This window comes from Amblyomma maculatum, chromosome 11, assembly GCF_055883805.1.
Source record: "Amblyomma maculatum isolate TAMU_Amacu chromosome 11, ASM5588380v1, whole genome shotgun sequence".
NCBI classification, from domain to species: Eukaryota; Metazoa; Arthropoda; class Arachnida; order Ixodida; family Ixodidae; genus Amblyomma; species Amblyomma maculatum.
In genome coordinates, this window is record NC_139354.1 from 26,082,541 (window position 1) to 26,360,284 (window position 277,744).

The window sequence follows — 277,744 nt, forward strand, 5'->3', positions numbered from 1 at the left end:
CATATGCACTTGACTTGGACACGCAGAGTGGAACCCCGAGAAAAGCCCTTAAAACGTTCATGCCAGTGCTTTGAATCATGGAGCTCGAAACCACCCAGTGATCCCGGAATAGAACAATCGTGTGCGTCCTTTGAATAACTCTGCCACGGAAGAAGCTACTGGCCGTCAATAAAATGGTGTGGGTTCAGAACTGGAAATGGCTTCTTCGACTGGTTTCATGTTTCTGGCAAGTTGATTAAGAAAGGTCAGAAATTTCTGGCGCTTAGCTTTGTTTAACTTAAGCAGTGGACCTTGTGGCTCTGCTCATGAATGCTATGTTCAATGATATAGTGTCTTTTCAAAACGAGGTGAGTGAATCAATTTCTGAGCATGCCTGACCACAAAAATACCAAAAAACAGATTTGTTTTCTCATTTACCACACTTTCCTTAAGGAATAATTTGTGTGCTCTTTAGGAACTTGCTCGCTATAAAAGGTTGCATAATGAAGCTCGCCTAAAGGATGAACCTGTGGTAAGTCGCACGAGAAGTATAGGGAATTACCATGCTGCCGAATCTTGACTACTGCTTTTAGCCTCTGATTTTTTTTATATTTTGTCCACATTCTTTTAGATTGTATGGAATCACTATTCATAGCAGATTTCTCGTGTGAACCCTCTTCTTTCTTTTGAAATAGTAAGTATGTATTGATAAATCTGAATTGATTACATATATAGTGCTTTTATTGTGCACATTTTGCAATGCTTGTATGTTATGTGGAGGGTAAACAACTGCGAATCAAGACGTTGATTTTCGAGAGGTGTGTGGGGAAGGTTGCTGGCATGTCCTCTTTGCTGGCACCTTTGTGTTCGAAGTTTTCATATTGTATAGTCGCTCCCTTTTCTTTTTCTTTTTGAGCTCGTTTGTGGACACCAGTTACTCTGTAATTAACTTGCACTAGAAATTTTGTTAGTATCGAAGCTCTGCTTGGTTCCGTGTATTCATTGTTTTTTCTTACCTGTGTAGTTATTTTGCTGTGTGTTATTTTACATTCCTGTCTACACTCTGTATTATTTATCTACCCCTTCCTGCGAAATACCTTGTATAAGGTTGGCAGTACTTGTCATATAAATAAATATAATCTTGAGATAATCTGAGAGGGCTGCCACTAGATAATTTCCTGGCCGTTTGCGTAGCCCTGACATTCCCCACGTGGGCTGCATGCCGGTGGCGTGCAGCCCACGTGGCCGAAGGTTCAATACCGTAGTTGTTGATACAGCACGCCGGACGCGGAGGAGAAGGGGGCACTTCCTTTAGAGGATAGACTATATAAACCAAATTTTGGCGCCATTTTTTTTTCTTGTTGAGAATACATAAGGCATTACTGTAGACATGTCACCAGGTACAGTTCGCTAGTAGTAGCTAAATAAGTCATAAATGAATATTTTGTCTGAGCTGTTGCGCTTTCAAAAGCACAGCGATTGTTAGGAGGTCAAACTGAAGTGCAGGTGACGTGAAGTATAAAAAAAACTGCGACATATTTTCTCCTTCATCAGTTTGGTTCACTACAACAATAGGCCAACCTTTCTAAACAACAACGATCAAAACGAGCGAATTGGGGCAGTGAGAAAACACGAGCCCCAGTGGCTCAGTGGTTAGGATATGCTCGGATATACTGATCCGAAGCAGCTAAGTTCGAAGACCAATAAGGAGCTTTACTTAGGGCGAACCCGACCGTGGCGGCCAGATTCTGGAGGAGAGTTGAGTTTATTTAATTTTTTCTTGAAATCAAATAAACTTAAAAAAAATATACACAAATGTGTCCTTGTGCTATGTGATGGCAGTACACGTTAAAGATCCCCAGGCGTTAAAAATTTTCTACTGCCTTCCACTACAGCACCTAGTTTTTCATATTTCACCCCCGCCTTCCTCCTCTCTCTTACAGCGCGGTGCGAGTGTCCGCAGAGATATGGAACATATATTGCGCATTTGCTCTCCTAACAACAAATTTATCTCTTTTTTTTTTTTTTTTGCAGCGTTAAACAGGTGAAGAAGGAACTTTAAAACAGATTATTTAGCGGTCGAGGTTAAGCAGCACGCAGCGGTAAGTGTATATTAGTTCTTAACACATCATTACGGAGAATGAAACATGCAACATGAAACTATAACAAATGGCTCCTGGCCAGCACGGCTGCTGCACAGTAAGGGCGGTGAAAAAAAAAAAAAAAAAAAAAACGTATCGGAAGGCAAAATCCAAATGCAAAAGTCTAACCCTACTGAAACCAAGTAAAAGCACCTGCCGCAGTGGCTCAGTGGTTCACTTGGCTACTTATCGGAGTAACCAGGGTCTGAACCGACAACAGCGGCCGCATTTCGACAGAGGCGAAGGCACCTACAAGTTCTGCAATGACAGTGCACTTCCGGTGACACATTCTGCGCACAGTTGCGGCCACGGCTTTCCTTATCGTTAGCTATATAAGGCTCTCGCCCTAATAAAACAGGCATGATCCAACAAAAGTTAATCGAAACAGGGTCAGATGCCACACTGAGAGGCGTTTCAAAGGGCCGTCACTACTGGCTGCTTTGAGTGGCACTGTAATACAATTTTCCCGCCGGTCGGATTGGCGGTTGCAAGGCTCGCATAGAGCGATCAGCATGAAGTGCAGTGCTTTCGCGACCCGGTTCTGTGCAATGGTCATTGTTTGTGCTACCTGTGCTTGCGTGCAGTATTGAAGGTTCCCTAATTACCTTGACGACGTACAGCGTGCTGGGCTACGCGAGTGGTTTACATGAGCAACAAGACTACGCGACATTATTTCTCGGATCCGCGTGAGGCGAATTTCTGTGCGGCATGGGGATGGGATCACTCGATTCTGCGCGTTGACAGAAAACATTCTGACAAGTCATGGGTGTGTAAACTTCCTTCTCCCGACTAACTGAAGCGGTACACACATGTTAATAATGGTAAAGAAATAAAAATCGCGGTGGGTTATGAATGGAGCCTCGCTGAAGATGCTATAGACGTAAAGAATGCGTGCCTGCAACAGCTCTTCTAACTAAACCGTGCTCGTTTCCTAGAGCACTCAAGCATTTTTCAGGCTGTCTTATACTGAACTTATGAATGGCATCGAATCAGTGCTGGCGGCGACAAAACAATACAGAAAAAGGTTTTGGAACTCTAGTTGACCGCGGATCTGCTTTCGAGCAAGAAGCTTGTGGAAATTTGTAATTGGATTCTTGGCGACAGTTTAGAAACAAGCGGTGAATAATGTGGTAAGTCATTATGCGCTGTAATTAATGCATTATAGCCGATTAATCATGAAAGCATTCTTTATTGGCTTGTTATGTGGATTCTAGATTGGAGTTTTGGCTATGGCTTGCATTTGGGCTATGACTAATATGGCTAGTAATTATGCAATGTAATTCAGACATTATAGCCAAGTAATCATGACTTGTTTCGGTGTTTTGTCTTTTTTTTATTGCTATGTAGATTGTGTTGAACTGACTTTGCATCTGTCTTTTGGACACGCATTTCGCGGACATACATTTTCTACTCAAATCACCGATTAAATGCATTTTTGCACAAGCTTCAAGAGCAATGTGAATCAGCAGGTTAAAAATCTATCTTGCTATACTGTTTGCATTCTGGGAAAACGTTAAAAAGTGCTCGGAATAAAATGTACAGTTTTCTCGTTGTGCATTTGTACCCAGCTCTAGCGCACTGCGTGAAAAGCCGCAAAATAAATATCTGCGACGCTAGCGCAAGCTAGGAACGATAAACCGAGGGTTGTGAATTCCCCAAAAAACAAAGCTGTGTTGCCTATGGCCTCCTCTTGACGTTCCCTCTTCTCTCGCGGGAAGAAGGAAACCGAAAACTCGCGAAGCTGATGGAATTCTCCCACCTCTTGGCTGAGGCTGCACGCAGCGTGCGGATAAAAGTCACCACATACTGTTTACGAAATGAATGCTTTGGGTACAATCCGCTTACTCCAGAAAACTATACATCACAAACATAGTTCTTGTGGTCAACTCTTTCGATTGGCGCACATGCAATCATTTGCTAAGTGAAGTGTTGCTAATCTGCGGCTATATACAGGGTTTTGAATATTTGGGGGCTGGGATTTAAAAAATTCCAATGCAAAATCTACTAACCCATTCGATCTGAAATAACGTTCACAAAGTAGCAAAATATAGTCTACGTTATCTGATAAGTTATTCAACATCGGTACTTGCCTAAATTTCTTGAAATCGAGAAAAAACTGCTCTCGGTGGCGTGCACAATTTTCGCAGAAGAGAGTCGAAATGCTATTTTAACATGATGCGTAATCTGTCGAGCAGTGAGACAAGCTCCATCCCGGCCGTTGGCGCGCTTGCCTCGCTGCCCGACAGATGACGCACCACGTTAAAATAGCTTTTCGACTCTCTTCTGCGAAAATTGTGCACGCCGCCGAGAGCAGTTTTCTCTCGATTTCGGAAAATCTAGGCAAGTACCGATGTTGAATCACTTATCAGATAACGTAGACGATATTTTGCTACTTTGTGAACGTTATTTCAGCTCGAATGGTGTAATCGATTTTGCATAGGAATGTTTTAAATCCCAGCCCCCAAATATTCAAAACCCTGTATATACACACGAATGAAAGAAGCAAACAGTCGGCGCGGCAGAGGAAAGCGTTGGGGATTTTTTTTTTTTTTTAATTTCGTACTCACCTATACGTATCAGTTTAGGGGGGAGATAAATAAACGCGAAGTAGAAAAACATCCCGATGGTGGGAACTGAGCCCACGAACTCCGAATATCGCGTCCAATGCTCTTACCAACTCAGCTATATCAGCGGCTGTCCAACCTGTTACTTTCTTGGTTATTAATGTTGCCTGTAAACTAACAACTTAAAGCAAACGCCACAAGCGAACTAAACGGTCTTGGCTGTGAATACGGCTGCGTCCTTTCGCAGCCTACGTCAAGTGTACTCTATCGACGATATTACTAGGCTAAATTTAGCGTTATTTACTTGGGATGGTAAGTTATTGCATAAATTGTCATTTAGGCGCTGCTTGGCGCAAAGTTTTAGATTGAAATAGGGTTGCGTAAACGGCGCAGCACTTTAACCCCTGGATTAATTATTTAGTCATTCAAAAAAAGACCGTGAATCACGATCATTTCATTAATGCTAACTAAGCCATCAAAGCTGTCGCTTCTGTCGTCCAATACAGCCCCAAAGTGTCCCATATTTTTTCCCGCCATTATTCCAGTCTCCTCTTGCCGATTTTCACTGCTGCTCAATTTCATTCGCACTTATTTAGACAGCATTTAGCCAATAGCTCTCGAGAGATGAGAACAAGATTCGTCTTCCTTTACACAGGGTGTGCAATACAGGGGTGTCAAAAGTGTTCCACTGTCCGTATATGTTACAAACCTCGCTGCTCGGAGGTTTTTGACAGAGATGGTACTCGGCATTTAGCTTGCCATCCATCACACCTTCAAAGCGCCCGGATTAATATGAACCATATTAATTACACCTCCCTCGGCTGTAGGGTAACTTTTTTCCATGCTTCCAACACTAAATGTGCCCCTTCTCCCTTTTCTGGAAGAATCAATCTCGAAGCTCGCTGCCCCCCCCCCCCCCCCCCTCTTTCCCCCTTCTGTATGAACAAATTCTGCATGAACAAAAAAGGGTTCGTTTGCGACCTTTCAAGAAAAAGCACGCAAAGAAAAGGCAAAGCCTGCAAGAAAGCCATGCGACATTTCTTTCACTCGAAAGTGCCCAGCGCTGCACATATTTCCTGCTCCCAATATTGAAACGGCAGCTACAGTGAACAAGTTTCTTGTTCAAAAAGAATGACTTCCAGATTGCTGCAAAACACTGATTTCATCTTTATTAAACCAACACTTGCTTTCACTACAATACGGACCAAATATTGCACGTACATATTTCTGGTGTTTCCGAAACTCCTTTCTTTGAACGACATGGCGCCTAGCTTTGCCTATGCTAACCTGCAACTCAAGCACGTCGACATTTAGATAAATGCCAACGCCTCTAAACATCACTGCCACGAGATAAAAAGGCTCCATGTCCACATGCATTAAGCTGGAAACCACCTCTTGATGACGAGTCCATTTCGGCAATAATACAATAGGTACATGCGGTCCCTTTAAGAGAGGTGCATCTCAAGACAAAACCCTAGAACTGGAATTCAATGCGGACAAAGTTGCGGCGGATAGGAACAACACCGTGGGGGAGATGTATATAGGCAACCGATTTCTTGTCATCGTCACAACTTTCAACGCAAGCATACTAATTCATATCAAAGGAACCATGCTAAACAATAAGACACACAAATATGCACCCCGGCCAACACTCGCGCCGGGCATACCCGAAGCATTTGACAATGTCAGCGAGTGCCACATCCAGTGTACACTCTGGAGCCAACTCGAAAACGAAGTGAATATCGCTTTTCAAAGCAGGCCCTCAAACAACTTCAGTCAGCCGAATTTGACAACATCGCATTAAGTCCACAATGAAAACCTTGTCGTGCCAGCGAGGCAGGGGATTAGCCACGCATAAACTGCAACTTCATAATATTACAACAATTCCAGGTATGGACGGCATAATTCGAGGAACATTTACAGCTTCTCTAGCTTATATACGAGTAACAACCAACAACATTAAAGCATACAGAAGGCACATACAAGGTAATGTCCATCATCTCTCGCATTATGCATGCAGAATGCATGATGCATCCTGTATCCCCTGGAGACTCAAGCATGTCAAATCACTCATGTTATCACAAGCGTCTACAATCATAATCACATACTCAAGGAAAAGAACGACACTCCACTCATCACAGACGCACTATATTCGTCACACTATAGAGGCATGCCGACTGCCATGCCTTCGACCTCCGTAAAACAACAGAAATCAGTGCATTTATCATGTGTCAAGATAGAGCAACGTTAATCTCTACACGCTGATGAAACGAAACTGCTACAGTTGGGGATTACATAAAAAAAAAGAAAGCAGTGCCACCGCTAATCCAGTCAGGAACAAAATATCTGTCAATCCATTTACTTCAACGTCCCTTACTCCAAGAAAGCCTTTCCTCTTGTCCCACGAGCCGGAGATCAGGTGAAGCCGAACGGCATTTGCTGACATGGAGGAACAGACAGGAGAACTCTTACACTGTTGGAGTGTACTAAGAAATCTTTCTATGCGGAAAATAAATCAGCGGTCATAATTTTCACCATGACTACGCACACTGCACGATAACGGCCCATCCAATATCTTTGTAACCTTTGGTAATATCTGTATAACTGCTTAACTCCTTATGGAAACTGCTATCACTGTATTCTCGTCAACTTCCCAATCTCAACCGGCTACCGGTCTTTTTACAGCCCTCCCCTATACGTTCGCGCTCTCTTAGAATCCATTTCTATGCTTTTAACTATCAAATGATTTCCTCCCTTCCCTCTACACGACTTATGAATTGCTTCTTTACGTCTACCAGGGTATCATTACCTTCCATGTGTTCCGCGCCCTGCCCTCTAAACATTGCACGCGTCCAGTATTTTTCTGCGCAGATTGACGCGTTTTCCTCAATTTATGTTCAGTGGAAATACCACGCTTTCATCCGCCGACCACAGCACTGCGAGATGTCTCTTACAACATTAAAAAAAAATGAAGATAAACAACCGGGCTGTGCTGCGTTTACTCGCACAGATCCTGAACGTCGCTCAAGCGCAGGAACTGTCGTACGTGATTTAAACACTCTTCGGGCAGGTCCCCCAATTGCGCCTTGTCGTCGTCGCAAGGGTTGCACTCTAGAGAATCGCGCACGACATTTACGAGCTTCATGAACTCTGTGAAATCCGCTAGTCGGCGCGCACTCTTAGCAACCAGTTCCTTTGCTCCGTCTTTCTGTATTATCCCCTCTGTCTCAAGCTCTTTTATTAACACCGGGTATCTTAACGTGGTTTCAAATGCTTCAGCGATGTACTTAGCCCGGTTTCCCGTAACATAGGCCGCAGCGCGCTTTGCCAAGGCCCGGTTCCTCTGCAGGATGTTTTGAATCCGCAGGCGCTCGCTCATCATCTCACGGCCATCGTGAGAAAAAGTCAGGTGCTGAAGAGCATGATTGTTTTCAAAGTCGGGCGTCAAGAGCTCCGTCACAAATTCTGTGAATGCTTCAGGGCACGGAGGTCGAAGCTCGAACTGGCGCAGGGTCCTACTTCGGTGCAGTAGGCTTGCCAACGGCATCATGTCAAGGCTACAATGCCACGAGAAGCGAAAAGCCAGACCCCTGATTGTTGGGTTCCGAAGCACGGCATCTCGTATAGCGGGGGCGCACAGATTCCAACAGGCGTTGCAGCACAGGCCTTGAACATGCAGCACCAGGTTTGTAATGCAAGGCGCCCTCTCAACTAGCTGAACGAGGGCTGTTGACCGTGGCTCCTTTTCACGGGTTCCGCACAGAAAGGATGACACATGCAGATTAATCCGCGTGATGTGACCTGCAATCATACGATTTCCAGCTGTAGGGAGCATGTTGTAGAGCAGGGCGACAAAGTTTGTGCCTGGGTAGTAAAGGCTGATACTGCTGTCTACGAGGACCCTTTGTTGCATGCCATGTTTACTGATAATACTGCACACGTTCAATGTGTTCTTATTCAGATTTATCATCTTGAGTCGCTCCAGAGACTGATTCCTGGCCATCCCTCGCAGAAATCCCAGGATTTCCACGAGGCAGAAGGCCAGCATTGAGAAGGTCATTTCCTTGATCGACATCCCATTGGCCAGCAGTGCCGAGATCCAAGGTCCCACAAGGTCCGTTACTTCGGAGTGGGTATTTCTGCAGTCTGGGCAATACTGTAATGAATTTGGAAAGGCTTCAGTATCCTCAAATTTCTCTCTCCTGAGACTATACGTTCTATATGACAGGCGGAAGTACTCCAGCGTTTTGCTTCGCTTTAAAAGAGCCTTTATTGGAATGGCATTACAGGGTGAGAGCGAGTCAATTCCAAGGTCTAGCTTGGTCAAGACTGTGTTATCTGACAGAGCAAGGCAGAATTTCCAGATGACGTCCGGCGAATTGCTCGATGGAGCAAATATTTTCAGTGATGTGAGTGACCTACTTGTTCGCAGGTATTTATAGAGGCTGATATCCAGATTATCCGAACCGTAGTCCCAAGTGCGGTTTACGAGAAGCGGTCTAGAGAGCGACAGTTCCGTAACAGCCGTGTTTTGGAAGATCGCTTTCTTGAATATATTTACATGCGGATTTTGAAACGACTCATGCAAATACATGTCACTAGCATGGAGCACTGTCAAAGAAGTGCCCGCCAGTATGGGCGCAAGTGCGGCAAGAAAGGCATATTCTAAGTGCCCGCGCAATGATAGCGATTCCAGTTTCGTCAGGGAAGCTACTGCATCGGCCATGTGTATCAGCGAGGTACGCCGCTCTGTTTTCCACATCGCCAATGTGATCCTCTTCAGCGCTCTGCTGTTGCGAATCGCTTGACACGTGATGTACGCATGATCTCCCATGACGTCGTCGTTGACTGTAGCTTCGACGACGCAGTTGTGCTCGACCAGCAGTTGGTGCAGGCACGACGCTGCTCGCAATCTCTCTTCCCATGTGGCCCAATGTGTGAGGAACCCGGCGTCACTCGCCCCCACGACGGACAGTTCCGAAGCGGACTTCTCCTGAAGTTCAAGCCTGAAGACCCAGAGGATCCGGTTCCAAGCTTTTAAATTGCCGAAGATGTGGCACAGGCGGTCTCTCCGGCCCGTGCACGGACGGTAGGGGTCGATGCTCAGACCATAGTACTGGCTTTGGTCCATGCCTTGCAATGCCTGTGGCGGTTCCCCTGCTATAACGCCGTCATCTGGCATCTCGGTCGCCAGGGGGCAATGCTCACCGGAAATGTCGTCGACTTCGTGCTCCCGCTTTGCCATCGCAGTAGCGCCGGCACGCCGAGGATCAGGCCTGCAAGATAAGCATCAGGAGATGGGTAAGGCTAGAGCTGCAACCTCAAGGACATGGCACGTGCTTTCCTTAAAGGAAGAAAACAGCACTTGAAAACTGGGGGCTCTTTTCACGCTGCGAAGACGAGTATCGAATTAAAACCAGGCAGAAAAAAAAAGAAATAATCTTTTTTTTTTTTTTTTGACAGAAATACCCAGCCGTCGCCACGGGACACTAAGGGGGTCGCACCGCTGCCTTGAATTAGCAAAGCTAGATGCCGCGTAATGACATTGCAAGGAGCGGAGAAGGTGCCGGTATGGCTCCGGCTCTGCGCTGCGTCCACAGTGGAGCTCTCCGTAGGATTATGAAAATGACACTGGCACGCTATTTCCACTCGAATGACCATCGGGGTTTCACCTCGTGAAATTGTACGTGTTGCGCTCACAAGCGGCACACCATCTACATTGCGGAGAGCGGAAATCAGCAGTGAGCGTCTACCCCCTTTGATAGCTTACTTTAGTACATAGTAAGGCATTTGTAAAAGCAATACATGTCGTTAGTAGAAACTGAATCGTCCTTAGCGAAATTCTGGCGCGCATATTATTGGGAAGAAAGGGCAGTGAAGAGTGCTCATGACAACCATTCTACGCCTCCTGCCGCACCAAAAATGATCATTGTCCTGAAAATCGGGCACAAGCTGTGATGGGCAAACTGTCTTGCTCTGAATGCCTGGCGTTGTACATATGAGAAACTAAAGGTTTATATAAAGGATAAAGCAGCTGCAAGTTTACATTATACAAAATAACTACTCCCGTTCATATAGTGTCACACTCATGAAGAGATCTCTAGATCTCCCTGAACTTTCGATGCGGTGTCATTTTTCTCGACTTTCCACATTCCACAAAATATGTTACAGAAATGAATCCTTGAAACAAAAGTCTTTTCACTGCTCCGAGTTACATATCATCCCGCATTGACCATCGTTTTAAAGTTAATGTTCCAAACTGCAGGACTAACCAGTATTTCTAATCTTTCCACCCCAAAACAAGCTCAGACTGGAACCACCTGCCCGCCTGCATTGTCTCCATTTCCGAACCCGAAGCGTTCAAATCTGCGCTTCTTCATCACCTATGTTAAAAAATTCTTAGTTCTAATGTTTGTATAAGCAGTCAAACCACTCCTATCTGTAACACCTCAACGGCCCTGATAGTAACCAAATAAATAAATAAATAAATAAACACTGAGCGAAGCGCGTATGCCGAGCTAGTGTGATGCATATCAGATATTGACGGAGCTATATTGCGCTGAAGATTGTATACCCGCATAGAATGCAGCTTGGTCCATGGCACAATCAATAGATGTAAAAAACCTTTACCTTTTTGTTCGCATACGGTATAAATCAGGTGGCTCCACGGTTGACGAGTACTAAACACTCGGTCGCATCTGAAGCGCCCTGTATCCTGAATGAGGAAACAGAGTATGCTTCGAAGCATCGCGTTTTCTTACAAGAGCTTCGTCGACGTTCATTTGTCCCTTAATTTTCATTGCTCAACCATACATAAGTATGTCGAATGTTTTCGTCGCACAACTGTTATTTGTGATAATCCGATAACGGCTGCAAAACATCGAGGCGTCTTAAGAAAAGCTTCAGTGACTACTTGCTTCTATGCATTTTATTTATTTATTTATTTATTTATTTATTTATTTATTTATTTATTTATTTATTTATTTATTTATTTATTTATTTATTTATTTATTTATTTGCAAGTACTGTTAGCCCTGCCGGGCTGATACAGGGTGGGCAGTATACATTTAAGCGGCATAACAAATTTTCAACTCTTTCTGAAAAGTTTCTAAGGAACAAGTTTTTTCAAATACGCTTCGGTCAAGGTTGTTCCATTCAATGATTGTTTTAGGCAGAAACGAAACTTTAAATAAATCAACTCTTGGCCCACACGACATCACTGCAAATGAATGATTAGTGCGAGATGACAGTCTCCCGGTCGGCCGCAAGTACACGCCGGAATCCAAATTGAGGTTATTGTTATAAAGTTGATAAAGGAACTTGAGCCTAGCATAGAATGAAACCTCGTTTAGTGCGCTCCAGATCTTTATGTGCCTATATTAAGGTGAGCAACACACCTCTCATTTGCTAGCAGCGCTCTCGCACGGGTCCGTTACATGCCAGGAACGTGCCGCGCGTAATCTAGCAAAACTGCTGCAACCTGTGACATGGCTCCTCTCAAAGGCTGCCTTTTGTGAAGTACCACGAGCGCCTGCAGCTGATGAGCTGCGCAATGGGATAGCCGCACTAAGTGGCCTACACTGGTGATCTCAGACGCGCTGTTCTGCTAAATTCTGTCTCCTTTTGCCGATCCCTTACGCTGGCTTCGGCTTGCCGCACGTCGTTCCTGCTGTCGCGGCACTCAACTTTGTTGTCTATTAAGGAGTAGTGGCGTACTTTAGTAAAAGTAATCTCGAAAGCAATTACTTTTGCTGCTAAATTACCGCCAAAAAGTAATTTATTACATTACACATTAACGGGAAAAGTAATTATACAGAGTCATTTCATTACTGTAATTCAATTACTGCCATCTCTCTTTCTGAAGGCCTAGAAGATGGTAACACTGCACGCAATTACTGTGCAGCAGTTCATAGCGTCCATGAAGCGAGGGGAACACCACGGACAGCGAAGGCCTCCCCCTAACATCGTGTAGCATCCCGGTAATAACCTTTTTCAAGTAATGCTACTTGAAAAAGGTTCATAAAGGGCTGCAGCTGTCTCAGTGGTTCCATATAATTAGGGCGGACCCGTTCAGTCCCGGCCACCATGCCGCGTTTCAATGTAAGAAAACTCAGAATGCCGAAATGGGCCATGCAGTACATATACAAATGCTGCAAAGGTACTCAGAAAGTCTGAATCACGAGTCCATATGTTGATCAGCAGTCCTGAACCCCTAAAATCGCTCGATATATATAAAAAAAATGCAGCTCCAATCGTGGAAAATCAACAGCTGTCAGCGCTTAGTGGCAATCTTCACCCCAAAATAGATTAGAACATTTTTAGCTGAACACCGCAAAGGTTAGTCATGCAGCATAACCACGGAGGAGTTCAACGCAGATCGCTCACTACGCATTCGTACAATTACCAAAGTAAAAAAAAAAAGTGTGTGGAGGACTTGTTTACAAAGGTAAACACATCTTGGTATGCGCCAACAAAGAAACAGGCCTATGCATTATAATATACTGACTGCCTCTCGTAGATATGTTACGTGCGCAGTCGCACCCGCACCAAAACAAAGATCTAATTACGTGCCGTAAAGAAGGCCAACTGGAGTTACTCGCAGCCTTTGAGCCAACGTCGGTGTCCAGCCTTCGCGCTTCCCCGCAAGGCGCGCTGCTTAGGGCGACATTCGTCAACAAGAAACCTGCGCGAGCTTATTAAACGCCCAGAGACAAGTAGAGCATGCAATTGATGTCCAAACGGTTACGCGCTCAGTTATAACATTAATTTGTTCCCAGATAACCCCACAGGGAAATGTGGCCACCAAGGATCTCAGATCGCAAAGTGATCGTGAGTCGCAGGCATGACTGCGCCGTTGCTGGCGTTCCGCGAGAGCCTGCGGTGCGAATAATTTTACAGCTATATTACCAATTCTTAAAAAAAATTCAAGAAATATATTCTTTAGCTTTCACTGAACGTAGAATGTTTTATTGTGTTGCTTGTTTCTGTTGCTTATCTGGCGTCGAGAATGCGCGAAACGACCGACTAAATAAAATAACGACATAAGTATACAGCATGGATGTGGGAACTAACTATGAATTTTGGGATCATGCACGGTCTACAGCACCGTGTTACGCTTTACGTGTTGCTCTACAGCAACACGGCCGTGAAAATGCTCTACGGCCGTGAAAATCCAGGCGCAATGCGGCAGACACACCATTTTTTATTTTGTCTTGAATTACAACAATTGCTACCTGGGTGTCTATTTTTTGAGCCATCTGTAAATAATCAATTTTGGCATCATATTTTTCTTGGAGTACGAAAACTGTTTGTAGTATAGGCTCCCATGGCATGATTTTTTTTTTTTTTTTTTGCAAATGTGTTAATGAGAATTGAGTCCCCACAATCAACGCTTAAAGCACATCTTTAGTTAAAAATGACATCAGAATTACTGTCGCTTAGCCAAAATAATCGGCGATTTATAAAAGACATCCGAAAAAGTTGGAATGGGCAAAGAGCCAAGCAACAATGCAAGAAACATTTATGGCTAAAAGAAAAAGTGGCAGGGAGCAAACACAACTTAGCTTGCATACATGTGGACAGGAGCACCTTCCAAAAAGGAAAACAAACAAATGGCTGAATATATAGCAAGTGACAATAATGAGCTAGGTTAAAGGATGCACCATCGTTATAATAGGAACATGGATGCCTGCATAGAAAATATATAAATGGATATGCAGATTCCATAGGTAACACACTGCTGAATATGTATTATAGGCAGGAATTAGTTTTCTGCAGTACGACCGAAAAGCGTGACAGGGTCATTACATGGAAAGTACCGAGTCTGAACTCGGCAATAGATTATGCACTAGGATCCCATAGGATGAGGGATACGCTAGCGGTCATGAACATAGATCAAGATGGCTCCAGAGGTTTAGGCAGTGATCACAAATGTATAAACCTGAGGTTCAGAAGAAAATATGATCCAGGAACGAGGGTAGGGTGATCATCCAGCAGACATCCGATACTGCGAACCGAAATTAGAAATAGCAAGCAAGAAAACTGAAGAAATAAATTCTAAGGATGCTATAGAAGAGATGACTTACAAAGTTAATGGAGCTGTTCAAGCAATAGCTTACTCAGAAAAGGAGAATGAAGAGCTGGTTGAATGGGGAAGTTAAGAAAGCCATAGAGAAACGTCAGGAAGCCTCCAGGAAACACAAATATTCCACACATATGGGAGTATCGGCAGAAGTAGAGAGAAAAAGGGCAAATCTGCATAATATACGGAAGGGAAGCATTCTATAAACAAGCGTCAGCCCGTGACGTCAGTGGAGATGCGGGGACGCTGTTGATAGCAGTGACTATATTGAACTAGAATAGCAGTGACGTTCGGAGTGTAGGCAAAATCCCGAACCGTCTGCATTGGATGCGCGGCGTTTGCTATGTTTTCTAGCATAATCCCTAATATTCCTGCAAGCTGTGGTGCGGTTAACTACGTCACAAGGCTCAAAAGAGAAAGTGGCACCTTTTTTCACATGTTTCTTGCGATCGGTTAAGATGAGAGCGAAGAGCAGGGACGTTGAGCGCAACAAGTAGACCCTTCGGTGACGGATTGCGTTCGCCGCTAATATGCGTTGCGCTTTTACAGTGGAGTTAGTTTGCAACTCTTAATTTGGCCGCACGACGAAGAACGCAATAGCAAAAGCCTGCAACTTGTGCACGTTTTGTTTTATACGTACTATCAAGTCGTAAGAGGTTTTGACGCGATATTCCGTGTGCGTATGATCCTAAGCAAAGACATTAAATACACGCTGTGACATCCCATTCACATGCAGAATTGCCCGTGTATATGATCGTACACAATAGGGCACAAAAGCTGCCGCGAAGGAATTTGCAGTTACCGAAACAGACCCGGACTTGTGAAGCAGATCTTTTTTGTTACCACCTGCGCAAGTATCAATATCGACTCTTCATCACCTGTCCTAGAAAGCGAGTAAACATCGTTAGGATCCTGGCAACTTCACCAAGCATTATTTCTAGGATTATTAAATGTTCTACACATGGTATACAGAGGTGAATGTTCAAAAGTCGATACGCTTATGAAGGGCGCAAATTAAACCGAATAAGATGACGCGCATTTGAAAAAAATCTTCTCAGTATATTGAAAGGATCAACAGGTCGCCTAAATTTCGCTGCAATCGATCTTGGGGAACATCGATTTTGCGTTCGTGCCAATCTCCTATAGAGCAAAGAGAATAAAATGAGAGCATTCTTAAATGCCTTCGTGTATATGTTATTCTGTGCGTGCTCTTGACACGTCTTTACGATGAAACAGACGTGAAACGTCATTTTTATCGAGCAAGATAAAACAAGTTGGCAAAGCACGAATGCTACAAATAACTAAAGCATTGAGTTCATATTCTATGAAATTTTGTTACTTAAGATGCAGGTACCGTCAGCTAGAAATGATTTCTACACCCTATAGTTGCAGGTAATATTGTTCTTTAGAGCAAAGGTGCTTGCAGCAGCAGAAAGCTTATCAAAAGAGTCGTCATATGAAAAAACATATTACCAGGATTCACATCGCTGTCATCGTTTCATGCGCTAACAATAGGCCCGGGAGTTGAACAGTGTTAACTATTCGTTTTTCTTATACATTACGCTTTCGCGTTTTCATTTCACTTAATCAGTCACTACAACCGCCCACCGTAGCCGCGCGCTGCTGAGGCCACGGCGAAGGGAACCAATGCCGCTCTTCGCGGTCTAATTCCAGCAGTAATCGGCTCCAAAAGTGCTCAACTGCTCTGCAGGCATACACCAAACTATTTCCACGCACAAGCGAAGTTACGCTTCAGAATATTCGTACGCGCGAACTGGTTTCGAAGGCAGCGTAGCTTGAAGCAGTGTATGCACGCTGCGCTTTTGCCTACACCCCGCCACCTTTCTTTACAAACATCCGAGAGAACCAAAAGAAAAACCCAATGGTTGTGGGAGATAAAAAGGTATAGGAAAGCAGCTCAGAAATTCTGGCTACATGTGAGTTCCTTGAGTAATAAAACTAGCCTAGAGCACAAGCTTAAAGTTAAATCTCAATGCACTTGACTAGAAGGCGAGGAGGCAATCGAACATAAAGGTATAGTGACAGAAAACCTACAGCTCGAAGGAAAATCAAAAGTGCCATACGCGAGGAGGGTAGATGGGTTAGTCCAGTGGTTTCACTTGGGAAAAGAGTGGGAAAGGGCTGTGAAGAAGGCAACAAGTATCAGCAAGTCCAGATAGTATTCCTATTATGCTAATAAGAAATTGAGTCCAAAATGTAAGGGGACTAGGTGGTGAACAAAATGTGAGCAAAGCCTTTCTGGATATCAAAAGAGCCTATAAGAATGCACTTCAAGCAGACTTGTGGGACAACCTGCATGCATTATTCATGGGGGAGGGCAGCCGGGAGCCCCGCCTGTGTTTTGTGACGTCGCCGACAGGCGGCGCAACCTTTGCGATGAGCGGGGCGTATAGCTGAGTGGACTAGGCTTAAACCTTTTCCACTTTAAGCGGAAATGGGTTCAAAGGTCATTATGAGGGCTAATGCATGCAGATGAAGTACTAATCGCTCACAACATGGAAGGTTTGCAGTGTTGATGAGTATCTGTGGTGAAGCTGGAGACAGTACACTCGGAAGGAAAACATCTGCAGTCAAGATTTTTAATCCAAATTGAGGTGGCGAGCATAGGATACAGGATGCCACGCTGGAGTTATTGAATAAGTACAAGTACCTTGATTCATGGATAAATAATAGTGCAGAGTATCGAACACTGCATGAAAAATATATAACGGATAAACGCAGCAGTAAGGGAGCAGTCATGAAATATAGGGCACTATGGAATTACAAGAGATGTGGATTTGTATGAGGGATTTAGACAGTGATTATGGTTCCTGGTCTCAATTTTGCTAATGCAGTCATGTGTTTTAGGTGAGAGGCCCGAGCATGGTTACAAATTAAACAAGGCCAGGTAGGTAGGCTTGCTTTGGGAGCTCATGGAAAGACCCCAAACCATAGGGTACAGACAGAGGCAAGTGGGATGGTATTCATTTGAATAGAGGGCAACTAACAACAAGATAGAATTTCAACAGCTACCTTGTTAGCTCCCCTCTGTGTGACAAATGAAGGAGGCGGAAAAAAATTTGCAATCAAATATTTTGATAACGGCAGCGGGACCAGCCAGAAATTCTCAGTAATTTCTCAAGGAAACAGAGAGGGCTCTATGGAAAAGATGTAGATCAACCCAGCCCTGAAAATGTATAGGACATTGAAGGAGGACACAGCTGAAGAAAACATCAAATCATAATTCTAGGAGCAGCTGATTGTTGCACGATTCTAGGACACGAGTGCTGCGGACTAATCAAGTTTGTCGAGTCAAGTACCGCACGCTATAGGCTGATTCACACGATGGACCATCGGTCCGCGACCGCGTATTAAATGTTCACCCGTCACTACTATGTGAGGCACACTGTCGGCCCGGTCCTGCCCCATTCAGGTTAATGAGCATTGAAATTGTGCTCTTGCATGCCGGTCACTCCTGAGCTATAAAACGGATAACGTTGCTGCTTCTTGGAAAACACATTCGGCAGATTCGGTTGGTTCGAGCTCGTAGTGGGCCGGCGAGTGGGAGCGAGACGCAGAGCAATCCACCGCCCCCTTCATTTTCTGAGCGTGCTATGCAACCTTTTTACCTTCTCGACACCCTTCTCCAAGCCATCTTGGTATGTTTGGGTAACTGGTCTATGCAATAAAGCAGATTATGACTGCTCTATATTCGTCTCTGCAAGGAATGCAGAGGATATATTCTTGTACGATACCTTTTGTATGCAAAACATGGCTTGTGGAGAAGCTCACTGAGGAATCGGCATACACATGCGGGTCATGGTTTTTAGTATTTCTAACATTTCTTACATAGTAATGATAAGGGGACCCTATCGGTTAGAATAACATTGCGTGAGTGGACATGCGCAGAGGGAAAACTACATCCCTCCCCTTTTCATCGAAGCATTCCGCACGTAGATAGACCTGGGTAGTAAATCGCCCCACCTTCACTTCGATGGTTCCGCTTCTGCCTCCTGAATTTCGCCGGGTGGTGTATTCCGACCTTGTCCCACTGGATCACGGTCTCTCACCCCGCGAGAAATGCGGCGCTGTCATCGTGCGGCCCAACTTGAGCCTGGATTTCCCACACCTGTCTTCACTGTGTGTGTCCTTCCGCGTTTCCGTAAGCCCCGTCCCTTGCGCCGGAATACATGGAGCGTTTTTGCAGCGTTAAACCGGCGTTTTACGCCCGACGGCGCGCACTCGACGCCCCGCGTCAGAAAAAAACGCGCGCCGCCACCGATCTGGCCCCGCCAGATATTTGACGCGCGGGCGGCGCGGTGTCCTCTCGAACCGGAAACTACTGTCGACGCGAGCCAATGGGAGCGCGGAAATCTGGCATTTCCGGTTTGAGCGGCCGCTGTCAACATGGCCGCCATGGCTGACGAGGTATGGGGTATGGGGTAGTTTGGCCGCAGAAATGTGATTATCGTAAAAATAAACGCTTAATCAAGTACGGAATGTCGCTTTTTTGTGAGTATACGACCTACTCTCGGATCGCTGTGTGTTTGTTTTCTCCCTGGAGTGAAATTTGTAAAAATAAAAAAGAAAACCGTGCCGCTGGTATCCGAACGGGCATTCCGAAGTATCTTCGTTCATTCGAGCGAGCCAAATCCTTGCGCACCTATGTATGCTTTCTACATTTAGCACAGTAGCATGAGAATGAGCCCTTTCGGGATTTTACCACAAGGGACAGCGTCGCTTCTCTCACGTACCTCGCTCTGCGGTTATTTCCGCTCGCTGATGCATTTGCTTTCGCATCGAGGGATCCGCGGCGGCGCTCGCGCCGCTTCGTCGTTCCATGTATCTCGAGCTGGGCGTCGCGTCGGCGCGGCAGTTTTCGACGCGCGAAAATCGTGGAAAAAAACGCTGCATGTATTCCGGCCGACGCGACCCCCAGCTCGAGATACATGGAACGTCGAAGCGGCGCGAGCGCCGCCGCGAATGACTCGATGCGAAAGCAAATACATCAGCGAGCGGAAATAACCGCAGAGCGAGGTACGTGAGAGAAGCGACGCTGTCCCTTGTGGTAAAATCCCGAAAGGGCTCATTCTCATGCTACTGTGCTAAATGTAGAAAGCATACATAGGTGCGCAAGGATTTGGCTCGCTCGAATGAACGAAGATACTTCGGAATGCCCGCTCGGATACCAGCGGCACGGTTCTTTTTTTTTTCTTTATAAATTTCGCTTCAGGGAGAAAACAAATACATTACGATCCGAGAGTAGGTCGTATACTCACAAAAAAGCGACATTCCGTGCTTGATTAAGCGTTTATTTTTACGATAATCATATTTCCGCGGCCAAACTGCCGCACACCTCGTCAGCTATGGCGGCCATGTTGACAGCGGCCGCTCAAACCGGATATGCTAGCTTTCCGCGCTCCCATTGGTTCGCGTCGGCAGTAGCTTCCGGTTCGAGAGGACGCCGCGCCGCCCGCGCGTCAAATATCTGGCAGGGCCAGATCGGCGGCGGCGCGCGTTTTTTCCGACGCCGGGCGTCGAGTGCACGCCGCCGGGCGTAAAACGCCGGCTTGACGCGGCAAAAACGCTCCATGTATTCCGGCCTTTATTCGAAAGCCCTGTGGCTTAAAATAAGTGGCGAAATAGAATTGCGAACAGGTGCCAAGGAACACAAAACTGGAATAGCGGCGCGAAATGCGACAAATTCTGTTCGGGTTCGTTGATTGGGTAACAGACGGAAGCATAACAATGTAACTAAATTCCAAATCGCGCATGTTTTCCACTGGATAGGCGAAGTGCTATCGTGCCTCTCTTTTCTGCTGATTATCTAATCTCACAAAGGATAATCAACATGGCGCGGCATGCTGTCAACTTCAAGGTTCCAAGAGCTGACGACATCCGCCACTCCTTCCTGCCGTAGATAGAAAATCTTACTGAAAGCGCTTTCTGAAAATCTCGAAAATCGCAACAGCAGAATCACTCACTATGTGTTGGTTATGGCTTTTGTCCAATTCGTAAAAAAAAAAAGCAGGCGCGAGTTTCCCCTTTCATAGCAGTCTAATATGCTGAACCCTTTGAAATAGAGGGTGTCTCTGGTCAAACATACCATTTACTCAATACAATACAATACAATACATACAATTTTTCTCAATAGGAGGGGCTCTTCTGTGTGGACAAATTGTTTGCCGGATGCTGTCAGCTGCCCATTGTCACTGTGCTTTTTCAAACGAAGGGTAGGCTGCATACCTCGCTCCGGGAAAGTAAGGGTGAAGAGTAAAATGTTTTCCAGAATTTTCTACCATCCGCTCCTTCGCTATCTTGCCTAGGAAGTATAGGGGAGGTGGGGACAACACAATGCGTGCGTTTCCGAAGGCTTAGAAGACGTTAGCTCCGCATTCAATTATTTTGAGGCATTCATAGAGAGGATGAAGCAAGGGATGTCGTTTCGTGAAAAACCACGTGCAGCGAACTCCTCCGGCCGAGAAGGCTTCGCGCATGCGCCGCGGTATGGTCTTCCTGTTCTAAATCTTACAGTTCGGTCCGTCGCGTGATTAATTAGCTAAACCAGTCTATTATCTCTGAGAAGCTCAACTGATAGTGACTCCTGAAACTGCTGGACTATACTGCGCCTTTGATTCGCGCTAAATTATATAAAACGCCCTTGTTTTTCTATGACAAAAATAAAAAAAAGAACCTGCACAATCCACAGACAATTCAATACACCTCAAACGCATCTCTCCAGTCAATGACGTCGACGAAGCGCTGTGGTGTCATTGTTAATCATTTGCCATGCTAGAGTAACAGGGGATTGACATAGAGAGACAAGACCCCATTTCAGAACAACTGACGCTGCTTTGCATGATTCGGGCTTACTATCAAAGGAGAGAACAAAACAATAAAACGACACCTGTTACCGAAAAATCACACATCCAGCAGGGTCATTTAAAGGAACAAAGCCTCATAGTAAAGTCATGGGCGATGTGGTGCGTGCCGACTTTAATTCACGGCAAAGGGAATCTAGCACGGCTTCGGAGAACAAAAACTTTGAAGCTTCGCTGTTTGGCAGATAGCCACGTGTTTGCGTGTGAACCCTGAGACTTGTGTCTTCAGAATAACGGGCGTTACCTGTTTGCGAAGCAATAATACATCATTTATCTCTCCCACGCCAGCCGTGGCAATGGGTGGTCATAATCACTCTCCGCAACGAATAATATGCAAATGAAAAATACGCATCAGCTTACCGTGAAGGCCTGGTAGGCAGGACGGAGTCAAACCTCGCGCTGGGGCACAGTCGTCTGTTGTTGTCGCCGATGTGTCTGCTGATCTAGCGCGGCATCTTCTCGACACTGCGGCAGAATTACCACTGAGCCGAAGATATCCCAAGAGACCTCCGAAGATCGAACTGGAAGGAAAGGGGGAAAGTTTGTACGGGCGAGGAGAAGTGGCTTTACGAGAAGTCACGCACTTCGTCGGCCCCATCTGCACGACTCTGTCAACCAATGGTTGGCAGGCCCTGCATTGCAGCCTTAACAGGGCCTGCCTTAATTGGCGTGACGCATGCCTCGCATGTCCCCATATCTCGGAAGACGAAAGAGGGAAAGAGGACAAAGGCCGTACCGGCGGTGATAATTTATTTAGGTTACATTGACATGGACGAGTTAACGATTATAAACAGAAAGGGTTAACATGCTGTCTCCCGTCCCCCTTTTTGGCTGGTAGATTTCGCTTAATATTTCATGTTTGTATTCATGACAGTGTTCATGTAAAGCTAAGGAGCTCAGCTCTTACAAAACAGCCCCAGTCATGAAGCTATTATAGTCAACTTCCTCTTTGCCAAAGTCCAGAGGGCGTCTACTGGGCAGCTTGCCATGGAAATCAGTTGTACCCTTTTCTATGTTCAGAAATACCAGTTGGACACCCTCGGAAAGATGTCTATTGTGATAACCTGACTGCTCTTCCCCACAGGCGAGAAAAGGCAAATGGAAAATTTTCTCGGAAATGATGGAGAAAACTTCATTTATACACGACCATGGGTGTACTCAACTAATTTGGACCTTTTCCAAGGCATATTGAATGAACCTTTTCCTAGTAGTGGGCCCCTTTTGCTGCCACCAGGCACAATGATAGTTCCAGGACAAAGGACGCTCACAAACCTAACTGCCATGCTCAAAGAATGCCAGTCAAAATGCTTATTCGGGAGAGAGAGAGAGAGAGAGAGAGAGAGAGAGTGTGTGTGTGTGTGTGTGTGTGTGTGTGTGTGTGTGTGTGTGTGTGTGTGTGTGTGTGTGTGTGTGTGTGTGTGTGTGTGTGTGTGTGTGTGTGTGTGTGTGTGTGTGTGTGTGTGTGTGTGTGTGTGTGTGTGTGTGTGTGTGTGTGTGTGTGTGTGTGTGTGTGTGTGTGTGTGTGTGTGTGTGTGTGTGTGTGTGTGTGTGTGTGTGCGCGCGCGTTGAGAGGGAAACGCGCGATTGGTTCTCTGCTTTCTTTCTCCATGTTGTTACACTTTCGCACTTCCTCACGTGGATGATCAAGGAGACGTCGTTCGTGGACAAGCACGTGCAACGAACGATTCGGCCATTTTCGCTTGCTTTAGTTATCAAAAAATGGTGCATAGGACTGATTAGTATTATTAGTTAGAGGTTCATTAAGAAAGTTACTAGGAAACGAAATTTACGTGTCACTGTGTTGCAGTTAAAGAATACAGAGCCTTGCTGTACTTCTACAACTAATAGAAAAACTTTGTTTCTTTGACAGCCTTGTGTGTCACCACAGTGGGAATACAAGCGCTTTCCATCGGTTTCTCCTAATTCAGTCGATGGCAGATGAAACCCTTTCCCAAACCCCAAAAAGCTAGCTTCTGTGAACTGCGAAAACTCATTTACCATGACGGCGTGTCACATAGGTAAAACCAGTCAGTAAAGTTCTCAAGTGGCATTGTGAAACCCTGCATGGACCTGGCCGCCATCAAGCAGGTTATTTATGTGCAGCCTTCATGCCCGCGCAGAGGCCTAGAAAAATGATCACGCTGAATGCGCTAGGATTTATTCTTTTAAATAAACACTGGAAATATTTGATATAAAGAATGGATTTAATATAATGCGCAGTGAAGGACGTGGAGTACCTATTTCTTATTTGTTGTTGTTGCCAAAAAGACGTAGCAAAAGAAGATGTTCCCAAAATCGAAAGGCGATGCGGGAAAAAACTACTCTTGATCCTCAACGCTCGAGACTTGCTCCCTCCAGTCATATGCACTTGACTTGGACACGCAGAGCGGAACCCCGAGAAAAGCCCTTAAAACGTTCATGCCGGAGCTTTGAATCATGGAGCTCGAAATCACCCAGTTATCCCGGAATAGAACAATCGTGTCCGTCCTTTGAATAACTCTGCCACGGAAGAAGCTACTGGTCGTCAATAAAATGGTGTGTGTTCAGAACTGGAAATGGCTTCTTCGACTGGTTTCATGTTTCTGGCAAGTTGATTAAGAAAGGTCAGCAATTTCTGGCGCTTAGCTTTGTTTAATTTAAGCAGTGGACCTTGTGGCTCTGCTCACGAATGCAATGTTCAAAGATAAAGTGTCTTTTCAAAACGCGGTGAGCGAATCAATTTCTGAGCATGCCTGACCACAAAAATACCAAAAAACAGATTTGTTTTCTCATTTACCACACTTTCCTTAAGGAATAATTTGTGTTCTCTTTAGCAACTTGCTCGCTTATAAAACGTTGCATAATAAGGCTCGCCATAAGGATGAACCAGTGCTCAGTCGCACGCGAAGTAGAGGGAATTACCACGCTGCCGAATCTGGACTACTGCTTTTAGCCTCTGATTTTTTTATATTTTGTCCACATTCTTTTAGATTGTATGGAATCACTATTCATAGTAGATTTCTTGTGTGCACCGTCTTCTTTCTTTTGAAATGATAAATATGTATTGATAAATCTGAATTCATGACATATACAGTGGTTTTATTATGCACAGTATGCAATGCTTGTATGTTATGTGGAGGGTACACAACTGCGAATCAAGACGTTGATTTTCGAGAGGTGTGCGGGGAAGGTTGCTGGCATGTCCTCTTTGATGGCACATTTGTGTTTGAAGTTTTCATATTGTATAATCGCTCCCTTTTCTTTTTCTTTTTGAGCTCGTTTGTGAACGACAGTTACTCTGTAATTAACTTGCACTAGAAATTTTGTTAGTATCGAAGCTCTGCTTGGTTCCGTGTATTCATTGTTTTTTCTTACCTGTGTAGTTATTTTGCTGTGCGTTATTTTACGTTCTTGTCTACATTTATCTACCCCCTCCTGACAAATACCTTGTATAAGGTTGGCAGTACTTGTCAAATAAATAAATATAATCTTGAGATAATCTGAGAGGGCTGCCACCAGATAATTTTCTGGCCGTTTGCGTAGCCCTGACATTCCCCACGTGGGCTGCACGCCGGTGACTTGCAGCCCACATGGCCGAAGGTTCAATACCGTAGTTGTTGATACAGCACGCCGGACGTGGAGGAGAAGGGGGCACATCCGTTAGAGGATAGACTATATAAACCAAATTTTAATAATAGTAATAATAATAATTGGTTCACAGTGAAGGAAAGGCGCACTAACTGTCACACTTGCTCTGTGGACACCCGAACCGCCCTGTAAGGAAAGGGAGGAGGGTGGGATTGAAAGTGGAAAGAGAGAAAGAGGGGCCGTAGTGGAGGGCTACGGAGGAATTTCGACCACCTGGGGATCTTTAACGTGCGCTGACATCGCACAGCACACGGACGCCACTTCGTTTCGCCTCCATCGAATCGCAGCCGCCGCGGTCGGGTTCGAGCCCGGGAACTCCAGCACAGCAGTCGGGCGTCTTACCACTGCACCACCCCGGCGGGGCTTTTGGCACCATTTTTTTTTCTTGTTGAGAATACAAAACGCATTACTGTAGACATGTCACCAAGTGCAGTTCGCTAATAGTAGCTGAATAATTCATGAATGAATGTTTTGTCTGACCTGTTGCACTTTCAAAAGCACTGCGATGGTTAGGAGGTCAAAGTGAAGTGCAGGTGACGTGAAGGATAAAAAAAACTGCGACATATTTTCTCCTTCATCAGTTTGGTTCACTACAACAATAGGCCAACCTTTCTAAACAACAACGATCAAAACGAGCGAATTGGGGCAGTGAGAAAACACGAGCCCCAGTGGCTCAGTGGTTAGGATATGCTCGGATATACTGATCCGAAGCAGCTAAGTTCGAAGACCAATAAGGAGCTTTACTTAGGGCGAACCCGACCGTGGCGGCCACGTTCTGGAGGAGGGTTGAGTTTATTTAATTTCATCTTGAAATCAAATAAACTTCAAGTAAATATACATAAATGTGTCCTTGTGCTATGTGATGGCAGTACACGTTAAAGATCGCCAGGTGTTAAAAATTTTCTACTGCCTTCCACTACAGCACCTATAGTTTTTCATATTTCACCCACGCCTTCCTCCTCTCTCTTACAGCGCGGTGCGAGTGTCCGCATAGATATGGAACATATATTGCGTATTTGCTTTCCTAACAACAAATTTATCTTTTTTTTTTTTTTGCAGCGTAAAACAGGTAAGGAAGGAACTTTAATTACAGATTATTTAGCGGTCGAGGTTCAGCAGCACGCAGCGGTACGTGTATATTAGTTCTTAACACGTCATTACGGAGAATGAAAAACGCAACATGAAACCATAATAAATGGCACCTGGCTAGCACGGCTGCTGTAAACTACGGTAAGGGCGGTGAAAAAAAAAAAAAAGAAACGTAACGGAAGGCATAATCCAAATGCGAAAGTCTAACCCTACTGAAACCAAGAGAAAGCACCCGCCGCAGTGGCTCAGGGGTTCACTTGGCTACTTATCCGAGTAACCGGGGTCTGAACCGACCACAGCGGCCGCATTTCAACAGAGGCGAAGGCACCTACAAGTTCTGCAATGACAGTGCACTTCCGGTGACACATTCTGCGGACAGTTCCGGCCACGGCTTTCCGTATCGTGAGCTATATCAGGCTCCCGCCTTAAGGAAACAACCATGATCAAACCAAAGTTAATCGAAACAGGGTCAGTTGCCCCACTGAGAGGTGTTTCAAGGCGCCGTCACTACTGGCTGCTTTGAGTGGCACTGTAGTGCAGGCTGTTGCCGGTCGGATCAGTGGTTGCAAGACTCGCACAGAGCGAGCAACATGAAGTGCAGTGCTTTCGCGACACGGTTGCTGCGCAATGGTCATTGTTTGTGCTGCCTGTGCTTGCGTGCAGTATTGAAAGTTCCGTAATTACCTTGCCGACGTGCTGCGTGCTGGGCTACGCGAGCGGTTTATACGGAGCAACAAGACTGCGAAGCATTATTTCTCGGCTCCGCGTGGTTCGAATCTCCGTGCGGCATAGGGATGGGATCAATCGATTCCACGCGTTGACAGAAAACAATAAAACAAATCACGTATGTGCGAACTTCCTTCTCCCGACTAACTGAAGAGGTACACACATGTTATTAATGGAAAATAATTAAAATCGAGAGGGGTAAATGGAGTTCCACTGAAGATGCGTATAGACGGGGAGAATGCGTGCCTGCAACAGCTCTTCAAACTGAACCGCGCTCGTTTCCTAGGGCACTCAAGCACCTTTCAAGCTCTCTTATACTGAACTTGTGAATGACATCGAATCTGTGCTGGCGGCGACAAAACACTACAGAAAAATGTTTTGTAAATCTAGTTTACAGCGGATCTTGTGGGAATTTGAACTTGTGGGACTGAGCTTGTTGTGGGAATTTATGATTGGATTCCTGGCTACAGTTTAGAAACAGGTGATAAATAATGTGGTTAGTCATTATGCGATGTAATTATTACATGATAGCCGATTAATCATGACAGCATTCTTTATTGATTATTATGTGGATTCCAGATTGGCTTTTTGGCTATGGCTTGGATTCGGGCTATGACTAATATGGCTAGTCATTACGGAATGTAATTAAGACATTATAGCCAAGTAATCATGACTTGTTTCGGTGTTGTTTTTTTTTATTGCTATGTAGATTGTGTTGAACTGACTTTGCATCTGTCTTTTGGACACGCATTTCGCGGACGTACACTTTCTACTCAAATCACCGATTAAATGCATTTTTGCACACGCTTCAAGAGCAATGTGAATCAGCAGGTTAAAAAACTACCTTGCTATAATGTTTGCATTCTGGGAAAACTTTAAAAAGTGCTCTGAATAAAATGTACAGTTTTCTCCTTGTGCATTTGTACCTAGTTCTAGCGCACTGCGTGAAAAGCCGCAAAATAAATATTTGCGACGCTAGCGCAAGCTAGGAACGATAAACCGAGGGTTGTGAATTCCCCAAAAACTAAACTGTGTTGCCTATGGCCTCCTCTTGACGTTCCCGCTTCTGTCGCGGGAAGAAGGAAACCGAAAACTCGCGAAGCTGATGGAATTCTCCCACCTCTCGGCTGAGGCTGCACGCAGCGTGCGGATAAAAGTCACCACATACCGTTTACGAAATGAATGCTTTGGGTACAATCCGCTTACTCCAGAAAACTATACATCACAAACATAGTTCTTGTGGTCAACTCTTTCGATTGGCGCACATGCAATCATTTGCTAAGTGAAGTGTTGCTAATCTGCAGCTATATACAGGGTTTTGAATATTTGGGGGCTGGGATTTAAAAAATTCCAATGCAAAATCTACTAACCCATTCGATCTGAAATAACGTTCACAAAGTAGCAAAATATAGTCTACGTTATCTGATAAGTGATTCAACATCGGCACTTGCTAAATTTCTTGAAATCGAGAAAAAACTGCTATCGGTGGCGTGCACAATTTTCGCAGAAGAGAGTCGAAATGCTATTTTAACATGATGCGTAATCTGTCGAGCAGTGAGACAAGCTCCATCCCGGCCGTTGGCGCGCTTGCCTCGCTGCCCGAAAGATGACGCACCACGTTAAAATAGCTTTTCGACTCTCTTCTGCGAAAATTGTGCACGCCGCCGAGAGCAGTTTTTTCTCGATTTCAAGAAATTTAAGCAAGTACCGATGTTGAATCACTTATCAGATAACGTAGACCATATTTTGCTACTTTGTGAACGTTATTTCAGATCGAATGGGTTAGTAGATTTTGCATTGGAATTTTTTAAATCCCAGCCCCCAAATATTCAAAACCCTGTATATACACACGAATGAAAGAAGCCAACAGTCGGCGCGGCAGAGGAAAGCGTTGGGGATTTTGTTTTTTTTACTTTCGTACTCACCTATACGTATCAGTTTTGGGGGGAGATAAATAAACGCGAAGTAGAACAACATCCCGATGGTGGGAACTGAGCCCACGAACTCCGAATATCGCGTCCAATGCTCTTACCAACTCAGCTATATCAGCGGCTGTCCAACCTGTTACTTTCTTGGTTATTAATGTTGCCTGTAAACTAACAACTTAAAGCAAACGCCACAAGCGAACTAAACGGTCTTGGCTGTGAATACGGCTGCGTCCTTTCGCAGCCTACGTCAAGTGTACTCTATCGACAATATTACTAGGCTAAATTTAGCGTTATTTACTTGGGATGGTAAGTTATTGCATAAATTGTCATTTAGGCGCTGCTTGGCGCAAGGTTTTAGATTGAAATAGGGTTGCGTAAACGGCGCAGCACTTTAACCCCTGGATTAATTATTTAGTCATTCAAAAAAAGACCGTGAATCACGATCATTTCATTAATGCTAACTAAGCCATCAAAGCTGTCGCTTCTGTCGTCCAATACAGCCCCAAAGTGTCCCATAATTTTTCCCGCCATTATTCCAGTCTCCTCTTGCCGATTTTCACTGCTGCTCAATTTCATTCGCACTTATTTAGACAGCATTTAGCCAATAGCTCTCGAGAGATGAGAACAAGATTCGTCTTCCTTTACACAGGGTGTGCAATACAGGGGTGTCAAAAGTGTTCCACTGTCCGTATATGTTACAAACCTCGCTGCTTGGAGGTTTTTGACAGAGATGGTACTCGGCATTTAGCTTGCCATCCATCACAGCTTCAAAGCGCCCGGATTAATATGAACCACATTAATTACACCTCCCTCGGCTGTAGGGTAACTTTTTTCCATGCTTCCAACACTAAATGTGCCCCTTCTCCCTTTTCTGGAAGAATCAATCTCGAAGCTCGCTGCCCCCGCCCCCTTTCCCCCTTCTGTATGAACAAATTCTGCATGAACAAAAAAGGGTTCGTATGCGAGCTTTCAAGAAAAAGCACGCAAAGAAAAGGCAAAGCCTGCAAGAAAGGCATGCGACATTTCTTTCACTCGAAAGTGCCCAGCGCTGCACATATTTCCTGCTCCCAATATTGAAACGGCAGCTACAGTGAACAAGTTTCTTGTTCAAAAAGAATGACTTCCAGATTGCTGCAAAACACTGATTTCATCTTTAACAAACCAACACTTGCTTTCACTACAATACGGACCAAATATTGCACGTACATATTTCTGGCGTTTCCGAAACTCCTTTCTTTGAACGATATGGCGCCTAGCTTTGCCTATGCTAACCTGCAACTCAAGCACGTCGACATTTAGATAAATGCCAACGCCTCTAAACATCACTGCCACGAGATAAAATGCTCCATGTCCACATGCATTAAGCTGGAAAACACCTCTTGATGACGAGTTCATTTCGGCAATAATACAATAGGTACATGCGGTCCCTTTAAGAGAGGTGCATCTCAAGACAAAACCCTAGAACGGGAATTCAATGCGGACAAAGTTGCGGCCGATAGGAACAACACCGGTGGGGAGATGTATATAGGCAACCGATTTGTTGTCATCGTCACAACTTTCAACGCAAGCATACTAATTCATATCAAAGGAACCATGCTAAACAATAAGACACACAAATATGCACCCCGGGCAAGACTCGCGCCGGGCATACCCGAAGCATTTGACAATGTCAGTGAGTGCCACATCCAGTCGACACTCTGGAGCCAACTCGAAAACGAAGTGAATATCGCTTTTCAAAGCAGGCCCTCAAACAACTTCAGTCAGCCGAATTTGACAACATCGCATTAAGTCCACAATGAAAACCTTGTCGTGCCAGCGAGGCAGGGGATTAGCCACGCATAAACTGCAACTTCATAATATTACAACAACTCCAGGTATGGACGGCATAATTCGAGTAACATTTACAGCTTCTCTAGCCTGTATATGAGTAACAACCAACAACATTAAAGCATACAGAAAGCACATACAAGGTAATGTCCATCATCTCTTGCATCATGCATGCAGAATGCATGATGCATCCTGTATCCCCTGGAGACTCAAGCATGTCAAATCACTCATGTTATCACAAGCGTCTACAATCATAATCACATACTCAAGGAAGGGAACGACACTCCACTCATCACAGACGCACTATAGTCTTCACACTGTAGAGGCATGCCGACTGCCATGCCATCGACCTCTGTAAAACAACAGAAATCAGAGCATTTATCATGTGTCAAGATAGAGCAACGTTAATCTCTACACGCTGATGAAACGAAACTGCTACATTTGAGGATAACATAAAAAAAAAAGAAAGCAGCGCCACCGCTGATTCAGTCAGGGACAAAATATCTGTCAATCCATTTACTTCAACGTCCCTTACTCCAAGAAAGCCTTTCTTCTGGTCCCACAAGCCGGAGATCAGGTGAAGCCGAACGGCATTTGCTGACATGGAGGAACAGACAGGAGAACTCTTACACTCTTGGAATGTACTAAGAAATCTTTTTATGCGGAAAATAAATCAGCGGTCATAATTTTCAGCATGACTACGCACACTGCACGATAACGGCCCATCCAATATCTTTGTAACCTTTGGTAATATCTGTATAACTGCTTAACTCCTTATGGAAACTGCTATCACTGTATTCTCGTCAACTTCCCAATCTCAATCGGCTACCGGTCATTTTACAGCCCTCCCCTATACGTTCGCGCTCTCTTAGAATCCATTTCTATGCTTTTAACTATCAATTGATTTCCTCCCTTCCCTCTACACGACTTATGAATTGCTTCTTTACGTCTACCAGGGTATCATTACCTTCCATGTGTTCCGCGCCCTGCCCTCTAAACATTGCACGCGTCCAGTATTTTTCTGCGCAGATTGACGCGTTTTTCTCAATTTATGTTCAGTGGAAATACCACGCTTTCATCCGCCGACCACAGCACTGCGAGATGTCTCTTACAACATTAAAAAAAAAAAAATGAAGATAAACAACCGGGCTGTGCTGCGTTTACTCGCACAGATCCTGAACGTCGCTCAAGCGCAGGAATTGTCGTACGTGATTTAAACACTCTTCGGGCAGGTCCCCCAGTTGCGCCTTGTCGTCGTCGCAAGGATTGCACTCTAGAGAATCGCGCACGACATTTGCGAGCTGCATGAACTCTGTGAAATCCGCTAGTCGGCGCGCACTCTTAGCAACCAGTTCCTTTGCTCCGTCTTTCTGTATTATCCCCTCTGTCTCAAGCTCTTTTATTAACACCGGGTATCTTAACGTGGTTTCAAATGCTTCAGCGGTGTACTTAGCCCGGTTTCCCGTAACATAGGCCGCAGCGCGCTTTGCCAAGGCCCGGTTCCTCTGCAGGATGTTTTGAATCCGCAGGCGCTCGCTCATCATCTCACGGCCATCGTGAGAAAAAGTCAGGTGCTGAAGAGCATGATTGTTTTCAAAGTCGGACGTCAAGAGCTCCGTTACAAACTCTGTGAATGCTTCAGGGCACGGAGGTCGAAGCTCGAACTGGCGCAGGGTCCTACTTCGGTGCAGTAGGCTTGCCAACGGCATCATGTCAAGGCCACAATGCCACGAGAAGCGAAAAGCCAGACCCCTGATTGTTGGGTTCCGAAGCACGGCATCTCGTATAGCGGGGGCGCACAGATTCCAACAGGCGTTGCAGCACAGGCCTTGAACATACAGCACCAGGTCTGTAATGAAAGGCGCCCTCTCAACTAGCTGAACGAGGGCTGTTGACCGTGGCTCCTTTTCACGGGTTGCGCACAGAATGGATGACACATGCAGATTGATCTGCGTGATGTGACCTGCAATCATACGATTTCCAGCTGTAGGGAGCATGTTGTAGAGCAGGGCGACAAAGTTTGTGCCTGGGTAGTAAAGGCTGATACTGCTGTCTACGAGGACCCTTTGTTGCATGCCATGTTTACTGATAATACTGCACACATGCAATGTGTTCTGATTCAGATTTGTCATCTTGAGTCGCTCCAGAGACTGATTCCTGGCCATCGCTCGCAGAAATCCCAGGATTTCCACGAGGCAGAAGGCCAGCATTGAGAAGGTCATTTCCTTGATGGACATCCCATTGGCCAGCAGTGCCGAGATCCAAGGTCTCACAAGGTCTGTTACTTCGGAGTGGGTATTTCTGCAGTCTGGGCAGTACTGTAATGAATTTGGAAAGGCTTCAGTATCCTCAAATTTCTCTCTCCTGAGACTATACGTTCTATATGACAGGCGGAAGTACTCCAGGGTTTTGCTTCGCTTTAAAAGAGCCTTTATTGGAATGGCATTACAGGGTGAGAGCGAGTCAATTCCAAGGTCTAGCTTGGTCAAGACTGTGTTATCTGACAGAGCAAGGCAGATGTTCCAGATGACGCCCGGCGAATTGCTCGATGGAGCAAATATTTTCAGTGATGTGAGTGACCTACTTGTTCGCAGGTATTTATAGAGGCTGAAATCCAGATTATCCGAACCGTAGACCCAAGAGCGGTTTACGAGAACCTGTCTAGAGAGCGACAGTTCCGTAACAGCCGTGTTTTGGAAGATCGCTTTCTTGAATATATTTACATGCGGATTTTGAAACGACTCATGCAAATACATGTCACTAGCATGGAGCACTGTCAAAGAAGTGCCCGCCAGTATGGGTGCAAGTGCGGCAAGAAAGGCATATTCTAAGCGCCCGCACAATGATAGTGATTCCAGTTTCGTCAGGGAAGCTACCGCATCGGCCATGTGTATCAGCGAGGTACGCCGCTCTGTTTCCCACATCGCCAATGTGATCCTCTTCAGCGCTCTGCTGTTGCGAATCGCTTGACACGTGATGTACGCATGATCTCCCATGACGTCGTCGTTGACTGTAGCTTCGACGACGCAGTTGTGCTCGACCAGCAGTTGGTGCAGGCACGACGCTGCTCGCAATCTCTCTTCCCACGTGGCCCAATGTGTCAGGAACCCGCCGTCACTCGCCCCCACGACGGACAGTTCCGAAGCGGACTTCTCCTGCAGTTCAAGCCTGAAGACCCAGAGGATGCGGTTCCAAGCTTTTAAATTGCCGAAGATGTGGCACAGGCGGTCTTTCCGGCCCGTGCACGGACGGTAGGGGTCGATGCTCAGACCATAGTACTGGCTTTGGTCCATGTCTTGCAATGCCTGTGGCGGTTCCCCTGCTATAACGCCGTCATCTGGCATCTCGGTCGCCAGGGGGCAATGCTCGCCGGAAGTGTCGTCGACTTCGTGACTCCGCTTTGTAATCGCAGTAGCGCCGGCACGCCGAGATCAGGCCTGCAAGATAAGCATCAGGAGATGGGTAAGGCTAGAGGTGCAACCTCAAGGACGTGGCATGTGCTTTCTTTAAAGGAAGAAAACAGCACTTGAACACTGGGGGCTCTTTTCACGCTGCCAACACGAATATCGAATTAAAACCAGGTAGAAAAAAAATAGAAATCTTTTTTTTTTTTGACAGAAATACCCAGCCGTCGCCACGGGACACTACGGGGGTCGCACCGCTGCCTTGAATTAGCGAAGCTAGATGCCGCGTAATGACATTGCAAGGAGCGGAGAAGGTGCCGGTATGGCTCCGGCTCTGCGCTGCGTCCACAGTGGAGCTCTCCGTAGGATTATGAAAATGACACTGGCACGCTATTTCCACTCGAATGACCATCGGGGTTTCACCTCGTGAAATTGTACGTGTTGCGCTCACAAGCGGCACACCATCTACATTGCGGAGAGCGGAAATCAGCAGTGAGCGTCTACCCCCTTTGATAGCTTACTTTAGTACATAGTAAGGCATTTGTAAAAGCAATACATGTCGTTAGTAGAAACTGAATCGTCCTTAGCGAAATTCTGGCGCGCATATTATTGGGAAGAAAGGGCAGTGAAGAGTGCTCATGACAACTATTCTACGCCTCCTGCCGCACCAAAAATGATCATTGTCCTGAAAATCGGGCACAAGCTGTGATGGGCAAACTGTCTTGCTCTGAATGCCTGGCGTTGTACATATGAGAAACTAACAGGTTTATATAAATGATGAAGCAGCTGCAAGTTTACATTAGACAAAATAACTACTCCCGGTCATCTAGTGTCACACTCATCAAGAGATCTCTAGATCTCCCTGAACTTTCGATGCGGTGTCATTTTTCTCGACTCTCCACATTCCACAAAATATGTTACAGAAATGAATACTTGAAACAAAGTCTTTTCACTGCTCCGAGTTACATATCATCCCGCATTGACCATCGTTTTAAAGTTAATGTTCCAAACTGCATTACTAACCAGTATTTCTACTCTTTCCACCCCAAAACTAGCTCAGACTGGAATCACCTGCCCGCCTGCATCGTCTCCATTTCCGAACCCGAAGCGTTCAAATCTGCGCTTCTTCATCACCTATGTTAAAAAAATCTTAGTTCTAATGTTTGTATAAGTAGTCAAACCACTTCTATCTGTAACGCCTCAACAGCCCTGATAGTAACCAAATAAATAAATAACCACTGAGCGAAGTGCGTATGCCGAGCTCGTGTGATGCATCTCAGATATTGACGTAGCTATATTGCGCTGAAGATTGTATACCCGCATAGAATGCAGCTTGGTCCATGGCACAATCAATAGATGTAAAAAACCATTACCTTGTCGTTCGCATACACTATAAGTCCGGTGGCTCCACTGTTGACGAATACTAAATACTCGGGCACATCTGAAGCGCCCTGTATCCTAAATGAGGAAACAGAGTTTGCTTCGAAACATCGCGTTTTCTTGCAAGAGCTTTGTCGACGTTCATTTCTCCCTTAATTTGCATGCCCCAACCATACAAAGGTATGTCGAATGTTTTCGTCAGACACCTGTTATTTGTGATAATCCGATAACGGCTGCAAAACAGCGAGGCGTCTTAAGAACAGCTTCAATGACTACTTGCTTCTATGCTTTTTATTTATTTATTTATTTATTTATTTATTTATTTATTTATTTATTTATTTATTTATTTATTTATTTATTTATTTATTTATTTATTTATTTATTTATTTGCAAGTACTGATAGCCCTTCCGGGCTGTTACAGGGTGGGAAATGCACATTTAAGCGGCATAACAAATTTCCAACTCTTTCTCAAAAGTTTCTAAGGAACAAGTTTTTTCAAATACGCTTCGGTCAAGGTTGTTCCATTCAATGATTGTTTTAGGCAGAAACGAAAATTTAAATACATCAACTTTTGGCCCATACGACATCACTGCAAAGGAATGATTAGTGCGAGATGACAGTCTCCCGGGCGGCCGCAAGTACAAGCCGGAATCCAAATTGAGGTTATTGTTATAATGTTGATAAAGGAACTTGAGCCTAGCATAGAATGAAACCTCGTTTAGTTCGCTCCAGATCTTGATGTGCCTATACTAAGGTGAGCGACACACCTCTCATTTGCTAGCAGCGCTCTCGCACGGGTCCGTTACATGCCAGGAACGTGCCGCGCGTAATCTATCAAAACTGCTGCAACCTGTGACATGGCTCTTCTCAAAGGCTGCCTTTTGTGAAGTACCACGAGCGCCTGCAGCTGATGAGCTGCGCAATGGGATAGCCGCACTAAGTGGCTTAACACTGGTGATCTCAGACGCATTGTTCTGCTAAATTCTGTCTCCTTTTGCCGATCCGTTACGCTGGCTTCGGCTTGCCGCACGTCGTTCCTGCTGTCGCGGCACTCAACTTTGTTGTCTATTCAGGAGTAGTGGCGTACTTTAGTAAAAGTAATCTCGAAAGCAATTACTTTTGCTGCTAAATTACTGCCAAAAAGTAATTTATTACATTACACATTAACGGGAAAGTAATTATGCATAATCATTCCATTACTGTAATTCAATTACTGCCATTTCTGTTTCTGAAGGCCTAGAAGATGGTAACACTGCACGCAATTACTGTGCAGCAGTTCATACCGTCCATGAAGCGAGGGGAAAACCACGAACAGCGAAGTCCTCCCCCTATCATCGTGCAGCATCCCGGTAATAACCTTTTTCAAGTAATGCTACTTGAAAAAGGTTCATAACAAGCTGCAGCTGTCTCAGTGGTTCCATATAATTAGGGCGGACCCGTTCAGTCCCGGCCACCATGCCGCGTTTTAACGTAAGAAAACTCAGAATGCCGAAATGGGCCATGCAGTACATATACAAATGCTGCAAAGGTACTCAGAAAGTCTTAATCACGAGTCCATATGTTGATCAGCAGTCCTGAACCCCTAAAATCGCTCGATATATATAAAAAAAATGCAGCTCCAATCGTGGAAAATCAACAGCTGTCAGCGCTTAGTGGCAATCTTCACCCCAAAATAGATTAGAACATTTTTAGCTGAACACGGCAAAGGTTAGTCATGCAGCATAACCACGGAGGAGTTCAACACAGATCGCTCACTACGCATTCGTACAATTACCAAAGTAAAACAAAAAAATGTGCGGAGGACTTGTTTACAAAGGTAAACACATCTTGGTATGCTCCAACAAAGACACAGGCCTATGCATTACGATATACTGACTGCCTCTCGTATATATGTTACGTGCGGAGTCGCACCCGCACCAAAACAAAGATCTAATTACGTGCCGTAAAGAAGGCCAAACTGGAGTTACACGCAGCCTTTGAGCCAACGTCGGTATCCAGCCTTCGCGCTTCCCCGCAAGGTGCGCTGCTTAGGGCGACATTCGTCAACAAGAAACCTGCGCAAGCTTATTAAACGCACAGAGACAGGTAGAGCATGCAATTGATGTCCAAACGGTTACGCGCTCAGTTATAACATTAATTTGTTCCCAGATAACCCCACTCAGATCGCAAAGTGATCATGAGTCGCTGGCATGACTACACCGTTGCTGGCGTTCCACGAGAGCCTGCGGTGCGAATAATTTTGCACCTATATTACCAATTCTTAAAACAAAATTAAAAAAATATATTTTCTAGCTTTCACTGAGCGTGGAATGTTGTATCGTGTTGCTTGTTTCTGTTGCGTATCTGGCGTCGAGAATGCGCTTTCGGTTCGCGGTCGAATGCGAATGAGTCCCCAAACACATTCGATCGCAAATGTCATTCGAACCTATAGAGATTAAATATTCTCGTGCAGCAGGCGCATAGTGACATTAGAGGCTAATGAATTAAAACACCTTAAATTTTCCCGCATGGCAGGTGTGTAGAACGAGGCTTCGGAGAGCAGACTTCGACACTTCGCTGTTTAACAGATACCCGCGTTTACGTCCGAGCCCCAAGTATGTGTATCTTCAGAATAACGCTGTCAAACACCGACTTTACTGATTTCTCAAGAACAAAGAACATCCTTAGCATTCATACGCTTGCCTTTGCACAACGAAGAATATTGTTTACAAAATTTGCATCAGCTAGTTATACCGCGAATGCCTAGAAGGCGGGACGAAGTTGAACCACAGTGGCCTGCTGTCGCCGATGTTTTGAGCGCGACGTCTTCTCGACACTGCGGGAGGCTTACCAATGAGCAAACTATTGGCTGAGATATCCCGAGACCTACGATGACCATACCACGAGAGCGGCAAAAGCTTGTCGGGGCGAGGAGAATTGGCGTTTGCTTTGTAAGAAGTCGTGCACCCGCGTCGTCTCCACTACTTGCACCTACAGACCTTTGTCAAGCAATAACAGGGCCTCCATTGCTGCCTTGGCAAAGCCTGCCTTAATTGGCATGACGCATACATTACTTCCCCCCATATGTCGGAAGAAGAAAAAGGGGAAGAGGACGCCGGTCGCAACTTTCACGTACAGTGCCGCAGCCACGCGGCCGCTTCCAGTACCGCCTTCGGGGGGATACTCGGAGAATGGCTCGTGCTTATCCGGCTTGGTGCTGTGTCGGCTTTGGCTCGCAGCCATGACAATAGAAAAATAATATAACTCCTATTTTGATGTGTGGGGCATGCAGTACAAGGGGAAACCAGTCGAATCTTCTATATACCGATGTATTCTGACTGTATACGATCATAGGTATCAGGTACGGTATCAAACTTGCACATGTTACCTCCAAATTAAATGCCCAGGAAGGAGAGGACAATTAACTTAAATAATATCTCGGTAAGATCAAGTCGATCGGTTACTTTACCGCGAAAAGCACCGTGATATATATTGGTCGGCGAAGAAAAACCACCTTAGTGACAGTAGGTGCAGCTGTCTTATTTCTGAGGTTCTGAATGGGTGTCGTCTTTCCTTGCCGAACTGGTGGGATGAAAGGGGGGCGAGGCTGGTTACGAGGCCGACGCCGACGCGAAACCCAGGAACGGGCGCCAAAGAGCTGCGCTCTAAAAAGAGTTACCTTTGACACCTTATGGAATACGTTTCCCACCATGCGCAGAACCAGGTGAAGTGCCTTGCGACCTGTTAATGTTGCTGTGCATACACAGTGTTTGGCGCACACGAATGGATGGAAGACATGAACGTACTATTGTGCATCCTGCTTATCAGTATTTCATTGAACGCATCATCTACTCACAGGAAGTGTTTGGGCAGTAAGATACCCAACCTGAGTGGCTGCCAGTCCTCGACAAACTAAAATCAGTTAATCCATTCTATCAGAGTGCAGTAACCAGTAAGTGACCGTTGTTTTTATTGTCATGTAAATGTATTTTGTGTTCGTCTGTGCTGCCAAGACGGCAATAAAAAAAGCTTCAGTGGCTTAAAGGATTGACACTACTTACCGAATAAAGTATCTGTTCGAATCCTGTAAGCGCAACTACTTTCTGAATTCTTTTAATCACAAAATTAAAATAACCTACCAAGATCTTTCCAGAGGGGTGTTCCCTTTATGTTGCATTATGTGATGTTCTTAATAGCCGCAAAACCTGCCGTGAAAGGTAATTGAATAGTGTTACCGTTGTCATGCCGACAACGGTAACACTATTCAATTACCTTCACCGTAATCATTTGCTGCCTTCAGTGAGTGTAGGGTACCTTGTGGGGAACGATCTCCCATCGTGCCCTTCAAAGTCGGCTTTCCCCCGCGGTTGTTACTCTGGCTATTGCGAAATGGCGTCAGCATTTGTGGGGAACATTAAAGGCCGAACCACATGGCAGTGTTTCTTTGGCGCCGCGTCAGTGACTCGCGCAATTGTGGTTCTTGAAGCTAGGCGATGTTAAAAGACGCGGGTATCTGGCAGTGCCAGATCTCAGCGTCGACGCCGGAAATAATTCGCAGGTGGGAACCAATGACAAGCCACGCATGGGCAGCTGCAGCACCCACCGCCCAGGCGCAACTCGTTTCCGCGGAAGCAAAAGCTCCTCTTTTGTCCGCGCGCGTCCCTGCGCCTTTTTTCCACTTGACTCCACCACCCTCCCCGGTAATTTCGCTTCTACCCTAAATAGGACGATTTTAGCTAAAATGTTTCGAACTTGTAGGATTCCTCCTGCCTTGCAGACACCAGTTCACCGTCATGTGTTTGGTCGCCCTCTCCTGCGCGCGCCGTGCGACCACGCTAATAGACGCGACGCTGAAGAAACTTCCTGGGGGGGGGGGGGGGGGGGGGGGGGGGGGGGTGTTCCCCTTTATGTTGCATTATGTGATGTTCTTAATTCTTAATAGCCGCAAAGTGGGTTCGGAGTCCGAATCGGAGCTGGACAGAAGTCGCTCCCACTGCTCCACTGACGGGTTTGTAATTTTGGGCTCTATCGGGCAAGTCCGACAGCCATGTAGAGTGGTAGTGGGTGGCTATCTCTCCGCACCAGACGCGTTCTGGAGTGTATTGCGTACGCAGTTCCAGTGCCTGTGGCATCGCAATGTGCCGAGCAAGTTACAAGTGTGTCTCTTCCATAGGTATTGCGGAGGTCTACACGACAACGAAGGCTGATGCAAAGACTGCAGCTTTAAAGAAAAGAGGAAAATGATGTGATGTGGTGCATGGACGCGTGTCAAATGTGATTGGTTCTTCAGTGTGACGTCATCAGGCAAACTGGCTAGATAAAGTTCTGTGTTTGTGAAAATACAGTCCTATGTTTGCAACCGAACCGGCTCTGTCTGCGGCTACAACACATATTTCTGGTATTTCCGAAACTTCTTTCATTGAACTATATATAGCGCCCGATTTTGCCTATGCTAAACTGAAAATTAGGCGCGTCGACTTTTAGATAACTGCCAAAATCTCTTAGCATCACTGTAGCTGGTTAAGAAGCCTACATGCCCAAATACATTAAGCTGGAAACCAGCTCTTGATAGTGTGTCCATTTCGGCAATAATACAAAGGGTGCAGCGGCCCATTTGAAAAACGTGCATAAAGTCAAAACCCTAGAACGGAAATTCAATGTGGACAATGATGTTGCCCAGAGGAACAACACCAGGTGGAAGATGGATACAAGCAATCGTTTTATTGCTATCGTCACACCTTTCAATGCATAGCACACTGCTGTATATTACAGGAACTATACTAAACAATTACACACACAAGCACACACACCGGACAATACTCGCACCATGCATACCCGAATAACTTGACAATAGCAGCGACGACCACAACCAGTCTACACTCTTAAAACTCGAGAACAAAGTGACAGGTGCCTCTCAAAGCATTGCCTCAAACAAATTTATTCGGCGGGATTTCGTGACATCGCATTTAATCATCAGTGAGTACCTTGTCATGATAGTGAGGCAGGCGTAAACTGCAACTTCACTATACTAAAACATTTGCATGCGTGGACGGCCCGTTTTGGGGGAATTCGCAACTTCTCAAACATATATATGGGTACCAATCAACAAAGCAAGGCACATACAAAGTAATTTTCATCATATCTGGCATTATACATGATGAACCTTGCATCCGCTACAGACTCAAGCATGTCAAATCACGCATGTTATCATAGGCGTCTACAAGCGTAACCATATACTCAAGGGACAGAAGGACACTCCACTAATCACAGATGAACTATTTCTCAGTATAAAAGGCATGCCACCCTCCATGTCATCGGCCTCAATAAAACACAAAAAAATCAGTACACTTATTTTCTGTCAATACGGAGCTACACCAACCTCTACACGCTAATGAAACGAAACTGCTACAGTTGGGATTACATAACGAAGAAATAAACGCCTCCGCTAACCCAGACAAGAGCCCAATTTTTGTCAATCCATTTACTCCCACGGCTCTTACTCCTAGGAGAGCTTTCTTCTGGTCCCACGAGCCGGAGATCCGCTCAAGCCGACCGGCCTTTGCAAACTGGGAGAAAAAACTGGAGAGCTCTTGGACTCTTGGATGGATCGTGGGAAGATTTCTGAGTTTGCTTTCAGATATCACTGATCACGTTATTCCAAGTGGAAAATTAATCACCGGTCACAATTTTCAGCCTGACGACGCGCCCTTACGGATGATGGCACCTCGATTATCTTTGTAACCCTTGACAGCATCTGTATAACTGCATAATTTCTCATAGAAACTGCTTTGGAAATACTTTTAACTGCCCCTCGTTTCTCCCCTTTCCTCTGCACGGCATATGAATTTCTACTGGAATATCGTTATCTTCCATTTGTTCCCCGATCTACCCTCTCAAACAGTTGTACACATTTATCTGAGTTTAAATTCAACTGAAATTCCACAATTTGCTAAGCCGGCTACCACTGCGAGTTTTCTCCTACAACAGAGAGAGAAAAAAAAAAAAAACGAGCACCAACCAGGCTGTGCGGCGCGCGTTCACTCGCACGGATCCTGAACATCACTCAAGCGCAAGAACTGCCTTATGTGATCCAAACACTCTTCGGGTAGGTCAGCCAATTGCGTCTTGCCGTCGTCGCAAGGGTTGCACTCTACAGAATCGCGCACGACATTTGCGAGCTGCATGAACTCTGTGAAATCCGCTAGTCGGCGCGTACTCGTAGCAACCAGTTCATTTGCTCGGTCCCTCTGGATTATCCCCTCTGTCTCAAGCTCTTTAATTAACACCAGGTATCTTAACATAGTTTCAAATGCTTCAGCGGTGTACTTAGCCCGGATTCCCATAACATAGGCCGCAGCGCGCTTTGGTAAGGCCTGGTTCCTCTGCACGATGCTTTGAATGTGCAGGCGCTCGCTCGTCATTTTGCACCTAGCGTGACGAAAAGTTATCTGCTGAAGCGTATGATTGTTCTCAAACTCGGGAGTCATGAGCTCCGTGACAAACTCTCTGAATGATACGGGGCACAGAACTTCAAGTTCAAACTGTCGCAGGGTCATGCTTCGGTGCAGCAGGCTTGCCAACGGTGCCATGACAAGGGAACATCGCCAGCCGAAGTGGAATTCCAGACTCCTGATTGTTGGGTTGTGGAGCACGGCATCGCATATAGCGGGTGCGCACAGATTCCAACAGTCCTTGCAGCAACTGGCTGCAGCATCCAGCGTCAGGTCTCTGACGAATGTCACGCTCTCAATTAGCTGAACGATGACTGTTTTCCTTGGCTCCGTTTCAAGGGTTTCGCACAGAATGCATCTCACTAGCACAGTGAGATCCGTGATGTGACCTGCCAGTGTACGATTTCCAGCTGTTAGGAGGAAGTTCAAGGGAAAGGCTACAGTGTCACTGTGTGGGTAGTAATCGATGAAGTCGCTTTCTACCAGCACCCTTTGCTGCAGGCCACATTCACTGATAGCGCTGAACACGTGCAATGCTTTCTCGTATAGATCTGTCATCGTGAGTCGCTCAGGAGACGGATTCCTAGCCATCGCTCGTAGGAATCCCTGGCATTCCAGGGGGCAGAAGAAATGCATTGAGAATGTCAGTTCCTTGAGGGATAACCCCTCGGCAAACAGTGCCGAGATCCAAGGTTTCACACGGCGAGTTACTTCTGGATGGAATACTTCGCAGCCTGGGCAGTACTGGAACGAAGTTGGAAAGTATTCAATATACTTATAATCGTCAGCGTAGATTTCGTAGGGTATATATGAGAGGCAGAGGTACTTCAGCGTCTTGTTGCGCTTTAACAGAGCTTCTATATGCACGGCATACTCGGGAGAGAACGGGTCAATTTCTAAGTCCAGCTTGACAAGGACTGTGTTTTCTGACAGAGCATCGCAGATGCTCCCGACGAGCATCGAAGACCTCGATGAATCAGTTAATGTCAGCGATGTGAGCGACCGGCTTGTTCGCAGGTATGTAACAAGACTGGAATCCAGGTTATCCCGACCGGACAACCGTATGTTTTCGCAGAGAATCTGTATAGAGAGCGACAATTCCGTTACTCCGGTGTTCTGAAACATCGCTTTCTTGAAGACGTTTACAGTCGGATTTCCAATTGAGTCATTGTCCAAAAGAATGTCACCTGCAGGGAGCACTGTCAAAGAAGTGCCCGCCAGTATGGGTTCAAGCTCGGCAAGAAAGGCATCATCAATGCACCCGTGCAATGACAGCGATTGCAGCTTTGTCAGGGAGGCTATCGCTTTGGCCAGGTGTATCGACCAGTCTTGCGTCCCCAGTGATAATGTGATCCTCTTCAGCGCTCGGTTGTTGCGAATCGCTTGGCATATGATGTATGCGTGATCTGTAATGACGGCTTCGTTAATGGTATATCCGACTACGCAGTGGTGTCCGGCCAATTGTTGCAGGCACGATGCTACTCGGAATTTTTCTTTCCACGTGGTCTTAGGTGTGAGGGTGATGTCATCCCTTACGCACACGAGGGACAGTTCCGAAGCGGATTCCTCGTGAAGTTTAAGGTCATAAACCCAGAGGAGGCAGTTCCAAGCTTTCAAATTGCCGAAAATGTGGCACAATTCGCCTTCCCGGCTCGTGCACGGCCGACGGTGTTCGATGGTCAGACCATCGTACTGTCCGTGGCCTATGTCTTCAAAAGCCTGTGGCTGTTCCCCTCCCACAGTGGCGCATTCTTGCATCTCGTCCTCCATGCGTACGCAATGCTCGCCGCAAACGACGACTTCGTGCATCTGATTTGCCATTGTAGTAGCGTCGGCACGACGAGACCACGCCTGCAAGATAAGCAACAGATGGGTAAGGCCAGAGGTGCAACCTCAAAAACATGGCACGCGCTTTCCCTAGAAACAGACAGTAGCACTTGCAAAAATGCGGCTGTTTTACACGCTGCAAACTCAAATTTAAATTCGGTAGGAAAAAAAGAAAAAGTCCCTTTTTTGACAGAAATACCTCAGCCGTCGCCATGGGACACTACGGGGATCGCACCGCCACCTTCAATTAATGAGGAATCCGCGTAACGACATTGCAAGGACTGGGGAAAATGCCGATATGTCTCCGGCACTGTGCTGCGTCCCCACTGCACCTCTCCGTGGTGTTACGATAATGATCATGGCAAGCTACTTCCACTCGAATGACCGTCTAGTGTTTTACCTTGTGCAATTGTACCAGTTGCCCGCACAGACAGCGTGCCATCTCCGTTGCGAAGAGCGGAAATCAGCTATGAGTGTCTACCGCCTTTGAAAACATGCTTTAGTACATAGCAAGGCATTTTGTAAAACAGTGCATGTCGTTAGTAGACACTAGGGAGTCCTTAGAGAAATCTTGGCACGCATATTCTTGGGAAGAAAGGGCAGTGAAAAGTGCGCATGACTACCATCCTACGCCTCCTGCGACGCCAAAAAAAAAAAAGAAAAAAGATCTCGTTGTGAAGAAAGAGCCCAAGCCGTGGTGTGGGCACAATGCCTGGCATTGTACATTGAAGAAAAAAAGAAGTTTATACAAAGAATGAAGAAAAAAAGCACACATAAGACAAATTAACACTGAGCGAAGCGCGTTTGATGAGCTCTGCTATGCATGTGAGATATTGACGAAATTTTATTGCGCTGGAGATCGTCGTACCAGCATAGAATGCAGCTCTAGTCTTTGCACACTCAGCAAATACAAAACACCGTAACCCTCTCTTTTGCTTATGGCATAAATCCAGCGACACTACTGTTGACGTGTACCAAATATTCAGTTGCAACTGAGGCACCATCTATTCTGAACAAGGAAACAGATTATAGTTCTCAATATCGCGTTTTCTCACAAGAGCTTTGTCGGCGTTCATTTCTTCCTTAATTTGCATCCCTCAACCACACAGAACTATCTCGAATGTTTTTGTGTCAATCGCGTAAATGTTACTTGTGACAATATGAAAAGAGCTGCAAAACGGCGCTACCTTTTATGAACAGCTTCGCTCACTGCTTGTTTCAACGCGTCGACCGAAACCTGGGCCGGCTTGCACGATAAAGTCCGAGCTAAGTCCAGACTTAAGGTGGCGGTCCCACTCCAGCGGTGAAGAGACGACATTTTTGGCGATATTCATACGCCTATTGCGCCTGACTAGTTTAGTTTATAAATATGACTTTAATATATTTGTAAAGTTTATTTCCTCTTCTTTCTAATGGCGCATTTGATTTATAAATAGCTGCACCAATGTTTAAGCTGTAAAGGAAAACACAAAGGTAAGAAACGGCTTTTCAGCTCTACTTGTCTCGGGAAAAACAAAATTGTGCAAAATCTTTTGCACCTAGGAAAACACCGTTTGAGATGTTTTGATATTAGATGTTAATGAACAAAGTTAAGCATTTTGATTACTGTGTATCGCATAGTTTATTAGCCACGCGCCTGTGAAAAGTGTATAAAACAGGTAATTATACATACAATAACTTTCAAGATACGCATTCTGCTGCGGAGATTTTTTGCGCAGTTGGAGGTCGTACATAGTTCGCTTTTTCCTGAAAATATCATCTGTCTGCTTCATTTAGTGTAAAAGTTATTTGTGATCAAACTTTGCGTTTTTTGCAAAATGGCTAAAAGTATATGCTAAACTGTTCAAGTAATAAGCTCTTATCTGTGCTGAAATTTCGCGTGGAAAAACTTTGCACCTCGCTGTCAGAGGATAAGCATCGGTTTTGTTCTACGACTCTTGAGGAATGTGCACTGTCAGGATGATTTCAGCTAATTTTTTCGTGGTTCACTTGAAGCGCGCGAGCTCTTCATGAAATATTTTAAGCATGATTGAAATGCTCCATGGCTTGTTTGTTTCTGGCGAATATAACTTAAAGGTTCGGGCTTTCGTTCCTTTATTCAACCGGTAACAATTATCAACTACAAAGTCAAATAATAGTAAAATAACAGAGTCACGTGTGATAAACGTAGTAGGTAGCGCCATCTATGAAATTTTATGTGCACTAAAATGTCGCAGTTCAGAAAAATTACGAGGATGGCGCCACAAACACCCTGAATCGAGGGGTATTTACGAGAGGGTATTGTACTTCTACAATGTTTTCCCTCTGCCCTTTCCTTTCCATCGGGCGAGAGAAGTAAACACTGGCGAGTCGGGTCGAACTGAGGTGCACGTGCTTCGCGCACTCAGGTGCTTCGCGCATGCGCAGTAGAGCTACTTGAAAATGGTCCCTTGACAAATGTACACTTGTTTGCTTTGAGATTTATTTATCGCCTCGAATTAAGTGTGTCATACTGTTTGTGTGCCGAAACGTTGCCAGCTAAGGCTCTCCCGCTACTTACTTACTCTACTTGCTCAGCAAGATATAATCGTGGCGGAGATATTGAAATTTTTTTTTCTGGTTTTGTTTTGTAGTCTTGTAGCGCCCCTCGCGCCGCGCTTTTATCACAAACAACGGCACGGCGCTGGACAAAGAAGAATTTGGCACTAAGCGTCTCAGTGCAAGCAGCGAAAAAAAAAAAAAAAAAAGACAGTTCGAACCCGAACGCTGTCGGTGCTGGTTATTCCTGGTCTTAGCTCCGCCACAAAGCTATCTTCAGATGTTCGCGGTGTTAGCATATATTGTGAGGATGGGGAATTTAGACTTTTTTTTTTCCAGTGGCAAGAAGGAAAAATATCTTTCCCTTTCTACGATAAAATGAATAGTAGGGCACGGAACTATAACACTGCATAAATTAATATAATATAATTTCAAAGAGCGTCTCCCTAGGAGAAATTGCACGAATACTTGTACCCTCTGCCACTTTACTGGTACAGATAAAATGTTTCGACAGTCTGCCAAGTACAACTTGAAAACCTGAACCATGCCTCTTCAACCTTCCCACTGAAGTTCCTATATAGCGCAAGCAGTGCAGGCTCCAAAGAAAAGGAGAAAAAATGATATAGTGGGCAGCCGAAGATAATCACCAGCGTTTCAGTGATGTTTTTTTTTTCTTTCCTCTTTTTTTTTCAGAATGTTGCGTTCCGGTGATGATAGTAAAGGTGCCGCAGTAGCTGCCGGGGATGTTTTCGGTGAATGGGCAAGTAGGAAACAGCCATGGGTTTTGCCACTGCATTTCCGTCATTCCCCTCACTAAAAATTTAAAAAAAAAATTATGAGGCTCAACGCTGCTGAACCGAATGTCGAGCTTAGCTCAAATGAGAGAAACCACTGTAATCAAGAGTTCGACGAAATGCAGTCTGATCAGGTGGTGGCATAAACAAATATACAGGCTCACTGACCAAGTCAAAGTTTCATGAAACCGTACTATCGTTTCGGCAGCCCTACAGCTTCCTTTTTCGAGAAACTAGACAAAAAGCATTCGTTTATATCTTCTCCAAATACTGGACTTGATCAATGGCCCTATATATATATATATATATATATATATATATATATATATATATATATATATATATATATATATATATATATATATATATATATATATATATATATATATATATATATATACATATATGAGAGAAAACACTGAATTGGTTTCCCGTTTGATGTTTTTATTTGCGCTTACTTTATTTATTTTATACGTGCATGATGTCCCGTCCTCTTCCTAGGTAATTCCGCTTCTTGGAGGGGGATATACCGCGGATTGTCCGAAGCATTACGGCGTCTAGGGTAAACTCTTGATGCATTCGGCAGGGAAGCTGGTTTGGCGTTCATTTTGCTATAATGCTATACTTGCCTAGCATCGCCTGCTACCGCGCTTTGCCGCTGTGGCCGGAGGCTTGGAGAGTTCGGTCTAGTTTGCCTGGGCACAGTGAAGACGGCGATGTTGCTATGGTGATGGCTCTGTTTACGATTCTTAGAAAAACGCGCCACTCGCGCAAGTGAGCAACAGAGCTAACGCTCTAAAAGCCCGTCGGCAGGCAGAGCGTTTCCAAAAGAATGGGGCCCTTATCTCGAGTAAGGTAGATACCGTGTCAGCCAGGCGTCCACTCACCCGCCGTCTCAACGCCCAATTTGTTCACTTTATATTTGAACCTTGTTTGAAGCAACTCGACTTCCTGTGCTCTGAAAGGCATCCGATCATGTTAGCAAAAGTGATATAGAAGCGTGTGAGAATTTCGAAGCATACAAAGAACGTGCTTCCGTTTGACCACATGAAGCAAAACCGCTGTACTGCATTGGTATGGACAAATTCACAAATTATAGCACATGCCAAATCTGACCGAACGCGATCTGATCGATGCGTCTAATCGTTTGGCATTTGCAGGAAAACATTTGGTAAGCATGGGCGCTCTTGCATGGAGTAAAAATTGGGCTCTGATTATTATGTTTCAAATGTGTGAATGTACAAGTGCCACATCACGAAATTATTTACTACCAACACATGAAGCCAAAAGGCGGGCTCAACACTAAAGTATACTTGTTGCATACGTGTGTGTGCCCTGTAAAATGAGTACAATTAAAGTAGGCTACAAGCTACAGTAGTCCACTCAATATATTGGTTCAGAAAGCGCATACATCATCACGGGAAGCTGCAGCAGGACAGGTCAGCGTCTTCCATAGCATGCTACTTTTCACATCATATTTCAGTGTCGAGTGAAATTCTGCAGGAGAAAAATGTTTCTAGGGGATTGATTGTTAAAATTTTATTCTAACTACCTGAAAATACTGTGTTCCTTTAATTGCACACACACACACACACACACACACACACACACACACACACACACACACACACACACACACGCGCGCGCGCGAGCGAATAAATAAAATGAAGACTGTGGAGCATCCAACTGGGAGTGGGGAAGTGGCCGCCATAAGCGCCTAAATACTGTCCCCGTTAGGTCCTTTCTTCTGACAACCTTCCTTTACAACCCCTTCTCCCCTTCCCCCATTTCCCACATAGTTTAGTGTGAATGCGCCTCCTCAGTGCCGAAGAGAGCATGAATACATGCCGGCCTCCTGCGCGATACATAGCCTCTTGGTGGATTTCACATCTATTTCGGAATATCGATTCATCTCAAAAGGAAAAAATTGGCAATCATTCACTTATTTGCACATTGTAACTTACCAGCTCTAGTTTCCAAGATTGGACAAGCACGAACAAAAAATAAACAAGGGCGACTGTTGACTGAAGTTCAGCTAATATATTATCATATTTGTAATCACGTTTGATAAAGCAAATTTCTGGTGACCGCAAGAGCTGACAGCTTCCACTACAGTCAAGGAGGGTTCCGATCCTTACTATATCTATGGCATCAACAATAGGGAGGTTTAGAATATGGTACCCCTACCGCTTAGGGGGACAGGGGCCAGGGCAATAGCGCGGGTGACGTAGGAGCACAATTCTCTATTATAGTGCGCACGCTCCGCTATTACTCTATCCCACTTACGGATACGGTCGACGTATTCTAAAGCTCGCTAATGATCACTCGATTGCACAGCCCAAAAGACGAGGATCAAAAAAACACAAGGCAGGCGCCGACTTCAACTAAGGTTTATTGACGAAGTGTGCAGAAATAGTGCCATTCGCTTGTCCTTTTCACTCGTACTAAGATTGCACTGTGCAATCATGTTGACACCCTGTTTTATTTGTGTTCAGTCAAGCTAGCCTACTGCAGTCCAGTCCAACCCCCTCACGCTCGGCGGGTAGGAGCAATGTTCGTGGCTCTACAGCGGAAACTATACTTCGTCTGACAAGATATCTGCAGCACTGCGAAAGGCAGAGGAGCCCTTTCAATTGTGCTCCTAAGTGCCTCTCGCCTGTGCGCACTATAATAGAGAATTGTGCTCCTACTCTCACCCCCGCTAATTTGGGGGAGGGGGGGGGGGGGGCGAGAGGCGCTTAGAAGCACAATTGCCTATTGTACGCGTGATCCTGGTTGGACCGGCTGGGGTGCCTCTGCTTTTCGCTGTGCTGCAAACATCTTGTGAGACGAAGTATAGGCAAGAGAGGGAAGCCTCTTGTCCAATTGTCAGGGCGCGTATTGTTCGAAGTAGTGGTGCGGTGGGTGGAAGAGGGTAGTACAATGGGGCAGCCCATGCTGCGCAGGACGGAGACAAAAATCCTCCCCTTCTCTGCCTGGACACTGCTGTGGAGCCGCAAAAATCTTTGAAAGTCCACGCAGCAACACAAGAAAAGCGTTCAGGCAGCTCAAGTCGAGAGGGCTGAGTGGCTGGGTACTCAATTCCTCAGTCATGGATTAGTGGCGTAGCCTGGTGGCAGAATCTGAACTACTTCCAAGATGGCGACCGTAGAACCGCCACCTTAAATGGTGTCTTTAGAAAGACCAAGCTTATTTAAGACGGCTCGTGTTCCGAACGTCGAACGCTTCGGGTTCATGTTCACCAGAGTGGCTTCCCAGAAGAGCCTCAGCAACCACTTGGGGCATTTTTCCTCGTAACACAATCTTAAGCCGCAAAAAGCAATGGCACGGATTTTACACAACGCAAAATTGACGGAATGTGTACATCTTACAGCAGGGACAGTGCCAGCGCATCCCTGTATTTCCCTAATTTCTCTACGTAGACACCTGGCGTCCTTGTGTCTTCACCAAGACAGGACTAGAGTCGTAATCATACAAGCGACTTATTCAAGTCTGGACTGAAGCCCAGTCTTGACTCCAGTCTTAAGCGGCCATGCTAGTGGCCTATTCTTTAGACTGCAGTTAAGTCTGGACTTAGCTAAGACAGTCTTAAGATTGTTTTGTGCAAGCGGTCCCTGGTTTAATGCTCCCAATCCTTATGCGCCTATATTTAGGTGAGCGACACACGCCTAATCTGCTAATAGCGCACCCGCAGGGGTCCCAAGTGCAGCATTCGCCAAAAGTGTACCGGCAAAAGACCGCCACAGACCGAGCTGCCGACGTCATGAACCGCAGGAACATGAACGTTTGGGTATAGTGGGGCCGTGCGGGGGCCCAGGGGCCTGCGCGCCCCGAACTCCTCTGTTAAAATAAATGTTTTTTACTACTACTACTAGAGCCCAGGGGGTGAGCTTCTGAACCGTATAGTAGCGCTGATCTAGCTATAGTGGGGGTCCTGCCCATAGGAGAGGGTAGGACAAAAATATTCTTAATAGAAAGATTCAGCACACCGTGATCCGCGATTCGCTACCGTGATCCGCCACCGCGCGTTACATTGCGCACGCTCAGATCACTTTGATGCCGATAGATGGCGCCACATACTTGATGTCGGCACATTGACCCGCTGCATCGGAACCAATCAGCTTGTGCGCCCCGCCCACGAGAGGTAGAGGGTCACGGTGGCGGATCGCGGATCACGGTACGCTAAATCTCTCTAATGCCAAGAGTTTGGGAACACTGGAGATGTAGCACAAGCCTCACGAAGCGGCTCAGAAGCAAATAACCTGGACTCTAAACTTTTGACAAAGACTGTGCATGCCAGGCGCGTGTCGCACTTGAAGGATCTCTCAAAGCTGCTACAACCTGCGGCACAACAGTTGGCTTTTCACAATGGGCGGCGTTTCACAAAGACCGCCCAAAGCCGGCTCCCTAGATCAGAAGGAAGAAGCACTTCAAGCAGCAGCAACCTGCGTGGAAACAGAGGCCTTTCGATGCGGGCTGCAATGCTCCCCCGATAACTGAAGTCATCCGCATACATGGATACCCCTATACATCACCAGGCAATCTTAGCATCCTCCTGCATGGGGTCCCAATCCCAAGAAATAGTTTTCTCTCTCTCTCTTTCACGAAGGACCATGAGCGTGTGCAGATGAAAATTTGCGCGATGTCATGCATAGAAGCGCGAGGAAATGAGACACACAAGTACTATACGCGCCGAATCTTCGTCAGTCCCATCTCGATATTGCACTGCGGAAACTACTCACAATCAATGCTTAACAAACAGGCTTAGTTGCAAATAAAATTAGAACTGTCGTTTAGGAAAAGTAATCCGCGATTTTTTACGGACATTTCAAGACCTGGGTCTTGCGATGAAGAATAAAGCGACAATTTCCTGAGAGCCTGCACACGCACGCATTCAATGCAACAAATGAGCCAACAGCGAAGCACGACCAGCAGCACACATAATATTAATTGCGCCGAATACACTTCCAAAGCACATATACTAAGAACAAAAACTCAATGTGCACTATAGCGGACGCCCAAAGCTGTCCGTTGGAGCCCTCCGCCTTCAATTAAATCTCGAGGTAGCGACGCGGCAAGGCCATTGTGCTCTTTCGCAATAAGAGAGGAACGCGCCCAGGAACACGCATGCCCCATTCCTCCTACGGCTGAGGCCCGTTTCACATGCTGCGACTGGACCGAAAATAATCGGTCTAGTCAGTGACGCCGCAGTGCGATTTTCGGTCAGTGCTTTTACATACCACGCGTTCACAGCGAATTCGGTCGGGCTGAAACGCAGGGTTGCTTGATGCATGTACAGCCAACCATTTGTTAAATGCGACATTATCACAGCAAAACGTGTATCGATGTTGCTAGTTTTATGCGCGTTTTAGTCACGACACAATATTTCGTATGTTGTTATTAGAATAAATCAGTTTGCATGATTAAACAACTACGTTGGTGAGCTGCTTGCGATACTTCACTTCCGGCGGTAGCACGTGACGGCAAGTGACGCGCTCATGACGCCCCGTCAGGATGCTCCCCATTGGTCAGTCCACGGCCAGTCGCAGACCGATCACACCGACTCTGCGATCGAATTCCAACAAGTTGGAAACCCGTCCCAAGCTGTCTGCGGCTGGACCGACGGCCCTTCCCAGTCGCAGACCGACGGAATTCGCAATGTCGCAGGCGAAAATCGCATGCATGTGAAATTGGCCTGAGGAGATAGCGAGGGTCACGCGGACGTTAGTGCGCCGCCTCGCAACCAACACTGGATTAACCCTTTCTTTAATACTCACCTATGGGGCTGAAACGTGGAGGCTAACCAAGAGGGTTCTACTTAAGTTGACTACGCAGAGGGCTATGGAACGAAAAATGGTAGGGGTAACATTGAGAGATAGGAAGCGCGCTGAGTGGGCCAGAGAAAAACCTCAAGTTACTGACATTCCAGCGGAAATCAAAAAAAAAAAAAAAAAAAAAAAAGAAATGAGCATGGGCGGGACACGTAGTGCGAAGAGAGGATAACCGATGGTCGCTTATGGTAACAAACTGGATTCTAAGGTAAAGAAAGCGTAGCAGGGGGCGGCAGAAAGTTAGGTGGGCGGACGAGGTTAAGAAGTTCGCAGGGGTCAAGTGGATGCAGCTAGCACAGAACCAGGTTAAGTGGAGAAATATGGGTGAGGCCTTCGTCCTGCGGTGGGTATAGTCAGGCTGATGATGATGATGATGATGACGAATACAGTAGTTATTCGACACCTACCCCGACGAAGGGACGTGCCGTCGCTGCCGAAGCTCAGAGAAAGCTACTCATATCGTACGGGAATGTTCAGAATATCCTGACATTAGAAGAACGGCTATGGCAGAAATTCCCGTTGCCATTCGTCCAGCCAACTGCATATACTTAGTTCTTCCACTATCCCTCGATAAGCAGTCGTCACTATCACTCTGGGGAAAGCTAGCAGAGTTTGTCGGTGCGGGTTCAAAGACTAGTTTAAGGCTGTCGACGCCAAATGAACAAGAACCCAATCCTGCCACACTGACTGTGGTATAGGGTCACAATGCGCACAAATATGACTAGAGCAAAAGCCCACAATAACAACGTCGTATTCTTTCATTTATGATGAGGGTAACGCTGATAAAAGTGGTTTACTAGTTGAATTCATAAGTCGTCGGCAGTATGTACTCAATATTCGATTCAGTTCTGCCACGGATTGATTTTTTTATGACATCTCTACAACTGTACGGTATTTTTTCTTGGGAACGTTCATTCAGGTTCGCCTGTATTATCTGGACACTGCTGTGATCTGTAATATGCACTAAAAAATTAAATAGCACTGCAGAATCTGCATCGGAATAATGCGAAAGCACGGATGCGGCTGCTGGTTGCTTCTAGTTGCTTAATTCTTGTTTTCAAGTTTAAGATAATTTTATTGTCGTCGATGTAGATGCCCCTCTGCTCCCTCAGTAAGACCCTATCCGTTTCATGCATCAGGTGCAACGCAGTGAAAGCTACACCAGTAGTACGCAAAGAAAAAAAAATGGAGGCATATCAATACGCGCTCGTTTTGTGACCGAGTGGTTTCTGCTGAAACGGGCTCTGTTACGAGTATACACGTTTGCAATAACTTGCTTCGCGTGCCTGGACATCTTCGCAGTGCGGATCTTCTAGAAAAAATCAGCTACGAAGAGGCAGTCGAGATCGCTGCGTTGAGCAGCGCGGAGGGCACAGCCGGCAGGGTTGCGGGGCAGCTAAAACGCGACACGAAAGGAAACAACAAACAAAGCATACAAATGCACCGAATCTGATCATTTCTCCCCAAAAAAGGTATTCTTATGCAGTCGATAGCAAATATAAGGTGTATTAAGCTTGCAGACAAAGCAATTATTATTTCCTCTCGTCAAGAGCACGCACTATTTTTCATCGCGGGTGCAAGGAGCGCAAACAAGAGCTCTAGCTTTGGCAGTGTTGCACTTGATGTATGCCTCCACTCTCGGAAGGGAGCCCCGCAGGGGGACGTCTTTCGCAAAGCGTCCCGTTGCCAGACAGATTACTCGAGCTTGCTGTTCCGGAGCTCGGCTCTGGTGGAGGGTATCCCAGGTTTCTCTGTCTGTGATTCAATCAATATGCCCGGGAGAATTGGGGCATTCCCAATGAGATGATCCTGATTGGCTATTACCCCGCATTTGGTGCAGAACTTCGGAGGCTCTTCAAGATAGCAGTAAGGAACTTTAATAAGGAGATTGTTTCGAAAGAAGCACTTAGGATACATGGACAATAGGTATTGGATAGAGAGATCTCCATCATGTGGGTCCCTGCTCACGAAGGGATTTCAAGCAATGAGGCTGCTAAGTCTCGCCCGAGATATCTACACCAGGGCGGCCGTGGAATCACCCTTACCCAGGTCGAAGGATACGAGCATCATGAACACAGAAATAACGCTGCACACAGGAATGAAATATTAGGCCTCCCACCTCCAGATCGGTCTTTCACACCTAACAATTGCAGAGACTGGAGAAAATTACAAACGAACCAATAAATTTCTTCTTGTTTACCCATTTTAATCTTTGACACCTTCAAACTGCGCGCCAATCCCTTCCCATGCCCTTTTTCGGCCCTACTTTCAGTTGCGTGACGTCACATCCTTTTATCAATGCGAAAGCATTACTTCGCTATGTTCACAGATATCTGTCCCAAGACCGCGTCCGCAGACCGCGTCAGCAAAATCGTGTCCGCAGCATTGTAATTGAGAAGCGATAGAGGTTAATGAGTGATGTCAATCGATAGAAGGTGGCACAATGTTGTGTCCCAAAAATAATAAGGCCAATAAGTTAATTACGGTTTAATTAGAGGCAAAAATGTAAAAGTAAAGACGAAATGGTCTATTACCCATTGGCTTTACGCCACATTTAAATGTATCAAATACTAAAATGGTTAATTAAGTCGGTCAATTAGAGGGACGCAAAGATGTATCAAATACTAAATAGTTGAGTAATTCAGTCAATTAAGGTGATGTTAAGGATGTGGCGTCAAGCAACCTGAAGTCGAGCCGAAAAAGGGCATAGGAAGGGATTGGCGCGCATTTGAAAGTAGAAAAGAATAAAATAGTTAAGTCAGTCAATTAGGGCATTGTTAAGGGTGTGACGTCACGCAATCGAAAGTAGAGCCGAGAAAGGTTACAGGAAGGGACTGGCGCGCAATTTGAAAGTATCAAAGAAAGTACCAAACAAGGCGATCGGGTTGGCACTCAAGTAGTCTAGGATATCATGGTATATACGCAAAAAGCACAGGAGTGGCACTGTGGTCAATTATGTCAGGAGCGTGTTATTCTGAAGTGCAGGTGCCTTTTTGGCGGGCGAAATAACCATGTACTTGGAGGAATTCACATGAACCCGACAATAAAAGTCGAGTCGAGTCCCCTTTTCGAGAGAAAAGCAAAAGGCAGACTAAGAGAGAAAAGCATCAGACACGCGTCTCCCATTTAAAAATCGCTCTTTCTCTCGAAAAAATGACTCGACCTGCATTATGTTGAGTTCGTGTACACAAGGCGCGAGCCTCAGCCCCCTCAGCAATGAGGACAAAAGGGATACATGGAAAAACTCCCATACACGGTGTGCAGCGTCCGATCCCGCAAGCTGTACAGTGCACACGGAGAGAGGGTTCAAGGCGCACAAGCAAAGCCTTGCTGCCCGGCAGGGGAAATGCATTTACTATTTCGCCGAGCAAATTACCCGCGGAATGCGTCGATAATGGGAAAGCTTCTGGCGAATACAACTTTCAATCGAGTAAGTAAACAGTGACATCTTTCTTGCTGGTAAACAGAACGAGCAAACCACGTACGAAGTAATCCGCTGGAAACATAATTACTCTCTCGGATGATTCTTCACACCGAACGGCAAATGAACGTTGTTGGTAAGCATGAAGCTCCTGGCTAGCATCGAGTCACTTTTAGGTAAGCATGGCAACAGTAGCAAGGGCATTGCCATTTGGCATCGCACGGATTTGTTTATTCTTGCGTTATTCGTTGAAATCACCCCGCTGCACGTGTGTTGTATCTGCAGTGTTCGTGGGCGGCTGTCGGCGTTAACATTCGCAGTTTCATCGCGGTTTTCTCACTGTGCTTACATTACAATGGACCTTTCTTTGAATAGCGCACCCCTCCTGCAGCTGCCAGGGGAAGTAGGATTGACGGGACGGGTTACCGAGAATTTGTACAGAAATTCGTTCCTAGTAAAGGGTGGGCTTATTTTCCAAACAGTATTTGAATGCAGGGCTGGTCTAGCCTAGCCTGTTCAGAGACGTGTGAGTCATCACATACCTTGACACACTACCTCCCCCCCCCCCCCCCCCCGTCAAGCCATGACAATGGCAACAAGAAGCTGACGAACCTAGCCATGCCTTCTCTGTTGAGGCAAGGGACAATATAATGCGTCCATTCTGAACGCCTAGAAGATGCTAGCACTGCACGAAATTATTGTGAAGCAGTCCTTCGTGTCGATGAAGCTAGGGGAAAACCACGTGCAGAGGAGTCCTCCCCCTTGTTCGTGTGGCGTCCCGGCGAAAATGGCGGTCGAGGTGGGTTTGCACATGCGCAGTAACGTTACTTAGAAAGGGTCTATTACAAGCTGCAACTGTCGCAGTGGTTACATATAGTTAGGGCGACCCGTTCAGTCCTCGCCACCATGCTACGTTTCAACGTAAAATAAAACTGAATGAGGCAGTGGGCCATGCAGTACGCATAAATATGCTGTAAGGGTACTCACAGAGTCTGAATTATGACTACACATGTCGATAAGCGATGCTGAACCCCACAAATCGCAGGCGCAATTAGCCGCTGTAAATACAACTAAAATCGCTCCAATCGAGCAAATCTACAGCTGTACACGCGCAGTGGCAATCTTCATCACGAAATAGATTAAAATTATTATAGCTGAACATGGCGAATGTTAGTCATGAAACATAACCACGGAGGAGTTCAACACAGATATCGTTCACTATTCGCAGACGTACAATATCAAAGTGAGAAAAAAAAAACGCGTGAGGAATTGCTTAGGTAGGTAAACACATCTTCGCATGCACCAACAAAGAAAGGCCTATGCATTACAATATACTCACTGTCTTGTGTAGATATGTTACGTGCGGAGTCGAACCCGCACCAAAACAAAGATCCAATTACTTGCCGTAAAGAAGGTCAAACTAGAGTTATTCGCAGCCTTTCAGCAGGTACGTAGACCACTGTGGCGTATAAGTGAATAAGCTCTGGCTTAGCAGTGACAAAGTTTTGCCGCATATAATGTGAGCCCCGGCATCAGTATCCAGCCTTCGCGCTTCACGGCGCGGCCCGCTTTTTACGGCGACCTTCGTCAGTCAAAAAACCTGTGGAAGCTTACTAAAGACACTTAGAGACACTTAGGGCATGAAATTGACGTCCAAACGGTTACGCGCTCAGTTATACTATTAAATAGTTCCCAGATAGCCCCACGGGGAGAAGCGACCACCAAGGAACAGAGATCGCAAAATGATCGGGAGTTGCTGGCATGACTGGACCATTGCTGTGACTGTAAGCAATGGAATTCCACGATAGCCTGCGGTGCAAATAATTTTGCAGCTATATTAACAGTTCTGAAAACAAAACTCAAGAATTGTAATTTTTAGCCTTTACTGAGCGTAGAATGTTTTACCGGGTTGCTTCTTTCTGTTGCGTATCGCGATTGCATGCCAATGAGTTCCCCAAACACATTCGATCGCAAATGTAATTCTAATTTAATGAGATTAAATTTTCTCGTGAATCAGGCGAACAAAGACGTTAGATGCTAATGATTTAACTACATTATATTTGCCCGTATGTCAGGGGTATGACGCGGCTACGGAGAACGGAGACTTCAACGCTTGGCTGTTTGACGGATACCCGCGTTTACGTGCGGACCCCAAGTACGTGAATCTTCAGAAAAAACGTAGCCAAACACAGAGTTTATCGGTTTCTCAAGAACGGAAACATCATTTGCCCTCACACATTTGCCTTTGCACAACGAAGAATATTTGAATACAAAATTTGCGTCAGCTTACCGCGAAGGTTCCGGAAGGCGGCGCGGAGTTCAACCACTGTGGCCCGCTGTCGCCGATGTTTCGAGCGCGGCGTCTTCTCGACACTGCGAGAGGCTTGCCACAGCCACTCAGCAAACTTGCCACTCAGCAGAAATCCCGAGACCTACGAAGACCATACCACGAGAGCGTGAAAACTTATTCTGCTGTTTGCTTTATGAAAAGTACTGCACCCGCGTCGTCCCCACTGCTTGCACCTACAGGGTTTTGTCAAGCAATAACAGGGCCCACATTGTAGCCTTGGCAAAGCCTGCCACATGACGCATTCGTTACTTCCGGTCATATCTCCGAAGAAGAAAAAGGAGATGAGGTCAACGGCCATAGTCGTCCCCATCTGGGCTGATAAATTGCCCTTGATAGTTCATGTTTGCATTGCTTAAGCATTCATTTCAAACTAAGCAGCACAATTCTTCCAACCAGCCCATTCATAAAGCTATTGTCACCCTCTTGCTCCCAGACATGGCTGGGATGATGTCTACACAGGCACTTGCCATGGAAATTATTTACATCTCGTTTCTCTTTTCAGACACTACCAGTTGTACATACTTGAAATGATAGCCTGCGATCTTTCTCCATATGCGAGGTTAAAATTTTCCTGGAGTCGGAAAAAAAAGAAAAACTTAGGAGTACCTTCAGAGGGGTCATTACTGAGCATGTATTCAACAGAAGCTGAAAATGCCTTCCAAGGTGCATACGCAGTGACGAATGGACGTTTCCTCAGTAGCGCACCTTTTTAGCGACCGCCAGGCCAAGTTTACGAGTGATAGCGAGGATTGCCGAGGCTTCCTGGAATATTTCCACCCAGCAGAAAAAAGAAACGAGAAGAGCCCAGTAATCGGAATTTCCAAGAAAAAAAAAATGGATACCCCACTTCCATCAACCATCTTGTTATCCGTGTTATCGGACAAGAGAACTGACAAAAGAAAAATAGCTTCATTCTCAGTCCAAGCACAGGCCAAAAGCAAGAGCGCGTTTGCATTCCGTCACGAGAAAAGAGTCGGGGCGACGTGGGCTCGCATTCTCCGAAAAGAAGGGGTGCTAATAATGCTCAAACCGACAACCAGCATCGGACGCCTCCTGTACAATGCCTGGTTTGCCGGACCTCATAAGTGGGGGAAACGCAGAACTTCGCGGCTATGTCTGACAAGCTCCCGGTCAGCACAACGCTGTAGCCGAAGACTGCAAGGTACGCGCTCACAAAATCGGTTTCGACTGAGCGATGATACTAGGAAAAGAAGCTAACACATGCTCATGAAGCTCCTGACTGTTGTCATTCTCCACAGGCGAGGTTAAAATGTTCCTGGGTTTCCTGGAATCGAAAAAAAAAAAGCAGCCTCAGACGTCAATTCATCTATAGATGACCAAGTGTGTACTCAAAGGAAGCTCAAAAGGTCTTCCAAGGGGTTGTTTGCATTCTATACGAGAAAGACTTGAGAGGGAAGTTGGCTCCCATTCTCCGAAAAGAGGGAGTGCTAATGACGCTCAAACCGATTACCACCATAGGACGCCTCCTGTCTCGCCCGAAGGACAGTCACCCTAAAGTGCCTGTGCTTTATAATAAAGTATACAGAATCCCATGCTCGGTCTGTCCGGCCTCTTACGTAGGGGAAACGAACAACTTCGCGGCGGACGTGTGAAAAACTCAGTCAAACAAGCGCCCTAGCCATAAAGAAGGAACCGAGCCGGTTCCGAAACGCCGTTTTTTTTTTTTTTTTTCTGTAAAAGGCTTCTGTTCAATGCTGTCTTTTGGGTATGCGTGCATTTCCGAGGGCTTAGAGCTTAGAGGCGCCAGCCGGCCGCCACGTGGCATAAGCCGCGATGGTAGGCCAGTCCAGGCTGCGGCCTTTTACGTTCTATGCGCGCGTTCCGAGAGGTGTTGTGAACACCGATTTGTGCAAGGACCTTGTCAAAAGGTTTTCCAAGAATGAGTTAGGTGGAGTTCAGGATTTTGGGGCAGGTCGTTTTGAAGTGCACTTCAAAACACGGGCAGCAGTTGATCGCTTTCTAGCCGAACCTGTTGTGCATGCGAAAGGTCAAGATATACCGTTTGAGTATAGAGGGGTGCGTACCAAAACGGTGCGCGTGTACTGTTTCGAGCTGGACCAGCCCGAAGTTCTCCTGACCAGAGAACTGGAGGCTTATGGTAAGGTATTAGGAAGAGCGATGGAGCATGTCCCGGGGTTCCCCGACGTTCCGTCAGGAAATGTCAGGGTCCGCATGGAAATGACCAGGGAGCTGCCAAACCTCTTGAAAATCGGCGAGAAAACAGTGCAGTGCGAGTGTGCCGCAAGTGCGGCGGCGGAGGACATCTGTCCGCAGCATGCACGACGCCGCAGTGCCCGCGGTGCGCTAAGTTTGGGCACGAGACGTGCAACGCACCCTGTCCCAAGTGCGGCGGTGACCACCGGTATGCCGACTGCACTAAGCGGACGTACTCGACGGTGGCAGCGATCTCGGAGGAGCCAGAGGCACCTCCGGAGAATGTACCTTTCCTAGGTCTATCGTCCGAGGTCGTCATCACCCACGTGGAGGCAGGCCAGGACGAGGGAGACCTCGTAGCAGCCGCCGTGCCGGGTGGCGCCAACGAGGCTTCACACCACGCGGAAGCTGACAGCGGCGCTCCCGCCGACGCGCCTGAGGTCCCAGCTGGCGGGGGCGCTAGCAGTGGAGAGGGTAAAGCTGCTTCTCCCCCTCCTTCTGCGGAGCCAGCTGACCACGCGGTCACGCCGGACGGAGTGCGACCGGCACCGGAGGAACCGGTTGTCGCAGCCGATGCAGCGGCGGCTGAGACTGACTATCTGCCCGCGCGGACAGCCAGGAAACGCCGCTTGCGCGGCGGTGTCGCCAACCGCAAGAAGCAGGGCTCGGAGCAGGACTCGGATGGAAATTCCACCGCGTCTCCCTTGGAACAACCCCTTGCCAAACGGCCGGAGGTTGAGATCACCGGTGGTCGGTTCGCGGTGCTCTCGGACGACGGCAGCTCGGACACGGAGATGGACGAAAGTGGTGAGAAGGAATCTTCAACCCCTTGTGTCCATTGTAAGAGTCTTCGCTGCGATTGTTCATTGCTATCGTCAACCACCTACCCCTCCTCGCCCGAGGCGGCATCTGACGCCTCGAGTACGGAAACCCCCCCTTAGAAAGTCTCTTGCTCCCCTCTGCTGTGTTCTCCAGCTAGCGCCCTTTCCTTTCCCAGTGTTGTTCTGTTAATAATTGGTTGCAGTGTTCCTTTAAAATAAATAAATCGCCATGGCTGCCGCTCTCACCATTGCCACATTAAATTGCCGCGGAATTTCTCGCCGTCCGAAACAAGCAGAGGTTATTGAACTCGCGCGAGCTAAGAACATAGATATACTGGTTTTGCAAGAGACTTTTGTTTATCGCTTAAGCCAGATTGGGAACTTCGACGAAACCTTTGGCACCAGATCTTTTTGGAGCTATGGAGCATCGGGCTCCCGCGGCGTTGCCATTATTTTAATGAAACGTTTTCGCGGTAAAGTCCTGCGCCACTCTAGAGATTCTGATGGCCGTGTTTTGTCTGTTGATCTTGATTGCGGCTTACGCGTGGTGAATGTGTATGCTCCATGTACGGGCTGTGACCAGGGTGCATTCTTTTCGTCTTTGGATGCATACCTGGTTGGTCCTTCCAGAGTTGTTTTTGTTGGGGACTTTAATTGCGTGCTTGATGTTACGGACCGAGTGTCCACTCGCGGTACCCCAAGGAGGCGGGACCGCAATGGGGCGCAAGCGCTTGGGGCAGTAGTGAGTGAGCTAGAGCTTGATGATGCATGGCGCTCGCTCCGCTCAGGACAGTCAGGCATGACTTGGTCTGGGAGGCGCGTGCAGAGCCGCATCGACAGGTTCTACGTTTCTCAGTCACTGGTGCCCAGCATGCAATCCATGTGGACATTTTCAACAGCCCTTAGTGACCATAAATTAGTTATTCTCCGCTTCGCTCACGGTTCGTTAGCTCCTCGCGGCAAGGGACCGTGGCGTCTCAACCCGCGATTATTATTAGATAAGGAGGTAGCGAATGACATTAAGTCTATTTTAAGCTCCGATTTGAATAATTCTCTCGATGGTGCTGATTGGGATAGAGTGAAGGCTAGTGTACGCGATTGCTGCCGGTCCTGGGGAATGCGGAGGGCACGTGAGGAGCGCGAAGAGATTAAAATAGTCTCTGATGCGATCCTCCTGGCTTCCGCGCCTCTCTCCGGGGGACCGGGGGTGACCGCTGCACTGCAGTCACTTCGAAAAGAATATCGCGCTCTCCTCCAGCGCAGATGGAATTGTTTGAGGGCCACATTGCGCGCTGAAAAGTGGGAAAGGGAGACGTGGTGCAGTAGGCATCTGCTCCGACGCCACTTAGCACGCACAGAGTCGATCCTCTCAGCAGTAACTGATCCCGATACAGGTTCCATTGAAAAAACACCTGAGGGCATTTTGAAATTGGCAAGGCAGTTTTATGTTAATTTGTACACAGCTCCTCCTCCGTCAACGACCTCTTTTCCTTTTGAGAGGCCGTCAAAAATGGTAGATGTCCCAGGTGGTCCTTTAGAGGCAGAGGAAATTTTAGCAGCCATTAAGGCTTCCAATCGGAATCGTAGTCCAGGGACGGACGGCCTCCCCGTTGAGTTTTACGTCAAATTTTGGGGGCAACTGGGGGGTCCTTTCACCTCATTAGTGAATAGGCTCCTTAGTGAGGGGGCTTTGTCAGATACTCAAAGGGAGGGGCTGATCACTCTCCTGTGTAAGGACGAGTCGAGACGCACTGACCTGAGAGCCTGGCGTCCCATCACGCTCCTGAACTGCGACTACAAGCTCATCGCGAGATGCCTGTCCAAACGGCTAACATTGTTCATTAGCGACCTATTAGGTCCGTATCAGGCTTGTTGCGTTCCAGGCCGCTCCACCCAGCTTCATGGTTTCGCCCTTAGAGACCTCTTTCTTTGGGCGCAGGCGCGTAATGTATCAGGTATTCTTTGTTCATTTGACCAAGAAAAGGCATTCGACATCATTAGTCATGCCTACTTGTTCAGAGTGTTAGAGGAGGCTGGCCTCCACTCTGATTTTCAGAGGATGGTGAGAGTCTTGTACTCAAGGCCTACCTCTGCGGTAACAGTTCAAGGTATGGTTTCGCAGGCTTTCGATGTAGGCCGTGGAGTTAGACAGGGATGTCCCCTATCACCTGCTCTCTATGTGCTTGCAATCGAACCTCTCCTCCAAAGATTAGCAAAAGACTCCCAGATAGGCAGATTTCCTTTACCGCCAGGCTCTCCGCCTGTCCCCATGTTTGCCTATGCAGACGACCTGACTATCGTCGTTCCGAATGAGGCATCTGTGTGCTCCGTCCTTAACGTCATAGAAGGGTACTGCAGGGCTAGTGGGGCTAGGCTGAATAAATCCAAGAGTGCCACCCTGTACATCAGGCAAGCACCGTCCAGTCCAAACCCCTCTCATGGCCTTCCTGTGAGGGATGAAGTTCGTATATTAGGTTTCCACTTCCGTTCCGACGGGTTATCCGAGACCAACTGGCCTCTTGCTAAAGAGAAGCTCGAGAAGAGAGTTAGAGAATATGGGACGTTGGCGTGCCCTCTCACGGCACGGGCTACTGTCGTTCGGTCAATTCTGTTTTCGTTCCTGACGTATGTTGCCTGCATAACACCTCTGCCGGCACGTACCAAGCTGCAGCTTGAGAGAATCCTCTTCCGTTTCCTGTGGAACGGAATGATTGATCAAATCGGGAGGCCTGTGGTGAAACAGCCTCGGGACAAGGGAGGCCTTGGCCTCCCCGACCTGGGCATAGTAACCGCAGTGCTACACGTCAGATGGACCCAGACAGCCCTGAATTCAGACATGTCCCTGACTCGAAGCTTGACCTCGTTCTTCCTGAGCACCCGCCTTCGTCTTTTTTCGCAAAGCACGTTTTCCCACTGTGTTCCCCGTTCTGGCTCTCCTTCGCCCTTTTACGCCCAAGCAGCTAACTGCTTGGAGCGACTCAGAGGCCTCCAGGCCGACATAGATATTCTGGCAGTACCGTTAAAAGATCTAGCCAATCTTTTGACGCCGAAGCTCCCCCCTAGGTATATTCAAACAGATCTGTCCAATATGCGTCCAAGCTGGAATTTGATACTGGCAGACTTTTTGGATGCAAGCAGAGCAACGTTCATGTATCGCTTTGCACACGGACGGCTTCCCATCCGCAGCAAAGCATTCACACGAGCGAGCTTGCATCCAGTCTGCCCGTTCTGTGGTGGTCGTGAAGACCTTGTGCATATCTTTACACAATGTCTTCTCCCAGCAGCCCTCCTTCGACGAGTGGCTACCTTGTTTAGCATTCCAGGAGTGCCATATCAAACTGTCCGGTACCTCAACCCGTTACCCAGGCATGCTGTGAAACAGTTTGTGCTCTTGCTCGTTGAGTGCATGTACCAAGTCTGGTCTGCCAGGTGCGCCGCTGCTTTTTCGCGCAGTGTCCCAGGCCTTCATGAGGTACTCGCACGAGTCCGCAGGGAGGTCTGGTTTCACCTAAGCCGTGAGCAGCGTCACCTCAGCGAGCAAGACTTCATAGACATGTGGAGCAGGCCACCGATTATTTGCGAGGTTTCTGGGCGTACCATAACAGTATCGATATGAAGCCCTTTAAAGTTAGTGTTGTCCTTCAGGACATCCGAGGTCCAAAGAAGGTCCGGTCTCCCTGTGTTTGGCCTGCTAGCACAGCGGGGACCTTAAACGCAGTTGGCATAGTGTTCGGTGACTGCTGTGTGCGTGTCACCACACGACTGCCCCCTTGCCAGGGTATGGCCGTCATCCCAAAACAAATACCTCCGCCTCCCGGACATCCGGGAGGGGGGGGAAGTGCCGGGGATGATGTATGAATGATGATGGGTAGATAGGTTATGTGAGACCTTGAGGTGCGGCGCCTTCTGGTGCCAAACCTCCTCCCATCTGACAACGGCACAAGGAATACGCAAGAGTCATATTGAAGATCCTCGTCATCAAAGGAATTTTTTGCGTTCTGTTGTTTTCTTTATTGCTGTTCGAGAATACGGGTGGTTGCTACAAATCAACAACTTGAAAAAAAAAATTATTTCCTGCGCAAGGTTGTATGGCACCGGGATCCGGAAAAAACGTCCCCGGAAAAAACGTCCCCGGAGCAAATGTCCCCGGAAAAAATGGCCCCTATTGGCGAAGTAGGAAAAAAATGTCCCCGAACGGGGCTGAAGTCTTGCGCTATAGCATGTAGACTACGTTTCCCCGTGGCGAGCTGCAATGATGAATGATGCACGTTAACTTTATTACAGCGGTTTCACCTGTCGGCTTGTAATTTACCGCGAACATCGAACTGATGCGGGAATTCATGACAAAAAAAAAAAGTTATTGCAGCGGTAATACAGTGACAGCGCCTCGTCTTCACTTTGTTTGCGGGGAAAAGAGGAGCTGACCACCCGTTTTACCGGAGAAGCTTCTAGCGATGCTTTAATATGGCCATTATGTACGACCGGTTAAGCTTCGTTCTGCTTATACCATCATCACAATTCTACATCAGCATCAGAAGAACGGTTGAACCTCGTCACCAGAAGGTCTGGAAAGTAATTCCAGTGACGTCTGCTTTGGGTGGCTCCCCGAGACTACCATATGCCGATCCGCTTGTATATACCTTTCTATGTGGGCAGTGTTACCAAACTTATTAGACCTGCCATATATGATTGGAGCTCGGAACCTCGCAACGTATAAAGAGCAAGATAGCTCTTTCACCATGCTTTTACACCCTTCTTGTAAACATTTCGGGCCCCCAGAGGACGCAGGTTCCAAATGATGATTACATTTAACTCAAAACCAAGAAAGAATGGCATAAGATTTAATTTTGTTTTTTTCTTCATGTGAGTTCCGGAAGCAATCTTTTTTGGGGCCGGCTTTGACCTCGGGGACGTTTTTTCCTAGTTGCCGGTTCTTCAGACGACGTTTCTTCCGGGGACGTTTCTTCCGGGGACCTTTTTTCCGGGGACGTTTTTACCTACACCCTATGGCACCACAGTGGGAATACGAGCGCTGACCGTCAGTCTTTGCTAATTCAATCGAGGGCAGCGGAAACACTTTCCGAATTTCCAAAAGTCAGCTCTCTGAACAGTGCAGACTCATTCACCGTGACGATCGACATTCGAGAAACAGAAGTCGGTGAAGCTCTCGAGCTGCATCATGAAACATAACCCTGCTTGAACCTGGCCGCCAGCAACAGGTTCTGCATGTGCAGCTTTCGGGATTGAACAGGCCCGAAAAAGTTATCATCTTACATGCGCTATAATTTATACATTCAAATAAATTTTGCGAATATTCGATGGAAACAATGGATTTAAATGTCCAGCACAGAGACGAACATGGAGCACTTTTTTTTTCTTTGCTGTTGTTGTTTCCAAAACACTGTTACAAGCTGAGGTTTGACGAGACCAAACTTGAAAATCGATGCGGGGCAAAACAGCTCGTAATGCTCAACGGCACAGATTCGTTTCCTCCGGTTATATGCACTTGATTTGGATGCAAATAAAATGGAACGTTGAATAGAGAACATGAAAAGGTCAGACCAGTGCTTTGATTCCCATGAATCGAAACCATCCAGTTATGCCGGAATAGAACGATCGGGTGGGTCCCTTGCACCCCAGAAAAATCTACTGCTCGTTCTCAAAAAAGTGTACTCGGAACTGGACATGGCTTCTTCGTGTGATTCGAGTGTGTCTGGCGAATCGATTACGAAAGGTTTTACGAAAGGCTTTGTGGCTCTGCTTACATATACCGTGCTTAAAGAAAAATGAGCTGTCAAAACGAGGCAAGCTATTCAAGGCCTGAGCACATCAAACCCTCGTAAACAGATTATTCATAATTTCTTGCTCGCAAGTAAAAAGGACCATGAAAAAGTTCGCCGACTAACTCGCATGAGAAGTAGAGTTGCACTACACCTCACAGCAGTATATTTGCAGAAAACCTGCATTGAATTACCTTTAACCTCTTATTGTTTATACTGTATTCAAATTCATTTAGTTTGTACTGGAATCACTACATGTAATAAATTCCTCGCGTGCACCTTCTTTCTTTTCATTGGAATATTAACTGTGTATTCATGATTCTTAATTGATTTCCTATGTATTGATTATATATGCACAATATGCAGTGCGCATATTTTAACTCTATTTTCAGCTCCTTCGGGCTAGAACTGCAAGTGCAATGAGTTAACCTCGAAGCAGTCTCTCCATGTAATGGCCCAGGGTCACTGTACAAAAAATCATGAAATAAAGATTGAGATACAAGCCCCACAATTCAAATAGCTTGGCCTTGCGGTCAAAGCTATAGCAATGCTTGCACGCGTTCGTAGCTGCTAGCGCGGCGTGTGTATTACCTCTCTATGCAGCAAACGAAAAAACGAAATCTTTTTTTTTTTTAGATTTGACTACACCAATTAAGCCAGAATTATCAATTTTATTTGGCTTACGGCTTAGTCTGATGCTTCTTTTGTAGCGAAAACTACGCTGCAGGTAGGGATTCAAGACATCGGGTGGCCGCGGCTACATTGTGAAGAGGCGTAGCTACGGGAAGAAGAAGAATAACGCTCGGTCAATTTACAAACTTCCAGCCGATCCCCCTCTGTGGGTATGTGCCATAAGTTATTTGGACAACAACAACAACAAACTTCCAAATTTTTGCTTCGTATTTTTTCTTTCAATCAATTTTGTGAACTTAAATCTTATGTTTTTGTTTAGTTAACAATTACTTTAATGCATTAATTCAGTTTGTGCACAATATTTGGCAGTCCACACTGAACCCTGGCCAATCCCCCTTCGTGGGTATGCATGTGCCATATATCAAGGCAGAAAAGAAGAAGAAGAAGAATCCACAGTTCAACAACACACCAGCGATTTTAACCATTTAAATTTTCATTGGAATGTTCGATGTTGTACCTCGAGGCAATGTGAGGTTTCCATGACGCTCATGTGTTGTAGAATTCCTTCCCTCAATCTTTATTTATGTCGCTCTGGATTCACGCCGTCGAATCTTTGTGCGTCATGTAATGACGTGGAAACAATTGAACATTACATCCTCTCCTGCCACAGGTATGCTACTCAGAGAAGACATTATCTAGAAATACCTCTTACTCGCCTAGGATTGCCATTTACAGTTCCTGTCCTCCTCTCCTTTGGTGCAACCGTCAAAGGGTATGCCCTAAAACCGGTGTGTGACTTACTTCATAATTATAATATTGCTACTGGAAGATTTGTGTGTTAGCGCTGATCTGTCTGAATTGTATTTTTTTCTTCTTATTATTATTTTTAGTAATTTACAATTTTATTCCTTTTTTTTCATAGCTTTCTATTACATCGCCTCAAAATTTCAAGTTATTTCAGCAACACTAGCTTCTAATTATTAGGTTATCTATATCATACAGTCAAATCGACATTATCAAAAATAGTATGTCACCTACAACGAATTCTGGCCAATCCCCCACTGTGGGTATGTGCCATTACAACGAAGAAGAAGAAGAAGAAGAAGAAGAAGAAGAAGAAGCAGAAGAAGAAGAAGAAGAAGCAGAAGAAGAAGAAGCAGAAGAAGAAGAAGAAGAAGAAGAAGAAGAAGAAGAAGAAGAAGAAGAAGAAGAAGAAGAAGAAGAAGAAGAAGAAGAAGAAGAAGAAGAAGAAGAAGAAGAAGCTCCCTGTCGCGGTCAAGTCTACAGTGTGGCGGTTGCAGCGGTAAGAGTAAGAGAAGGGGCACGTTTTGGCGGTGGTGAAAACATTTATTTATTTATTTTTATTTTTTTAGTCGATATTTATTGCCTCAGGGCATCAGTAGGTTATGAGATGAAAGTTGAATAAATGATTAAATGAATGGAAAAAGGTTGGCTGATTTTATGAAGTCCAGAAGTGAGGTCCCTGCGTCCAAGTGACGTATGAGGCAGGATTGGTTGCTGAAAGGCCAGCTATGCTCAGGTGCCGGATTCGTGTTGGCTTGAGTGCTGGGCAGTCCCACAGCAAGTGGTGGATGTCGGCCTCGACATCTTCGTTGTTACAGATCGGGCATCCTGGGCGAGGATATAAGTATTGGAAGTATGACCACGTCTATAGTTACAGCTGGTGTAAGGGCAACACCGACCTGGATCCTCCTAAGCGCAACCTCCTCTGCACGTGTGAGACCGCAGGGAAGGGACATCGCACACGGAGGGATAAGTGCACGTGTGCGGCGTCGGAGGTGCTCCTTTCTTGACAAAAGGAGGATAGCGTCGTCGACTTCGAGAAGCCGTGGTATTGATGCGTCTTGGTTCACGAGGCGGGTTGCAAAATCAGCTTGACTTTGGGAAGGCAGCAGATCCCGTCGGACCCACTCAATGCGTATTGATTGTGGGATGCGCGCCGTAAGCTGGTGGATGTCCTGGCAAATTTTAGGGCAGCGGCTGACACGTCGGAGCAGACGTACTGCTTGAAGTGCGTCAGTGCGGATGACAACGTGGGCTGTAGGGAGCATGGTTAAAGAAGTCACGGAGCAGAGTGCCTCCTGAACTGCCACAAGCTCAGCGCAGAAAGATGTAAGTGGTTCCGAAAGCTGAAACGTAGTTGTCTGATTCAGGCTAGGTCTTCGGGGACAGTAGATTGCCGTTTTGGCTTCACAGCCTTGCAGGCTTCCATCTACGTACACTACTATGGAATCTTGAGGCAGGTTAGTATCTTGCTCTTCAAATCTCTGGCGTAGCAACGATGCAGAGTTGGCAGACGTCGGTCTGCGGATGTCAGTTGGCTTGTTGTCTGCTAACTGTATAAATTTCCAGGGAGGGAGAACTGGCGCAGGTGGCTGAAGAATAATGTGTGACGTTGCATACGCCCTCAGTGCTTGCGTGGAATGTGACAAAGTGGCCTTGAGTCTGCGAGCATCACGACGCTGCTGCACCAGTTCATCGATGGTGTTGAGCTGCGCATTCTCCTGTAAAGCTACGACCGGTGTGATTCGTGGGAGGCATGTTATGGTCCTCATAGCTTCTCGATTTACGGTTTCAAGGCGATCCCATTGTGCCCTTGTAAGATGCTGGAACTGTGCCTGATAAACAATACGGGACTGCAGAACCGCCCTCACTAACTGGCGTGCAACAGACGAGCCAGCGCCACCCGTTTTAGGTGCAATTCTCCTTATTAAACTTATAGTTTGAAGTGCTTGCTTTTTTGCCTGAGAGAGCCAAGCAGTCGCTGATCCTGATTGGTGAATTGTTAAGCCCAGAATTTTCAGGCTCGAATTTTCTTGTATTGGGGTGCCTGATAGAGAGAGACGAATTGGATTTGAGGCAAGTTTACGGCATCCCCAGCGGTTGGCGACTGACGTGTTTGAAGTTTTACACACAGAAAGTTGAAGGCCAATGGAGGATGCGTAATCAGAGGTTACGTCTAATGCTGACTGAAGGGCGGCCTCTTGAGTGAGAAGATCATGGTGAGTGCTCCATACCGTGATATCATCTGCGTACTGCAAAAACTTGATTTCAGGGATATCATGTAAGCGCCACGCCAATGGGATGAAAGTAATATTGAACAACGTCGGAGACAATACTGATCCCTGGGGCACGCCACGTAGTGAAACGAATGAATCAACAGTGTCACCGCTGAGGCGTATTGCAAATTTTCTTCCGTCCAAAAATAATGCGACAAAAGTGCGTACTCTCGGAGGGAGATGAAGCATGTCAATGGCATTCAGGATTGCAGCATGACTGATGTTGTCATATGCCTTTTCAACATCAATTGCTAATATGGTACGTACATTGCGGCTGCGGGTAGATGATAGAACTGCTGATGCCAAGACAGCCAACCCGTCCTCTGTACCAATGTATGGACGAAATCCAATTTGAGCAGGGTGATAAAAACCTTGCTGTTCAAGCCACCAAGAAAGTCGTGTGGCTAGCATTTTCTCTGCGAGCTTGCAAAGCGTTGATGTTAAGGAGATTGGACGTAAGTTGGCGAGGTCCGTTGGAGGCTTCCCAGGTTTGGGAATAGGGATCACGACAGCGGTTTTCCAGCTCTCGGGTACGACACCATCAAGCCACACTTTGTTTATGGTGTCTAGTAGTTGAGGAAGTGCAGCAGTACTGAGGTTCTTGTAAACCTCATACTGAATTTTGTCAGGCCGGGCGCTGTTTTCCGTTTCGCATCGTCAATTGCAGCCAGCAGCTCGCACATCGAAAAGGGGCTCGCAATTCCATCAGCGTCGGCAGCAGATGGTAGTTTCCATGCGTATGCAGGGATACCTGCCAAATTAAGGTTTACAGCTGAAGGAGGCAGTCTATCGTATTTTGGGAAAAATTTTCGAGCAGCTTCTTTGGCGAAATCGCCCGGCGACAGATTAGCCGCAAAGCATGCTGTTACTGCTGCGTCAGTAGAACGACGACCGTGTTCCATTGCACGAAACGTTCACCAGAGTGAGGCATTCGATGATATATCAGAAAATTGTTCACACCATGCATGCCACTGGCGTCGCGAGAGATCGCGTTCATATCTCCGAGCCTTCGCGGTAAGATAATTCAGTCGTGTACGTGCCTGCCCCGAAGTAGGGTCTCGCGTAGCAGCCAGCTCAGCTTGACGGCGGGCTGCCCACAAGTTAAGCAGGCCGAGATCTGGTGCCGGTCGACCTACATCAATCCAGGTAGTAGTCGTAGCGCTGTTTAGTGCTCTCTGTATACGGTCAACAAGGAGTGACGGCGAATCTGAAGACATACTGTCGAGACATGAGCGAAAGCTGTCCCAGTTTATCACAGAACATCTGCGGCGTAAAGGGCGGAGACGGGAGGGATGGAGACCGATGAGGATAGGGTGATGATCACTTCCCCAGCAGTCCGGCTCCATGTGCCATGAGGGATTTCCTGCGCCCAACCACCACGTCAAGTCTGGAGCATAGGCAGCACTACGTATGTGACGCACAGGCCGTGTTGCTGTCCCAGGGTGATTAAGCAGAACAAACAGGGCATCAGTGAAGGCGTCCCGCACACGCCTACCACGAGGGCTTGCAGTCGGATACCCCCAATCTGGGTGAGGGGCGTTAAAGTCGCCTCCGACTAAAATTGGACACCCGGGGTATTGCCGACGAACACTTAATAACCAGCCAAGATTAATACGGGAAGAGGCGCCTCCAGCTGGTCGAACGTAATAAGAAACAAGAACAACGGTTCCTTTCAGAAATTTCGCAGCGACTGCTACTACCTCTTGGTATGATGTGCACCAGTTTTCGAGAGAAAGGCGTACATGAGGAATACGCATTCCCGGGGGAGAAGCAGTCTGCACGCGACGGTCGGTCATTGAAGGAGACACGTAGCCGCTGAAGCCAGGAATAGATGGCAAGGCGTTCGTTTCCTGAAGTAACATAGCCCACACCCGAAGCTTGTTGAATCGCAGTCGGGTCTTCAGCTCGGCCACCTTAGTGGAAATGCCTCTACAGTTCCACTGTAGTACACCAGGACGAACGGATTTCGCCATTTTTGTGTGCTAGTCCAAGCGCTGTAGTATCACGGATGTCAGGTTGGACAACTGGTTGACCATATAGCGGAGCAGCGATGTTGCAGAGTTATCATTGGGCGTTGTGGTACTCTGGGAAGGGGCAGCAAATGGCCCTGTTGCGCGGGATGATGGCGGTTGGGTTGGGCAATTACTAGATTTGGCGGTTACTTCTGCAGCTCGCCGACGTCGAGCAAGCATTTCGCGGTGTTGTCGGAGCTTAGAGACTTCTGCTAAGAGACGATTGATTTGCTCATCCACTACAGCCATATCGTCGTCTGGTAGATCAGTACGCTGCTGTATCGGCTGTTGTCGACGGCGTTTCTTGAGCACCGTATCATTAGACTTTGTCTTAGCTGGAGGTGCATTCGAAGCGGGCTCAGGAAGCTCTGGCCACTCGTCACCATCATACTGAAGAGCTGCAAAGCGACTGGATGTCTGCACCGGTGTCATGTCCTCTATTGGCCAACGCTTAGTGTTCCGAAGACGAGCCTTCTACGTTGCCTTTTGCTTTGTCGGACAACTTGGAGATGTTATCTCGTGGTCGTCCGATTTGCAGAGGCGGCATCGGTACGTAACTTTTCCTTCAGACGCACCTTCATCGGCAGTAGCAAAGGGGCAAGATTTGCGCATGTGCCCTGCCCGAAAACAGTTATAACAGTAAACCACACTCGGTTTATACGGCCGTGGCCTTAATATGCAGCCGTAGTAGTACAGACAGGCTGGGAGTGTCGGAGGGCCTTGCAAGGTGATCATGCATGAACGCCCCTTTCCTATGTGTCGGGCCTGTATGACTCGGTGCGTTGGGCAGTACAGCTCACGTTGAAGGGTGGTTTGATCTTCGTTTATGTCGACGTTGTAAACGACGCAACACTGCAAGTCGGAGCCTTCAACTAGATACACTTGCACAGGCACTGAGATCTCACTTGTGACTGAAATATAACTAAGCGCTTGGACACGTTCCACCGCAGTAAGTGTCGGGAGCCACGCAGCTATAGTGTTTGACTTCTTCCTTGCCGTGAAGCCCCGAAAACCTCTGGTTCCGAAACACGCGTCCAAGTTGGCCTGGATGATCCTGTTCGGTATATCGGTGAGGCTTTTGTTGGCTAGAGATTTAATCGCCACCTTATAAGATGACGATCCCGGTGTAGGTGCAACCTGGTTTTCGATAGTTAAACAGGAGCGCTTTCCTTGATAGCCACCACTTGCCGAGGACGAATTCGGTTGATTATCTTCCGAAGGACGCTTGTGAGGGGCACGGGTGCTCGTTGATACGGATGGTGGAGCCGATAGGTCCATTGGAGAGCTTGTCTCCTCAGGTCGCACTGTTGGATGTGCATCTCGTCGTGTTAGCTGAGTGGCCATAGCCGTGCTCCGCCCAGAGAACAGTTCACTTACGGGCTGTTGTCCATTTTGGGAAGGCTGAATGGGCGCTGGTGCTGAAGAACCGGGAGCACCAAGCTGGACCTGAGGCCGATGGTCAGGCTGAGGTGTCGACGGCAGGGCAGGAGTTGCAGCGAGCAACTCCGGCGAAGCTACCTCTGCCAGCCTGGCAGCGGCAGCACTAGGCCTAGCCTCCGTGCCGACCTGAGCTACAATCATGCATGAGTAGCATGCGCCGGAGGTCTCGCAACCTGACGCGGAGAGGACGTCTGGAGCTTCCTCGGAAATAGAAGATCCACTTCTCTGGAGACAGGACAGGTGCTTACAAGGACGGCAAGAATTTTCAGAGGAGCGATGAAGCCACCTTAGCAGGAAGACACTTCTTCTTTTATTTATTTTATTTATTTATTTTATTTTATTTATTAAGAAACATTTATTGTTTCTTGAGAGCATTACAGCCTATATTGATGGGTCATCTAGGATGGCAGCGAGCTTGCAAGTTGTGGGGACGGGGTGATGCGCTGTGAAAGATGGTTTGCTTTGGTTTATCGGTTTTAACGTCCCAAAGCAGATCGGGCTATAAAAGACTCCATAGTGGACTCCAGGGGTGCACTGACATCGCACAGCACAAAACCACCTTACTTTTCACCTCCATCAGAACGCGGCCGCCGCGGCCGGGATTCGACCTCGCATCCTTGGGTACAGCTGTCGAGCCCTAATCACTGTGCCACTGCAGCAAATTGTTGTCACGGATGAGAAGGGGGCCATTGGAGGGTGTCTACTCAGTGCACACAGTTGCGAATCAAGATTTCGGTTTTCAAGTGGTATGCCGGAAAAGGTACGATACCCCGAAAAAATCTGATATTTTAACCACGCGGTAATTTTCTGGTCACTTGTGAGGCGACGAAATTATTATTTTTCAGCTGTTAAGCCTGTGTCGCGGGCGCGCAGCTCATGTAATCGCAAGTTCAGTGGCGGCTCCATTTTGAGACGGCGAAACGAAAATTTACCTCTCACTGAAATTTCGGTGAGCATAAAATTTTAATGTGATGCCTCAAGCGAACGAAATTACCCTCTCGAACTAAAGCCACGTTTAGCGATAAGAAGAAGCGAGAAACATTCGTCCTCTTTCCAGGCATTGCCAGCTTCTGGCCTCCCAGGCGAAGCGGATGTGAGAGCGGTATGCCCAAGGGCCAACAAACACATCCTCGGGTCAGCTTTGTACACGTTCCCATTTAAAAAAGCTGCGAATACAAATATAGTGCGCCATGCACTCTCGCTTTCGACACTCTTTCATTGTTACCCAACAACTTGATGCAGTGCCCAAAAAAGCATAAAAATGAAAGCGAGAAAGTGAATAGGACTCGGAGCCTTCTCTTGAAGATCAAGTGATACTTTTACCGCGCCTGCCGTGCGATAGACATGCGCAAAAGCCCTCTGGATGGATCAAGTATCTTTCAAGAACTGACGTCATTGACTAGAGGACAAGCTGTCGGGCTAGTTGGCTTTCCATAGTTTTTGCAGCGCGTAGCCGGACAAGGACAAAGACGGAGGAATCAGCGCCTGTGCGTCTTACATGTTCCTCCGTCTTTGTCCTTGTCCGGCTACGCGCTGCAAAAACAATGACTACAGGTTCTCCTTTGAGGGAAATTTCCCCTCATTTATTTTCATTTTCTTCGAAATATCAATTTCAACTGTTGTGAGGTTAAGAGCAGTGTTGGCTGCAGCTACCCAGAGAAGGTGTGCATAATTAATCTGCAGACGCGCTTTTATGCAGTACGTTGCCACTGCTGGAATTTATCCCTGGACCAAGTGCAACTGCGAACCAGTTGGCGTGTTCTCACCTGAGGCCTGTGCGTAAAGGGGCATGTGCACATTTGCTTGGGAATAGAAACAGCTTACACTGCAGCTAATTATTGCCTCCCTCTCTGTCGCATCGTTGAACGACAGAATGCCGTTCGTGGACGAACACACGCGTAGTGAATAATAATAATAATAATAATAATAATAATAATAATAATAATAATAATAATAATAATAATAATAATGTTTATTGCCAATTTGTAGGTGATACAATATGGTTCAGGCCCGTCATAAACCAACAAGAGGCTTGAGGGACTGGGCCCGGCAGTTACGGCCAAGACTACAAAAAAGGCAGTAGATATAGCAACGCTTCTCGCTACACCCAAGCGAGAGCAAAAAAAAAAAGAAAAGGTGGAAAAAACAGGTTAACAGCATGAGTATTGAGAAATTCAACTCTAAACCCAGAGTAGACGTCAATATAAAAATAAATGAATTAACCAATATATTTTTAAGCATAACTTCACTCTGACAAAAGAATACAAATATCAACAAAGGGCTTTCAGATGCATCTTTAGGCTACGCATAGAAGTTACCGCAAAAATTTCATCCGGTAACTCATTAAAGATTTCAGGTACATAAGCACAGCGCCTTGCTTTCCCGTATCTAGTTACACTTCGTGGTATATAATAACGTAATGTTTTCCTTAACTGCCGTTCAGGAGTATTAATAATTAAAAAGTCAGAATTCCAAAAATGCCGGTGAACAACGGTCTCCACAAAAAGAGAATGAAATGACGGAAGGCTTAGAAACTGAAAGACGTCCGTGCCGGATGGTATGTGACAATTGTATGCAATGCTCTTCAACATGTTTTTTAATATACTATCAATACGGCAATGCCAGCGTGAAGGACATGGCCCAAATGTAGTTATGCCGTATCTGAGAACACTGTATGCGAGTGCATGAGTTATAGTTTTTTTTACTGACATCGGCGCCAAAGACTTCATATTGAAGAGTAACCACGTCACTTTCCGTAGCTTAGCACACAGATATGCCAAGTGGTCATGCCAAGATAAGCTGCTGTCAAAAACAACACCGAAATATTTGATCGAGTTAACATATTCTATTGGCTTGCAACAACAGGGGAGGGAATCATGATCATGCAAGAATACTTGTCGATCTATAAGTAGTGTCTTTAAAGGATTTCTGAAACATATAATTTTCGTTTTTTTTTTATGTTCACCGAGATTCCATTATCGGAAAACCATTTCATGACATAATTAATGTTTTCCTGCAACATATTCACTGCCGTCTCGTAGTTTATATGCTTCGTGAGCAGAACTGTGTCGTCAGCGTACTGAAAAATCGAGCACTTGGATGTTACTGAGCTCAGATCATTTATAAATATATTAAAGAGCAATGGAGATAGAATGGATCCCTGTGGTACACCCGCTTTTACAGGGAGCTTTCCACTGTGTTCCATTTGGCTGTTAATTCTGACTACTTGTGAACGTCCGCATAAGAAATTCTTTAAAACAGCATAAAAAGGACCTCGAAAGCCCAGAAGGTACAGTTTTTCTAATAAAATAGTATGATTAACCGTATCAAAGGCTTTCTTAACGTCTAGGAAAAGAGCACAGCTAAACGTATTTTCATCGAAAGCAGCGTACAACTCATCAGCAAATTCCTCAAGCAATAATGTAGTACCTCTTCCCTTAATGAACCCATATTGACGGGTTGAAATGGCACCGAATTTGTCTAAGAAGGAAGTCATACATTCAAATAGGAATTTCTCTAGTATCTGTGATAAAATCGGCAGGATAGAAATCGGTCTGTAGTTGCCGATAGCATTCTTTTGTCCTCCCTTGAACAGGGGTTTTACGATAGCAGTTTTCAAATCTTCAGGTATTACAGCGTTTTCCAAAAACCCATTAATTAAGAAAAGCAGTATGTCCGAGAGAGCGGGAAAATTCCGCTGTATCAGTGCAGCCGATATACCATCTATTCCGGCGGGCTTGCTTTGTTGGAAGCTAAACACTAGCCTGGCAAGATCCTCCTTTGATAGCCTTGGAATAATAATAATAATAATAATAATAATAATAATAATAATAATAATAATAATAATAATAATAATAATAATAATAATAATAATAATAATAATAATATTATTATTAATTTGCTCACAGGAAGGGAAAGGCGCAGTATCTGTCACACTTGCTTTGTGGACACCTGAACCGCGCCGTAAGGGAAGGGGGGAAGGTGGGATTGAAAGTGCAAAGAGAGAAAGGGGAGCCGTAGTGGAGGGCTACGGAGTAATTTCGACCACCTGGGGATCTTTAACATGCGCTGACATCGCACAGCACACGGACGTCACTTCGTTTCGCCTCCATCGAAGGCGAAACGAAGTGCGTCCGTGTGCTGTGCGATGTCAGTGCACGTTCGGACGTCATTTTGGATGGCATACTCAAATTGGAAGGAGGCCCACGACGTATAAACACGCCAGTACAAGGCACATTCTGTCAAGCAGATGTCTCCAGGACGCGAGCCCAGGAAACAAAATTAATAGCTCTATTTTCTGGCAGCTCGAGGTCATACTGTGATAGGAAGGTCAAGACTCACATGCTTTAGCATGAAATTGTCGAATTAGGTGTTCTTCGGCAAACAACACTGTTTTTTTTAAGGCGATATTTATTGCCTCAGGGCATCAGTAGGATATGAGATGAAGGATGAATGAATGATTAAATGAATAGAATAAGGTTGGCTGATTTTATGAAGTCCAGAACAGCACTGTAATGCTCAGTGATCGCTTTACATACGTGCATGCTCGTCTGACGGCCTTAAAAGCAGCCCGTGCCCGCCATGCAGCGGCGATTGTCAGAAATGGGCGAACGAGTGCATTTACGAACTATTTACGTACGTAAACGTCGTAGATGCACACATTTAACAGGAATTAAGCTGGCTCATTTCACTTTAATTTGCCTTGAAATAACGGGTTTCCACTGCCATTTGCGGTATACAAAATTTCCTTCAGTATTGGCCGAGAGTTACGTGTGCAGATATTTTGCCCAATTAGGCGCACACTTCATTTTTTCTACAGCTTTTTTTTAATGGCATTACCCACAACCTGCTATACACCTAATGGTCAACAGTTGCAGCTCCAAATGCGAGTCGCAAAGTACCTATATACCTTGGTTGAAGTGCTCATTTATGCGCTCCTAAATTGGGCGCACGGAAGCGATGGCCTATAATTTTCAATGTCACGTTCACAAGATGCACTATTTTAATTCCATCAGAACTGACTATAAATCCTTGTGCGGTCTGCAATATCGGTGACGCAAAACAAGATCGATAGCGAACAATACGGCCGACGTGCAGAGTTGTACTTGCGATCAAACAACTAAGCACAATGACCAAACCTGAACTGAAAATTACAGACGGTGCGTCGTACGCCATGTGTGCACCAAATTGGAGCGCGAAGAAGCGAGCGATAGTAGTAGTAGTGGTTATTTTTTTATATATACAATAGAATCCAGCCCCTGTATATCTGCTATCTGAAGCACCTGAACTGGGACGGCGGAAATAAAGGGATAGCCAGGAAGTGGTAGAGGAAATCAAAGAGGTGAGCGATTGTGAGAAAAGACAGGGTAAGTAAAAATAAAAAGAAATGTATACATTATGGCCACACAAGGCAAAATTACTTTTGAAAAGGAATTAAATTACAATACTAATTACTTTGCTGAAAATCGCAGAAAAGTAATTAAATTACATTACTCATTACTGCTTCCCAAAAGTAATGAAATTACATTACAATTTCTTCTACTGAGTAATTCAATTACTTTTAAATTACTGTCTAGTTTCCATAAATGCAAAAACCAAGTAAAGCTATTAAACAAAACAACAACTTGTTCTCCAGAGTATTCTAGTTGACTATAGTTCAGCTCAATTCTCTCTCCTTTTGCCAATCCGTTACGCTGGCTTCGGATTGCAGCACGTCGTTCCTGCCGCTCTACTTTGTTGTCTATTGAAGGAGTAATGGCGCACTTTAGTAAAAGTAATTTCGAGAGGAACTAATTAATTTGCTGCGAAATTAGTACTAAAAGTAATTTATTACATTACTAAATTACCAAACTGAAAAGTAATTCTTTACATTACAAATTACAGAAAAAAGTAATTAAATTACAGTAATTTCATTACTGTAATTCAATTACTGCCATGTCTGATTATGGCACACAACCGACTGAGCCCGTTACGGCGCAACAGTGTTTATGTTCCCGCCATAACCACTTTTTTTCTTTAGAGCGTTAGCAGTTTCGAATGCCAGTCCACGTACTACCTGATAGAGTGGCAATTACGAACACTACCAGCCCAGGAATACACGAAATAAGCAAGGTTCGGCTTCCAAAACTGCCCCGAAGCGTGAATTTTAGGCTTACCTTATATACACATACGCAGCTCCAGTAGGCCACACAGATGCACTGACCGAGGTCCGAAGTGGTGCGCTGTGCCCAGGCGGACGTATAAAAATTCATCCTCAAAATAAACTTCTTTAGGGTAACTTCACGTGCACAAATTACCATGTGTTTTCTGGGTAAAACATGTTGTTTTAAATGCCATTTTAACTTATATACAAGTGATTTTAATATTACAAACAAATGTTCTGATAACAACTATTTCTTTCATTGGCGTTGTTCGCCGGCCTCGCGCTCGCGAACCCGAGCAAGCAGGCTAGATTGGCGTTACTGGCGCCTGCGCGTCAGAAGAGCATGCGCGAAACTAGCGACTAAATAAAATACCGATATATGTGTGCAGCATGGATGTGTGACCTATTCTAATTGTGGGATCATGCACGGTCGCCAAGAGTTGGCAAACTAAGTGACCGATGACTTCCCCATAGAGGGAACCAAAGCTGGAGTTTGCTCTGCGACGCCAGTGCTCGATTTCTGGCGGAGCAGAGAGGAACTACAAAATCAACGCGAGTGGTGAAGGGTGGCAATTCCTAGCCCTACGGGGCTGGGACGGTAGGTCAACGCCGCTTGCGGCGGGGGCTAATCAGCCACCGAATTTTTATCTGTTGTAGGCCGTCATTGAACCCGCCACTGCTTCAGTGGTGGAAAACGGCTAGTTGCGGCGCGCGTCTTTCTCTCCCTCTTCTTTTTCCTTTCTTCTCTATTATCTTTTCCGTCCGCACGAGGCAGCGAAGGCGGCTCAACTACAGAGCCAGTAGCAGGCCCGCGCATTTTCTTTTCCTTCTTCCTACAGCCACAAAAACAACAAAATCAACGCGCAGCACTGGCCACGCAGCGCACGGCCGTCTGTTGAGTCTGCACAGCCCGCTCGCGCAGCCGCGCGTCCTCGTGGAGTAGGTGAAGGAGAACGAGGAGGAGGTCGCGCGCAAAGCCGGCGCTTTTCGCCGGTGGGATTTCTCATTCTTTGCTTTTTTCGGCTCCCTGTCAGATTCTTTTGTGATAGGTATGGCAAATAGCCCTGCATGTACAAACTGCGGGTGCGACGAGACTATAGGCCACATTCTTTGTGAGTGCCCCATATACAGCGAGGAAAGAAGTGTCTATGCCGTGCGCTGGAGCGTCTAAATGGACGCCCACTAACTTAAATTAAGATCCTAGGTCCCTGGCCGCGGCGATCGTCTGCGGTGAAGGCCTCCCAGGCACTGCTCTGCTTTATGAAAAGCACATGGTCTGATCGAAAAGCTATGATTTTTTATGTTACGTGATATGACTGTGACGTGATGTGATGTGCCTGTGCTGTCATCACCCATCCCTCTCTCACCCACAACTTTTATACCCACCTACCCCTCTCCCCCAATGCAGGGTAGCAAACCAGCTCCTCTACCGGTTAACCTCCCTGCCTTTTCTCATTTTCCTCCTCCTCCTCCTGGCTGACAAAAAGGCTGGTTGTAAACGTGTTTTTTATCGTTGCTTTCGAAAGCGAGAAATTATAATTAACTGATAGACTGTCGTACCTCAGCGCCACTTGAAATCCTGAAAATCAATCGCCGCGAACATTGTTTTCAAGGAGCGCTTGTTGGCAGGCTCTGAGACAGAAAAAAAAAAAAGAAAAAACATGAACGCGGATTGTCTACTCGAAGGCGACAGGCAAGCGACAGGCATTTTGAGGGACCCGAGGCGACACCTCCTGTGTTGTTAAGGTGTGAGAGAGTAAAAAAAAAAAATGCCGAAACCCCTATGTCTCTGTTCATGCTGCTCAGTCTTTGTGCAAAGTGCCTCGGGCATTGTGGAAATGAAGAGGCAAGTATCCCTTATGGCAGGTTCACAAAATCTTGAAAGCCGCGGACTTCGCAGGTCAGACTTCGGTCGAATCGGTTGGTTTTAGAACAATAACAAAGAAGGGGAGCATTGCTAGATAATGGGCCAAAACCAGCCACGCTTGAGGAGAGAGGCGTAAAATCATCCTCCGAACGGTATATTTTCTAGGCGTTCCCTCTGGACACATTTGTCCCCGTTATGAATCTTGGTTGACTGCCGATCTTGCTGAGTTTATGCGGTGGGTCTCGTGGGCAGTAACTTTTTAGGCTGCATCGATACCTTCGCCGTGCTAGCCATCGAGGCCCCATGTTGTGCGCTACATGTGGCGCCATCTGGTTAGTGCGGCGGAACTGTCCCGTCGTATCGAAGAGACCCACACGGTGCGCATCCAGTTATTCACAATGGTGTCTCGCTATGATGGTCCGAAACGCGGTAGAAGAAAGGTCGTACAGACTATTGTTACTGTGCTGATGCTAAAAAGCTACAAAAAAAACATTTATGGGAAAACACCGAAGAAAATCAAGCAGGTTTTTGTCGTCAGAGAGAGGCGGCGGTTAGAAAGTGAAATAAATAAATAAATAAATTGGTTCACAGGAAGGGAAAGGCGCAGTAACTGTCACACTTGCTCTGTGGACACCCGAACCGCGCCGTAAGGGAAGGGAGGAAGGTGGGAATGAAAGTGGACAGAGAGAAAGAGGAGCCATAGTGGAGGGCTACGGAGTAATTTCGACCACCTGGGGATCTTTAACGTGCGCTGACATCGCACAGCACACGACGCCTCTTCGTTTCGCCTCCATCGAAACGCAGCCGCCGAGGCCGGGATTCGATCCCGGGAACTCCGGCACAGTAGTCGGGCGTCTTACCACTGCGCCACCCCGGCGGGGCAGAAAGTGAAATGCAAGCTCCTGACTACAAGCGCGTTGGAATGAACATTTTTCTGCCGCTTGGTACTGTGTGCCGCACACGCGTATAACAGACACATGCGCCATCTACATGCTCAGTAATGAACTAAAATACAAAGCGAAGAGAGCCGCTAACCTTTCTTGACATCTGGTAAAAGCGCATTTTTCGGCCACCGGCGCTCATTGAGCGCAGCTCAGGTCGACGCGCGAGAGCTCCCGTTGGCGAATTTTAGTATCTTCTTTTGTTTTGGAATTTGACTTGGCACCCGAGCAGTTTAGCACTTTGAATGCAAGGAGATATTACAAAAGTAAGCAGATGTGCAGTGCAGGACTTGGTCTTCTCAGCAGCAATGTGTGGACACTACGCTACACCCCGCAGAAGCGATTTCCGAGGTCACCTGGGAAGTGTGGGTATATGAGAGCACGCTTGAAAAAAAAAAAAGAAAAGAAAAAAAAACAGATCTCGCACATCCTTGGGACAGGGAGAACAAAGGTCGTACCTCGAGGAATAACCCTGAGGCGAATCCTGACGCTTGGACCAACATCCAGGAGTGCTTCTGATTTGGCGATCGGCGGCTCTGCCTTTGTTTTTATGTTCTCGTGGGTGTGCCGAAACCAGTAGTGCAGGAGACCTGTGATTGATTGATTGATTGATTGATTGATTGATTGATCGATCGATTGAAAACTTTATTTAGTGCATGGGACCTGTGACCTGTGACAGTCCAATGCGCAGAAGAAAAGCAGGCATGGCTAATCTAGTTCCTAAGCGCGTGCTGTTTTATGGCTTTCAAACTATCAATGATAATAGTGCGTATTTTAAAAATAATGCACTAGTGCCGCCACTATCACCCCGTACAAATCGTTTTCTCGCGCAGAAGGCAGCCAATCGTTTACTCCGGCAGTGGTGTCATCAGGGGACCAAACCTGCTGCATTGTAATCACAAAATGATCTCCAATGATATATTTTTTCATGTAAATACCGTTTCACTGTGATTCCTTTCGCATTTATTGTTTTTGAAAAGTCGAATAGAATCAAACAAAAGTAAAGCATTGTATCGCAGACGGCTTACATTCATTACATGCCTTTTACCCAGAAATTGCACGCAAATTGAAACAACGAAAGAAGATGAATGGCTCTATTAACTTAGAGCAAGAAAAAAGGCAAGCTGACTGTTCTTGTTTTAATTTGTGTCGGCGACTATATCTTAAATATCCTTTAATTAGATCACAGTTAACAAGCTTACGAACGAAAAGAACACCGCTTAAGCAGTTGAAGAGCAAGCGACAGTGACCGACAAGCTTATTTACTCTTTTTTTTTTTTTTGCATCTTCAATCAGCAATTACGCTTATACTTATGGCATTTACTACTTCTAAAAAAAGTAAGCCGACCTAATACGCTTGTAATTCTTCCCGAAAGGCGCTTAGGCCATTGTTGACAGCTCCACTTTCTCGCTGACATCTTCCAAATGCCCACCAGTGATATGTTACTCGTCTCTGGTTGATTCATTCGTACACCGTCTAGAAATGAACTAGCTACTCTGAGGTTGAAACCTCAGCGCGGATTTATCAAGAACTTTCAAATAAAATCTTATTTCACATAAGCTGAAGTTAGATGCAGTTCTCAGCAACGAACATAACCTTTGTTAATGTTGGCGCCCTCTATAGATGGTGGAAATCTCGGCAGAACACCGTGTAAACTTATGCATCGCATAGTGTGACTGCTACTGGTGAGAGGAGCTGAAACGTATTTTCTCAAACAGTGAGTGGCTGCATGGAGTTCTGTAGCGATGGCTGAAAGAGAGATCACCTGGGAACATTTATCGGCGTTTATTTATTTGCATGACAAAATGATGAACATCGCAGCAGTGACAGCGCTTCGTGAGTGCATGTTCAAAAACAGAGCATCAGACAATAAAACATGGCAGGGAAACACAGATCAGGAAAATAAATGCAGATAGGTGAAACTAAGCAAAAAAGGATGAAAACACTTTTTACAGCATAACTGGCATCGAAAAGAGGTTTCAACGTCTGGCAACTATAGTCAAGTCATGCAGGCTCAACTGAATTTTTTTAATTGGAGCAATGAGAAATACACCTGCTTCGTCTACGCAGGTTGGTTTTAGAGCTAGACGGGCGTTATGTAAATTGCAGAGCAGGGTGATTAGATCATCAACTAACTAAATATATTCAGCCGGGTTTTTTAAATTAATAATGTTACATTGAGAAAATAAAACCAGTTAACACCGTAAAAAAAAAATAAAATGTTCTTAATTGGCAGTACCCTTCCATATATCCAATGTCATAATTTTAAAATTATTGTGAAGCATTGTCATCATGGCAAATTCATAAAATAATACCTATCGAATTGCTTATGAAATAAACATAAACCTTCATAAAATTAGAGCAAGCGGGAAAGCCAACTGAAAGAGCTTTAAAATACATATCAGGACAATTGATATTCCGACAACATTGCCAACCAAGAAAAGTCAGCAATCGCAGGTCACATGTAGTGTTCACGACCTTCAATTTAGCAACATAATAGTGATCCTTGACAACTAAAAAGATGACTGATTGTTTTATCAACTCGAAAGTATTGATCAAGTTCTATCAGGTAAATGATGTCCGCCTTGGTGTGAAGCTCACCTGCTTTAATCGTCACAGCATATATAAGCCCCATGAAAGGGAACATAAAAAAGCAATAGACTGTAACAGCAACTGCAGATGTGCTCACACCGGTGAATCAATGACGTCACTCAGTGATAAAAACTTCCGTATGTAACACAGACAATCTGCGGGTAAGTCACTCAGCTGAGTCTGCCCGTCTTCCCTGGGGCTGCACTGCAGGCAGTCGCGCACCACACCTACGACACACATGAAAAAGGTGAAGTCTGCCATTTGGAGCACATACCGGGAAATCAGTTCTTTTGCCTGAGCTTTCTCGACGAGTCCCACCCTCTCAACTTCATCAAGCAATGCGGGAGAGTACCAAACTTTCTCAAATGCATTTGCTGTGTACTTCACGTGGGTGCCGGTGACGAAGCGAGCTGCGCGCTTTGTCAAGGCTCGGTTCCTGTGCACAACGTCCTGGATTTTCAGGCGATCGTCCACACACTTACCGAAGCGGTAAATAAAGGACACGCCCTGCAGAGTGTAGTTGTCCCGAAGCTTTGGCTTTGATAGCTCCTTAACGAACTGGCGGAAAACTAAACTGTTGGGAGCTTCGAAGACAAACTCACGCAGGGTTCGGCTTCGGTGCAGAAGGCTAGCCAGTGGCTCTATCTCAATTGTTTCCCACCGCCTCGAAAAGGCGAAGGTTAGTTTTTTGATGTTAGAATTTTGGCAGACTGCATCGCATATAGCGGGTCCGCATACATTCCAGCACCGGTCACAACAGCGGGATTCAATGAACAATATCAGGTCTTCGATGCAAGCCGCCCGCCGTAAAAATTGAACAAGTGGAGTTTCGGTTGGGTCCGTTTCCTTGGTAACGCACAAAATCGAGTAAACTTTGAGAGTGATGCGTGTACGGTTAAGACAAGCGGGAACTCTATAAGCAATGCTTTGGAGGTGGCTAAAGCGCCCGGCAAAACGGGGGCAGCTCAATGGGCGGGTGCCTGTGTCTGGGTAGTACACCACGCAGGCGTTGATGGTGACTCTGTCTTGTAAGCCATATTCAACGAGTAAGCTGCAGATGTCCAATGTGTTGCCACCGAGATGTTCAAGGGTGACATTTAGCGACTTCTTTGATTTGATCGCTCGACAAAATTCCTGGCATTCTGGGAGGCTAAAGCCCCACATTGAGAACGTCAGATCTGTGATCGAAATGTCATTCTCTAGAAGGGCGGCTATCCAGGGCTTCACGTGGTTGGTGTCGTTGTAGTGGATAATCTGGCATCTTGAGCATTGCTGTCCGGGTAAACTTACGACATCATCTTCACTGTCGATGTGACTTGGCGTGAAGCTTAAGTGCGTGAGAGTATTGTTGCTTTCCAGAAGCGATTTTATGGCTCTCGCGTACTCCAACCGGAGCGTAACCACCTGCATCTCAAGCCTAGCCAGCACCTTGTTAGTAGTCAGGGCGCTGCAGATAGTCCAGACATCGATCTCTGGCCCTCCTCTTGGAGCCGTTATCTTCACCGACGTTAGGGATTGACTGTGTTTGAGATACGCGCCGAGGGCGGTACGAGAGTTGCAAACGCCGTATAGTGGGCTGCTGACGTCCAAAATTGTCGTTGACAGCGTCAGGTCCGTAATGCTTCTATTTTTGAACAACCCTGCCATGAACATCCTGACGGCCGCATCTGTCATATTAACATCAGTAACCACAAGCTCCTTTAACAAAGAAGTTCCCACGAGCAGAGGCGCAAGATCGCCAATGAAGCGCTCGTATGAATTTGTGGTCAGTTCTAGTGATTGCAGGTGCATCAAGAAAACTACGAAAAACCCCAGGCCTTGAGGAGGTAGCTCCATCGTCACCGCAAACTTTAGATAGAGCTTCTTCAGCGCCAAGTTATTGCGAATTGCGAGGCAGACAATTTCTTCATGGCCGCTGAGGATTTCCTTGTTGATGGTCGCTCCCACAACGCAGCGGTGTTTCGTAAGAAGATGGTACAGCAGCGCCGAGGCTCGCTGCTTGTCTTTCGGGGAGGCCTCATATTTCCTGTATTCGTTGTCACTCGACGGAAATAGCATCATCTGTGAGGCGTCGTCTTCTTGGAGTTCAAGCCCGATGACCCGGAAAAAACCGTTCCACACTTTAATTTTTGCTGCTATGTGGCACAAATGACCTTCCCGGCGCGTGCATGGCCGGAGGTGATCGACATTTGGTTCATCATATTGGCAAAAGGCTTCTCTCAACTCTTTCAGCACCAGTAACTCTACCTCGGATGCCTCATTTTCGGGCAAATCGACGTCTGCAGGCACATGCGCATCTTCGGGCGCATGACCATCTTTCGACGAAGAAGCATCTTCGGACGCATGAGCGCCTTCTGACACTTGATGATCTTCGGTAACCTGAGCCTCGAGCACGTGATCGGCTTCCGGCACATGATGTTCTTCGTGAACCCGAGGATCTCCTTGCTCTTGATCATCTCCGTGAGCCCGAGCTTCTTCGGAAACACGAGCCTCTTCGACCTTAGAAATTCTCTTGGGCACTGCAATCTCCGCCAGGCCATCATCAACGGCGACGGCCCCCGCAGCGCGCCTCCGCTTGGGCATCGCTGTCACACAGGAGCGTCGGGATCTTCACTGCAAGAAAATCATAAAGGGACGGTTGTGAAACTATTGCTTCAAACCTGTCAACACGTTTCCAGCTGATATTTATCCCCACGCACGCTTTACAGCGACGCATCCGCATCGCCGTTGTAGAGGATCGCAAAGTTAGTACTTTGTTCATCATAATTAAAACGCGTTTGGAACGAAAAAAATGCGTGCTTTTACCGGGGCCATACAAGCGGCTGACGCTTAGTTCCACGGACCGCAGAATAGAATGAATTAAATGGTGCAAACTTATACTTTTCTTTCTTTTTGTTTGTTTTTATGTGTAACGGTTTAAAAAAGCCGCGTCTAAATTGACCGTCGGTGGCCTATCTATCGCCTATTGCATATCATTGAATACTTTTTAGACTATGCTTACCAAGGCGAGACTATCGCTCGAAGCCAGTTTGGCACCACTAAATACCATAGTGGAAGAGCGCAATCAAGTGCTTTCTTTTTCATATTGCGTGGGATTTCTTTCATCGTCAGTTTCATAAATCCTTCTTAAAAGTCGAGAGACAACAAATTTTTACGCCGTTCATTTTCTTAGCAGATGTGCGCAATACACTAGTGCGCTTGAATGACAATGCAGGATCCACCTGCAAAAGATAAATTAATTGTATCAACCTTTATCTTGTGCAGTTTTAATTAGAGCCGCCGACGGACGGCTTTAATGTGATGAAATCATGCAATGTCATAGAAACTCTTGACTGACAGTTTTCGATGCTGTAACGCAATGAAGAGGCCTGAAATATAAGCTTCGCAACGTTGCTGCACGTCTTTTGCACAATTTCGACATCCGTGTCTATTTTAACGTCTTCATACTATATCGGCGTCCATGGCTATTTCGACGTCTAAATTGAATTCCGGGCTCTAATTAATCATCTAAATAAAACTTCAACGAAATTTTCCACACAGATATTTTTCAGCATCTATACATCAAACAACCATTACTTTACTCATAAATAACTTCATTCATAGACGGGGACAGTGTGACACCCTCCACAGACGAGCACTTTCTGCGCACATCCATTAGTCTATAAAGGATTTCACCTTCAACATCATTGACATGGCTCTGCATTCAGGTAGCAGTTACTCAGGTAAATTATCCTTGTACTAATAACTAGCCATCGGGTTGAGAAAGACTAAGAGACTCATCAACATGGCCGTGTTGGCAAATGCTGTCAAGTCTTCGTGAAAGGCTGAGATCGTTCCCCAGCCTTTCACGACTTGATCCTGGGTTAAACACACTGCTCCTAACTTTCCTATGGCTTGTTTCACCGGAGTTTTGCATCTATGTTGGATGATCGTTCATAAGAAGTGGCATCTTACGACTGTGTGCCGTTGAGTTTGTGTGGGATAAAAACACAAAAACAGCACTGATTAAGCGAATCGCGAAATGCATGAGAAGGAGGCCTGCAGGCATAGCTGGCAAACGAGAGTCATTGAACAATGAAATTTAAGTCATTTGTTTTCACATGAGAGGGGGCGTAATAAGTCCTCGCTGTATAACGCGATCGTTTCTATAACTATTATTATATGCGCCGTAAAACAATTGCATCGAGTATTTTTTTTTTATCAATGCATGCGCCCTTTGTTACACAGGCCTATGCAGGACGCAATAAGCCGTAACCGTGATAACGATTGGACGTCGTTAAATGTTATATGACGACGAAAGTTTATGTGCACCGTTGTCGTGAAGCTCGCATGCTTCTAATGTTTCATCCGCCTTTGTATTGTAACTGATACAACCGATATATATCATGCACCCGCGCTTGGCCCATTACATTACCTTTTCCAGTCTTACAGTCTGATTGGCCCGCCGGGGTGGCGCAGTGGTTACAGCGTTCGACTACTGTTCCCAAGGATGCGGGATCGAATCCCGGCCTCGGCGGCCACTTTTCGATGGAGGCGAAAAGCAAGGCGCCCGTGTGCTGTGCGATGTCAGTGCACGTTAAGAACCCCAGATGGTCGAAATTTCCGGAGTCCTCCACTACGGCGTATCTCATAGCCTGAGTCGCTTTGGGACGTTAAACCCCATGAACCAACCAAACCTTGATTTGGTTTGGTTTATGGGGAAGATGCTTTCGTCTCCCCTATGTACTGCATTTGACACTCACCACACTCGAGCTTGTATACCAGGTTCCTGGAGTCACAATTCAGGAAGCCGCGAATGGAATGTTTAAAATCAGTTGTGTGCTCTTTGCTGTCGTTGTTGCCTGCACGTTTTTGCAAACTTGACATCGACTCTTTCCGCATGGCAAGCAACTCACGGGATTTGCTTTATCGACAGTAGTGTGGACTACATAGTTTTGTAAATCTTTTGATCATCTGTACGTAACCCGCGGAACCACAGGAAACATTCTGGAAAGGGGATCACTTTGTTCGGTAAGGTTAAAGTATTTTGTTAGTATTTTGTGCTGCCGGCCAGCCTTCCCCAAAGGTTTCATTGCGATCAATTAATTCCGCTTTTCGAATGGCATCATCAATAATAGGGGACGGATAGTGCTGGTGTTTCCGAACCTCCCGCATGCGGTTGGAATTTTCTGCAAAATCTGAGCGTGAGCAGATTCGTTTGAATCTTATTGCCTGAGAGTAAGGAATTATGTTTTGCAGTGGCGCGGGTGGCAGCTATTGAAATGAAGGTATTGTGGCCTGTCCGTGTGTTTCCTGTACACATTGGTTATTGGTACACCCTCCTCCTCAAATTGAATTAAAACATCCAGGAAGTTGATTTGAGTGGACGAGTAGGCATGCGTGAATGAGATGTTGGGATGTATGTTGTTAAATGAGGTAATAAATTGGATGAGTTCGTCTTCGTTTTCTGTCCATATGATAGAAACATCGTCCAGAAAACGCTTCTAAAAGTCTTTTTTCTTCTGAGGGGGGGGGGGGGGGGGTGGAATGGGGGAGGGGGGTGCGAGTGTAGGAAATCCGATTCAATGTGGCCTATGAATATTTTGCCACAGTTTGGGGCCCTTTTCGTTCCCATGGCTGTGCCACTGGTTTGTAGATAATACGAGTTGTTGAATTCGAAGAAATAGATAAATAGAAACTGAGGCGGCGGAAATAAAAGGGTAGTGAGGAAGCGGGTAGACAAAATCAGAGGTGGGCGATAGGGAGAAAGGATAGGGTAGAACAAGAGTGAGAATGTGAGCGATTCGGGTAGGCTCTGGACACCCACATCTGACAGAGAAAAGCATTTGGTTTGTAGATAATACGAGTTGTCGAATTTGAAGAAATAGAGTTTTGGAACAAGATTAGCGAGTGACATGATGGAGGTTGGGCTAGGTGAGTTTGGGGCTTTGTGTTTTTAATATGATGTGACCAGAGCTTTCCGGAGTCCTCCACTACGGCGTCTCTCATAGCCCGAGTCGCTTTGGGACGTTAAACCCCACAAACCAAACCAAATGAGGCAGACAAATGATATTTTCAGGAAAAAGCAAACCATACACGACCTCCCACTGTGCAAAATATCTCCGCAGCACAGTACATATCTTGAAAGTTATGTACATATATTTGCCTGTTTCTTACACTTTTCACAGGTGCGTGGCTAATAAACTACGCTATAGGCACTATTAAAAATGCTTAACTATGTCCATTAGCATCTAATTTCAAAACGACTCGAACGGGTTTTCTATAGGTGCAAAAGGTTTTGCACAATTTTGCATTTCCTGAGACAAGTAGAGTAGAAAAGCCGTTTCTTACTTTCGCGTTTTCCTTTACAGCTTAAATACATTGCGGCTATTTATAAACCAAATGTACCTTTCGAAAGCAGAAAAAATGAGCTTTTGGAAGATATTAAAACCACATTTGTAAATCAAACGAGTGAGGCACAGTCGACCTACGAATATCGCCAAAAATGTCGTCTCTTCAACGCTGTAGAGGGACCGCCACTTTAAGGGTAGACGCGTTTTCAAAATTTCTAGAGTAATATGACATAATAATAATTCCTCGCTACAAATCTCCAGTTATATTCAACTATTAAAGTTTAGCTTAACCAGCCCTACTGCTAGTTATCATGAGTCAATTTTTCTTTCCAGTTCTGTTCCTTTTTTTTTTTTTTCCAGCTTTCCAGTAAGGCGACTGTGCATGTGCGAAACCTCCCCGGCAGCCATTTTTGCGGGGACACTAGGCAAAAAAGGGGAAATTAGTTTACTGGATCACGGCTGGTCTAGAGGGAGAGCGCGTTTCTCTCTTCTCTTACGGCCTCTCCAATGGGGTCTGTTTCCACCGCCAGCCGCGCCTCGGTGGGGTCGCCACTAGGGTGCCTCGATACCAGCGCCACCGTACAGGGTGGTGACACCCTTTGGCATGCCTCGCGCCGCCGCTTTCGCCGCGCTCGCCATCTTGGGGCAAGTCGGTTCGGTCTGTTGCAGCGGAGTGTCCGAAGCGGTTGCGCTATGCGCTGGGTGCTGGGCGATTGAACTATGTTTAGTAGCGAAAACTAGCATGCCAGGCTGTTGTGTTTCATTGGGTGCTGGCTCAGCAAAAAAAAGAGAAAAAAAAAGGAGCCAGATGATGTTCGTTCTCCATGAGATAAGAGACGGAGAAATGTATGGGACGCGAAAGTGAAGCGTGAAGACTGCGAAGTAAGCCACAATATCTGTGCCTCTTTTATGCATTCATAAATTTTGTTTGAGTGAATAGGTGCATTTCAATCGTGTAAAAAAGTCTAGCTCAGACAAAGACCACTAGAAAGATGACAAACACACACAGGCGCTTGCGTATGTGCGCGTGTCGTCTTTCTTGCGGTCTGTATCTGTTTATACGAAAGCGTTTTACAAGATATTTTTGTACTTTTCTAATGCAGTTACCCTGTTTGGAATGACATTATCTTACGCCGCTTCACCCATCTGCTTGTAAGCACGAGCTTTGTGCGGTTTTTGGCTTCCCAATCTAGCATCGTGCGCAACAGAGTTTGGTCTGCCTTCTTCAACGTTGAAGCAGGTCGAAGCATCGCATTTCCTGGCATCGAGAGTAGCGCACTGTGTTTTTTAAGTGTAAATTTTGAAATTTCAGCGTACATGAGGGCTTATAAACTAAATATATGGACAATTTCGTCTGCTATGTTGTAGTCTCTCGAGGAAATTTAGTGTAACTTTCAGTGAGTGACACTCGACTTTAATATCATTCGCGTTGTGTCACACAATAATATCTGTTGTTGAGGATCTGTCTTTCTGTGTTCATAGCCGCACCAAGAACATGTGGAGAAGGTCGAGCCTGGTATTTGTCAAAGGAATGCACCATTGTGCCCTTTCGATCGCTCCCCTTTACACTCGATCTTGAAAGCTGGTGGCAACCGCCGAGGCTACAGATTCACACAGATTACATTCCCTCTGTCTTTCTCGGGAAATAATACAACGGAGAGCGACGGATGGCATGTCATCTCGCGGCAGAGTAGGAAGTGAAACGCAGTTTGTAACAATTACTTTGGTCGCAAAAAAAAAAAAAGTTATCTCAAAATAACGGCTTGAGGGGCTAGTTGGTGCATCATCGTATTCAGATATGTGGCGCAAACAATCACAAGCACAGGAGAAGATACACACCACACGCGCGTGTGGTGTGTATCTTCTCCTGTGCTTGTGATTGTTTGCGCCACATATCTGAATACCCAGTGAGTTGGCCGCGCTAGAATTTGGCAAGTGGGCTTATCGCTAGTACAACATTTCGCGAAACAGATAACAGGTCCTCTGAAGCTGTTCTTTTTTAATTATACACAGGAGCAGTTTTACGCGAGGTTTTTGAGATTCGCAATAATATAAAAAGTTGGGTTCTCATTAAAATTAAGTCATTTTAAGCATATGATTGGCAGCTCGACAAGTTTCAAAGAAACTGCTCTCGTGAGCTGGATGGTGTAGCGGCATCATCTTGTGAAAGCGGTCGTGAGCTAGGAAGCAGGTTCCTGCGCAGTACAAAAGTTTATCCCGAATGCAGCTTTTTCTTCCCTGTATAATAATTACGCATCGCGAGGCGATATTCACACCCCGTTGTCCCCGCAAGTACTCGTCTGAGGTTAAGCCAAATTTAGGTGAAGCTAAATTTGACCGCCTGACACCCGAATTAGTGCTTTCGCTTGTTTGGCATCCATGGAAAATTTTTGCGATCGTACATATAAATATGGCATTGCTTCCATAATGTTTTTATTATTTCATTCATTTGCATACACACTAAAAAATGCGCAAAATGACTGTTTCGTCGCCTATCTCAGTTCAGCGCCAGTTTGAGGGCAAACACAGTGTATGGACGGTGGCTCCTCAAGTCAACAGCTGTCCCGACATTGTTTGATTGCGTGTAAAAATTTATCGGAACAAAACGACATCTTCCATTTGAATAGTCCAGTAAAATCCTATAAATGTCTTATCGAACAAACCGTTCCGATTCCAGTGGTTGATTGCGCGGAATACCCAAAGCTTATGAACAGACTGTTAGAGCGGTTTGGAGCGATACGCTTGCGCATTTATTTCAGTTGGCTAAGTCAGCCAGAAAAATCGAATGATGGTACGGTACGGCAGCAAAACTGTAGCTGGCGCCAACTTTTATTAAAAAGATGTCTCCTAGGCGTGGTGCATCAGCATGCGACACGTGTCAATGGTTGATTTACGCATCGTTTTTTGCTGTGTCTTTTCTACGGTTTACGATGGGCCATTGCGATACAAATAATTTTCGATATACGGCTGACTCAAACGTAGACATGGTTGTTGATCTATAGCAATACACGCAACTGAATGTTATGCACCTCATAAACTCATTCATGTCCGGCAGTACAAAATGCATTGCTTTATAAAACAGCCAGTCGTAAAAATAATCGCATTTGAACATCCGATACGGCGAAAGTGTAAATGCTTACCATCTGCAATTTGATCATTTCCTCTTAAACTACGCATGCTAGCAAGCAGTAGTTGCTTTCACATTTTTTTTTTCGAGCAAAAAAGCGCTCAGGATTGCGAGTATGTGTGTAAAAACGGTACACAGCCGAGCCTGCTAGCGCAAGCGCGTGCAGAATAAGAAATCGGGCCGCGGCTCCATAGCCCACCGTATCTGAGCTTGCCCCAACATGGCGCCGTCGAAGGCGGTGTCTCCACCCTGTACGGCGGCGCGCTACATCGAGGCACCCTAGTCGCCACCGCCCCACTGCTGCTGCTCCGCTATAGCCGTTCACGCGCAAGGGAAATGCGCGCTCGCTCTTCGTGGTACGCAACAGTACACCATCGGCGCGTCGAAGAGTCGGCGGTGAGCAGTCCACACCGCCACACAACACGCAATCAGAGCAAGCTTGGAACGGGTCGAAATCCACACCAAAATTCACGGCACAAAGCACAACGCTGGCTGCAGCGGCATAGTGCGATGAGAGCACGCGGCGTGTGCACCAAGTCCAAGGGAACAAAACGCGAGTCTCGAGAAAAAGCCGGCAAAGCTTTTCGCTCAGGAGAATGGAAGGAAATGGAAGTTAGGTTGGCGCGCTTTAGCGCACGCGTTCATGATTTTAAAGCTGCGTCCCAGATGGTTCCTGTGAGTGCTTTCTTGATGGCCCCCGAGTCCATCTGTGTGCACGGGCAAGAAGCGGGGGAAAAAAGGAAAAAAAAAAGAAAATACCCAATCTGTCTACCACGTGTGCGGTAAGCTTTCTGGACGCCGCTGCCCGTGCCCTCCTCAGGTGCCCCAGGGCACGGGTGGCCGCCACAACCCTCTAACAATCGTGTAGCGGCCTACCCGGCGCCACTCAAGTGGGTTTGTTTAAAAAAAAAGAAAAGAGGCAGACATCAATATTCCGCAAGACCGTGTACAATATAGGTCAGACCGAAAATTTATCTACCAGCTAAAGTTCCTCGATCGTTAACATATAAGCCGCGTTGATATGGACAACTCGAATTTTGGGCAGTTTTTCTGGGGACCAAGCTATTCAATCGCATGAACAGCCGTGGTAAGAGTAAGTCATCTAGACATAAGACATGCCATCAAGCGTATAAATATCCAGGCGAGTGAAGCGGAACTATGTTATTTCAGGCATAATTATAAGGAGGATAATGAGATTGGAGCGGCAAAAATATTGTCTAATTCCAACTTCAATGAACCCCAGTAAGCGCAGAAGCAGATCCTATCATGGCATAATATTTGAAAAAAATTTATTCGCGATTCGTTATTACGGACAACTCGTTTTAAGGAAAAATTTGCTCGGGAACAAAACTCCATATTAATGAGGCACGACTGTAATAATTGCTTTTTTTTTTTTGTTCTCCTCCATTCCGGCCCAGCTATCGCTCAAAATATTACAGTAGTGTTCAATTTCAGTTTTGATCAAATGTTATTTCGGTGTTCCTAACGTTCTTCTTTTTAACGCCTAATAGAGCTATAAATAAATCTTAGCATAACCTTTCTATAAACATTCCCATAAAGAAAGGTGTTAGGCAAGGAGACACAATCTCCCCAGTACTATTCACAGCTTGTTTAGAGGAAGTATTCAGAGACTTGGAATGGGAGCAGTTAGGGATAAGGGTAGATGGAGAATACCTCAGTAATCTACGATTTGCTGATGACATTGCCTTGCTAAGCAACTCGGGGGATGAACTGCAAATAATGATTGATGACCTAGACCGGAAAAGTAGAAAGGTCGGCTTGAAAATCAATATGCAGAAGACTAAGGTAATGTTCAACAGCCTCGGGAAGGAACAGCAGTTTACATTAGGTAGCGAAATACTGGAAGTAGTAGGCGAATATGTCTACTTAGGACAGGTAGTAACCGCAGATCCGGACCACGAAAAGGAAATAAGAAGAATAAGATTGAGATGGAGCGCATTTGGCAAGCACTCGCAGATTATGACTAGCACCTTACCGGTATCGCTCAAGAGAAAAGTATACAACAGTTGCATCTTGCCTGTACTCACCTATGGGGCTGAAACGTGGAGGCTAACCAAGAGAGTTCTACTTAAGTTGAGGACAACCCAGAGAGGTATGGAACGAAAAATGGTAGCGGTAACATTAAGAGATAGAAAGCGTGCAGAGTGGGTCAGAGAAATAACTCAAGTTACCGACATTCTAGTAGAAATTAAGAAGAAGAAATGGACATGGGCAGGACATGTAGTGCGAAGAGAGGATAACCGATGGTCGCTGAGGGTAACAAACTGGATTCCAAGGGAAGGAAAGCGTAGCAGGGGGCGGCAGAAAGTTAGGTGGGCGGATGAGATTAAGGGGGGACGCGGGCTTTGAAAGTCGAAAAATTGCGAAAAAGTCGGCTTTTCAAAAAGTACATATCTCGGCTGTATATGTTATAAACTACCTTTGCTATAATTATAAACGCCTAATTCATCGTGGAACTGCTTTAAATTAAATATACAACTGGGCGCGGCAGCCCCAGAGTCGCGAGCGAATGGCAAAAGTACCCAAACTTCGCGCGCGCGCCATTTCTCTGCCGCTGAAACGAGCGCCGCCATCTTGGTCTTGTTTTGTTTGTGAATGCTTGCCCTTTTCCATATTGCCTTCGCCGGCGGCGTCCGCGGCGTAGCAGAAGCGTGGCTCGCTTGTGATTGGGGGCCTCACAGGGATCGTTGAGCTTCCCGCGTCTCGAATTCGGGCTGTGATTGGACAAAGCGCGCGCTCCGTGAGAGCGCGGGGGATAGCGCGACTGCTATTGGCTGTTGCGCGCGCTGACGCGGTAGCCCCTCCCCGACGCGTCGTCTGCTCCGGCTTGCTACTGAGCTGGCGTTCTTTGTACGCTCGCTGAATCGCTCCACGTTTCACCATTTTGAGATCGCCGTGATCATCGCTCGTTACGAATTCTGGTGGCGTGTTTTGAACGGTTATGTGCACTTTGTGGATTATTGCACGGTCGGCCACGATGCGCGCTAAGAAGTTCAAAACACTGCATACGTTGTCGTTCCGTGAATGCCGTCCGAATCGCGAAGTTAGCGAAAAGCGTTGTCAACGGGCGCAGAGACGCTTCTATTAGTGCTGCTTATGCTACATCACTACTAGACCGACTGCGCTGCCACTTCCAACTGCGTATCTTTAGCGTCGACGTAAGGAGCCGGCGTTTGAAGCGTGCCTGCTGTACCGACCTTATCAACCTCGGCGATCTCGGCCTCCCGTATCGCGTCTGTCATCGCAAGCGATAACGCGTCAGCGTCGTCCGCTGTTCGCATGAAAATGCACTTTCCGAGGGAATCGGGGAGGTGGAGGCACAACGTGCTGCAGTGAAAAACAAACTTTAGACTTGAAAATGCTGTTTTAAACTTCAAGGGCCATTTTCTCAGAATGAATTTTTTTCATGGTATGGTTGCTTATTCCCGCAATATTTCTGGAACCGCTAATCGGATTCCCACCTGTTTTTTTTTTTTTATTGTGTGCCTGGATAAATTTCCGAGGGCAAGACAAGCTCATTTTTTCAAATTATTGAGTCTGGAATTTATAATAAACAATCAAAATTAGGCTAATGCAAGTCCAATTAGTGGCACTAACTTCAATGCACTGCTAAAAGTTTTCGGCAGGGAAATTAAAAAAAAGGGCTCTGTCTTGCCCTGTGGTACCTATTCAGGAACCTTCATAATGAATTTCATAGTGCCAACACATTTTGCAAGTTCACCAGGCATGGAACAAGGAACCCATGTGAACCATTCTGATATACTTCTCTAATTTTAGTACCAATGTGCGCAGCTCCATGAAACTTTGCAGTTATTCAAATGGCTGTGCCATGAGTCTACCCTGAAAATTTCATTCAATTATCTCAAGAAACAACAAAGTTGGTATTCAAAGGTAGCCTCCCCCCGATTCAGACTGTAGCAAGTGACTTTCTGAGCATCTTTTTTTTGTCAAGTGCCAATGCCATACATAGATTTTCACAGCCATTACATGAACAGATTTATGTAAATTTGGTGTCATTTTGTTCACCAATAACTGGGCTGCATGCTAAAGCATTAAATCTTTCCATGTGATTGGAAAACAAAAGTGGCACAGTGAGTAAAACTTTGAATGCAGTTTTCTCAGCTTTGTTTATTTGGTAAAAAGCCTTGCCTTACGGAACTTTTCATAATGTTTGCATGCACGGATTTTATTGAACTTGGTATCATTTTTTTCAGTAAAATCTCAGCTACATCCTAAAGCTTTCCGTTTTCGATAAAGTCTGATAGACTAGCAATTAGATCAGATGTAAACTAATTACTCCCACATTGTCTTTTTTCTCCCAACTTTGTTATTCATTCATTACCTATATAATGACTTCTTAAAAATTTCCTTAGCTTTAGGATGTGCAGTAGGCTCTTGGAAATGACAGCATATATTTAAAACCAGTTTTTTTAATTAAGAAATTGCCGTAATGGCCCGTAAGAAAAGACACTATGTGCAGTACATTATCTTGCCATATTTTCATGTCTAGATGAGGTATTTCAAATCTAAATACATATTTGGAATCACCATTCAAAGATATATCACCATGGCAATTTTCAGCAAGATAGGTTAAGAAATAAAAAAAAAAGTTTTTAAGACCCTCATCCCCCCTTAAGAAGTTCGCAGGGGTCAAGTGGATGCAACTAGCACGGAACCGGGTTAAGTGGAGAAATATGGGAGAGGCCTTCGCCCTGCAGTGGGTATAATCAGGCTGATGATGATGATGACGATGAAACATTTTACCAACATATATCTAATATATATGCAGCATTATACTAGCGTTCTTGAAAATGATAAAACAACCCTGCACGAGCATGTAGCCCACCATTGGTGACGGTACACAACTACTCAATACAGCGCGACATACAACTCCTATAGTCACCTCTGAATAAATAGCACAGAGAAAAGCTTTTATATCCATCATTGAGGAGTGTCCCTTGAATAACAGTGGCGAATATGTAATAAGCAAAGCATTCTACCAAAATAACGGGGCAGCGATTGCTCTCTAAGGCAGGCATTAATGCACAGATAGTTACAAGGAACTATTGGTTCAAAAACATACTAGAAAAAGAAAGAAAATATTGCTAGGAATTAGTGCTTGAAATAGATTTCCTGATTTTTTTCATGAAATAATCATGATGTCATGTAAACATTTCATTAAACCAACGTTTATTAACAAAATTAAAATAATGTTTATAATACAACATAAAACATTTGCTGGTCTATAAATTATAGCAAAATTAACAAAACCTTTACTCTGACTTTATGTTAAAACTTTATGTCATGTAAGCATTGTGCAACTTATATTACATTTTTATAAAATTATTCTCATCTTTGGTGTTACCTCGATGGTGTCTCATCTAGCGCTGAAAGACGGTTTTGCTATTGTTGCTGTTATGTTTGCCTTAAAGAAGCTTCGATGTGATCACTGCTCATTCATTTTTTTTTTATGTTTTTGTACAGGCTTGGGAAAAAATTCAGATTAATATGAACAAAAGTAGATACCATGCCGCAATACATGTAATATGCTTGTCGAACGATTGCTGAGCGACAATGTTTTTTTTTATATATATAAAGACTCCATTCACGTGTGTAGCACGTTGACAGGATGCTGCTGCAGCATCTACCTTCTGTAATCTTTCATTTAGGGGCTGCACTCACCACGAAACCCGCGGGTGACAGCGCTACAGTGTAACAGCGCGAAACCAGGCAAAAGCCACCCGCCGCCACTGAAGCAGATGCGGAGCGAACAGTGAGCAGGTCGCGCCCCTTGCGGAGGCGGAGAGCGTGACTCGAGGAGAAAAATTCCCATTGTTCACGCGGCGATTGAGAAGGCCGTAAGAAAGAGCGCTCGCTCTCTCCCTCGAGACCGGCCGTGACTGGATGTGCTTTTCTAGGAAACGACGTCCCTCGCTTTATCGACGCGACGAACCTTGCAAGCATATCCTTCAGCTTCTCGGAAATGACAGCTTTCAGAGGGTTTTTACGAAACCAACAAAAGTCGAATGGGGTTCCATTTTAGAGGGGAAGGACAAAAGGCAGAGGAAGAGAGTAAAAAAAACCAATCACGTGTTTTCCATTCAAAACTCGCTCTTTCTCTCGAATAGTCGACTGGATTGGTATTCTGTGGACTTCATTTATACAAGGCTATTGTATTGCCCCCTCCTCGCTTAGAGGGCGTCAAGGGAGAAGACACAACTAGGTTCGCCAGCCTCCTGTTGACATGGGTTAACATGGGGGGATGGGGGGGGGGGGGGGGGGCTTCAGTGTGTGTCCACAGATGACTCGCTCGTCTCTGCACAGGCTTGGCGATCATTAGCCCTGCACTCAACTACTGCTGACAAAATAAGTCGTCCCAACTACTGGGAAATATGCAAGGAAGCCTCGAAAAGCAGTACCGTGAAACGTTCTTTGCCTGGCGAGCGTATTCCGGGAGGTTAGGCACGCAGGCAGGGGCAAGGTGCGGCTGCTGCGCCTGAGTAGGCGTCCGGTTAATCTGGTATATGTCTAAGCTAGTAGGTCTCCAGTTCGCTAAATCTTTGCAATATTGACATCGTAAGGAGCATTCGTTTTCAGCGATTTGCATGGTGAGCTCGCGTACATCTGTTACACGCGCACGCATAAGAATGAATGAAATACAGAAAGCGTCTAAAAGCCTCAAGGCCTAACACATTGAGGTATCTCAAAGAAACACCCTTGCAGAATGCGACCAAAGAATGATATAGAGCAACAAGTCTATACAAGTCCCCATACCTGCAGAACCGTGTTGAATAATCAAGCCACAGTTCGGCAACAAAAGTTTTGCTACGGCAAAATACTGAAACAAAACGAAGCAAAACAACTAGTGCAGGTATGGTGTTTCGAGCATACCCAAGAACAAAATTTAGCAGCACGTAAGACTTCACATACAGAGGCCATGTTTTCAGCGGAGTGCATTTTGACAGCTATTCCACGTGTTTACGTCGAATCACTGAAGCCCATTTCTTCTGAAAAGCACTGACAAGCCCGGATGTCATCCGTTTTTCCAGTACACAGACATCCTGGCTATACCACAAGAAAATATCTGAGCCACTCGGTGCAAAAAGGAAATGTTGCTTACCGTAGGCGCCTGTAGGTCAGGTATCACAATTAGCAGCGCAACAAATAAGTCTCCCAGTCGTTCAGGTCACTTTGGCCAAACTTTGCGTCGACGAGCTCCCGATGCTGCGGCTTGTAATCGACAAAGGTTTTTTCGCACCACTGCAACCGACGGGTATACGTGAAGGACTGTTGGCGAGGAACTGCTGGTAGTGGCTACCACTGCAGCTGAAGAAAGGGTCCAGAGAGAGAGAGAGAGAGAGATCTTTGAAAATCATAGTTGGCAGTGAAGAAGGGGAGGGGAGGCACAGAGCCCTCGCTGTGGAGAGAATGCCTCCTCTCGTGTGCGACACCGTCCGAGCAATTTCGTGGCTCTGGCAAGGCCGCATTCCTGCTTCCCTTTGAGAAGAATAAGGAGTGGGCTAAAGATACACAATAGGCTCCCTCTTTCTTTTCAGAAACCACGCATAGTCAACGCGTATCACGAACTGCTCCTCGCACGCGAGGAGAAGGCAGCATAGCATGTGCAAGATGGTCTGGAGGGAGAGAGAAGCGCGCTCTCCCTCGAGACCGGCCGTGGCAAGATTACGGCAGTAACGACGGATGCGATGGATGACTTCGGCTACTTCCAATCTGTCTTCCCTCCACCCTTCCCGCTTTCCTGATAGCACGGTTCATGATAGCACGGTCTCTTAACATTGCTGCTGATATCTTATGAAGATCTTATGGTATCTTATATCTTATGAAGTTTGCAGCACGATACCGCATCCATAACTAAGCTCTCAGTTCTTGCCGATAACACATAAAATGTCTTGCCCCACTGCGGCACTCCTGTCCTTCATATTTTAACGCTTTCCTTATTGTGATTCACAGAAGGCTTCGTTCCAAATGTCTGGAGCATTGCTTTAGTGGTTCCCGTCTTTACAAAACGCTTATGTTTCCAACTGTCGTCCTATTTCACTTATTTCTGGTAAATACAAACTTATCCAACACGTCAGAGAAGAAATACCTTCCATCACAGCTTCAGAAGAGGTCACTGCAAAGCTTGTGAGCATGCGCATAATTTTGCTTTTTCCTCAATGACGGCGAACACATATATGCAATTATATGAGCTTATAGTAAGGCCTTAGACCACGCGCCTATTAGTGAATTCGTACCTAGACTCATACACAGCGCTTTTGCTAATGACTGCCTGCTTAAGTGGATAAGTTCTTACCTTTTATGTCTAACCGCTTTGTTGAGGCGAATAGCTGCCTCTCTTGCATTCTCTTGTTTCCTCGGGGTTACGCCAGGTGGCGCCCTCGGTCGGCTGTGCACTCTACAGTAATAAGCATTAGGACATTTGTAGGCGACTGCGATCTTTTTAAGCCCATTAATACTGACAATGATCAACATTCTTTTCTATCAAACATTAACGAAGATGCAGACTTGTGGACGAAATGGCCGATGGAAATCAATGGAGACACAGTTTTTCTTTTACCAAACAGGGGCAACAAAAAACCGTTCCAGTTTGCACGGATATACTTTAAACCAAGAGAAATTAATGCCGGTCAGTAATTTTACGGTGACGTACCTTTTATTAGTAACCTCACTCACTATCACCTTAGCACAGTTGGCGCTGTGGCCTTTAGAAAACTTGGCTTTTTGCGTCGCAAAATGAAGCTTGCTTAGAAGCAGGTAAAGTTAACTTTCAATGTACTGGTTGATATAAGGCCTAAACTGGAACATGTCTGTGCACTTTGGGATATATTTTGAAAAATACCTACATTTTGTAAAAATAATGTAAAGAGAGGCTATTCGGCTCATCCGCAGCCGCTACCAAAAGATGTTTTGCCGTCCGAACTCATGGCCACTAACAATTTCCAACCTTAGAAGAAGCCCGTGTAAAATTTCCGTTCTCACTTTTCGATAAATAATAATAAATAATAATTGATTTCAGAGTAGGCGACTACCCACGCCCACGCTCAGGCTGGAAGACCAAAGGCACGCTCACAGCCACAGCATAACGCCACACATCTCTTTATTTATTAAAAATTCCTCTTTATCGACATTATTGAAACAGTTAAGCAGCTCTCATATTTGTCGTGCGCAATGTTGCCGGCTTTGATGAAGGCATGTTTCTTCTCATCCGAATTATTTCCAGGCTCCTTTCTTTTTTTTCTCTACCACGTTTATTCTCCCATTCTTCTTGCTTTTCATTGTATATTTCTTTTCCATGCTTTGATAGTTGTGATACTCGACTGCATCAAGAAAATATAGTTACTTGTACTCGGCTGCCTGCACCTATCCATGCTTTTATTTATTTTTTTTTTTTTTTTTTGTCTGGAAAAATGCTGTATTCAAGCGATTCTTCTACCCCTGAGTGCGTCCATTGTTGTCATGTGCACTTGGATGATGCATTCCTCAAGATCAATATTTCCATGCTTCGTATGTCGTTTGCGCCTGTATTTCTTTTTTTTTTTTTTACTGATCTTGTTTCCTGCCCACCCTCCTTGCCCCTCGGGGTGCAGTATTTTGTCAAAGTAAACTAACTAAAATTTTCGATCTGTTGTCACTTTCGCGGCCCGTGCACTTACACTTCCAAGAAGTGTAAGTGTAAGGAGAAGTAGGGAGTGCACCCCATAACTGCACAAACTCCTTGAGCTGTTTTCACTAATGTGTCGGTGATATCCAAAGTCTTTGCCGCGGCTGTAGCTTCACTGACGCAACTGGAATCTCTTTAGAAAAGTGTGAATATGCGCGCGCTCTTTCTCGTCGATCTCGCAGCTCTACTGTCGGAAGCTATAGCTTGCTTGACGGCCCTCATAGATGTCGATGATCACGTGAGCCACCTTGTCATGGCTGCCCCGCACCTTCCTCTCATGGCTGTTCTGAAACAAGAGCGCCAAAGAATAGCTTGTCCGGCAAAAAAAAAAAAAGGAATTTCTGTTATAGTAAGGAATAACAACGCGGAAACGACATGACCGAAATCCTGTGTGATCTCCTTTCCTCTCCTGTCGGTAACGCGGAGTTGTTCTTTACGTTGATTGACCAGATTGACTTGTGCAAAGTACCCTCTGCAGTTTCATTGGCGAACTTGGGCATCGATATCGTTGGCGAGTGGAATGATTCGAGGCTCCCCGCCGTTTATTACACCTAACAAGACATCATCTCGCGAGCCGTCGACTGCTGCAAAGGGAACGGCACCTGCGCCATTTCGACACTGATACTTGAGAAGGTGCAGTTTCCCTGAACTGTATTGTAAAGAGGATATCATGTTGCACTGCTGAAACGAATGGCGCTATGAACACCCGAATAACTAGTTCATTTAGCCCAGGCCAACTGAACACACCTGAAGACCTGCCGTATTGATGCGCTCTTCGGTAAAAATAACCTAATTGAAAAGGAAGAATTTAGTGATCGTACGTACTGTGTAAAACAAGCTACTGAAGACGAAGACGCACATTTGTCTGCGAAATGCCTTTCCCGAGCGAACGAAAACATAATGTGGGGGGTGTGTCTGAAGTCCACTGCTTCGTTATATCATTTCCTTTAATACCCTGAAATGTGCAAGTACCATCAGCAATTTGAAATGAAGTAGTACACTCGTTGATTGTCGTTGTCGGTTGCAGCAGGGTTCAGCGATACCAGGCGTACTGATCCTCTTAACACATTTCGCTCGCGCTTCATTTGTGAAAACATTCGCTTTGCAAATAGGGCTGCGCGAATACTAAGCAAATATATTTGTTACTCGACTCGTATTCGTTTTCGAAAAACTCATATCGGAATTCCATACGAATGGTGCCAAGCAAGAAGCTTGGTGTTATTTCGGGCGTTAAACAAGCCCGCCAATTTAGGTGTATCCACACGACGGACCACGGACTACGCCGCGGACCGGCCACGTGGTGTCGACCGCGCACGGTCCGGCCCGTGACAGCATCCACACGGCGGACCAAAATATCAGCCGACAACCCGGACCATGGGACGGGCCGAAGGGATACACTATTTACCTCGCCGTTTCACGATGCGCTCGTTGCACACTGCCTCCGATTTTTTTTTTTTACATCAGTTCACAATGCCGAATTTGGCGTGCATTGGACAATATAATAAGGTACAGTATATTGGCCTACGTCTGTAGGCTGGCTTCATATAAACATGAACAAACCTAGACGAAGTGCAGCGCTAACAACGTAGTTCAGTTTCCACTGGGCGAGCAGGAGCAAGAGCAACCAGAGCAGCGCACGAGAGCACTGGGGACGCACGTTCTCGTCTCCCCAACGGAATATTCGAGCAGCGCAGCGAGGGGAAGCGCGTGACGTCAGGCGTCATGTGATTAAACTTTTCCCGCGCTCGCGTTCACGCTTCTCAGCGTAGCGAGGGGGAGCCGGTTACGTCAGGCGTGACCTTTTGCCCGGTAAAGCCCCTCGGAAAACTTCCAGGGGCTTTAATGCCCGGGGCCCGGGCTCCAGGCGCATAACCAGAAGTGATGTCAAAAAGGTCACGTGACTTCATCCGTTCTCCCTGTACTCCGCCGCTGGCGATGGAGCACCGAGGTCTGCTCTCGCTGCTCTCGGGACCCCAAAAGTGTGCCTCCTCTGCCAATAGAACACAACGCTACTGCTCCTGTTCGATCACTGGTAGGCGCCGAAACTCGCGAGAGCACTTTTAGTGCAGCTAAAAGTGCTCCTGTTCGCCCAATTGAAACCGGTATAATTCCAGACGCAAAAGATGAAGGTGATAAACACCATGCATCACCATAAGCGGAAACTGTGGATCGAGCTTAACCCCAGTTAACGCGAATAGTAGTTCACCACTGCTGCACAGCTCGCAACCGTTGCCCCTTAGGCGATCAGCATAACAAATCTGCGGTTACAAATACCCTAATTATTTACAACATCGTGCATGGAGTCGCTTCCAACTCGGGCTGCAATAGCACGCTCAAGCATCGTACTATGCATTGTTCCTACCGCCACGTCAAGGCGCGTGCACTACGGCTGCGGCGGATATCCCTTGCGCCAGCGTGCGCAGCGAAATAGTCTTTCCTAGAATAATAAGCCTGACATAAAGGCGTATCTGAACTGACTACTTCGTGAGGATAATAAAGGCTGGTATAGTGTGATAACAAGCAAGTTCCTGCATAGCAGCTGCCGCCTGTGCAGCGCCGGCTCAACCGGCATTCTTGTACGCTATCTCCGCTGCTAATTCGTTAGAACTGATGCTTGGGCGAGTTGATATGCCATTTTGAAGAACAGCGCGACTTGGACAAGGACGGAAGGAAGACACGCACGGACAGGCGTTCGCCCATATGGCCACATCCTTTTTTTTTTTTACAAGGCAGTCAGTCGACATTTCTTTTTTTCAATAGACAGGCCATTTACAATAGTAGCTTCGATGCGAAATAATCTAGTCCTAGTGACCACTAGGGAGTAGGGCGCAGCCAGTACGTCGTCGGCCACCGCGCTTGTGGCGGCACCGCTCCGGCAAACTCGCGGCATTCGTTACTGCACGTGTTCATTTGGAAACTTCTCTTTCATGATGTAGCTGGGGCCTGACGTTTTTTGACCCTTCTCACTAAACACGCCGCTGTAAAAGACTCGTCCGGGACGTGACGGGGCAACAGTACGTAGTACTGCACGTACCGCGGTGCGCGGTACTCGCAGGCTGTGTTAATGCGCCGTCGAACACAACTCCAGACACTGCCTATGTTAGTTGGTGCTCTTCAAAACGTGCGCAAAGTTTACTTGGTTGATATGGGATAGCTAATGCGCTTTCATCGGGAGCCTACGTGCCCCCTCTGTTCACAGGCGCCGCCAGGTCTGTGGTCCGCGAAAAAATAGAGATTTAGCTTACTGTGATCAGCAATCCGTCAGCGGGCACGCTGATTGGTGTCGACGCGGCAGGTCTATGTGCCGACATCCAGTATGTGGCGCCATCTATCGGCGACAGGGGGTAGTCTAGGCGTGCGCAGTGGAACCCGCGGTGGCGGATCCCAGTAGCGGATCGCGGTAAGCTAAAACTCTCTCTAAGAGAGTTTTAGCTTACCGTGATCCGCGATCCGCTACTGGGATCCGCCACCGCGCGTTCCACTGCGCATGCCCAGACCCCCCTTGATGCCGATAGATGGCGCCACATACTGGATATCGGCACACAGACCTACCGCTTCGGGACCAATCAGCTTGAGCGCCCCGCCCACGCGCGGTAGAGAGTCACTGTGGCGGATCGCGGATCACGGTAAGCTAAATCTCTCTTTTTCCCGCGGTGGCGGATCACGGTAAACTAAAACTATAGATAGTTTTAGCTTACCGTGATCCGCTTCTGGGATCCGCCACCGCGCGTTCCACTGCGCATGCCCAGACCCCCCTTGACGCCGACAGATGGCGCCACATACTTGATGTCTTTAGATGTCGGCACAGAGACCTGCCGCGTCGGGACCAATCAGCTTGACCGCCCCGCCCACGCGCGGTAGAGAGCCACGGTGGCGGATCGCGGATCACGGTAAGCTAAATCTCTCTTATATTTTCACCCGCTCCAGTCCGCGACCTCATTAACCGGAAGTCGGACGTCACGTGACGCTTGGTCTGCAGATCACATGGAGGAAGGAAGCTTGTTTCCTTCCTCCATGGCGGACCAGAACAGGTCCGTGGTCCGTCGACGTTTGGTCTGCAGATCACATGGAGGAAGGAAAGCTTGTTTCCTTCCTCCATGGCGGACCAGAACAGGTCCGTGGTCCGTCGTATGGGTATACCTTTTGCGGAAATCTAAGTGAGCTTCTCAGATCTCATATCAGGCATACTTTTTCGTTATTTGTAGAAATAAAGAGACAAGTACCTTTTGGAATACATTCACAAAGTTTTTGAGTCGCGCACATCATAAACCAGAGTTCGTTAGAATCGGTTGGTTTCAGAGCGCTAACAAAGAAGCTGGATGTGCAGTAAATCGGCCCAAACCAGTCGCGCCCGAGGAACGAAACGCAGAGTAATCCCACGGACCTTTCATTTTCTAGGCTTGTAATAAATTATATATTGCCCCCTTTTGACACATTCGTTCCAGAAATGCGCCTTGGTCAACTGGCGACCTTCCTGAGTTATGCAATAAGGGAAACAATTGACACAAAGAATTCGAGACTCTCCTCACTGAACGAGGCTTTTCGGTTGAAAAACAAGCCTTGCGGAAAAGCTCACAAATCGGTATAACTTCACAGGTGGATCTCGCCCTTGAGATTTCCTTACACTTTTGCAGGCGACGATAAAAGTCAATAATATCTTACATTTGCTTATTCTTTTTCAATGCAGGCATGGTCATCCCATCAAAAGCGAGCTTCTTTTTTTCTAAGCGGAAGATGCCCTTGCAAAGCTGGAACTCGCGCTTATTTAAAAACGAAGCTGCGGTGGCTTCATTTAAATTATTACGAAGCATAGGCATCACGATAGGGTTGCGGGGGTGCGGTCCGCACCGGGTGCAGCTGGGCAGTGAGCGGAAGGAAGGGGCGGGGAGCGAAATGAATTATTGTGTAAAGACGCGACCAAGCGTGCATTGGTGCCGCTGAGACACTGACTGGAAAGTGTGATCTTCTCGTAGAACTAATTATTCTGCTGTGAGGAATGCTTGAAAACAAATGCCTTAGTTTATACCAGACTCCACGCCATGTTAACGTTGGACCGCACCTGTTTACGTGCGTGTACCCTGGAAACACCAGCATTAATCCGACACCCATTGGAAACACCTGCGCGGGAGCGTTAGACGAGACCCGTCGGCGGCCACACCACCGCATCGTCTTTTTTTGTATGTGCAGTTCACTCTCCTTTTTCAAGCGAGGACCGCTGGCAGTATCTCTCCGGCAGTCTTTTGTCTTGTTCGTTTATCTCCTGTCTTTCTCGCTCTTCGGCCCAATCACACATCCACCTCACACTTTCAAAACGCCCAAAGGCACGGAATACCTGTTGCTCAGTGGAATGGCAAGTTTGATCACTAAGGAGGTACAAAGGAAGTTGCGATCCGGTGCTTAAGGGGGGGGGGGGGGGGCGGTGACAGGCCTCCGCACCGGGTGCGGGTGACCTTAGCGACGTCGCTCTTACAAAGTAAACTCATGCACCATGTGAGGCAATAAACCAAGGTTTCAGCTTGTTCGCTCGCGAATTGGAAAGAAACACTATAAATGCAGCGATTCTTTCCGGCGAACAGCAGTTCATTTTTAATTTAACGGACCGCATCCACTGTCTGAACGAAACGTTGGCCTGTTCAGTTCTCACTTCACCTTTCATAGCTGGCAAGGAGACCACCAATCTTGAATGGATACCTACTGGATCAAATCTATCTTTTCGAACAAAGGCGTCCACATAGAGCACACATGCCATGCGCCGCTGTTTTCTTTGGGCCGTTTCTGCCATCGCGAAAAATCCGTTTCTACACCGCTGTCGAAGCAGCACACTAAACTACCCGTGCGGAGAGGAGGAGGAGGAAAAATCTTTTTTTTTCACGAAGAATTTGAGGCACATAGGCCTCCTGGGTCTCCGCGCGACCCCACTCGCGATCTAAACGTTCATGTGATGTTGGTCCATGATGTATATGCGGCTCGACTGACGACGATCTTCTGCCTGGCCGGGTCCGCTGATCGCAGTGAGGTCTCCCAGTGCTCCTAGGTTCGGAGAGGCACCGGCCCGGCAGGGGGAGGAACGCCGGGCAGGATAAAAGAATGTGGGTAAGGGTGCCCTTGGGGTGAGAGCACAAAGTGCACGCTTGCCGTTGTCAGATAGGAGGAGGTTTGGCTCCCGAAGGCGCCGCACCTCAAGGTCTCACATAACCTATCATCCCGTCATCATTCGTACGCTATCCCTGGCAAGTCCCCCTCCTCCCGGATGTCCCGGGGGCGGAGGTTTTTGTTTCGGGATGACGGCCGTACCCTGGCAAGGGGGCAGTCGTACGGTGACACGCACACAGCAGTTACACCGAACACTATGCCAACTGTGTTTAAGGTCTCCACTGTAAAAGCAGGCCGAACACAGGGAGACCGGACCTTCATTTGACCTTGGATGTCCTGAAGGACAACCGTACTCTTGGAGTGCTTCATATTGATACTGTAATGGCACCCTCAGAGACCGTGTAGATAATCGGTGGCGTGCTCCACATGTCTACGAACGCTTGCTCGCCGAGGTGACGCTTCTCACGACTTAGGTGAAACCAGACCTCCCTGCAGACTCGTGCGAGTACCTCATGGAGGCCCGGGACACTGCGTCCAAATGCAGCGGCGCACCTGGCTAACCAGACCTGATACATTCACTCAATGAGCTCGAGAGCGCGCTTCTCTCGAGACCGGCCGTGACAGAACTGACAGAACAGCACGTGTGCACGCGCACCGGCGCCAGCTACTCCCAGTAACGCCGCTTCGTCCTCTCGGCGCTGTAGTCGCACTTGAGCTTGAGTTCCCTCTCCCTTTTTCTTCACCCCAAAAGGCCAGAGCAGGCCAGCGGGCATGCGGTACGCAAGGTGTCCTTCTCTCCCAACGAATCTCTCTCTCCTCCCCCGCACGGTGTCCGGAGATTTCTCCATTTCTCTTCACACACACTCTTCCGCTGTGGTAGCCGGGAGTTTCTTGGTCACTGATCGTTGTGGCCTGCAGTGACGCGAAAACGTTGGTGTTCCACAACGAGGAGCCTGCCTGCTAGACGCTTATAGTGAGCGAAATTTCATGCAAATATCTTTGTTGGGTAGAGTGGTTGAGATATTCTTGTGGTAGCCAGGGTGTCTCACGGACAAAGGCTGCGTGTGCACTGAACAAACAGGTCATTGCCGAGCTTTTTGAAGGTTAACGGATTTCATTCGTAGGACGCAAACACGGGGAATGGGGCCTCCAAAATGCACTGCGTTGAAAAACGCGGTCTAAGCTGTAACTGAATTCTCTCTCAGCGAAGTCGTACATGCTGTGCCTTTAATTCTTAAGGCTGGTTCACATGCAAGCGATTTGCCGCTGTACTATAGCTGTACGGTCGCTTTTTGACCCGCTCCGCACGTGTGCGGCCATACCGAGATGACCGATCCGGAGCAGCCAAACAATTGTGCTATCCCGCATCCTTCGTCCGCAGAAAAGTTGACTCAATCCCAACATTTCGCCCGCACGCGCGTCTCTGGCTCCTCGATGTCGCGGCAACATGGCCGCCAGCGGTGCGAAGCGAAGTGACAGGCGAAGCATAGATGGTTTTTGTTGCTTTGCCGCAAAAACCAATAATAATTAGCCCGCATGGTTAATACTAGTGTTACTATCGACTGTGAACATTTCCCTTCAAGTCGGATCATATCTGTGCCACTGTTATCTGCACTGAGCTCAAGAGAGTGATCTTCCAACCAACGAAGTGTGCGTGGCACCGGTGTCAGGAAATGTTTGTGATTATTGCAAGTGTTTGTAATACTCGCGAGGATCTTCACGGCCAACGGCCAGTAGTTCACAGTGATTCTCATGCGCACGAATCGGCTCCTCAGCTCATCGAAAAGTGCCCGTACATGTGTTGCGAAAGTGTTTACAATTTGAGCGACTGCCTCCTAACCAAAAAGAGAACTGTCCATCTTTGCAAAGGTTCGTCACACACTGTGTTTTCCTAATGCTGAAATTAACTTGGTGACAGCTAGTCTGGCACCCGTTCCGTTAGTCGCAGTGACCGCAACGGAAACGAGCACACGACGTTGTTTCCGCGACGTGTCGATCACCTGTGTTGATCGTGGTCCGTGTGTGGGCTGTGCTTGAAAAATGCCGTGCGTGCGCCGAGCCCTTCGACAACGTTACCCAGGTAGCACCGAACAGTAAAATAATGTTATAAATTTGTTATTTAAGTTGCCTGAATGTTGCTTAACATTCTGTGACATAAAAATAACGTTAGCAGAACATTCAAAACAAACAGTTTACTAATACGAAGTGTCTAAAGGTACGTCCGACGTATCCATTCGATTCTCGTAAAGATACGGCGGACGTCGATATACAGGCTCATGGCTATACGCACGTCGAACGCGGCCACATTCCGCTTGCTACGCGTGAATGAATCTTATCCTCTATGATATCAGCTAGCCGCGACTCTCGATGAGGTGCTACGAAGAGTGCATCCATTCTAACATAGATCACGGTCTTCACTTAGGGTTGTGTACGGCAAGCATCGCTGTCACGCACATAGCTGCAGGCGATGCTACGTACTGCACCCGCTCCACCAGCTGGCATCGAGATACGCACATTCACGAGCAGCTTTCGCTTCGCACTAAACTATTACCTCGATCTGCCCGTAATGTAAGCGAGCTACTCCTAGCATTTACGCTGTCTTAGGTCCTGCATCGACCTCCGAAGATCTAGCGCCGGCACAACACACACAAACCTCGCCGTGCAGAACGATCGGCAGTCCAAAGTATGTATGTGAAATGGCATTATGCTCGTTCCTCACATGCAGACCGAGGAAACAGGATGTTTCTAGCTAAATTCTTCGTTTAAATTCTACCTCAGAGCCGTGGCAGAAGACATGCCGAATTTACTAGAGGCCTGCGCTGCTACTGCGGCGAGCTGCACATCGACTCGTCGAGGCGAAGACCTACTGCACCGCACCGCAAGAGTACACAACCGGAAAGCCGGAAGCGCGAATGATCCGAATTCCCTGTGAACAGCAATGTTGTTTGGTATTTAGGGGAAGACTAGACTAAAGTGCTTAGCCTGCATCTTTTTCTTGTCGTTGAATTTTGCGTACATGTAGTTTAAACCCCCGCATGCTCGAGGTTAGCATGACCCGACTGAACGGCCGCGCAGCTTTGAAACGATCGGGATCGATATGCATGCATCGCCGCGGACTTGGGTACGCGGCAGAAAATGTGCGCTGCACATTTCGTTGCAGAAGCTGACTCTTGGAATTTTGCAGAGTGCGCCATGCAAGTGGTCGTTGCTACAACCACACATCCATGTTCCAACGGCTGGCCTACCCCGAGGCGCATAAATGTTCAACCGTGGACGTATCAATGATCGAAGAGAGGACAGATTTTCACAATATTGGGCGCGAAATCGATAGCTACCAGTGCTCAGTGTTATTCTGCGTTGATCATGCGCAATTCAGTGTTTCAGGTGTGGTCAGTAGCTGTAAGTTTGAACAGTTCGCCTGTCAAGTCAGCGGCGCCAGCGATGGACCGGCGGAGCGATTTTCCACGCTACACCGCTGTCTTGCTAGAAAGCCTACCTAGGCGGCGTTTGACATTAAGCTGCTTTTTGTGGGCCCCGTAATTGAAAGCAACGCCTTCAGAAACGCGTTAAATGTTCAAAAATGTATTCTCTTCAACAGTTTCGCTCCAGGCTGTCAAAGCAGGCGGACGTTGATAAAACAGTTGAGCACTCCAGTCTTTAGAAATCTGTAGAATCGCCTTCAGTTTGTAAAATTATTGGAATAGGTCACTTTCCGATCGCTGGGACATAGACCCTCATGACAGCGCTTTCACGTGAATAAGGACCACACCAGACCGAAAGCTTGTCTCATATAACACAGCTAACCAAGGTATACCTTACAGCACTGTGTTGATTTTTATGGTGCATAAGCGACTAATGCTGCCATGCACCAAGAACAAGGTTTAATGTATTTATTTGTGTGTAAAGACTAAAATGTTCTTTAGGATGTAGCTTGTTTAGGAACATTTTAAGAAACCAAAAGTGCAGGAAATTTGCACGTCTCTCCTAGGATTACAGTTGAGAAGAGCGTGTTGTCGGGCTAGTTGGTTCTGCATAGTATATAAGAGAAATGCGCAACAACTTAAACAGGACACATATTCTCTTATTTCCTAGGATCATGCTGGGATGGAAAGGGATCTGTTGCAAAATTGTACAAAATGTTTCCTCTTATTTTCTCGACTCTGGCGCACGTGTAAAATATGGTTTATTGTTAGTTCATCTCCACACTCCTTGCATATTGGTTTTTCCTCTTTCATAAGTATGAAGCTGTGTGTGAGGTGTGGGTATGTGTTTTGTGAAGATGACCTAAAATGGCCTCCATGTTGTGTTTTTGATTACTGCATGATTTCCATTCCTTAATGACAGGTTTGACAAGTATAGTTTGTAGTTTATTTCAATGTTTCAAAAATCCTGCCATTTCACTCACATTTCTTTGTACAATCTTCTTGGTATATTCATGCAGCATATTCACCCTCTGTAATTTAGCATTGCGTCAAGGTAACCTGGTTATTTCTTTTCATCACCTTTCAAGACAACTGTCCCGATTTCATAAAGTGTAGGGTTTCTGACGACAGGAATTCCTTGGAAGTCATAGAAATAAATGAGATCCACAATCATGAGCTGTCTAGGGTATGCATATACATGTCCATCGCTTAGTGGAATGGTGTCAGTACGCTGTTAGAACAGGTCTTGTGGTAACAACAACCATTGTCTGAGGTGGTCCTTTAACGGGCATTGAAATGCTATGTAACTACAGGTACTGATAGAACTCTTGATCATGTTATATGATGATGCAATCCTTGCATGCATATAGGTATAAATTTCAGAATCTGCAGTGCACCACTTGACCATTTGCCACCAGTTTGTGTGAAAATGTATTTTTCATGCATGTTAACCAGTATTTAACAGATGACCCCTGTGCACAAGCCAAAAGTGCCACAAGCCAAATGTCACGAGGCCACACGACATGGCAGGAGCTGTTAAGTCAAGCTTACAAAGTTATATTTGAAATACGTTCTGGGATGTTTCAGCTCCAATTAAGAAAGGTTGAGGCTTACAGAGGTCTATGCCAGGTTGTCTATCACCTAACAGGGCAGTCTACGACCGTATGCTAATGAGTATATCTGAGATAACAGAGACATGAATTAAGGAATTAGTAATTATGTTTGTAGCAAAGGGCATGTAAATTAACGGGAATCCACAGTGGGATCTGCAGACAAGAACCATTAACGCTGGCGCACCATCCCCTTACAGGTGGAGATTAGGAGTCTCCCTAATTTTTTTTTCTGCTCAAAGCTTGTCATTTCCTTCATTCTTCCAGATGAGGAAGATGTGAAAATGATAGCATCGAAAATTCCAGAGACTATCGTTAACAAGCATGCTGATCCCAACAGCGTAAAAAGGAATTTCAGAAAAGATGGGTGACTAGTAATGCTGGCAACAGTTGAAGCTAAGTGGAAAGGCATGAAATTGAAATGCAACATATGCAGAGATATGTTGCGAGACGACCAGTCTGTGGTGTGCGACATCTGGCTCCGTTAGTTTCATCAAGTGATTGGCCAAAGCAGATAGGGCTTGTGGTTTTGTGATAAGTGCAGTGTAGTAGCATAGATGCAACCTTGCCCATTAATAATTGGAGTGGAGTAAGTGCATTGTTTTTTTGTAAGATGTTCATGGTTTCTATGCAAACATTATGAGAATTTTTTTCCTAGAGAATGTTTGCTGAAATGCGAATATAATGTGCAATAAAACTAGTGTTTTCTTGCTATTTACTTTTCCTTGCATACATTTGTTCTGTGAAGAAAACCACAGGCTAGAAGCAAATGTAATGGCATGCATTTTGATACTTGGCCCCATTGTGCTGGCTCAGTAGTTAGTGCTTGGCTGCTGAACCCAAAGATGCAGATCTGGTTCCAGCCAGAGCAGGAGCATTTCAATAGAGGCGAAACAATAGGCCGTCATGCACCGTGCGGTGTCAGTGCATGTAAAAGAACCCCAGGTGGTCGAAATTATACCGGCGCCCTCAACTATCGTGTTCCTCATAGCCATAGTTATTTTGGGATGCTAAACCAGATATATATCACATCATACTCTGAGTAAGATGCTATTCATGGTCAGTTAATCATACACTAAACGATCAATTTTTTTCTGCATGGTACAGCAGCTGTTGTACAATTCTACTTTAGCCTTCATGAAGAATATCACACTGGCTCCACATGGCCTTCTGTTGACCCTTGATATGCGTCACAATCACACACCCGAGTATGTATTTGTCTAAGGGCACCTATGCATGCAAGGAGGGGACCGTTACTTTCCATTTGTCCAAACTGATATGCACGATCCACATCATTTCTGTAATTCAACTGCCTGCTATTTGAACTGTCCAGCATTGATGCAAGTTTCAAAGAACTGCAATTAGCAAATTAATCCAAGCAGGAAACCATGCCAAGAACTGCTTTGGTTTCATCTTTAACAACTGTTTGAGAACTAAAATTAGCCAAATGTTGCAAAACATAGATGAGAGGTTACACAATCTAAAAAACAATGCAGCCTACCTGTGGCATGTAGGGTTTCACATCCTAAAGTGACATATGTAGCTATGAAAAATACCGTAGTGGAGAGCCCCAGACTAATTTGACTGCCCGGGCTTTGTACTTTGCGTTGACATCTTGCAGGAAACAGAAGCATTTGCATTTCACCTGCACCAAAGTGCGACTGCCATCACTGGCATTAAACATCACGACCTTGGGGCAAGTAGCCGAACGTGCCACTAAGATGTCACAGCGTCTACGTACATGCTATACACGTCAACCTTTCTAGCATTAAAGCTGTCACATGCATGGCAGATATTCATGTTCAGCTTTGGACTGACAAGTTTAAAAGTGTACTATTTGTGTTTTTCTAGCATGAAAAACAAAGAAAACTAAGGAAAAACGAAAAAAAAAAATGAACATATGTTGAAAAAGCACTAGTCATTAACACATAAAGCATATTCGTTCCTTTATTAATAATAAAGTGGCCTTCAACAATAGTACAAAGCCTGAACATTTAGGAAGGTGCTGTGCCAGGCAGCTATTTTACAGAAACCTGAACCATTTCACCTGTAGTAATGCGCATCCCGGCGGTGTGGGCTGGGCACATATTTTTCGGTCCACTAGCTCCAACATGCGAGAACTGCATCATGTGCATTCCCATTTTCCGAGTTTTGAGCTCTGTAGTGCAGGCTAACAAATTGTCGATGACTTATTTTCGTCTGATCGTTGCACAGCGCGTGTAAATAAATTACCACCGCACCTAATAAACACTGACATGCACGTGCAACATCGCCGATCATAAACGGACACACTGATGTCCGTCCGGACATCGGCGCACTCATCACAGCACTCTTCGTAGTCTCACACAGCACTCTAGTAGGACGTAATCCGTACATCACAGCATCTCACGGTAAGCACAAACCACACCTCCAACAAACACGAATGACGCGATGCTTGGGCTAGAGACACGCCGGCGGCACACAGCTTTTTCAGCGACTACGTAGAACTTGCAGCACCAAGAAAGCGATGCGTTACGTGACGCATCTCATCACAGATGGAAGTGACGAAACTTTGAAGAATCAAAACTACATAACTACATAACGACCGTCGTAGACGTTAATGCACATGATAACGAGGACCAAATGAGCGGGCGTGCGGGCCGCGGGCTGGCCGTCAACACCGCGATTACATGCGCATGCGACCGTGCCGCGGTCCAACTCACGTAAACCTATCATTATGCCATCACGTAGTATATCACCCATTCTAGGCACTATTCTTGCCACTGTACTATTCTTTGTAATTTCACATTTCACGCATGCAGTAGTAGTACATACTTCCTGCACCTCGCACGTATAACTCATACCAACTTCGATTTGGCTACATGTGGCTACCATGTTGTTGTTACAACCACATCTGGGGATATCTCGGATCCGTCCGGCTTTCCCGACGGATCCCAAGGCCCATATCGGAGAAAAATGCGTTGGGTCCGTCGGAAGAACCCTACCGATCGGGTCCGTCCGCCGTACCTCTGAAAAATATTTCCCGGATCCGTCCGTCGTATCCCGAAGAAAAACGCACCGGGTCCGTCGGACGTACCTTTAAGACCATTGATCGGGTCCGTCGGACGTACCTTTAGCCACAGCCTTACTAATATTGACTTTTGAATGTTATGATAATATTATTCAATGTTTAGGTTGCATTGTAAACATTATTTTAATGTTACAAACAAATGTTGTTCTAATATTGTCTCTAATATTGGTCTAATATTTGGATCGTAACTATAAAACAACATATAGCATATATATTTCAAACACTGGGTCCCAGCACTTTGGTTCTTTTTCTTCCAGTAACCATGTTTTTTCAATAACACTTCTTTGCAACTAGAGCTTTGAGATGATGCCCACCGTAGAATGTAAGCACAGCCCTAATATTTTGCAGGAACATGTTGCTTATTATCCATTCGCCTTTATCACTAATAGAACACCCGTCAGCGATGGATATAAAAGGTTGACTCTATGCTATTTGTTCAGAGATGAGTGTAAGAATGGTGCTGTTTTGTGGAGTTGTGCTTTATTGTGGTCTTTGTGTATCATCACGAGCAGTGGGCTTACATGCTCGTTCACTGTTGCTCTGCGTGCAACTATGAACGTGCATTCATAGTTTGACGACCGATGAGCACAATTGCTGCCATTGAAGAAGCCGTTTTGCTTTACTGTTGGGCCCAAGCCAGCCGAATTATAATTGCAGAAGTAGATGGACCGGTCCCATTGATGCCAAGCTATGTGTTCAATAATGATAAAAGACGAGACTCTGCAATGACAACATTTACCAGGCGTTAAAATCACAAATGCTGAAAAAAACACTCAAAGAGGAATGATATGACGATTCGGGCATGTATGCAGAAAAGGGCTAAAAAAAATATGTCGTGAAGCCTGAACCAGCGCAACCCGGGAAAGATGGCAATTATGGAAGAGGATCTAACAATGAATAGCCTCAAGTGTGAATAAATACAAGCCCTCTTTCGACTTCCGCCGCATCCCCCTAAAAGAAAATTAAAATGAAATATGGGACAGATGTCCGAAAAGGAAATGGAGACAACGGTATTACCTGAAGAGAAAAACAGCTTTCTCACAACTGATTGATTTCTTGGATGCAGTTCAGGGCTGTAACATGCAAGCTAAAGCATGAGCATTTCGACATGAAACGTGTAGCTATTGCTATGTGGGACTAGAGCCAGGGTAATTATTGCCCAGGATGGCAATTAAGGTATTTACACTAGCTGCAGTTTGCCCTGTTGTTACTACAGGGCTTTCTTTGTGCTGCTGTTTTATGAAAGTATTGATGTCGGGTGAATGCAAGTTATTTTCATTTGAGAAATGCTTGTGCAATAAAACACATTCTTTTAATCCTAGAGTTCCAGAAATCAAATCCTAGCATATTGTGTGATGTACTTGAAACAGAAGGCAGCTATGACATTAAAACTAAAAAAAACAAAAAAAAAACATGGAGTGTGTTATATATAGGGGTTAACGTTTTCAGTTCTTGTTTTCTGAGAATTCGGCTGACTTTTTTCAGTGTTTATTTGCAAACACAAGTTCTGCGCTTTTTTTTTGTTAATAATATTTTCTGCTGAAGAAGTATCGTTTTTTATTTCTGTGAGATAAATGTGTCTGTGTACTTAGTGTCTTAGAGTACATTTTAGCTTTATTTTTCTTGCATGTCGTTTTATGCACTTTCATCTAATGTACAGTTGGTCATATATACAGCTAAGATCCTGGAATAAAATGCTACTGCAATGATGAAAATTAGCGTTAAGACAAAACGCATATGTAAAAGATAAATTCACACGTTTGGTAAAGCAGTAACTGCTTGCATAAAACAAATCACTTTAAAAAAACGTGCTTCTTTCGGCTTGTATCTGATAAGTGTCAGTGGCAAGAAACTGTCGGGCGATTTCTCTCTCTACGATAAATTCGCTGGTCTGTCCTTCCCACCTCGAAGTGCCTGCCTTGCCGTAGGCGCCCCTTTTCGAATGCTTGACATGTCTATGAGAGTCGGGAAGCACGGCTGCCATCCATTCCCCATTCGTGAGACCATGAAAAATGTCTCAAAACCCTCAACCACTGTACTTAAACTAATGATACCGCTGTCTCACATCATGCTCCTGGATTGAACCCTGTTCTAATTTTCTCCCGTCATCAAGAGTTTGCAGTGTGCATTAAAAGGTACTGACCTTTTTCGGTTTAAAGCGAACCTTTTAAAATGCATTCGGCCTACCTTTACCGGTGCTTTTCGGTTGTCCAACCCCTAGTTATATACCAGGAGTCCTAGCTTTCAATAAGTCAATGTGCCCTAGCCCAGTGAATTTAATCCAGCTGTAGGCTGTTGATAGTTGCCTGGCCTAGTCTGGTTTTCATGATTGAACCTTATAATGGTTAAGACTATATAGTTAACATTTAAGTTATTGGCTTCAAGAACAATTAGTAGCAATAAGAAAGTAGTAAACTGTCTTCCAAAACAGCTGACAAAAATGTTTGCACCAAGGTGCCTTCTATTTCGCTTTTTTTTTCATGATTTTAAATGGCATGACAGCAATTCCACTTCAATGTCCCAAAACGTGGCTCTGAGAACAAAATTAGCTTTTGTCAAAAGTGCCCTCCATGCTGCAGCTTTGCATGATGTGGGCGAGATACATGTGAGCAGCTAGTCATATGGTAGCTCGATTTGGAAGCCAGTGAATAAAGCTATGGAAATCATACCGTGATGCAAACGTTGCGAGTACCTGTTTTTCAACACTATCTACAACTTTAGAACTGATACTTTGCTCCTAGGGCTAATAAATAAAGAAGTCACTAATTACTTTTTACTAACTGCAGAAAAACCATGGCAAATGGAATGCCGCTGTAGAATGGGGCAATGAACTCTGAAGAGTTCTCAGTTGGTTTCACTAGCCTAGACCCCTCTACCTAATTTATAGTTTGTTTAAATTTAGCCGGGATACTTGATGTGCATGGTTTGCTGGTATAAAGACTGATTAGCTGTCCTCTTGAGATCAGCTTCAAGTGAAACGGTCGTGATGCAACTATGGTCTTAACCGATACGGTGGAAGCTCATGAGCTGCCCACGCCCCCCTCAGAAGCCTTCTAGCAAGTAAACTTTTCCTCTGGTCATTTTCAAATCAAGATATAAAGACCTTGGGAACTGAACACTATTATTCAAGCTATAATATTGTAAGCTAAATATAAAAATGATTAGATATGAATATTGCTCACAGAACCGTTGCATGCAAAACATGAGTTAAGTTCAAACATTTACTTTTTTGCCATTTATTGTTTAACAGTAAAGTGCAAGGTATAGTTTAATAAATAAAAGGAAATAAGGAAATCATTTCTATTCTTTTTTGGTTAAAAGGAAGCCCTTTTGCTCCCCCTAGAACCAAACCCTGGGGCTGCCACCACCGTGATATGCAAAGGATTGATTACTCGGCACATATTATATTAACATGTTCTGCATGTCATGGACCGTGTCATGCTTTGCCAGGTCATATTTACTTGAGGTGTAGATTTAAGGTTGCTATGCAAGAAAAACGGATGTCCACTTTTGCTCACATTGTAGATTGGAAATGCATACAACATGTAACAATGTTCTCCTAAACAAACAAGCAGCAATTCTGCAGCCTTTTCATCTACGACATAACCTTTGCTTCTGACATCTGCTTGCACTCTAGAGAGAGGCTTCAAAAATTGGCTTCATGAACATTACTATTTAGAATTTACCTCCTTAGTGACGTGAAGGATGTATGTTGCATTTGTCACCGCTCTTATATGGATTCCAAATGCCAGTTGTAATTTTATCTCTAGAAATCTGAACAACATACAATGTGCTCAATATGAAATGAAGTGCCACCCTTGATTGCCAATATAATACATTCTTTATACAGGTTGGTAATGCATTGAGAAAAAGTACATAGGTAGAGCAAGTATAAATAATGTGTCATATGCAATGCCCAAATAGTCGTGTAGTTTATCAGATGCTTTGTGTTGGAAGGAGGTGCATGCTTTTGGGATTATGACGAGAGTAAGCAGCACTTTGAGGCAAATGTATATTAGGTGGGTAACTATAGTGTACATTACAAGTACACATGCACACTGCTTCATGTACTTCATCCTGTTGTCACTTTGCGAAAATTCTGAAGGACTTGATCCGAGTGCACTGTAGGGATAGCTTGTGGAAAAAGAAAAGAGGAAACTGCATAAAAAAAAAACAAGGAAAAGAAGAATTGCTACCTAGTACAATGTCATTTATTCTTTCCTACTGTCCTTGTTCTTTAGCAGTGTTTTTTTTATTTTTTATTCCAGAAGTTTGCCATCAGGCATAGCGAAAAGGGAGCGGGGAGTAGGAGGAAGCTAGAAGAAGGAATGTAAACAAGTCTCCCTTAAATAATCGCATAGGTTACCGATAAACTGATTGTTGAGAGTCCACTTCCTGTAGTGACAGTCAAGGTCCCACTGCAGGCCTACTTTCCGTAGGTAGCACTGTCTCATGGATGCCATAGTTGTTTTGAAAGCTCCACAAGACCAATTTTAATGCATTGTGTAAAAGTTTTAAGAGCGGGTAGAGCCAACATATTTTCCACTCAACAAATTTTTGTTCCACAAAACACAGTTATCTTGCACACTTTCCAGCGAGAAATGTTCTTCTTGAGTCCCACAGTTTAAAAACACACAGCCTGGCTGTTTGTGTCATTACCATAACATATACAGCTATGCCTCGTTAACATGGGCCCTGTTAATATGGACATGTACGACTCATATTACGACAATATTTTCTGTATATGAAACTTGCAATGCCTTTACACTTCATTAACATGTACGTTTGCTGTTTGGACAATAAACAAGAGCCTATTGGGGCCCTGTGACTTATTTATCATTAATAACTACAGCAATGCTTGCAAAAAGATCTGCCACTGTGGTATCCGAGGTTTATATTATAGTGTGTGAGGGATTTTAAGGCTTTTTATATTTGCGTAGGAAAGTAAAACAGACTGAATTACATGGCTGTTACTCTCTGAAACTGCCATCATATTGTTCATTGCACAGTGCACAATATTTTTGTGAACCCATGAACTGTGAGGCACATTGAGTCCTTCCGCTCACACATTCTGGTTCCCAAATCCCATTTTCTTATGTTAAAATTAAGTCACCACTGCAAGGCTTGGTAGCTCATTTGCCAATCACTGCACAAAATGAATTAAGCTGCCCGCTTAGATTGTACCCATTCTTTTATAAACTGTAATGCTAAGGTAACACTCTGCATTGGTACAAAGCAGAGCAGTGAAAATGTGAATGCAAACAGCAAATAAAATCCAAGCAGAAAAAGAATGAATTCAGATTAAGTTGCGCGTGACCTCAGTGTCAACAAGTCAGATGTCACATCCATGCTTCATAGCTTTCAGAATGGATCAACCTCAGAATTATAGAACCATTAACCATATTAATGCTTAACATGATAAAAAGATAAGGTAATTAATCTTTGCAAATGTGGTATGAGACTATGTACAGTGGTGACCATACAACAAATGTGAACTGATATGTGTACCAGAAAGCCCAGTTGATCACTGTGCGAGGTGCTAACAAATTTAGGCGAGCAGCAAATGCAACAAGGACTACAGAAATGTGTAATGCGTCCTACATTGTTGAAAAAACATAAGGTTGACACATGCCCACCATCAATATCACTCAGCAGACAAGTAATCATGGGCGTCACAGCAAAATGAAAGCAGCAAATAGGCACGTACATGTGCATCGATGGCATCTGATTTTGATAGCATTGGAAATATCTCAATTGGTGCACCTTAGCAAAGGAATGCAGCTAAATAGCTACTCAATACCAATAAAACTGATTTGGCATGTAGTCTGGTGAGTGTAGAGCTGTCAAAGCAACAAGCATAGGATGTAACGTGTGCAACTCCGTAACAGAATCATGTCAGTATAAAGCCTACGTCACATCATTTGTCTAAGCAGTTGTCCAATGAGCTTAACTCACCCAAGTTATACAGGAAGAAAACAGATTGTAATTACAATAATTTCCTAATTTTTTTCTTTTTAACCAAATATGTTTTTATGCCCAACATGCCTTAGGTACACTGAAGGGTCCATATCATGAGGCACATTTGCATATGGTGTCTTTTTTCATAAGCATAACCTCCCACCATACTCTATTTTTTGCCATGGAGTCAGATTATTTTTTTTTTTTGAAAAAGACCCGATGTGGTGATAAAGTGTTTAGCCCATCACATACAGAAGTTGTGTTCAGTCGACTGATTCATCGCACAGATACGTATTGCCCACATTGATGCACATAGCTAGCAGGAAATAAAAATTAATAAAAACAAAGGTACTCTTCAAGTGACAGCTGCCGTGAAAGTACAGATATTTTAACAGTTTACACGGTGCCGTCGAGCACCCATATCAGCACAAAGCACAAACCGCAGAATAGTGACAAGTAGCCCGAAAGTAGTGCAGCTAACGTCGCCAAAGGGCTTGGTGCACGCACGGCATTTTTCAAGCACAGCACACACAAGAACCGCGATCAACACAGGTGATCGACACGTCACGGAAACGTGTGCTCGTTTTTGTTGCGGTCACTGCGACCAGCGTAACGGGTGCCAGACTAGCTGTCACCTAATTTCAGCATTAGGAAAAGCAGTGTGTGACGAACTTTGCAAACATGGACAGTTGTCTTCCTTGCTAGGAGGCTGTTGCTCAAATCATAAACACTTCCACAACACATGCACAGACACTTTTCAATGCACTGAGGAGCCGATTCGTGCGCATGAAAATCACCGTGAACTACTGTTACTGGCCATCGGCCGTGAAGATCCTGGCGGGTATTGAAACACTTGTGATAATCACAAACATATTGTGACATCGGTGCCACATACACTTCGTCGGTTGGAAGATCACTCTCTCCAGCTCAGTGCAGATGATCCGACTTAAAGAGAAATGTTCACAGTCGATAGGAACACTAGTATTAACCATGCGCGCTAAGTATTATTTGTTTTTGCAGCAAGTAACAACCACCATCTACACTTCAGTTCGCACCACTGGCGGCCATGTTGCCCTGACGAGGTCGGGGAGGAGGAGCCAGAGACGTTGCCTACAGGGCAACTCATAGCTACAATCCGGTCACCGTGCGGATCAGCACGTGCGGGCGAAAAGTTGAGTCGTGGTGGTAGAAACATTTTATTGCCATTGGAACAAATAGTGGGGGCGAAGCCCCCTGCATTGCACTTGGGTGCTCCCTTACTACATAGGAGACGCCCTTATAAAGCAAAAGAAAGTCCTCAAAGAGCAATCCTCCTCATAGCACTGGAAATGATCTTCCATTGGTCTTGACTTGAGGTGCTCTTCATGAGAGACTCCCAGCAGGACTCCGCGACGATTGGTGAGGGGGATGAGGAAAGGTTGGGCATGTAAGAAGGATGTGTAGGAAGTGTCCTGGTTTTCCGCAGTGTCTGCATGATGACATTGAGTCAACGTTCCTGCGAGTTAGTTGTTTCTTGGCTCGTTCCTATCTTTTATTGCGAAAGAGCTCGAGGTCCTTGCATGTATTGTGCGAAGGTCCTTGACCTCATTAACACCACTTCTTGGGCAAGTTGGTGTCATGTCTGAGCATCGAAGAACCGGGCGGTGTTCACGAAACAACAAAGAGCATTTATTCCTGCACCTTGGCAAGCTGCCAGCTGGTTGCATTCTGGGGGTGAAGCATTCGTGCCAGCGTCTTTTACAGTGAGCACAGACTATCGGACAACCAATAGCCGCACACGGTGCACGCTCATGCAGCACGCAACAGCATCCAGTGTGCCTCAATTTGCGCGCACACATCTCCTTCCTCTTAATTAACACAACGTCCTTCGCCACTTTGTACAATGCAATGACTCTATAGCTGATATCTATCTGAAGGTTGCCGGTCCCTCAGTGGGTAGTACAGCTCGTTTAGAGGGTCGCTTGTTGCCGCAGGGGCCGGAACTGGAAGTGGCTCGGTGTCGCCTTCAGGATCCCTGAAATCAGGCACAAAGTCAGTCATCGTACTCTGCTATGGGCCCTCGATGCTGTGAAGGAGTTGATCCTGATGACGGCGCCAGATGAACACAGCACGATTCATACTAACTTGTACCTTGAATGAAATAGGATCAGACTGCTTTACAATCGTGCCAGGAACCCATTTGTCAGAACCTCTGTAGTTACGCACGAGGACCTCATCGTGGATGTTGAAAAGCCGCTCTCACTCTCTGCGTCGCATCATGTTAGAGAGCTGTTGCTGAGCCACTCTTCCCCCAATTGAGGCCTTGACTGCGTTGAGTCTCGTGCGGAGTCTCCTACCTAAGAAAAGGTTTGCTGGCATTTCTCTTGTGGTCGCATGCGGCGTGTTGCGGTACGTCAGCAGGAACGACTGTAAGGTGTCTTGTAGGGAGTCTTCAGTCATCCCTTTCACAATGCAGATTTATTTTGATTGTACAAATCTCTTCGCAAGGCCATTAGTGCTTGGATGGTATGCTGCACTCATAATATGACGACTACCAAAGCCTTTGACAAAGCTCTCGAAGTCTTCATAAATGAACTGTGGACCGTTGTTGGTAACGATGGTCTCGAATACACCGAAACGAGAGAATAGGTCTTGGAGACACTGGACGGTATGGTAGGCCATAGTCTTCTCCATAACATAGATACGTAGATATCAGGTCATTTGGGTGTGCGTCAACAACAACGAGGAGCATTGTTTTTCATGGGCCCAGCAAAATCCCAGTGGACTCTGCCAGGGAGAAGTCGGCCAAGACCTAGAATGAAGCGGAGCTGTCACTGGTTCGTTGCGTAGTTGCTGACATTCTTGACATCACTTTACGCATTGTTCCAGGTGAGTGTCGATTGCCGGCGACCAGACGTAGCTTGAGAGTTCTTTTCTCCTCACAATACCAGGTTTACCCTGATGCAGCTCCTCAAGCAAAAAGTCACGGGTTTTGGAATTACTACTGTCATGCCATACATCAAACACCATTGATGAACCGTGAGCTCCAAATGCCTGTCAAAGAAAGGTTTCAAATCCTGAGACATGCACTGGCCAACCAGCAAGTCCAGTACTTTGCTATATAAAGGGTCCCACCTGGTTTCACGAGCGATGTCTTGGCCAATGACAGGCAGAGTTTCGAATTGCAGCAAATAGAAAGTCTCGCTTTCTTCTGCTGATTTCTGTTGACTGCTTTCGAGAGGCAACTGAGATAGGCAATCTGCTTTCATGTTATCGTCCGATTTCTTCAACTCAAGAGCGTAGTTGTAGGCTGACGTCACTGCCCACCGCTGCATGCGCGCAGCTGCCATCGCGGAAATGCCAGTTTTTAGGCCAATAATCGCTTACAGTGATTTGCAGTCAGTCACAAGCGCGAAGAACCTTCCGTAGACATAAAAATGGAACTTTGTTGCGCCGAGTACCAGGGCAAGGGCTTCTTTTTCAATCTGGCTGTAGTTTTTTCCGGCACTTAGTAATGCGCGGGATGCAAACGCAACTGGTCGAACAGATCCATTTGCCATTTTCTGCAAAAGAACAGCACCTATGCCGTATAGGGATGCGTTGCAGGTGAGTTGCAGGGGTCGCTTCGGATCATAATGAGCGAGTACTGGAGGACACGACATAACTGCTTTTACAGGCTTAAAGGCAAGCTGGCAAGATTCATCCCACGTCTACTGTGCGTTTTGCTTAATTAGTTTGTAGAACTTGTGCGCCAAAGTCGACAAACGTTGTACTTGTCGTAATAGTCACCATCCCCAGGAAAGACTGCAGTTGTTGCTTGTCCTTTGGAGCAGGTGCATCTAGCAATAACGATACCTTCTCAGGGGATGCGCAAACACCATCTGCGTTGATGATATGGCCCAGATAACAGAGCTGTTATTGAAAAACAAGCACTTATCACACCGGATGTGCACACCACGCCCTAGTAATCTTGACAAGACTGCTTCCAAATTGCGAAAGTGTTCTTCCTTGGCCTTCCCCGTGACCACAATGCCGTCAAAATAGTAGCTGGCTTCCTTCAATCCTTTCAGCATGTTCATTGATAAGTCAGGTGATCAATGTGTAAGTGATCCTAGTATCAAGTTGTATAAGAAAGAGAGAACTCTCCTGGCATGTGCGCTTAGGCATTGATTGGATAAGCTTCAAATAAATAAAATCAGTCGCGAGTTTGCGCCCGTCCATGTCCTCTTCTCGTCCGTGTCTTTTTTAGCGCAATTCCCTTTTTTAAGCATGTTGTCCTTCGTTGAAATATGCTTGGTGCCAACGAAATGCCGAAAGCCAAATGATTCATGCTCAACAAACTCTTGTGCATGTTTAACGTCAGTAGTTTTTTCGAGCTGTTCGCCATCACAACTTACTGGTACGCCCTACTGATGTCGATTTTGGAAAGCTCCTCGCCTCCTGCAAGCGATGCCAGAAGGTCATCTATCCGAGGCAGCGTATAGCAATCTACTTCCAGACAGGGATTGACGGTGGTTTTATCACCACACAGCCGGAGGGTTCCGTCCTTCACGACCGGTACCAAGGGTGTCGCATAGTCACTTGTAGCAGCCGGATATATAATGCCAAACTTCTCCATTTTTGTAAGTTCAGCTTCTACTTACTGCACCTGGTAGAGCAAATGAAATGCATCTTGTCTTTGTAGACTTCGGCTGCGATCCTTCCCGAAGGACAAGCATGGCTTGCTCTCTGCAATGGTGCCTAGTTCATACTTGAAAAGCTCAGAATGGCAGTCTAGCAGGGCTTCCAGTTTTCATTCCCAGTGCTTTGACATGTCATGAAAAGAGCCAAGGTGCTTCGAAAAAAACCAGGTTCTTCCAATCCAGCCGAATATCTTGCAACCATTCTCTGCCGAGAAGAGCCAGTCCTGCAGTGTGCACGACGTACAGAGAAAGCTGCATGGTCTGGTCGTTGTGGTTCAGGACTACTTCCGCCAGTCCTTTTGGCTTCACCAGTGTTCCAGTGTAAGTCCTCAGATTTTACAATGCTGGCTGAAGTTTCTTACGCTTAAAAAGCTTCTTGAATTCGCGCTCCATCATCAACTGGATGCCGTTGACGCTCGGGGGTACAGTAACTGGGGCTGTATTGACTGCTTGAAACGAGGCAGACGACGCGTTTCGGGCAGTCGCCAGCATCTTCACTCGTTTCCGAGGCTATCTTTCTTTCCTTTGCGGCAGGTGCATTGAATATGCCCTTTCCGGTATCGCCGATACAAGCGCACGCTTCGCTATAAAATGATTGGGTGACCCGCATCGGAAACAGCGTTGTGACGTCACCATCTGTTTTTCAGCTCGAGCTTTGTTCACATCTTACCCCGCGGGCATGCTGTTATACGTAAACGCCGCGCTTTTCATTGCGTTTTCCATGGCAAGCGCTTTATCTACACCTTTCTGGAAGGTTAACTTTTTGTCTTCCATGAACAAAACATGCTGAATGTCTTTGCGGAGCAGGCCGAGAACGAAACAGCCCAGGAGCGCTTCATCCAGGAAACTTCCAAATTCACAACTCTGCACCAGGCTTCGAGCTTAAGCTTAGTGACAAATTGGACAACTGACTCCCCACTTTGCTGTCATCGCATGTAAAACTTCGCACGATCTGCAATGATGGACTTTTGCGGTGCCAAATGACTGCTGAGGAGTTTTTCAGAAGACTGTCAAACTATTGAGGACGGTGCGCCTGGTGCCGTCAACGACTTGAGCAACGTGTAAGTCTCCGCGCCAATGAGACTTAGCAAGGCAGGAACTTTCTTTTTGTCGGGAACCTCGTTTACCAAAAAGTAAGCCGTTAGCCTTTCCTCATACGAACACCAATTGCTTGTGGACCCGTCAAAAGCTTCAATATGACCAATATGGTTCATGACTCAATTGAGTTTCAGCCGCCGTGATGCTGCTTTCAGGAATTACACTGCTGGGCAATCATCGAGGCAGGAGTCTCTCGACACAAGAGGCAGTTTCCTTACGCTGCGAATTCCGCACTACAGTAATCCTGTCCTCGTCACCAATACATCATTTCTGAGCATCGAAGAAGTTCACGAAACAACAAAGAGCGTTTATTCCTGCAACTTGGCAGGCTGCCAGTCGGTTAAATTCTGGGGATGAAGCGTTCGTGCCAGCATCTTTGACAGCGAGCATGGACTATCAAACAACCAATAGCCCCACACGGCGCATGCTCACGCAGCACGCGACAGCGTCACGTATGACTCAGTTCGCGCGCACACAATAGTTGGTGCATACTGAATTGGTGTAAAAGTTGCGCTGAACCATGCAAACCACAAGAAAGAAGACGAGACACAGCCGCTACTCACAATTAAAATTTATTGAAACCACTAAGTACCTTATTTAGGTGAAATTTCAAAGGGAAAGAAGGGTGGAATGAAAGATAGGGAAACAAAAATTAAAGGGCACTGCAGAATCTACATTGGAGCAATGTGAAAGCACGGATGCTGCTGTTAGTTGCTTCTAGTTGCTTAATTCACTTTTTGTTTATCCCTTTTAGTCTTTGGCCCTTTCAAATTGCACAATCCCTCCCTATGCCCTTTTTTTGGCTCTACTTCCGGTTGCGTGACTTCACATCCTTTCTTCATCCCTTTCTCTTTCTGCTTTCACTTCCACCTTCCTCTCTTCCATTATGCACGGTTCAGATGTCCACAGAACAAGTGTGGCAGATACTGCGCCTCTCGTTTCCTGTGAATCAGGTATTGTAATTATTTTATTGGCCTAATTATTTTCTTGGCAACAACATTATGTCACCCTCTATTGATTGACACCACTCATTAACCTCTACCACTTCTCAATTACTCTCAACCACTGGACATGTTCTGCGGACAGTCTGTGGACATCTGGGGTGCGGACACGGTCTGAGCACAGAAATCTATGAATGTAGGGAGGTAATGCTTTCGCATTAAAAAATGGCCATCGAGAATGCAGTGGAAAGGAAACAGCCCAAAGAACCGGTTAGTGGATAAAAACTTCTAAAAAGTTAAGTTCGGGGGCAAGAAGGGATAATGAAGGGGTGCTGGTACACCTAATGTCAAACTTCTTAATGTAAGGAGCCTCCAAACTAACATGTGCCATTTATCTTTAGTTTTTATCAAGAATCTTAGTCACATTAAACCGTGCCTCGCATCTCTTGCACTTCATTACGTGTGCTAGCAAATGTGCGTATACTTTTCTTTTAAATCTGATAAATTTATTGCATTGTCCCCCAAACGTTCGTTGATGCATAGTCCAGATTGGCCAACATAAAGCTTTCCACACATTAAGCTAATAGCATAGACCACTCCATCAGAACGCTTCGTAAACGGAGAGTCGCGCTTTATCTGGCAACCCCTTTTCTTGAGTTGCAGTGGGGGCAAAATTTTCCCAGCTTGTCGGGAGCCAAAAAAATGACACTCATGCCATGCCTGTTGGCCACTTTTCGCAAGTTGTGCAAGATTTTGTGTACGTAAGGCACAAGTAGCTGCTTCTGTGCCCTCCGACAATCCTCTCCAGTGCATCTTCGCGTTCCATTCTTGATTTTTGGTAGAAGGGTCTCACATACTGCAATCAACACAGAACAGGAAAACCGAGCCGCCCAAAGCCAGCTCATCTGATTTTGGAAGCTGGCTTGCAACTGATGTGGGCACGATTTCCTGAGAGAAGACTAAGCAGTGTGAAGCTATTGCTCTCCTTACAGTATTAGAACACATAGAATCATAAGGCAAACAATCTTTTTAGAGCGCAGCTCTTTGGCGTCCGTTCCTGGGTTTCGCGTCGGCGTCGTCGTCGGCCGCGTAACCAGCTCCGCCCCCCTTTCATCCCCCCAGCGCTAGCAGCGACCGACTGATACCGCTGGATGCCGCTGACGCCGCTAGAGAGTCAAGATAACGTGACTGCATAGAACACCGTCGCCGCCATGCAGAAAGAGGAAAGGAAAGCCCCCCCCGTTTCTGTGTGGCGGATAGGGTGCTCTTCAGTTGCCGACGCGCCGGTTATTTCACGTAGGCCCCGGCACGTCGACGAATACGTGACCACCTTCCCACGGCTAGACCTGGTTCTTGGCGCTGCGGAAGCGAGGGTATCATATATTGTTTGCGTCGGCATCGGCGGCGTTGTCCCTGAAACCAACTCCGCAGCTGGGGTTGACTCACTATCGGCGTCAGCAGCATCAGTCAGTCGCTGCTATCTCTTCCCTCCTCCCTTTATCGCGTTGTCCGCTTGCTGCGCGCGCTTCTGCCCCCCTCGTTTGCCGCTTGGTGTACACGCCGCCCCCCCACCCCCCCTCTTCCTGCGAGTCTCCGGTTGTCAAAGCGCCGGCTCGAACTTAATTCCTTTCTTCGCTCCTCCTCCAATGCAACCCCTGTGCGGTGGCAATCAGAGAGCCAGATCGGTGGCGGCGGATTTGCCTCAATCTATCGAAAAGGTGAAACAGCTTATTTGCCGCGCTCAAATTTCGCATTAGGAAGTAACGTAATCGTCGGTAATTTTTTTTTTACACGCGAGTAATAGACCCAGCAAACGTCTTTCAAGGAAGGTTAGTTTCAAGTCTAAAAACTGTAAAACATTAGTGTTGGGTAGTCCATAGGTAAAAGAAAGTCCAAGTTTGTCAAAAACATCACCTACTGTAGAGGGGTAGGTGAAGGAAGTCTGCTTTTTTAAAAGCACTCAAAAATTGTCAACATACCTAAATACTTTTAAAACCACCCTGCTACGAAAACAAGTATCTAAAGGTTTATCAACTTTTGTTAAGGAAATGTCGCAAAGGACAGGGGCCACGCAAGATCTTATACAGACACCGTTGCGCTGCAGATAAGGCAGTTGTCAAAAGAAATTAAAGCTTAAGTAAAATTGCCATAAAGTGATAAAATTATCCACAGACAATACTGAAGAATTCTGCAAAGACACACCACCGTTTGCTTCAATGCATTCCTTTACAGCCAACCAAAAAGCTGGCCTTTAGGAAGAGGGTAAAACAAGTCTTGCATATCGATACCGAAGATGTGAAGCCGATATCGTCAGTACTCTGTCGGTACTCAACAGCATCAGTCGATCTTTTTGTGAGGAAAGGATAGTACAAAACCAGTAATTTTAGATGCTTTTGCCAGGAATGTAAAAAGGTGTAGAGGTAATAGCCTAAATGATTTCTTTACAGCCAAGACCCATATTCCAGAAATACCTTTCTGAACTATTGTCAGCAAAGGCAGTTTGTGGCAAAAAAAAAGGGGGGGGGGCTTTTTGCAAAAGCATCTTGGGAGCAACTGGTACGACTGCATAAGGCAATGCTCCTATGGTCACTAGAATGGAAATAGTGTCATGATCACTTTCATAACACCATGGGAGCTGCAGTGTAGACGCAGCATATTGCTGGAACCACACCGGCACATTCTCCGGTCATTGCAATGTCGTTATGCGACAGCTGCGCCAATTGCAGGCGGCGGTGCGACTCATAGTGGGTCCCATGGCGACGGCTGTGTTATTTCTGTAAAATACTATTTGTTCTTTTTCCTACCTAATTCCAATTCGATATTCAAGTTCACAGCGAAGAACAGTATGTTGCTGCAAAAAGCCCCATTTTTGCAAGTGCTGCTGTCTTCCTTTAAGGATAGCATGCACTGTGCCTTTTAGGTTGTTCCTCTGGCCTTACCCATACCTTGATGCTTATCTCGCAGGCCTGTTCTCAATGTGCCGGCGTACTGCGATGGCAAAGCGGAGGCACGAGGTCGACGACTATTCCAGCGAGCGTTCTCCTGCGAAGGCCGAGCTGATAGAAGGCGTCGAAGAGGTAGCGGCGTTTGAACACATCCGCCCCAGCATGTTTGCTGTTCTGAGCATCGACTCCAACTGGCCATGCACGAGCCGGCCAGACCGCCTGTGCCACATCTTCGGCAACTTGAAGGCTTGGAACCGCTTCTTCTGGGTCCTCGGGCTTGAATTACAGGAGACGTCCGCTTCGGAACTGTCCTTAGTGGATGCGCGCGATGGCATATTTCTCACCAAGAGCGCCACGTGGGACGAAAAAACGACAGCATGGTTGTACATGCACCAACTGCTCGCCAGGCACCACTGCCTTGTCGAAGTGACCATCACGGATATAATTCTCACCGATCACCAGCAAACCATGTGCCACGCGATTCATGAAAGCCAAGGGTTGAAGAGGATCAAATTGAGTTTGTCAACACAATTTACCCTGACCTCAATGAGAAACCTGGCCGAGTCTGTCTTCTCTGACGCAGCTGCAATCGCTCTCTCTGCACGGACGCATACAGGGGGTTTTGCTTGCCGAACTTGCACCCATGCTGGCGAGCACTTCTCTGACAGTCCTTCGTGCCTCCAACGTGCATGTAGAAAATCCGCCTGCATACACTTTCAAGAAAGGGCTATTCGAAAATACCACCATTACTAAGCTGTCGCTCTCGGCAGCGGTTCTTGATGGCGCCAATGCTTTCACTGGCCCAGAGAATTTGGATCTTGGCCTTGCTATGTATCTCCGAACAAGCCCTTCGCTGAAGTCACTGACGATAACTGCTCCAGGGATTTATTCAGCAATCGATGTCTGCACCATCTGCTATGCTCTATCCGATAGCACAGTGCGATCAAGCTAGACCTACAAGTGGGCAGGCTCAAACCTCATTACGCCACGCCAATAAAGAAGCTCTTAACCAGCAGCAAAACACTGAAATACTTCAGCCTCTCATACTTGTACTTTGATCGAAGCTTTGCAGTCGACAGTGGAGATTTTGAGTATTCCCCGACTTCAGTGCAGTATTGCCCACGCTGCAAAGCAAATCACTGTGAAGTTAGTGAGCATATGCAACTCTGGATCACGACACTGTTGGCCGACGAGATTTCACTCAAAGAACTGACATTCTCAATGTTGGGCTTGTGCCCTTCAGAATGCCATGGATTTCTGCGAGCGATGGCAAGAAATCAGTCTCTGGAGCGACTCAAGATTACAAATCTATATACGAACATGTCGCACCTGTACAGTATTCTCAATTAAAATAGCCTACAGCGAAGAGTCGAGATTGACAGCTGTAACCTCTACCTCACGAGCCAGGCCGTGCAATTTAAGATTGTCGGCAGTGTTGCCACCCTACCCTCTGACATCCCCCTGCAAACTGTAAACCATGTGCATGCAGGCAGTTACACCACAGGGATGTCTCTGAGAGTGATGTCCAGTCTTTACGTAACCAGTGAAATGGTGCCAACGTCCACGGCCATCATACAGCTCATCAATTTGCCTTTCATCAGAAGCCTGGAGCTGATTTTTTGGCCCGAGCCCTGCAATAGTTGGAATCTATGCGCATCCACTATTTGCGACGCCGTGCTCCATAACCCTACAATCAGAAGTCTGGTCGTCTGCATGTGGCCACGCGGTGCAAACATGGTGCCATTGGCAGGCCTGCTGCACCGAAGCAGAGCCCTGCGCATGTTCGCACTGAAAACTTGGAACCCCGAAGTGTTCGAAGAGTTCGTCCCGGAGCTCATAACGCCTGTGTTTGAAAACAATCATGCACTTCAGCACCTTACGTTTCCTTCTGCGCTCAACAAGATGGTGAGCGAGCGCCTGCACATTCAAAGCATCCTGCAGAGGAACCAGGCCTTGGCAAAGCGCGCTGCTGCCTATGTGACGGGAATACAGGCTAAGCACACCGCTGAAGCTTTTGAAACCATGTTAAGTTACCCTGTGTTAATTGAAGACCTTGAGACAGCAATGCACATCCAGAGAGACAGAGCAAAGCAACTGGTTGTCGAGAGTGCGCGCCGACTATCGGATTTCACAGAGTTCATGCGACTCGCAGGTGTCGTGCATGATTCTGTCGAGTGCAATCCTTGCGATGATGGCAAAACGCAGTTGGCGGACCTGCCCGAAGAGTGTTTGAATTACGTACGGCAGTTCTTGCGCTTTAGTGACGTTCGATATCCACTCGAGTAAATGTAGCACATCCTGGTTGATGTTCATTTTTTTTCTTATTACCAGTGCTGCAGAGTAAAACATGCGAAATGTCCAGAGATTATGATATACTCATGTAGGACCGGTGATTTATTTCACTCTTGGAATACAGTGATAAGAGAACTTCACTTAAAAGCAAAAGATCGAAACCTTTCCAAGAGCCCTCTAAGAATCGAAGAGCTCTCCCACCTCTCTGTTCATTCTGAAATGTCAGTGCCAGATTGTGTGACGAGAACAGCGTCCCTGCAGGACTGTACGGCAGAGTAAGCGCATAAGGCTCTGATTGGATTGGCACACACATTTATTTCTTCTATGTTATTATGTTGTCCCTAACTGCAGCTGATTGGTGTCTTTAGCGTGTAAAGGTTTCCGTAGCTGTGCCATGAAAGATGTTCAGTGTTGAGGTTTATTGAGGCAATTGACATGGTAGGTGGTCTGCCTCTATATCGAGGAATAAGCGTCTGTAGTGAGCGAGGTGTTTTTTTCTTGATGATGTGCTTAGGCCTGAAGACGCCCGTGGCAGTTATGTGTGATATGGTGTGCTTGAATATGTAGGAAATGCAGGATACATCATGTATCCTGTATCATGATGCAGGACATGATATTATTCATTACCTTGTCCGCATGTTGCTGTATGCTTGAATGGTGTTGATTGGTGTTTGTAGGTTAATGAAGTGGCAAATGCCTCCAAAAGCATGACACCCACCCATGGCATTTGATTATTATGAATTGCAGTTAATACGCAGTTGCGATATCTCGAGAGCCTGCTTTGAGAGCCATTAGCAACTGCGTTCTGGAGTTATTTTCAGTGTCGATTGGATGTGGTCACTGCTGACATTGTCAAATGCTTTGCATATATCTGGTGCGAGTATTGCCTGGGTGCGAGTATTGCCTGGGTGCGCCTTTGTGTGTCTGATTTTTTAGGATGGGAGCAGTACGCCATGTGTTGAAAGGTGTAACGACGACAATAAGTCGGTTGCTTGATGTTTTATTTCTTGGCAAGAAATTTGCCTGCATTTTGATTTCCGTGCTCTCTCCTCTCTCTGACAGAGGCGCTGGATGCACTCCTTGCATTATTGCCAAAATGGAATCAAGAGGTTTCCGACCAGCTGTATGTTAGCGACACAGCCATGGTGGAAATAGCAAATGGTAGCGAGACTCCATAGAAGCCTTCGTGTCGACTCCGAACAAGGCTTTAGTTTCTTAGCACCTCCTGCGAACTGTGCGGCAAAGCAAGCATGTGATGTTCTGCCGTCAGAATGCTCGTGATGTCACAGTGACGTACAATTGGCGGGAATTTTATTTTTTTACTTTTACACGAAAAACAAGGCCAACGACGATGGAGGTAGAACGATGCTCGTATAAGGTGGAAAAATGGACACCGTAATTACTATTCAGCCTGTTTCACTTTACATGGATTTCTACTTCATGTTTTACGTTAACTGAAACGTTACGGCATTCTCAGCTACCTTACCATAGATGATTCTGGCTTCATCGTCGTTAGCCGTCTTTCGTCACGCGTGATGCAAACACGTTCTGGGGCTTATTTTTTCTGGCACGTTTCTGAACATAGTGCTTTCAAGTGGCAAGCACATGGAAAAGAATCACATAACTTGACGGGTTTCACTAAGGTTATAAAAGAGTGAAGCTGTGCGGCATCGAAAGCCAGCCTTCGTTAACCCATTACTTACATAGAAGCATCACGACAATGCAAATCTTGAATTAAGAAGGCGACCACCCTTCATTCGTCTGTCGTGGACTTCATGTGATCCTCGTGATAAAATGACCTGAGCGTAGGTCTGCAAATGAGATGCGGTAAGAATATAAAAGGGGAAGGAATTTTGCAGACAAGCAAAGAATACATATCAACGTCCAATAGCAAAGGAAAAATGAACGGGATAACTGTAATGCTAGCGTTAGAACACCTTGCTATAAGAGCTTAGGCAACCAATTCAAACGTGGATTATTACTATCCATCGCAGTTAATCCATCTGCGAAGTGAAAATAACTGGCATACAACTTCGCTCCCTACAACTAAATCTCATCCTGTTCGCGCTTCCATCGTTCTACTCTCGCTTCATTTGTCGCCGATATGAGTGAGTGTGAGGCTACAAATCTGCAACTTCAGCACTTAACATATCTATGAGAAAGATCCATGACAATAGAAACCTCCTGGTGATACCAGCTAAAGCACATTAAGCGAACCTTGGTGTAGTAATGTGACACAGTAAGCAAAACACACAGCAAAGCGAGCGGTCCGAAGGCTTTGTGCAATGCGACATGCGTCTTGAAGGCAATAAAATCTCACCTTCGCCCCTAGCCTCGAGTGGTGATGCAGCATTATCGCATCGTCCAAAAATTCGCACATGCAGTGGCAATTAGTTTCTAAATGAGCACGCACAGTCTTCGCCTTTGCTGTAAAGCTCTTCCACGACCAGTAGAACGAAATGCTGACTGACTGACGCAGATAACCCACTTTTCACGCAGTCGCTTGCAAAAGGCAGCACGTTTAACCAGTGTCGATTATGCATCCACCCACGGGTGTAAAAGCTTCGGCCTGAGCCGTGTCTCAGCTTCAGGCAACTACGCAGAGGATACTAAAGAACCGAGAGAGGTCGATAAGAACAAGTTAAAATAACGTTATAGTTATACTTTTTTCTTAAGCAAGAAATGAAAACTGCCTTCATTTCTGCACATGAATAATATACTTACTTTCTAGTTCTTTGGAGTAATCTTTATTTTTTTATCTTTAATATTTTGCCACATAATTCACAAAGGCCCTTGGTATCGTTCATCATCAACATCATCGAATAGATGCCACTGGCAATCAGCAGCTGGACGCGTTTTTTTCCAAATAGTGCGACCTGTTGCATTGATCTTCACATAAGACTTGTTAGCTGTCAGAGAGGATGCAAACGGTAGCAAAGTCAACATGCTTTAAAGTCGGGCATTGTATAGTTCATTGAAAGAAGTTTCTGAAATACCAGAGATAGGTATCTGCAATAGCTTCTCCGCATATTAGTGAAGGCAAGAGGTTTATGAGGGATCATGACGAGCTCCTTGGGAACAAAAGGCAGAAGTAATCCAGCAGAAATAGCGACGAAGCATTTTGGTGCTTTAATAGAGGTGACGTGACATATTGGTGCAATCAATGTCATCCTTACTGAACAAGAAAGCTCCTTCACCCTGGCTACCATATCAGTTGTAGGAGTATAAATTATAAGTTCAGCTCAGGACACTTCTCAGTGAAAGGAATTTCGCGTTTCTTTTTTGCAGGCTTTTAAGTTATTCAACAAGGTTGACGACTGGGCACGTTGGTAAGGGTTCATACTTAACCAGCCAAAAGGCGAGACACAGGAAAGAAGAGGACAGGACAAGGCTGGACTAGCAACTGAATGTTTATTGATCAGAAGAAAACAACGAAGACTCCTTCCGAAAAGCACGCGCACAACCCAACCGGTGGAATGGCAGGAAATTGGGAAGAAGATGAAGAAGAAAATTCAAAGCCAATTCAAAGTCAAGGCCTAACTAACGACTTTTCTAATAGATCAAATTCCTTACAATGAAGGCTAACCAACGCCTTAGCCACACACTTGTCCTCGGCTTTAGCAATGTAAAATGCTTCCACCAACTCTCTGCAGAGTTGATTACCATTGCTGTAAACTACACCTGTATTATTGAAATCAGGCGCACAAAGGGACGGGTCATGCTCCGACTTACACTCTCGGGATTGCACATGTAGCGCCAGATTAGAACTCGCCTTCCCTCCCAGAGAATTAGAGTGCCCCATCAGGCGCACATTTAGGCATCTGCCTGTCTGCCCGTAGCAGCACCGGCCACAATTGAGCAGAACGCGGTAGACCACATTCTTTCTGCAGGTGGTGAACTTCTTCGTATGTGACACTGCACAATGAAAACTATCACGAGCTACACTGTCGAGCCCCTTTCTAACTCTGGCGCACAAGCCGCCTATCTTGTTTCTCGCTGTAAATACAACGTCATCGTCGTACCTTGACGCCAGTTTCTTAAGTCGGTGAGAAACGCCGTGGAGGTATGCCGAAGTCGTGAGGAGACACTGTCAACTGCAGCAAAATGCCTCTCATAGTGCATACAGCTTCCAGAGGAAGTCATCAGTGCTGCATGCAACTTCTGTTCATGGATAGCGTGAAGGTGGTGGGGGGAGGTAATGAAGAGCTGTTTTGTGGAGAGCAACTGACTTGCAGATTTCTTGAACTCATTGTGAAAGAAATTTAGTTCTGGGAACCTAGGAGTAATTTACTCAAGCAAGGACAGCAGAGGGAAATAATGTGATTAATGTGCTTTGATGTTAGACTGAACGCTTTAAAGATGCGGCGGATGGCAATTGTGTCGAATACCATCTTTGTCAAAAGTAACAAGGAATATGGTTTCTAACACAGCAATACATGGAATGCTTTTGACATCCGTTGTATGTAAATCATGTGTAATGTGAGTCGTATATTTTTTTTCACTTTTTAAGAGCTTTATAGCCTTTAAGGATTTGACTATAAGGCCCGTATTCAGTTTGGGTCATTATCGAAATGTCGCTATCTTGTCACCTTGAGTCATCTGATTGATCGAATTGCCGGAACATGATGTTGCCACCTCTTCTGGTTCTGTAGAGGCAACGCCCGGTTCGGCGTTTCAACCAATCAGATCACGTGAGATAGCAAAACTTTGAAACAATGCAAATTCGAAATACGTGCCTAGGACAGAGAAGTAACTGCACTGCCGGGTTACCTTTGGCAAAGACAGTACGGATACCTTCTAAGCGTGGACCCAAACTCCAGAGAAAAAAGACTGCATAAGCTACTGGGAGGTCAAAGTAAAACCGCTGATATACAGATGCGTCGAGTTTCCAATCAGCAGGGGTGGAGGAGTCCGAAATAACTCATTCTCTATTTTCATTCGACCTCCCAATCCTCTGGACATGCTCCTTGGCAAGAAATATTTTGCACCCTTCCCCGGCAACAAAGTACTTTACATAAGGCAAGAGCAATTCAAAGAATGAAAAGAAAACAGTATAAATTATATAATACAAAACAATAGACGCAAAAATTGTTATGGCTGCAATTTCCTTACAAGATAAATATTTGATGACAATAACAGCTGCACCGAAATACTAGAATAGATCAGGTAATGAAGGCACAGTACTCCGTTAATTAGCCTTACAAGGACGATTTCAAACTGAATGGGGCACTGATGCTAGTTAATAATGAAGATAAGCAATTCTGTTCGTTACAGGTTTGTAGAAAATATAATGCACATGTCCTGGTATTATGTTGAGGCTTTGGTGGTGATCATGGCTACTGGGGATTAAGGGTGCTGGTTCAATCCATCTGGAGCGAAGCTTACCATTTTCATAGACAACCTTATGAAACAAAAACAAATTTGGGAGTGCTTTTGGCGGGTAACTAGTGATAATGGTTTAAAGACATCCTTTCAGTGACGCTAGCATAGCGATGGTAACATGGAACCCGCTACACGGTTCTGCCTAGATTCCAGCCAGTGGGGCGTTTTCAGAATCGCATACCATACAGGTGAGACATTCTATTTCTGGATGCACGCTGGTTGGTGGTGTATAATAATAGTTTTAGTGATGATAGAGCAAGACGTTTTTTTTGCAAGCAATCCAGTGTTTTGCTTGCTTTGGATGGTGTATATTCAGTAGGTACCTAGGTGGCACAAATTATTATTGGCACTATGCTGGTAACGCATCATATTGGTCCTATGTTGGACCTGGCATTGCCAACGATTTACCAATATTGGGCCAATTGATTGTGCGGTCAGGACAGTGTGGTTATATGGATGCCAAAATACCGGTAAGATGTTACGTTTTCTGGAAGATGACTGTCAAAAAATTAAGTTGGTCACATATTCGAATGAGAAATCCTCAGACTTCCACTTTTTTTTATTTAGTTTTGTCTTTCTAGCACGACACTAACCAAGTATATATCAAGTATAACATCGTCTGCTACGGCAGCCGCCGTTCTTGCTGCCAGAGCACTCGGGTCCCTTTCTCAGGAGGTTTCGCGCTTGCCTATTGCCTGCGGCGACTGTTGAAGTTTATAAACGAAAAGTTTTTACGGTGCAATTTTTGATCGTGAACAAAGGATTGGCTGGGAACACTTCCTTTGTAGAATCTTTTTCATGGCATTTACTCGAGGGGTAACCTGACACATTGCCCAGTGAGAAAGAATACCACAAATGTAATGCAAGATAAGCACTTGAAAAAGTACCTTAAATAGACACTATTGGCCCTTACAGTCCCACCAAAAGTGCTCATTAATCGTCGTCGGAGGCCGAGGGCTGGATTGAGAGGAGTAATACCTCTGCCACACGGCAAATTTATTGTCATTTCCATCGAATGACATTTGTTTGCTACCACACGAGAAAATATGACATTCGATGAAGACGACATGAGGTATCGAATGAGTTTGAGGAACTCATTCGAATGCGACCAACGAGGATGTGTTATCTCGATTCCAGGGACTGTGAGAATATGCACCCAAAATAAAGTACAAAACTGCCGCAGGTGTTATAATACTATTGTGCATCTACAATTTTGTAGCTAGTCATCACATTATGTGAAAGATGCCAAATAGCATCGCAAACAAAAAAACACTTCCACCCACGCTACCAGCCAGCCAGCCACCACACTCAGAGCACTGTAACTCTGCGTGGGCGAACGGCGCAGCGGCAATGGCCACGGCCCCGCGGCTGCCACAGTCCATCGGCATGCCATCAGAGCAAGCACAGTGGTTCCTTTTCGCCACCATCAGAAAAACATGTTGAAATCTGTTCATATTGACACATGCCATTCATAGACGATGAAGAATTGAACGGCGATTGGGAGAAGACGATGGAGTGAAACTGCTTCGTTTGGTGCTGACCTGACTGGTTGTTGGTGTCCCTCGGTGTCAGAGTGCCTTCTGTGTAACTAATATTAAGTAATACGCGCTTGGATAAAGGAATCTAAAAAAAATCATCTGTACTGAGGATCGTGAATGGAGGAGGCGGGTTTGCACCCGAATAAAGCGCGTGAGCTAGCCCACATCAACAAAGTGCACTTTGAACACGTTTTGAAGAGCACCAAGTAACATATAGGCAGTTTCAAGAGTGGCGTACGATGGTGTTTTTATGCAGCCTTCGAGTACCGAGTACCACGGTACATGCAGCACTACGTACTGCTGCCCTGTCATGTCCCGGACGAGTGTTTTACAGCCGCGTGTTTAGTGAAAAGTGTCAAAAAAAAATCGGGCCCCAGCTACATCATTAAAGAGAAGTTGCCAAATGAACACGTTCGACGCCGAATGCCGCGAGTTTGCCGGAGCGGTGCCGCCGCAAGCACGGTGGACGACGCCGCACTGGCCGCGCCTATACTCCCTAGTCGCCACTAGGCCTAGATTGTTTCACATCTAAGCCACCGCGAACGGTGGCTTCTAGATTTGACCAGCACTGTTGTAAATGACCTGCCCAGTGAAAAAAAGAAAGAAAGAAGAAGTCTACCGACTGTCCTGTAAAAAAAAAAAAAAAGGATATGGCCATATATGGGCGAGGCCTTAGCAGCGGAGATAGTGTACAAGAAGGCCGGGTGAGCCGGCGCTGCACATGCGGCAGCTGTTATGCAAAAACTTGCTTGTCATCACAGTGATCCCCACGAAGTGGTCAGTTCGGATACGCCTTTATGCCAGGCTTGTTATTTTAGGAAATACTATTTCACTACGCACGCTGGTGCAACAGATATCCGCCGCTGCCGTAGCACGCCTCGACGTGGCGGTAGGGCGATGCTTGAGCGCGTTATTCCCGAGTTGGAAGCAGCTCCACGCACGGTGTTATAAATCATTAGGATATTTGTAACCGCTGCTTCGTTATGCTGATCGCCTAAAGTGTAACGGTTGCGCGCTGTGCAGCAGTAGTCAGCTGCTATTTGCGTTAACTGCGGCTAAGTTCGGTCACAGTTAAGGCGTCCGCGTACGTTGATGTGGTCCTTATCACCTTCATCATTGCATCTGGAATTAAACGGATTAAGTGGAGCGCTATCAACTTAGGTACATTGTTAGGGCTACAGGTGAGTCCATGTTTATATGCAATATGAAGCCCCTATAGACGAAGGCCGCACCTGAATATTGCCCAAATGCACGCTAAATTCGGAATTGTGAAATAATGCAAAAACAATCGGAGGCAGTCTCCAACGAGCGCATCGCAAAACGGCAAAGTAAATAATGTATACCTTCGGCCGACCCCGTGGTCCGGCTTGTCGGCTGCTATTTTGGCCCGCCGTGCGGATGCTGTCGCGGGCCGGACCTAGCCGGACCGTGCGCGATCGACACCACGTGACCGGTCCGCGGCCCAGTCCCTGGTCCGTCGTGTGGATACACCTTAATGGGTAATCGTAATCAACAGATTGGTTCGTTCACAGCGCTCATTTTCACAACGTAATGAAGGCGCACCAACATTTGTGTATCCGTCGCAATTGCCATCATTTGCAAATGACATTAGTTTTGGTCGTGCAGCAGCGCGTCGAAAAAATGGCCTTAAACTGAATAAGAGTCATTCAGTGGGAAATGGTGGCGTCCGGTGAAATGACGGTCGCTCGCCTCACCACCAAGTTATCATTGCTGCCCCACTGTGTCTCGCGTTCGCTGCAAACGAATGGTGAACGAAGCTTTTATTTGTCTCAAGATGCCCGCACCACATAATACTGGTGACAGAATGCCTTAAATTTTAAGATAGCTTTAGGAATCGCACAGCTGATAGGCTTAGTGAGTAAGCGTTTGGGCGCCATGACCCGAAAGCATTGGATATTCAAATAGCTTCAGGATGAATAAACAAAGGCGACAAAATAGTTAATTTTGCTTCATACGCTTTTGTTATTATTTATTACAGCTTTCCTCTTACTCTGGTATAAATAAAATAAATAGTAAATAAATTTGGAAAAATTAAAATCTGGTGCCACATTTTCTTTCAATATGCGACACCGCGTGCCACTACCACCGTGCTAGAGATGATGTGCTAGATGCAAATGCCGTCACATCGTATTACTATGAGGCGCTAAGAAATGTGATACGCTACTGCCCCCTTCATGTAAACACGATTGTCATCATCATCATCATCACCAGCCTGATTATACCCACTGCAGGGCGAAGGCCTCTCCCATATTTCTCCACTTAACCCGGTTCTGTGCTAGCTGTATCCGCTTGACCCCTGCGAACTCCTTAATCTCATCCGCCCACCTAACTTTCTGCCGCCCCCTGCTACGCTTTCCTTCCCTTGGAATCCAGTTTGTTACCCTCAGCGACCATCGGTTATCCTCTCTTCGCACTACATGTCCTGCCCAAGTCCATTTCTTCTTCTTAATTTCTACTAGAATGTCGGTAACTTGAGTTATTTCTCTGACCCACTCTGCACGCTTTCTATCTCTTAATGTTACCCCTACCATTTTTCGTTCCATAGCCCTCTGGGTTGTCCTCAACTTAAGTAGAACTCTCTTGGTTAGCCTCCACGTTTCAGCCCCATAGGTGAGTACAGGCAAGATGCAACTGTTGTATACTTTCCTCTTGAGCGATACTGGTGAGCTGCTAGTCATAATCTGCGAGTGCTTGCCAAATGCGGCCCATCCCAATCGTATTCTTCTTGTTATTTCCTTTTCGTGGTCCGGATCTGCGGTTACTACCTGCCCTAAGTAGACATATTCGCCTACTACTTCCAGTATTTTGCTACCTAATGTAAACTGCTCTTCCTTCCCGAGGCTGTTGAACATTACCTTAGTCTTCTGCATATTGATTTTCAAGCCTACCTTTCTACTTTTCCTGTCTAGGTCATCAATCATTATTTGCAGTTCATCTCCCGAGTTGCTTAGCAAGGCAATGTCATCAGCAAATCGCAGATTACTTAGGTATTCTCCGTCTACCCTTATCCCTAACTGTTCCCATTCCAAGTCTCTGAATACTTCCTCTAAACAAGCTGTGAATAGTACTGGGGAGATTGTGTCTCCTTGCCTAACACCTTTCGTTATGGGAATTTTGTTACTTTCTTTATGCAGAACTATGGTAGCTGTGCCGCCACTATATATATCTTCCAGCACTTTCACGTACGGCTCGTATACTTCCCGATTTTGCAATGCCTGCATCACCGCCGAGGTTTCAACTGAGTCAAATGCTTTTTCGTAATCAACACGATTGTAGTGGCGACCATATATTTTACAGTAGGTTGACATGGGCGAGGATGAACGTGGACAGGTAACATAAAACCTCCCTCGGCTGAAAAATTGCACGTAATCATTCACGTTTGTATTCGTTAACAGTGTTCATATCAAGCTAAGTAGTGCAGCTCTTCCAAATAGCCCATTCATAAAGCGATTGTCACCAACTTACTCTCAGCCATGGCTTGGGTGATGTCTACCCGGGCACTAACGGCCTTTACAACCAGTTTTTTTGTTTAGACACTTCGAGTTCTCCACCCTTGGAAGGAAGTCTTTAGTGATACGCTGACCATTTTCCTTCTCCACAGGTGAAGTTAAAATGTACCTGGAATCGGAAAAAAAATGCCAGAGGATAGCCCGAGGCGTATTTCATATATATGAGCGACAACCCCTGTACACAAGGAAAGCTCAAAATGCCTTCAAGGTGTAGTAAACTGACGAATGTATCTATCCCCAGCAGTGAGCCTCATTTGCAGGCGACGTACGCGTGGCGGCGATGATTGCCGAGGCTACTTCCAATACTATTTACACAAGCAGAAAATTGAAACAAGACCCGAGTTCTCCATGATCACCACAGAAAGTGGGCACCCCAGTTGCTTCATTCGTGCGTCATGTTACTCCCAAAACAGAAAAAACAAAACAAAAACAGTTTCATTGCCGGTCCAAGCACGCACTGGAAGCAATTACACGTTTATATTCCATAAGAGATGCTGGTTCGCATGCTCCGAAAAGAAGGGGTGCTAATAACGCACAAACCAACCAATCAGACGCCTCCTGTTCCCCACGAAGGAAGATCACCCTAAAGAAATGAGATAATGCATTGTATACAGAATTGCCTGCTCGGCCTACCCGACCACTTACGTGGGGGAAACGAAGAACTTCGCGTCAGATGTCCGACAAACTCAGCGCAGCGTCCTAGCCAGACATTGTAAGGCACGTGAGTGTTCGATGAAGCTATTGTACTAGCAACCGAAGCTCGCTCAGGAGGCTCCTACTCGAGTCGTGGCATTCATCAGAAACAAGCGAGGGAATGTTGATCGTATAGTGAACTGGTTAATCGCTCCCTGGAGACCCCTTCCACCTTCTTACATTCATGGTCTGCGGCATTGACCCTGAAGTCGTCCACAGCTGTGCCTAACCCGTAGTGACGTACGTCACACTATGAAGAAGTAACCGAGCTGCTTCCGAAATGTTTTTTTTTTTTCTGTAGAAAATCTTGGTTGGCATAATTCACATTTCTCCTAAATTAAATTTCTCAACCAGACAGACTTTTTTTAATGTTTTCTTTCAAGCTGCCCTCTCAAGTGCACATTTTCGAGGGTTTAGAAGATGCTAGCTCTTTGCCATGTCAATGATCGAGATTACATCATTCATGTGAAAGCACGTACAGTGAACACCTCATCCATTTTTGCAAAATTGAGGAGGAGGCTTCATGAATGCACAGGGACTTGCTGAAAAATGGTTTATTATAAGAACTTTTCTAGGAAATAAAATGTATTTGTCAGTGCTCCGCAGTTGGACACAGTATACACAAGCATTGTATAGAAGTTCCTCTTCGTCAAACGCAATTTTTTTGCATTGTGTTGTTTTCTTTATTGTAGTTCCAGAATACAGGGGCTTGTTACACTTCTACAATTAAAAAAGAAACACATTGTTTTCACCACTCTTGTGTGGCACCACAGTGGAAATACAAGTGCTTACCGTTGGTTTTGCTCATTCAATTAGGGCAGCGGAAACTCTTTTCGAATTTCCAAAAGCTAGCTTCTCTGAACAGAGGAGACTCATATACCATGGCGGCGTACCACATTCGAGAAACAAAAATCTGTGAAGATTTTGAGCCGCATCATGAAACATTACATGCTTGAATCTGGCCAGCAGCAGGTTCTGTATATGCTACTTTAGGGCCTGAACAGACAAGCTATCACGGTACATGCGCTCAAATTTATACCTTTTAAGTAAACACTGCAGATATTCAATGGAAACAATTAATAGATTTAGTGTTTAACACAGTGACAGACGTGGAGTACATATTTTTTCTTTGCGGTTGTGTTTCCAAGAAATTGTTACAAGCTGCGGCTTGACCAGACCACATTTGAAAGTTGATGTAGGGCATAAAAAGGCCATGATGCTCAACGGCCAAGATTCACTTCCTCCATGCATAAGGTGGAACGCCAAATGGAGCCCGTGAAACATCACAGCCACTCCTTTGATTCATGGGGCTTGAAATCGTCCAGTTATGCCAAGTAGAATGATCGAGTGTGTACCCTAAATAACCCTATGCCAAAGAAGCAGCAACTGCTCGCTCTCAAAGAAAAAGTGTACTCAGAACTGGAAATAGTTTCTTCAAGCAGTTCGATGCTTCTTTCAAGTCGATTACGAAATATTAGCAGATTTTGGTGTTCAATTTTGTTTAACTTAAGTAGACCTTGTGGTTCCGCTCACATACGCCATTTCAAAGATAAAGTGACTTGTCAATACGCAGTAAGCCAGTCAAGGCCTGAGCCCAAAAACACCCTTAAAAATTTTTTGTCCACACTTGCCATAAGGCATAATTTCTTCCTTGCAGATAAAGAGGGCCACAATAAGATACACATTATGCACTGCACATATTTTCTATTTTCATTGCAATGGTGCCAGAACTGCGAGTGCAATGAACTAACCTTGAAGAAAGCTATATCCATGCAATGGCTCCAGAACCACTGTACAATGAATCATGAAATAAAGATTAATGCCCGTCACACGAGCACGGCGGAATTCTTTTCAACTCCCTTCAACTAAATCATCTTTATCTCAAGAGAGGTGCGTGCATCGTCAGACGGCAATTGCTTAGGAAAGGAAGTTTAAGGAAGTTCCTAGTGAAAGGAGATCAGTCATCTCCCTTGAAAGATGAAGGGAGTACTCTTGTTTCCAATGCACCTTACTTTTAAGTCGCTAAATAAACTTTTTCTTGCAAAAATTTCATTTTTGCTCTTAAATATATTGTCACGGTGATGGCGACTGTGGCTATGTTAACAGAGCCGGTACAGGTAGAATTACACGGTCCAAGGTTTAGGTAAGTCCTACGAGTCCGGAGCCGATTCACTTCGTCCTTTTTCCTCGAACGCCACTTCAACGTCTTTCGCTCCGAGCGCCCCCTGGCATTCCTCCCCCCTTAAGCGTGGCGCACACGGCACACGTGCACACAGGTGGACAAAAGCAAACGAAAAAAAAAAAAGTTTGCAGATGCCGTCTGTCAGTTACCGCGTAAAATACGGCTTCATGCGTAGGACATGAACTGTCTCTGGACGAGGTAGCCGACGGCCTCTCTGCTCTGGGCTATCTGGGGGGACCTCATAGTTAACGTCGCTGAGGCGCCGCAAGACTTTATATGGTCAGAAGTAACGGCAAATCAGTTTTTCTGATAGGCCACGGCGTCGAACAGAAGTCCATACCCACACCTGGTCCCCGGTGTGGTAGGAAGCTTGTTTGTGGCGGAGGTTGAACCGGCATGAATCCTTGTCCTGTTGCTGGGCGATGTGGACGCGTGCTAGTTGGCGTGCTTGCTCAGCATCTTGGGCAAAGTGTTCGGCGTCGGTAGAAAGCTCAGTATCTGTTTCGCAAGGGAGCGTTGCGTCCAGCATCGTCCGAACCTCCCTGCCGTAAACTAGGCGAAACGGCGTGAAGCGTGTCGTCTCTTGGACTGCCGTATTGTACGCGAATGTCACATATGGTAGGATAGCATCCCAAGTCTTGTGCTGGGCGTCGATATACATCGCCAGCATGTCCGCAATGGTCTTATTAAGCCTTTCCGTCAGCCCGTTGGTCTGCGGATGGTAAGCAGTAGCTTTTCGATGCGCCGTACCGCTGAGATGAAAAACTTCAGCCATCATATGTGAAGTAAAGGCAGTCCCTCTGTCAGTAATAATACAGGTCAGAGCACCGTGCCGCAGCATGATCTGGTGTACAAAGAAATGGGCAACCTCCGATGCTGTACCACTAGGTAACGCTTTGGTCTCGGCATATCGTGTCAAGTAGTCTGTGGCGATGATTATCCAGCGGTTGCCCCCGGAGGATCGAGGGAAAGGACCGAGAAGGCCCATGCCGACTTGATCAAACGGTGCGCGTAGTGGTATTATGGGCACGAGAAGGCCTGCAGGCTTTGATTGCAGAACCTTCCGACGCTGACATTGCCGACAGCTCTTAACATAGCGCTTAACGACAGTGGCAAGGTTAGGCCAGTAGAATGTCTTTCGTATTCTAGCAAGTGTGCGAGTATAGCCCAAGTGGCCAGAAGTTGGTTCATCGTGGCAAGCGGAAAGGATTTCCTCTCGCAGAGCTGCGGGTACCACGAGGAGGTAGGTTCTCGAATCGGATCTAGAGCTGTGCTTATAGAGTACACCACTTCTCAGGCAGAAAGTTGAGAGGCTCCGAGAAAAACACTTAGGTATTGTGGCTGGCTGACCTTCTAAATAATCGATCAGGGCTCGTAACTCTGGATCAGCACGCTGCTGATGAGACATATCTGAAGCATCAACAGCTCCGAGAAAACTGCCAGAGTCCCCCGTGTGTGGTGAAGCGAGCTCGACAGGCGCACGAGAGAGCGCGTCAGCATCTTCATGCTTATGTCCGGACTTATAGACTATAGTGAGGTCAAACTCCTGTAGGCGAAGGCTCCATCGCGCCAGGCGGCCGCATGGGTCACACAGGTTGGCCAGCCAACACAAGGAATGGTGGTCAGTGACCACTTTAAATGGGCGACCATAAAGGTAGGGGCGGAATTTTGCAGCAGCCCAAATAATGGCGAGGCATTCCTTCTCAGTAGTTGAATAGTTCATCTCGGCGCGGGATAAAGCACGGCTGGCATAGGCGACGACTCGTTCCACACCCTCTTGACGTTGCACGAGAACCGCCCCAAGGCCAATGTTACTGGCGTCGGTGTGTATTTCTGTCTCCCCCTGCTCATCGAAATGGGCTAGAACAGGCGGCGATTGGAGACGGAGACGCAGCTCGGCAAAAGCAGCTTCTTGTTCATGAGTCCAAACAAATTGGGTGTCTCCCCTGGTGAGCTGAGTCAGCGGTTCAGCGAGATCAGCGAAGTTATCGATAAAACGGCGGTAGTAACTGCACAAGCCGAGAAATCGGCGAACAGCTTTCTTGTCACGTGGAATCGGAAATTCCGCAACAGCAGTAATCTTGTCAGGGTCGGGCTTCACGCCGGCGGCGCTGACGACATGGCCGAGAAATTTAAGCTCTCGGTAGCCAAAGTGGCATTTCTGTGGCTTAAGTGTCAAGTTAGCGGATCGAAGGGCTTCGAGTACTGACCACAGGCGCTGAAGATGTTGTGCAAATGATTTTGCGAAGACCACCACGTCATCTAGGTAGACTAGACAACACTGCCATTTAAGGCTGGCGAAGAAAGTGTCCATCATCTGCTGAAATGTGGCCGGCGCAGAACACAGGCCGAAAGGTAGAACTTTAAATTCATAAAGGCCGTCGGGTGTGACGAAGGCCGTCTTCTCACGATCTCGCTCATCGACCTCAATCTGCCAATAGCCACTTTTTAGATCGATGGACGAAAAATACTTTGCACGCCGGAGGCGGTCAAGAGAGTCGTCAATCCGCGGCAAGGGGTAGACATCCTTCTTGGTTACGGCGTTCAGTTTGCGGTAATCGACGCAAAAACATAACGTGCCGTCTTTCTTTTTAACTAGAACGACCGGGGAGGATCACGGGCTATTGGAAGGCTGGATAACCTCATCTTCGAGCATTTCCTTAACTTGTGACCTAATAACTTCGCTCTCGGTCGAAGAGACGCGGTAGGGGTGCTGGCGGATTGGGCGCACATTATCAAACGTCACGATCTGGTGCTTGGCGATGGGAGTTTGATTCACTTTTGACGACGATGCAAAACGCTCTTTGAATTCGAGTAACAATGAAAACAGCTGGTCACGCTGGCTGACCGATAGCTCTGAGCTGACATCGAGATTGTCGAGGGATGTGGGCGGTGGTACGGTTTCTGTGGGCAAGCACTCGGAGACATCAGAGATGCGTTCGGCGAAAGCTACGGAAGTGTCACGAAAAAGGTGCCGATACTCGTGCGAAAAATTTGTAACAAGTACCTTGGACTGACCACGGTGAAGATGTATCAAACTGCGGGCCACGCAGACTCCTTGTGTCAACAGTAACGATATGTTAGTTTCGGCTATTGCGTCCCCATCGTTGAGGGCATTGCACTTGACATTAACGAAGGTGCTGGTTCGGGGTGGCAGAGTGACACTGTCCTCATAAACTCGAAGCACATTGAGTGGTTGCTTTGCACCACTGAGGGCCACTGCTTTCTTAATAGAAAACGAAACCTTAGAATTCCGGAGGTCAATAATTGCGCCATATTCACGAAGAAAATCTGCGCCAAGAATCAGGTCACGCGAACAGCTTTTCAGAACAAGGCAGCTTACCACAAATGTTGACTCTTGAATTTGAACTCTGGTCGTGCACATGCCCAGAGGAGTAATCAGATGACCACCCGCGGTGCGAACGTTTGTGCCAGCCCACGGAGTCAAAACCTTCTTGAGAACTGCGGCAAACTGGCTGCTCAAAATAGAATAATCAGCGCCAGTATCCAACAGAGCTCGAACATGGCGACCATCCAGTACTACGGGTATGTCCAACGAAATCTGCTCGCGAATGTCAGGCTTCTGAGTCTTTGAGTGCTCTGTGTCGGCGTACGCGGTCTGCTTCACCTGCAATTCGTCGTCGTTGCAGGTGCGTTGTTGCAGCGTCCGTTCCACCGGCAATTCGTCGTCGTTGCGGGTGCGTGGTTGCGTCGTTTGTTCCACCGGCAATTCGTCGTCGTTGCGGGTGCGTCGTTTCGTCGTCGGTTCCACCGGCAATTCGTCGTGGTTGCAGGTGCGTCGTGGTGGCGTCGAGCTGGCGTTATGATCGGTAACTGCGGACTTTTCCAATGTCGATGCGTAGTCTTTCCGTGTCCAGATCAATGGGGGGTCTCCCGCGCAGCGATGCCCAGCGAGAAGGTCGCTGGTTTCAGTTTTCCCTTTGGGGACTGGCTGAGCGACCCTGCGCTGCCCATGAGGAATTCGTAGCAGATGGCGACGGGCGAGACCTGGGTGACGGTGATCTAGATGGTCGCAGACGAGACGGAACGATCCGGCGCTGATCATTGACGAAATCTTCGACGGCTCGAGGCCGTTCGCCGTAGCGAGGCAGCGGAGAATCAGCGGAAAACTCTTCGAGCCCTAGTCGACGGTAGGGACAGCGCCGATAGACATGACTCGGTTCACCGCAGTGAAAGCATAACGGCCGACGGTCGGGGGTACGCCACTCGTCTGCTTTCCGTGTAGGCGGTCGAGAATCTGTGACGTACTGGATCACGGGGGCTGCTGTTTTCGGCCCAGCTACGTTCGGAGGAATCAGGGATGGCGATGAGGGCGGAGAGTATTGCAGCACCTGGGAGTATGTAGGGCGGTGACACTCTGGTGGTGTAAGAGGAGTAGTAGGGCGAGGCTCACCGATTGGAAATGGAGGCCGGAGCGCTTGCTGCACCTCGTCGCGGACAACGCTGAGCTGGTTGAGGTGTGCCATACATCAGTCGGAGTTCGTCGCGCACAACGGAACGTATGAGCTCCCGTAGCGCCGATGTGTCCATGCTATGCGATGGGAACTCAGCAGAGACGGAGGCGGCGTGGATGGTGTGATCCCATGCCGAAGCTCGCTGCTGAAGCACTTTCTCTATAGTGGATGTTTCCGCAAAGAATTCTGCAACAGTTTTCGGCAGGCTGCGCACCAGGCCAGCGAAAAGCTGCTCTTTGACGCCACGCATGAGGTAGCGCAGCTTTTTGTCCTCGGACATCGTAGGATCCGCACGCTTAAACAGGCGCGTCATGTCTTCGATATACGCCGCGACGGTTTCGTTAGGCATTTGGATCCGAGTGTGTAGAGCGCGTTCGGCCCGTTCGCGGCGATCTGAGCTTCCGTAAGTTGCCGCAAGATGACGTTTGAACTCACTCCAAGACGACAGCTGCTCTTCATGGTTCTCGAACCACGTCCGAGCACCATCCTCAAGGCTGAAATATACATTTCGAAGCCGTGCGGCGTCATCCCAGAGGTTGAATGTAGCTACCCTTTCGTAGTGCTGCAACCAGTCGTCGACGTCTTCATAGGTGTCCCCGTGAAAGGTCTTTGGGACGCGGGGGTTTTGCAACGTCACGTAGGTGGGGGTCGCGCCAGGCATTGTGACGACATCGTGGCTACTGGTAGTCATGCCCGAGGGGGAAAACTCAGGTGGTAGGCCTCATTGCCTGCGGCTAGTGCGGTGAACGGGCGTTTCCTCGAATATATGACCAGCACTCCTGCTTAGCGTAGGGGTACGGGACATCAGACCTGACCTCCACCAGATTTGTCACGGTGTTGGCGACTGGGGCTATGTTAACAGAGCCGGTACAGGTAGAATTACGTGGTCCAAGGTTTAGGTAAGTCCTACGAGTCCGGAGCCGATTCACTTCGTTCTTTTTGCCCCGAGCGCCACTTCAATGTCTTTCGCTCCGAGCGCCCCCTGGCAATATTAGCTTTTATTGCATAAAATTACTGTTCTAGGTCGGTTAGTTGTGTCTGATTCTTACGAATGCATCAAACCCTCACTTGACCGTGCCTGCGTCACTTGTTTTGAGCTGTTGCACACATGCACGCACATAGCTCGCAGGCATAGACGGTGGACAGAACAGTACCACAGTATGGTTATCACTCGCTACAAGACTAAAATGTGCCAAAACATGAGTACACTGATAACCACTATGGATTGAACGACGGAAGAAACTGGACGAAAACACCTTGTTGAGAACATATGCTCATTGTTATTAGCAAATGTTTAATTTTACAATGATATGTCAACAAAAATGCATTTTGCAAAGATAGGTGAAGTTTAAAAATTTATCAGTTTATTTTTGTATGTGTTTGTACTAAATAAACAGTGGCTAAAGGTCTCTTGGTGTTGTCATTGAGAAGCTTGCTGGAGGATGGCGACGACTCCTTTGAAGCAAAACTTCTTACGACTTCCTTGCACTCCTTTGGGCCAAAGAAGTTCAAGGTAGTTTTGAGTCGGCCATGTGACAGGGATATAAGATACAAGCCCCACAATGTAAAGAGAGTGGCCTTGTGTTCAAAACTATAGCAATACTTGCACGCGTTCGTTGCATCTCAAGTGGCCAGTAAGTCGTCACAAGCTATGTTATTGCAGAAAGAATTATCAGAGTATTTTCGATGTGAAGCAAGCACTACATTAGGATACTTCCTGTCTGCAAACCTTCGTGCTGCTTCCAGGGGTGGATCATTCTTTGCAGTTGACGAGCATTTGACTCCACGATTCAACAGTCGCCAACTACTCCGTCAGGAGAAGCTGCCAGGAATCCATACTCAAGATCAACAATGAACCCACTAGGTTGAACATCTCTCTTCATCTCGACTGCATATAACTGGAGTGCAACTGTCTCGTGATGCTTCACGTGCTCCTTGGCAGAATTTGTGAAGCTCTTTGGATGGAGAACAGTCTTGAACAGTGCGTCACACGGCGTGGAGTCCTTTCTTATGCAGACATTGTGGAAATTAGAAGCAGTGAGGCAGAGCCTTGTTGCCTAAAACCAATTTGAACTGTCTTCCTGCCCATCTGTTTGCGCCTCAATTCGTGCACAGCCATCCTTATCAAATGGGAGGTCTTTCAGTTGCACTTCTGCTTTCTCAGCAAACTTTTCACTTGGCATGTCTGGCTTCATACAATTTGCCCCATGGTGAGGTGATGAGGTACTAGCAGCAGAGATTTTCTTGTCATACTGGCTGTCATAAAGTCCTTTTTCACGGCATACTTCCTTTTTTCAGCTACTTTCCTGTCAGCATAATACTTGAACACAGCACTGGGGCTCTGGCAACATATGGCTTTGCTAGTTTTTCCGTCCCACTGAGGCCCCAGCTGGAAGCTCGGTCCAGCAGTTTAGTAGCAATGCTCATAGGAGCCCTTCTGGCATCGGTTAACCTGCCTGCCACCACAAAGCTTCGCAACAAGAGACATGAGGACTTCAGCAAAGTTGCCTGTGTTGTCAGTTATGAGACTTGTCAGCCTTTTCTGAAATACTATTGGCGGCAGTCATTACCTTTGTTCTCAGCGTGGCAAGGAAAGTCTCGAATAAGTTTTCAACCTTGGTTTGGTCACAGAAGTAACTTTTGCTCTCATCATGGCACCCAAACACATATTTTGACTGTTTCTCATGTCAGTGGCCAAATCTTGAACAAGCTTTCTTTCATCACTTGGACTCTCTTGCAGCTATTCGGCATAATGACTGACAGCCTTAAGTACCCCGTTCTATACGCACTTTATTCTCGGACCTGATAGCATGGGCTGGCCACCTTTGCTCTCCTTGGCAATAGCACAGAGACGGGAAGTGTAGAACTTGACCACATAATTTGCGCACTCATGCTTTTGGACAAAAACGACCGCAGATAACTTTCGACTGGATCTGGTGGTATACACGGGAGTCTCCGTCGCCTACAAAGGTGCGGGACTGAATGTCGTGCATCTCCATGTTTTGCTGGAATCCTTCAACAAGGACATCTGCCTCCACGGCTCCTAAGCTTTGATTCCAGTTTTTGTAGCAGGTGCGCTCTTTTGCCTCGATGTTTTTCCTGGCATAAAACTCACAAGTGCCACACAGCTTATTTCTCATGCCTAAGTACAGGAGCCTTTTTGTGCACTTACCGATGATGATGGCCACACCAGAACTAGCAGAATACCGGTGGCCGTGGCTCCTGCGGGACCAGCCACCATCAACTACCAGTGTGATCTTTCGCGTACAGTCATCCTCACAGACATCAGAAGCTTCTGCCAGCCTTTTTATTTTGACAGCAATACTGCTAGCACTTCGAGCCTTTGGCGTGTCTTGGCACCTCCATACATGACCTTTCACGTGACCATGTGATGTCACGCCAGACCGAGACAGGACCCCAGCTCGCGCCATCGGATGGTGGCGGTGAGTCCTTACGTGGCACTGTGTCGCAGCCGAGAGAGGGTGCTCGCTGTTTATGACGTCACGCTAGGAGGATAAATGGGGCTGTGGCTCGGCTCCTCGCAGTAGTTGGGGTGCAGCCTTACGGTATGTCGGATGATGCGTATAAGGCGAGGCTGGAACGATCTGCTGCAGCCAAGCGGCGGCGCCGTGCTGAAGAAACAGAAGAAGAACCACCTGGCTACGCTCGGCTCAACTAGGCATAGCTTGAATGTTTAGCTGAAGTGGTTGGTCTATGTATAAGCAGGACCAATTGCTTTCGCAATTCCCCAGGCTTAACCAAGTTGAGCCACAGCAAACTTTTTCTTCCTTGCCAGCTTCGACCATTTGTCCCAGGAAAACATTTCCAGTGCTTTGAAGCCAACAGGTTCAAAGTTGCTTCGCCACTTGTAAGTGCCAACTATGTTTGTACCTTGCCCAGCATATGGAAATGGTCGTGCCCTAATGAAAATCCTAACGACATTGCATATCCTTCGAAATTCAACTTTTCCCTCTTGAATACACGATGCATTGCAAATAAATTAAAGCCTTTTGGCTGCATAGACAATCAAATGAGTTGGTAATACTGAAATTTCAAGCCATGCCATAATAACTGGATTCACGAATGTCTCTCTCCCCCGCTTTTAAGAAAAATACCATAGTTGCACACAGATTATGAGATAGCAAAAATAGCGCGAGTGGAGGTTTTTGGAGGCTTGAAGAGAAATTATTTTGATGATTCGTAATTCGAAGTGACAAAAAACCAGCACATGCTAGACAAAATGGGCAGGGTAAAGATGCTACTCTAAAAAGGATACTTTGCAACCAAAGATACATGATCAGCACCCACATTGTACAAACAACGCTGCTAGCTTGTGTTCAGATATGGAGGCTGCCTGGATTGTTCCATGAAGGCATGTTCTATCGTGCAGCGGTTATGCAGAGGGGCCCTTGATGTCTGAGAAGGGATGGGCACTCTATCTTGTCAGGGAGGGGGACTTTGCACTGATGCAGGTAGTTATCCCGTTTTGACAGGGCTGCAGCATCAGATTCCACTTTCCAAGAGAACATTTTTCTGTAACATATATGAAGAAGGAATTTGCCTCAGTTCAGATACACACACTACCTGGATTATTCCATTAATGATCGTCACAGCAAGTACTACGAGACATGACTCGTACTGCTTGGATGCTTGCAATGTCCACATCTTCAACTGAACAACAACATACATGCTTTTAAAAGAACCAGTTTTGACAACGGCACACTGGTCCATGCAACAAAGGCACACTAAGCATTTTCCCTGAGATTCAAAAAGACATCTTGCATTTAATCGAATGCAATATGTAGCACATGTCTTTTACTCGAAATCAAATGTTGACATGATACAAAGTCCTGCTTCCACAAGTGTCTTTGACATTTGATTCCTAAAGGCAAACCTTGTGTGCCTGTGCTAGTTGCTAATGTAACAACACACCAGCAGAGTGGGGGCGGTGCACTCGTTTTTGTAAGAGCACTTCACAATCCCAGCTTCTGCAATCAAAACACTTGTCGCTTACTTATTCATATCATCATGATCATCATCACCAGCAGCAGCAGCCTAAATGCACCCATTAAAATACAGCCCTCTCCTTCACTTATGTATCCCTGCCCTATGCCAGCTGTAGCCACCACCCACGAGCTTCCTAATTTCCTTCACCAACCTGACCCTTGTACCATTTTTCCCTTCCATTGCAAGTATAGTGTCTTAGAATAATATTTGTAGTGCACAGTGACTAAGGTCAGCGGTATCCACTGTGGTAGCACCGTGCAACACCGCATCACCCCCATTATCCATTTTCCTCAAGGCTTGCTTTGGTTGGGGAAGGGGGGGGGGGGGGGGGAGAGTTCATTCTGCATACCCCATGTTGCAGCTTTTTTCTTTTTGAAGATTTGAAGACCTCTGCATCCTAACCACGAATGATTCAGTAAAACATTACATCAAATTTATTTCTGAATTAAAAAAAAATTGAAAACGAAGACCGTGTTGTATTTTTTCTTCTGTGAAGAAATAGATGTTTTAGTTAAGCAATGTATTTTTTTGTGTGAAGAAATACAGCAAGCGATTTTTGAAAGATGAATTTCAGGATTATGAACATAAAATAAAGGAGCACATATAAAACATGAGAAATGTATGCTTTGAGCATCCAGACACACTTGGACCAATGCGGGCACAAACTGAGAAAAAGCCACCAGGATTATAATGTGATGGCAACTGGGCTATAAGATTTAGTATCCATTTGGTATAGCAGAACCAGCGATAACCGTAAGAACTGATGGATGGTTTTGTGGTTTATTTTCTTCTCGCTGGTTCAATTAGCTCGCCATAAGGACTGCAACTGCACTTGCATCTGCAAGAATGACAACAAATAAATGAATAGCGAACCAAAACGATGTCAAACCATGTGATCACGCTGGAGGGAATATACATATGTGATCATGCCTAACCTTAGAGCTGTCTCTCATTTTTGCAGAGACCACCAGGACATGCCTATAGCTTCCATAGTTCAAAAGTCGCAGGTGAGATAATGCTCACAGCAGCCTAACGACGACTAAGTTGGCCAGTGTAACATGTTAGGTTACAAGCAGGAGCTAGATTTCTCAGTTTTTATTGTTCGAAAGTTGGCAGACATATTTTGTTGATTTCAGAATGCACTGTTGCTTTTTTCTCAGTAAATCTTATTGTCAACGTGCCTACCACCAGTTTTTCTCAGTGATAAAATGCGGTATTCTTTCGCAATCAACAGTCACTAGGAGCTTATGGTTGGAACAAAAAATTTTTATGAGTAAATTCCCCTACTTACAGCTCTTATTGTAGAAAGAAGTGCTGCCATCAATAAAGAAAAAAGTAGCAGATGCGAAACAAGGAACAGTTAAAGCTAACATGACAACCCAATCCTGTAAGCAAACTTGCACGTGCAGTTTCGTTTCACGGGTTGTTCACAAAGTCTGACATGGATACTCTGGACGCACTCGCGCTTTCACTCAGTCTTAACGCGTGTTCAGTGTAGCAGTGAGCCTTAGAATCTTCTTCCATGTTTTCCTCCTTCTGCTGCTCCTCCTCACTTTGTTGACTACTACTGTCCACAGCGTGTCGTTCGGCTTCTTGGCGACGTCTTTTCCCGAGGCGCTCCTCGTGTTGTTCTGGCGTTTCAGATGCACATTTCACCTTGGCTCAATCTTTCCTCCATTGCTCGGCAGCCAGCTCCCAGGCAACTACCCCTGGATCAGAAGAACTGAATTTCTCCGCTCTTCTGCGTCGTTTAGCAGCAGCCGCACTCTCCATGGCTTTCATGTCGAATGCGCCCGCCAGTTCTCCGTCAAGCGCATTATATACACGCGGCGCACCCTCCTCGCACATGCCTCTCGTCACGTCACTTGGTTTTCATGCATGCGCATAACTGCCGGCTCCCGTACCAGCGAAACTCAGCTCTGACCCACGTATTGTAGCTTTTCGCTACAAAAGCACAAGTGTAAATTTGCTTCTTAAATTGGGTTATCACTGCCGCACTGGGTTGACAAAGAAAATGATGAATCACGCAGTTTGCATTTTTATGGCAGTGTCAGTGAACCATTGTGGTAGCAAGAACACCACCCTATCGTGATGTTTGTTTGTGCCCAGCTTCATGTTGATGTCCTGACATGCAGTGGAGGAACCCAATTAAGCAAGTAATCACGCCCAAGGTGACAGAGCAAACAAATTTTTGAGAAGGTGGAGCCTCCCTGTCTGCAGAGAGGAGTGTAAGGTAGTGGACAATGCATTAACGCACACAAGCGTATTAATCAAAACAGCACCGGAGTCAGTTGCACTGGTGGAGCAACCACTGTGCCCAACTTGAATGCTAAATTTGCTCCACATCATAAATTCAGTAAAGAAACCAATAAAACACCTCTTTAGTGAGTACATTTGCATATTTATACTATTATTATAGTAGTGCTATAAAGACAAACTCATAAAATAGATTATTGAAAAAAGAACCATTATTAAAGAGAGAAAGATACAGTAGAATCTCGATGATACGAATTCCAAGGGAGCACGCAAAATATTCGTATCATCCCGAATTTGTATGATCCAAAACAAGTCAACTTCCAAATGGGAATAAATCGAAAATGAACCAAACTTTATTATGGCGAACTACTTGCGGCCAAAGAAGTCCGTAATGCTTGCTGCACTTTTTTGCTGTTAATGTCGCGGACAAGCTCCACCTGAAAGGCATAAAATCGTGCCGCGGTTTCGTCGCTCACGCTGCCGGCACTTACGGTGCGGTGCAGAACGTCCAAAGCATGAAGAGTATCTGCCGTTGACGGCGGCTGATCACACTCATCGTCAACGTCACCATCGCTGTCAGGCTCATTTTCGCAATCATTCGCTTCGTTGACTACGTCTTCAATAGAACTCAGCCCACAGGTTGCGACATTGTCGTCCGCGGTAACGAAGTCCCAGGCCGAAGTTTCAGTTTCCAGATTGTCCCAGCCATCAATCGTGAGGTCTTCATCTGGCTCTTGACATTCTCCTGCCGAAGCCGCAGCAAGTCCAATGGCAAATCCGCTTTTTCTAAAACAGTACGAGATTGTGTCTGAAGTTACACTATCCCACGACATGGCTAGAAAGTGCAAAGCATCTAAGAGACTGATCCGCAAGTTTGCTTCTTTACGGTCAATTTTCGCCAGCAAAAACCTCACTAGAAGTCCTTTAAAATGATGCTTCACATTTCTAATTATCCCAGCGTCCAGTGGCTGAAGATGGCTGGTAGTGTTCGCTGGCAGGAACCTGACTTTCACGTTATTGAATGTCATTTCCTTTGGGTGGGCAGAGCACTGGTCCACGAAAAGCAAAATTTTCCGGTTTCTTGACGCCATTTTCCTATCAAGGCTTGTCAAGAACTAGCGGAAAAAATCTCCAGTCATCCACGCCTTTCGGTTACCTTTGTAGAAGACAGGCAAACGCTCCGCCAATCGGAAACACCTCGGTTTCTTCGACTTACCGATGACGGTAAGCTGGTGTTTCTCAGATCCATCCGAGTTGCAGCAAAAGAGTACTGTTACTCTCTCCTTGCTTTTCTGGCCGACCTGGCATGCCTGGCCTTTTACGCACAAACTTCTTTCCGGTTGAAGGTTGAAAAAGAGGCCGCCTCGTCGGCATTAAATATGTCGCGTGGCGCGTACTCCGAAATCAGCGCCGGCAGCGTGTTCAGCCACTCATCTATAGCTGACTGGTCCACTTTCTTGCCTTCACCTGAGACGACTCGGTAGACAAGTCCGTGCCGCTCCTTAAACTGGTGCAGCCATCTCCCAGACACTTGGAAATTTTCAATTCCAAGCGAAAGCACGACGGTATCTGCTTTTTCACGTTGCACCTTGCCGTCCACGTTGACGCCGGCCGCTGTCACTTCGCGGAACCAAGTCAGCAGAACCTTTTCCAGCTTGACATGGGTCGCTGTTTTAGCCTGCTTCACGTTCGCACCGAAGTGCTGCACATTCTTCAAGATGACATCTCGCTGCCCAACAATGGTTCAGAGCATCGACGGTGCCAACCCTAGCTCTTTTGCTAAGTCGACACGCTTCTTAGGGTTTTCATCAACCCTCTTCAGCACTTCAAGCTTTTCCTTAAAAGAAAGGGCTTTACGCTTCCGCGACATTTCGGCAGCAGTGAACGCTTGCGTCTTTCTAACGTTTGGGCACTTCACGTCACAGCGAACGACAGAAAGGAGCGGCAAACGGAGAACCGGAGAACTACTGCAGCGGCAGCCAGCGTCACAGGCCTCGTGGGAACAGCCGGCGAGACAACTTTTCGATAGACCAATGAGCTGCCAGCGAGTGAATGACGTACACGACTGGGCACGTGCTCGTCGGTTTGCTACGAAAGGGAGGTGGGGTAGGGTGGCTGGTGGGGTGAGGGGGGTTGGAGAGGCAGCGGCCGCGGTGGGTACCCTCTCCCCCTGTGAGCTCTTGCGCTGAGCTGCTCAGTGGCTTTGTGTGTTTGTACAATGTTCGTTGGTATCATTCGCGGTGGGGGGGAGGGGGGGGAGGAGTTAGCGGCGGCCGCGTGGGTTATGTTACCCTCTTGAGGCCAGCCGCGCCGGCCTGCTCGCATGCGTGACTGGTCTGCACGTTCGTATCAACCGCGGCGGGTTCAGAAACTCTTCGTATCACCCCAAATCTTAACGTATTCTATACAATGTAGTCTGTTCAAAGCAGTCTTAAAATTCGTATCGTCCCGAAATTCGTACCAGCCATAATCGTATCATCGAGATTCTACTGTAGCAATTTCTGTGGTGTGGATGAATTTGACCATTGACAGTTGAAGAGCAAATAAGGTTTGTTAGCTGAGAGACTAGCGGCATCTACTGACAAGCGGACGAAATGACAACAGAGAGGGTGGATCGGTGAGAGGCAAGGAAGATGGAAGACAGCGGTCATGATGAACGGACGTAAAGTCAGAAGTTCCATTATGTAACTACTCGAATCCAGTTCAATCTTTATTAAATTTCGTTTCTTTTACAACATCGATCGTGTCATCATGGGCGACGAGGATCGTTTATGAAAGAAACCGACGCGGACAAGTAACGAGAAAAGCTACTATTCGTCAACGGCAAGCAACACCACGTGCAGTAACGCCATGAAGATGCAAAGGCTGACATGGCGACGAGAACATTTATGAAAGAAACCGACGCAGGCAAGCAACATGGAAAACCAAAACCTCGTCAACGGCAAGCAACACCACATGCAGTAGCGCAACGATGACGCAAAGGCTGACATGGCAATGAGAACCCATTAACGAAACCAGCACTGACAAGCAACCAGAAAATACGACAATGGCTGGAATGAAGACGTCACGTGCTTTGGACCTGCGTGAAAGCTAAATGAAGTAAACAATGCGGAAGACATTGTACTGTTCTCGGCCTCCATGGTGTCAGCGAACGAAGATGAAAAAGAGTACTCATAGACTGAAGTTAAAGCTGAACGAGGTCAACGATGCAGAACGACATCGTAGTGTTCCCGGCCTCCACGGTGTCAGCGAACGAAGACTCAAAAGGGTACTCACGCACCGACGTCAAAGCTGCACGAAGTCAACGATGCGGAACGACATCGTACTGTTCCTGGCCTCCACAGTAAGCAAACGAAGCCACAGAAAGTACTGACGAACTGAGGACAAAGCAGGAAAAGGTCAACGATGTGGAGCGAAATCGTACAGTTTCCGGCCTTCACGGTGTCAGTGAACAACATCCAGATTCGCAAGAATAAGAAAGTATGCAACGAGTAAGCAAGCGGCATGGCTAACGACGAGGCAAAGCACTCAATGCTCAATGAGGAGAGCGGAAGTGATAACGACCTACATCGAGGCCCACAACCAAATGTGCTTTTTGGCAGAACTCCCACGACCTCATGAACCAATACTTCGAATGGCACTACAGAACTCACGATGCTCGCGATAAACGATGCAGATGATGGCACAACTCCTGGAAAAACAAATGGGATCACCTGGGAACCCATTCAACACGGCAGACAGCAGCACCGACGCCACACGACAGGCTAACAGTGCTCCCATCCAAATCACGACAATGCCCGATGTCACGGCAAGTCTCCCATTTTTCTCCAGGACACAACAAAAGTCTAGACGAATGGGTTACTTCTGTAGAGAACATGCACGAAAGATGTTCATTGTGCGAAATGGCTATGCTCAACGCCGCAATTTCCAGACTTTGCGGAAAGAATTTTACAAACCGCCACTGTTCTGCGAGTGGGTCGACAACGTTAACGCCCAACAACAAAAAGAAGACGAACCTCTTAGTGACTACATGTACAGCCGATTGCAATGCATAAAGCGCAGCAAGTACGCACTAACTGACGGCGACATCATGGATTGGTTATTTCAAGGTGCGTGATCTGATAATGCGAGGCCCATGCTAGCAGCATTTCATGACCTGCGAAATGGAAGCATGTCTGAATTCATCAGCTACGCCCGACAATTCGACAGGCGCACGATTGCGATGAAAAGCGAAGGCAGAAGCGCGAAGCCATTCCCACGCAACGAGCAACCGAAGAACACAGTGAAAGACGATCACGGACCACATAAGCCCACGAGACTTCCGGCGGACACCTGTGCTCGCTGCCTGAAAAAGGGGCACCACGCTCGGGATTGCACAAAGCCTGACACACGCACTGAGGAGGAAAAGGCAACCGCACGTCGGAAGGAAGAAGGCTACGTGAGAGCAGCAAACGAACTGCATTGTGACAACGTGCTCAGAGGGTAATGTGATCCTTGTACCCGTGAAAATCAACAACATAGAGACGCTGGCTTTGTGGGACACAGGTTCGACTACATCTCTACTATCGCTGACTTTTGCACAAGAACACAATTTCAATATTGTGCCAGACATGGGCTGTGTACTGAAAGGGCCATTCGGCGATTCAACGGCACGATTTGGAGTAACACAAGGACATATCGCCATCAGGGATGCAAGCGCAACTGTGGATGTGAAAGTGGTCAAAGACTTGCCACATGAAGTCGTCATAGGCACAGACCGGCGACAGTGCATCAAGTTCGACTACATTCAATGCTACACGGATGGAACTCATACACTTGAGTGGATAGCGAAGAACAGTTCGCAAGAACGACAGACGGTAGTCGACCGATACGACGACCTTCCGCAACAATCGCAAATGCAGCACTCGGAACGGGGAAACCACTACAACAGTGTGTGGAGCTATTAAGAACAATCTTGAGAATCAAGAGAGTCCCAAACTTCCATCACGGGAACATACAGCTCGTCAAGCAAGTGAAGCCACAAGACTTCACAGAATACGAAACAGGCAAGCTCCAATCCGCACTTTTCGACAATATTGATTTTTTCACAAGTCCTCAAAATGATCTTGGACTATGCACACGTGTAGAGCACACAAACCCATCCGCATGCAGCCATATAACGCCAGTAAAGAAAAGTTGATACGAGTGGAAACGGAAGAATGGCTGAAGAAAGGGATCATAAGACTGTCAAAATCGCCGTATGCATTACCTCTAAATTTTGTGGAGGAACCACATCATGAGTCCACACCAAAACGTCTGTTTGAAGACTACCGTTTCCTAAATGCGAAAACTGTGAAACACGCATAACCGTTGCCGAAAGTCGACACGGCAATCCGCAAAGCGACGAGTACACCAAAATACCGCCGAGCAAAGAAAACCCGCTGGAAACAGAACATCAGCCACGGTGGCTACAAGATTATTATGCGAGGACGCAATAAATTGAAGACCCGGCAGTGTTAGCTGAGAGACTAGCAGCATCTACCGACAAGCAGACGAAATGACAACAGAGAGGGTGGATTGGCGAGGCGAGGGAGACAGAAGAGACCGGTCGTGACGGACGGACATAACGTCGGAAGCTTCATTATGTAACTATTCGAATCCAGTTCAATCCCTTTAAATTTCGTTGCTGTGACATCGATCACGTCATCATGAGCTGCAAAAGCTGACAGTATTCAAGAATTGGAAATGTTTCCTGAGCAATTAAAATATTTAGAATGATACCAGTAGGAAATGAGAGCAAGAGTTAATAGAATGGCAGGCGGCCAAAGGCTATTCGCAAATACATAAAAAAATGTGAACTTAATATTTGCAGGGACAACTAGAAAAACAAATTGTCAAATGCCACATACAACTAAATGGGTGTGCTGATTGCGCAGAAATGATCAATGACAATTAATTTGGCAAAGGACACAAGATCCACTCAAACATACAAGAAACAAAACTTGTAGCTTTTAGGAGTCAGCAAGAGCAAATAATCTACTGCTCAAGACAGTTCGCAAAGGTATCGAAAAACGGCTACATTGTATTTCGGAGAATAAGAAGCTACAAATATTTATTAATGCAAACTAAATGCCTTTCAGGATGTCACTTTATTCATACACAGTGGGGCGCCCAGTAAGCCAATCACTCTATATGGTCTTCCTAAGTTAGAGAGCTGAGCTCGTCTGCGCAGGTTGACACGTGTGAACATGAACCCGCACCAGAAATGCAATCGCTACAGGACACGCAAAGTGGCTGGGTGGTAAATGAACTGTTTTTTTAAACTACCATATATTCTGAGCAAGAACCCTCCCCGCCCCCCCCCCCCTTCCCCCCCGCATGCAAGTCAAAGTTCCAGGAAGGTGGAGGGTAGGGGGCCTTTGCAAGAGTGGTGGCGCTTGGCTGCAACTTTACAGTAATCACATGCAAGAAAAAAGAAGCCTAATGAAATCCATGACAAGACGATACCTGCACATGTTCACGATATGCTCTCCTACCATGAAGTAATGTTTTGAGTCATCTCGCAAATGCATGAGGGAACAAATTGAAATGTCTTTCATTCAATGCGACACATTCCAAAATATTGAAAAAAATGTCATAATGTGGAAGTTTGATTCTGAAAAATAATCGGTGTTATAGCTTGTGAATTAGGCACTTCAATACATTCAAGATACTTTAGCAGTGTCAAAGGTCAGTTCACAGCAGTTGCCACGAATGTTAATATCTGAGCAGAAAACATGTCAACAAAAAGCCAAAATAATTGGACATGCTATTCTCAAATTGTTACAGGTGTTGAAACGTGACTCTGCGGCCATGATCAGGAGTAAAAAAAAAAAGATGGGGAGGGGGGAGGGGCCTTCGCAAGAGTGGTGTGGCACTTGGTTGGAATTTTTACAGTATTTACAAACAAAAAAGAAGCAACCTAAAGAAATACATGAAAAGACGATACCTGCACATGTTCACGATATACTCTCCTACCATGCAGTAATGTTTTGAGTCATCTGGCAAATATATGAGGGAATAAATTGAACATGTCTTTCATTCAATGCGACACATTGCAAAGTATTGAAAAAAAAACTGTCATAATGTGGAAGGCCTGATTCTGAAACATAATCGGTGTTATAGCTTGTGAATTAGGCACTTCAACACATTCAAGATACTAAGCAGTGTCAAAGGTCAGTTCCCAGCGGTTGCCACGAATGTTAATACCTGAGCAGAAAACATCTCAACAAAAAAAGCCAAAATAATTAGACGCTTTATTTTCAAATTGTTACAGATGATGAAACGTGACTCTGCGGCCATGATCAGAAGTAAAAAAAAAAGGATGGGGAAGGGATGGGGCGGGGGTCTTTTGCAAGAGTGGTGGTGCTTGGTTGGAATTTTACAGTATTCACATGAAAAAAACAAGCAACCTAAAGAAATCCATGACAAAAGTGATACCTGCATATTGTAGCGTGTACAACAGCAGTCGCTAGGCGGCTGCTCATCGAGAGTCTCGTGCGCGGACTCGAAGAAGTGGCCCCGTGGCGTTCGATTAGAAGCTGAAGTCGGTTGCTGTCACTCGGTGCTCTGGACTTGCTCTCCTGTGCCTGCTAGGTCAACCCCCTATTAAAAACCAACCTTCTGGTTACGGGCCTACACGGCTACGTGACAATATGTTCACGATATTGATACAAGCCATAGTCGATGACGAAGCGGAGAAAATCAGTGGCTAGTTGGCGTAGACGATGAAGTGGTTGCTAGTTGGCATAGACGACGAAGTTGGTTGCCTGGAACCGCACTCAGACCACTGCTCGTACCACTCTCGGACTTCGGCAGTCTTCTAGGCTCAGGGCGTTGCCTGGACGTTTGGTGCAATACCCGTTACAGTCTGGTGGAGGTGCTGGGTATCGATCCCCGTACCTCTCGCCCATACCGCGTTTCTCCAACGGAATGAGCTGTGATTCAGAGACAGGTCACCGAAATGCTTTCTGACGATGTCATTCAGCCGTCTACAAGTCCGTGGGCTTCGCCGGTTGTTCTCGTCAGAAAGTAGGACAACACTCTGCGGTTCTGTGTCGATTACAAAAAACTTAACCTCGTCACTACAAAGGCCGTTTACCAACTTCCTTGCATAGACGATGCACTCGATCGACTGCAAGATGCCCGATACTTCTCGTCGCTAGACCTAAAAAGTGGGTACTGGCAAATAGAAGTGGATGAGAGAGACCGGGAGAAGACGGCTTTCGTGACACCCGATGGCTTGTATGAGTTTAAGGTGCTATCGTTCGGCCTATGTTCGGCACCGGCCACGTTCCAACGCATGATGGACACCGTTCTGTCCGGTTTGAAGTGGCAGTCGTGTTTGGTTTACTTGGACGATGTCGTTATATTTTCGACCACCTTCGACCAACACCTAGAAAGATTACGCCTTGTGTTAAAAGATCTCCGAGACGCCAACCTGACAATCAAACCGGAGAAATGTCACTTCGGCTTTGAGGAACTTTGCTTCCTTGGTCACGTGGTCAGCGCAAAAGGTGTTCGCCCGGACCCTGAAAAGACAGCTGCCGTTTCTGGTTTTCCGCACCCTACTGACAAGAAAGCTGTTCGGCGGTTCTTAGGTTCGTGCTCCTATTACAGACACTTTGTACGAGACTTTTCGCACATCGCGGAACCGCTAACCACACTGACTCGAGACAACACGCCGTTCCTGTGGGGAAGTGAACAAGAGGCCGCTTTCCTTGAGCTTCGCAGCTGCCTACAGAATCCCCCGATACTAGACCATTTTGACGAAAACGCCGCACCTGACGTTCACACTGATGCCAACAACGTTGGGGTTGGTGCAGTACTAATTCAGTGGCAAGACGGTGCAGAACGGGACATCGCTTACGCGAGCCGAACACTTACCCGCTCCGAAACCAACTATTCAACAACTGAGAAAGAATGTCTGGCAGTAATATGGGCCCTCACCAATTTCCGACCATACCTCTACGGCCGACCTTTCCGCGTTACAAGTGACCACCATTCATTATGCTGGCTCGCGAGCCTCAGAGACCCCTCAGGACGATTGGCTAGGCGGAGCCTTAGATTACAAGAGTATGACGTAACAGTCGTATAAAAATCAGGACGGAAGCATCAGGATGCTGACTGTCTGTCGCGCTCACCCATAGCTATATGTCCAGAAGAAACGGCCGATGATTTTTCCTTTCTTGGGGCTATTAGTACAACCCAAATGGTGCAGCTGCAAAGAATGGACCCAGAGTTAGCGTCACTCGTCGACTATCTGCAGGGCGTCGACGCCCGTATTCCCCATGTTTTTCATCTTGGGCTTCAAACGTTCACTCTGCGTGGTAACGTGCTCTACAAGCGAAATTTTGCTAACAGTGAAGAGATGTTTCTCCTTGTTGTGCCCTCTGAGTTGCGCCGAGATATATTGAAGGCCTGTCATGATGAACCCACCGCCGACCACCTGGGGGTGAGCCGTACACTTGCACGAATTCGTCAAAAGTATTATTGGCCCAGGTTACTCCCATCAGTGCAGGCCTATGTACGCTCATGTCATGACTGCCAACGTCGGAAGTCTTCGCCATTGAAACCCGCTGGATTTCTTCAGCCTATTGCTCTGCCGAAGACCCCTTTCCGTCAAGTGGGCATGGATCTTCTCGGTCCTTTTCCGAAGTCCTCGTCTGGCAACCATTGGGTAGTCGTCGCGAGACTACCTAACATGAAACGCAGAGACCACGTCCCTTGTTAAAGGTACTGCAGCCGAAGTTGCTCAATTTTTCGTTCATAACATTGTCCTACATCATGGCGCCCCCGCCGTGGTAATCACTGACCATGGAACAGCTTTTACGGCTCGCCTAATCCGGTTGGTCATGACTCTGACTCACATTAGCCATCGACGTGCGACGGCGTATCACCCTCAGACCAACGGGTTGGTGGAGCACCTCAATCGCACCCTCACCGACATGATTTCTATGTATGTGGATGCAGAACATCGCACCTGGGATGTGATTTTGCCCTATATAACTTTCGCGTACAATACCGCCACTCAAGAGACGACGTGACTGACCCCGTTCCAACTTGTCTTCGGTCGCCAAGTGAGCATGCCGTTGGATGCCATGATGCCAGTTGATCCTTCTTGCGGCTCTGACGCCGAACTTGACGCCGACATCTTTGCTCAGCGTGCTGAGGAAGCGCGGCAACTAGCACGCCTCACCGACAACAGGCGAATGACGCTGCTCAGTATAACCTCAGCCGAAGAATCGTCACTTACGAGCCGGGCGACTTCGTCTGGGTGTGGACACCTGTTCATCATCGTGGCCTATCTGAAAATTTACTACGCCAATACTTCGGCCCTTACGAGATTGTTCGCCGTATCAGTGACGTCACCTACGCCGTTGTTCCCGCAGCTTCAGCTCCATCCCGAAGGCCACAGCATCCTGAAGTCGTGCATGTGGTTCGGGTGAAGCCCTATCATGATCGTGCATGACTGAACTTTTCGTCAACGCCGCTGGGTCCTTGTGACACTTTTGTGCACCCTTTCGCTAACTTCTTCCTAGTACCACCGCGTCGCACCGAGTCAATGCTACAGAGGAGGGGGGCAGTGATACAAGCTATAGTCGACAACGAAGCAGAGACAATCAGTGGCTAGTTGGCGTAGACGACAAAGTGGTTGCTGGTTGGCGTAGACGACGAAGTTGGTTGCCTGGAACCGCACTCAGACCGCTGCTCGTACCACTCTCGGACTTCGGCAGTCTTCTAGGCTCAGAGCGTTGCCTGGACGTTTGGCGCAATACCTGTTACAATATACTCTCCTACCATGAAGTAATGTTTTGAGTCGTCTGGCAAATGCATGAGGGAATAAATTGAACATGTCTTTTGTTCAATGCAGCACATTGCAAAGTATTGAAAAAAAAAACTGTCATAATGTGGAAGTCTCGATTCTGAAAAATAATCAGTGTTATAGCTTGTGAATTAAGCACTTCAATACATTAAAGATACTAAGCAGTGTCAAAGGTCAGTTCCCAGCGGTTGCCACGAATGTTAATACCTGAGCAGAAAACATGTCAACAAAAAGCCAAAATAATTGGATATGCTATTCTCAAATTGTTACAGGTGTTGAAACGTGACTCAGCGGCCATGATCAGGAGTAAAAAAAAAGGATGAGGAGGGGGGGAGGGGCCTTCGCAAGAGTGGCAGCACTTGGTTGGAATTTTTACAGTATTTACAAGCAAAAAAGAAGCAACCTAAAGAAATACATGAAAAGACGATATCTGCACATGTTCACGATATACTCTCCTACCATGCAGTAATGTATTGAGTCATTTGGTAAACGCTTGAGGGAATAAATTGAACATGTCTTTCATTCAATGCAACACATTGCGAAGTATTGAAAGAAAAGCTGTCATAATGTGGAAGTTTCGATTCTAAAAAATAATCGGTGTTATAGCTTGTGAATTAGGCACTTCAATACATTCAAGATACTTTAGCAGCGTCAAAGGTCAGTTCCCAGCGGTTGCCACGAATGTAATACCCGAGCAGAAAACATGTCAGCAAAAAGCTAAAATAATTAGATGCATTATTCTCAAATTGTTACAGGTGATGAAATGTGACTCTGCGGTCATGATCAGGAGTAAAAAAAAAACGGATGGGGGAGGGGGGGGAGGGGGGGGCAGTCCATGGAAGAATCCAGAATTTTTAGAAATGTACATGTTCCAGCTGGAAACATTATGCCAACATTTTAGTAAACCAGAGATCTTTTATCGCTGAAATTAATGACACAGAAGATGACGACCACAGGCACATATATGCTTTGATATTGAAGAAATGACGCGAGAGATCAAATCCCAAATGCAGTGGGAGAAGTTGCTGGCAAGTGCTGTGTCGCTGTTTCTCGACCACACAACAGTCTGCTGGAACCTACTGGAAAGTACCCTCTCACATAACTACCTTAGGAGTATGCGAGTTCCAGAATTAAAACTCTGAGCTGATTACGAGTAAAAAAACATGGTTCTTTGAAAGCTCAGTGTCACAGGTGGAAACTGTGTCCTTCCTTTGCATGCTATATCTGCAGCCCTTCGTGCTCTTTACTTTGTGCTGACTGCACCTAGGACAGATTCCAAGCAACAGAAACACCCCCAGAGGGTGCCGCAGAGTGATGCTACTGGCTTGGATATACTTGGCTAATTTTCTTCTTTGGCCAAGTCTAGTTCTTAGCCAATAGCTAAATCTAGCAGGTCTGTCACTGACAGGAAAGTTGCTTAGTTATAACCGAATTTTAAAAATTGAACTTGGTGTAGTTTTACAATTAGTTAAAAATGCATCCAAACATTATGTTTTAAAAAAATTACAAGTTGGTCTTCATTTCTTACAGCTAGAAGTTGAGTAGATTATTCTGTGATGTTTGTTCAAGAGTGGGTAGTACTGAAATGGTCTGCGAACATTTAAATAAACAGAGCATGCAGTACAACTGTAGCAATACACCAGTGAATGGTCTAAATTTTAAGATATGGTTTTTGATCAAGTTCTCATCACAGCAACTTATGTACTGTGCATCCCATTCAGAGGTAAAAAAATAAAATGTCATGCAGTGGCTATTTATACAAAGTGGGATGCCACTGGGTGACTGCTTGGCTGCAACATGGGATAGTCGGAATTTGCAGAACACTGTACATGTTATTGAGCTATGTTATCGAAGTTTTATTTCCTTAAAGGTCCCCTTTTCTGGGGATGTTACATAAGGTGTGGAAATATACTTTAAATGCCAACAAACAGCATTACGTAACACTGAAGATAATCTGTTGCCTACGCCTGATAAACAGATGGCGAAGCGATGATGTGATAGGGAAGGCCTTCCATCTCTCTCTTGTCATCTCCTTGTGCAATTTTGTTTTTCCTTAATTTCTTTATTTTCAGTTATGAAACTTTTTGTTTACATATTGTGGAAGTACCTACTTAGCATGAATGCAACATGGCTACAAATACAACAGAGTTTGATTTCATGTAAAAAACCAAAGCCTTGCATGAACATGGCATCACCTTCTGCTGTTTTTATCACCTAAGAGGCAATAGATGAGAAATGCGTGCCCTATTTCTGGCTGAAATTTTATTCTCTTTCACATTCTAAACAGATCGTGCCACCTTCTTTCCACATTCACAGCCAGCTTTGCTTTTTCTTCCCCTATGTGCCACATGCTTTGCCTCATGGCTTCAAGGCCTATGTAAAGTTGGCTTCTCCTAAAAGCTGCTGAGCCTGGTGGTAAAGCCATTAACACAACATGGGATACAGACACATGGCAGAGTTTCGTACAATGTAGCAGGTTGTTTTGGTTTACATGGTATTTAAAACCAAATTAAAATTATAACTACTCATTTCCTAACTATAAATGTGCTCAATCTGTAAAATATAAGTCATGGTCTCTTTTTTTTTGCGCTATAACCTTATGACATGTATTGGTGATAGATTGGTACCATCCAAAGTTAAAAGTTTTAACTCAGCGGACTATCTACACGTGCGAGTATACAGCATTTCCTTTTCCAATATCACCCTACTATACATAAAATGCCCAATGTGATTCTAAGTGGTGTGCGCAAACTATGTATGCGGTACAAATATTCTAGCAAAAAAAAAAGAATTACTTTTTTTTTCAGCCAGAATTGAGCTCTGCAAAGTATGCACTGAGGGCAAACTTAATAACAACAGTTGGAGTATCTTTCATGTGGTGGTCTGGCTACCCAACCATTTCCCTTCACCCTGTGCTTTATCAACCTCTAATGAGGGATGTTTGTTGTACTGTACAGCATTGTGAAATCATTTAAAGAACCTTGTTTTTAAAATGGCAAGGTGTAAAACAGTCTCAAAGCAGCATGCAGTCACTGTTCTGCGACGCGACATGAGCTCCGATGATGTGAGCACTACACCAAAGAATGCATTTTTACATAAAAACCTGCTCCACGAAAATGGAGGACAAAGATCCAGATGAACATCACAAACTTGCCCAGCCATATCTAATGCTCAGCAAGAAAATGATTGACAACATTGGAAGCATGACTGACTTCATTGGGCAGAGTTTGCAATTTGTTTCATTTATTTTGTTTTAAAACTAATACTTTTCAGGCTGTACCAGCGCTCTTTATATGGCGTGCTCCTCTAAACATATCAGCCAACTTGCCCAACACGTTCCAGGTCATGATAACATTGGACATTGCACCTATTTCCTTGACCAGGCAGCTTGTATCCATGAGTTCATTGTACTACATCCCTCACAATTTGGAACAGGAATGTAAAATGTGTACTGCCATTACGCATGCAGTAACACAGTAACACTCTTGAGCGAGTTTTCTATGCAGTGACCATTACCGAGTGTAAAATTTTCACTGATGATGCTGTTATGCAGAATTAAAACATCTTAACTTAGTGCTGTTTAGTCAGCATTGTTCCGCTGAGTGTATGTATGCTTTCTTTATTTACTTTGTGAGTTTGTATATTTGACTGAGCTATTTCCACTTGCTATGATATGAGAGCAAGTTGCAGTGTGTATGAAAACATTTTAAAAATTAAAAAAGGTACTCACACTAACTTCTCAAGTCACCCAAAACAAGCTTCCAGGAATAGACCACATGCCGTCCCAAATGCTTGCTCCTTTTGCACATGTGTTGGTCCTGCTTGCTTTCTTGTCGTTATAATCACCACCTATGCCAATATATATATATATATATATATATATATATATATATATATATAATTGGTTCACAGGAAAAGAAAGGCACAGAGTCTGTCACACTTGCTCTGTGGACACCTGAACCATGCCATAAGCGAAAGGAGGAAGGTGGGAGTGGAAGTGGAATGAGAGAAAGAGGAGCCATAGTGGAGGGCTACGGAGTAATTTAGACCACCTGAAGATCTTTAACGTGCGCTGAGATCGTACTGCACAGGGACCCCTCTCCGTTTCGCCTCCATCGAAATGCAGCCGGCGGTGGTCGGGATCGAACCCTGGTACTCCGGCATAGTAGCCGAGCATCTTAACCACTGCACTGCCATGTCATTGCTGTGGTGCAAGGGATCGACGCTGCGTTTTCAGTCGCCACCTATGCCAACCAAATAAAAAAAACAAGAAATGAGCACAGCCATACATTATCCAACCACTACCTCGTAGTCCTTTGTTCCCGACTGCTTATCTGCAATTTATTTCCTCTCCGATATAATTTAAATGCAGCTTTCAGAAAATATTATCAAGACAAGTACACACCAGGTATCACTTCTAGCTGTATATCAACCTAATATTAGCATGGATTCGATCACTAAGAGGAGCACACATAATAAGAAATATTCTTTGGCTCTAATTTTCGTGAAATTATACTCCTACCGGAACAACTGTTCCCTCAGACAGTGCAAGGATGCAAATTGCCACTAAGTATTTTAGAATTCAGACTTAAAAAAAAGACTTAATTAATGCCATTTGTCTACCTGGAGTCCTATTTACACAGTTAATTTTTGTCCTTTCTTTATTTCCACCTTAATTTCAGTTTTGTTTCTTTATCCTCCTGGATATAATGTATGAGACCCTTTTTCACTGGCCATAGCATTAGCCTGTAGCAAGGCCGCTATAAATAAAAACAAATTCAATTTTAAAGATTAAGCTGGTGATTGGCTCAACGGAGTTTGGCTCAATGGTACTGACATTAACATAAAGGAATAAATGTACCCGGTACATAGAGTGGTCTCTGAAACGTTTTGGAGTATTCAGCATGCCTCTGGTATGGGATGATGAAAGATCAGAGCCATGCAGTCTTCAGGAGTGCTTGCATACTCAATAACATCAAGGTGTACACTATTCTTTTCACAGTTGAACCCAAAGGTGGTTGCAGTGACTTATGTAGCGATTTATTCACCATGAATCAGAAGATTAAGTTATATGGTATAATTAATGCGTCCACAGTTTCTTATAAAACAAAAAAAAAAAGAGAGAACAGCACCGCATCTTGGAAAGCTTAGTTGTGGGCCAGCTGCCAGCTGGTATGGCATAGTCAAAATGGCTCAAAGCTAAATGATTGCAAGTTGAAGGCTGAGCAAATAACGAAAAATGGCACACAAGAGCGAACGAGAAATGCAGAGATAAACATTGAAAAAAATCCACCGGGTAAGCAAAATATTTTGTTTACAAGTTTTCATCATCGTGTGGTAATATGTTGGCCAAATTGGATGCTGTGCAAACGAGAGGTGTGCATGCACAGAAACACACGACTAGAAACTGTGGCATCAGGACATTTGGGTCCATGCTATGTTGGAGAGTAAATGTGATCCCAGGTTTGACAGCACGTGCATTGTTGATCACTTGTGAGATCGCAGAGCGAGAAATAACACAAACATACCCCGTGGCATTAGGTAGAGACGCGGCCAGGGTACTTGTACCAGGGTGGTGTGGAGGCTGTGGAGGGTGGTTAAACATTGGGTAGGCATGAGTCCATTGTGGCATCACTCCTGATCGAAGGGAAATTAATAAAATGAACAAAAATTATAGGGCACACTTAAGCTCCACCTTAGGGTATGGCACGATAGCATAGGCTATTAGCCCACATATAAAGGCCCACTTTAACCAAGTCATATGAACGTGCCTGCGTGGCCTAAAGAAGAGGCCCAAGTTAGCAGCTGCTGCCAAACATACGTCAGGCAAATCTGCGCCCAGTTCATGCTCGGCCATGTTAACTGCCAACTACCATCAGCTGGCATCATGCTCGCGATTTTTCACTCACAGCATCATAGCTAGCGGATGGTCGCCAAGGCCGGATTTTTGGTGAACAGGGCATTTAACGCTATCTCATTAGAATAGGGCCACAAGAGATTCACACGCTCACTTATCAGTGAGGGGTCCTAATCAGAATGTCCTGCTGAAATTGTATTGGAAGTTTTGGGGTCCCCATCCCTACCAAAGCAGATGCGCAGGTGTACCAAGCGCTTTATTTACTGATAAAAGATATTGAAATATATGAAGAAGGCTGACTTAGATTAACATCCACTTCTGTGCACATTGCCAATTTGTAAACACTGCCTTGTTATTGCTAATTACCTGTTTTCTCACAAGTGTTTTTGTTCCAACATTTTTTTGTAGCGAAAGCTATACACTGCGGTAGGTTTTCAAGACCTCAGGTGGCCGCAGCTACGTCGTAAAAAGGCGTAGCTACAAGAAGAAGAAGAAGAAGGCGACAAAGAGGAAGAAGGACACTGGGTCACCTGCAGCTAATGTGTCCACATTCGGTTCAGCAGTGTTGAACCCTTCTCATTTTTTATTGTGAAAGCAATGCTACGCCAGGTCTAACCGCTCATCCCTGTGTGCCGTGTTGTGGTCCCTCATAAATCAGCCTGCCATGATGTTTGAATTCATGTTACCCCTACGCCACTGGCAGGAGCTGCCAACTCACGTCGCTCCTTTCATATGGGTGATAACAGAATTAGCCTGCTAGAACCGTTTGCATTCTCGTTACCCCTATGATACGTAGGGGAATAATGCAGCAGCCAAAAGAAGCTTCCGCAGTTGCTTTCGCAATTCAACTAGGGTTAACCACAGCCAAACTACAACTAATTTTTTTCTGGACCTGTATACAAAATCTTCACACAACATGGCTGTTTTTAAAACATTTAAAGTCATAGAGGTCATGTTAGCCAGTCTTTTCTTTGTGAATATTTGTCCTTGTAAAGTTCCATGTAATTACAAGAAATCGCAAAAAGGCAGGTGCATAAACGACAGATTGCGAGAGCACCGAAGAGCAGTGGGAACCCTTGTAAAGAGTAGTCATTTAGCCTTGCACTGCAGCCGCTGCCCTAACCCTACTAGTCCATCATGCACCCCTGCGTTGAGCGACAGACATGTGCTGCGCAGCTTCAAGCAGCAGTTGAGCAGGGAGATATTTGAGGCCCTTGAGATTCACAATCAAGGTGATAATTGCGTTAGCAGTAGCCCGGTTGTGCTGTCACCCAAAGAGCTGGAATTTTTAAAGAGGAGAATGACACATAGCCATAGGTGATGAGGCTCTAATCTGTACGATAATGCAGAGGCGAAGATTTGGGAGCATGCGCTCAAGTGATAGCGTTGTACAATTTTTGCATATATTGACGTTACGTCCATTAAACTATCAGTTGAAGTTCAGCGTTTGTCTCTTGTCTTTCTCCTTTAGCCTTGTCTTTAATTTTACGCTGACAAAATATGCACTCTACTTATCAAGACCAACTAGCCCGTCTTTCTACGTTAACCTTAATTAGGTTTCTTTCACTTTAATAATAGCCTCAAGCACTTGTTAAATACTTCTCTAAACATGCAAGACATGGTAAAGCAAAGCTAAACAATGCAAAAATTTGCCAAACAAATGCTATATATTGCTTCTGTGCGTGTATCCGTGTGTTAATCACTTGCTTAATTTTTTTTTTTGGGGGGGGGGGGGGGGGGGGGAATATGACAAGGAAGGCATTTTTAGGTAAAGCAGCCTGTATTATCTTCACTCACCAGCAAGGAGGTATGAAAAAGGTGTCAAGAGAAATAGCACTGCAGGCATCATGCCTATCTAAAATTTGAGCTTAGTCCTCATGACATCCCATAACAAATATCCTGGTGACGCCCGTGCCTCTGTGCTGCTAGTCACTAGACTGCATGACTTTAAATATTGTTTTGTCATGCATCCCAGAGGTTCTTCAACAGAATTTTGCATGTTATAAATGCGTGTTCTGCTGCTGAATAAATGACAGCCAAGCCAAAAAGGCCACAGAATCAATTTTTGTTGAAGACAATAAGCGAATTAAGTTCTATGCCCCTATATGTTTGAGAGTAAATTTGAATATAATAGTTGAAATTTAAAAGGATAAAGAGCATGAGCGGAACATTTAATGCAGGGAAAGGACATCAAGGAACAAGCTGTTTGCTTTGTGATGTTTAATTAATGAGACTTAGGCTATGAGGGGATGCTAAAGTGGAGAGCTATGGATAACTTCGACTACATAGCGTTCTTTAATGTGCACAGACACCGCATAACACTGTGGCCAGGATCAAACCTGTGCCGTCGGGATCAGCAGTCGAGCCACTGTGATGGGGCAAGCAGCAATTGAAGTTGGCTTGCATCGATTGATTACTTTCCACTGGGGTGTTTCGACTGAAAACAGGTATTTTACAAACTAGAAAGGGCAAAAAAAGGAAAGAATTGCATGCATCATCGCCACTGCTCATTTTTGCAAGAAAATCGCACATGACGTCACAGTTTATTTTCTGCTGTAGATCTCTGAAGCTAGGCAGTCCCATTACTCCCTTCCTAAACAGTCATCCCAGTGTCCTTTCCACTCTTGGCATCACAAATTTGAATCAAGTGGTGCGAAAGAAAAACACCACTTTCAGATCGCGTTTTCTGGACAGCAAATGAATCTCTTGCTGCTGAATAAGCTATGGCATAGACCAGAGGTGATCAAACTACAATACAAGAGCTGCATGCATATGCAACTCCTCGCAACTCTTAGTGCGGCTCCCAGCCACCTTGCATTTGAATTCCTTTCCCCACTGATTTAACACGATCCAGACAAGGTTAAGCTTAGTGAATATTACACCAAGCTTAAAAACTTGAGAGAGACTTCAAATCTCAATTTCAGAATAACAGAGAACTCAAGCTTTCTTTCGGGCTCCTCACCAATCCTTTCAAGATTGATGTGTTAAGTGAAGGCTAACAATGAAAACCTTTGTTGATGATGTCGCAGTGTTTGAAGTGAGGCTCCAAGAGGAATGACTGAAAAAGAGGGTCGCACGATCTGCAGAGTGTGCTTAATTCTGTTGGGACATGCCAGAAGCAACGTCATGAGAAGAATGTGAGACAGAAACTACCAACTGCTGTGAAACACTTTTCCTAACTATGAAAGTGGTTCAGTCAAAACAGCGCACGACATGTACAGACAAACGTCTAACTAAGCTGCTCTGGACTGCAACTATATCATTCGGGCCAATGCTCAAGGTACTTGTTTTAGGAATGGGGTGGCAAAATCAGAGGAATATTGAGCACTCTTTGCCTGTGCGGCATTTACTCTGTCCGTTGACTTTATTGGAGGGAACAAAAAAAAATATGCCACGCTGCCTTTTTTGCAGTGGCTCTTGATAAAAAGATATTATTTTCATAGCTACCTATGCATGCCTGTCTAGACCCCTCTGGCACAGATGGAGAGCCATATATTCAGTTTTGCTAACAGTAAAAAGCAGATAACAGTTCGCACTCCCCCAGAAGATATAAGTAATGAAGTTGAGCGACAGAATGCCTGTCAAGAAAAGAAAAAAGTTGATCCAAATCGGCCATGAGTAATTAGGTCAAGAGCTGATGAAATGTGACTCATTAGCTCTGGCATCACAGATGCAGCACAGTAATAACTCAATGGCAATTTGAAACATCCTTTTTTTTTTTTCCTGGAGAGATCAAACAATTGTGCAAGAATGAGGAAAGTGCTAATGGCACACTGCATGAGCCCACAAGCAGGTATGAGCACTGCAAAACAAAACACACAATGAAAGAACGCTAGGAAGACGGGGCAAGCTTAAGGACAAACACCCGTTTGCTCGCTTCTCCCGTCTTCCTAGCGCTGTTTCATTCTATTTTTCAAAATGAATGAACCGGCCTGTATTTGCACTATTCTGGTCTTGAACTACAAAACATGCCTCCTTCAGCAAACTGGTGTACTTTTATGCTGACACACCAATGGAATGTTCCATACATTTGTGAGATGGGATTCAGGATAAGGATAGTGTAAAGAAGAAGACCTGGCGCCAGCGCGCCGGCATGAGATGCGAGAACTAGCTGTTCAATCCAGCGCCCACCTGAAAGCGCCTACCTCAACCAGTCCTCCACATGATGGTCGACCGTGCCACTGGAAATGGCAGGATCCCGTGACGAAGAGCACCGGGGCAGGTTGTGGGTGGCGAAGCGGTTGGTTGGATAGCATCACCTGGCATCGCGGTAGCAAGGGTACGACTCTGTAGCTCCAGGATCAGTCCTCACAGACTTCACCAAGATTATAACGAGCTTTATTGTAAGGAGAGCTCGTTTGCTAGGGCTAGGTCAAGGTGGGCGCTCGCTCGAACAGCTGGTGCTCGCGTCTCGTGCCGGCGTGGTGGCGCCAGGTCATCTTCTTCTTTGTAATAGAAAAAATTAGTGGCATGTCAGATTTGCTGTTACACAGTTTTTCACTGACCACCATGTATTTAGCTGTGCTTTCATGCCAGGCGTCACCTAGAAGATGGACTGTCTCTTTTTTCACAGGCATCCCCGTGAACATGTGAATGATGCAACGTTTTCTTTTTTAATAAACTGTGACTGCACAGCTCATGGCAGTGAATCCTCAGTGGAGGGGCAGGGGGGTAATAATTAGGGTTGCGAGAATTAAATTACATTGTGCTGATACAAAGTTTATGCCATGAGGAATGTTACTTCCGAAGGCTGCAGGTCAATTGGGATTCCATGGCTTTTAGCTACTACTGCTTGATGTGGAAGCTTGGAAAAGCTGATTACTATTTTTGTTTAAAGCCACACAAATCACATGACAGATGGCAGAAAAGACATACAAAGAGCTACATATGCAGTGCTCATGTGCAAATTTCAATTTCCATCCATCGTCTGACTGGCATGTTTTAAGTATGTAGTTTTGTGTTTAGCTTCTGCCAAAGTGCAGCTGTTGCGCCTAGAAGCACAATTTATACTCATTGGTCGACTACATAGCCATAGCTACCGGACAATACTGAACAGAGAAAAGCTGGAATTTTCCGTCACTGGGACGGCTCGCTATTTCATTTACCCAGAATCAACTGCGTACTAGCTCGTGTTTCAGCTCCCATGATGACAACAGAAGGATTTAACAATGAGAAACAGAGAAAAATTTACTCAAGCACGTCATCCAAAAATAGTCAGTTGAAAGTCCTTAGCCAAGTTTTCCAGCTAAATTTTCTGCACTGAACAACCCGAAAAGCAATTTCTAATTTATTATTGAACCCTTCACAAAGAGATGTTGGTGGGCTCAAAAATTGCCAAAGCGCGAGCATAATTAAAGCGCACCACTGTGTGGCAAAAGTGTGTTAGCAGCCCGACTAGGACAGAAAATGAGCAATTTCACTGCAATTTCGATGCTCAAAACGTAACTTTTGATGGGCGCAGCTACAAGACCGAATGTACCCTTCTGAGTACGGTTTATAATACTCCACAGTGTCACTAAAGCAACCGCGTTATTCACTCAGCAAGACAACAGGTGCGATCAGTAGTTAAGCTAACTTCTGCTGTAGAGAAAAAATATGGTGCCCTCCTGACAGCACGAGCGATGGAGAGCACCAGCTTCGCAAAATGGACTGCATAAACCCAAACCGCGTTATCCGCATACGAAAAAGGGCCTACAGGTATCGGAGCGCCGCAGTGGTCCAGACCTGCGACTCACCAGGGCAGTTTCGACGGCAAGCAGAATGTGCTGTTCTTTAACTTGGCAGTAACTGCGGTTGGCGTAAGACAGCACCTGCGCCAACACAGTCCGCGCAGCACAACGCGCCCATCTCGCCTTAGCGTCAATCAAGCAGTGGCAATTTACGCCGCAACCGCCGCAAGCGCACTTCTTCATTGAGGTCACTGATGCACGCGATAGACTTGAGCGCTAACCTAAACCCGGCCCGAGTCCAGCGAAGCTTGCCGCTGACGCGACCTCGGTTTCCGGCTTCGGGCGACGTCACACCGCCTTCTTTGGCGACGCGGGACTCCAGGTACGCTTCCATATCCTCCGTGTCGTCGTCCAGGCGAAGCAGCCACGAGTCGGTGTGAGCTAGACATCTGTGAGACCTTATCCTGGCCACAGCGACGACATCGGTGACCAGGAGGCCGCAGTAGTAGGCCGTGCTGCTTGCTCCGTTTTGCCGGCATGACCGCCAGCACTCCTTCAGGTCACTGAAACTCAAGAGGCTTCGGCACTTGCGGCAGTCGATGCCCGTCAGTGCCGCAGGGTCACATGAGGCAGTCTCAGTGCTCTTCGATGTCATATTGGCGAAAGTCACTGCTTGGGCATGCTTTCAATCGCGCCGGGTATGAATGCTGAAAGCATAGTTTTTCTTTCCTCCATAGCAGAAAGCCCGCCAACTTTGTACTACTGTAGCGGCGCCTTTCGACGTATAAAGAAATTAAGGTAAACTAAAGAATAAATATAAGCACAACGAAATGCAGTATGATTAAAATTGTTGTTAACGGTTCACGTTTAAATATCTTAAAATATAATTTAAAAAATCGTGTTTAAAAAAAACGCACTTTCTTAAAGCGCGAAATTCAAAGAAACAAAACGTTGGTCTTGACAAGAAGTTGGCCTTGACCGATGTTCAGGATCACCGTGTTCAGAATGTTCAGTATGGCGATTCTGCTGGTCAATGTCACGGTTATAGTGAACTAAAATAGTCACGGTCAAAGTCAAACCGTCGCTTATCAACCGCTTCAGCATAGTGCCTTGAATACGCTATACGTCTACGACTCCAATGTACTCGCGGTTCCTCACCCCAGCTGTCACTGCGTGCGAACAACGGGTGTTCGGACATTAGTGTCTGGTATGCTACATATATTGTCTTTTGCCAGCGTGGGGCACTTTTGTGTGAACAAGTCCGTGTTGGGGTCCAGTCGTCGCCTGCCCGTTGCCTTTGCAATTTTGGGGTGCACTCACTCTCGGGAGTGGAAGCGGAGGGCGGCAAAGGCAACAATAAATCCTGAATTTTCTTTATTATTGTTTATTTACAACATACCGCTGCCCGAGGGCTAAGCAGGATGGGTAGGATCACAAGATCAGTAAAAAAATATATACAGGCGCAAAAGACGCACGAACGATGAAAATAATAATCACTATGAAACTGACATCCACACGCAGATGAAGACAATGGACGTAGCCATGCTGAAAAGAATCGCTCGAAAACAGCATTTTTCGAGACAGAGAAGAAGAAGTGAACAGCGAAAGTAATTAGGTGTAACCAGCAAGTGCAAATAAACACACTTCCTTGGGGCAGTCGAGTATCAACACTACCAAAGGACAAAAAGAAAAATAGATCTAAAGTAGCATGAATGCGAAAATTTTAAATCTCTCAGCAGAAGAAAAGAACCAGGAAATAGTTCCAGATGTAAGCAAATACGCGCACAATCAAATCGTAAACTGTTCGAATAAGCAGCACTTGTGTGGGCAAAAAAGGAAATTTAAAAAAAAAAAAAAAAAAAAAAAAAAAAAAAAACGAAAGATCCATGAGCAAAGTGTGGATTTAGGCTGCGGCTGTGAGTATCAGGTTAGGCGTGGTGCATGTAGTCGCCTGAGCTGTAAATATTCTTTTTTTCCCGAAACCTGGGAAAGGAAGCTTGACTCTGGCAAGTGGTCTTCTTTTTTCCAAGGTTGGAAATGGTTTGCGGCCATGTGTTTAGGTAGTGAGCCATTGCTTTGATAACCGCAGAAAATGAATCGAATAGCCTTTCTTTGCATTATCTAAAAAATAATGTTGTTTAGGTATTTTATCAGCAGTGCAAGTTAATAACTTCGCATACTTCTAGACATGCGTTAATTTGTGGCTTAGAAAGAAAAGTTTCCTAGAAGCTACAGCTCAAGTTGTGCTGAGGTGACATTCCTTTCTGTCAAAAAAAGAAAAACGTACTTTCCAGGCCGCGTCACTACACGCAGTGCTGGAAAAACACGGAGTAATGACGGTGCTCGAGCCCAACGCTGCTATATCCCTCAGGCAGTGTGCACGCGTGAGTCAGGCATTGGCGCCAAAAAGCGATCTCCCTTTGCGCCAGCTCCATTTCTTGTTAAAGATTACTGTCATTCATTCATTTCTTTTTTTTTTTTTTTAATGTATATCTGGGTAAACAGGAACAACTTTTTCCTTATGTTTTATTCGTAAAAGAAAAACTGGACCTGAACCGATTACCATTAGATATTATTCGTGCTCCGCCTGCAATGGCTTTTTAGTTTCGATTGTAAACAGTCGTAACCGCATTGATAGGCTTTAAAAGAACGCACTCGTCTGATTATACCCCAATGATTGCTGTAGCGTGCACAGCAGTGATTATGTTGTTCATAAAAACGAGGAAGACAGGGCTGACTACTTGGTGAACCCCCAGGACAACGCGAGATAAGCAACGAATCACCTGAACAAATCGTTCCAACATTAAAGATAAGAACGTATCCAGCGTAATCAGCATGTTATTAGGCGCTGTTTCTGAGTTTAGATACGAATTCATCATATCAAACACGATCTAATGATTTATTAAAATCTAAAAAAACTGCATCTGTTAGCTGTTATCGATTGAAGAAGCAAATTCATGAATAATGGTCACAAGATCTTCAGATACCTCTTCTTAACATGCGCTAGAAGCGATTTTTTTTCCCTCAAAGTACGAGATAATATAAAGTCCTACAAGATGTGTTACATTTGCCTGATATAAGCCAAATAAGACGGTAGATAGAAGCACTCAAACCAATTGGCATTTTTTTAAAGACCGGGAAAGCGCTAGAAAAAGGTGCCAGACATTTGGAGCAATGCATTGTGCGCATTACAAACGAAAAAAAAAAAACGTTAAAATATGAGGGAGAGTTTCGGCACAATGGTGCAAGAAGAAATTTTGTATGTCATCTGTACAGAGTGAGAATTTAGTTTGAAAGCTCAGTATCAAGCTGAAAACTTTCCAAGAAATAAGGCATAAAATCAGCGGAAATGTCAATAGGGCAGCTTATGAACTACATCAGGAAACAGGAGACGGGTGAGCGAAGAAAGCTTAGTTGAATGGGGTCAGTCAAATCGGATGATTCATTCCTCCGCCCCTTCCTTAATTACCTTCGTGGAATCTGGCAGTTCTTCGTGTGCATTCCAGCTGCCTTCTCTCCACGTGCGCACAGCAGCTCGTTGCACGTGCGGACCGCGTAGTTCGGAAGAAAGAAGGCGCCCTTTGTGTATCTTTGTTTCTCTCTCCCTTTTTCTTCACCCCAAGTGCCTTGTAGGACAGGCTGGCAGGCATGCGGCCTTGCACCACGACCTCCTTGCACACGCAAGGCGTCCTCCTCTTTCTCAAGAAGTCTCCCCTCTCCCCTTCCCTCCCGCGCTCTCAGCTGTTGTGTTCGGAGATTTCTCTTCACAAGTTCACACACTTTTCCGCTGTGAGTGGTAGCCGGCAGGTCATCGCAAACAGTCCGTCAGTGATCATTGTCTGCAGTGACGCTAAAGCGTTGGTGGTCCACTGCAAGTTATACTGCGCCTGCCTGCCAGACGCCTACGGTGAGCAAAATTTCCTATCACGATTTTCTTTGTTGCGCCGAGTGGCTGAGAGATTTTCTTGTGCTAGCCAGGACGTTTCTCACGGACAAAGTATGTGTGTGCACTGACAAACAGGTCATCACCGGACTTTTCTGCGTTGAAAACATGCTAAACTTCAACTGAATTCTCTGTCAGTGAAGTCGTACATGCTCTGCCTTTAATTTTTTGGCTTGCTCGAAGCCTCATAAGCCGTGTTTACATGAATGTGGCAGCTAGCGCATCACATCCAGTTCCTAGCGTACCTATCACATTCATGTAAGCAGGGGTAATGCGCTAGGAAAGCGCATCGCAATTTCGCGCCAGGCAAGGCTGGATTTAGAATCGCAAGTCGACTTTCCCCGTGCATGTAAACCCGGTCGCATCGCATTAAGGGCAAGATGGCGGCGCCCGGTGGCCCGGCGAAGTGACGGCCGCTCGCCTCACCACCAATTCGTCGTTACCGCTCCACTGTGTCTCGCGTTCACTGCAAACAAATAGTGAACGAAGCTTTTTATTTGTCTGTAGATGGCCGCGCATCACAAAATTCTGGCGACGAAGTGCCCCGAACTTTAAGATAGCTTCTGAAATCGACAGCTGTTAGGCTTAGCGAGTAAGCGTTGCTTGGCCGCCATGGAGACGAAAATTGCCAGACAGCGAGGGATATTAAAATAGCTGCGGGTTGGATAAATGCGACGAAGTATTTAACTCCGCTTGTTAAGCTGTCTTATTATTTCTTACAGCTTTTTTCTTACTTGCAAAAAGAGCCGCTCACTCAAATCCATGATTCTGCCGTGAATTGTTATAAATAAAACATGAAATCAAATTGGGAAATTTTACAACTGGCGACCCCGTTGCTTTTATTATGCGACACCGGGTGCCGCTACCACAGCGCTGGAGATAAGTAATGGAGCTGAATATCTAACAGAGCATAAAAAATATATGTAGCAGCTAAGGGAAGCAGAAATGCAGGGCACTGTAGAATTGCAATAGGTATGAAGTGGTGCGAAGGATTTGGAAAGGGGTGATGGTTCCTAGTCTGACTTGCCAATGCAGTCCTGTGTATGAGATCAGAGGTCCGAGCACGGCTGGAAATTAAGCAGCGCGGAGTAGGTAGGCTTGCTTTGGGAGCTCATGGGCATACGCCAAACCAGGGTGTGCAGGGTGACCTGGGGTGGTCTTCTTTTGAGAGCAGGGAAGCTGGCAGCAAGATAGCGTTTGAGCAACGATTGAGAAATATGGGAGAAAAGCGTTGGGCTAGTAAAGTTTTCAGCTACCTTTACATGAGGAATGTTGACACAAAATGGAGAAAGCGGACAAGAAAATTGGCAAGCAAATATTTGGACAGCAGTAGGGAGACTAGCCAGGAATTATCGATTAAGAAAAAGGTTAAATAAACAGAGAGGAGTCTGTGGAAAATAGGGATGGAGACCAAATCAGAATTGGAAATTTACAGAACTCTCAAGCAGGAAATAGCCAAATAAAATATTTACGATAATTCTAGGGGCAGCTCATTGTTGTTCGAGGCTAGCGCAGGAGTGTTGCGGACTAAGACATACCGAGTCAAGTACCAAGAGATAGACACGCTGTGCGGTGTGTGTGGGGAGGATGTGGAAACAGCTGAACACATCATAATTGTCTGTAAAGGGATCTGCCCTATGGTTCCATGTAATGGGGCAGATGTATTCAGAGCATTGAGGTTTAAGGATAATGGAGGAAAAATAGACTTTAAAAGGGTAGAAATAACCAAACGAAGGTTAGCTGATTGTGCCTGAAATCAAAGCAAAAATAGGTACAAACTATATTAGTATTCACGGCTAGATGACCTGTGACGCCGCCCGATTCAAAGGGTTCAGCCTTATCCATCCATTAATCCAGATAACGCTCTACATGTAAACGCTGTCGCATCGCATTACCGTGAAGCGGTACTAAATGCGATGCGCTAATAGAGAGCTTTAGCTTACCGTGGTCCGCGATCCGCCACCGCGCATTCCACTGCGCATGCCCAGATCCCTTGGCGCCGATAGATGGCGCCACATACTTGATGTCGGCACATAGACCTGCCGCGTCGGAACCAATCAGCTTGTGCGCCCCGCCCACGCACGGTGGCGGATCACGGTAAGCTAAATCTCTCGGATGTCGCCTTCATGCAAGCACGGCTATCAGTCCACTTGCTTCTTCGCTTTGCTGCATGTTTTTCTTCCGTAGGGATTTTTTTTTTTTACAAACTGACTTGATTACTGAACACTGCTTTCCGGTATATGGGGCTGCCGAAAGCTTGCTTCGAACGATACTAGTTCTTTCGTCGCACTATGCAAGGGTGTATTCTGGAGATACCTTGTTGTCTTAGACCCTAGATGTTTCAGATGGTTTTCACAGTTCATTTTTTCTGCTTAGTGTGCCTGTAACAGAGAATCTTACGTGGGTTCTCCATGCTAATCGCCGGAGCAAAATGCTCGTCGTGATGTACGTGAAGAGAGATATCGAGCACACTGGAGAGGTCTCGAGGTGTCTGAGACCCTTTCCCCCCACCACCAATATTCAGAAGAGGTCTGAGACCCCCCCACCCACACACACACACAGTATGAAAGTATAAGGACTGTATGAATACGGATCCAGTCAACCGTTTTTTTTTTAATTCTTGTCAGTGGTGCAATCAAAAGATTTCCTCACTAATGTTTCGACAGTTTCGAAGTGGGTCTTAATAAGAACCATTAACAATTTTTCTAAAACCCGAGATGAAGAAAATAATTTCTTCCCTTTGTACAAAACGATTTGCGAAACAGGCCACCAGCCGCGTTTTCTCTTTCCCTCTTGATTTCGCTTTCCACCAGTGCTCGATGAGCCAAACTTTAAGCACTGCTGACATGTACATAGACCTAACTCAAGGCTCAGTAGGCACATCTTGTCCTTCCCTGCCGCAATACCACTGCGCGTGCAGGGCCTTCAGTCATATGTGGGCCTTCTGTTTGCGCAGCTGTAATGTCACAAATAGCTGCCCTCTATTCTTTTTAATTCCCGAAAACAGATTTTTCCAGGATGCAATGCCTTGATCATGGATATCTACCCACCACGTAAAGTAATTGCTCTTTTACTGTCCCCCCACCCCCAATGTTGGGGGCGACCTTATGGAGAGCATGATATTGAATAAGCCAGGGCTGCCCTGCCTTTCCCAGTGCGACAGACATCTTGAAGTGACCCCCGGTCCTACTCTTAATTGTCAAGTGTGAGTGAAGGGTAAAAGTATTTCTGCGGTCATTCATGTTCTCCAGCCTTTAGTTCAGAGCAACATGGAAGAGCTCTGCCAGCCTGTCCACGTATTGTTGGCCTTTGCGGTTATCAATAGGCGCGTTATGTAAGTCATTTTGATAACTAAAAGCCCGCACTTAATCAGCATCCGCAGATTGTTCTCGGTTTGCAGTTACTTCTGCTGATTAGATTTCCCGTATCGCGATAATCATCACCAAAATGGAGCACTGTCGCCTGATGACAGGGCTAAAAAGACGCTTGCACCCGTTCCCATTTTAGTGTCGGTCTTCCTCCAGACCATTGGAATGTGGAGTGTCTATTCTCAAACCACAAACAGCGGCGTGCGGCTTCAACTTTTTTTTTTCGAGAGAGGGGGTCTGACACTAACCCTGCGCCTGTTTCCAAAGTTCGCTGTTTCCTGCGACTATGTGCTGTAGACATTGACAGCCGTCTCACTGGGCCGCGGCTTCGAAGCTAAGATAGTGTTCGTACGGAAATAAGGCAGCTGCAGACACCAATTTCCTGTTAGCAGGCAAGGACTTATCTCAATAATGGCAGGAGGAGAATTCGGCGTTGCGAAACCGGTGTCGGCTAACAGCAGATAAAGTTGAATATGTTCACGTGGCGCCCAACTACTCCGCCGGCCGCCATACTTGTGGTGCACGTAGCAGGCGAACGTTTCCACTAGCATGCTTTCCTCGCTCGGCGCATTCAGATTGCCTTTTGGAATTCGCAAGCCCGGAAGATTCGGCCGGCCATCGGTGCACGCGACAGCAGCAAGAAACTACGTACCATTTCGGATGGACAGCTGCGCTGCTTATAGTTCTGCTCAACCGAGCTAGATCTAGAAGCGGGTACAAAGACGCCTTGGGCTGACTCGAAACGCAGATAATGGTCAAGGGCAGCAGCGCTTCCGTGAAATCGGAGAGTCGGAATTTGGAAGCGTTATTGTTACCACACTAGATATTTTTTTTTTTACACAAAGGCTGCTGTTCACTGCCGCAAAATACACATTAGGGCCCCAAACTGGGCAAAATGCTCGTTGTTCATTTTTGAGCTGTGCGTCATGATGCATGTTAACAAAAGTCGACACGCGAGTGTGCAGCCGATGCTCGGTAGTACGCGCTTCACCCCTGTCGTGTCTGTCATTCCTGTTGGCATTTGTAAACACATAGTGTGTACAGTGCAGTGGGGTTGCCAAGCTAGGCGACGAGCTTGCATTATTGCCCTGTCGCAAGCATCAAGCATGTGTACAAGAAAAAAAAAAGTAATTGCCAGGGTGTCCACAACATCCCCGGGAAACAGCGCATGTCCCACGGACTCGTTTATTTCAAGGTCCGAAACAGGACGAGGTCACATATTTCATACGTACAGTTTTGGGATAACTTAATTGGTGCCCATCCTGCGCTTATCGGAATGCACCTCGTCCAAAACGTTCGCAGGTAACCCCCGAGGGTAAATTCTGAAGCGCTATGGATGGGTTTCATATGCAGAAGAGATCGAAATCAAGGGTCACTGATACGTCGTCTAGAGTAACGCAACAGCCCGTAGACCCGCTGCAGAAACACATGCGACTTTCCCGATTCACAGAGCGGCTATTGTCACCGCTGTCCGAGCTTTCCGGAACAGAGGGAAACCTAATCCCACAAACAACGTTCACTGAACTCTTTTCGCGTACCTCGGCTCGAGCTCTAAGTCGCATTTTTCCCGCATTTTCACGAAGCTATCGAGTGCGGCAATTACAGGCCGGATTTTAGATGCATGCGGAGTCTAAGTGACAACATGAATGTAGCACGCGAACCACCGTAACACGGCGACAGCAGGCTTTCAGAGCAGAGTTCGTCTGCCACGTGCACTGCAAAGATGGCCGCCGTCGGCGTAGTTGGGCGCCATGGTGGACTACATTTTAGCAAGTTGGCAAGCTAGATTTTAAAAATTTGCTTTTTAATTATATGTGCACTTTGATGTTTGAATGTAGTGAACGTTTCTCCGGTAACGTCCTGCGCATGTCTCTTCGGCCGCTTTTGTCAGGCGAAAAGAAGGGAGGAGAAGGGCGGAATTCGCTGCACACGCTTTTCCGCGAAACGATGTGTCCTTACGTCGACACTACAAACTGCTGCACAACAACTGCGTGCAGTGTTAGCCTTTTCTAGGCCTTCGAAATTGCAGGCATTGTATTGTCCTCGCCTTAAGCTAGAGGGTAGGGCCAAGTGCACCAGTGAAAGGTTTGTCACAGTGTGTCCACAGATGACTCACGAATCTCTAGGCGAGATCCAACCCATTATAGTGAAGGAATTTCTGCAGAAAATTTTCCAGGGAGCCTTGGTAAACCCGTCAAACAAACTTCGCCTCGCATTGTGCTCTACTGGTAAACGGGCCATTGGCACGGGTGCCACAGCTTAAAACCCCTCTATCTTGGAAAGTAGCGACACTCTCCTCCCCTTCGGCTGCTTTCCTCCTCAATTATCCTATGATTTCACTCTCCCACCGGCGGGAGTGCTGCACACGGTACGCTGAACCTGCCTGTGCTCAAGGGGTGCCACGGAAGGATCCATGATAGTAAATGGCGGGGGCTTATGCTGGCTTTTAAAGCGTTCTTTTAAAAACTACTTTGCACAGGTATATTATACTCGATTTGAAAATGTTATGTTTGGTTTTAGCGGCACATATTGCTCGCAATAACAAAGAAGGAGAAGACATGCTCAAAACGGCAAGAAATGTTTGCACTCAGCATCACGCTCGTGTACTCTGAAGCATCAAGAACGGGAAATAAACTGAGCAGGCAATTATGGCGTCATCTGTCTTGGGTGGCAGATAGATGACATAGTATCAAGGCAGATGGCCCCTTCAGAACTCTTCTGCATCTTTGCGCGTGAGCGGCAAACCGGCTAATTCTGACATCGATCGTTTCTGGCTAACCTATAAGCAAAAGCGTCGATGGTTGTATGTTTCATTTCCAAATCGCAGTCTGTAAGAAAACGACGAAGCAATGTTCCTACGGCTGGTAATCAGAGGCAGTGTACGTGCAAAAAGTGGCTTTTATTTCTTCGCAAAATCAATTGATCAGCAAAGTGACTCAGGAAAAATATCTTCTTATTTTATTGGCACAATACTGGTTTTCTTTAAAGGTCGTAAGATGTGGCGCATACAAAGTACACAGTTCCAAGTACAGAAGAAATGTAGCGATAAACACAGTTGCACATTTGAACACAATCCCAAGTAGTATCTTTAGATACAAAAAAAGCTCATCTGACAAGCTTAAGACGCATCTGTATGTACACAGTCCACATAGTGGCTGGGTAAACAATAGGCAATTGCACAAACACCGAAACTATACGCGTTGCTCAAAATGTTTCAAATGTATGATTTTTAGCAACCAGAACATGCCTTGTGATTAACAATATTCAATGCCATGCGAATATTTTTGGCGGAAAAGGCCACTTTCTTAAAAAAAAGACACACAAGAGGGAAAAAAGATGTGCCCTCTGATTGAAGTTAATTTAGATTTGCCTCAGAGGCACGAACGACTAAACTTTGTAGCTTTACTAACGCCTCTTCCAGGTTAACCTTAGTTCACTGTTTCAACCTACCGCCTAATTCACCGTGGACATCAAATTTTGTGAAAATCTCATACCGTTAAATGCGTCGTTAAGAAACCAGTGCGAAGAGAGAAAAATATCTCGGTCCCTTAAATTTGGCAAACGCACAGTGAGTCATGCAGAAATATCACGAGACACAGTACATCGCACAAAAGTCCTTTTCGTCGGGGCGAAGTGTTTCCTTCCTATGTTGTGCAGCCATTGTTATGTGCGTAGCTCGTCGCGTTACCCTTGTGGCATGAAAAAAAAAAGTCAATCTTTTTTCTGCTCTACTTGAAAACTGAAACGCGCAGCAGCACGGCATCGCGCGCACGAAACTACGCGCGCAAGCGACAGGAAACGGCAACACGAGGCAGACGAGAAAACAAAAAGCAAGCAAAACAAGCTTTTGCGAGCGCTAATGACGTATGGTGACGCGTTGGCCACGTGAGGGGGCATTCCGACGCCCGGCAGCCAACAACAAAGCAGAAAAACCGCCCCCACTCTCTCTATGAAAAGGGAAGCGTAGGAGGGTGAGGAGGAAAGCGCTGGGCGAAGGAAACGGCGGCAACATTTCGCTACTTTCCAAGATAGAGGGGTTTTACAACAGCTGCGCTAACGGCGCCATTTTTATAAAGTTGCGTATTTTAACCTGCGTAAACCTGACGATAAATGAGCCGCCACATTGGTTGCCTACAGTCTTGACGGTGGTAAATTGAGTTAGAATTCTAGCCTACTTTACCGGTGGTCAATCAAATCCAGTCGTGGAGACGCAACAAAGGAAAATCATATGCGCGCTTGTCGATGTCCAGGGACTGCCATGGTCGGAATTTTATCTTCTCTGCCAGCAGTGTGTTCGATGGAGACAGATTTGGTAGGTGCTGCAAACTAATGGCGTCCATTTGGGCTGGCTTTCGTGAGTGTAAACATTTGCAAGACTAAATTTAGTTGAGAGGCAGCAGAGCAGGCTCGCACTGTGTGCCCTATTTTTGCTGCAACGCGTATTTTTATGCGGGTCTTCAAGGTTGCCGTTATTGTTTTGGGCCATTCATACTCCACAATGTTGTTTATGCTGTCTCGCCGGTAAACTCAGGTCCTCGTCGTCATGTTAAAGGGCCACTGTCCAGGGAAGGACCTCTTAAGCAAAGGAGCCCAGTGCTTCGATCAGGTACCGGAGAGATAGTCTGTGCAAAATGTTACAGCGATACGCGCGCCGCAAAGCAGCAAAAATACAAATCAAAGCTCTCACTCATCCTCCTCTTCCGGAAACCAGCTATCCCGTTTTTTACGAGCCGCAAAGCTGACGTCGGAGTAGAAAACGACATCCATTGGTCCGTTTTGCTGTCTGAGGGGTGAAGGATGGGTGTACACGACTAATTGTGTCCACCTCTCGCTGCGTGCTTTTTCCTTGCCACGACCGGACTGAATGCAACGGCACGCGCTCCCTCGCCCGTTTTTTTTTCTTTTTTTTAGCGCAAGCAGAGTACCACGCCCCACCTCCCGCCAAACATGGAGGAGGAAGGGGAATTTGTTGGTTGGTTGGTTTGTTGGGTTTAACGTCCCAAAGCGATTCAGGCTATGAGAGACACCGTAGTGGAGGACTCCGGAAATTTCGACCCCCTGGGGACCTTTAACGTGCACTGACATCGCACAGCACACGGGCACCTTGATTCTCTGTTTTGCAGAAGCTAGACTACCGGGCAGGAGAGTGAAAAACCTTTGCGAGAGAACGGGAGGAGAGAAACACCACAGGATCGGATGATTGCTGTGGCTGTGACCGCGTCTTTTCAAAGAGATTTTGTGGCCTTGCGTTTTGGGGGCGAAGTCGCACAGTCACCGGGGAAGAATATATTTTTGACCGGAGGGTGGACCTTTAAAGGTCCCCTGATATGGATTACCAAGAAGGGTAAACAACGCCATAATACTGATAGATATTGAACCGCCCATCATTCTCCGGCAAAAATTTTCGATCTAGCTTCTGCAACACCAGAGATATCGGCGAGTAAAAATGACCCAATTTTCCCTCTCAACTCGTACGCCGAAGGGAGCCATAAAAAAATAAAGAATGTAAGCAAGTTCAAAGCTACGCCCAGACATACGTCACTTCGACGAACTTCCGGTTGCCGCGCGCTCGCTCGCTTGCTGGCGTACTCGCGTCAACCCGTCCTCGCTCGCTCACGCCTGAGGAGTTCGCCAGTTCACGCAGCGACGGTTAGTGTAACCGCGAACCCGTGGTTAGCCCATGTTACACGGCGGACCAAACCATGGTTACACCACTAAGCGCGGTTATCGCAAACCGAACTTGGCGACCTCGGGTTTTGTCGTTAATCAAGGTTATGGCAGCGTCTGTTGACGGAGGCTACTCGCCGGCGCCCGAATGCGCGAAACGTATGAGCGGGTCTGCTTCACAAAGTTATTCATTTGCCCACTGTATCACGTTTAAAGATCGATGTGTAGAATATGGTGCCTTGGAAAGCAAAATGGCGCACTTCAAAACACATACACAGGAAGGGAACGACAACACAGCGCTGACTTCAACTGGTTTTTTATTAGACAGTGACACAATATATATGTACGAAAAGTGGGCGCGAAAGAAATGATAACTGCTGAGTTTGCACGTGGCGTAAAACACCGAACGCAAAGTTAAAAGGCGCACAATAACAATACAGGTCAAAGCAAGGCAGAACGGCAGGGCTATGAAAAATAAAAAAGAAGCGAAAAAAAAAGGGGGGGGGGGGGGGGGGCAATAGGTAAAAACAGTTAAAGATGGCACAATCTGAAGATACGTAAACTAAAATCGAAAAAAGCCAAAGGGGGCATTAAGAGCGATAAAAAACACAAAAGGGGCATTAAGAGCGATATAAGAACCAAAAGGAGAAGAGCATTAGAAGACAAAAAGGGCATTAAAAACAGATTACCTAAAACAACCAAGGCCAGGCTGCTATAGAGGCTGAGTAGTGTACCCGGAATCTAAACATTAAAACTACTGTGCGTCTGGTTCAAGTATTCTAACTCGCGTTTAGTCAGGGCTATTGAGGGTGTGCTAACACAATTTTGACCTAGCTTTAGAATGTGAGCGGCTTCCATGATTTCGCGTGTGAGCTGATGTGCATTTCTCGCAATGACAGTGCATTTATGAAGGGATGGCTCTCAGGACTGAGAGGGACATTTTAGGCAGTGAACGCCTAGGTTTTTTTTTGTAGTATTGTAAACACTGAGTGTTCCATAAGTCGTTCGTTTAGGCAACGCCCGGTTTGCCCCACGTAGGCCTTGCCACAGCAAGGGCAATCTTATAGACGACACCAACTTAGCTGTTGAGCTGATGAGCCGAAATGCACCAGCGGCAGCTGGCTTGAGCAGAAACTTGCTTGTATCACGGCTATCGCTCTTACCACCAATTTGCTGCTGGTCAGCGAATCTCACGAGGGCAATTCATACTTGATATTTGGCTCAGTATTCCAGACGCCAACAAATTTTAGCACGCTCTATTTCGGACATCGGTGCTAACGATCCGCCGTGTCGTTCGTGAACGGTATGCCGGAGGAGGGGCCACAGCGGCGGTGTTTACGGCGGTCGAGGAGGTGTTGCCTTCGTGCGATACTTGACCGTGCTGTTGACGCCTCGTCGGACGACACTGCGGTACTCCTGAAACCACATTATTTAAATAAGATATTTGTAAATGCAGCTTCGTTCCGCCCATCACTGCGTCGCTTCGGTTGTACTTGATGGGCAATGGCCGCCTAACCGATAAGGGCGGCGAGCTGTGTAACAACAGCCCGCACATAGTTCGAGCAGCGCACGAGCAGACGACTTTCGCAGCTACCGGAAGTGTGTCCGTGACGTCATGGCTGCAGTGGCCGCAGCGAATGGCAGCTCCTAAGCAAGCCTTGCCAGTCAACTCACCCGTGACGTCACGGTTTAAGGAAATAGTTACATGCGACACCGCCAAGTGACGACCCTCGGCCCGCGAATTTCAAAAAACGCTGTTTTTAAAAATTAATAATAAATCGCTGGCTTTGTTCCAAGGAGTTATACTTTGGGTTAATGCTCAAAAGGATTTGTTCTACACACTGAACACATTTATCAGTGGCTTGGTGGCCGTTTCAGGGGACGTTTAAGGCCGGAACACATGGAGCGTTTTTGTGGCGTCAAGCCGGCGTTTTACGCCCGACAGCGCGCGCTCGACGCCCGGCGTCGCAAAAAACGCGCGCCGCCGCTGATCTGGTCCTGCCCGATATTTGACGCGCGGGCGGCTCGGCGTCCTCTCGAAACCGGAAAGTACTGCGGACGCGAGCCAATAGGAGCGCGGAAAGCCGGCATTCCAGAGTTTTCGATTTGAGCGGCAACTGTCAACACTGGCCGACGAGGTGTGCGGCAGTTCGGCCGCAGAATTGTGATTATCGTAAAAATAAACTCTTAATCAAGCACGGAATGTCGCTTTTTTTGTGAGTATACGACCTACTCTCGGATCGTAATGTATTTGTTTTCTCCTTAAGCAAAATTTGTAAAAACAAAAAAAAAACTGTGCCGTTGGTATCCGGGCGGGCATCCCGAGGTATCTTCGTTCATTCGAGCGAGCCAAATCCTTATGCAACCTATGTACGCTTTCTACTTTTAGCACAGTAACGTTGAAATGAGCCCTTTCACGATTTTAACACAAGGCACAACGTCGCTTCTCTCACGTACCTCGCTCTGCGGTTATTTCCGCTCGCTGATGCATTTGCTTTCGCACCGAGGGATCCGCGGCGCCGCTTCGTCGTTCCATGTATCTCGAGCAGGGCGTCGCGTCGGTGAGGCAGTTTTCAACGCGCGAAAATCGTGGGAAAAAAACGCCGCGTATATTCCGGCCTTTAAAGGGGAATGCGGGGCTAAAGAGTCGACTTTTGAGCTTTTGCTCCAATTTCTATAAAATTTTCAGGGGTGGCTTACTTTCCTCTTGGAATATATTCTAAGCTTCGTCATTTTAGCACAGATAGAGAATAAGTTCCAGTTGTCATAATTAGTAACAAATTGTGCCAGCTTACGCAAACTATAACTTCAACAAAACATTAATGATGTACTAACCGTTTATGCTTATATAACGTCTAGGCAGTTCATTGTGCAGGGCAAGGCTGATTGCGGCCGGGTTTCTTATATTTTCTAAAATTCTGAGCACATTAAAAACGAACCTCATTTTTCTGTTCTTATTATATGCCATACCACTTGTTTTTTCTTAGAGAATAATTAGGAATCCATAAAGTACCTTATCTTGTTCCCAACAAAACTTTAGTCCAGAGACCAATTAGGGTGCCTTGTGCGCGCATCGAGGCACCTTAAGACCAATAGGAAAGCAGCGCCTTTGGCTAGCGAGTTTGGAAATGGTAGGTTTTCGTAATGGCTGTGCTAAATTGATAAAATTAATAACTGCCATTTCGTAGAGACGCCAAGTTCTACCTCCATCTTGGCAAGCACTTTGGTTCCCAGTGGTCAGAAAATAGCGTTCGAAGGTTACGTGCTGTGTTTCAGTTAATCCAAGCTTCTATTTTGGTTTACCTGCCAATCCGCTGTTGCCACGGCTCAAAATTTGCCTTTTATTTTTGTAATTTTCTTTGTCTAGTGTACTCTCAACAGCAGGTACTCTTTGGCTAGAGAGCGCAAAGAACAAGCTTTCAAACTTAAGGATACACTCCTAGTTCAGTTTCTTGCCTGCATAAGCGGCTGTATCTCAAGATCACCATTCATAGGTGTTTTGGATAGTGATCTAGTACCTTATCTTTCTTCAAATAAAATTAATTTTTCTACTCCACCTTCACCTCGCCTTTAACATGCAGCACAAACCAGGGTGTACGAGTGAATATAGACCATATTAGGGAGCCTACATGTTGCGCCGCAGTGCAACAGTGAGCTGCCTAAACATTATTGGTGATGATGATGCTCAGGGCCATACCCTTTGAAATGAGGCGACACCAGAACTGGCTGGATGGATGGAATATAGGAGCGCCCCCTTTGAAACGGGGTGGTAGCAGTAGCTATCACGCTCATTTTTCTCCCTATATCTTAATTATTGATTTATAATGGTTAACTAAACCATCATACTATTTATTAAATTTTGTTCCTACATTACTAACATTATGTCACTTCTCTGCTTTTAAGCCACCAATCTTCCAGTCGTTTTTTGCTAGTTTCCACTGCCGGTTTATTCACCCGGCCACTGTTATCTCTAAACCCCAGAGCTTCAGGAACAGTGATTGCGCCTGCACCAACTTCCGGATGGATACCATTAAATTCTAGTATAACATGGTCAATTGTTTCACTGGAGTTACCACATATAGCACATGAGTCATCTTCATTGTTAAATTTCTTTTTGTAGCTGCGTGTTCTAAGGCACCCTGATCTAGCTTCGAAAAGTAGGGCACTGCCTCTTAGTTATCGAAGAAAGCTTCCTTCCTGATCTGCCTTTTCCCCTTTCGGTATAATTCCACACTTTGTTTCTTTTCCATCGAATTTATCCAATTTTTACCTTCTGTGTTTTTCACCTGTTGCTTAATGCTCTTTATTTCTCCGTCCTTGTGACTAGCATACTTACTAGTTAGTTTCCTAGTTCTTTTCCTCCATTGTGAGTCAACGCTTTTTAGGTACAGGTATTTAAATACTTTAGCTGCCCATCTGTTACTGTCCAATTTCCTCAGGCGTTCCTCATATAATATTTTATTCTGAGCTTCCCGTACTTCGAAAGATGCCCAGCCCATATCCCCTTGTACCGCCTCATTTGTGGTTTTGCCGTGGGCACCTAGTGGCCTTATGCGAAACTGCTGCCATCTATCGGACTTTCAGCGAAACATGTCGCGCAACGCGATGTTGAAGGTTCAGTCTGCCGCGCGACTCAACCCATGCTGTGGCTTTCATATATTTGCACGCATTCAGAGCAAACGACAGCAGAATGGACGATGGGTTTGTACCTGGCTGCCTACATTTGCATTTTACTTTGTAAAGCGCTACTGCGCTGTCAAAACGTCTTGTGAACGGCAACATCAGCGTAGCTACAGGGCGCTCTTTCTGTTCCAGCGGATTCCTAAATGCGTTACTCAAATACACGTCCATCGATAAGTTTCATATGGTTTCCGGGTGCAAAACACGTATGCGATGTGATTACGCTGTGTCGGCCACCGCAGGAGACGAGTCCAGCGCGGGCCAGGTTCAATATGTTACTGCACTCAACTTAGATCGCTGGCATTCTATAGTACGTTGTGCAAATACACGTGCACGAATGAGCTAGATTTTGTTTGTTTTTTATATGATCAGTGCCTAATAAACACTGCGCTGCGATGGGCCTGAAAACATTCGCAATACAGCGCACACACTACTGTTCCTATGCCCTCTATTGACCTTTAGCCGCAGAGGTATCTCGTTAGCTTGTAAACAACCAAACAACTCCCAATGCGTAAAGGTTCAGCGCAATAGAAAAATGGAAACAAGACAAACGGATAAACAGGACTAGCGCTGCACCACTCCATGGTGCATAACCGACTGGTTCACATGAAGGTATTAAACAACTCCCAACAACATGAATTTGCCGATAAAACGCAAGAGGTTAACGACGTGATTCCGCGCGCTCTGATCCTCCTCAGCTAGCTCGATCCTTTCCCCATCACGTAGTGGCTTCATTTCGTACAAATCTATACATTAACAGATACATTATCGATAGACAATCGATATCTTAGCATGCATAGTCACATCGCAGAGGTTTGGCCTATACCAAGACGCAATGCCAAGCATGAGCGGAGTGCATATTCGTGCTATGCATTGTGGAATTAAAATTTCGAATTAAAATTTCACGTTCCAATTAAACAGAACAGTCTGACGCCTTTGAAATGCTGCAACATTTTTTTATCTGCATACCTGGGCGCGTATACATATGTAGAAAATCTCTGGACAGCTTGTATGCATCAATCAGTAAATTATCGGAAGAGTTGGCGCAAAAACCCTAGCAACTGAAGAGCAACACTCCTTCAGATATTTTACGCGAAAAGACAGTGCGAAATATTCTTCTACAGAAAAATGTAACACGCTGTGGGCGACATATTTCGTCTGCCTTGACACCGAGTACAAACTTGATTTTTTTTTCAAAACAGGCTAAATAAGATAACATTTTAAATTTACGATCGCCATTGAACGAAAGAGCGTCTACAGCGCGAGGACCATGAGGGAGCAGATTAAGGCCACACCAAAAAAAAAAAAAAAAAGCTGAATAGATATAACTTGCTCCTTTTCTTTGACAACCATATTCTAGTTTTGCGTACAGCAGGAAACACAACTGTATGTCGGCATTATCGGTGACGAGCATTTAAGCCAAAGCCGCGCAGCGCTCCTCAGTTCAACTACCCTCAAATATGGCGGAAATGGGCGCGCCGGGCACTAGATGGCAGCACTTTTGCATAAGGTCAATTGTTTTATTGTCTTCGGCTTTGCCTATTTGCCACAACAGAAAGCTGTTTACGAATAAACTAAGACAATGCTGAAACATCGATGTTTAATAGCTTGGCACATGTGCAATGAGATACAATAAACAGTTCATATTTCAAATTTATGTTTGGTTTGATTTGGGTTTAAAGTTTCAAAGCGACTTAGGCTGTGATCAGGCGCGTAGCCAGGGGGGGGCGGGGGCTTATGGAGCTTCAGCCCCCCCCCCCCCCACCCCCGAAATGTTTTCGTGCTGTCATGCACCGCCGACCAAAACAACCACCGGCGCTCGAAAGCATTCTGGGTTTTGTCTACAATATCTTTTTCCGGTTCGTTCGAAAATACATTTTGGCACGAACATTACGAACTTAGGGGCTACATTTCGTAGCAACGCCCATGCAGACGGAGTCACGTAAAGCCAGGAACCATTTCCAAGCACTAAGTTTCAAGGGCGTTTAGATAGCGAGCGGGCTCATCGCGTCAACTCGTGCCGGCCGCGGAGGTGGGGGTGGACGACGAAACAAGACAGGTTTCCATTCCCGCTCAGTGTTTCAAAGGCGGTATTTCCCTCGCCTTCGACTCCCCGCTTCCTCAAAATCCCTGTCTCTCTCTTTTAGGGCTTTCTTTTTTCTCGTGCCTTCTGCGAATCCTCACCGTGCTGTAGCAGCTCTTAGTGGTACTCCCTCGCCCTTCTCCCCGTACACTATGCTCTCTCCGTGTTTGCGCTTTTTGTTTGTTTTTTTTTTTCGTTTTCACGCTTCTTCCTACGCGCCGAAGAGAAGGAGCTGAACATTGGCCCAGGAGCGTTTTGGTTTTTTATTGCACCTCGTTTCTTTTCCTACACCGCTCTACGCCGCCCTACGCATCTTGCGGGTGCCGGTGAGCGACCGCGACCAAAAGGCATCGAAGCGGCGCCGATGGCCGCGGAGTGACCGTTTGTCTCCTGATGAGGCGCCCAAGCCCCCTCCCCGCCACCTCCTTTTTCGGGATGGAGACGGAGACGAGCTGCCCTTTCAGACCTTAATCCCTCTTAAAACAGAAACTCCATATGATTATGATTAATTTGATTAATTATAATCATATCGAGTTGGATCAAATATGATTAATTTGATCCAATTGTCGATGGATCAAATTAATCATATTTGATCCATCGACAAATTCTATATGGAGGAGGACGCGCTGCAACGTGAGCCCCCCCCCCCCCCCCCCCCCAACAAAATTTCTGGCTACGCCACTGGCTGTGATGGATGTAGTGGAGGGCTTCGAAAATTTTTACCATCTGGGATTATTTAACGTGCACTGACATCGCACAGCACACCCTTTTTAGGTGAACAGAGGAGTTACATTACAGTTTGATAAATCGCAGTGCGGACACATTGCTGCTAAGAGTGTATGGTGATAAATATAGGTAGGAAACATGTTGAGTTATTTTCAGCAATGACCTTACACCTGTCATTTGATTTTCTCGCAGTGGTGAAGACACCGACGTGCCTGTGCGACCGCGATGCCCAAGCGAAGGCATGCAGGGGACGCCATCGTTCGAGGTGGCCCGGTGAAGATTTCAGCATCCAAAAAGGCTTCGAGGCCCAAAAAGGCTCGGGTTCCTGGAGACAATCACCTTCCAAGAGAGGGTCAGGTTCCCGAAGATTACATGCCTGCAGTCGATCAGGCACCCGAAGATGCACAGGCTCCCGAAGATGCCCAGGCTCCCGAAGATGCCCAGGCTCCCGAAGATGCCCAGGCTCCCGAAGATGCCCAGGCTCCCGAAGATGCTCAGGCTCCCGAAGAGGCGCAGGCTCCCAAAGAAGTGCAGGTTCCCGATGATGGGCAGGCTCGCGAAGATGCAGATAAGCCCGAAGATACTCCTGTGCCTAAAGTCGTAGATTTTCCCCAACGCGCTGGACTAGTTGACCGCCTCTGGCCCTGCTCGCACCGTGAGGGTCATTTGTGCCGCATCGCAACTAAGTTGAAAGCATGGAATGGCTTTTTCTGGGCCATCGGGCTTGAACTCCAAGAAGACGACACTTCTCATCTCATTCTGCTTCCGTCAAGTGACAACACAAACAGGAAACACACGGCCTCCATGAAAGACAGGCGGCGGGCCTTGATGCTCCTGTACTATTTGCTCACAAGGCACCGGTGCGTTGTGAAAGCTACCATCAACAACGAAATCCTCAGCGGCCATGAAGAAATCGTGTGCCTTGCGATTCGGAATAGCCTGGGCCTGAAGAAGCTCTCTCTGCAGTTGACATCAATGTTGGTCGTTCCTCGAGCCCTGGTCATGGCTCTAGTTTCCTTGATACACCTAGAATCACTGGAACTGACTGTGGACACATACGGGTACTTTCTTGATGATCTTGCGCCTCTGCTCGTGGAGACTGCTTCCTTGACAAACCTCGTGGCTATCGATGTCCACGTGGCACACGCGGCTGCCAAGGTCTTCACGGCTGGGCTGTTTGAGAACAGGAGCATTACTGAACTGTCGATATCAACAATTATTCTAAACGGCGACATCCCACCTTACGGCCCAGGCAACCCTCATATTGCCCTCGGTGCATATTTGAAACTGAGTCCGTCTCTGAGGTCAGTGAAGATAAAGGCACCCAGACAGGGTCCAGAGATCGACGTCTGGACGATCTGCGATGCCCTGACCACTAACAAGGTGCTGACTAGCCTTGAGCTAGAGGTGATGACGCTGAAGTTGGAGTATGCTACAGCAATAAAATGGCTTCTGCACAGCAACAATACTCTCAGGCGCTTCAGCTTGATGCCCAGCGACATCGACAATGAAGAGGGGGTCGAAACCTTTCCTGGACAGGAGTGCCCAAGGTGTAAAATTATCCACTTCAGTGATGACGTCAACCATGTGAAGCTCTGGATATCCGCTCTTCTAGAGAACGATACTTCGATTACGGAGCTGACATTCTCTATGTGGGGCTTTAGCTTTGCAGAGTGCAAGGAATTTTGCCGAGCAGTCAAATCGAACAAGCCTCTAAATGTGACCCTTGAACATCTCGGTGGCAAGGCAGTGGACATCTGCAGCACCCTCGTTGAATATGGCCTACAAGACAGAGTCACTGTAAACAGCTGTTGTGTGGCGTACTATCCAGACACAGGCACCCGGCCAGTGGGATGCTCCCGGGTCGCCGTGCCCTTTCGCCGGCTCCAAAGCCTCGTGGACCAAGTTGCCACTTGTCGTATGCGCACACCCATCATGCTTCAAGTGTACTCTATTTTATGCGTTACCGGTGAGGCTGACCCAGCCGGCACTCCCATTGTTCAGTTGATCCGGAAGGCGACTTGCATCGAAAGCTTGGTATTGTTAGTGGAAACACGCTGTTGTAGCCTGTGCTGGAACATGTGTGGGCCCGCTATATTCGATGCCGTACGCCAAAATCCAAATATCAGAAAACTAAAAATCGTTTTTTCAAAGCGTTCTGGCACAATTGACACTGAACCACTGGTTAACCTTTTGCACCGAAGCAGAACCCTGCGCGAGTTCCACTTAGAACCTCCAAACAGTTCAGTTTTCACCCAGCTCATCCCGGAGCTCTCAAAACCAGAGCTTCGGGACAACTACACGTTGCAGAGCGTGACCTTTTCATACCCTGGCGGCGATTGTATGGATGATCGCCTGGAAATCCAGGATGTTGTGCACAGGAATCGAGCTTTGATAAAGCACGCTATTCGCTTCGTCACCGGCACCGACGTGAAGTGCACAGCAGAGGCTTTTGAGAAGGTGTTGAACTCTCCCGCATTTATGGATGTCCTTCAGCGGTCAGCATGCGCCCAGAAAGCTGAGCCAAAGGAACTGATTGCTCGGTCTGTGCTCCGGCTGAAAGACTTCACCTTTTTCATGAGTCTTGCAGGCGTGATTCGCGACAGTCTGCAGTGCAGCCCCAGGGAAGACGGGAAGGCTCAGCTGAGTGACTTACCCGAACCTTGCCTGCGTCACATACGAGAGTTTCTATCATTGAGTGACATCATCAATTCACCAGTGTGAGTGCAGCTGCAGTTGTCGTCAGACTTTCTATCGCTTTTTTCTGCCATTAAGCAGAACCGTCTATCGAGACTGTCTGTGCAGGTGTGTTTTACACCAAGACGGACTTCATGTACTTGAGAGAACTTGAGTACTTTTGAATTAATAAAACAATAAGTCAACTTTTAGTTTTGACGATGGGGGTCAATAAATGCTGGAAAAATGAAGGCCGTGAATATGGCACTTCCATTACGACATTTAAAAAGTTGGTTAGTTATTGGTAGTTAATCGATCGTCTAATCATCAATCTACAACGTACATGATGACCGCCTTGCTCTGAAACCAACCTGGACAGACCGTACATGGGATTTTCTCGTAGCTTCCTCTACAAGAAAAAACTCGGCGACTTCCGGCCTGTGATCATACTCCTGTGATGTAAAAAAATATTGCCTATACACATGTACAATTCCACTGACGACGCAAAGACACGCCTGGATGATGTGCTCAGCTACTGTCGGAGTCGAATCTTGTCATACTATGTTTAGAGGAGTAAGCATAACCCATATGCAGTTGCCGTCACATTCAGCCTTGTTTTAGTTGTAATATATGCTGTAACACACATCCCTGTTTCATCTATTTGCATTTTCCTCTATGTTGCTCTGTCATGGCTACAGACGCTTGTTTTTTAATTACATTTGCACTAACGAAAGGTTCTCTATTGCAAATAAATCATTGCTATTGCTCGTCATTTTGTGATACAAATAAAGTATTGCTGATAAATCTTCTAATGAGATCTCTTCTTCCACCACTGTACAATGCTCTTTTCAGTCACTGACTGCTCGGAAAAAATATGTTTCAGCTCTTTTCACCACAATAAACACATCCTAGTTGCAGTTACACTGTACGATGTATTTTAATGTGCCTTTACACAGGGATATACTATAGTGATTTTCACCGTCTAGAGGGGTGCCTGCATGAATATACTTATTTACTGCTACCGCTTACAACTGACATCTACCCCTACCGCACGCCGTCATGGCACAAATGTTCATAGGCCCATGCGTGCCGAGTTCGCCCGTGTTTGAGGGAAACGTGGCGACATCTGTTGTCAGGGTGATCTACGCATGCGCACTGACGATGGCGCGGTCACGATAGGCAGCAGGGGTAAGCAGTAGCGCTGGATGAAAGGTCTAATAAATTGTAGGATGATTGCGGAGAACGGCATCCGATGTGGGCCTAAGTAGAATCAGTTCAACTAAAATTTCTCGATAAATCTGAAATTCTTTGTCGTTGGTTCCAACTAGGTTGTAAACTCATGGCAGTCAGACCTTCGTTTCTCGAGGGTGTATTAAGAAATCGACAAGAGAGGAAGAACAATTTGCTATATAAAAAGTATCGAAGCGAAATTGACGCTATCGACAACGGCTCCTCCTCTGCTGTTCAAGGTCAAGCGTGGCGCCAGGACCATGCAATGGCTTAAAACATGGAGCAGTATTGCTATCGCAATAAAACAGCACCCCCTAGGGGTAACAGTGTGGGGAAATCACTGCTGACGGCTGGCGTCGGATGACCACTGCGAGTGAGACATGCACGCGACCCAAGAACAGATGGCCGCTGTCGAGGCGGGATCTAGCGCCGAAATGAGATAAGACAATCACTACCATGTTTAATAAGCACACCAAGTGAAAACGTCGGTAGCGGCCGCCGATCAGTTTGTATCAGCGGCAAATGCGCAGCACAAACCCACTATGTAGCAGTTTGCCAACAACTCGATGCACACTGCTCCGATCAGATGTAAATAAAATTTTAAACCCGTGTGCACTGCGTTCAACTTTTGGCGGCAAATTTCACCTCCGTCTTAAATTTCGGTCCAATTGTGAAAAAGCGCAGCCACTTCTCCGCTAACTTCTACGTGTGAGAGCCCTTCTGAGGGGCCCTTGCTCGGAATTTGATGGCAGTTAGGCAGCACTTGTGTCCTTCATTAACTGGGCTCTAATTAATGGATATGTACATAAATTCTTGTTGGTGTCACGAATGAAAAACAAGAACATGCAGGTAGCCTTTTTTCTCTCCTTGATTTATTGGAGCAATTAATATTTCATCGAAGTATAGTGTTTGCGTGCAAGCGCGAATGGAAGGCATGACGAATGTAAGGCGGCTCCGATATAATGCTTTCTTCTTTGACTCTATTTGGCTCTTCAATAACAACGGAGTGTAGAAAGAATCTGGCTGAAACTGAATTCTGTTTAAAACATATCCTTACAGACCATTTAGTGAAAATAAGGTAACAAGTTTGGCCGGGCAATGGCACCACCGCTAGAGACTGCTAGTTTCCTGCGCATATGCAGACAAGTTGCACGAGGTGGTATTTCTGCGATGATGAAGGCGGTCCCGGCAAAGCAAAATGCGGAACGAAATACTGTTGTGTTCTTGTCTGCAAGAAGAATGCACAGAAGTCAAGGGTAAGATCCAGATGTGAAGTTATACCGATTGATGTGTGAAGTGTTTTGCAAGGCTTGTTTTCCAGCCAAAAAGTAGGTGTGACGACCGGCAAGGTACAAAGCACAGTTCCTTGCGCCTCCGCTTTATGACAGCAAAACTGGCACTGCTGTTCTGGCGATCGTCTGCTACTTGTCGCAATTACATAGAGAGTTTGGTACCCAATTTTTTTGTGACATTTTTGGTTGCAGGCCCAGTCAAATGAAATATTTCAAACTCGCGCTTATGTGGTTTCACGTTGAAATAATAAACAGACGACAGTTACCTTTTTTGCCGTCTACTTGATCTGTGTGATAGTTCGTATGCAAATGCCGTAGCGAAGCAGGCATTTGCATTTCGGATTGAAGGCATAAAAGACGCAGCATACTGCAAATCTGGCTACAAGTCAACGAGTAAGCGACCGAAAGTTTCTGTTCGCAATGACGCGAGATCCGGAATTGTTCAATAGGTGAGAGCTCGCTCTTCCTAGGGCCGGCAAGAGGCTGCAGCCGCAATCCGTTGGGTGCGAGTGCTATTTCTGCGGACAGTTTATCGAACGGGACTACAAATGTGTCACATAAGTAGTGCGTGCTCTTGTACACTATAATAGAAAGCTATATTGTTTGCCTCCCACGGTCATGCGATTGACGAAAGATTCCATGCCTTCAGTCCTTGCTTACATAGCTGTGAAGAAATGTACACGCTAAACGAAAGACGAAGAATTCGACAGGCTGCCGCCGAAGCAATTGAGGCTACCAGAAAGGACAGCCGCAACCTGCATGAAGCAATGCCAGACAATGCAATGAATTCAATCTCAAGCGAACATGCATGGTAAGAGGTGTCCCGCACGTATGTATGTCCAGTTGATGGCGTTGACTTGCAGGTGGCCCACAAGTTGGACACAATGAATTGAATTGTGCCGCTCTTATTGATTGATTGGTTTATAGGAAGGGAAAGGCACGGTAACTGTCTCACTTGTTTTCTGTGGACACCTCAACCGTGCTGAAAGGGAAGGTGGGAGTGAAAGTGAGAGAGAGAAAGAGGAGCCGTAGTGGAGGGCTACGGAGTAATTTCGACCACCTGGGAATTTTTAACATGCACTGACATCGCACAGCACGCGGACGCCTCTTCGTTTTGCCTGCATCGAAACGCAGCCGCACTTGCAGAAAAAGTTTCAGAGTATCGTTTCTGTAAAAGTAATACTACTGGAGCACTGAGCGTCACAAATCCAGTGACCGTGTTTGTGAGAGGATTGATGCATGGTACAGAATTAGAACCTCGCCGTTGAGAATGCGCAAAAAAAGAAAAAATCTGAAGTTGACACGCCTGCTTTGAGCGACACATGGGCGCATTTTCTTTTATGTGTGTCACTTTGGTGACTCAAAATCATTACAGTCGAACCCGGATATATCGAACTCGAAGGGGATCGCGAAAAAGTTTGATATATCGACAATTCGATATACAGAAATTGGCTTGTGACGGCACTTATGATGCGAAAAAACGATACCGTATTTGCCGCGTAATCAACCCACTCGCATTATGAACCCACTCTCCACTTTTGCACCCGAGAATTTGAAAAAAAAAAATGCGTTAAGACCAGCTCGCTCACATGCAAGCGATTGAGCGATCTCAGCGACGAGCGATCTCAGCGACGAGCGATCTCAGCGACGAGCGGCAGCGACAGAGCGAAAAATTTCACTTGTTGGAACTGCGTCTCTCTCGCCGCTCAAGCCACCGGGACAGTTCAATACAAGGTTTCTGTGTCGCTACGGCAGAAAATCGCGTGTTTTCGCTTGCATGTCGATGGCGCGCATCACTCCGTTTCGGTCGTCGCATCCACAGCTCATTTCTTGGCAGCGTGCCAAGATGTTGGGCAGCGATAACGTCAGGGCGCGTTTATCTTTTTATAGCTCCTCCGGTGGCGGGGAGTGAACTTGGCAGAGTGCCCGTGATTGCACAAGCCTGGTTCGATTTATCAGCCGCGCTTGGGGCGGGCGTCATGATCGCAGCAGCTGACAGCGTGCTTCCGTTGATTCATACATGCAAAGATAAACGGCTCCCGCCAAAAAATAAAAAAAGCCTGCTGCTTCTTAACGTCCGCAGCCGCCATATCTTACGCTACGTCGCACGTACAGCACAACGATAAGAAAGATTGACTCTCGCAAAAGAAAAAAAAAACAGAGAGAGCTGCCGCTTCTTAACGTTCGCAGACACCATAGCCACGTCAGTCGCCGTGCGCAGAGGGTTCGCAACACACGCTGGAGAAAGGGTCTCACGTCTGTCTGAAAACGGGCTGAGCTGGCTTGGCGCATGCGTAGCGCGTGCTGAAGGAGAGAGCTCGGCAAAAGAATGGGCGCACCCACGCACATGGCTTGCAAACGTCATGTGTTGGCACGTGGGAAACAATAACTGCAGATGCGCGTGCCTTTGGGGAATGGGCGCGGCGCTGTCCAGAACTGTCCCCTCTCATTCCTTCCGCGCGTGGCTTGAAAACGTCACGCGGCAAACAGCCAAGAGTGATGCGATCGTCTTTGGGGAAGGCACACTTTCAGTGCGTGGTGCGGAGTTCGATATATCGAACGACCGGCGAAATTGAGTTCGATATATGACGCGGCTTTCCTATACTTTTACATGGGACTTTCAAGGGGATATTCCTTGAGTTCGATATAACCAAAATTCGATATATCCGGGTTCGATATAACCGGGTTCGACTGTACATGTACTGCACTTTCTGTAGTTCAACTGATTTGGTTTTTAAAACAAGCTTGCGCTCTCATTTACTTAATTTATTTGCGAGCAACGTTGAACACTGTCTTAATATTGTGAGCACTGTGTGGCACTTCATCTTCCACACGGCAGAACGTGCTGCTTCATCTTCATCCTGCTCCCTCTTGTAGATACCCATCGTCATCGTGGAGTGTGTTTGGCTGCAGTGTGCGACCAAGGCTTCAGGTCTGCAATAAAGCCTGATCCCCCAAGTCCGACCTTCGCGTTACCTTACAATATATTTAGACATGGTCATTTGATGGCGCAGGACATTTAAAGAAAAAATATCAAGAACAAGGAAGTAACACAGCGTCATTTGGGGTTGCTTAGCTGGAAAAAATGGAACGCAAAACACGAGCTGAAGGAAATAACCGTTTTAAACCCGGCTCTCTTTCAGCTGCTGTCTCCTTATTCTAATTACCAGAATACAGTGTCTTCTAAATAAACTCATCTGTGCTTGAAAAGAGCGAACAGAGTCGCTTTCTGTTGTGTTGGCGTGGCTGGCATGGATGCCACGTGGCCCGCCGAACAGCGGCATGCAGGAAGAAACAGACTGCCGTACTCCACGACAGCCAAACGCAGACTGAGACTAATTCATGAGAGAGGGTGCATGACGGGAGGAAGAGTACAGTGGCGCCAGCACTGTACAAACCTTGGTTTCGGTTACGGAACCAAAAGGACGATACTACATCATCCCCCCCTCTTTTTTAAAAAAAAAAGCAAAAACAGCAACAAAAGGGGAGTGCCAGATCTTTGACAAAACACAACAGTATTTTTTCCAAAAAGAATAAGGCAACTAATAGAAAAAAAAAACTGAATTAGCGATTCAATCACACTCGCGCTCTCCTCCCCCCTGCACAAGAAAGACATTGGCACATAACACATGAAACGCCTACCGAGTAGTGGAAAGTAACAGGCGCTATCCTAAAACAGCAATTTGTATACCTGCAAGCATCAGAAAAGTTCAATACGAATATTGAAATAAAATACCGAACTGTATGCACAACTGAAAAAAAAAAATGAACAGATGTACATCTTTGTACTAACAAAATGTTACCATTTCAAACATATACACTTTAAGAAATATAGTTAACAGGCTGCCCTCCTAAATGGGGTGATGAGTGTTAACAAGCAACTCTGGTGGAGCAAGTAGAATTAACACATGGGCACGGCATAAGCACTGCACAACGAAAAAAAAATCAACATATAAGGCAATGCGGAAAAGTGAAAATGCATAACGTCATAGGACAAAATCCTCCAGGTGGCACGGTTTTTGCCACCGCCTTTTGGACCGCCAAGGCAGAACTTCATTTTGACTCTGGGCACTTCAGCTGGAGATGATTGCTCTGCGTGAATGGGAATCGCGACCAAGGTAGAAATCTCGTACGAAGGGAATTGAGCTCTCTGCTGTAACAAAGGTGAATTGTCGGGGGATGATGTGGACTGGTTACCACCATAGTTGTTTTCTGCATGTACGAGGACTAATTTGGAAGCATTCCAAATATTTCCATCACTCAACCTAAATGCGTTACGCGATACTCTGGAAAGCACTGTGAAGGAGCCTCGGTACTTACGTTTCCCTGGTAAGCGTACCCTTACCCTACTTCCAATTGGTATGCATGAAGGCTTTGGTCCCCTCTTTGCATCCACGTGTTGCTTTATATACTGCTGTTTACGGAATACCCTAGCTCTCAGATTAGGACTACAAGGGGAGTTTGAAGGGGCTGGTTGAAGATCAGTTATGTCAAGGGAGGAGTGAGGTTGACGGTTATGTAAAAACCTTGCTGGAGATATCCCTGTAGTTGCTTGTGCTGTCACCTTGTAAGTACCTAAATACTCTGTGATGGCTCTCTTCAATGGTTGTTGCTCGAGCTGAGCAAGCTGGATGTGCTCCTTTAGCGTTCTGTTTAATCATTCTACCCGCCCATTGGCTTGTGGATAATAGATGAACACAAGTGCTTGATTCCCCTGTCTGCCAGGAAGGTCTCGAGTTGCTGAGATTTGAACTGTAGACCATTGTCAGTTACAATGCTTTGGGGGAAACCCTCCCATCTGAAAACTGCAGAAAGAAAAGTTAAGATAGCGTCAGAAGTTACCTCGCTAGCGAAACAAACTTCAGGCCACTTAGAATAATAATCAACTAATGTAATGGTAAATTTGCATGGTGGAGCATGGGGCAATGGACGAGCTACATCCCTGCCCAACTTTCCAAGCAGATTCGGGAAAGGAAACTGTTTGGAGCAGAGCAAAGACCGGCTTAGCCGACTTGTTGGTGGCCTGGCAAATGTAGCAACTTCTGACCGCATTTTCGACTTGTTGGTCTAAGCAAGGCTCCCAGTACCTCTCTCTGAGTTATTGTTTAGTTCTGACTATTCCTGGGTGATTTTCATGCGCGAGCTGTACCAGCCTGTTTCTTAAAGATGCTGGAATTGTAACACGTCCGTTGCAAAAGACTAGACCGTCCACATACGAAAGTTCATCCTTAACTGCAAAATAAGGAGGTTCAGGAGGTAGAGCGAACTAATTCAGGAGGTAGAGCCTTCTTCGTGGGCCACCCATCTGCAATGAACTTGACAACCTGCTGCAAGGAAGCGTACTGCGAGGTAGCTGCCTGTAAGTCAGCCTTACTGAGGCATGGAGTAACTAGGGAGACAATTTCCTCCTCAAACTGTTCAGCTGCAGAAATCTGAAGAGGTAACCTAGACAAGGCATCCGCTATGAGATTGTCGGACCCTTTGCAGTACTGTACGGTAAAATTGTAATATAAGAGTCGAGCATACCATCTTGAAATGCGTAGCGGGCGTCATCCCGCTGAACCAGCTGACAGCAATGTAGTTAATGCTTGATGGTCACCAGCAGAATACCTGCGCTCAGCAGGAAACAATGTTCTCAAAGCAAACGCAACAGTAACTAGCTGGTTACCTTTCATCTGTTGAAACACTGCTCCAAGTCCGACATCTGATGCATCAGTAGTTATCACAATGGGAAGGCTTCCGTCGAATATATGAATTACCGGTTTTACTGCAAGAATTTTTTTTATCTGACTGAAACTAGTATGAGCTTACTCAGACCATTCAAAGGTCTGGCCTTGCCGGAGCGTACGGCGCAGTGGTTCAACAATATCAGCATAATGCGGTACAATGCATAATACCCTGCTAACCCAAGAAATGACTGCAATGTCTTTTTATCCGTGGGAGGAGGAGCATAGCGAATAGTCTGTACTTTTGATTCAATTGGCGACAACCCTTGAGCATTAATACAACGACCAAGAAAATGCACTTCACTCGCAGAAAAGACACATTTCTGGTACAATTTCATACCGGTAGCATCATCCGGCTTAAGGCAGCTTTCAAGTTTGCATCATGCTCCGCACGATCTTTACCCCAAACCAAAATGTCATCCAAATAGCAAATTACTCCACGGCAACCTTCCAACACCTGAGACGTCATTTTCTGGAAAACAGCAGGGGCAGATGCTAGCCTGAAACACACTCTGCGAAAACGAAATGACCCTTTGTGAGTGATGAATGTAGTTAGATCTGCTCTCTTCAGTCAATTCAACCTGGTGATATGTGGAAGCAAGGTCAAGTTTAGAAAAAAAAAGTAGCACCTGATAGCCGATGAAGCAGTTCCTCGATGTGGGGAAGGGGAAAACCGTCCACCACAATGGCCTTATTCGGTTCATGGAGGTCCACACATAGTCTAATGAAGTCGTCCTTTTTCTTTACCACCACCAGTGGTGACACCCAGTTGGAAGCGTTGACTCTCTCGATGACTCCTAAAATCTCCAAGCGACGAAGCTCGTCCGCCACTTTTTGGCGGAGCAGTAATGGGAGTCGGCGCAGCTTGGACGCCACAGGTTGCACCTCCGGCTGCCAAGTCACTTGATGCACGTAGCCCTTCACCAGACCCAAGTCTGGTGAGAAGAGATGACTGAATTCCAACGGTGCGTTAGGCGGAACTGTAGATGGAGGAGCAATCTGCGCACAGGAGAGCGTTGTTTCGCCGAAGATAATGAGTTTCAAAGCCTTAATAGCGTGAAGTCCCAGAAATGTAGACCCGCGCTCCGTGACATAGAATTTCACCATAGCCAATTTTTCTTGATACTTGACGGTGGTGGAGAAAAAGCCAAAAAAAAAAGACCAAGTCACGACCAGCTCTCATTAAAGAAGCAAAAGCAGGCAAAGTACTGCACCAGCAAACCTCCAGCTATGCCTCGAGTATCAGTCGTAGCGGAATTAGAACGTATCAGAGTGGGCCTGGAGACATCCGACGGTGACTCCATTAAACAGCTGCCTGCGAGGCATCGCCATAGGATTCTGTCAAGAGTTTCAACGAAGGCCTAGTCATCACCAAGTTGTCACCGCGACCAGAAGGCAGCTGTGCTCATGCAGAATCACGACCCTCATAAAGTATATCGGTGCAAGTTTGATAAGCTATCTGTGAAGTGTAAAATAGTGTGTTTCTGGTGACAGGAAAGAGTCCATTAAAAACGAATTCATGTGTTTTGGTTTGAACGAGTTTTGTGTGCTTCTGATTTGTTATTATTGTTTGTGTAGTTTATACTCCCCGCACCACGTCTTCCCCCTCCCCGGCACCAGAACAGTTGCAAGAAACTGTCTTGAAACGGTGGGGGAGGTTGTGATAATGTTGATTGCGGCGAGTGTGCGGGTTGCTCGAGAAGAAGTGAAGTGAGGTCGTGTGCGGGGTGTGCCAGTGCGCTTGAGTTTGTTTGGGGCAAGAAGACAGGACGAACGTTCCTGAGTGTGGCTGGCGGTTGAGTTGATCATCCTGGGCCTGGCGTAAAAGGCCGGCTCACCAGCACCTGCCGGGCACCTGGTCCGGAGTCTGGTGCCGCACAGCACGTCGCTGTCCCACGAACTACTCCTGGAGGCAGCTCGACTGCTCCATTGCACTGGTGCCATTGCAGTACCCGGCGTGACCCACCACAGTACCTGGTACGAGCACTGGGATGCCGGGCGTGGCCTGCTGCGCAACCGGGTACTTGGACGCCTGGGCGGGAACAGGGCCTGCGTCACACCCAGGCTACCGGTCTCTCCTCAAATGGACTTCAAGCATCGTAGGACTCCCTCAAACAGACTCGCCTGCACTAGTGTCGAGTCCACGAGCGGACTAAACCGAAGTAGGACGTTTTTTGGACATGTCCTATTAGGTATTAAGCTAGGCTGTATGCATGTGTGTTGCCCGGGATTCCATAATAGTCAAAAAAGAAAAGTGTGCTTGTGTCCGTGAACCTGATCTGTTACCTGCCCAGAGCTCCTGGACGGACCTGGGCCCATAACATAACATCACATCACAGTCTACTTGTTTTCTGACAATATGGGAAAGTGCGCTTTCATTCTCGCAAGAGGTGAAAAACATGCGCAACCGCTGGAAACGTAACCCTGACAGTACATACTGCGTTCAAAACCATGAAATACATTGCAGAAGCATCAGAAACATATATGTTAACTCCCCAACACACGCAGTCGTGGTCTTGTGGTAGAGCATCTGCCTCGCGTTCGGGAGGTACCAGGTTCGATCCCTGGTGCCGCTGGGTACCCACCGGCTTTGCAATGCGTACAAGCTTTCCCCCGGTCTGGTGCTCGGCTCTTTGGGGTGAAATGCTTGGGAAAAGGTGTCACGGCCTAAATAGTTGCGCCGATGTGGCAGTGATCCGTTCCGCCATCGGACAACAATAAGTCCGCCTCGCGCGGCAAAAGCCCATTATGTGGCCCTTTTTTTAGGACTGCTGTAGCTGAGGCTTCAAGGGAGCACTTCAGGTGAGGCTCAAAGGAAGTACCTTTGCAAGACAAACTGAACCACCTTTGCAGACTGCGAGGTTCAAAACTGGGTTTGGGCCCACTGCGGAGGAGGGGCACGCAGCGGGGTTTACGGAGCTTCTCCCAAACGCACCCCCCTTGAAAAGCCGAGCGCCAGGCCGGGGGACGCTTGTACCCATTTTTACCGGTGGGTTTCGAACTAACCACCTCCCGCAGCCGAGACGGGCGCTCTAACCACGAGTGTTTCACCCTGTGCTTCCCGTTGATGAGTTAGCACGCACTAATTAATACAATGTCTGAGAGAGCGAAAAGACAATTATGCATCAACAAAAACGCTTCAGAAACACAAGCAAACAATGCGCATTCTACCCCGATTTGTGTGCAATAAATTGCCAGCAAACGAAAGAATTACAGATGGCACAGTGACGGCCCCGCATGCTGTGAAAGAGCTGAGGTCACGCCAAAGAAAATGTACGACTGGTCAGGGACAACTTCATTGAAAGTGTCAAATTTCTCAGAGATGTTCTCCACAGTCAGCCTGTCAGCTTCAGTCAATAAAAAAGTTTTCAGGCATCGCTTAAGTCAAAGGTGGGCTAGTGATTTCTATGCCTGTATGTACTTTGTTGACCGGCAATAAAGAAAAAATCAAGGTAAACACAAGTTATCGTATCCCAAGAAGGCGAAAAGTATGTAGAAGCGTGCATAGTAGAAGTAAATATTGAGACTAGCACCACGCTTCCCTCCGGCGAACGATCGTCAGCAGAGCCAAGGGCTGCAGCGCAGCAGAAATCAGAAAAGGAGGCGCGAAGGCGAATACCGTTCTAACTTTTTCACTGATTTATCATCAAAGAGAGTGAGAACGAAGGGGCCGGACCCCCCCTCAGCGCATGCCCTTGCCACTGGCATGCATCTGATAAGAGCGCCGTGATAGCGGGCAGTAGCCGCTCCCCGGCTATTCGGAGCGGCCAGGAAACTTAACTGCCCCTGTACTTCTTCATCAAGCCCACCATTTCCCAGTTCGTGATGAACTTTCATCTGCGTCTCCATGCATATTCCCCAATGTGGCCCCACAGGTGTACTGAAAACATATTGCTGTGAACCACTAAAAACTCTATTGTAGTACACAGATTATGCACTCTCTGTTTGTTCATGCTCCCTGTCGCGAGACGCGGCTTTATTATTTCCTTTGTTGCAGACGATGCTCCGAGATGTATCTCGAAAGATTCCAGCCATGCACTGTGCTTCTACAATGTACCAGTGTGTGCTGGTGACCGTTTGTGGTTTTGTCTAGATCTTTCGTTGCAGCCTTTAAACTGAGAGAGAGAGAAAACCTTATTTCAAAAAGAAAAAGAAAAAAAAAGGAAAAAAAAAAAAAGAAAAAAGGGAGGGGGGGGGGGGGCGTTGAGTGCAGTTCTCATTTCAAGACCCCAGTGGCTGGGGCTACCGCTATCGCTCTTGCCTGAGTTACCGGCCTACGCTGGGTCGCTAGATCCCTTTAAACTGAGTGCAGCCTTTAGTCGACGACTGCCGAGCACCCTTGTTGCTATCGCCGCTGCCGACTGTTTACTTCTTTTGCAGCTGCAAGCAATCCAATAAAGAATTTATTTCAGTGAATTTCAAGCCTCCTCATTTGTCGCCAATGGCACTGTGATCATTATGCGACATCTGGTGGAGGTGCTGAATCCCAAAACTGACGTACCCTGAAGATGGCACCTGTCGAACAGAAATAACCTTTGGTTTTTGTCCAACTCTGTGAACACCCGATTCCAAGGACAACCAGATGAGGATGCGGAAGATTGACCTGATCTGTTTGAAAGCATGTCAACATACAATGCCTGGAATGAGGAAACGAAGTTCAGGCTATTCTACTTTGCTCTTCAAGATTCAGCCCTAATTTGGTTCGAAAATCGCGAGACCTCTTTGAAAGATTAGGAGACATTTAATAGGGAGTTTTTGATGACTTTTGCTGTCATTCGAAAAGAAAGAGCTCAGGTACACCTTCAATCTTGAATTAAACTCTAGAATGAGCCTGTCCTGTTGAAGAGATGAAACGCCTCTTCCACCGAACTGATCCTAACATGACCGAGGACAACAAGCTTAACTTCCTGAAGCGCGGTGTAAAAAATAAATTTTTTGCCGCTCTACTACGCCAGCCACAAAAACCGAAGAGAAATTCACCCAAGAGGCAGCGAGCACTGAGAACATTAGAAGCCCGAACCCACCAGTACAGCCATCCGCTTCAAGCCTTCCCCACAAGCCACTACATCTCACCTACATGCAGAGATAATCTGCAGGAACTTATAAACGATATCTTCTGCAAAGAATTACATCTCCTGCCATTGTCCCAACAGCCCGAAATAGCCATGCTTATGGACGTCATCTGCGGAGTCCAGCAGGCACTGGCCATCCCTCTAGTGACGGCTCCGAGATTTTCTGCCCCACCATGAAATCCCTCCAAGTCCTTGTTGACGCAAACAAGCTCTTTTTTAATGCTGCTCGTTGGCTTCCGCCCGTGAAGCCTACAAACAGCCCTTCAAGCCCCAAGAAGTGCGACGCCTGGAGGATGTCCAACAACTGCTCGCTATGATTCCACTGCGGTGAGGCCGGCCACATTATACGCCACTGTCCGTACACACATCCACTTGCTTGCCTTCACCATCCAACCCCCAGATCCCATTCTGGTTAAAGACCACAAGCAATTGACAAATGCTTGCGCAGAGAGGTCAGCAAGCTATCGGTACCACTCCCCATTGCCATACAATGAGCAATTTGCATCGCCAGACCAAAGTTATGGGCAAGGAAGGTCCCCTAGCCCCCATAGGAGAAACTGAAGAAAGCAACCTTTGGAGGTAAGGTTGCTCAACGATGAAAAGGTGAAAATCCTCTGCCGCTGATGACGAGTGACAGCGATGCAGCCATTACATCACTGCTCCACACCAGTAACGTCGACGAGAACACGAACAGATTCCAAGCTGATAATGCCGCCCAGCAAAGTCACAATGGTGTGTCCCGAACGGGATCTCAGCACATGAAGTAAAGATCGAACACCGAAGCCAGCATGCAATACGAGGACACGAACAAGTGACCTCGAAGTTGCTGTCGACGGTCACATAATTACCGCCTTAGTGGATACCGAAGCAAACTATTCGGTTATCAGTGGATTGTTCGCCGCCAAGCTCAAGAAAGTAACGACCACTTGGGATGGCCCACTAATCCACACCACTAGTGGCAACCTTACTACAACATCCGGGTGATGCACTACAAAAGTGACAGTGAACGACCCTACTTGTCCTATAGAACTGCTCACGAGACAGTATTCTAGGTATGGATTTTCTCGGTGAACGTGAACAGCTCACTGGCTTACTTAAATCTCGGTCGCTCAGGAGCGAGTACCGGTTCAACTGGAGAGAAAGCCGGCTCTGTCTCTCTCTCTGGTTCACTGATCCACACCCGTTCAACCTCCTCAACCACAACGAAAGTGTGGAGATAATTCTCTCTTCAAAGTGAGATAATGGTGACTACAAAATCCCAATAAACAGCAATGTCCCCTTTTTTAGATGCGATTCTTTCTCTTTAGTTCAATATTTACTGGAGGGGCACCTATTTCGCTATAAAGGATTTCGTTCATTTCTTATCCTATCGTTTAAAAATTATCTGAATAACATTGACCATCATGCAGGATTACCCCTAATAAATACTTGCTGCCACCAATCTCTAAAAATAGCCCAAAATCTCATGTTGATTGACTATTAATAAATATAGTGATGATATAGACAGATATAGATAGTGAATTATAAATATAGAGAAAGCAGTTTAACTGATCCGAAGTCCCTCCTGTATTCTCAGAGAAATAGAATTCAGGTGGAGCCCGAAGTATAATGTAAATGCATCGTTTTTCTTTCTTAAATCCAATGCGCGCTTTGCAGCTTGAGTCCGTGTTAGTCCTTTTCTGTTTCCTAAACTGCGCTTTTTGGCCCTGGCCCTCCTCTTTTTCCTTTCTCTGATTCGTTTTCGTACATTATGACCCTTTTGTTCAACTTTGCAGCAGCTTTTCTCAAGGCCCACGCCTCTCAGCTTCAACCGCTGTTTCCTTCCTACCTGGTAAGAGGTTTCTTCCCCGGTCCCCTAACTCAGACTTGTTCAACCTTCCTGTTTTCGCTGCCACATTCACACGCCGGCCGTATTTCATTCATTCATTCATTCACTTTGTGTTTACTTCAAGCCGCATCGCTCGCCTGTGTGGTGTGGTTTTAATGTTTGAAGGCATCTGTTTCCCGTTTCGAGCACACGACAGGCTGCAGGCAGTGCTGTATTTCCGTGACCGAACCGGATTTTTTTCTGCAGGGCTGGCTGCGGAAGGGGATATGCATTCAACGTTCGCCTTGTTGTAACGAAGCTTGAGAAAACTACGCGTAGCAAGCATAGAAAGCAAAACAAAAGATGCACAAAACCGGCGGTGACCACACGAAGCATACACGCAGCATTATGGTTGCCAGGTCGCAGGCGCGGAGTCTTGACACGACGGTCAAGCAGCTGACCATGCTCCGACCTGCGGCCGCTGAAGGCGTAAGGTCGTGCAGACCGCAGACGTTTTTTTTTGTATGCCGGCTCGATCCACCCCTGGCTGCCCATTAGAGTTGCTTTCTCGCACTGCTAATAGATGGCGCTAAAGTAACAGCAAGCAAAAGACCCGACTCTGGCAAAATGGTTCCCGACGGCTCTCCAATAGAGCCGCCGCTCATTCTCGCTCTTTTGAAACAGCAGCTTAAAAGACAGCCGAAGGCGAGGGTATGCGAGAGGATGTATGAGATTCTTGTGAGGAAGGGCAGGGGGCCATGCGGGAGGGCAGATGCTTTCTCGCATCGCAAATAGAAGGGGCCAAAGTTGCCTCGAGGAGGAGATTCGGCTCCCAAGGAACCCTTTGGCCTGGCTCACGGAAAGAACCGCCGCTCACCCACTCTTAAAAAGCCGCTCAAATATGCGGCTCGCTCCTGAGATACCCGATTCTACATCAACCTTCACTGAAAGCTCATCAACCCTTCAACAGACAATGCCATACTTTCCATGACAATATTGATACATTACATCGCTCTAAACGTCTTCAATGAAGACTTGACCGTGTCTTCCCAATCAAGTTTCGTTGCCTGTGTGGGGGATGCAGACATCGAAACCGCCGAAGCTGTCATCAAAGGAAGCATCCAGTTGCTTTTAGAAAGAGGGCTTGGCATCACAAGAGGTATTGCCAATATCCGAGGAGCACAGGTTAGGTGCTGCTGACGAACTTCACTGAAGAATACCGGCATCTTAACAAGGGCACGATCGCTTTCCTCAACAAGCTAACAGGCAGCCGTGATGTCTTTGCCCTCTCCGGCCATTTCTAGGACGATGCACCCAACCTGTCCAAAATAACGCAGCACTACCCCGAGACAGACAAGACCGGATTCGCCATGTTCTTGAGAGCTACAGTTAGTGCTTTTCTTCAGCGTCAAAGGTGCGACAGACTGCATTGGCAAAGCACCGCATTATCACAGACGAACACTTCTGACAGCATCAAATCCCCTACCATGATTACAGCGAGAATGACAGGTCATGTGGGATCAAGTAGAGGAAATGTATCATGATATCGTCCAGCCATTGAAGAGCTCCTAAGAGGTGCCAGTCGTTCTAGTGAGGAAGACGGCACACTTTGGTTCTGTGTCGATTACCACCACTTGAACAGTATAACAAAGGATTTCTACCCTCTCCCTCGCATTAATGAGACACTGGACCAGCTTTGTAATGTAAGGTACTTCTCATGAATGAACTTGAAAAGCAGCTACTGGCAAACTGAGGTCGACGAAAGAGACCACGAGAAGACCATGTTCATCACGCCAGATGGCCTCTTCGAGTTCAAGGCGATGCCCTTTTGTCTCTGCCATGAACCAGCCATGTTCCAGCAAGTAATGGATACGGTAATGGCAGGCTTGAAATAGCAGCTTGGTCTGGTACATTTAGACAACATTGGTCGCTTATCCTGATGTGCACGATTTTAAGCAATGCTCTTGGCACGGGGCAGGAGGCCGGCGGCGCTACTCATTAACAGCCTGGCACGCTGCAAACATGGTCGACAGCTTTCTGCAAACAGCATCGATCATGTAATCCCCGAATTGTAGTTTAGCTCACACTTAATGCATTCCTTGCAGCAATAGGTTACAGCTAGTGTTGTTGGATGCATGAATTATTCAATGAAAAACAGCACATTTATTTACCACCCATTTCCCAAGAACAAATTGAATCTTGCGATCTGGCACCCTAGCTGGTCCCTGTATCTAAGAACGCATCTGTGCTTAGAACATATCACACGGTACTGCTGCCAACACAAGATGCTTGTGATGCAGGAGTTTGGCCTTGCGGGTATCAGGCGAAGGTAGAAATCAGATGCTGTGCCAACGATCATCTTGACCACAACACAAGCTAAACTGCTTGTGCACAGTCTGTATCCATACAGCGGATTCTTTGTGCCACTGTCAAAAAAGCTCCCCCCCTTTTTAAGATCTCTTCAAATCTTAAATACTTGCCTGGATAAAGGAATGTCGAAAAATAACCCTTACTGAGTACCACAGATCTGCAAAGAGTTTCTGGTAGGAGTAATAACAGCGACACAAGAAAATCTCTGCTCGCACCCCCATAGCAGCTGCCAGTGTGGCACAGCTCATCTGATCTTGTAACCTAGCTCCAATGCTAACGTGTTGCCAAAATTGCACCTTTCTTTTACTGTGAGACAGTTAAGCTAGGGGTAAGACAGTTTAACGAGTACACCCTTTACTATAGCGCTTTTCAATCCCAAAAGTGCAGTCCGGTGCGGTTACGATGTGAAACAGTTTAGTCCTAGCGACGACTAGGGGCATAGTGCATGGCCAGAGTGCCGTCGTCCGCCGCCCTCTAAAGCAGCATCGTTGCAGCAAACTCACAGCATCTGGTGTGGCAAGCATTATGAATTTGACAACTACTTTTTTTGATGCAGCTGGAGTCGGGCATTTTTCGACGTACGGCTTAGCACTATGTCAAGAAAACGATCCTGCGAAGACGAGACAGGCCCGGCTAGTATGCTTCACTGTCGGCCGTGCAATACTCGAAGGTTGTATAAAAGTGCTGTCAGACGGCACACTCAACACTGCCTATGCTACGTGTTGCTCTTGAAACTTGCTTAAGCGTCCAAAGTGTATGTAGTGGAAACTGGCCAGAAATCATCCACTTTTCGCACCCGGGCACCTTCCATATACAAACGCCAATACAGCTGCTGAACTTCGTAATCGATAGTCGTGATCAACAACAATATTCCCACACAAAGCCAAGGCAGCCTTTTGGGTCAATACTGAGGCAAGAATGGACTAGCAGTATAACCAGTATAATAATCGGTCACCCTCATGTATGCCGTCCACTTTCAGCAGGGTGTGCGAGTGCATAAATGGCTTAAAAATACAGCGAATGCTTCACATAGCAGTAATTTAGCCGCATTCAATATCGCTCGCTCATTCTGCTCTCATTAGGTGTGCATGTCAAATACTGTTTATGTATGTTTTTTTTCCATTACAACTGGATGACATGTCATGGCTTTCATTATCGATGTCACCAAGGATGACTCACCAACATCAAACAGTATCAATAGTATGTTCCAAATGGTGCCATGACAGCAATTGATATTCACACACCTCGACAGAATGGCACCGTTTGCATGCAGCCGATTTGCATGCAGCTCGGCTGCATGCCTGTGATGTTATCACGTGACGTCATGAAAAGCAGTGCTCTCAGGGCCCCGCACGGGAGTTGCCATCTTTATTCTTGTTCTTTGCTTATTTAAAATTATTGTTTACGAGTTGTAAAAATGAAATCACTCACTGGGATGACCAAGTCTTCCAAAATATAAACCAACCATTAACTTAGGTTGGAAAACTGCCGGAGCTGCCCTTTAAGCAGTGCTGGATAGTTCACCAGTGCACCACAGCTTATCACCCTAAATGAATGACATGACCGAGCGATTTAACCACACTCTTAGTGACATGGTAGCCATGTACATAGACACCGCTCACTCCGATTGGGACCAGGTGCTGCCTTTCATCACGTACACCTACAATGTGCTTTGTAGACCTCGACTGGGTTCTCCCGTTCTTTCTTTTATACGGTCGAGAACCTACGTCCATCATGGATACTATCCTGCCCAACCACCTTGATGATTCAGAGATGACTCTGCTTTCTGTAGCACATACATATGCGAAGAAATGCCGAATATTGGTGCGTTCCTTTACCACGGATAACCAGGTACACCAAAACCAGTTGGGAACCTTCGGATCGCACTCGTTTTGCTCTGGCTGCCTTCCTTCACTCCCAGCCTTTCAACTAAACTTCTATCTTGTTACCAAGGATCTTACCACATTGAGAAACAACCTTCTCCTGTGAATTGTATTGTAGAGCCCCTGCACTCATCTCTGGACCACCGTTGCCGCGGCCGAGAAACTGTACATGCCAACACCCTCAAGCTCTATTATGATCTGCCCACCCTTTCCTCACCATGAGTTGCCACAATGGCTCCTTTTTTGCCGGGGAGATATTGTAATAATTCCAACAGACAGCAGCTCACACGCCATGTCGAAGAGGTCGACGAAGCAGAGCCGAAGCCTGATTGACACTGGAGAGCTGGTTCGAGCGATACTCAGTCGCTTGGTACTCAGTTATCACCTACCAACAAACACCTTACAACTATGCCACCATCGGCCGCTTTCACAAGTCAGTGCCTTCTCTATTTCTAGAATGCCCGCTGAGACAGCCAATCAGACTATCCAAGATCCTCTTCTATCTTCCTTTGCTCTCCCCATTGGCCAGCCTTCATGACTGCTCTGTGGAAAAGAGCACCATATGTGGCGTTTAACAATGAAAAGCAGGCAGGGATTTTTTGTAACATTCTCTCTCTATTTGTAAGGCAGTGTTCGGTGTCTCGTATGGCTATCAAGCAAGAGTATTAGGAACTGCTACCTGACCATAGCGAATACTCATTTTCAACAGCACAAGAGGCGCCTGTACACATGGATTTCACCGGACGGTCTGTACAGGAATCAGATCGATTATATTATTTGCCGGCAGAGATGGAGAAGCGCTATACAAGCAGTAAAAACAAGGCCTGGGGCCGATTGTGGCACCGATCATCAGCTTCTTGTTGCCAAAATTAAGCTTCGATTGAGAAAAACGCAGAAAACTAGAAGGCCTTTCAGGTATGATCTGGATCAGATTCCATTAGAATATGCTGTGGAAGTGAGCAATCGATTTCAAGAATTAGATCTAGAAGACAAAAAGCCCGAAGAGATGTGGACTGATGTTCGTGATATAATACAAGAAGTTGCTACTAAGGTAGTTCCAAAGCAAAAGAAATGCAAAAAAGCAAACTGGTTATCTGAAGAGGCTTTGTAAATAGCTGAGGAAAGGAGGATGGCAAAAGGTATGGGGGAAAGAGAAAGATACAAGGTTCTCAATGCGGATTTTCAGAAAATAGCAAGGAGAGATAAGAATGCCTTCTTGAACATACAGTGTCAAGCAGTTGAGGACAACGGCCAATTAAGGAACACAAGAGCTCTGTATAAGACAATCAAAGATATCAAAGGAAGCTTCTGTGCTAAGCTGGGCGTGGTAAAGGACAAACGAGGCAAGGACCTCACTGAAGCCTCAGAGATAAAGAAGAGGTGGCAGGAATACACAGAAGAACTGTACAAGAAGGACCCGGATGTGCAAACCCAACATAGGACGGTTGTGATTACTGATCTCGAGCCGGGCGTCCCGAAGAGTGAAGTTGAATGGGCCTTAGCCAGCCTTGCTAAGAACAAAGCTAGCGGAATTGATGGTATTCCAGCTTAGTTGCTTCAAAACCTCAACCACGACGCTGTTAACACACTGCATACATTATGTCAAAAGATTTGGACAACCCTGCAGTGGCCACAGGATTGGAGGAGGTCAGTTTACATCCCCATTCCAAAGAAAGGCAGTGCCAAAGATTGTTCCAACTACCGCACGATCGCGCTTATTTCGCATGCTAGCAAGGTGATGTTAAAAATCCTGCAAGGTAGGCTGCAACAGTATGTGGATCGGGAGCTTCCGGACGTGCAAGCTGGGTTTCGCAAGGGCAGAGGAACTAGAGACCAAATTGCCAACCTTCGCTGGATCATGGAAAAAGCAAGAGAGTTCCAGAAACCCATTTACTTCTGCTTTATTGATTATGCGAAAGCGTTTGACTGCGTAGATCACAGCAGATTGTGGCAAGCTCTCCAAGAGATGGGAGTTCCAATTCACCTCATCTGTCTCCTCAGGAACCTTTATGAAGGGAAAGAGGCCACAGTCAGAACTGGGCATGGTCTTACTGATTGGTTTCCGATTGAGAAAGGGGTGAGGCAAGGCTGCATACTGTCGCCCTGCCTATTTAACCTATATGCAGAGTGCATCATGAGGAAGGCCGGTCTGGACGAGTCTTCAGCTGGAGTGAAGATCGCTGGAAAACGCATCAACAACCTTAGATATGCGGATGATACCACTTTAATGGCAGAAAGTGAATTGGATCTCAAGAGACTTCTGATGCGCGTACAAGAAGAGAGTGAGAAGTTTGGGCTTAAACTGAACATTAAAAAGACGAAGATCATGACGTCTTGCCCTATCAAGTCCTGGAGCATCAATGGACAAGAAGTGGAAGCTGTGACAGATTTTCTGTTCTTGGGCGCCAAGATTACCTCGGAAGGAGACTGCAGCCATGAAATTAGGAGATGCCTGCTTCTGGGAAAGAGAGCAATGGTTAGCCTTGACCGCCTAGTAAAAAGCAGACATTAGTCTGCCAACCAAGATCCGTATAACCCGTGCTATGGTCTTTCCAGTTGTGATGTATGGATGCGAGAGTTGGACTGTGAAAAAGGCTGACCGCCGAAGAATTGACGCGTTTGAATTGTGGTGCTGGCGAAGACTCTTAAGAGTTCCTTGGACTGCCAGAAGATCAAATCAGTCGATATTGTCGACCATAAACCCTGACTGCTCATTGGAGGGTCAAATTCTAAAGTTAAAGCTCAGCTACTTTGGTCATCTGATGAGAAGAGAGGAGTCGCTGGAGAAAGATTTGATGTTGGGAAAGGTTGAGGGTCGCCGGAGAAGGGGTAGGCAGCGAACGCGATGGTTAGATGGCATTCTCGAGGCATTGCAGATGAAGCTATGTGATGTTAAGAAGATAGTGAGAGACCGGAAAGCGTGGCGTGACATGGTCCATAGGGTCACGAAGAGTCGGACACGACTGAACGCCTGAACTGATGTGATAGACAACACCATTCGTGGCACTGCTGCAGGCACTGGTCACAAAAGAAGCCACAAAGAGTTCGGTGCAGCGGTATTCGCATCAATATAACACTGTGATGGCTTGTTGGAATCGTGTATGTCTTTTAGCTGCAATGCTGAAATGTTCTGTGAGAGGCACTGAAACTGTTTCATGGAAATATTGTCACGTAGTGGTGACAAGGCCGTACACGCCAAAAGAAAACACAGGCGTGATGGTACTGAAATAACTCTTTATTGGGGCTGACTTGCGCCCGCAATCAATGCCAGAGCATTTTTTGGCTGTCAAGTTGTTGGCTTGACCATTTGTTTTTGTAGCTGCTGCACAGAGGAGATTGAGCTGAGATGGTCTCTTTGCGCTAGATGGCCCATAACAGACAAAGAAATGAATGAGCAAGACACAGACGAAGAAGTACACAAATGCAGAATGCAATGCAGCATCGAGATGCTTTGGTGTGCATCTGCGTTTGCATGGCTCTTTGCCTCTACTTTCTTTGTCCGTGTCTTGCTCGCGCAGTCCTCTTTACCGACTACAAACAAGAGCTAATAAAATAATGCGAAATTAAGAAGAGAAAGAAAAGCTCGAATAATAAAATTATGTAGATAAAACAGAAATCAGGTCTATCTCAGCATATGTTTAGATGCAGTCACCACCTCTGCAAATGGTGAGTAAATCTGCCACCTAGTGCTTGAAAAAGCACCATGCCACGGATGAGGCGAGAGCTACACAAGCAGGGGTAGAAAGCAAGAATCTGACAGACCCATGGTGTAGGTGCAAGAAAGAGCAAACGTTAGAGTGAATTTTCGTTGTTCTTCTCGAAATTAGGTTCTCCTTGGTGACTTGAAGACGTGGCAAATTGCACCACCGGTGCGCCCCGTCCAAGACGGTGATCAGAGACGATGAAATATGGATAACGACACTTGAGCGTTACAAAGAGATTAACTGAAGTTTATATACAAAACTTGGCAATATTTACAGCAAGGTTAGGCAAAATATACATGGATGTGGCTAGCTCGGCTTAGCCGAAGATGTACACATCAAGCCAAGCTCAGAACATCAGACTGGTCTCTCGGGTTTGGTTTTAAGCCCTCCGTGTCCAGCCCACATTTCAGTTACGTCCAATCACCACGAACTTCAACATGATTGGTTCGTGGCCATGTGCAACTTCAGCAGTGTAAGTGAAACCCTTTCTACACAACGAAAGAAAAAAAAAAACAAAAAACACAAAATGTCACATGCTACTGTACACCTTGCCGCGTTCTCGCGTTAAGATCATCAAAGCAAATGAGCAGCGTCGTTAGCGGACCGCCGCCGTCTCGCACCCCCTTCCTAGAACTTGCAAAGTCCATGACCTCTGGCTTAGCGGCGGCGGGACGAAAAGACATTCGGTCAGTCGGTCTTCCCGCGGACGTCTTCCCCTTTGTTCAACGTTCCCCATCACTCTTCCACCGGCGCCGAATGTAACCCTTCTGTCTGGACGCGGTGTGTCTGTGAACGGACGTTTCAACCGTGACGGCGGTGTCGTGTCGGCTCGTATGAAAAGCATACTGCAGGTACGCACAAAGCAGCTTAACCGCCTCCTTTGGGGACTCGAATGCCTGTCAGCCGCCCGGTGACACTCGTCACTTTAATGGCTTTCCCTGCTTCATACAGTGATTCGCGGCGTCTTCTTGTCTGCACGCAGCTAGCATCAATTCATGCTACAAGCAAACCTACCACGAGGTACTGAGTACATAGCCGCTAATCCGGGGGCGCCTAGCGATACCTTACACGCCCCTCCCAAGATTTTACAAGGGGCCCAAATGACACCTTTAAAATTACAACCAACAAAGGGTATTGGCATATGTTATGAAACCCCCCTGAGGGTGGTGAAAGTAGCTCTAGAATGTAACCACTGTTACATCTTCACGCATGCACTCCAACAAAATCTTGCTGGGTGAGAAACCAAGATAGCATGCACACACACAAATACATGACACTTGTTCGAGGTCCAAGTTTGTGCGCGGTGTTGAGTTCACACTTTCACGCACGTACCCATTCTGCTCGCGAACAGCACACACAACTCAAGTGCATGCAATAAAGGGAAACACTGGAAAATTCGGTTGCACACTTGTCGACTTCGAACACTGACATCGTAAGGTATGCAGCACGTCCGTCCCGTGTCCCACACAGTTTCACAGTGTCCCCCCCATCACACCTCACTGAGCTTTGTCAGCATTAGACGTTTCCTGCCTTCCCTACATACCGGCGCAATCACCACTGTCTGTCTCCCAGTTTTTGTTTGGTAACCTGGACAGTGCGTCAGCATTGCCGTGAGCGCTTTCCTTCCGGTGTTCCACCACCACATTATACCTTTGCAGGGCAAGTGTCCAGCGTGTCAACTTTGCGCCCTGAGGGGTGGTCCGGGTGCGAAAAGAGAGGGGGTTATGATCAGACACCACCGTCATCTGGGCACCGAACAGCCAGAGGTCGAACTTTCCCAGCCACTAAATCACTGCAAATTCCTCTATCGATATAAAGTTGACCATCACCTCTGGGTCTCCGTGAATCGACGACTCGCAAAAGCGATCGGTCGCTCCAAGCCATGTTCCGCGCATTTAGCGAGACAGGCTTCTGCTGCCACCGCCGAGGCATCTCTGAACAGTCAAAATTGCTTGCACGGTTCTGGCATTACAAGGGTAATGACTTCGCAGAGCGCCGTCTTGAGTTTTTGGAACGCACTTTCGGCTCTCGCAGACCATGATATTGTGTTCGGCATTTTTGTCCCGTCAGTTCCATCAACGGCGTTCCGACCTTTGCACAATTAGGCACTTAGCCCCTGCCGTAGCCGCACAACTTGAGCACACTACGAATTCCCTTTTTCGTTTTCGGCGCCTTCTGTCCCTTAATAGCTGAAAAGTTGTCGGAAACGGGTGCATGGGTTCCCGACTCAACCACTTGGCCCAAACAACGGGTTAATCCTCTCGCTACTTGGCAATTTTCCAGTTTAACCTTAATGTTTGCTTTCTGCTGGTGCTCGAACCTCGTTTGTCATCCGGGGCAGCTGTTACAGTACTCGCGCACGTCCTTTTCTATACCCGGCCAATAAAAGTTGTACTTAATCCACGCGGTTTTTTTCGGATTCTTAGATGTCCACCCCGGCTAGCTTCATGAGCTAATTTTAGGACTTCTGGACGCCGGGATTTCGGGAGCACCAGCCGCATTACTTGTTGTCCAAGCAACTTTCCCTTGTGATAGAGCAAGCCATCTATCTCTGCCATGCCTCCTCTCCCTTGTATACCTTGTTTCCAAGCTTCTGTCAATGTGGGGTCACTTTTGCTCCTTCTGGAAAACTGCATATGCGCTGCTTTCTCCGGTTGTACTAAGAGCCGTGTCTTCAGTATCCCGAGCACCGCCTTTTGTTTCCTTACCGGTTACCGCCTTTACTTCCTGTGCGATAACGACTCCATAGGCTGCTTCTCCCTGCGCACCTGGCACCAGTTCTGTCAGGTCAACTTTCATCTGGTCTGTGGCTTCCACCTTACTCGCTGCTACAAAGCCTTTCTTATTATCCTCATCTTTAAGGAACTCCCAGGCTTCCTCAGAGAGTAAGCAATCTGTCCTCAGCCCAAGCTTGTCTGTCAGGGCGCACACCACCGGTACTGCCTCTTTAATGCCGGCGAAAATGCCAGAGTCGCGGTTTATCCTGAAGAGAACAATAGCAAGTTTGGCCTGCACCTTCTCCCCGAAAGCCGATATCAACTCGATAGTTCCACATGGCTTAACCAGCTCTGGCGGTACTACGCTCTCGCGCACTACTGTGATCTCGGCCCCAGTGTCGAGAATTGCGTTAATCCGTCAGTTCTGGCATGCTAAAGAAATGGGTTTCAATTCCCTCATTGCGACAACCCCGTCCTGCGTCGCTACGCGTGCCGAGAGTTTCTCCCCTTTTGCGTGGGGAGCCTTCTGAATAGCTGGTTCCCCACCTTGTGGGCAGTCAGCCTTTCTATGCCCCATTGAGCCGCATGAGAAGCACCCTTTGTACACCTGCTTTACGTCTGGCCGCTGCTCGGCTCCTGTCTCTCACTTAGAGGGGGGCCCGCATCTTGCCTTCCTTCTCGCCCGCCAAAGCTTCCCGCACCTCCCGGTTCACGCTTTTTGACTGCGCTGTTCTTTCCTTGGGCCTCTTCAAAATTTTGTAACAAAGTGGCAAGCTCTGGTGCTTTCTTCCACCTGTCACCTTCCTGCATGGTTACATAGGGAAGGGCGTCTTCAAACAGCATGTTTTTTAACTGGTCGGCCACTAGCAATTCGGTCAGCTCCTCAAATGTTTTGGCTCCCCTTGCATCTGCACAGAAGTTAAAATAACTCTGTAGGCGGGTTGCGAACGCTTTCCAGCCTTCATTGGGTAATTTTTTGAACCCCATGCATCTCCTGCGGTACTCTCCTGAAGAAAGTTTAAGCTCTTCCAAAACCAGTTTCTTCAGAACCTCATACTCGCGATGTTGTGCTGGTGTCAAGCGCGTTGACAGGAAGTGAGCTTTTTCCACAACTAGCGGGAATGCAATGTGGCCTCACAAGTCTCTTGGTACTGCGTAAGCCTCTAGCATATGTTCGACCGACTCGAACCAGACCAGAACTTCTGCCTCTGCTGGGAACTTCGGGATCGCACCTGATAGCCATTTTGAGTAGCGACCGAACTCAGCGCGAGTGTCTTTTTTTCTCCACAACACCGGCGTTATTCGGTGCACTTTCTTCCTTATTTGCTAAAAATTTTGCTAGCTCAAGCTCGAACTCTCAGTTCCTCCCATTTCACCTCCATAGCCGTCTGGCTGTCGGGAATCTAAGTTACAGATAAACTGTTCTCAGTTACCACCGTCTCATCTGTAGCACTCATTTTCCCCGCCTTTCACCTGTCCGGGTTTAAATGTACGAACCGGGTGTTCATGCACCCCTCGGAATCCTACACAGACAGCAATGCTTGCGCCAAAATGAAAGGCAAAGAGGATTTACTCGCTTGTCGGAGCAGAAGCTGTCTTCCGACCTTCATCGCCTGTCCTTTGTCCTGCCTACTGTCGTTGTCTCCAGCCTCCTTGTAGCTGATGATCAGGATTGCGATGTCTGCAGCCGGTCCTGATGACGTGCCGCTGCAGCTCCCCTTCGGGATCTTTGTTTCAGCAGCCGGTCCTTTTGACGCGCTGCTGCTTGCTCCAGATCAAGCCCTTGGTGTCTGCAACCGGTCATCTTGACACGCCGCTGTACGCTTCACATGGGATCTTGGTTTCAGCAGCCAGTCCTTTTGACTCGCCACTGCTTGCTCCAAATCAAACCCTTGGTGACTACAGCCGGTCCTTTTGACGCGCTGCTGCACTTTTCACCTCAGGGTCTTGGTTTCAGCAGCCGGTCCTTTTGACGCACCGCTGCTCGCCTCAGCGGTAGCCTCCTAGCTGCAGCTGTCCTTGCTGCTGCTTCTCTTGTCTGCTCTCCTGGAATGCCGCTTCCCGTCTGCGTTGCAGGAACGTCGTCTTTTCCCTGCTTTCCCTCTTCCTCCTGTGCTCCCACAGAATCCTCGTCGACTGCGCCAGTGAATTTTCGTTGTTTTTCTCGAAATTAGGTTCTCCTTGGTGACTTGAAGACGTGGCAAATTACACCACCGGTGCGCCCCATCCAAGACGGTGATCAGAGACGACAAAATATGGTTAACGACACTTGAGCGCTACAAAGAGATTAACTGAAGTTTATATACAAAACTTGGCAATATTTACAGCAAGGTTGGCCAAAATATACATGGATCTGGCTAGCTCGGCCTAGCCGAAGATGTACACATCAAGCCAAGCTCAGAACATCAGACTGGTCTCTCGGGCTTGGTTTTAAGCCCTCCGTGTCCAGCCCACATTTCAGTTACGTCCAATCGCCACGAACTTCAACATGATTGGTTCGTGGCCACGTGCAACTTGAGCAGTGTAAGTGAAACTCTTTCCACACAACGAATGAAAAAAAAAAAAAACAAAAAACAAAATGTCACATGCTACTGTACACCTTGCCGCATTCTCGCGTTAAGATCATCAAAGCAAATTAGCAGCGTCGTTAGCGGACCGCCGCCGTCTCGCACCCCAGCTCTTCCTAGAACTTGCAAAGTCCGTGACCACTGGCTTAGCGGCGGCGCGAAGAAAAGACACTCGGTCAGTCAGTCCTCCCGCGGACATCTTCCCCTTTGTTCAACGTTCCCCATCACTCTTCCACCGGCGCCGAATGCCACCCTTCTGTCTGGACGCGGTGTTTCTGTGAACGGACGTTGACAGCGGTGTCGTGTCGGCTCGTATGAAAAGCATACTGCAGGTACGCACAAAGCAGCTTAACCGCCCCCTTTGGGTACTCGACTGCCTGTCAGCCGCCCGGTGACACTTGTCACTCTCTTCCCTGCTTCATCCGGTGATTCGCGGTGTCTTCTTGTCTGCACGCAGCTAGCATCAATTCATGCTACAAGCTAACCTACCACGAGGTACTGAGTACATAGCCGCTAATCCGGGGACGCCTAGCGATACCTTACACGCCCCTCCCAAGATTTTACAAGGGGCCCAAATGACACCTTTAAAATTACAACCAAGAAAGGGTATTGGCATACGTCACGAAACCCCCCTGAGGGTGGTGGAAGTAGCTCTAGAATGTAACCCTTGTTACAGCTTCACCCATGCACTCCAACCTAATCTTGCTTGGTGAGAAACAAAGATAGCATGCACACACACAAATACATGACACTTGTTCGAAGTCCAAGTTCATGCGCTGTGTTCAGTTCACACTTTCACGCACGTACTCGTTCTGCTCGAGAACAGCACACACAACTCAAGTGCATGCAATAAAGGGAAACACTGGAAAATTCGGTTGCACGCTTGTCGACTTCAAACACTGGCATCGTAAGGTATGCAGCCCGTCCGTCACGTGTCCCAGTTTCACAGTGGCCCCCACGTCACATCTCACAGAGCTTTGTCAGCATTAGACGTTTCCTCCTTTCCCTACATCCCGGCACAATCACCACTGTCTGTCTCCCAGTTTTTGTTTGGTAACCTGGACAGTGCGTTGGCGTTGCCGTGAGCGCTTCCCTTCCGGTGTTCCACCCCCACATTATACCTTTGCAGGGTATAATGTGCCCAGCGTGTCAACTTTGCGCACTGAGGGGTGGTCCGGGTGAGAAAAGAGAGGGGGTTATAATCAGACATCACCGTCATCCGGGCACCGAACAGCCAGGTTGAACTTTCCCAGCCACCAAATCACTGCGAATTCCTCTATCTATATAAAGTTGACCATCACCGCTGGGTCTCCGTGAATCGACGACTCGCAAAAGCGACCGGTTGCTCCAAGCCGCGCTAATAGAAAGAGGTGAGAATGATCTTAAAGTCATAACTTTTAGCTGCAGGGTCTCAACGTCATTCAGGCGGGACTACTTGCCGCTGACAATGCAGAGAGTCGTGTTTCAGGCAAAGAGAGCCAGGGGTCGGAGTTCCGCTCGGCGCTACACAAGGGCCGTTCATGAGATGGCACGATCGCCACTAGGAGTAACATTTTCTTTCACAACTTCATTACTATTGTATCTAGACAGTTAAAATTTACTACACTGTTAGACCGTTCCTTGGCCTACAAAACATATAGTTCAAATGTCCTTAATGTTTTATTTTATTTTTTTTTTTTTGTGAAGAAATTTTGATATTTTTGAGAATTTTTTTATTTTTTCGCTATACTTTTTTGTGATGTTTTCTTTTTTTTGGCAATTCTAGAATTAAGATATTCATTTCGCTTCCTTTCATGGTAAAGAGAATTTCATCCTCTACAATTTGGTACCAAGCACTCCTATACCATGCAAGTTTTTGGTAAACAAAAAAATTATAATGACACCACACAAAAATTACTACTTTTCTCGCGGACAGGAAAGTGTTATATCATTCCGCTTGAACAACAGTCACCCGGCTCAGTCTGAACTGAAAGAAGTCAACTACCAGCAAGGCCAAGGAATGCATAAAGAATTCTTTTTATTTTTGCTGTCAACGTAAATGAATACTGTAATCATTTTATGGCTGATTATTATTAGCCATTTTATGGGTACAGTTACAGTATTACCTCATGTTAATAATAGAAATTGGAAAAAATCCCTAATGCTTTCCTTGGCCTTGCCGACTATTGGCGTCTTTCAGTTGTGAATCCTAACAAGCCACTCAATTTTCCCTACATCTGTCCGCTTACTACCCCACCCAATCTGAGAGATGTGGCCTACTTCTGAGCGAAAAATGCAATTCATTTCATTAAAAAAGAACTGTACTTCAGTTTCAATTTTTTTTCTTTTTTCATTAGATATATTGGGGGCATTTTTCAAGTTTACGCAATACCTATCAACATGGAGAAATAGCGGTGAGCTGGTGCCCAAGATGATGTCTTTGTCTCACACTGGTCCTGCTCAGCAATGATGTTCTCACAATTTCGCTACGTCGACGTGAGTTTGCAGGTCCCTTGGTTTCGTCTTTGCCCCAACAGAGATGACAGCTTCACCCTGCATGGAATAATGGCAAGTGCCCTTCTGTAACTTTCTTTTCCCCTGTGGCAAAGCCTTCTCAAAGGTATCAGCATCTTGTGAACGATTTCATGCAAACAGCAGCGCAGTGGACACAGTCTTTTTACAAGATAGCATGGTGTCAATCTTGGCATTGCACTCAAGGCTCAAAGCACTGAGCTTTAGCAATTGATTTTTATCTTTTGCAAACCAGGAAGTTCAGAATAAATATTTGTCACTCTGAGGAAGTTCAGAATGAATATTTGTCACTCTGAATACTTGTGACATAGCACTGTATAACACATATACTAGGTTTTTGTTGTCCTGTTTTCTGTTAGAACAAATAGTACAATTATGAACGCTTAATATGCCAGTCTCAAATTTTGGTAACCAATTATTTTTTTCTTAGTACACAGTATATATTTTTATCTGCGACCTTAGAAGGAAATTTCTATTAGCTATACTACGATGCGTACCAATAAAGGAAAGTATTTTAATTAATAGGTGAAGAGAATTTTTACTGACACCTCCCTGAAATTGCTAGTTTTCCCATGGCAATGAGAGTTCACGATGCAGCATGGCAAAAATTGCAGAGAATATATATGAACTAAACTGAGAAGCTGTTCTTGATCTGATCGTTGTTATGCCTTCTCCATAGTTTAGAATGATGGATATGCCATTTTATACCGCTCCACGTATGTGCAGGAAGTCCAGTCGTGATGGTGACAATCCATCCCTTTTAGAGGGTTAGCAAGGATTGAAGACCGACCAGATTTCTCCACTCCCTTACTCACTGTTTAATCATTCCTTCTGTATTAAATGCATGACAAATATAGGGTTAAACAGCTGTTCACCTCACAAATATTGTGCACCGCGACTGCAAACGATTATGCTGATTGCTCAACACACCCAATCATTGGAACAAAGGAACCGCCGTAGTGAAGGTGGTGTCGGCGGCATTATAGATGCTGCCATTCGCAAAACTATGGTCCCTGGAAAAACTTAGCAAACCTATCAAGACAGGAGCAACAAAACACGAGGTCAAGATGAGAAGGCCCAGAGAAAGCATGAGAGACCACACGAGTAGGAGCAGGCATTAGATCGCGACTCGGACGTAATTGTCAACCGCGCGAAGGCCAACGGACTAAGAAAACAGACGAGACGGAGAGCGTAACTGCAATAGTAAACGAACAATCGTAGAACGGCTTTCTGTTTGCCGCAAGGCACACGCCGTGCGTATTGTTCATATTAAATTTCCGTGCGGCGTCCTATCCAATTTATTTCTACTCTATTGAGGCATGTTATTGTCCTTTTGAATTCTAAACGAAACATTATTACGCCCTGAACCTGGTGCTAAACCACTGTGGCAACAGCTTAGGCTTGTTGGTAAAGTTTATAGAGGTATTATCTATCATTTGGGACGCCTCTCTCCGAGACAGTGCCACAGCCACCTCAACCGCTACAGCGGTAAGCAAAGGCAGACATCCGAACCTCCGAACAAACGTAACCATCTAGCCACATCATTCAGCGAGGAAAAAAAACCAAGAACCATTATAGCGCATTTAAACAAATCGAGAAAAAATAACCACAGTGCTTTTCAGAATACTAACCTAATGTGCCGTTGTCTAACCCGTCCAACCGGACACCGCGGCACTTTTGCAGACGCGCCAGCTGATTCCATGATGCCGAGAAATAAATAAATAAATAAAAAAGGATTATATTGGATTGGATTGTGGCATTGTGGTTTTTGTTCTTGATGATGATGTTGGAGGCTTGAAACTAAGCTAATGGCTTGTGACGGCTAATAGCCCTAGGCGCGGACTGCGAAAGGGACACAGTGAGACGGTTTCGCACGATTACATTTTGCCTGTAAGTATCGCCATGGATCGCGACACAATGTCGGGCTTCCACTGTGTTCTTGACACGTGCAGTAGCAACTGCTGCCACAGAGCCGCGACATTTGTGTGAGTGCAACAGGCAAGGCTCGGAATCTTCGGTCACCTGTGCTTGAGGTGGGATAAAAACGGCAGGTACAGTACTTACGTGTCCATTTTGCTTCATTAAATGTAGTGGTTAGCGTTCTCCGCGATAAATGTGACCAGAAAGTGTGAATAGACCTTGAGGCGACAATGCTTGGCGATGCTTAGCGGCCGCCAACGCCTGTCGTTGCCGCTGGTGCACACCGCACGAAGCGACGGGACTCGGCCCCTCGGCGAGAGGCGCGTTTTCAGCGTTGCTCTGTTACCGCCGCCTCGTCGTTCGGAACAGTTACGCTGTATCCTGTTTCTAACACTAAATAGCATGAAGTACGATACAACATTAATGAAATCAGCGCAACGTTGCGCTACTACACTACGATGCAGACTTGCATTGCAAGCAGTGACTTTCACCCGCTCCTTTCGAAAATTAAAAATGTTTAGCCTTTCTTTTCCTTTGCTGCCCTACCAAGCTTTTATTGAATTGTTCCGATGCGCTCATATATGCACTGATCAGACGTGTGAGCGTCTGCAGGTTCATCACTCAAACCAGACTAGGAAAATAAACTTCACCCGCAAAAAAAGAAAAAGTCGGAAGGGAAGTTTAGTACCTCAAAGCCCTCTCCGATTGGCTACTTCTTGAGCTGCTTCTGGGCGACATACGAAATTTTCTAAAAACCCAGACCTTGAGAGACAGCGATGAGTGACAGTTTGAACCTCCGAAGCAACGTAACCATCTAATTGCACCATTTTGCAAGGAAGAACTCCATGAACAATCACAGCTTGTAAACAAATTGAGAAATAAAAACCAGAGTGCATTTTCAAGACACTAACCTTATTTTCAACCGAATTCATAGACGCCAGGCCACTTTTCCAAATCTGCTCACCTCGCCCTCGCCGTCCAAAAATTGGATTGGATTCACCATGATTGGATTGTAAAGCTTTTTGTTGTTGTAGTTGTGATGATAATGTTGGCCGGCTTGGAAGGAAGTTAATGGTTTAGGCATGGATTGCAAAAAGGACGCGGTGAGATGATGCGAGTTCTGCACGACAAGCGTAATCCAAGCATTTAGCATGCCACTATCACCATAGACTGCGATGCAATGTCGTCGGGTTTCCACTGTGTTCTTGTTACCTGCAGCAGCAACTATTATCACAGAGCCGCGACATTTGTGTGGGTGCAACAGCCAAGGCTCGGAACCTTCGGTCACCTGTGCTTGAGGTAGGTTACAAACGGCAGGTACAGTACTTAATGTGTCCATTTTACTACATTAAATGCATTGGCTAGCATTCTCCCTGAAGAAATGACTGTTCATGACAATCCTCAATCTCGGGTCATAAGACGTGTCAAGGAAGCTTGATTAAGCTCAGTAATAAAGTTTTGCATGACATGTATCAGTAAATTCTTTCGTGTTTTTAAACTGCATTTGGCATGCCGAAAGCATTTAGTACAAAACATTGCCCTATAGGGAACCTGCGCTGGAGTTTTCCGCGTTCCGCCAGCCCCGCCTAGTGGCCGTCGCACCACTATCTTGTGGGATGGCGGAAACTGCCACGGCTGGAGGTGCTGAAGAGCGGCTAATTTATCACAAAACCAAAGGCATGCTGTTGCGTTTAGAAGTGCTCGGTTACGATAAAAAGATTGCTATGTATTCTATTCCACCACAGTCGTACAAAATACAGTAACGGTAGAACTCGGCTGGGTTCAGCTAGAGACTAGATGAGTACAGAGGATTGTTAAGCTTCTAGTCTGAGCGCTACTTCATAACTTGGCTTCTCCTGCCGTGGCATACATAGAGTTCTGTGTATTTGCTTTTATCATTTGCACAATCTGATGAGAATGTGTTGTGAAGGGTGTCTTTTAGAGCGGGCGTGAGCTTGAGGTTCACGTGAGAGCATCGGATCATTGAGCGTTGCTCGTGCACTTGAGTGGGGCCGTTGCAAGATGGAAGGCAACTCAAAGTCAACAAAGGGTGAAAGTAAGTGGCATCCTGGTGTGCATATTGCGATCACCTATAGATTAAAAACAGAAAGAGCTAACCACGTAACGGATTACGCATTATTTTGCCGAAAGTGTAAACAGATGGGTAATGCCCTAATCGGCATGCTTTCAGACTTTTTCTTGATTTAAACTATCACAAATCCCTAGTGACCCTTCAACAATTTTCCAATGGGTCAGTAAGTGAGCTGTGCTTGAAAACAACTCCCCAATTAAAGAATTAATTCACTCGTTGCTTGCTTCAAATAAAAGATGTACAGTCGAACCCGGATATTTTGAAGATTGGTTATATCGAACTCACTAATATTCCCTTAAAAATCCCATGTAAAAGTATAGGAAAACTGCGTTGTATATCGAACTCAATTTCACCGGTTGTTCGATATATCGAACTCCGCATCATGCATTGAACGGTGCGCCTACCCCAAAGAGGATCGCATCACCCTCGGCGGTTTGCCACGTGACGTTTTCAAGCCACGCGCGAAAGGAATGAAAGGGCACAATTCAGTGACGGCTAGTCTAGGGCTGCACCACGCCCTTTCCCCAAAAGGCGTGCGCATCTGCGGTAATCGTTTGCCGCCATGTTAGCCGCGCGCCGGCACGTGATGTCTGCAAGCCATGTGCGTGAAGGAACGAGAGGGAACCAATGCAGCCATGGTGTTTGGGAGAAGGGAAAAATGCGATAGAGCGAAGCACAAGGGTTTGCCCACTCTTCTGCTGAGCTTTATCTCTCCCCTTCCTCTCTCTTTCCTGGTCTTCATTCGCAGCAGTATGTACTACGCATGCTAGCCACCATAATGCATGCGCGGACAAGCCAGCTTGGCCTTCACAATCTTGGCGGTGACGGCTCAGCTGGCTCAGCCCCTGGCAGATGCTTCTCCAGTGTTTGTTGTGAACGCTCTGCGCGGTGCGGCTGATGTGCGTCTCAAGTCGTCGTGCTGAACGCGCGTACGTTACGACGGCTGCGGACGTAAGAAGCGGTAGTATTTATTTATTTTTTTTTTTGCGAGAGTCGTTCATCCTTGCCGTCGTGCTGAACGTGCGGGGCAGCGTAAGCTATGGTGACTACGGACGTTAAGAAGCGGCAATCTTTTTTTTTTTCTTTCGAGAGTCGTTCAGTCTTGCGTCTATGATTCAACGAAAGCACGCGGTCAGCTGCAATCATGACACTGGCTTTTAGCATTGTTCGCTTCAAACGGCGTTTGCAGCTATCACGCTTGCCAATGATTTTGTAGCAGTGGACTACACCCGCTCCAAGCGCGGCATGATAAATCGAACCAGGCTTGTGCAATCAAGCCATCACGCAGGCACTCTGCCAAGTTTGCTCCCTGCCACCGCAGGATCTGTGAAAAGTATAGTCAAAAGATAAACATGCCATGACGTTATTGCTGCGCACTTTAGCACGCTGCCAATAAATGAGCTGTGGATGCGACGGTTGAAACTGTGGGATGCGCCACCGAACGCATTTTTTTTTTTTTTCAAATTCCCGGTGGCAAAAAAGGGGGGGTGGGTTCATTATGCGAGTGGCTTGACTACGCGACAAATACAGTACCATTTTTCACGATCGCAAGTGGTGTCTCAAGCTGATTTCTGTATATCGAATTATCAATATATCGAACTATTTCGCAATCCCCTGCAAGTTCTATATATCCGGCTTCAACTATATTGCTCCAGGAGCACAGAAAGCACTTTTTGTATTTAAGTTGGGTATTTTAGTGTGCTGGCAGATGTACTGCTGAAAATATTCACACAATACTTGTTTTAGCACACATACAAATATATAGGTAGGTATTTTTCATGTTCAATCCAGAACAGCTTGCCTATTGTAAATATCAAGCTGTATATGATCTAGCTGCTTCGCGATGAATGGTTGTATAGCACCTATGCTGCTAACTCACCATGATTGCTCGTCTTTTATTTGGGCTTGAAATAGTCTAGATAGGCTGATCTCTAGTTGCAGTTGGTGCACGGGGTGACTGGAGGGGTTTGGGGGAAGGAGGGGGGGACGTGTAATCACACACATCACACCGTTAAATGGTGCCTGCTGCAATTTTCATTCGATACAAGGAACAAAGCATAGGAACTTTGTTGTTTCAAGTTCACACTCATTTTTTTTATTAACTATCACTGATACTAACCCCATCCTTTGATGCAGTTCATTCTTGGCTCAAGATATAGAACTCGGGTTTAGTCTAAGGGAATCTATGTTATGGCAACTCTGCCCCATGCTGTCTCATTGTAGAGCACCGATTATTTCTACCCAAAATTTATCGACTGTGGCCTCTTAACTATCTACAGTCCTAGCAATGTGAGCATTTTAGATCCATGCTTTGCAGCGGATCTTGGTGTTATTCGCTTTGAAGAATGAACAAAATACAGTGAAACCCATCAGTCGCTAGTCGTTCGTTGTCATAAACAGGCAAGTATCGAAACGCAACTTCAGGCCTTTCTTTCTCTACAGATGCGTCTAACAGCATCACCTTAAATAATGGCGCATTATATTTTGCAACACACTCGGCACTTTGTTGGTCGACAAATTTTCTCTTTATGAAGCTGTTCAATCATTACTGTTCCTCAAAAGGGCAGTAGGGAAGTATTCTCAAATCCTACTGAATGTTAATGTAGGAGGGAGGTCGTTTCATTTTGCTATGATATATTTACCCTGCTTGTGGAAATCAAGAAAAAGAAATGGGCATAGGCAGGACAGGTAGTGCTACGAGAGGATAACCAGTGGTCGCTTAGGGTAACAAACTAAGTTCCAAAGGAAGGAAAGCATAACAGGGGCGGCAGAAAGTTAGGCGGGCGGATGAAGTTAAGAGGTTCGCAGGGGTCAAGTGGATGCAGCTAGCACAGGACAGGGTTAATTGGAGGAATATGGGAGAGGCTTTTGCCGGGCGGCGTATTTGCCTACCCTGGACAATATAAGCAAGCCTCGTACCCAGGTCTTTTAGTGTTCAAGCAGCTTCCGGTGTGAGTTCATTTAAATGCAAATGTGGATTAAATACAATGCTTAAACGTTGAATACGATTATTAATTGCACACATTATCTGAACGGCCAAAAGCCTCAACCAAATTTTTGTTGTCTGTGACGATACTCGCGCGCCTCAACGCTGCAGAAGCCTAAATGGCAGTGCCCATACAGTGGAAGACGGCTGTGTCTACAGGTGGTTTACAAGTTTCATTCACGCTAGTTCAGTTCAGTTCAGTCGTGTCCGACTCTTCGTGACCCTATGGACCATATCACGCCTCGCTTTCTGGTCTCACTATCTTCCTAACATCACATAACTTCATCTGCAGCGCCTCGAGGATGCCATCTAACCATCGCGTTCGCTGCCTACCCCTCCTCCAGTGACCCTCAACCTTTCCCAACATCAAATCTTTCTTCAGCAACTCCTCCCTTCTCATCAGATGACCAAAGTAGCTAAGCTTTAACTTTAGAATTTGACCCTCCAATGAGCTGTCAGGGTTTATGGTCGACAATATAGACTGATTTGATCTTCTGGCAGTCCAAGGAACTCTCAAGAGTCTCCGCCAGCACCACAATTCAGACACGCCAATTCTTTGGCGGTCAGCCTTCTTCACAGTCCAACTCTCGCATCCATACATCACAACTGGAAAGACCATAGCACGAGTTGTACGGACCTTGGTTGGCAGTTTAATGTCTCTCCTCTTTACTAGGCGGTCAAGGCTAGCTATGGCTCTCTTTCCCAGAAGCAGGCATCTCCTAATTTCATGGCTGCAGCCTCTTTCCGGGGTAATCTTGGAGCCCAAGAAGAGAAAATCTGTCACAGCTTCCACTTCTTGTCCCTTGATTCTCCAGGACTTGATAGGGCAAGACGCCATGATCTTTGTCTTTTTAATGATCAGTTTAAGCCCAAACTTCTCACTCTCTTCGTGTACGCTCATCAGAAGTCTCTTGAGTTCCATTTCACTTTCTGCCATTAAACTGGTATCATCCGCATATCTAAGGTTGTTGATATGTTTCCCAGCAATCTTCACTCCAGCTGAAGACTCGTCCAGACCGGCCTTCCTCATGATGAAATCAGCATATAGGTTAAATAGGCAGGGCAACAGTATGCAGCCTTGTCTCGCTCCTTTCTCAATCGGAAACGAATCAGTAAGGCCATGCCCAGTTCTGACTGTGGCCTCTTGCCCTTCATACAGGTTCCTGAGGAGACAGATGAGGTGAATTGGAACTCCCATTTCTTGGAGAGCTTGCCACAATCTGCTGTGATCTACGCAGTCAAATGCTTTCACATAATCAATAAAACAGAAGTAGATGGGTTTCTGGAACTCTTGCTTTTTCCATGATACAGCTAAGGTTGGCAATCTGGTCTCTAGTTCCTCTGCCCTTGCAAAACCCAGCTTGCACGTCCGGAAGCTCGCGATCCACATACTGCTGCAGCCTACCTTGGAGGATTTTTAATATCACCTTGCTAGCATGCGAAATAAGCGCGATCGCGCGGTAGTTAGAACAATCTTTGGCACTGCCTTTCTTTGGGATGAGGATGTAAACTGACCTCCTCCAATCCTGTAGCCACTGCAGGGTTGTCCAAATTTGCAGACATAATGTATACAGAACATTAACAGCGTCGTCATGGTTGAGGTTTTGAAGCAACTCGGCTGGAATGCCATCAATTCCGCTAGCTTTGTTCTTAGCAAGGCTGGCTAAGGCCCATTCAACTTCACTCTTCAGGATGCCCGGCTCGAGATCAGTAATCACGACCATCTTATGTTGGGTTTGCACATCCGGGTCCTTCTGTGTATTTACACAGTTATCTGTATTCCTTCCACCTCTTCTTTATCTCTGCGGCTTCAGTGAGGTCCCTGCCTCGTTTGTCCTTTATCACGGCCATCTTAGCACAGAAGCTTCCTATAGTTTCTGTGCTAAGGAAGCTATACAGCTTCCTTAGCACAGAAGCTGTGTGTATAGGTATAGGTATAGGTGTGTATAGGTATAGGTGTGTAGGTATAGGTAATGTATAGGTAACTAGCTATACAGCTAGTTACCTATACATTAAACCCTCGCTAACACGAAGTTGTAAAATACGGGAAAAATGCTGAAAACTTCTGGCAACAATCTGTGACGATCCGTCGCGCGCCGCCGCCGCCAACGCCTGTCGTTGCCGCTGGTGCCCACCGCATGGAGCGACGGGACTCTGCGACAGAGAGGCGCGTTTTCAGCGTTGCTTTGTTATGGACCTGTCGTCGTCCGGTTAAGGGCAGTATAGTTACGCTATATCCCGTTTCTAACACTATACAGATTGAAATACAATAACAATGTGTAGCGCATCGCTGTAAAAAAAAACAAAAACAGAAGGTTGCAGTGCAGCGGTGTGCTGCTACACTGCGTTGCATACTAGCATTGCAAGCAGTGACTTTCTCCTGCTCCTTTTGAAGTTTAACAATATCTAGCGACACTAGCCTTTTTATTTTATTTTTCTACCCTACCAAGCTTTTACTGAATTGTCTCGATGTGCTCATATATGCACGGAGACGAAGTAAGCGTCTACAGGTTCTTCGCTCAAACTGGACTAGGAAAACAAACTTCACTCGCAAAAAAAAATGCCAAGAGGGAAATTGAGTAGCCCAAACCCTTCTGCAATTGGCTGCCTCGCGAGATGCTTCAGGTGGCACGCAAAATTTTCTATAAATCCAGAACCTGAGCAGGACAGCGAACAGCAAAAACGCTTTGGCGGCCCTCGGCCCGTCGCACCCATCGACGTTCCACTGCACAAGGGGAGCATTTGTAATAGATGCAAAAGAATTCTCAGGAAAAACTGAATTTTATTATTTTGTTGGGAAGAACTGGGTAACGCTTGCCTGCGTCGCGTTGGCATTCGGCCCGACAAAAGCGTCATCGAGCTGCTGAACGCATGCTGCCGCTGCATTCAACTTGGTTGCGGAGCAAGCGTTGTGGACACCACATACTCTACAAAAATCAAAGTCAATGCTTTGCGCACATAGCGCGACGAAACAGAACCACACAATCACTAAATCGCTCTTGCCGCTATGCACGTGCAAAAGGCAGTTGATTTGACCACGCCACCATGCTGAACCGACTTGCCCGATAAAACCCACCAGCCCCCGCGCGTGAACGGCGCTCACGTGACTGTTCCCAAGGTGAAAAACGGTTGCATCCGCAGGAATTCTGTATTCGCTTTTCGAACGTGACTGCGTTCGGCACTTAGTATAGGAACAAAGCGCTCGCTCGGAGCCCCTATCACTTTCGTAATGACCACATTACAGCCAAAAAATGCTTCGAGATAAATGGGAGCTAATACATAGCCCCTATGGGAGATGAAGGCACGGCGTGGAAAATTTTCGACTTAACCGATTTGTTTAGATATGCGAGTTCGTGTTAACGAGGATTTACTGTAATACCGACTAGAGTACATGTGCGGAAAGGTGAGCACTTAAAGAAACTGACAGTACAATAATTGGACTTTCAGCGGCAAACGAAATCACAGTCGCGGGCCGTACGCTGCCACAAGTCTCAAGACAACTTGCAATGCATGAAATATGTTCTATATGTGTATTTTAACCTTCCTGAGCGCACACAATTTTGTCCATTCCTCCGTCTTGGCGGAATGACTGCTCACCTGGATATCAATAAACAGCGCGAATTTACTTCTTATGCTGATCTCGTTTAAGGAGTGCCCTTTCGCTCGAAATGTGTGCATTCGCTTTCGTTTGCATTGCGTTCACCATCATATCACAAAAGGTAAATCGAGCCGAACAGCCGCGGCGACGAATACCACTAATGCGTGCACTGGAGAATGCTGTTCGACCACCCAAGCATATGTGTCAAAGTTGTTGCATGCCTACATGGTTAATTGACGCCGGCAGAAAAAAAAAGTGCTTATAAGCATATGTGCATCAGCATAACATAAGACAGCAAGCACGCAGTTCTCCCTACAGGCTGCTGTGGACATGGCATTATTTAATCTGGTAGTTTTTTGTGCATCTCTATCACTATTTCATAAATTGGCCTTTCCTTAATTACCAAATACGCCAAAATATCTAACTTACAAAAGTAAAAATCTTCAACTTGAAAGTGCAAATTACTGCTCGTATGTATGTTAGGCCATGTATGATAGGGTCCATCAGAAGAGCTGACATTATTCAAAGTTTTCTCTTGTTGACATTTATGCATAGCTCCTGCATGGTGCTCTTAAGACACATTCATTTAAGAAACTGTATTTCTCTTAACCTTCACATGTTGCATCTCCATTATGATAAAAGCACCCCACTGACTTCTCAGTTCAGTATGCATTGCACTTACCTGCTCTGGGTTTAATACTACTCGAGGAAACTAAAGGCTCGAGAAACAAAAAATTGTGTCCTTGCCTTCTGCACACAAAGAGAAAAGGCGGGCAGCTCAAAAGAAATGTGAAATGTGGACCCTGATTTGTTCTTGCTGTCGATTTCACGCATGAAGCTTCAGTTTTCAGAATTTAAACTTGAGTTTCAGGATTGCCACATGTCTAAGATGATGCTTGCAGAGCAGCTCACTGCGTCAGTTAGCCGAGTAACTGAAATTGTAAGTTGTGATGCCTTACTGCTACACCTGTCAAGCCAGCCCTGTAGCTTGCAGCCTTTTATACCCACACTGTTGAAAAATAGTGATTTCCCATGGTTTAATATGCAGGTCACCTTGTGAAATGCATAGCATCACTGCTTCTTTGCAAGTGGTGCCAAATGGGGACCCCTGGTGCTCGATTTTGCAGACTTCAACATGCCTTTCATCTCATTTTACTTTCTAACTCAATCAAGAAAAATGTTCCTCGGTGGCATAAGGGTAGCGCATCTGACTTGAGAGCCAAGGATAAAAGGTTCGATTCCGCTGCTTGACAACCCAGTTTCCTTTTTTATTAGTCTCCTAATGCCGCTGCACAACCAATCCAAATTTTACAGTCACATCAACGTGACCTTTGTGCCGAATAGGATCATTAATGCCGTTGCTCTAGAACCAGAACATCTGTGTTGATGACTCCGGAGGGTGGAAATTATCCAGTGCTCTCCACTACAGCATCCCTTATAGCCTGGATCACTTTAATATGTTAAACCCCTATGAACCAAACAAGACTGAAAGGCTATAACTAATGGCAATTTTCGGAGGACATGAGCACGACATTGTGCAGTATATTTGCTTCAGGCGAGCAGCATATGATATCTCGTCAGGAAATGGGTATTTGTCTTACGCCATGGTTGCCCTATTATGTTTTCATGGTTTAGCCATTGGTGCAGTACATGTAAGTTTCCACGCTGACAGCTGTTGGCGCTGTTGGCATGATTACGTTAACTGCCACAAGTCCAGCATCTTTGCTGTACTGCTCATTACAGGGATGCTGCTTGCATGCTGGTTGTCTATTGTGTTGCGTGGTTCATGCGAAGGAGCGGACAAGCTTCCAGGGGCGAAGCGACAGTTATTGCCACATGTGCGTTTATGCATGGCTGGTCGAGATGAGCTCGCGAGCAGGTTGCGGCGCATGCCTTTTATTCGTTCTGGTGCGAATGTACATTAGCGACTGCAGCGATAAGCCGGACACCACATCGTCACTGACCGCTTGACATTTCTTTTTTAATGCACATGCATCTGGTTTGACATGCAGAATGAATTAATGAATAAAAACAAGGACAAATTACGGTAAACAGAAGCTTAATTACCAGATTCCAACTATTCTCAAAAACCCATCCCTATGTTGAATGTTCCATCTCTCTAAATGCAGATTTAAAAGAGACATAAAAAAGCAGTTGATACTATCCGAAGTGGAATAATTGTACTAGTCTGGTTTTGTATTTGGCAAGTGCAAATTTTTATCGTGTTATGTTACTGTAAAAATTTTTTTTTCCGTGTTTTGTGTGCCATATGCTGTTGTTTCTTTTTGAGTGTATAGTGTACACTTTCTTTTTTTAGGTTTTACTCCAGTATGTTTAATTAGTACGTTTGCTGTAATGCTGTGCTATCGTTTGTTTTTCGTGTTGCCCGCTGCTTTGAACTGTTGGGGAATTGTGACCCCGTCAGGCCTAACCACCTTTTGTCGCAGTTCTTTCTTTCATTTTTTGAAAGAGAAATAAAGAAAGAAATGGCCGGCTTGCTGAGGTAAATGAGGTGCAATTTTGTCTACAGAATTCTAATGTTTGATTGCAGCATGTCAGAGAAAATAAATCACTTGCAGGTAGAAAAAAAAATAAAGTGACCATAATGAATTAAGTTTGGTTTCTGTGGTTTGATGTTTCGAAGAGAAAGGCTACGAGGGATGCCATAGTGAAGGGCTCCCAATAATTCCAACCGTCCGGGGTTCCTTAAAGGGCCACTGTCCAGGGAAGGCCCTTTTAAGCAAAGAAGCCCAGTGTTTCAATCAGGTACCGGAGATAGTCTGTGCAAAATGCTACAGTGACACGCGCGCCGCAAAGCATCGAAAATACAATTCAAAGCTGTGGTTTCTACGTGGACATAGGCCACCAACCACCGCGGGTTCGAGCGTCGCGCGAGCCGACGCCCCGATCAGCCGTCACCACGCGCACACTGAAACACCGCAGCGCGCACTCAACCGCCACAGGGCGGAGAGCACTGCGCTGCAAGGACACAAACCTCCAAGTTCACGAAGGAGACGTTTATTGAAACGCCATCCTCCAGCGGCACACACACACACGCACACACATACACATATTTACAAACGCACATACACACACATACGCAGTCACCGTGTCAAGGGAGCGCGCGAGGAGCTAGGCTCCCCTGCGCGCACAAAGTGACACGGAGTGCGCGCCGCAAGCACGCAAGGGCGTGCTGTGATCTCTCTCTCGCAGTGACCAGAGGGTTCCTTTGAGAGAGGGTGGGCAACCACCGCAAGGTACGCCTGTCGCGGATCGTTGGATCACGATCGACAGGCTCGAGCTTCGCTCTCAGGTAAGACCCGGAGCAGACGAACTCGAGTACACACTGGTCTGCGCGGACAAAGGCCGGCAGACAAGAACAGTTGCGTACGCACCTTGCGATGTCTCGGAGGGGTCTCCCTTTGGGCTCCGCTCGGACAGTCGCGCGAGCGCGGCTGTCGAAGCGGTGCCGTGTTCCCGCCAAAAGGCGCCAATGAGAACAGTCACTGGGACGCCAGGGCGGAGCCGTGGCCCGAACGACAGTGACAAGTCGCTCGAGCCCCTCTCCGCCGCCTCAGGCGGGAGAAAGGGAACGGGGAGAACAACTGGGAAGCGGGCGGCGGCCGCGCAAAGGGCAGCCGCAGCAAGCCCGAATCCCACAAAGCTCTCTCATGCTCTCCTGTGGGAAGCCAGCTTTCCCGTTTCCTGCGCTGGCCCAACGGGCCACAATAATGACGTACGTACCGCGAACGACGTCCATTGGTCCGTCTCGCTGACTGACGGGAGAAGGATGGGTGCCTACCGCTCGCTGCGCGCTTTTCCCTCGCCACGGCCAGACTGAATACAGCGGCGCGCGCTCCCTCGGCCGTTTTTTTTTCTTTTTTTTTTCTCGCGCTCGCGGAATGCCACGCCCCACCTCCCGCCCAACGCAGAGGAGGAAGGGGAATTTGTCTTGCGGAGGCTAGACGACCTCGGGCAGGAGAGTGAAAAACCTTTGAGAGGGAACGGAAGGAGAGAAGCATGACAGAATCGGGTGATTGCGGTGGCTGTAACTGCGTTATTAGTTACTCTTTTCAAAAACATTTTGCGGCCTTGCGTTCTAGGAGCGAAGTCTCACAGTCACCGGGGAAGAAAATATTTTCGACCGGAGTGTGGACAGTGGGCCTTTAATGTACCCTAACATTACGCAGTACACAGGCATCTTGTGTTTTGCCTTCATCGAAACATGACCGCTGTGGCTGGGTTGAACTTGGGCCCTTGGCTCAGTAATTGAACACCCTGACTACTTAGCCACTGTGGTGAGGCAAAATGAAGCTCATTAGAAAGAATGCAACTTAACATGCTATAATTTGCACTGCCTTTGACATGGTGCCTCAAATTATTAATGATGTGGTGTGAGCAACAGGAAGTATCTGAATTGATTCATAGTCTAGTCACTATCTTGTCAGAATTGACTCATAGTCTAGTCACTATCTTGTCAGGAATTGAAATACAATATACCACGGGCAGGTGACGATGAAGACTGTTCTCTTGTTTTGCATCACTCACTGCTAGGTGCTGTGCTGCCAGTGTGCTCTCTTCTGGTTGTATGTATTTGTAATAACACTATTCTTCATGAAATGTCATTGGTGGTGGTTCAGAATAGCAGGGTCACTTTTCAAAGGGCTCTCCATGAAGGCCATAGAGTTGCCCTATGCATGCAACCTAAGTACTTCAACTAAGCAGAGAATAGGCTTCTGCATGTTGGTGAATTATTCTAAGCTGGAAATAGCAGCACACAAAGGAAGACGAGACAAGCGAGTTGACACGGACAAGCGCTAGCTATCAACTGAGATTTTATGGCACGGTCAGGTGCAAATATGTATATACATTCTCAAAAAACGCAAGACAGAAAAGAATAGAACATTGGCACCCGCATCCGAAACGCATGCTCAGCACTTGCAAGGAGGCCTACTGTAACACATTCTGCAATGCTCAGCCAAATGCCCGTCTGCGCCAACACTGCTGACTTTGTGTGCTTTTTCAGGCGTACAGTTAAGCGCCTGCCTAATGTAGAATTTCCCACATGACATGGGAATCTTGAAAACTACCCCCTGCCAACAAGGAACAAAAGGCCTGCAGCCAGGCTTACGCTTCTTAACATTGCAAGTCATCCTGCACAAGTTCCGCAATCTGTCGGGGGCTGCTTCACATGTGACCACAGACCTGCCTTCTTAAGATTGTGTGAAACCTTCTGTATACAAGGTATCACAGCTAACTTTTCTTTCTCCTGTCCGCTGCTCTTTCTTCATCACTTAGACGTGACGCTTCCTTCCTTTTTGTTAGCAAGCTTTCACCTACAGAAGCAATCATTTATCCAGGAAAGCCAGCGCCTCCAACTGTGCCACTTGCATGCCAATACTTTCATCTGGCTAAAAATGACGATGGCATGTTTGCACACGTGAAACTTGCACACTCATCTGCCAGCATCTATGCAGAGTCGTTGCTTCCGCGTGAACTCTGGAGTTCAGCCGCTGTTGGTCAAACCGTAGAAGACTGTACTAAAATAGCTACAGACACAGTAGACTGACTGGCTGTGGGAGAGAAGAAAGGGGTCTTGTAGAAAGCTGTATTCAGCAGGAGTGCTTGCTAATTTGTGCTTAATGAGACAGGGATATGAAAAGAAATGCTTCTCCGCAGTGGCCGCCAGCATGGACAGCAGCCTTCCCACCTGCAGGCATGCACTCGTCATTCGGGCTGCTGTCGCACACAAATTCGAGAGGTCACGAAACTGCAGAAGCAATGGTCGAGGAAGACACAAAACAAAGTTGAACGCTATGCATGCACAGATGGCAAGAGAAAGGCAGAGACCGATGAGTGTGTGGGCGATGCTCAGGAAGACCAGCGCGACAACCGGAGGTCTGAGAACCGAGCATCACCCGATGACATTTCATGAGTGGGGCGGAGTTCCCGAGCTGTTTTCTTCGTTTTTTTCTGATGTCTCGGAAGTGTTGAGCTGAGGGGAGAGAGGAGGAGCACCATTTTAATTGCTGATGTCTCCGGTGTTAATGAAGTAGCTGAAAAATTCTTGCGACGAATTGACTTGTGAAGGAGTACCTATCTCTCGACCGATTTGCTTTCCCTCATTTTATGCATTTCATAGTCCTTTTAAATCAGGACCTCGATGTGGACTCCTAAACATCCATTATGAGCTTCTTGGGTCTCCAGCTGCTACCGCCCTTCCTGCCGACTCCAGGTCATCCTGCTCTTCCGTGGGAGCAGTGGGAGTGGGCATTCTACAATTACATGCTAGTGTCTGGTGCCTCCACGCTTCCTGCTCACCGGCAAAAGGCCATCCTGCTGAACTGCTTGGGACTTGAAGGTAATCACATTTTCTATGCATTACCACCGTCGTCCCCTTCAGCACCTACCAGTGCTGCCTCACACTTCGGTGTTGAGGCCATACTGGTGATGCACTACAAGTCTTCGATAAATGTGATCACTGCATGCCACTGTTTTCGCCGTCGAGTACAAGCTGCCGGAAAGACTGCTGATGAGTATGTCGCTGCCCTTCGCAGCCTTGTCAGTGACTGCAGGTTTGAGAGCCTCGCAGACAACATGATCAGAGACCAGCTGGTGAGAAGGCCACTAGTCATCATTTGCGCGAATGCCTTCTCATAGTAGGGTCCTCTTTGACATTTTTGCATGCCATGGCCCTTGCTAGATAGTGCGAGTAAGCTTCTCATGAAGCGAAAGAGATATCTGAAGAGGTCGCTCCAGTACAGTTCGTAAGATGCGAGCGCACATCAAAACAGGCACCCCAGACCCCTTGCAGCAATTGCCTTTGCCACGTATCGAAATCTTCCTGTGTATTTCTAGAGCACTTGTGCTATCACTGCAGTTCTACTACCCACCTGGCAAACAACTCGGCATGCCAAGCCTACAAAAGTAAATATCATATGTGCGGCAAAGCGAGCCATTTAGAATCTGCCTGCAAGTTGTCCGATCGCTCTAGTCAAGTGCAGCAAGTCGAAAATATTGCCGACACATTGTCTATGCTGGATTATTCCAGCAGTATTCTACAGTTTGATGGTTGGAAAAACGGAATATTTGCCTCTGTTTTCATTGAGGGCAAGAACATCCTTTTCCTGATTGACACCGGCTCTTCAGTGTCCATACTTGCTGAAGACATTTACCACCAGTACTTCGCCAATACCTGCCTGCTAAAATCAACCAGTTCAAGTTCTGGACTACTCTAAGTTTAGGATTACCGTACAAGGCTGTTTTGTTGCAGCAGCAAAATTCAATATCCATTCTGCCAGTATCCTGCTGTATGATATCTCGGGAGGGACAACACTGCTGGGTCTAGAAGCCACAGTGGGTCTACAAATGAAGATAAAGGTGCGTCACTGGAATGCCTTTTTATGGCACTTGGTACACCCCTATTACCACCTGAGCTACAACTGAGCTTTGAGCATCTGTTAACCAAGGAACTTGGACTTGCCCACGATTACGTGCACAAAGTCAGAGTGCAGGACTTCATTCCTCCTGTCGCATGCAAGCTCTTATGCTTCCCTTTTGCCACGCACAAGCAAGCTTCCTCGGAACTAGGGCAAGTTATTTGCATATTGGTCACCTAACCCGACCAGGAAATGAAACGAAGCCCTCGAGACAAGGAAGAGATTTGTTGTAAAAGAAGCACTGGAAGGCAAAAAGTGAAACATCTACAGAAGCTCGAAGCTCAGGATATTATTGAACGGGTTGATGCTTCCAAGTTGTACAGTTGCTCGGGAAAAGAACAGCTCCATCCACATGTGTGTGGATTTACTTGAGCCGAATTAGGTTGTTGTGGTTGATAGTTTCCCCTTGCTGCAAACAGATCTTGTGCATAGCTTGGCCAGGTTGCAGCGTTTTTCAAAATTGGACTTCGCTTTGGCCTACCACCAAGTTCCGCTCAGCCCTAAGAGTCTGGAACTGACGTTTATTACTTGTGATGGAATCTTCCACTTCAAGCCTGTCTGCTTCGGTCTTGCTTCAGCACCTTCGGCTTTTCAGAAGAATATGCACTTGATACTGAAGGGATGCAAGAGTTTTTCTTCCACATTGATGACACCATTGTTCATGGCACCACACAAGACGAGCACCCTATCAACCATTGTGCTGTTCTCGAGCGTCTCTCCCAAGCCAGACTCGAACTTAATCAGAAATGTGTCTGTAACGTTCCACAGCTCACTTTCTTCGGACACGTCAGCGGTGAAGGACTTTTCCACTTCTGCCATCGAGGGCATTTCGAAGAGCCCTGCTTCGTGAAAACGTTTCAGCGTTCATTTGGACTGCAGCAGCAGTTGCAAGCGAATGAAATCCATGCTGACGTCATGCAGCATGTTGCATTTTTTTGATCCCACTCTTCCTGTTGTCACAACTGACACTTGCAAATATGGCCTATGGGTGGTGCTACAGCAAGACGATGGCCATTCCCTGAAAACTGTTGCATTTGCCTCCTGTACCTTAACCCCGCAAGAACTAAAGCATTTTGTTGGTGAACGTGAGGCCTTAGCTTGTGTTTAGGCATGTGAACGCTGGCACGTGTATTTGTGGGGCTGGCCTTTTGTTCTGCGAATTGATCACAGTACTTGTCACTCTGCTGTCGACGAAAAGAATGGGGCATCGCCCGTTGCGAATTTCACATTGATCAGCTCGCCCGTTGTGTTATAACTATTGTTCAATAACACAAAGGCAATGAAAAATGGCCCCGCCGGGGTAGCGCAATGGTTACTGCGCTTTACTGTGCCCAAGTACGTGGGATCAAATCCTGGCCCGGCGGCCGCTTTTCGATGGAGGCGAAAAGCAAGGCGTCTGTGTGCTGTGCGATGTCAGTGCACGTTAAAGAACCCCAGGTGGTCGAAATTTCTGGAGCCCTCCACTACAGCATCTCTCATAGCCTGAGTCGCTTCGGAATGTTAAACGCCGCAAACCACAAACCGCATTGAAAGACGCCATTGTGGACGCTTTGTCTCGCCGGCCTTTACCAACAAAATCATGTAGTGTGTCATGTCAGCAGTCATATGAGCTCGACGCTGCTGATTATAATTTCTTCTGTCTGCTGTCCTTTGCTGTCACTGTACAAGAACTACAAGGGGCAACCATCAGTGACTCGACTGTTGCACAAGCCATGCACTATAATTTTTCGTCATGGCCTGGCAAAAAATTCCTGCCGAAAAATCTCAAGCTATACTATCTTCTACGTGCAGAGTTGACCATCTGGCAGGATGTCCTGTACCTCTTGTGCAGAGGTGAGAGTCATGTCTGAAAGTTTGTGGCGACGCCTCATGAACGTTTCGCATGAGTTACATTCTGGAATCAGTCACACAAAAAGTCAATTGTGACAGCTTTACTGGTAGCCGCAAATGGACGAGCACGTTTAACATTTGATACTGACATGCACCATCTGTCAGTTATGTGACAAATCGGCTTGTCCGGCTGCAGTTCTTCTGCAGCCTGTTGCCTTCCCAGACATGCTTTGAAATAAGCTTGCAATTGGCATCGTGAGACCTCTCAACCAAGCTCCTAGTGGCTGTCGCTTTGCGATAACAGTCATTGACTACTACAGTAAGTGGACAGAGGTTTCTTTCACAAATATCATCGCAACTGTAGCATTTCAAGGATTTCTTTTCGGTATCTTTGCTCGCAAGGGTTACCCTTAAGGGATTGTGTCGGATCACTGACCACAATTTTCATCCTCGAATCTGCTAACGTTTCTTTACTAACAGGAAATACCTATGTCACTGCTCCTCCTCAGTTTATCAGCCTGAAGCCAGTGGACATGTAGAATGATTTTAATAAGGTTTTGAAGGCATATGTTCACCTGGCTCAGCTGGAGGAACCTGACCTATGTAGTTATTATTAACTATCTCAGTGTATACCACTGCACGCCACATGCCACAACAGGAATCGCCCCAGCCAACTGCTTCACATGGCCGGATGCCTCGCACAAGACTTAACATTGTGGGCCTGCTGGATGAGTGCTTTTTGACAGGTTCTACTGAAATGCTTAAGCTCTTACGCCAGCGGCTAGAGCAGAACTAGCAGGCCAAGTATAAGCTTTATGCAGACTAACAGAGTGGAGCCAAGCACCGTGACTTTCAGAGTGGCGACTACGTGCAAGTTTGGAAGCCGACTGTATGAGGCAAGTTGGCTGCTCGGTTTTCAGAGCTTCGAATAATTGTGGAGTCATGTGGACCAGCCTCATACCAGCTGGATAATGGCCATGTGTGGCACTCGTCCAAATTTTCGGCAGTTAGTCAAACAGTCCTTCAGCACCAACCTTTGTCCTCAGCTCCAGTGGCTCTCATTGCTGACATTTTGCCGCCCACTGATTGCACCCGAGTGTCAACCACTTCACATACCGGGAACGTGGACCAGAGTCTAACCTCGCATAATCTCAATACCACTGATGTTAGCCCGGACACTCCCTAATGCCTGGATTTGCCCAGCACAGAACTGACAGACCCTCCTTAACAAACTTGTGCCGCAACAGCAGCAACTTCTGTTCCTCTTCCTGCGCACCGCAGAAACACAAATGAAAAGAAACTTTCCGCAAGGTTTAAAGTCTATACGATGCATTAGAATATCTTTAAGCATTCCCCTGTATTGTCATTTTCTTTAGGTGTGGCAGAAATGTGATAGAGACAAAATGCGGTTGCTTGCACGCATGCGAAGGAGAGAACGAGGAAGGAAATACAGAATGGCTTAGGAGCAGTCGATTGTTGTTCTGTAATGAATGGCCATGTAGATTTGCATCAGTAAACATTTAGTGACGTCAATGCGGTTTGCTTATGAAAGCAGCCATTGGTAGCTTAGCTGCATTTTAGTTTCCATGCTTTTCTAGTCTAAAAACTTCTAGTGTAGAAAAAACCTTTCTTTCATTAGAACACAGTAATTTATTGATATAGACTTACCCTAAGTGTTCCCTTAAAGTGGTCATGACACCAATTCTGGAATATTAACTGTTTACATGTGCCAAGAAAATAAACCTCAAAGTTACAGCTCCAACAGAGCTGCAGATATTTATAATTATGTTTTCTTCATTTCTTCGTGAACAGCTTGCTGCTCTGGCAGCCGGCGCAGCCGGTAATGACATAGGCATGCCACGTCGTCTACTGCATGTTTTGTGTACAAGCAGCGTAAACAACGACGTGGTAATTACGCGAAGCTGCGTTAAGCTGATGTGGCAGACCCAACAGCAGTCATTCCGTTAACCACATTTAGAAAAAACAGTTTTTCAACCCCTAGCAAGTAGCGGCGACTGAGGGAGATTCAAATGCACGTTGGCGCCCAAGTACGAAAGGTGCACGAGCTTGCCCGCTCAAACAACGTACACATTATACACTAAAACACGTCTTGAAAGCAATTGAAAGCAACACATAAAAGTGCAGTGCATAGGGTGCCGTCCAACGATGCTTTTGTACAAACAGTGAGTACCACCCAACGACGCAGCGATGTAGTGTATTGGATGCGAGGACATACCATGATGCCACTTCTTGGTTGCATCACGTGATGCAGTAATTGGGATAACGCATGTTGAACTGCTGCTGTGTGATGCTTTTCTAGGCAATTTAGTTGCCCGTCAATGCCTAATTTACTTTATTGTGAAGGCAATACTCCGACAGCCCGACAGCCAAAGTGAGACCTCGGGTGGTTGCAGCTACACCGTGAAGAGGCGTAGCTACGGTCTCCTCATAAAACAAGATCAGCCTGCCACGACATTAAATTCACGTTACCCTTATGCCACGGGCAGGAGCTGCTAACTCGGGTCGCACCTCTCATATGGGAGGGTGATATCAGAATCAGCCTGCCAGAACCGTTTGCATTCTCGTTACTCCTACGACACGCAGGCACGTCCATATGGCTTGGTTAAAGCGAGACTTTGTATGTGGGCTGGTAGCTTATGCTCTCGCATCATACCCTTAAAGGATGAGCTTAAGTGTCCTCAATAATGTAGCACCTTACGCTGATAGAACGTGATAAGGGAAAAATGTAGCAGACAAAAGAAGCTTCCGCCGTTGATTTTGCAATTCAGCTAGGGTTAACCAGAGCTAAACCACAACTAATTGTTTGCATATACACTTCGGCCTAGGCCTATTGAAGACTTTTTGAGCCATTAGGCCAACTCTCTTCAGCAAGAAAGCATTTCACAGAGTCTGTGAGTTGTCGAAGCGTAGCCTGGCAAGTTTGAACTACTGCTACAATGCCGCACACCTGCAGGGTTGTTGCTGTTGTTAAGAAAAGTGAATATGTAACACATCCAGTCATAATTAAGCAGTCATAAACTACGGTGATCATTTTGAGAAAATTATGCGCAGCACCGATTCATCGCTGCTTTGCTTGGTGATCATATTTCTCTGCTAGAGGAATGGAGCTCTCTGTTGGCAACAGATGCTGGGCACTTTGCACAGTACTGCAGAAGTGGTGCTATTCTGCTGAACCTTGAATAGTCAAGTTTTACAGTGGGGATGAAGCGAAGAAATCTTTTAAAGCAACTGTGCAGAGGTGAGGCGTGTTCCTTCTTACACACTGACTGCGATCATTACCACTCGAGCTTTGGGTAGCTGTTTGTTTTTCCACATAGTTTTGTTGACCCTTACATGAGCAGATCGTGGTATGCATAATTATTTAAGGAGAGTGAAAATGCGTACGCTACGCGTGGCGGCAGAAACATTTAGTTTCAGGCATCAGTTCCTTCATTGAGAAGACATTTAACACCTCCCCACTTCATTCGAACATTCTTTGACGAACATTCTTTGCTCTGGGTAGGTAAAGCAAAATGTTGGGCGAGTTGGTGACGATCTTCCATTGTTAAAGTGCGAAAGATGGATAAGAAAGTAAGACGCAACCCACAGCGCTGCTCTTTTTTTTTTTTTCGATGGCGCGTTTGTTAACACAGTGAGGACAGCATCCGAATTCCCTTTTGATACATGTGCATTCTTGTCCAAAAACCATAAAATGTCCATCTTTATCAGCAGGAAGCAAAGTTAAGGCGGGGGTCCCACTCCGGCAGCGCGAATGTGCCATTTTAGACAATGTTTTCGTGAGCATTCTGTGCGTTGTTCTTTTTCAAACATCATATTATAGGCATCATTCGAAAGCTTAATATACGCTCTGTCAAATGATGTGCGCTGCTTTAGTGTGCCAACGTTATCAACTGCATAAGAGGTGGTATTGCAGATGACAAATTCACTAGCGTCGTTGATATACCCTACTTTGGATTAATTTGCTGAAGAAACTGCTGCACTTAGAAGAGTTTCCTTTGGCCTACACATAGAATGGGTATTTATCTTGAGTTGAATGATGCATAATTGTTTTAATTTAATCAGTATTTGATTGGCAGCCTTTTAAACATGGTAAAGTTTGGCTATTTCGGGCACGAATATCTGCGCTTTATCTACGTGCACAGCAGGAATATGTTTACCACTTCGGGCGCACATTATGATAGTTCAGTGTACGAAGTTTCATCGAAATGTATTCACTAGTTCGTTTTTTATTGCCTTTCCAATTTGAAGATTTCCGTAATACTGCCTCACATCGCATAGCTTGACCAGAAAAAACGCTCATTCTACAGCCTAGGAATCATTCATGGCGAAACTAGAATAGTAGTTCTTGGTTTGTATAAGCGTAAATTACGCTTTATACAATTAGCACGATTATACTGAGCCTTCAAACATAATCAATTTTTCCTGCACGGCATTCAATCGAGAAGGCCGCCATACTCAACAATGTGAGCCTTGTTTGAGTCGGCTTCCTTTTAATATTGTATTACTGTAAAATAAAGTTAAAATAAGATGCATAAACCATGGTAATAATTAGTATTTGCACCTGTATTCGCTCATTAAATGTTTTTTGCTGCTAGCGCCATCTAGGTAAAAGCAGCGAAATTGTGAGTTCATTCAATTACCAGGAGAGGCGCGCGTGACTACACTCCTTCATAGTATTGAAGCTAGTCATCTCTCCGTGGTATAGGTGGGTTGCAGAAACCTAGAAGTCAGCTTCTCTGCAGTGCGAAAAGCCCTTCACCATGGCGGCCAAACTTGTTTTGGGGGCAGAAATCAGGTGCAGTGCAGGAGACGTCTATTGTGGCAATAATGGCCACGTCCATTTCCTGCACCCCTCTTCTTGTCGCAATTATGGGATTAAGAACCCCTCCGTTTGTGAGTACCATTCGTAACACCTCCCCCGCCCCTACCTCCTCCAGGCTCTCAATAGTGAAGGAATTCTGCTCAACAGCTTTGTGCATGATATCAGGCTGAACATAGAAGTATTCTGCGCTGCACCAAACTTCTGCCCCCAAAGCAGATTTGGCTGCCATGGTGAAGGGGTTTTTGCTCTGCTGGCTTCTAGGTTTCTGCAACCCACCTATTACTACTTTTGTGCTGTGAAGCGTTTGCTTGTTGCTATTTGCATTGCTGTTTGTGAGGAGAGTGTCACACTTTTCAAAAATTCATAGTCTGTCGAAACAACTTCTTTCGGCAGCAGATCCGGTTTCAAACATTCCATAGAGGAAGAATTTCGACAATTTTCTCACCTGATGCAGAGGCTACAATTCGTGATCTAGAGGAAAGCAGAGTGTCAGTGGAGTGAAAGGAATGAATGAATATCTGGAGGCACCACTCGATCGAGGACGTGGTGCGAAAAGCCCGAGACACCACTGGTTCTTAGCACAAGGATATGCATCCACTCAAAGTGGAAACACAAACAGTTCATTAGGGAAGGACCGCGGAGTGAAAGTTTTTTTAGGTGACAAGACATGACACGCACGCTGCGTGCGTGCACGTTTTGCGCGCATACACTGTGGCTTATGCGGGGGCTATTTGCGCGCACGAAGATCCAGAACATGGTCACCGCATCACCCTTGCACCCCTGCATTGTGTGCGAACAGTGGACGCTCGCCTGCTGTGGTAATCCCCTAACCTTCACGCCCAATCACTGAGGGGCTTTGCGCTGTTTTGTGCTTTTCTGAATATACTTCTGGCCCTGTACTTTTTCCCTCACGCATTCATATTTCGCTAGGCGCTTCAGGCTCGGATAGCAAGTGATACGGCTAGTAAAAACCAAACAGAATGCGTAGAATCTTCCGGTAAATTTACATGTTTTGGGCGTGCTTTTCGGCTGGCGACAGAGGTGCAAATGTATCAAAATGAAGACATGCCTTGACAGATTGCAGGTTGCTTGGTCGAGGTTCTTCATTCGTGCGTGCGGTTCGTAGCCAGTGGTATTTCTCACAAAATCTAGACATTATGTGTTTGACAGCGAGTGCTACGGATGTCGCCACGTTATGCTCCATGGTGTGCTGGCAAAATGCTCGCACGTGACACCACGATACGCCAGCTGGCGTATCACGCGTATGATCCACCGTTAGATGTTATGTGCGTCATGCGACTCTCAAATATTGGTCGAAAAAGGAATAGGACAGTGGACCACAAGAAATAGTTTCGGCCAGCGGTACCGAGCGGTTGTCTCCTTCACATCTTCGTTGGTGCGTGCTCTGTTCCCTAGAGCTTTCAGTGGCACATGTGCGTCTGTAGCTGTCCTCTCGGAGAGCACTGTTTTGAATGTAGCTTCGCAGCCGCTACACGAGACACAACTGCAAAACGGCCAACGTCGCATACGGAGTACAGGTGAAAAAACAAACAAAAAAAACGAAGGAATTCAAGGCTGCTGAACTGAATGTCGAACGTTAGCTGAAATGAGAATAGACACTGTATTGGTTCAGTGCTTTTCATTCTTATAAACTTCACAAATATGTGCTCATAGATAATCAAAAACCAAACGTCATCACCGATAATCACGGTAATGAAACGTAAAAGCCATTGTACGTCTGTCTAATTGTATTTGGTCACTTACGAAGCTTTTATGGACATCTTCGCAAAGGTGGCACAGTTGACCGCACTACACTGCGTGGAGAGAAGTTTCGACTGCAGACAGCATAACATAAACAAAGTGACGCCGAGAGGGCAGCTGGGAACATTTCACTGTGACAATAGAAAAGTGCTTGCCTACATGTAAGCCGAATTACCGGATTCCTTCGGCGCACACGCAGTGGCATTAGTGGGGTCAAGTAGGGCCAATGCGCGTGCGCAGCCGCCACACTCTACTTCTCTGTGCGTAAATAGTAAGCCTCAAAGCCGTGGATTCATGTTTCAAGGCCAGGGTTTTTTTTATTATTATTATTATTATTATTATTATTATTATTATTATTATTATTTTGCAATGCATCGTAAACGCTTTCGCGGACATTTAGTGCATGTGGTGGTTTGACGGAATGAAGCGCTTGTCTGTATCGGGCGGTCGTGCAGAACAGAGTATTGATATCCATCGCAGCACATGCACATCGCAGCTGTTTTTAGACTGCCACAATGAAAAAAATCGAACATATTGTAAGATGGGGGTTTATTGAGTAGATCAGCAGGACTCGGTCAACAGGACTGGGCAGGTCAGCGGCGAACACAGCGGCAGCGAACACAGTCAGATGCAACACGTGCAGCGATCACGATGCCACTGCCTGGAATGTTTCTCGTGCACTACTTCATCTTCACAATTACCCCCGGGACGAAAAGGAGACATCCTGGAGACTTACGGCGTGAGCAAGACGGCAGGGCCATAATAGGGTTTGAGGCGCTGGACGTGAACAATCTCTCGTCCGCGCCGGCGTAAATCATGAGACGGCGTAAGAGGTTCCACCACATAATTAACCGGGGAGGTGCGCTCCAGAACTCGGTATGGGCCATGGTATTTAGCAAGAAATTTTGAAGACAGTCCAGGAGCATTTGAGGGTATCCACAGCCACACAAGTGCACCAGACGAGAAGTCCGGTGTCGAGTGTTGGTTGTCATGGTTGGATTTATGGCGGTACTGGGTGTTAGCCGTGAATGCGCGGGCAATTTGTCGACAGTCTTCCGCATGCTGGGCTGCTTGAGACGCAGGAGTATACTCTGATATGTCTGGCTGATACGGGAGTATGGTGTCGATTGTAGCAGAGGGGTGACGGCCGTAGAGGAGAAAAAAAAAATTACCGACGATTACGTTACTTCCTAATGCGAAATTTGAGCGCAGCAAATAAGCTGTTTCACCTTTTCGATAGATTGAAGCAAAGAAATCGAGCAACACATGTATGTGCTATCACAGAATCTTTTAGAGCGCGCGAAGAAAGGAATTAAGTTCGAGCCGGCGCTTTGACAACCGGAGACTCGCAGGAAGAGGGGGGAGGGGGGCGGCGTGTACACCCAGCGGCAAACGATAGGGGCAGAAGCGCATGCAGCAAGCGGACAACGCGATAAAGGGAGGAGGGAAGAGATAGCAGCGACTGACTGATGCTGCTGACGCCGATAGTGAGTGAACCCCAGCTGCGGAGTTGGTTTCAGGGACAACGCCCCCGATGCCGACGCAAACAATATGATACCCTCGCTTCCGCAGCGCCAAGAACCAGGTCTAGCCGTGGGAAGGTGATCACGTATTCGTCGACGTGCCGGGGCCTACGTGAAATAATCGGCGTGTCGGCACCTGAAGAGCACCCTATCCGCCACACAGGAACAGGGGGGAGGGGGGGACCCTCCCCTCTTCTTTCTGCATGGCGGCGACGGTATTCTATGCAGTCACGTTATCTTGACTCTCTAGCGGCGTCAGCGGCATCCAGCGGTATCAGTCGGTCGCTGCTAGCGCTGGGGGAATGAAAGGGGGGGCGGAGCTGGTTACGAGGCCGACGCCGACGCGAAACCCAGGAACGGACGCCAAAGAGCTGCGCTCTAAAAAGGAGAGAAGCCAGTAGTAGACTGCGTTGTGGTATTGTAAGCGTAAGTGACATACGGAAGCACGAGGTCCCAATTTAAGTGGTTGGAGGAGACGTACATAGAGAGCATGTCGCCAAGGGTACGATTGAAACGCTCAGTGAGGCCATTAGTCTGGGGATGATAGGCGGAGGTGGTTCTATGAATAATGTTGCACTTGGTGAGCAAGGCTTTCACAACGTCACTCAAGAAAGCGCGTCCTCTGTCGCTGAGCAGCTCTCGAGGTGCGCCGTGGCGAAGAACAAATCACTGCAAAATGAAGGAAGCTACTTCTGACGCTGTGGCAGATGGAAGTGCGGCGGTTTCTGCATACCTCGTCAGATGATCAACGGCTACGATAGCCCAGCGGTTGCCGGCTGCAGTGTAGGGAAGCGGCCCGTACAAATCAATGCCGACGCGGTCGAAAGGGCGTGGGGTGCTGGGTAACGGCAGCAACTCTCCAGCAGAATGTTGAGGAGATGGCTTGCGACGTTGACAAGTGAGGCATGAGCGAACGTACTTGAGTACAAAGGTGTACATGTCCCGCCAGTAGTAACGCAGCCGAAGACGAGTGTATGTCTTGAAGGCGCCCGCGTGACCGGATTGTGGGTCAGCGTGAAAATAGTCACAGATTTGCGAACGTAGCTGCCGGGGAATAAGTAGCAACGACTTGCGGCCATCTGCTCAGTAGTTGCGGCGGTAGAGGAGGTTATCACAAATGGCGAAGTGGGAAGCATGGCAGCAGAGAGCACGCGATGGAGAAGCAGCTGTAGGATTGGAGATAAAATCTAGGAGAGAATTTATCCAAGGATCTTGCCGCTGCACTGACGGCATGTCATTGATGTGAAGCGATGGCGGGGAATCGTCGGAAGAGGAAAGGCTGGCGACCTCAGCTATAAGGGGGCAGCGGGAAAGCGCGTCAGCGTTGTGATGCTTGCGGCCGGAGCGGTAAACAATGTGGACATCATATTCCTGAAGGCGAAGAGCCTATCTTGCTAGTCTGCCGGACGGGTCTTTCAGTGAGGAAAGCCAGCAAAGCGCATGGTGGTCCGTCACTATGTCAAAAGGGCGGCCATAGAGGTAAGGGCGGAATTTAGTAAGAGCCCAAATAATCGCTAAGCACTCTTTTTCAGTGACAGAGTAATTGGATTCAGCCTTTGTGAGTGTACGGCTAGCATAGGCGACCACGTATTTAGTATAACCTGATTTGCGCTGAGCGAGCACAGCGCCGAGACCAATACCACTGACGTCCGTGTGGACTTCAGTAGGCGCTGTGGGGTCAAAGTGACGTAAGACAGGCGGTACCGTGAGAATGCGTCGTAAAGCATTGAAGGCATCGTCGCACGTTGACGACCATGACGAAAGGTCGGAACTGCCGGACAGAAGGTCTGTCAAGGGAGCAGCAATTGAAGCAAAATTTCTAATAAAGCGGCGAAAGTAAGAGCACAGCCCGAGGAAGCTATGTAGATCTTTGATGGAAGTCGGTTTGGGAAAGGCTGCTACGGCACGAAGTTTGGCAGGATCTGGGGATACACCTTCTTTGGAGACAATGTCACCGAGAATGGTGAGCTGGCGGGCGGCAAAACGACATTTTTTAAAATTCAGCTGCAGTCCGGCATCAGATAGGCAGGACAAAACTTGCTTCAGACGGTAGAGGTGTGTGTCAAAATCAGGAGAAAAGACAACAATGTCGTCGAGGTAGCAGAGGCACGTCTTCCACTTTAGGCCACGCAAAATGGTGTCCATCATCCGCTCAAATGTTGTCGGAGCATTACAAAGGCCAAACGGCATAACTGTAAATTCGTACAAGCCGTCGGGAGTTACAAAGGCAGTTTTGGGGCGATCAGCCGCTTCCAGGGGAACTTGCCAGTACCCGGAACGTAAGTCTAGGGAAGAAAAGAGCTCAGCGCCTTGCAAACAATCAAGAGCATTGTCGATGCGTGGGAGAGGGTAGACGTCCTTTCGCGTAATCTTATTAAGGCGGCGATAATCGACACAGAAGCGGATAGAACCATCTTTCTTTTTTACGAGGACAACAGGTGACGCCCAAGGGCTGCTTGAGGGCTGAATCACACCATTCTTAATCATTAGGTCGACTTGCTCTTCAATAGCCTGGCGTTCGGTTGTAGACACACGATAGGGGCGCTGTCGCAGTGATGCGTGGGTGCCGGTGTCGATGCGATGAGTGACTGTAGAAGTTTGACCCAAAGAACTTTGATGAGAGTCGAAGGAGGACCGAAAGTGATGTAGTAGGTTCAAAAGCTGAGTGCACTGCGCTGGAGGAAGATCGGCGTCGATGGAACGGAGGAACAAGTCTGTAGAGGGGGAAGCGGGTGCAGGTGAAGGGGGGCTGAGCGCATTCACGGCAGAGTGCGGCGCATCGTCAGGTTTCTCAGAGATCAGAAGAGATGCGATTGGCTGGATACTGCCGAGGCATTCATCATGGCGCAGTGCAGTAGGGAAGTTAAATGGGTTAGAGACCCATAACATTGAAAGGCCAGCGGAAATAGCGAGCACAGCGTAGGGCAATGGTAGGCACTTGCAGCGCAGGAAAGTATGGGCTGGTGTGAAGAGAATGGTGTCATCGCTAACAGAGGCACAAGCGACGCGAACAAGCACAGAAGAGCAGGGAGGAAGGTCGATATCTTCGGCGACGAGGGCTTTAGCACAGGAATTTGGTAGATCAGCGTCTGGTAAGTCATCGGGCAAAGTCGAGAGCCCCACTTCAGCTCGAGCACAATCGATAATAGCAGCGTGACGCGATAGAAAATCCCAGCCTAAAATTACAGCGTGTGAACAACTTGGCAGCACAACGAACTCAATTGTATAAAGGCAATTCTGGATAACTACTCGAGCGGTGCACGCTGCTAAAGGCTTGATATGCTGAATGCTGGCCATTCGCAATGAAAGTCCCGCAATTGGCGTCCTCACTTTCTTTAAAGAGCTACATAGTTTTGCGTCCATAACCGAAATCGCAGCACCAGTGTCAATTAGAGCCATGACAGCAACACCCTCGACGAAAACTTCAATAAGGTTTGCCGGCGACATATGAGGACTTGGGAAGTTCGACGGGGTCGCAGTTCTCGCCTCAGGAACTGCGGCCTCTAGTTTTCCTCAGGTGAAGCGTTCTGTCGACGTCGCATCGGAGAGATAGACCGGCGTCGCGGCGACGATGAACGGCGGTCGGACATGGCTGGACGGTCTGGGGAGAAATGACGGCTGGCTGGAGGCTCAGTAGGCGCGGAATACTGAGGCGTCGAAGACCAGTACCTAGGGCCATGAGTAGGTGGTGCTGACACTGGGAGATGGTTTCGGCAATAATGAGAAATATGTCCAGCCAGCCCACAAGTGTAAAAAATTGGCCGGTTATCTGTCGTGCGCCAGGGATTGCGTGGTCTTGGAGCCGGTCGAGAAAACTGCGCAGGTTCTCGAGCAGAACTAGAAGGCGGCTGAACGTAGGCAGGCTGCGGTGGAGCGTACGTAGGTGGTGGTCGGGCCGCAACAGCCGCATATGTCAACGGGACTGCGACAGGCATGGATTGAGGGGCTGGAGGAAGGGATTCAGCTACCTGTTCTTGAATGATCTGGCGCAAACTGGGAGTGAGATGCGCGGAAGGCCCTTCATGGCAGGACATAAGGGAGAGCTGTCGAGCAACTTCTTCCCGAATGAAGCTCTTGATTTGTGGCAGGAGCGCAGAATGTTCAGCTGCATCTGTCAGGCCAGCAAGTGACTCCGAATGCATGGTGTTTGCGCGAGTTATGGCCCTTTGTTTGCGCAGTTCATCATAACTTTGACACAGTGTGACCACTTCGGCGACGGTGCGGATATCTCGAGCATTCAGCATCTGGAAGGCGTTGTCATCAATGCCTTGCAGAATGTACTTAATCTTGTCGGCCTCTGACATCTGAGCATTCACGCGCTTGCACAAATCGACGACGTCCTCGATATAACTCGTGAAATTTTCGCCAACCTGCTGAGACCGCGCACGCAAGCGCTGTTCAGCACGAAGTTTTCTCACAGCCGGACAGCCGAAAACTTCTTTAGAAGCTGGTTTTGAACACGGACCACCATGGAATGTCCGCTTCATGGTTCCCAAACCATAGATTGGCTACGCCGGTGAGATAGAAAATCACGTTGCTTAATTTCGTTTCCGCGTCCCATTTGTTGCAAGCGCTCACTCTTTCGTAGGACATAAGCCAGTCCTCGACGTCATGGTCGTCAGTGCCGCTGAAGATGGCGGGGTCTCGCTGGCGGAGGGAGCCGGAACAGATGATGGCCGAGCCAACTTGCACGGCTTGGTGGTTAACGTCCTCGGGCATCGCAGGAGGTGGTAATGTGCAGCTGCGGAGTTCCAGGGCAAGAGGATAGATCTTAACCGGCAGCTCCACCAAATGTAAGATGGTTTATTGAGTAGATCAGCAGGACTCGGTCAACAGGACTGGGCAAGTCAGCGGCGAACACAGCGGCAGCGAACACAGTCAGGTGCAACACGCGCAGCAATCACGATGCCACTGCCTGGAATGTTTCTCGTGCACTACTTCCCCTTCACAGTATTTATTAGCACAATGACAGCCTCCCTTTATGAGCGCACATGGTCATCCCCGATTAGTCATCGCGGTGAAATTCCGAGTTTTTTGGGTGTTTCTTGCACCTCATTCCGGTTTTGTACAGAAAAAAAAAAAGTAAATAAACGTCGCGATTGGTTTCGACATAGGACATCATTCTCTTTGCACCTTCGAACATGTCAGTTGGCTTTAGTAAAGTAAGTAGAGGAGGCTCAGAGTTAAAGTAAGTAGAGGAGGCTCAGAATTTTTGCCTCCGAATGGCTGAATGTCGATTGACACCACCGAAATGAAATATGCGACGATGTGTGGAGCGGACATCACATGACAGTCTGATTCGGCGCGCAGTTTTGACGTCGAGGTCACCAGCGGCATTTTTTTTTTTTTTACTGAAAGCATTTCCGATAACAAACATGCAAAGCAGTAAAAGGAAATAAAACCAAAGACTAACGCTAGTTGTAATCCTTACTGCTTAGCAATCAAGGAGCCACGTAGTCTTTGTCAAAAAGATTCAGAAATATAAGCGTAGTAGCACAGCTAGCAGTGCGAAAGCAATTTCAAGCAAACATGCAGAAGACACGCGGCAAGATCTACCAAGGCAGCAGTTGTCGCTTCCCTCAGGAGATAGGAGCCTGAGTCTTGCACGAAGGCACATTCACGAACTGGGCTGAACCTGTTCAATTCGTTTCGAAAGGACCTTTGATAACAATACCATGTCAATTCGATGTAGACTGCTATACGTCGAGACCTTGCGGTGAAACCCACAGTTGACTGCGTCGAGTTATCGCTATAGCTTCATTCCCACGTGTAGCGAACATCACCCATTTTTGCTGTGCCCAGATAACAAACGGCGACCACGCCTTGAAGACTACTTTTTAGTGATAGGAAGGCAAATTTCCACTCCTTTGCAATGATAAAATCGGAAATAAATGGGAGAGAATGGAACCATAATGTTCAAAAAACAAAATGACTTGAAACAGCATCGTCGCAGAAGAAACTGCATAAATATTCGGAAACTCTGCCATTTTCTTGGTTTAGACAAATTGCTTCAAGGGTCTATCAACTTGCATCTTGAGCGTTCACGAGCATACTTCAGCTGACTGATTGGAAAGTCATTCTAAGGAGTTCTTGTGTGGACAAAAAAGCGGAAGGATGAAGGTTAGGTGCAGCAAGCGGCCTTGAACCAGCTCTGCCATTGTTCAACTCTAATCCTGCTGAAACGCTGCATGGCATACTGAAACAACAAAACATTGGGGTGAGGTCAACGAATTGCCACCATGATTGATCTCATGAGAGAGGAAGATAGAAAGACAGGGACTGGTCATTTTGGGCAAGGGCTAAAAATATACAGGCACGAGGGACAGGCAAAGTGCTTTGTCCCATGTCTCTCGACCATCTCTGCCTCTTTTTTGCGCTTTGTCAAAGTGAGCAAACTCCACCAACTAGCCCAAGAAACAACATTGCAGAGAGACAGTGTGCCTAAAGTTCACAACCACTTTTTGTAAGCCTACAAAAGCTAGTAAATTCAGACTAGATTGACCAAAATTGACCACAATAATCTGGGCATGCACTGGGAAAATGTTTTGTCTAACATGAAAATGAACACATTCTGATGCCTGTGCTGCTTAGCATTCGTCAAGTTATTTCTCTGTGTGGCGATTGAAGAAAGTATAAAGGTATACCACTTCCCCAAAGTACATCCAAAATTGCGTCATGTTGGGGGTAGAGTGGCGTGGGGTGAAGGGAACTACTGGAATACATAAGCCCTGACTCCAAACACACATGCGTCATGCACTGTCGCGCCAACGTCGTCGCACGCGTCAGCCAAAGCCGGTCTGCGCGCAGCGCCTGCGTGCATCGCGAGCGCTGATGCTGCGATCTGTCCCTGCCAGATATCTGGCGCGTGCTACACGCGTCGGAAGCTAGCGAGGGATTGAGACCGCGCGGCTGTCCCCTACTCCGTTCTTCTCATCCTGAAGTCCACTTAGCTCCCCCTGCTTCTTTTCTTCACGGTTTTCAAATTTTCTCTGTCCACGCGAGAGGGTGAGCGAGCCAGCACCACGAACATGCAGGTGCATTCCCCTTTTGCGACGCCTGCCGTGACGGCGGCGTTGACGTCACGGCGCATGGAAAGTGCTTTGGAGTACCCACTTTGTTTATGGCAGTTACGAGGGTTTACCTACAGAAGGAATGTGAGGATTGGCAGCCATGCTTGTCAGTTCTTCAAATTTCCGTACTGTTTCCTCGGGCTGTTTTTCTTATTTTTTCACCAATGATGAAACAAACCCTTCACACATTCGTGGGGACAATGTTTGCGAACAGTGTAAGTTCAGTTCGCTAGTACTTGTCTAAATGGGGCTATCCCCCCCCCCCCCCCTTCTTCCCCCATCTTCATTGGAACCGCAGATGAATCAACAAGGGTATCTTATTTTATGATCCCCAGACATGTAAAAAGAATTCCGGGGCTGGTAAATTTCAAATTATGAAATCATTGTCAAGAAACACATGTGCTAGTTGCAAAGCGGCGCATATTTAGATAACTGCTCGTGATGTCTCACTTTTCTGGTCATCTTATTGCTCAGAATATATTTATTTATTTTATTTACATTACCCCTTAGGGAGGCATTACATATATTTTGCATATATTTCAGAAAAATCATGTCGCGCTCACGCTCTCGAGTGCTGCTAGTATGGCAGTCTGCTTTCTCAACGTGCCTTATAGCTAAAAATGTCGCAACAAGAGCGCAGACTGACTTGAAACTACAGCTCACGGTAGTTATTATAGCTGGAGTACCATTACCAATGTATGCTTACTGCCAGCGCTGGTGCATTCGCCTTCAGCCTACCTGCTCATGTTGCTATATATAGCACAAGGAGCTCAATCTAAAACATCAATCTATTCGTTGTGTCGTCTTCTGACCTTGTGCTCCCGTCCACGTTCCGTGCTGTTACCTCAAGATGCATAACCAAAATGCCCAAGCAGCTATTCTAAATAAAAACAAAAATGGGGCAGGGAGGGAGGGGGCGGTTAGCTTACCGTCAATGCTATATAGCGTCGTGTGTTTCAATGGAAATGCCTCCACCCCCCCCCACCCCCCCAACCAGGGAAAAAAGAAAGCGGTCAGCGCGTTATGAAAAGGAAAGTACGCACACCCACATATATCAGCAAGCGCATTTTTTTTTCTACCTTTATTACAACAGAAAAATTACCGACGATTACGTTACTTCCTAATGCGAAATTTGAGCGTATCTCATTGGCTGTTTCAGCTTTTCGATAGATTGAGGCAAAGATTTCGAGCAAGACATGTATGTACAGTTACAGACAACTTTTTTATTTTAGTTTTCACACGTATTTCTTCAAGAAGCACTCCACTAACAGTTCTTGACTGTCACGAAGGAAGCTTTGTGGATCAGGAGTTCGCGGAAGGCAGCGTGTGGACCTGTAGGAGTGTTGTGCAGCGAAGAGATAGCAGCGACTGACTGATGCCACTGACGCCGCTAGCAAGTCAAGTCAACGTGGCTCTGCGTTTCGGCTTAGGATGTATGCACCGTGATCCATTTACACCGAGAACACCGTCGCTGCCACAAAGGAAAAAGGTAAGGGGGGACACGCAGCGGCGAATGGTGGCAGGAGCGCACGCTGCCCTGGCTGCGAAGCTGGTTACGAGGGACCACGCAGACGGCGACGCAAAACGCAGGAACGGGCGCCAAAGAGCTGGGCTCTAAAACAAAAAAAAAGAAAGCTGTTCAGCACGCCAAATGGCCACATCAGGGCAGCGCGAGGAAGTACATGTCCGGACAAATTCTAGGGGCAGTAAGTAACCGAAGAGACGTCTTGCATTACTCTTTTGTTGCACATACAATGACAGAAACGAATCCTTTGACTCCAAAGAATGCCTCAGTGGCAGCCAGTTATGCATTTTACCGTGGTTAGTGCGAGTGATTGCCGTTCTATGCTTGTTATGAAAGCAGGTGATGCTGGTAGTGAATAAATTAATAAATAAATAAATATTGTGAGCTCTCCACGGATCTTCTTTCATTTGTACATACCATGATCTTCTTCTTCCTCTTGTACATACCATCATCATCGTCCCGCGGCGCCGGCTCTGGCGCGCGCTTGGGTTTTCTCCATCAGATTAAACGCTGACACGGCATACCTTGCCTTGCCTTCACGACCTTGCCGTCTGGACCTGGCCTTCTTTCACAAGTGGTGGAGGTGAAATTTGATCCCCTTCCTGCCTTGTGTCCTGCCTCTCGCTGGAGCTACGTTCCGGTCGCCGTTTAACAACTACCATCGTCATGTCAACCGAGAGCAGTCCCGACCCGGCCGGACCCTCTACCTCGGCTACACCGCCGTCTCCGATGGTGCCCACACGACAACGCGACCCGCCGCTGTTCGCTGGTCGTCGCGACGAAGACGTCGATGACTGGCTTGACACTTATGAACGCTGCAGTGCCTACAACCGGTGGGATGATGCTTTGAAATTTTTGAACGTATCTTTCTACCTTATTGAGGTCGCCAGAAATTGGTTTATTAACCGCGAGCCCCACACCACAAACTGGCCCACCTTCAAGCAGCAGTTCCGACAGTACTTCGCCGACCCGGCTGTTCGGACGGAGATCGCAAGGAACAAGCTCGCTACCCGCCGTCAAGGTCCCGATGAGTCCTATGCGTCATACATAGAGGCCGTGCTGGCACTCTGTCGGCGTATCAGTCCCACCATGCCGGAATCTGAACGTGTACACCATGTCTTGAAGGGAATCAATTCAATGGCTTATACCACCCTAGTTGCCCAAAATCC

At 46.4% G+C, this 277,744-nt stretch overlaps 2 protein-coding genes, 1 long non-coding RNA gene and 1 pseudogene across 4 annotated transcripts; 1 reads left to right on the top strand and 3 right to left on the bottom strand.

Annotated features, from left to right (window-relative positions):
* The first annotated feature begins 17,188 nt into the window (after positions 1–17,188).
* On the top strand, positions 17,189–191,663 carry LOC146173199 (uncharacterized; annotated as a pseudogene).
* Positions 86,507–104,262, bottom strand: LOC146173200 (uncharacterized). The gene is made up of 2 exons (XM_084583775.1): positions 103,883–104,262; positions 86,507–89,895 (listed from the first exon to the last, which is right to left on the bottom strand). Exon 2 carries the CDS (start codon positions 89,863–89,865, stop codon positions 87,376–87,378), a length of 2,490 nt encoding a protein of 829 aa, XP_084439901.1. The 5' UTR covers positions 89,866–89,895; positions 103,883–104,262; the 3' UTR covers positions 86,507–87,375.
* LOC146173201 (uncharacterized) lies at positions 185,144–186,709 on the bottom strand. The gene has a single exon (XM_084583776.1). The coding sequence runs from the start codon at positions 186,619–186,621 to the stop codon at positions 186,157–186,159; it is 465 nt and encodes a 154-aa protein (XP_084439902.1). The 5' UTR covers positions 186,622–186,709; the 3' UTR covers positions 185,144–186,156.
* Positions 191,664–214,213: 22,550 nt separating the features above from the next.
* On the bottom strand, positions 214,214–241,721 carry LOC146173202 (uncharacterized). 2 transcript variants are annotated; one of them, XR_014701741.1, is made up of 3 exons: positions 241,620–241,721; positions 239,849–240,009; positions 214,214–218,356 (listed from the first exon to the last, which is right to left on the bottom strand). It is a non-coding gene; the product is annotated as an uncharacterized LOC146173202 (long non-coding RNA). The 2 variants fall into 2 exon arrangements; XR_014701742.1 differs by lacking the exon at positions 214,214–218,356 and adding an exon at positions 218,367–219,389.
* Positions 241,722–277,744: the final 36,023 nt, after the last annotated feature.

Bases quoted from the DNA above. Each gene is read 5' to 3' on its own strand.
- LOC146173200 (XM_084583775.1), bottom strand. From the start codon at position 89,865: ATGCCCAAGCGGAGGCGCGCTGCGGGGGCCGTCGCCGTTGATGATGGC.
- LOC146173201 (XM_084583776.1), bottom strand. From the start codon at position 186,621: ATGACATCGAAGAGCACTGAGACTGCCTCATGTGACCCTGCGGCACTG.